This window comes from Solea solea, chromosome 20 (assembly GCF_958295425.1).
Source record: "Solea solea chromosome 20, fSolSol10.1, whole genome shotgun sequence".
In the NCBI taxonomy this organism is placed as follows: domain Eukaryota; kingdom Metazoa; phylum Chordata; class Actinopteri; order Pleuronectiformes; family Soleidae; genus Solea; species Solea solea.
In genome coordinates, this window is record NC_081153.1 from 10,462,356 (window position 1) to 10,750,713 (window position 288,358).

At 42.3% G+C, this 288,358-nt stretch overlaps 2 protein-coding genes across 2 annotated transcripts; one reads left to right on the forward strand and one right to left on the reverse strand.

Annotated features, from left to right (window-relative positions):
- Window positions 1–7,723: 7,723 nt before the first annotated feature.
- Window positions 7,724–11,976, reverse strand: LOC131447105 (uncharacterized). Its single transcript, XM_058618569.1, has 5 exons — window positions 10,943–11,976; window positions 9,591–10,030; window positions 8,329–8,463; window positions 8,063–8,197; window positions 7,724–7,949 (listed from the first exon to the last, which is right to left on the reverse strand). The coding sequence occupies exons 1-5, from the start codon at window positions 11,149–11,151 to the stop codon at window positions 7,855–7,857; spliced, it is 1,014 nt and encodes a 337-aa protein (XP_058474552.1). The 5' UTR covers window positions 11,152–11,976; the 3' UTR covers window positions 7,724–7,854.
- A 2,065-nt stretch (window positions 11,977–14,041) lies between these two features.
- On the forward strand, window positions 14,042–221,972 carry csmd2 (CUB and Sushi multiple domains 2). The gene is made up of 72 exons (XM_058618872.1): window positions 14,042–14,869; window positions 33,707–33,923; window positions 54,187–54,299; window positions 75,791–75,985; window positions 80,640–80,847; window positions 114,455–114,567; window positions 115,923–116,000; window positions 118,122–118,209; window positions 118,978–119,102; window positions 123,192–123,313; window positions 125,395–125,498; window positions 128,346–128,458; window positions 132,500–132,682; window positions 134,533–134,723; window positions 134,951–135,086; window positions 137,234–137,428; window positions 138,641–138,779; window positions 140,017–140,204; window positions 140,886–141,074; window positions 141,530–141,646; window positions 142,045–142,260; window positions 143,051–143,239; window positions 144,552–144,721; window positions 144,835–144,991; window positions 145,182–145,373; window positions 149,177–149,303; window positions 157,464–157,666; window positions 157,849–158,040; window positions 158,785–158,923; window positions 159,065–159,252; window positions 162,004–162,198; window positions 162,831–162,947; window positions 164,538–164,651; window positions 169,858–169,953; window positions 170,404–170,607; window positions 171,276–171,400; window positions 173,406–173,502; window positions 174,591–174,695; window positions 174,873–174,991; window positions 176,632–176,701; window positions 177,859–177,975; window positions 178,114–178,323; window positions 180,338–180,526; window positions 182,931–183,108; window positions 184,271–184,416; window positions 184,500–184,580; window positions 185,334–185,447; window positions 192,191–192,379; window positions 193,246–193,392; window positions 195,504–195,692; window positions 196,256–196,441; window positions 196,873–197,067; window positions 197,387–197,560; window positions 197,665–197,838; window positions 198,148–198,321; window positions 201,921–202,109; window positions 202,335–202,508; window positions 203,609–203,791; window positions 205,780–205,956; window positions 207,481–207,660; window positions 207,772–207,945; window positions 208,046–208,219; window positions 210,422–210,495; window positions 210,899–211,010; window positions 211,290–211,469; window positions 213,158–213,223; window positions 213,899–214,060; window positions 215,861–215,973; window positions 216,626–216,713; window positions 219,894–220,026; window positions 220,381–220,558; window positions 221,105–221,972. Exons 1-71 carry the CDS (start codon window positions 14,695–14,697, stop codon window positions 220,538–220,540), a joined length of 10,806 nt encoding a protein of 3,601 aa, XP_058474855.1. The 5' UTR covers window positions 14,042–14,694; the 3' UTR covers window positions 220,541–220,558; window positions 221,105–221,972.
- Window positions 221,973–288,358: the final 66,386 nt, after the last annotated feature.

The following is a 288,358-nucleotide window of genomic DNA, read 5'->3' on the forward strand; positions in this document are numbered from 1 at the left end:
ACAAATGGGTGCTACACAAAAAAAAACACACAACCTTCTGTAATCATAGTCTGCTTTGTCCATTTTAACGCCCGTTCTACATGTATGGCTTGAAAACAGTCTCAGTTAAGCTTCCTTCAAAACTAGATTAGTGACTGTGCAAAGTCTGTTTTTGTGTGTTTGTGTCTCATTGTTACTATTACACAGCAAAAGTTCAGTGACATTTTTGTTTGTGTATGTTAGAAAGCAAATACTGATACTGACATGATGGCAATCAATAAATATGGAAAATTGAACTACACTGTTGCACAATAGTTGGTTGCAGAGTCGGGTGCAGAGAGACCTGTAAAGCCTCCCCCGAGGGGGAGTGGGGTGACCAGTCTGTGTTTGGGGGGGGCACTGCGTTTGTTGTCTTACCTCACTCAAAGTGCTGTGTGAGTGAGAGGTGGACTGACTACAGTAGAACGGCAAAAGCCAACGTGTGCTTCTTTTAACGATATGTTAGGGTGAAATTCCTGGAATTTATACACAGATGTATTTGCTTTTGCAAAGCAGTCGTCACGTTTCATATGGCCCGATAAGGGACACCAGTCTGTTACTGTTGCTCATTCACGCTACCTGAGCGCACCCGGACAGCATGACTTCCATTCACAGCATGACATGCAAAATACAGAGGGTAAAAAACTGCACCCACTCCATTTAAACCAAGTTTTTTAAAAAAAGATTAAGTAGTTATGTGGCCTTAAAAAAAACATCTCCTCTCATCCTTTCCATGCAGAACGTATTCAAAATATGTATAGTATAATGGCAGAGTGCTGGGAGAAGCTGTCTGTTCTTAAGCCCTGCCATTTTGCATCGCTGTATGACGGCCATAAGGGTTATTATTAAAGACAGCCGACCTCCCTCTCAATTAGGACACAACAGACACAACATGTGGCAGCATGAAATTCACTGTGACACCACTCACTACCACTGCCAACAGTGGGGGTGTGGGTGTGGGTGTGAGTCTGGAGGGGAAGGGTATAAGCAGTAGGAGCAAAGATAAGGAATGATGCCTCATTGTGCTTGTCTTATGAGGAGCATCCATCAAGGATGACACCGGGCAAATAAACAGATTTTCCCTGTAGTCGGTTACATATCATGAGACGAGTTTTGACAAACAAACGCACCCACTTGTGCATACATGCAAAAAAAAAAAAAATAAATAAATAAATAAATAAATCAAACCCCTCCACTGATGAAGACACATGCACATTCTCACTTCTGATTCACACATACACAGCATATGAGTTATTGTTAGTATCATTCTCACAGGAGAATCTCCACCGTGGAAGATTTATTGCGGAATGGCAGCACTATTATTTGTAATACAAGGTGACAGTTTTGTGAAATAAAGTGAGAATCAATGGAGGGCTGAGTCACAGCTGCACCGCGCCGAGCCAGACTCCCATGTAAACCACCGTTGGATATAAATTCAGGATATAAATACGCAGCTCCCCCTGTTGGACAACGGAACGGGGGACATCAGAATCCCGAAGGACAGTTGGCTCGATGTGTCTGTGCTCCAAAATTCTGGAGGGAAGGAAAGATCAAACGATTGAAGGTAGAGTGGAGGGAGAGAGAGAGAAAAGGTGTGGTGGGGGGGGAAAGGACACATTCTGAATATGCCTGACTGTAAAAGAATCAATGTTTAACGAGTCTGAAAGTCAACAAAATGTCAACGAGAAGTAGGTGTGAGGTTTCCGTCGGTGGATAAACATTCTCACCAGGTTGGGCAGCCTTGACTTTGTAAACCCCATGAATAAGTAAAGCGATGAGTTCAGTGAACTGTCCGCGTTGAATATTTCAGGCGTACAGTGGAAGTGAAGTGAAAAAGTGCAGCATTTTTTTATTTTTTTTTCCAGGAGAACAATCTGGACAAATTGCTTTGGAGAGTTTCCATAAAGAGAAGTAACAAAACACCTCCACTGCAGTGGACCACAGAAATGCCAATAGTGCTGAAAAGGTCCCATAAAGTTGTCGGGAGAGTATGGGCGGCTGCTTTTATAGCTGAGAGGTCTGTTGCTGGTTCTTCAAAGGTGTTATAGGTCTTCTTTTGAAGTTCAACTGAATTTAAAACGGTTCTCTGCTTTTAATAAGATGGTCATATTCTAATATTGGTAACATTGGCCATATTCATTATTTTGTCTGTGTAACTGTAACTGACGAAATTTCACGGAAATCAAAGCGGTTTACAAACTTGGGTTTTAAAGTTATTTTAACTCTTATTTGATATTTGAAAAGCCTCTCACTGTTTCCAACTATTAAAAAATAAATAAATAAATAAATAAATTTGTGTGCTACAAAGCTGGCACTGGTGATGCATTCTAGAATAGATAACGCACCGACGCTGGCTGGGTGCCTGTGGAAAAAAGGGCTACAGGTGGTGCAAATGTTTGGTTTTGAAACACAATTGGCGCGTCCACCTGCTTCTGTGTGCAATTAAATTGGAGTTTCAATTGTCATTTGTCAATATGTAGAAATACAATACTAATACTAATACAATACTAATTGCACGATCCTCATTTTTCTCAAATGAATACATGAAACAAACATATTTTTACCATGTTGCCTATAGTGTTTTTTTTCTTTTCTTAATTTCATTTTCCTAAAGTGTCCTCTTCTCCTGCAAAGGGTTTGATGGCATCTGGCTGGAGAATTGGCACAATAACATTTGCATAACAACAGTGGAAACATTAATTCACAATTCCTCAGGGTCATTTTCTAAACATCCCAATCACAACATGCAGACTGGGCTCAGCAGTCTGATCACTTTTGTTTACCACCTACAAAACAAAGGCTATTTACTGTAGGTTAGTTAAACCCCTTGCTTTTTTTTTATGTATAATTTGTAATAATAAAGCTATTTTCCTTATAGCTTACATTTCCTTTATCCCCAATAGTGTAGAAATAAACATTTCAGTTACAGGAAGAACTCGAGTGGCGCACAGAGTAATGTTTTGATATTAGTGTCATTTGTTATGATGATATAATATATGATTGCAGGGCATAGGACATGTTATGTGTTTGAAATAAACACATGAACTCGCTGTTTCAATGGCTGGAGACATAGTTTTCCTTTAGACCTTCCTGAAGTTGTTTAATGCAGTTTTCCTTCGCTTTTCGCCCAAAACAGCACAACTCGAAAAAGGATATCAACTAAGCAATAAATGACATACTGCCAATGTTTATTTATTTATTCTTATTTAATAGTAACTCATAAAGGCTTATTATATATTTGTTTTGGCTCTATATTATCGTTATTAATCATGCAATCTAATATCTAGATAAGAAAGGGGGGAGGGGTCCATTTGACAATTGCCAGAATGAGGAAATAACAGTGCAATAATAACAACAATAATAATAATAGTGTTGCTTTTGCATTTTGGTTGCAGAGTAGCATGTCTGGCGTTGCCAAAAACTCACTCGGCACCATTCGCCGTGTTTGAGCGTTTGGAATTGCCAGGACGTGGGCGAGGGGCGTGGATCCAGAACAGAGTGTGTGGACTGAGCTCTTAAAGCCAAAATCTCCATCACTTGGCAAGTAATCTTTGCGTCGTTAGTGCTGCTCAGCAACTCCCATTAAATCCCCACAAGCATTATGGTCACCTCGAGCTCAAGTCATGTCCCTAAATGTTGCACATGCATCCAGCTTTTTCTCCCAATAGTTGTTCTATATTTATATAAATAGTAGATCAAGGGGCTATAAGAAATATATATATATTATTCTGTTATTATGTTAAGACATGAAATGACTATGATGTGTCATAAACTTAGTTTGTGTTTGTGTGTTGGTCTGCTGTGTCACCCTCTGCCAACATTCTAAAATTAACCAAATAGGTTCATTGTTAATGAAACTAAAACAGATGGTGGGCCAGGCAGAGGACACATGGTGTCCCAGATATAAAAGGGTTAACATGGGTACTGCGAAAGAGCGAGAAAGGGGAAATGATCCTATGATTAAGAACACACAAATTGACTGGACCAATTCTGTAGCACACATGCCCCTCCACGGAAAACCAGCATCAAAGGTACAGTGATCCTTCAGAACATTCCGTCCTCTGTCGCTCTAAAGATTGCATCAGCCCAACGACTTACAGTCCATACAGTTGTGTGCTGCTATGAGACTATATACTATATGCTGGTACTATATACTATAAGACTGCAGTCCCCTGCATAAACAAATAATCACGTCTTTAAGACCCATATTTACAGACCTGTGTTTTATGTATGTGATATCATTCTCTTTTTATCTCAGATTTTTTTATTGTGTCTTGATTGGCCCTCCAATCGATTTCATGTGGCCCTCCAAACAATATCAAGTTGTAACGAGTCATTTCTATATGTTTTTATTTTTAAATTAATAGATTAATTTTGCATCATAAATATGTTGTTTTTTTTGCATATTAAAACAAGCACTTATATTTTTGAAATTATCTAATCCAACTTTATTTGTAAAGCACAAAAAAAACACAGTGGACCAAAGTGCTGTACAGAATAATGGATAAAAGACAGAAAAGCTCACATGAGGCAAGATTACATATAAAAAAAGGAATTAATACGGCATATTGATATGTAATTTTGAGCTCATAACGTCCACCGCAACTGTTGCTTTTCCCAAAAAGGTTGGGCTTTTTTTTTTTTACTTGACTGGCCCCTGACTGACCAGACGAGACCAATGGCCCACAGGTCATTTGAGTTTGAGACCCCTGCCCTAAGCCAAAACTAAGTTGCACCGAATTTTGTAAAACTTGGTGGAAACATGTTACGGCCCAAGACGAACAAAAAAGTCAATTGGGACCATAGCCTCAACTCAAAAGGAAGTCGGCCATTTTGAATTTGGCGTCCATCTGGGCGATTTGCACGCTTCACTACGAGTTACTACGCTTTTGCGACTAGTCTGAGTGCGTTTACCGTAAAAAAAAAAAACACCAAAAAAGTGTCAATTTGTACAAGACGCATCAATGGCAAAGAGTTTTCCAAAGGTTTTGTGGATTCAAGAGGGCGTGGCCACGGCAACCATCGGAAATGTTGCTGAATTTTGACCATTCGCTACGAAACAGGAAGTGCCCTATGACTTCGCCTCTGAACTTCATACGTGACACAAGAGACCAACCCTGAACACGTCTGCGTTATTATTGTTATTATTTTTATTATTATTCCTTGGCTTTGCAGCATTTTCGAGGGCGTTAACGAATAAAAGTGAAGACAGAGGGAGACAGTGAGGTCAGAGAACTGCTGCACTCCCCGACTTGCGTGGGGAGGGGGCCTGAGGGCCCTTTCATTGTAGTTATTATTATTATTAGTATTATTATTATTAAGGAAAGACTAAAGAAGTAAAAGGTCATTAATATATCTCTGTTGTGATGCTCTGATCATATTTCTTGTTTTTCTTGCTGTTCTCTCATCTTCATCTCTTTCTGCATTTCTCAGTCTTGATATCAAAGTCGCACGCGCCACAGAAAAGGCCACCTGCCAAAGAATAACAACAAACCAGTGTAGCCTAGCAACAGCGTGGAGACAGGCTTATTAGTTGGGAGAAGCAAGGAACACAAATGGGGAAAAGTTTCGCCCTGTGTGTCTGCCGCTCACACACTTGTACATGCTGAAAGGCACGTGGGCTCAAATGCACAGCTCTCATTCCAGCTAATGGCACCTTCTCTCACATCCCTCGTGCTCGACAGCCTCACAGTTGCAACAGCCCATCGATCAGGCTGCTAAACCCTCACACTTTTTTCTCCATCTGCCAAAAGTTGTTTCTCACTTATTTGTTCATTTTTTGTTTTGTCTTGTGAAAGCAGCAGGACAACGATTGACTGCCAAGATATGCGAACTGTGTGGTACATGTAAGTATCTAATATCAAGGATATCCGGGACACAGGAGATTTAAATCAATGCACAACAATGGCTATATGGCAGAGACACTCAAGAGTTCAAAATGTAGTTATGTACGTACGTTGGTAACGACCTTTTCTTTTAAGAAATAAATATAAATTACATATAAAATACATTAGGATTCACTGCAATTCTGCAACAATACTTGTTCATGTGCATGAAATGGTTCCCATAACTTTCATAAACATAACCGTAAACATTTACATGCATCTCTACATCAGCTGCTTTGCTGCCAAAAATAAATTGTTCATTATGTTGGTCCCCATCACATCACATATCTCTCTTTCTGTCCCCTCTCTGTCCCTCTCTGTCCCTCTCGCCTCCTTGCATCTCATTTCTCAGCTGACACTGAGACCCCCCCCCCCCCCCGTTGCCACTTCCACTCCGGGGGGAATGTGCATTACAGCTTCTGTAATTATCCTGTTGGAGTGAAAGTGCTGAGGCCAAAGAGGCAAACCTCATAGTGCACCAAGCCTCCCTGCAAAGGGAAAGACAAAGTGCAACTAAAAATAAAATGAGTGTAGTTCCCAGGCAGAAAGAGAAAAAGAGATATGGGGGATTCCCCATATACCTACTTTTTGTTGGACTTCTCATTTGTCTACCATGCCAAGCTAAGTAACTGGGTCCATATACCATCAGGAAACACAGTACTGAGCATTAATATTTGATTGCAATCATCAGCTGCTAACAATTCACAAGCATTTTTCCACTTCCCTTACCATCCTGAGTTGTTTATTTTCCTGCAACATGGCAGACCAGTTTAATTTTCTCCTAAAAAGCGAAGCCATCCCGTCTATAAATGTAGCTGCGAGTGAGCTGGGTAACACATTCGTTAATTAATTCAGTGAGACTGGTCATCTCAGCAGCTCCCAGGTTTTTGGTTGCTTAGTAACTGCTGATGCAAACAGGGACTGTGACCCTGAAACGCCTCAGTTAAAGAAAACACCTCCTCCGGCTCCTTCCACATCATTTTCATGCATTGTTTGGCGCTTTTAACCAAGCTCACTTTGTGCAACGCTACGGAGCCCCAGACACAACATTAGCACACCCTCGCTTGAATCTGGGACACTAAAGTAAAGTTAGAAAGATTCGAACTTCCGTGATCAATAACATTTAAACGAAACATTGTTGAAACACATGCAAGACGTATTTTGAATCACAGTGATGTAGACGACATGCTACAACCTTGTTTTTTAGAGCTGGAGAAATTACATTGATCTCTACATGCAGTCTGCCATTAAACTTACATCACATATGTTTGCTTTGGATTATACTACACTACCCAGTGTTAAAAAACAAAAAAAGTTTGAAAAAAAGTATGCTTTTATGTAACTTTATATTAATATGTCCTGCATGTGTTTGGTTTAAAGATCCAATTTTTCTAAGTTTGAACCCTTTTTTGGCCTCCTTAGCTCAGTAATTCATGGAAATTATATTAAAATTATTAATTCATAATTCCTGCACACATATCTATTTTGTGGCCACAAATTAGAGGGTTGTCTGGGGCTCCGTACACAGCTAATGTTTCTGCTGCTGCTGCTAACAGAAAGCAGAGCATTCTCTGTGCAGCCTTCACTTCTGATGCCGGTAGAAGGCTGAAGGTAACATTTGTTAAGGTTAATTGCATCGATGCTGCAAGCATCACACATCTAAGAACTTGTATGCACTAAATCATTTCAGAAATGTCACTCCCAGCAGCAGCCAGCCAGTCTAAACAAGGAAAAGAAAGCATTCATTGAAAAAGCCCCTCACTACAATGGACCCTGATGAGTGCACTTGTTTGCAGAAGCAGGCAAAGATGTTAGAGGTGGACATTGCACAAGTACTCGTTTTATTGTCTTACCGACATGATTTGGCAACAAAATTAAAGCAGCAGAAAAAAAGAAATTTGATATATCATTGTCACTCTGAAAAACAAACACAATCATGCAATTTGTTTCTCTATCTCCTCTTTGCCCAGCGAGGGGCAGCTGCCTTCTTTTTGCCCTCTTTGACAGCATTAATCTGGGTCCTGGGATTTACATCCACACCTTCGACTGCAACGTGAACAGCAAGAGGAGTAGATTAGACTCGCTTCGTATTTGTACTACCTTGTCCGGCCTGACAAGACACACTTGCGTTTGATAAGGATATCACGGTATTGCATTACCTTTTGCTCTAATGGCACCTGTCTGTTGAAAGGTCCTGAGTCTGGGTCCCTGCTGGGGGACAGCTGCTCTCTTTGTGCCTTCTTTGGTACTAGCCCAGGTCCGGCCACTTATATCCACACCATGTGTACCCGCAACTGAAACATGCACGGCGGCAAGGAGGAGGGAATTAACACTTAAATTATATTTCACGTGCACTGCATTCTCTGTCCTGACGAGACACAATTTCACTGGGTAAAAAAAAAAAGATGTCAAGGTATATGCTTACCATTAGCTCTGAGAATGGCATGTCTCTGTTGAAAGGTCCTATGTCTGGCTTCATGCTGAGGGGTGGGTGCTCGCTTTATGCCTTCTTTGACAACACTCGCCCAGGTCCTGGCATTTAGATCCACATTATGTGTAACTGCAAATGTTAAGGAAGGTTAAATTAACGCCGAACTGTAACCATTGAACGGCTTGTGTCACTGGCATGTGTGATGCAGAGGCCGAGCGTAATGGAACTGGGTTCTCTTCACCCCCCGTGTTTCTCAAACTGCGGTACGTGTACCACCAGGGGTACGCAAGCTTCCTCCGGTGGCACTCGTGGGGAAAATCATAAATTACTGTTCTACTGTATGTGACCGGAGTGGAGTTGAGGAATTTTTGGGCCCAGAAAGTGATACAAATGGCAAAGAAATGTATATTAAAAAAAAAAATTATCTCTCACTCTATATATACTCTTAATCTAATTTCTCTATCCAAGTATATGTGAGGAAGAGGACGATGACAGCAGATTATAATATAGGGAATAAACCTTAACTAGTGCTACTTTGAGAGATCAATATTTTCTCAGGTGGTACTTGCTATAAACAGTTTGAGAACCACTGCCGTACACTGACTGCAAAGTGCTGCCGGCAGTGTCTATGTACACACACGTACAGATAGTCAAATTAGCAATGACAAAATACTACTGCAGTGTGTGTGTGTGTGTGTCGCAGAAGCACTGTACAAGTGATGCTCCCTACCAAAAGTACCGCTGTGCACTTGAGGTGTTGTTGACTTAATTCCTATCTGTGTCCACTGCTCTGTTCTGCATCAGCGGCCAGTATGGAAGCCTCCCCGTGTAATTCACTTTGCCACAGCACAATAATCCCTTAATTATAAACCCCTCCCTCCCCGTCATCCACACAAGACGGTGCTTTTCTGCACCACCAATGCAGAATCGCATCGTTTTTTTGGTGGACTTGTCAGAGGACGGTGAATGACACAGAGCACTGTCCCCAGATGGATGACGCTGTTCTGATTTTGCTGACCACACACATTCAGATCGGGGAAATGGGTCTTAAGTTCAGGAGAAAGTAAGCAAAGTAGTAATGCTGCACGTTTTGTGGCTAAAGCACAGGATGTAAGAGGCAGAGTGTATACCAGGGACAAGTGCTACTGCGTCTTCTGTCTTTAATTAATCAAGGATGCTGTGTGTATGCAACTCCAGAAAGTAAGACATTGTATTAATGATTATTCAGGCAGATTTTTCTTTTTCTTTCTTTTTACCTTCCGGATGGGGCTGGTTGTATGTCTCTAGTTCCTCATGTTTGGTAATAGAAATTTCATTTTGGTTGGACGAGCATAAAGTTTGATGATCCAACGCAGCTATTTGATCTTTTGTCCAAATGGAAGTGACCTCGTGTGGAACATTTTCCACACACCTCTGATTGTAATCCAATGTCACATTGCAGTGGTGTGTTGGGTAAATGTGCCTCTGCCCATTTTCGACATTTGTCCTGGGAATATCACACTTTTCTCTCAGTCCTGGAGCTTTTAACGGGTGCAGGTGAGCTGCAAGGTTGGCCAGCGGGTGATAAATGTTCACCAAGTGTCTTCCCGTCTCTTCCTTTACTATATGCGGTGTTATATTCACTTCCATCATCCCAGTACCGACAAACTCTGGGTTCTGACGCAAATCTTCGGCCTCCATGTGCTGTTCCATTTCCCTAGACAAGAGGAGACAGCGAGTCTGTAACACCAGTCAATGCTTTTGCTACAGTTTAATTGTCACTGGCAGATTTGTATATAGTGATTGTAGCCTATAGCACAATGCTAAACTAAACTGGTTAACCAATAGCTTAGCTGCTGAATACGACCGAGCTTTTAATGACATGTTGGTGAAAGAGCAGATCTTTAGATGAACCGCTCACCTCCCTGTATGTGTGACGCAGCGTCCCTTTTCAAAACCATGACTTTTTAATGAGGCTATTTTTTTTTTTAAGGCCACAGCCTATCAGCTGTCGAGCAGCGATGCGGAGCACGTGGTCCGGTGAGACCCGGGACACTTGTGTTAACGGAGGTGTCATGGAAGCTCCGGGTGGCAAAGGAGCAGATGGTGCATGTACATTATTATTATCATCAGTAGGTCTGTGCCTGCACAGCAGCCCACCTGATCTGCACTGCAGTGCTGGTGATGTAGGTCAGACAACGGAGGCCCCTTTACTTTCAACCGTCGCTTGAATCGCGTGCAAAATATTTGTTGAAAGTTAATGAATCTATTATGAATTTCATTACACTCTTAACTCCGACAGCGTTAAAACCATGAGCAATCATTGAGTATTAGCTCTCTAATATGCACATACAGTTTTGAAATGAAATCATATTAGATTATTAACTTATTTAATTAAATCTCTCTCTCTTGTATTGCCTACCATTGGAGAGAAAAATGAGATTATAATAGGCTTGTTTTTACAGTGTATTGTACTGTATGAGCCATACAAAGGTAAATTATACTCCGCCGTAAAAGTTTACCATGCATTTACTTTCATAGACCCATTATAGAACCCATTACAGTGAATTAACCATGTGATTGGCGGCGACTGACGAATGTCAGGCCCCTGCTGGAGTTTGGTCCTTACCAGTGACTCAGCGTGCTGAGTGAGGAGGCACCATCTTCATTCTGCGGGGACTCTGGTGCACAACCAAACTTCTCCTCGACGTGCTGTGCTCTGCTCCAGATGATTTTGCAGACGCGGTCAAAATCATCGCGGGGATAACCCCAGGCAGAGGATTCGTCCATGAACTGCTTTGTTTCGTTCATTTTCAATTTGACTTCCGTGATGTCCATTGTTCTTCTTCGCCCTTTCCTCCTCTTCTCACAGCAATGAGTTATGTCGTAGTTCTGTCTCTTTTACACTATACTAAACCACACTCAGGCCTGATTTCCTCTCCTGCTCAAGGGACGGTGTCAACTTATAAAAGACATAAAAGGACAGTGGTTTTCAAAGTTGAAGAGAAAGAAAAACATTAAAGGAAACTTTGCTTGACACTGCCGGCCGGAAATTAGAAGAAGATTCAACTTCTAAAAGACGAAAGGTAAAAGTTGGTTGATGGTGGAGTTTAAGTTTAACTGTACTGTAGTACTGCCTTGTTCTGGATTTCTTCAACTAACTTCCGGGCTTGTTGCACACTGAGAAGTGCAAAGCTGCCTTCCGCAGTTCAAAGTTCTCTGTCTGTTACAGTTCTTCTCATCCTTCATCACGGTTCTTTATGGCAACTCCACCCAACTGCTTTTGCATCTTGACAGTCTGTATCACAGTTCTCCTTCATTCTCATCCTCATTTTTATCCTCATAACTGTTCCTTAATCCTGGATTCTTCCTGTCTGTCTCTCTCTCAAATCTCCTCTCATCTCAGCCCCATCCCCCATTTCATAGTTGGGTAATTAGTTAGATCTTTAGCGCGTGGCATCTGAAGTGATGCAGTACTGCCTTCTTGGATTCAGTCATGCATTACTTCTCGTTTCCTTTTATCTTTAATACATCCTCATCTCCTATTAATGCAAGGATTGTCTGTCTGTCCATCGCTCTCTGCCCTCTCAATTGCCCCAGGGGGGTAAATAAACTTTTCTTAATCTGTGGTCCGTGGATGACTTTGACAAGTACCCCCCGTCTATCCAAACTCTAGGAACACGTGCAGTGTTGCTTGCCCCTGAACATGTCAGAAATAGGGAGCAAAGATTAATGGCCATTGGAATGACGGGCAGTGAGGATCAAAGGCCAGTAAAATCCCTAAACACAAGACAAGGGAGGATCTCATTTGAGACTGAGCATGAGTCAAGAAATCCCTGTGTAGTCTCACCCCCCACTTTCAACTTTCCCACTGGGTTCACCCAGGAGCTTTGAGAGTGAGGAAGAATCCAGAGGGTTTAAGGAATGAGGATGTTCAAGAACTGAAGAGTAAGATTTCACTTAGAACTGTGGAGGGCAACATTGCACCTCTTACCTCTTAGTACATCCTGTCAGAACTCATTGGAAGAAAAAGGAATATGAAGCAACAGAAACTTTTCCAGAAGGATTTAAATTTGCAATGGGAGGCTTTGAACGTCTGTGCTGAAGAATTTGTTAGAAGAAGAAGAAGACTGATGAAATCCAAGAACTGTGAGTTAACTGTGATTAAGAACTTCGGACTTCGGAGGGCAGCGTTGTGTCTCTCACTGTACAGCCTGTCGGAAATCATTAGAGGAAGAAGAAGAAAGATAAACAGATGAATGCAGGCCTTTGAGGAACGTTGCTTTGTTTGAAGTAGGCACAATCAGAAAGAATGGACAACAGTGCAGATTCACACTACCTGAGAGCTCGCTGTAGGATCATAGGAAAACGTCTTTGTCAAGCAAAAGTTATTAAGAATGCCAAATGAAAAGGTAATAATCAGGCCTTGGGTGGCCAGTTCTGTTGTCAGCGCATTTACATGCATGTTAAAAGTCCGATTTTAGTTTTAAGACAATAAAATTTGGTTTTCTTAGTGTCACGTAAACATGTTAGTCCGACTAACAACTGGATAATGTGATCCATAGTCTGATTACTCAGACTGATGTATACGCTTAGTCGTACCAGAGTCAGACTCGGTGTCTCTGCGCATGCACCAAAATGTCCTCCCTGGTCTTTGACCCGGAAGTAGAAGAAGAAAACGACGTATGAACTGCCCCATCTCTGTATCACGATTAACATGTAGAGCAGGTACAAAACATACAGAACCACATCACGGTGAGATAGCACCAGAAAGATACAGCACCACCTACGGAGGCGGAGTCAGGCTTACATGGCCAATTTACTCTCCGACTTGGCAAGTTGTCCGATTGCCTGTTTTAGTTGGGCTAGCCTTAGCTCGCATGTAAACGCAGTGAGTGTCATTATTCTTAGTAGTAGTATTATTATAATAACAATCAGGGCCCACACGGTTGGTGTAGTGGTTAGCACTCTTGCCTTTGCAGCAAGAAGACCCAGGTCCGCGACCCAGTCGGAACAAGGGCCTTCAGGCATGGAGTTTGCTTGTTACCCCGTGTGTGCGTGATTTTTCTCCGGGTTCTCCGGCTTCCTCCCACAGTCCAAAAACATTCAATATGGGGATTAGGCAAACTGGACAGTGGATGGTTGTTAGTCTCTATGTGGCCCTGTGATGGACTGGCGATCTGTCCAGGATGTACCCCGCCATTCGCCCTATGGTGCTGAGATTATCCTCCACAGCATGTGGAGGATGGATGGATGGATGGATGATGAGAACAACCAGATACAATTCCACAGTTATAAAGCTGAATAAATGCAAAAACAAACAAGCAGGGTGCATTGCGAGAAAGCTAATTACTTTGGTCATATGCATACGTGGAAATGAGATTCAACTTTCCTGGAGGATCATAAGGATCAGTTTCAATATTAGTGAACAGGAAGTGGGCGTCCATATTAAGCTGCTGGGCATTCCGAACATTGGTCATAGTGGATGGAGACAATGGCCCGTTTCTCCTGGACCACTAAATGTTATCACAACATAGTAGTATTATTATTATTGCTATTTTTTGTGGTGGTCCCATCAAGTATGACTTGTGAATGTGTTAAAGAAGATATTTACTGGTGTTTTCTAAATATGTGGGCATGTGATGGGGGGGGGGGGGGGGGGGGGGAGAGAGTGTGTGAGAGAGAGAGAGAGAGAGAGAGAGAGAGGGAGAGAGAGAGAGACGCGCAGGAGCAGGGCTGCAGTCTGGATCTTGGCGTCGCACAGACACCAAGACGACGCGGTGGTGAGGCGCTGCGATAACGGGAAGTGCATCGCCTATTCCTCTCTCTTCCAAGAAGATCACTCTCTACAGAGAACTTAAGAAGCGTGGGGGTTTTCTCTTGGACCTGGATAACCGTCGCTCATCGGTCTATAATGAGTTAAAACGTGGATTATCGGTGCCACAGATGTCACTAACTGGAGATATATCTCAGAGAAGGACATAAGTGCTGCGGAATAAACTGAAGGAGGGATCTCCTGTTTGTTTTCTGGTGTTTTTTTTTTGTTTTTTTTTAAATATATATCAGTTATATATTTGGGGTGGACGAGGGATTGACATGTTTTTTTGTTCCTCTTTACGCGTGCGAGGCAGCTCAGTGTCCACTTGAATCACGTCTAGGTTTGCCTTCCCTCCTTTCCTCTCTGTAGGTGTGAAATCTATCTTTCTCAGACACAGACTCTGAACCCCTCGGTCCCCGCATGACATGGTTCAGTCCAGCTGCGAGATCCGAGCCTCCTCCATGCATTGGGATTTTTCTCAGCAACGACACCGAGTGAATCTCCCTTTTCTGACCATCTGAGAAACTATCGCGCCCGCCACATCAGAGATACACAGCCCTGCCATGACCGCCGCTTCAGATCGGGACGCAGCGCCGGGACTTGGAAGGAGACCGGAATGCGCTCACAGAAAAGGGAACGGAATACCGATTTTTGCTCTAATGAAGGCGGGAGTGCAGGCGCACCGTTGGAGTCAGGTGCTGTTCATATACATGGGACTGCTGGCCGCCTCAGTAAAGGGTAAGTCCCGGTCTGTGTCGCTGGCGAGATGCAAAATGCAGCAGGTCTACCACCACTTTCACCGCCTCCCTCCTCCCCGATGCCCCCTGACTGAATGCAAATCAGCAACGCACACATATACCCCCCCCCCCCTCCCCCCGCATCCCGAAAGCCACATCTGCGTTATCCCTGCATCCAAAGTTATTAATAGAGGAGAGGTGCCAGGTTGGGTGACTATTTTGGTGATAGCGCATCCTCCTCCTGGAACCGCAACTGAGCTTAGTTTATCCTTGGACTGTGGTGATGATGCGCGTGTCATTAAACGCGCGTGTGTTTGTGATAGAGGAGCACAGGTGTGTTAAATGATCATGTGCATGTGTTTAATGAGCTGTGTGTGTGTGTGAGAGAGAGAGAATGTTGCTGCTTCTCACAAAATGAGGTTTTCTCAGGTGAAGAGACGACGTTGGTTCAGCTGCAGCAGCAGCAGCAGCGTGCTCTGCTCTCATGATGAGGTGGTCAAACAGGCGGTGGATTATTGTGCAGTTCAGAGTCCATGATGGTGTGTGTGGGTGCGCGCGCGCGCGCGCGTCTGCTTAGACTTTCCTAAATGATATTGAAGATCCACCTTCTACAGTAAACATCGATGTATAACAATTTGTTTCCACTTGTATTTTCTCTCCTTACTTGAGCTCTGTCTCTGTATGTCTCTGACTCACTGTGTGTGTGTGTGTGTGTGTGTGTAGCCTAGTTAAGTGACTCTGGCATTTCTGTCCTTGATTCATTGCAAATGGAACTAGAGCTGGACATTCAACAGATTATCATTACTATTAATTAGCCTTTCACGTCTCTGTAACATGGTGTAAAATAAAACTGATCCATTTCTCCCCTGTAGTCATAGACACGCATTTCTAAAAACACGACCATGCATGGCTTTTCGTGGAAAAAAAGCTGCAGTGTCGTGTTTTTTTTTTTTTTTTGTTTTTTTTGTTCTTTTCCTGAATCCTGAACAGGTCCTTTTGGCAGAGAAAGCAAACCGTTTTATCACTGTCTTGGCTCCCACGGCGTGGAACGGTGACTATTTTTAGTAAAAGCCAAGAATACTGCTCTGGACCACAATGTGGATTTGACAGCGAGTCGTGGCTCATGTGCTCGCCCACTCATACCTTGGGTCGAACAGCACATTATCCACGAGTTGAGTGGGCTCATTTTATCCGCATCCACAACGAAAGAAAAAAGGAAAAAAAAGAAAAGCCCACGGTGCAATGGGCTGCGTCATCTGTGCACGAGCGTAGTTTCAAACTCCACTCTTCATCAACGGAAACACAGCTCTCACTTCATCTCCCACCATGTTACTCCCACTCTTCTTTTGATCAAACTTGTGTCGTCAACCACCCACGTGGGTTCGGTGAGATGGAGGTTTAACACACACACACACAGCGCGCGCGCACACACACATACACACAATGGCAAACCTCTCTTGACTTAATAACACTGACACATAAGGCCGGACCGTATCTCCCTGTAACAACGTTTGCGTTTGGTGTGTGCGCGTCCCTCGGTGCTGCTGTCACCAGCAGTTGCCCCACTCTCCCATTGAGCGGCACCAGAGCCTCACACTACACGCCGAGTGGAAAGGAGAGAAGACCTGGTGGGCTTCGTGACATTTCTCTACATATTTAAAACCCAGTCCGGCCAATTATAGACCATCCGCAGCTGATTCGTGTCGGGGGGGGCTGTCTTCGATAAGCACCACATATGTATGCTGTTTATACCCTCGTCTCTCACTTTAAACGATTCCCAGCCTCCCTTGTAACCTTATTATGGTTCCCAAGGGCCACACAGACAGAGATAGAGATGTGTGTGTGTGAAAGAGAGAGAGAGAGAGATCTGAAAAGAGCAGTGTTGTCTCCATGGGATCAAAGCCAGCTGTCCCGGTGGACTCGTAGCTCAATAAGCGGTAATCAACCTCAATTCTATTAAACGCACTGAGGGGGAGAGGAATGCAAAAAGGCCAGGAGAGGAGGGTGGGAAAAGGACAAGAGGTACGGGGGAGGCGGCAGCGTGTCTTTCCTCGCTGGGTTCTTGTGTCTCGACTCTCCTCCGCGCTTAATCTCCATCGCTATTAGATCATTCGTCAGCGCGGCGCATGAGACAGTCGCTCAGCACGTTTCCATTTACAAGTGAGACCGCACTCCCCCCCCCCCCCCCCCCCCATTATATCGGGAGGACACAGTGTTGTGGTCATGATGAAACTTACAGCAATGCTATGAGGACTGGAGGGCTTGATGCCGCTTTTATTTTTTATTTTTTTGTACTTCCAAGACGTTGGCACAGTCGTGAGGCTGCGAGAGAGCGAGACAGCGCGCGCGAGAGAGAGAGAGCAGTCAATGACGCAGCGTGAAAAACTTCAAACACCTCACCCCCCAAAAAAATGCATGGGTTTAGTTTTAATATCTCACCTCTCTCTGCCTTAGATGTGGTCAGCTCTCTGTCTGGGTGTTGGTTAACGTAGTTGGTTAGCCATCCATTTTTCTTTTAAGGTATAAATATCTATATCTCAACCTCCATACATTTCATGAAATCTATTTCAAAAAACTATTATTAACTAGGTGCTTAGTAACATGTATATACGTAGCATACTAGCCATTAACAGCTTAAAGTAAATCTTAATTCATGTAGTAATAGAGGTAGAATAAGGTTATGTAGAAAAAGGTGTTAATATGTGCTTAATCATTACTAATAAAGGGCTAGTATGCTACTTATGCATGTTAGTAAGCACCTAGTTGAATATGTGTTCCTCAATATAAAATGTGACCCATTTCTTTCTTGTTTTACCTGGCATGATTGCCTGATTGAAGTGTTTTTGCTTTTTTTGTATTATTTGTCATGTTACTTTCACGCCTCTCATCATACCTTCATTCATTAAACAAGCACCACCGTCTTAACAAGCTTCGCCATCCTCTTCTACTTTTTATGTGGGGAAAGAGCCTCCGTTTATTGTCGTAACTTCCTGTACCGGCATGATGTGTACTGATTGGCTCAATGATGCTGATGATAATATTAAGTCATCCTGAATTGAAACTTGATAAAGAATGACAACACATGCTTTGATTTTCGATAGCACACAATTATTGAAAGTTATGATACACAAGCATTTATCTATATATATATATATATATATATATATATATATATATTGTTTGCCAAATGTACTAACTGTACGTACTGGAGGTAGATTAGAGTGATGGCTGACCATTTGAGCGGGGTACAGTGACCCTCTGTGACACCTTCAGCACCACAGACAGCGACAGGGCGCATCTGAAACCATGTTCAGCACCAAGGACAGCTCCCCCAGTCTGCAGCCTCACGTACAGCTGCTCCTCAGTGTTACACAGTCCAATACACAGCTTTGAGTATCCACCGTGGTATCACATGTCAGATACATTTGATTCATGCTTTTGCTTCGAGAACATTGTGGCCCATGTAACGAAAAATTCTGCTCTCATAGAGGAGAAATAAAAAGCCCATAGCATGACTTAGTTAAAGACAGTTGCTGCTATGATGTACATTTTTTTTACAATCTGTGCTCAGTGAAGCATGGGAAGTTGTGTTTTTCTTGTTGTTGCTAGTTGGTTTTAATTGGATTTTCCCAATATCCGATCCAGGAATTTCTTCGCCAGCATAGACTAATATCGATGCTGTGTATTGCAGAGGCTCATTCCTGTGTCAACCTGTGCTATCAAATAGTGCAGTATAGTAGTAGTTATTGTAAACCTCCAAACTCCGCTCCCTGAATAACTATCATGTAGACGCATGGGGAAGCTAAACCATTTAGTGAACACAGCTGTTCTCCAAACCTTCATGGAAACAAGTCCATATGTTTATTTTTGCTCATGTGTGTTGATTATGCGTATATGTCTCTCGCGCTTTCCTCCCCCTCCCACCTTGCCTGCTACTCTCAATCTCAAATCCTCTACTACCTGAACGCTCTGTTGCTTCCTGTCTCCCATCTGCTCTCTATATTCACAGTTGAGCAATAAAGTAGGAAATGAGAGCTGAGAAAAAAAAAAAAAAAAAAATGACATTATCTATTTACTCAAACCTGGGAAATGTGTGGAAAGCAAAGTGTGCATTGGCCACGATGTATCGCGTCCAACATGTGCATAGGAGAAGGAGCTGTGGCATAGGAGGGAGTGGTGGTGGAGATGAAGATGGGAATCATGAATAGGTGCCACAGGGAGATAAAAAAACCCAAAAAACAGCAGGATGGAACTTACTAGGAGAGATAATAAGAGGCACAGTAGGAAGACAACTGTTGAAGTAAAGTGGCGATAAGCCGACGCTAGCTGAGAGATAATCTCGACCCTGTGTTTTTGTGCCATTTTGATTTTCTTCTGCTTAGTAAATGACCCATTTTCAAGGCTCATTTTCTTATCAGGCATCAACCAGACTCCTATTTCAACATGTAACAGCATGTAAGTGATCTGCTCGTGGGCCCATGTATTGGAGTGTTTGGAAGAGTGTGTGAGTTGAAACCCCTCCACCCTACCCCCCTTCACTCGGGGATGATTAGCCGGAAGTGTTGACAAACAGGTCATTAGGTTGCTCAAAAGGGACCACTGTGAGGCTCTGTGTGTGTGTGTGCGTGCGCGCACATGCCACCACGTATGCATCTTTCGAGTTATGCAAGTGCTTTGTCCTTACGAGCACCCTTTATTTTCCCCTCCTACCTGCTAATGTGTCAACCTCCTCTTCTCCCTGTCTTCCCGTTGTACCCTCCAGGCCTCTATCCTTCCTCCCTCCCTCCCTCCATCACTCCTATCACCACCTCCCTCTTTATCCATCCTTCTCCCTGGTGATTCACACAGTCATCTGTCTCCAGATGGCCAGAGCACCATCACTGTGATGCCATCACCAATGACACACACACACACACACACTGATGCACACATTATGGTGTCACATTCTTAGTGAGGACAGTCATACACATAAATCAGTCCCTAGTCCATTACCCCAACCTTAACCATCACAGCTAAACTTAACCCGTAACCTTTACCTTATTATAACCCTTACACTAAAACCAAGTCTTAACCTCCGAAAAGCCCTTTAAATATGAATTTCAATCAGCATTTGTTCACAGCCTAATGCAGACATGCACATACACACAACACAAACTAAATCATTAAATGGTCTGTATTTATATAGTGCTTTTCTAGTCTTGATGACCACTCAAAGCTGCTTCACACTACCGTTTTGTCATTCAGCCATTCACTCACACATCTTTTGTATGTTGCTGGCACAGCCTTCAGGAGCAATGTGGGGTTAAAGGAATACTTTGATTTAGCTTTGTGTTACTAGAATAGGGGAAGTATTTTTGGAAAATTGTGCTTCCCAACCTCAGTTTCCCCTGAGTCGAAAAATATCTTTTTTTTGGTTACATGCCCATCAGTGACACTTGGTCCGAGGCTTGAAACTGCTACGCTAATTTCGCACTTTTTAGACCCACTCGTAGGGGGCGGGACCTCATTCCCAGAATGTAAACAGTGTCCACCATCTTTGCTAACAGTTACGCTAACAGGACCAAGTGTCACTGGTGGGCACGTAACAAAGAAAAGAACGAAGATATTTCTCGACTCCCCCAAAAATACTACCCCCAATTCTAGTAATACAAAGCTAAATGATAATCGGTGAAGTATTGCCCGAGGACACATCGGCATGCTAGCAGAGCGGGGAATTGAACCCTCAAGCTGCAAGGCGAACGACAACTGGCTCTGCCACTGAGCTACTGTCGCCCCCCCTTGAACAAAGTTCCTTGATTAAAGAGGGAATCAATGAGATGAACATCCAATTCATTCCCAATACATTTCAATAGGCTCCTCTGCTGGATCAGATATTGGACAGATTAAAATGTATAATCCAAATATCCTCCGTAATGCGTGTTTCACTCAGAAAACGTGTTGCGCAGTTGAGAGAATCAGCACAAATGTTTTGTTGTCGAGTTTGTGATGTCGGTATCGGACACGAAAAGTGGTTTTGTGCTGTCCCTAACAGAAAGGGACACAGTGTCACTCTCACGTCAACACAAGTGAGCCTTTGGTCAGGACATCTTGTCGTCGTCCTCTTTATCACACTGGGTATCAACATTTGCGTCATCTTCCCCCGTGCAAGGGCAGCGGCCTGATGGACATCCACTATTCTCTGCTGAAAGTAAAAAAAAAAAAAAGTGACGCACAAGTCCACCACAGTGCAGAATATTGTGGGTTTTAAAGTCACATTATTCTTTATTTAACTGCACTGTAACCAATTGAGGGCAACACTTTCATTACATTTCAGGCTAACACTTTCAAACAGAGGCATTTATATATCCAGGGGCTCAGCTTGTAAAGTCAGTAGTTCAAATAAAACACAAGTAGGGAAACATCTTGGAGGAAAACAAATGAATAATGCTCTCTTTTTTTCCCCCTTCAACTGTGACTTTCAGTGTGTCCCTGAGCCCCACATTAACTTAATAAATGTATATATTGGTCTGCGTGACTTATTCTTGGAGTATAAATCTCATATGAATTTTAGCACCGCTCCTCTGTTGTGGTTGTGCTCGTGTTTCATCTTCATAATGTACTTCTGTGAGCTCTTTTGTTCAAATGCAGCCGTTATGTACCGTTAGCATTTTTCAGCTTCTTTAAATACACACAGGCTGGTGGATTGAAGCTTGTGATGAGGCACATTATCAAGGACACGTGGTTTTTATGTATTTTGTGCCCTGCTCCCATGTCTCACTCTCAGCTTGGTTGTGCCTGCGTTCCCCTACTGTCGCCGCTGTGAAGTCTTTCTTGGATAACTAAATTCTGAAACGAATGATGCAATAATAAGAAAAAATCCAGAGCTTACATCTCTCCCAAGTCAGGTATATGATTCATATTCCTTTCTCTCTGGTGTTATAAGCCCTGAGTATTTGCTTTTACTGTTACTGTAATCCCCACACACTGGAAGACGGATGTAAATGCCATGTTTGTCTTGTATGGACACAAAAGCTCTGGCAGGGGTATCTTCAGCTTTCTGATTTACACCGTTCTTATCAGATATCAGTGATCCTCGAGATTGAAGATTAGATCCAGGGGGGTATCTTTCCCGTGTCCTTGACTTTTTTTCTCCCCACCCCCTTTAATGTACTGCATCTCTCTTTAGTCAACATATAGATAATCTGTCAGTAGTCTTTCTCTGAAACAGGCAGAGTCATCATGTGGGGGAGGAGGGACGCCGCTGTGCTGTCTTTTTCCCACGCCTTGCAAGGTCCATTTTGAGTCTTGCATTAACTTCACTTTCGTGGCCCGAATCTAAATGTGTGTGGGCACTGGTATGGGATAATCCTATAATTGTTGTCTGCTAGCTCGTGTTGCAATGGAGGATAGAAGAGGGAGATAGGAGAGTAGAAGGCATCGCAGCAGACTCGGGGGGAAATTATTCGAAAAACAGTCAGGCAATACATGGAAGCCGTGTTTCGTACAACAGCACACTAATCTTGTAATGATGCTCAGCAACAGTTGGACACTGTTTACTGTGCCTGAAATGTTTCAGGAGTTTCAGTTTGCCTTTGTGGCACATTATCAAATGCAAAACTTAACAGGTGCATGTGCCTCTCTGGTCGAACTGCATTCATTGGCTATTTTAGTCCGCGCTTGCATCACTGGCACACGCTTTCATCACTCTCTTGTCTATTCAGTGCGAGGCTCATTGTCCCAGCCTATTTTTATTTTTATTTTTTTTTTCAAATAGGAGCCGTTGCTCTCTCACCTTTTCTCGCCGCACACTGTGAAGCACAGTGTGAGCAACACCTCGTTAGACAGCTGCAACTCGCTGTCAGATTTAACGGCCAGACCGTTGGGCAGAGTTGGCTGCAGAAGACGGGGATTAGTTTATATATGGTTAACATTTGCTTTAGGTAAAAAAAAAAAAAAAATAGGATTATTGTTATTTGCTGTGGTGACCCTTACAGGGACTAGCCAAAATAAGATTATTAGGTTATTTACATGAATTAAAAATGGTATTAGGGTTAGGGTGTAAAGGAGTAATGCATGTTGCCTGTTAATTGTGATGTATCTTACGTCTGGCGCTTCTGAGTCTTCCTGGGGGAGCAGTTAGGATCTGGGTTGAAAGGTTTAAGTATACCACAGTAAGTTGAAGTGGGGCTGATTGATAGTCTGCGTGAATAGCCCTCCTGGGATGGTCTTGACCTGACCTTTGGATCAGTGCTTCCTCTCAGGCTTAGTATGCACTGCTAAGGCTATAGGGCCACACTTGATGCATGCGCACTGTGTGTATATATACATATATATATATATATATATATATATATATATATATTTTTTTTTTTTTTTTTTTTTAAAGTTTGGCACAAGTTAGAGCAGCCTAATTGTTGGCCCTGCGATGGACTGGCGACCTGTCCAGGGTGTACCCTGCCTTTCGCCCCCTATGTCAGCTGGGATTGGCACCAGCAGCCCCTGTGACTCTCATGTGGAGGATAAAGCAGTAGATGAGGAATACATGAACACAAGCACACATTCTGCTAAAGCCAGGATTCCTAGCATGTTCAGTTAAAAAGTGTCATGAGAATTGCTCACCTTGCAGTTAATCCTCATAAAATAGAAAAAGAAGAAGATAAATTATACTGTATATGCAGTTCTGCACAGAATGAAGAAGTCCGCTTGCATACCAAAAGGCCTGTGTTTTTAAACCCCTCCTCCCATTAAACAAATGAATTAAACCTCAAAGGATTCCTATTGGTTTAAATAATGATGGCATATTTTTTTTTTAATATATTTTTTCATCCAAACTTTGCAAAATAAAAAAAGGGTTTAAACCATATGCAAAAACATAGCTATGGGTCGGATGTCCAGGATAATCACCTCATTTATTAAACCAATCCACCACTGTGAGAACTCACGCCACGTTGGTGAGTCAGAGTCCGTCAAGTTTATTTGAAAGCGCACACACACACACACACACACGGCGGGGCGTGATTAAGAACGGTTTGTCAGCATAGGCTAGGTTGAATGTAATTCAACACGCTCAGTTGTGAGCGGAATGAAAATGAGGCGGTAATTGACTTTCACTGTAGAACATTATTGGCATCACACATGATTGTGTTTGGGGAGGTGGCTGTAACATTCGCATGTGTAAGATTAATAATAAAGGCAGATCTGTGCAATAATAAGTAACTTAAGAAAGCAATTTGTCTCTATATGTGTTCTCCTCTATCCCTGTTGTCATGGCAACACCATTCAAACTTGTGTGACAGGAACAGTGAATGAGTCTCTTTGAACTGCACTCGTTTCCTCCTCCCTCTTTCCTTAAAAAAAAAAGCTTCTCCTCATCTTTTCAAACATTTGCACACATACAAACATGAAAAAGGAAACACACACACACACAGCCGTAACAATGCATTACCCCAAATATTAACCATAACAATAAATGCCTTAAGCACAATTCAAAATGTAGCTCTAAATTTAACCAGTTCCTCAACTGGTTCTGACGAGTACATACACACACACACACACACACACACACGAAGACACACAGCACTCTTCAGGCTCCCTGCTTCCCTGTGTTGTGTGTGGGAGGCAGGCTCACCTTTATTAGTGCTGAATAACCTCTCCTGCAAAAACAAGGGAAGAACATGACACGTCAAGATTCCTTTGAGGGGCGGCTTTCTATTGATCAGCGTGTCGGTGCGTGGGCTGCCAGGGATCGGTTGTGCACAGCAACGCCGACTTACAACGGGATTATTTGAATTTATTGATGAGAAGGGCAGAGGGAGAAAAGCAAACAGAGAGTCGGTATCACGGTTGAATCAGAGTTGGAGGCTGTGGCTCCAAGGCTGTGCAGAAATTGTGTCGAAGCAAGTGGGTGTCTTTTGTGGGTGGGTGGCTACGATGCAGGTCCTGTTGGCTGGCAGATAATACCACTGGTTAAATATGACCCAGCTGGAAGGAACTGCCTGGCTCCCCTTCTCTTCCTCTCTCTCTCTCCGAGAGAACAAATACTCCGTTGTGCTTCTTTCTCCGGCGCCGATAGCAGAGCGAGGAGTGTGTGTGCAAGTGTGCATTCCTGCATGTTCTCCTTTTTTAGCACACAAGCCCATTCTTTGACGCTTCTTCAAACTTTGCACGTGGGCGTTGTTTATGTTTGTACCCCGCAAATTTCGCCCTCCAGCGAAAGTGTGAGGTGTTGTTGTCGCAGCGGGCGGTCTCCAACAACGTGGTAGAGACGCAGGTTTCATGGCAGATACTTTTTTTTACGAGCATTCACAGATAATTACTCATTCATACAGGGGGAAGCGTCCGACGTGCTTTGTTATGCAAACGCGAACATGTCTGCCTCTTTATGAAAACAACATTTCCCACTTAGCCCAGTGGAAAATGACCCGAGACACTGGTGGTGGTGTTGGAGAGAGAGAGAGAGAGAGCGCATGAGTAAGTGGCTGCGAGCCTGTCACCAGTGCCTTCCGCCGCATTTTACTTGTCTGCAATGGCAGACATTGTAGTCCAGTCCCGGGCCTAATGTGTTGAGGCGAGCAGGATCGCTGAGCTCGCCCATTTCCATTTTAATGGTGGCCATCTCGAGGTTAATTTGTATATGATGCGGTCACGGCGCACTTATGAGCTGACACATCAAGAGACAAATGGTGGTATTGAGAGGATCTATGGGGCGGAAGGGTTTATCTTGCCAGCAAGGAGGCAGTTACTGACACCCACACATGCGTACACAAAACAAAGCGTCCCCTTTGTTTGAAGTTTATTTGTGGGGGGGGGGACGACTTGTATGTCTTATTGGATAACTCCGTTATTCAACCTTTTGGGGAGTCACTTACAGTATTCGATTGTTCCCATAGGACGCTCTTTTGCTGTTGATATAGTCGCCAAAGGGTCACACGGATGAAAATGAGGGCTAAGCTGAGCCCTGTGTTTTATCTGTTGTGATTTCATTTATACAGCGCTGCATTATCTTGAGACACTTAACAGGCCGAGACCTTCCAGCGCGATACAGAAAAAGCAATCGGTGTCAGTGAAGACAAAAACAATCTCTGTTCTCAACCCGACCTTGACCTGGAGAAAATGTTTATCTGCAAGAGAGGAAAGGAGAGAGAGAGAGAGAGAGAGAGAAAATGGGGACTAATGTAGTTGTAGTTGTAGTTTTAACAACTGCAATAATCCCCCGTTGCATTCGGTTGCTTATTTTTAATATTTCCGCGAGTGTTGCCAAGTTGACACTTTCCATTCCAGAAGCAACATCACAGACGCCACGTTGTGCCTAGAAATACCGAGACTCGGTGGGACCTCGCTTTAACTTCAAACAATGAGTTTCCTTCTCCTCTGTTGTATTCATTGTGCACAGCATGAGGTGGGAAGCATTTCTATGATTGAGTGCAGGAACAGGACGCTCTCTGTCCATCGTCCAAAAGCAAACAAGACGAAGAGAAGGAAAAAAAGGTCCAGAAAGGAGACTTTTCAGTTCTGTTTCTCCTTCTATTGTCTGTGTCCTTATTATGTGGATGTGACGTTGGGATTATGTTCTGAAATGGCCTCTCTTTGAGAGCCTCTGTAGTCAGTGTTATGGTATCCCAGCAGAGCATTTACATGGGGATAAAAGACGCCATACTCCCTTGGGGTATGAGGATTACACTCATACATACGTGGCCAAGTCCTCCGTGCACAGATGTGCACACACTCACCTCTCTCCTCACTGAAAGGAACAAAACACACACTCCTACAAGAGGCGGAAGCATCCCTTAAACAGCCCTTTAGTCTAAACGAGAGTTTAGATAAAGCTCAGTCTCACTATGAAAGTCTCACTGGCTGTTTGTGACCTCCACACAGAAGGGCAGCGAGATCCTGATAATAGGTAAAAAAAATCTCCGTTAGCAGAGCCTTCATACTTTTTCCAACTCGTTTACTCCCAGTGGCTATTGTTCTTTCTCTCGTTGACCTTCTGACTCTTAGTCAACTTTTATACGACCTTGCTTTCTTCTCTGCTGCTATTTTTTTTATTGTATTTCCCCCAGTTTGTCCCTCGTCTCACCTTTGCCTCTATTCTTCACATCACATTCTTCAAATCTATTTTCTCATACATCTATTTATCTGGTCAGTCAGTTGCTCGCTCAGCCCTCTGTCTCACCACCTCTGCCTCTTTCTCCTCCCGTCTCCCCCCCCCCCCCCGTCTCCTTCCTCCACTGCTGAAGGGTTGCCATCCCACCGGTGCACACGGCACAGTGACCGTCGATTCATCAAAGTGTCACAGCGCACTGCAGCAGCTCTTGTACGGCCGCTACTAAACAAGTGCCCTGGCGTGGCAAACAGTAGCACCCACACACACACACGCACCTGAAGCTCCGTTCCAGCAAGGTCATATTTCTTCCTCGTACATCCATTTGGCAGCAGGCACACCAGAGGTGGTGGTTCTTGCCAAGCGGACTCTGCAAGCGGCACAGCGGGCTGAGCAGTGGACAAACATACAGTATCTGTTGAACAGCCACAGTTAACAGTCCGGCGCGAGACCGTGCACATGACACATTTGTTTTTTCTGAGGTCGCACTGGTTCGCCCAACATTTTATATGTCTAGGCCTCGGACTCTCATCCGCCAAAATGTCTGTCCGCGAAAGAAGATACTAGATCATACCAACTGAGCTATCTGGTGCCCAGTATTAAAAGTACATTTATTAAGTTTGTCAACCTTCTGAATATTGGACTGAACCTTATCTCAGAGACGTTATCAAATATCAAATTGCACTTGCAATATCTGCCAGAAAAATAAATAAAATTGCAGTTAGATATTCCCATATTGTAGTTTTGGGTTTTTGCTGAAACACAGTGAGCCTGTTCTGTTCAATATTCATAATGGATTCACCTGGATGTTCACAGCGATGACCTTCTACTTTGCTGTGATGGCCCAGCCCGGGCTAAAACAGCGCAGCCAGCAGTCTGTTTATAGGGTCTTCACAGTGTGTCACGGGGTCAACTGCGGGTTGGGCTCTTCCCCCCCGGGGCAGCTCATTTCATAATGTACCCTGGGCAAGGTGATTTAGCCCGAGCTCCAAGTGCCGACAAGTTCCCTTGTTTTCAAAGCACTGCGAGAGCAGACCGTATGTCAAAGTGGACACAGCCTTCCGGTCTTGAGGAAGAAGACGCAGGATTAGAAGTGGCAGTTAGTGACTCCAGTGGTTTGCAAAAACAACACTTTCCTGAGGATAGTGGTCTTAATCGCTAGTTTCAGGTCTTCTGCAGTAGCACGAGATGTCATTTTTGAGTGGAAAACATCTGGCCAAAATTCAAACTTGGTGAGGCTGTAAATCAAGTCCATCATGTCCACAAATGTGCATCTTCGAGTGAACTGCGCTGTGCCTGTTTTTGTTCACCTCCATTGTGAGGGGCTGTTTTCTTTTTTTTTTTCTTTTTCTTTCCGGCAAGGATAAAATATTTCATGCGGCAGCCAAAAAAAAAGTGGCCTCTCTGATCGCGCCATCTGAGTGTTTTATCCCAGATTGCGTGTGTCATTATCAATTTAGGAGTTGGTCACTTGGCACAGGTGCTCCCGCTTCATTTGGCCTATAGCTCTGGCACACACGGTAGATTCTTTGTCATGGTTTTTTTTCCCCTCTGCTTAATTGTACTCGTGCAGCTTGGCGTCTGCTCTCCTGCTTGGTTGATCACCTGTCATATATCAACATGTGCGGCTTGTTCTGTCGCCTGATTACACGTGCACTCGGACGATCGGAGGCACCTTTTTAGCATTGAGGTGTTTTCACTTCAGCTGCGAACACTTCGGGGGGCTTTGATAACGAAACGGCGTTGGGGGTTTTTAACACCTCGCGGGGTCATTTCTTAAACCTTTCATTTCCACTCAGTCTCAAAAACTGATGAAAAATGACAATGCTGATATAAAAAAAATAATCAAAAGTCCGTCTCCTTAACCAGGATTTGTTTTGTAATACAACTCAAGTCATTGCCTATGTACAAGTGGCACAAAGTCCACTGTGACCCCCATCAAGCGCTGCTATCATAAGCCATTGATTGGCATTTGTCAGATAGAGGCCTTGTTATGAAAGATCTGATGGAGATAGCTTTGTGTTCTCTTTGTTTGTCTCGGGTAATTAGTTGAAGATAAGAGGGCCGAATAAGACTGAAGTGGCGATATGTGAGCGTACACTGGTTGGTATATCCAGCACTTATATTAACACGGCCCGCTGCATAACAGGAATGTTGTATTGGAGTGTTTTGGTCCCGTTACAGATCACAAAGTGTTAATTAATTGACCAGCAGTGTCGGTTTTCTTTTGGTTCTGTGTCATTTCTCCTTGCTACGCATGTGGTGTATTGACGTTTTATACCAGTAGAGGGTGCAGAGTCTGTACAACAGCAACTTTTAGCATTGGAGGTAGTTGTACAGCGGGGGTGTCGAACTCGAATGACCCGGGGGCCACTGACCATCTAGTCTGGTCCAGAGAAATTAAAAAAAAGTGGGAGAAAAAATAGCGGGTGGGCAATATGACCTTAAAATTATAACACAATATTCCATCATGATATCGCAATAAAGATAGTCACGATGATATTCCACAAGAGTTTCAAAGTAAAAGTACTTTTGTACTTTTTTTCGATATGGAACGATGTGTACTTCACAATAATAACTCATTTATGATGCAAAAAAGTGTGTCTTGATTTACATATATATTAACATATATATATATATATATATATATACATATACACTATATATGATCAATATCCACCAGCAATGTGTATGTGAGAGGGAGGGAGAAGTTGGTTTTTCTTCTGCCCTGGTCGATGATGATTTTTAGGTTTCATAACATTTAGCACTAAACCATAGCTGTAGCTCTCTGTTTGACTAACTCTGCTTGTTACCGCGGTGATGAAATGCTACGAGCTGTGTTCTAGTGGGGTCTAAGGTGCCTGACGCAACAAACGGAACATAAAGAGTGTCTGCGTCCTACAAATGTAAATTGTGAAATCAGTGAAAGCTGCGTTCAACAACACATTTCCTAAATATCTGATGACGTGGTTTGTTATTAGTTATATGAACGTCACATTGATGCTTCAAGCTACAACATTTCATTGGAGAAATGTCTCTCCTTTTTTGGCAAAGTATTATAAAACCTTTTCAGTTATAATGCACATTTTCTATTCAGCAAAAATACTCAAGGTTATAGTTACTTATTCTGAGTCTCACTTTACACCATCCTCTTCTGCCCATTGTGAAAAGAAAATCACTTTAACACTCGATGGCAAAGAAAAAGCCGAATTCTCAATACCATTATACACGGAGCGTATTCAAGTGGCCGGGGTTCAAGTGCACACACATTGGCATCTTTTGGAAGAAGTCAAGCACATATGAAGGAGTGACGACTGAGAGGCCCCTGTTGTTTCTTTTGACATGGCAGACCCCGGGGAGTCAACAGTGTCATGATGGATATATACTGTGACTGTAGACGCTGTTATCCTCCTGCTGCAGCCTCTGCCATCCCAGACAGTGTTTACCTCCCTGACACTAAACCCCCTCTACACACACACACACAAAAGTAGAGTGATACTGATTTGCTGCCCCACTGGGAACAAAGTGTTGATATTGGATTTGTTTGTATGTGTGTCAGCTGCTATTGTTTCTGTGTTGTTTTTTTTGCCACATCCTGGTGTGGCTCAAAGCCGCTGAACTCTTAAACAACAGGTTTGATTATTGCTGTGAAAACAAATCCAGTGTTTGCTCGTCTGGCTAACCAGGGATTATCCAGGTTCACGCTCAAAGATTTTTTTGTTTGTTTTTCTTTCAATTTCATTTCATTTATTTGTCATTTGTTTTTCCTCTCTGTACTGTCTTGAACAATAATAAAAGTTCATTTCATTTATGACTAAGACTGAGAGGAATAAAAATGACTTCTTCTCAAGCTCAGTGCCTTTATTTTTTATTTGTTTTACCTGCCCTATCTATCTACCCTGCTGCTTATTTAGATGGTTGGCATGTTTCAGAGGGATTTTGATCCCAAAGGATCTGCATGATGTTTCACACACAATCGATATTTCAACGTCACTCTTTCACCTGCAGGGATTTAACAAAGAAACCGTCACTCTTATTCTTCGGTTCCAAAGCTGTAGCGTTCATGTGCCCTCGGGCAGTTTATCTCATTTTCATACGTTGATACACCGCCGACATTTTAAGGCGGCGAGTTTAGACGGAAAATGAGCAGAACGTAAAATCACAACAGCAGTTGTTTGTGTTCTTGAATAATGTGGGCCATGCAGATATAACAGATGTCCTCTGATTGTACTCTTCTAATTACATTTTAATCAGGTAGTCATTGTGATTCAGGTTCCTTGCTGGAGCAAACCAAAGGGGAAAATACAGATGATTTGTCGAAATCTGTGCATAGCATTCTAATTTAGTCTCCGTTACAATGTCCGTGTATGTATGTTTGCTTCGTGTGAATGTAACACAACTTATGTTGTGGTTTCTTTTTCGAATAAAGACACTTAACTGCTGACGTACACATGGGCCCGAATGGATGCTTCTCAACTGCATCCCTGCTGTATGTTACAAAGGATTTGCCTCTGTAAAGTCCATAAACAAGATAATTATATTGTAACAATGTACTCTAACTAAATGGCATCAACAAGGTCACTTTTACATTGAAACAGGCACAGAAAGGGATGCTTTGTGACATATTTCACAGATATATACATTAAAACTGTGATCATGAAGATAAAATGTGTAGAACATGCACAGAAACATGTTAGTCTGATACCTGGCAATAATAGAAGTACACATGCTAGAATAAGACACCAGTGATAAAAGCCGGGCAAAAACTCAGGCACAAGACCAATTTTATGCTCTGTCAGCTTTAGGTATTGGATTTTTTTAAGTTAATGGACGGTAGGGAGACTCAAAATGACGCTTGACGTTCTAACAACTTGCAGCATGCTAAACCAGAAACGCCCTCTAGTGGAACAGAGGCGGATGACACCACTAGGGTTGCCAATTTCCCGATAAGAAAGTAAGGAACGGAAGTAAATAAAATCCCATTCTCAACTCAGTTGTTTACATATTGCACTCTACACAAATTGCATGGGTGTAACTTTCTATCAACCAAGTATGAGTTTAAAAAGGCGATATAATCATGTTATTATATTTTTTGCAATCACCTGAGCTGTCTCCATTTCACATCGCAGTGAATCAGACGACCAGTTAAAAGTGTACATTTTCTGTTGTATACAAATGAATGAATGAATCAGAGAGATTGAGAGGATGTGACAGCAGGAGGAGGGATTTTATTTTCCCGCATACAAATTGGGCAATCTTCATTAGTGGACTAATCTGTAATTTTCCCCCGTCATGCCTTTGACTTAATAATCAATAAATAAGCAACAAAGTGAGTTCCTTATCTGTTCAATACAGAGCATGTCTTTTATTTCGTCAAATGCGGAACACATCCTTATTTTCACGGAATGGTTGGCAACCCGATTCCCCCCACTACTGCAATTATACCGGGACAGGGGCAGTAGTTTGAATTGAATGGCGACTTAATCTGATTACTTTAATCACATCGGATAAAGATTAGACGTTCCCACCTGTGTGGCAGACAGAAAACAGACGACAGCGATGGAAATGAACCCCCGTGTTACCTACACTCACCTGTTTTGATGAGATGATATTATGCCAACGAGTGGTGTTACAAGTTCGCCGTACTATTGCCATTCACGCAGATTTTTAATTCCTGTGCGTCAACACTGGAAATCCACACCGACACCGCACTGGATATGTAAGTGCAACTACACATCAGTCCACATTAGTGATTAATTATACCTAAATGCCTAACATTGATTAAAACTCTCGGCTGTGCTCAGATTAGTGGGAGACAGGTCGCTGCTCGCGGAAGTGAAACACACACACACACACACGCACACACACACACTCGCCACACACTCAGAACTGATAAATGGCAACACATGCAATTAAAATGAAAGACTGAAGGCAGTATGCCTGGCTGTGAAGAAACATGCAAGATGAGTACAATTAATAAGGCATTCAAGTGTGTGAGTGTGCATCTCACTGTCTCTTTCTCTCGCTCTGTGTCTGCATGTGTGTGTGTGTGTGTGTGTGTGTGTGTGTGTCTTCTCCTCCCCCGCTGCCCCCTCATCTTCTCACCTCCAGCTATGTCGTGTATAAATGTGGGAATCTATTACTAATGTGGGGAAGGAGCTGGTGGGTGAATGTGTGTGTGTGTGTGTGTGATGATGGAGGGGGAGAAAGATGGGAGAGGGTGAGCCATTTAGCTCCGCTGTATTAATGGCTTGTGCTGCACACTGTAGGTGATAATGGATGTTGGAGCACATGGTGCAGACCGACTGCAAGTGTGTATTGGTTTGACTTTTATACAGAGAAGCAGAGGTTTTTATTTTATTTTATTTTATTTTATTTTGTTTGGTTTTATATAAAGCACTCTAATATCCATCCGTCTTCTACTGCTTTATCCTCCACATGGGGGTTGTGGGGGGGTGCTGTGCCAATCTCAGCTGACATAGGGCGATAGGCGGGGTACAACAGTCCATTACAGGGCCACATATAGAGACAAACAACCATCCACTCTAGATTTTAGAGTGTCCAATTTACCTAATCCCCATAGTGCATGTTTCTGGACTGTGGGGGGGGGAGCCGGAGAACCCACGCCCACACATGGAGAACATGACCCGTGTTTTCCGACCGGGTCAAGAGCACTAACCACTACACCAACCGCGTGTCCCTCTATATCGAATATATATCTAATTCATCTATGTCCTTCTTTTTTTTCTCTCTTTACAGCTCAGAACTGCAGTTACACACTTCACAGTCCCAATGGGACAATAGAGAGCCCGGGCTACCCTTACGGTTACCCTAACTATGCCAACTGCACGTGGGTGATCGTGGCAGCGGAGCACAACCGGATACAGCTGGTGTTTCAAGGGTTCGCCCTGGAGGAGGACTTCGACCTCCTGTCTGTGTATGATGGGCCGTCCAGCCCAGGGAACCTGCGGACAAGGTAAAGCTGTTTGCATAATGTGTTATTTTGATGTCCAGAGTTTTCCTTCACCTGAATGCTGACAAAACTGAATTTAAAGACGTGTAGGGTTCAAGTGTCGCCTGGGCAATTGTTATTATGGAAATGATTTCCGTTGGTAATAACCTCATTATGGCATTACATAGTGGACACTAGGGATAAGGCAAGATTGAGGCAGTTGAGCTGCTGTGGCGAGCCCCAAAGGGAGAGAAGCCAGAAGAAGAAGAATTACATCAGCCATCAGACTGGTAATACAGTATTAGATATAGAGTGAGATGTGGAAACACTGTGATATTGCTCAAACTGATCGGTCATTTGGAAGAAGGAATCAATACGGACAGTGCAGTCATTACCTTAAATGTAAATGGCAAACATTAGTGGCATTTAAATGTTTCAGATATGTACTCACTCTGTCCGAGTTGTATTGGACTGAAATTGTTGTGAGTGATTTGGACTCGGAGGTATTGATGAAGGTACTGGGCTGAGAATGGGAAAAGAGGGGGAAGCTATAATAGAGATAATAATCACTGATGCATTCGGAGCCGTTTAGGCCAGATCCTCGGGTGACAACACGGCGCCAGGATACAGAGCTGTTGAATTCAATTCTGGGCACATTTCGTCTCAAAGCAGCAGATGTAATTGAAGCTCGCACGGGTGTAAAAAACCAGCAAAAAAAAACAAATTCAAAAGAAGCAATGTGTCATCCTCTTACACAAAGCGCTGCCTTGTTCTTTCCAGGAAATTGAGGCCTTGTCCACTAATTCATGACACTGGGGTTTTTGTTCTTGAAAACACTTCCACGTCCACTTGAAAAGCAACATCTACTGATAGAACCCGTACAGACATGTTGGGCAGTCAGAAGTAGTGGTGTCATCAATAGGGTACATTGAAATCGTGTTTTTGCCTAATAAACTTATTTTCATTTCATTTCATACTTCAGTTGCTTGACATAACATAGTCAGATAGGGGTGAGCATTCGAAAGGTACCAATGTTTGTGACCCACTGTTTTCAGTGACCCCAAAACCCAGTTTGTGTGAATGAAACCCAAGCTGCATTAAATCATTTATGAACCAATAAATAAATGAATGGCGCCGTTCATGTGAACTACGGCATGAACTGCACTACACTACACCGCGCAGGATTGTTTGAATACTATCAACTCGAGTGATTACACACAGGCAGAGTGCTGATACATTTATGTATTTTGGGATATTGTCGCTCGCAGTCTAACATCTATCCGAGCCCTTGGCAGTCCCTCACACACACTCACACACACATTTAGTATCAATCTCTTGCATCCGATTAATTGCAACCGCGTTCAGATTCCTGTCACCTTCTACGATGAGCTTAGCCTTGCAAATGCAAGTGCTTTAAAGCGTATGTTGTGCGATCCCTGTGGAGGCAGATGACGGAAACATGCTTAAAGGCCTTTGTTGCTGACGCCGTTGTGAGACTGTGCCAGGCTCTCCGTATCCTCCAGTCAATAACCCCGCTTCCTCACCTCTTCTCTGCTCCCCTTCCCACTCTGTGCCAGTGTTGCCTTCACTGCATCTCGCTACTCAAAGTGAATGAAAGAGAGAGACGTGGATCCATTATGGATCGGTGTTGTGCTGTTCTACTCAGCCTTTGGACCCGTGGGCTTTGTTGTGCACTTTAGAGTGGGACAGAGGGGAAAGCACATATATATGTATATATATATAAAAAAATGACACACACTTCTCGTCTAGATTTGACTTGTGTTGTCCATGTCTACATTTTTGTTTCTCCTCTTGTAACGCATTTTGGCATTTCGTAAAGGTGCGACTTCAAGCTTTTATCTGTGAGCAAACACGGGAAGGCTAGGAAGAGGCAAGCAGCAGCAGCAGCAGCAGCAGCAGCTCTCACCGCACCACACATGTGTATTTGCGCTCACAAACACCGCCACCTACTGCACACCCATTTCGGAACACGCACAAAGATGCGCGTCTGATCATTCATTCCTTTTGCTCTCATTTCCCACTTGTGTCAAATGTAATTTTCTTCCCATCTCTCTCGCTCCTCTCCCTTCAGTCTCTCTCTCGCTCCCCTCAGTTCCTCCTCACCTATTTTTTAAATATCTTATCTTTTCCGTCCCCTTTTCCCCTTTTGTATCCCCCAAAGTCAGGATTTGATGAGTTGCATCAGCCTTTCATGTACAGAATCATTTGTGTAGAAATCAAATAATATTAGAAAAAAATACTAAATTAAAATAACCTCCAAATGTCCGTCTGGACTTTTTTTTTAACTTATTTTAACCATAAAAGGGCCAGAAAATGTCCTGTGAGTAAATGCTTTTGCCCATTTTTCCAGAATAACTTTCAATATCTGGCAGTTATTTACAATTTACTGCATGTTACAGTAGTGTATTAAAGATAGTGCATTTAAAATGAAGTAAAACCACATGTTGACTTGCAACTTCTCAGCTTCTCAGAAAGTTGGTGTTAAATGGGTTAAACGACATTAGATATATATTAGATATATATTTTTAAGAGTAGTTTTTTTGTTTTTTTTTGTAACTTATTTTTGTATTATTTTCAACAGTTACAGTGTCAGGGCAACAGTCATCAATCCTTCTTTTATCAATGTCCTTAATGTCCAGTGATGGTGGTGGTGTCCTCTTCTTTCTGCAAACTTCTTGTAGCCTTAATCTGTACATGAGTTTCTCCATTAGACTCTGCCATATTCGATCCCAATACCCTTTTCATTTTAAATTCAGATTTGTTGTACTTATCTATGAGTTCATCCATTGCTGTGTCGCTACTTTGAAACCGCCTGTATCCAAACACACCGAGCAGTCCAGTTCAGTACAGATTGGTGCGCAATTATCTGTGTTTCCATTGTCAAATTTTGAAAAGGGAACCCAAAATACCGCAGCCCCTGCTGTTCCAGTGTTTGGCACCTATCTGTTGGGGGCACCAAGCACGTTGGCCCCGGCTCCTACAGGGAGGAGCTAAACACACAACCACATGACGAGAAGAACCAACATGGAATACTGAATGTCTGTCCACTGTTGCTCTGTGTCGCCTTCTTCTTTCGTTGAATTTATTAGTGAGCTCCACTGGGATAACTTTACGCCATTTATGCAGCTGACGCATATTTCGTAATGAGCTTCATAATTTACGTATTTGCCTCACACACAAACACACACACAGAAGTAGAAACACAAGCCAAATGAGGGTGAACTATTCCAGACTGCACCATGGTGACCTGAGCTGCACTGCAACAGTTAGTGGAAACAAGACTTGTGCTTCTAAGTGAAAAAATCACTGAGTGTGTGTGTGTGTGTGTGTTTGTACTCCTGCAGTAGTTTATGAGTCACAGTTGCTCATAGGAATTGCATGTATGAGTCAGTCTGTTGTTGCAGCACTTGATCCCAAATGACACCTTTCGAAAGCGGAGAAAGAAACGTTTGCTTGCTTAAGAAAGATAAAAGAGGAGAAAAAACATCATATACTGGATATTGGTATATCCCAATACTTTACTTTATTTAATGTTTTCCTATTTGTGTTGATGATTTCCACTTCAGGGCCACCGTGCGTTCTTGTTGCATACAGGACGGCAGTTCAGAGCCTTTATTTTACGATTACCTGGTTGACGCTTGTATAGGACTGAGACTCTTTGAAAGCACATCGCTCTATTTGTAGTTCTGTGTTTAAAAAGAAAAAAAATATAATTAAACCATCGTGTCTGAAATGCACACTGTGTGATTACTCAGTAATTCAGTCATTAGAAGAAAAGTAAACTTTTTAATCGCGACTCATCTCGATCAGGCACGTCCAAAGTCCGGCCCGCAATGAGAGGTTGTGGTTTTATAATGTATTATTTATGGCCAGGGTTTGACTTGGACAAAAAAATCGCTCCCTTGGTCTTGTGTCACTCCCGTTTAAAACCTACCTGTGACAGACAGCTATATGCACTCATCTCACATGGTGTTATTTGACTCCAGATGTGGAAAGAAAAGCCACTTTCCACTCCTGCGTGGCTTAGATTTGGTTACATTTCCATTTAAAAATGATAATATTTGCATATGTAGGTAAATGTTACTAGAAATCCTCACATTATCAAATCTGGCCCTCGTTAAAAAAGTTTGGACACCCCTGATCTAGATTAATGAATTTCAAAACGTGAGATTAGTTAGTTATCTATTCTTATTTCATTATCTAATTATTATGCAATATCATATCAACTTCAACATAATTCACGACTGTTTATGCATGTTGTAGAGTTTTTCGCACCTTTTTCACCTTCACTTTCATTTTAGTGTTGCACGAGAGGTGATGATGCAGCAAAGAGAACCTGGTTTATAACTATTAACTACCCTCAAACTTTTTTAACATTAGAGACATTCACAGCTGCAGTCCCCGTGTTTTTTTTTTACTTATTCCCTGTCGAGAGGAAATGATTTTACATCAACACAGTTTATCGGTGTGAGGCTTCACACCATCTGGCCCTCGACTCTTTGATGAAGGGGCTACTTAATATACATCAGCTGGACGGACAGTTTCGCACAAGAGTCCAGCTGCATTTCCACATGGCCAAAAATGTTCCTTAATTTCCATTTTATATCGTCTTTCGGTAACGTCCTCGTGTCTGCTGCCGTCGCTGTGTTCCCCAGTGTTAATTGCGTTTATCCCGATGAATAATAAGCGGTTGCCTGACTGTTTATCTGCAGATGAAGTATTGCTATGATGTTGTTTGTATGAAGACACCGTAACACAGTAACCTTTCTGTCTGGGGTTAAAAACAGCTTGTGTTGTGAGAGACCTACTTACGACTATAGCACTTGACCTTAAGCGAAACACTGAACCCTCACCAGCTCACTCACTGTCACTCCGAGTGCACATTTCTTACTTGTAAATAGCTGTCTTTTTTCACTTTTCTGTCACATTTCACCTTGTAACTGCCAACCGGGGAACACTGAGTGCATTTCAGCGGAGGGAAAAGCTACTGGGGTGTGCGAAGGCATTGCTCTCCACATGCCTTCCTCTCCGTGATGGAGTGATGGAGGGACTTGAGGCACGGGGAGTCTGGCAGGGGCGGGAAAAGTGTGAAAGAGAAGGAAGCGTGGAAGGGACAGATTTTCAGCCTGCAGGCTTGGTAGGACCTAAATAAGGAGCACTAGTGCATGATGCTGGGAGTGGCACCACTACGGTCAGCCCTCATGGTTCTGAGGTGTGTGTGTGTGTGTGTGTGTCACAGCCATGATATATATATAAATATATATATATATATATATATATATATATATATATATATAGTTCTTTTTAATTTTCCATTGTCCTCCAAATGGAAACAACATTGACATCATATGCTAATTGAGGAAGACCCGAAACTAAGGATTATATAACATTATAAATCAAGTGAGGCTCATGTTCCTTTAGACTTCCAAACTGACTTCTTTTTGCAACCAGCAGAGTCGCCCCCTGGTGGCTATGCAGTATTTTCTGATTGGCTTCATTGGTGAAATGTTGGTGAAGGGATGTTAAAAAGACACACATCTGTGTGTGACCGTGCGCCATCGACGGCACTTACAGAGGGAGATCTGTGTGTATCGCACATCCCAGCAAACTGATTGAGCGTCACAAAATGGAAGTACAAATCTATACAGTTAAAAAGCACACCAGACTCACAGTCTCGCAGTCTCACAAACACACACTCTCAAGCACTGAGTAAATGGCAGTGTGCTCTGGAAAAGCATTTTTCACCATTACAGCAGCTTCCGAGAGACGCCCGCTTTTAAGCAAAGCTCTTGAAAGTGCATGGCATGTGTGTTGCGCACATGTCAACCTCTGCCTTTGAAACGTGAAACGATTAAACTCAACCGAATTGAATCCCGACCCCGAAGGAACGTTAACCTGTAGTAAATAATACCAAAGCAAGGTTAGTGTTGAATGTAATCTGGACTACAACACTCACTAACACAGTCACAGATTATGATATATGATGGGTTAGGGTCGGCAAAAATGTCTCATTCTTTTCCAAGATTTGTCTCCTTTAAACTTGGCTGTTGCTCTCTTCCCCCTTAAAAAAAAATAATGTGTCTCTTTAGCTTCTTAATGCTCCACTCTATCAACTAGTTAACTCATTTGTCTATTGTTTATGTGCAGAGCTAGTGAAGAATAGCTTTTTTAGAGCCTTTTTTTTTCTCCCCTCTCTCGAAATAGCCGTGTTTGCGTCTCAATAAGGCAACACTAATGAGAGTGATTAGACTGATTGAATTAAAAAAGTTAAGTTGCAGACCTCAAGTGCAAGTCGGTGAAGTAAAAGATGTGTTGACGTGTATGTAATGGAGGTTCTGGAGATGCGTCTGTGGGTTCGTCGTTAAAGGAATACTAGACCAATTTGCATTTAGCTGTGTATTACTAGGGTAGGGGGAGTCTTTTTGAAAAATTGTGCTTCCCAACCTCAGTTTCCCCTGAGTAGAGAAATATCTTCCTTCTTTTCTATGTTACGTGCTCACCAGTGACACTTGGTCCTGTTAGCAAAGATGGCGGACACTGTTTACATTCCGGGAATTACCGTTGCAGTTTCAAGCCTCGGACCAAGTGTCACTGGTGGGCACGTAGAGCTGAAACTATTTATCGATTAATAATCGATTACTAAATTAATCGGGTTAGATTAATTAACTATTTTGATAATCGATTAATCGGTTTGAAGCTTTTTTTCATGATTAAAACAAGATTTCCGATTGTTTAAACTTCTTAAATGTGAATATTTTCTTAATTTCTTTGCTCTGGGTAACAAAGAAATCATTGAGAGTGAGTCATTTTGGTTTGTGGACAAAACACGACATTTCCAGGTTTGATGAACACCGATCAACGTTTCCATATTTTATGGACCAAAAGATTATGAAAATAACCCATAGAGTTGCAGCTCTATGGGCATGTAACAAAAAAAGGAATGAGGATATTTCTCGACTCAGGGGAAAGTCAAAAATACTACCCCTATTCTAGTAATACAAATCTAAATGCAAATCGGTGAAGTATTCCTTTAAGTGGGACCCCTTTATAATTTGATTTTATGGTGAATATAAACAGTAACGGTTATAGCTGCATATAAAGAACACCTGATCAATAATATACTGGCTGAATAATTTTAATTACTTAAGACAAGGTTGTTTTACCCTCCTGTTAATCCACTCATTTCCCCTTTTTCTCTCATCGCCGACACCAGCTGTTTACATAAAAAAAAGAGATGTATGTGTATCACGTTATATAATGTTGCTTGTATTTAGCTTCAGAGCAGCTATAATGACATATTTTTATCGCTTCCGAGTTAACGCTATCGCCATACACGGCCGTAACTGTGATTGTGCGTATGCTTCACAGCTTGGGTTTATCATTGTGCATCCGCGTCGCTTCACTTTTACGCGCGGAAACACGGCACGGCGTTAGTCGCCGAGTCAAGAGTGTAAAGAAGCCGGCGGTCTGTGGGTCGGGATGAGAGTGGGTAACAAATAATGGCACCTTCTGTATATGAGCTCTTGCCAAAGCAATAACTCTTCGTCACTGAAGGCTTGGGCCGTCAATCACTCGTGCGACGCGTACTTTGCAAAATGACTCCGGTACGAGAACATGTGTCTGCAACACACGTTTCCTCCGATTCGAAGTGCCGGGAATGCACGTTGCTGTACATGCGGAGGAGGCGGAGCGTTTTAATCTGAGTTTACTTGTTTGTAGCGGCCATGATTATACGTTTTACCTAACAGCTTCCACTTACACATCCTGGTAATCTCTATATGTAGATTTGTTATTTTGTTGTTTTTGTTTATTTCCATACACACCCCAGACTGACGCAACCACACACACACACACATTCTGCTGGATTTATGGTTCCTCTGAATCGGGGCTGCTAATGGAGAGACTGCCACTTATCAACGCCAGCTTTAACGACATACTGCTAAAAACAGGGGGGAAGAGTGATAGTTTGTTTTTCATCATCGTGCACTGGGAAAAAGTGAAATGACGCCGGGATTTATGGCGTCTGCTCACCTGTGAGGCAGAATTATTAGACCCCCGTAACCCCAGATTAGAGAAATAATCAACGAGATGGCTGTGGATTTATACCCTACGTCCTGTGCATCGCCGTCGATATCCTTCCGCCGTCCCATGTTCTTTACAGGATGCACAAATGGAATGTTCCCCCCGCAGAGATAAACGATTCAATCATGCACTGCACCGTTGAAAGAGATGTCATTTTCAGCCCTTTGCTACTCACTCTACATTATTTCGAGTCGAGGAAATGCACCAGACTTTTGTGAAGCCGGTCTGTTGAGCAGTTTGAACCTTCAGTGGTGGAAATATAATTGCTAAAAATGGGAGGTATAATTATGCCCATGCTGTACTACCTGCTCACATTTTAGCCAGTTTGTGTCCTAAAATAAAACCCCAAAACAACAAAGAACATAATTGTACCTTTTGCCTCAGCCAAAGTCAATGATCTTTGAATGTGAAGCTTTTATATATGTATATATCAAAATGAAGTTGGATCTTTATTTTTGGCAGCTGTTTTGAAAAATTCATAGATGGAACGAAAAGTGATTGTGACAGATTATCTGAGCACTTATTTCCTAAAATGTGATTATGCAGCACAGCGGCAGGAGGATTTATAAATGCTTCTGTGCAGTAGCTCCAGAATTAGACTTAACCATAAGAATATTGAATTAATTATGTCGTATTTTGAAAATGTTGTGATCTATGGCCAAATAATACAATTTCTACACAGCTAAGGGCATGTCCTCTCCTTTGGATAATGCATGCATGAGTCAAAATGTGACGTCTTACATGAACCTAATAAACACAGATTGTTTTCTTTTCATTTTTATATAAGACATGTTTTTGGCTGCTTGAAAAGCACACAGTATAATATACATACGTCTAGGGCTATATGTCCCATGATATAAATTGATTAAAAAAAAAACTATCTTATAAAAGGGATTGTGGGAGGCGGATTTTATTGCTGCAGGGGATTCATTTTGTTTGTTTCGTGTGACAATTTATACAGATCGCGTCAATCCCAATTGTCCATGTTATTCCCAGTGCACAGCGAGACTCGTGAGCGCACATGTGCAGCAGTGTCTCGATTCGACAGTGTTTCTTCCTCATTTGAGACCAGTGGAGTGGCAGGCAAGGTTTTCTTATTTATTTATTTTTTTTAATTTCATGTCATGATAATCAACAGTGACGTGACGATCCATTATATCGGTGAAAAGTGCTAATTTGTCCGCTGTGCCCTCGGAAAACCACGGCACACTAGTAACAGCTTTTTCCTGTTGATTTGGGCGGAACACTCATTTTTCACATTTTTACGATTCCCTTTCATCTCTTTTAATTTCCCTGCTACACTGGCTGTAGCTCGGGCCTACAGTTGGGGATTCAAGTCGTGAAAGTGTAATCATTTACCTTGTAACCCTTTTTTTTTTTATCAAACAAGCACACAAAATATTTAGTCGAGACAGAAAAGTCTTTGAACCATCGCTCTAGGCCACATCATTTGTTCATCAGCGCGATTATTTTAAATACGTTATTGCCTTTTTTTCTTATTTTCCCACATTTGTGTTCTTTAAACTAATAGTCGGCGGCAGTGCGTCTGCGACGGTTTGTACACAATGTCTGTCTCTGATGCACACAGACGTTGTGAACACACACCATGCCCTCGAGCACTTTGCAAACATTCACAAACAAACAAACAAACAAAAAAATGACAGCCGTAAGAGCTCGTAGTCAAAGTTTCTTTATTTTCGTCTGCCATAGGAGAAATGTGTCTTGGACAAGAGGACCGTGCTGCAGTGACAACAACAACCATAAACACTTGCAAACAGACACACAGTAACCTTATACTCTACTGTGTGCGCTGCCGTTTGTCGCCATGTGTGTCGTAAATGTGTTTCTTTGACGATAAGTGACACGTTGACGTGGCCGAGTTCAAACGGTGTAACAGGAAAACAGGGAAAATTCGACATAATGGTGATTGCAAAATGGCACAAAAAAAAGAAAAGAAGAAAGATTGGGAGAAAACAGTCGGCGAGCAATGCAGACTCTTGTGCCTGCTGAGCAATTTTCATTCAGATCGGAGGAAGAGCTTTTGGACCTGCAGCCCACCTCCTGTGTTATTCTCCACCGTCTTGATATGTCACAGCCAAACAAGGAGACCCAAATGGCATAAGAGCATCGACGACACCCCAGGATGTATTCAGCAGCCGTTAGGAAAGTGCTAAATTACCCAGATGTGTGTGTAATAAGTGAACAATGCAGTCACTTGGGATAATATTTGAGATTTCAGTTGAAATGAGGACAAATGGAATGGGCATAAATCAACACGATATAAATGATGCCAGCAGATTTTTGGACAGATTTGAGATTAGGAGTTAACATCTTACATTTGAAACGACCAGAGGTTAAGATGACCTTCCTGTTTTTTAAGGCAGTGCTGGCAGATTATGATAAAAAAAAAAACTTATCACAATAATGGATTTTAGAAGATATGAGTAGATATTTGGACTCTTGATGGTTGAACTTTCAACATCTGGGTGTTTTTTGACTGCCTTAAAAACAATTATGATATGGCGGTATGATACTTGGTATTTGCTCTTCTCATACCGAGTGGCGAAAAACCGAAGAAATACAGTCTGAAACGGACACAATCATGTACAACCCCCCCACCAGCTTATAGGTAAATCCCTGGCATCATTTTTTTATCCTGCCTTTGTTGATTTAGCTTTTTTTTTTTTCCTCCTCAGTGTTACTGTTGTTACAATATCATCCATTTTTCCCTTTGTTTCCTCTTGTTCATCCCTGGGAGACACAGAGCATAACGGTCTAATTAGTTACCCAAACACCTTGTGAAATGGATAAAGCACACACACACACACACACACACACACAACACAAACTGTTGTTTATATCTGAGTGAGGACACCTCATAGGCATAATGCATTTCCATATTTACCTTAGTAAGTGCCTGACCTAAACCGAACCCTACAACCAGGTCTTAAACCTGAAAACAAATGTCCTCACAAAGATAGAAATACAAGTACACACAAAATATCGTTGTGTCAAAGACGTTTATCTGGGAGATTTGATGCACGTTATATACGACCAGTTGCACTGCTTGAAACTTTTGGAACTATTCTATTCCATCGACTGTGAATGTCTCCATAGAAATGACATGAAAACCATAGTAGAGATGTTGACAAGTGAAATAGAAAATATTAATTGTGTCTATGTTAGGGTAGGGGGATCATTATTGTTGAGATTTATGGACTAAAGGGGCCACAGTCAACAGCATACAGACACAACACAGATTTCATCAGAGCACATGCAAGAGCCTGCAGCTAAATCCAGCATTACAAACACCCTCTACCACCACTCTCTCCTCCTTCTCTTCTCTCTCTTCCCCTGCTGTCTCGTTCCCTCCGTTGCTCTTTGATCACCCTTGCCACAGGAACGAAAGAGGAGGGACGGGGGGTAAAAAAGTAGATAGCATTGGTCGGTCGCTCCATTGGTCACCGTGTCAGTATTGGCCCTGCTGGCTCGTCAGATCTTCTGCCCGACCTTGATTTGCTCGCCTCGCCTCAGCACGGTGTGTCGCGGCACGGTTTAGGTTGCATCTCCACTACAAAAAAAAGGACGTGCTGAACTCGTCATCACTGCGTGGCTGCGTGGAACTGCGGTGACTTCGTTTGGACACGTGGGAGGAAATCCACGCACACACGCACAGGGAGAACAATCAGACATGTTATATTTATGGCCATGTGTGGGGAAATAGTGACAATCAGTGGGGACTAGACCGGCGGGTTGTTGCAGTCTCACACCAGGTGTTTATCTAACCCACACCTTTATATTTCATGTTGAGAAGAAAGAAACAAAAACAAAATGAAGCAATGACACTATTAGTATTGTTTTTCCATTTCATACCACTTGTTAATTAGTTAGTTGGACCATAATGAGTCAAGACAGTTTTTCAACCTGACATGATCACAACTTTAGCCTCAAATTTGTTCAGTAGGGATTGTATTTGAGCTGTAGCTTGTGGTTGCCTTTGATTTTATACCTTTTGTATACAAAAAATATAGGTATATATATACACCTATAGTCATTTAGGCACATAACGCAATATGACTTTAACATAGAGTGCATTTACACACTGTGCATTTAATCTAAAATTCAGAATGGTCATCAAGTTTGTGGTCATTCTGTCGGGGTTTCTTTCACCTCGTTTCATGTTTGCTTCCAGTTGAGTCTTTCATGCTTGTCCTTATTCTCTCCTTCATCATTCATTACACTCTTGTATGACATAATTGCTACACACACACACACACACTGGCATCTCTTAGCTTCGTCACGTTCCTGGGGTTGAGAGTGACACGGCATTAAATTATTATTATTATTATTTTCTTAATTCCTAATTGTTTCCTGCCCAGCGATTACTGCCGAGCGGTTTGTGTAGAGCCGGGGTAAAACACAACGGACATGGCGACGTCACCTCGTTTCATTTGTCACCCTTGATTTGTTTGCTGTAAATGTAATTGATTTATTCCCCTACAAGGCAGGAACAAAGAACTCAGTCGTTTGTTTGTTTGTTTTTCTTCCTCTCTCCAGTGTCAGTGCATTTGTGGTGTTTGTTTAAGCGTCTTGTACCAGTAATTATAATCGTCCATTATTACGCCACATATCGCATCTATTAATGCATATTCAAAGGGTTTTAGTAGAGTCTGTGTCGAGTCCTGAGTCCTCAATGTTTGAGTCCAATTAACCAAAGAGGAGATTGAGTCAAGTTCGAGTCTGGCTATGGCCTTTATTTACATATGTTTATTTAAAAAAAGTCAGGGATTTGATTGGAAAGTGAGTGCTCCGTGGAGAGGCTTGTCCTTGGAGCCTCCATTTCAAAAGAAAATAACGCTCAGTATGTAAATTCTGTGTGCGGGATCATGGGATTTGTTGTCTTATTTGTTTCCTCTGTGCATTTGTGTTTCATGGGGCTGGATCTATTAATGGAAAATGCACACAATAAAAAAAAACAACTGTTTTTTTAACCAGTTGTGCCGAAAATGACCTTCCTCCCTCTGACATTTTCATATATATATATATATATATATATATATATATGTATATATGTATATGTATATATGTATATATATATATATACATATATATATAGACATATATATATACATACATATACTTTACATAAGTGCAATATACATAATATGTTCAATCCTATTTATACTGTAAATATGAAGCCCATACTGTAGATATTCTGGAAACTGCCTATAATATACATTCTAGCTTCACTTTTTATAGTCTTATTATTAACATCTTCCTATATTGTACTTTCAGATATGTGGAAATGCATGTTTATTATTATTATTATTATTATCTTTATCTTTACTGTTTTTTGCTGCTGTGACAAAGTAAATCTCCCCACTGCGGCACAAGTGAAGTACTATCTTATCTTATAGCAAAAATGGGTAAAGTGAGCCTCTTAACCTTGTAAAGAAATGTGCTTTTCCATGGATTTAAAGTGTTGGAATTGTTTTGGCTAATATAAGCACACTTGCTCAACAACACACTGTATAAAACATATATCTACCAGCAGTATTACTTTGTTTTATGTATTATACATTTGTATATACCTGCGCCTAGAAACAACAACAGAGATGCATAAGGAATTGAATCCTTCACTAGCGTGGCATGTTTCATTTTACATTATCTGCTGAATGTCCAGACACACAGAGAAGACAGTGTGTCTCACTGTTTTTGCCCAACGCGTATCTATGTTGTCGGGCAGACGCAGATACCATCAAGACTATGTAATTCACTGTTAATGGAGTGCAGATAGGCCTGGAGATAAAGCAGTCACATCATTCACTCACAGGCTGATTGGTAGACACTTTAGAGAAAGTAAGTGTGTGTGTGTGTGTGTGTGTGTGTGTGTGAGAGAGAGAGTGTGTAAACCAACCATCAGGTAGAAATAGATGGAAGAAATACATATAATTTAAGGGCAAGTGATCCCGTATCTCTAGTAAAGCTGCTGGTACACTGATCCATAACTCCTCGTCTCTGTCATACAAACACATCCTTTAGTTTAACTGCTGATGACTTCGGTAATTGTGTGCAGCCAGTGACAACTCATCAGTCCTCGTGTTGCCACCTGTACATTTTCACGGCCCAAACGTGAACACGTCTGATGTGTGAGGAACTCAATCACTGTTGTGTTTTAGGAAATCGTTCACTCCCTCCCCCCCGGCTGTCTCTGTGATTTCACTCTCCGCTCAGAAGTTCACGTTTTGGGGATGTCATTTTTTGACATTTGGCTTCATCTGTTCCCTATGTTCCTTCTTCCTCTCTTATAACGCCCCCCCCATATCAAACCCTCCCTCTGTCACTCTCTCTCTCTCTCTCCCTCCTCCCGAGACACTAGGTTGTTAATGACTTCACTGCGGTTTGTCTCTCAGTCGGCGCTGACTGCGGTTGATGATCTCAACATCAGCATTCAGCGTGAGAGACATCTGAGAGGCTCTTCACCATCGCTGTTCAACCTCAATGCGCAAATACCTTGTGGTGTCACACACACGCATGCATATTAACAAGCAGTTTGTGATATCTATTCTCAGGAGAAAGACACAGCAGTTCGCCTGTTTGATTCAGAAGGATGCCAGTCTTGTTTAAAATGTTGATGCACGTGGGATCTGTGGAGGGAGGGGCCTGCATGTAACGGATGCAACCTTCCGGGTTTGAAAAATGAAGCCGAGGCAGTGGGACGGAAGGAGCAGTTAGTCACCCGGTGCAAAAAGAACTCCATTTGACTGGAGGAGACTATGAGAAAATGGGCCTCCTTCTCATTTGATTTATAATGTCAGGAAACATTTAGTTGATGGTCTCAAATGCTATTTTCAGGTCTTGCCGACAACTGGAGGACAGCTTGTTTGCGGAACATTCTGGACACTTATAATGTTACAGTAGGACAGACGGAGAAAAATGAGCAGTAATCTGTGACTCAAACTGAGAAATGGCCCCGCCCTCCCTCCCCCCCTTTACAATGATGAACATTTTAGAGGTTGAGGTCTTCTGCTGCACGCACTACTAACAAACCACTAATGAATACATTTGCAAGCTTTCACATTTAATACCATGAGTTTTAACTGAAAGAGAGAGAGAGAGAAGGAGAGCGCACGCTGAATGCCGGCCATAAAAAAAGATCACACCCTCGAGGAAAATGATTTGGTGCATTTCAGCTCGCCCGGAGAGAAAGGATGGGGAGGCTGATGGAGATGCAACCTAATTGCTCGCAAAAGTCTTCCTCTTAACTGGGGAATCAAATCATCTGTGTGGGAATGGAATGACATTTTAACCTCTGCCAGGCTTCACAGTCGGCTTCTTTTTCTCCACTGTAAGGAGAGTAAGTGATAAGTCATGCATGCACATGCATATGTGCAACCTGTTGCATTATTCTCAGTCATTTATTAAACAAATGGAATGGAATGTATCAGTCCAATTTAGCGTTGGGAGCGTTTTGGCAGCCCGTGGCCAAGTGGAAAGGCCGGTTCAAGTCCCCACCAGGTTGAAAGGGCTGCGGTACCCCTGAGCAAGGTACCCAACCCCCATTGCTACTCAGTGTGGCAGCCCACTGCTCCTAATTCTGGGATGGGTCAAATGTAGAGAAATAATTTCCCTAAAGGGATTATTAAAGTATATATTCTATTTTCTTTCACCAGAACTTAATAAATGAAGTGGGACTGTGTGTAATCATCACTCAGTAGCAAGTTGGATCTTACAAAACAAAACCAAGGCCTTGTCCTTGACCCTTGTTTTGTGTGAAAGGAGCGCACACACACACAGTTCTGTGCAGCTATTCTTCCATCAATCATGACAGCCTAAACACGGTGTTCTCCCTGATTTTAAACGTAACCAGTTAATGTGGAACCCGAACCTCAGTTCAAATGAAAACGGAACCAGTTCCTCAGAAATGAGGTTCTGCCTAATTAGGACCGGGTTTTGTTCTCCATGAGTGCTGGTCCTGACAAGTTCAGCGATTATGCCAGAGAAAAGGTCCTGAAGAGTTAAGGAATAGAAATGCACACACACACTGACTCTCTCTCTCTCTCTCTCCCTCTCCCCCTCTCTCTCTCGGCACCGTACATTTATCGGCTAATGTCTTCCCTTCTACTCACCCATCAAAATGTAGCCACTGTATCAGTTTCTCCTTTTTCTCATCTTCCTTCCTTCCTCATCCCTCCTTCTGGTGGAAAATCAGCTGCATCAGCACAATCCTTATCCTCCACCTCAAGTGCGCACACACACACACACACACACACACACAGAGAGAGAGATACTTATTTTTAAGGATGAATGCCCTCATTTAGTCTAAACTCCTGCTAAACTCCTATATTTTGGGGGTTGTCAAGGTCACAAACGCGAGCGTGCGCGGGAACGCTTGCAGGAATAAGAGTGCGCCTGCGCGTGTTTGTGTGAATACGTAAGCACGAATCCCAGGGTGGCCGTGAAAGCCTCATGATGGAGGTTCTCTCTCCATGACTCATCCTCCTCGCCCCGCTCAAAGTAGCCTCATGGTTTTTATTTTATCACACACCGATGTGTCTTTCTCACCTTCCAGCTTTCCATTCGGTGCCCTCCCTCACCCTGCGTCTCGGCGCCACCATCTCCTCATTATTATACCTCTACAGAGTTCCTGCATGGCCATAGTTCTGCAAATATACTGTCTGCCCCCCCCCCCCTTGTTCCCATGGGCAGTGGTTGGATAATTGGAAGCAGAGGTTCTTCATTGAGATGATGCTGAGGCCACTCAGGTGGAAAGCCCTCTTAATAGACCTCTGCTCTTTTCACACATGCACACACACGCCATATAATCTCAACGTGGATGCAGCCATGTACACCATCACACCTGTTCTCCTTAGAGGTCCCTATTGCTGGGATTACTCAGCTTCCCGATCAATCAATCAATCCATCCGATAAATCCAATCGTTACTTTTTAAACAACAAATTAGACACAGGACACACATGAAAAAGGCTTCTTTTTCTTTTACACCCTCAAAAACTGTATGTTGTCCCTTGACTTCTCGCTCTCATCTCTCCGCCTCTCATCTCTCCCCTCCTGTCCGTCACTGCCTTTGATTCAACCTCAATTTACCGCTCACTTGAGACACCTGCGCTGCATATCCGTCCTTTTGTGTCGCTCAGTTGCAATCATATCTCGCATCTTTTTTTCCTCGATGGCAGGCAATTCCCCCCCCCCCCCCACACACACACACACACACACAATACAGGCTGCACAGCGTGCCGCAGTCCGCGTCAAATGAAACTATTTAATCTCTCCTCACATGTGAGGCCTGTTTTGTAGGAAGAATCCATCTTGTTTGGTCCCTATAGCTCAGAAAAAAAGGATTCGGGTCATGTCTGGGTTTTACTAGATACATCAGTCCCTCCATTCAGCCGCCTTTCCCCCCCACCTGTCTCGCAGTGCATTGCTGAAACAAGATGGCTGCTTTCCAACTCAATTTGCGGTCAGCGAAGGGGCCATTTGCATGAACATGTGTCCCTCCGTTGAGCTGATTATCCCACCGTGACGATCTGACAGAGGGGAGTGAAATCATGCATACATTTAAGTCGTCTTCCCTTTTTGGTCTAATTCATCTCTCCCACACTGGTGTTTTGCAGCTTTTTTTCCTCCACCTCCATTGCGATGATTAATGTGTATAAGTGAAACATTTAGGGCCCTCTCAACACAATTGGATTAAAGGGAGGCATGTAACCGGCTGTAAAGAGTCGGCTACATATGCCTCGAGGTGGCACATGTGGGATCAGGAAATGAAAATTAAAGTGACACTTGGGAAAGGAAATATCAGAGAGGAGCCAAAAGTAATGTGAACAACACTGTCCTTGATTAAAATCTGCAAATTCTTCTTGATCTAGATGAATCTGGCAATGGGCGGTGTGCGTGTGTCTTTCAGCATGTGGCAAACATGTTAAATGGATTTAATATCGGAAAGTGGTAGACGCCGCGGCGGAAAGCTAATAAGACAAGACTCATTACTCACAACTATGTAGCTTGTTCCCAACATAATTTTAGTACACTGTTTATTGGTCCCTCAGAGGTTTCATTTGCCACACACTAGTTGTTACGGTGTTTTATTAAGCATCTTCTTCTCAGAGCGAGTCTGCAATTATCTCAGGAGAACCTCATGTGACTGACGAAGTGATGCACAAAAGTGAAGCAAGACGATGGCGGTTCACTGAGACCACATGCTCTGTTCCTGAACATATAGGAGGACCTAAAGGGCTAACATTCAGAAAAACATTTAACGTATTATCCAAAAATAGAACTTGGTTTTCATAACTTACCCTTTGTTGCAATCTGCACTCTCGCCTATAGACTTACACACTGAACCTTTAATTAAGGATGGAAATAAAACATCTGTGCGTTCGTTCGTATGTAGTATGTAATGCATCAATTCAACGTGGCTTTGTGCACATGACGTTTGTGCCACCAGGGGACACCGATGTAGTATCCGTGACTCACTCACTCATCATATACCGCTTTGTCCTTCACATGAGGGTCAGGGGTGGGGGGGGGCGGACGGTAGCTGGTGCCCTGCCAATCCCGGCTGACATAGGGCAAAAGGCAGGATACACCCTGGGCAGGTCGCCAGTCCATCACAGGGCCACATTTATGGTCCCGGTTCGGCACAGCACGGCACGGTTTAGGTTGGTTTTCCACTACAAAAAAAGTACCTAATCAGCGTGGGCGGAGTCATCACTGCACGGCCGCATGAAACTGCGGTGACTTTGTTTTACACACACACACTAACGAGGGACTAGTGACATGTAAAGCTGTTGTTTTCAGTCTAACTGAATCAGTACTTGCTCCGTGACCAGAGCGAATGTTGAGATTTTAGACATTTCCCTGGTAATTGTTGGGAGATTAACCCACATTTTTAGGATTGTTGAGTCTTTTCAACTGATCTACAGTTCGGCACTGTTCGGCTTGACGGCACTCTGACCAATCAGTGGCCGACAGTCTGGCGACGTCACGCATAGAACCTGCTCAGCATGCTTGGAACCTTAACTGTGCAGAGGCGAGGCGAGGCGGTGGAAACACGCCAATAGAGACAAACAACCATTTACTCTCACACTCACTTTAGAGTGTCCAATCACCAAATCTACATGTTTTTGGACTGTGGGAGGAAACTGGAGAACCCTGAGAAAACCCAAGCACACACGGGGAGAACATCCAAACTCCAACCAGGTCACGACCCCGAGTCTTGTTGCTGCAAAGGCAAGCGTAGTATCCATGACTTCACTCCAGTTAATAAGAAATGTACATTTTCTCACATATGGGAGCACAACTGTATTGTTAACAGCTCATTCGTTTAAAATATGTGAAATGACTATATCAGACTATCCAGCCAGCCCTTATGTGACAGTGTCCAAGCCCAGAAGTGAAGAGAGACACCTTGTAAATGACCAACATTAGACTTCCAGAACTGCTTCAGAATGAAGTTTCAGCAAACGGAGGCACCAGCTGCAGCACAAACGGGGAAACTGCGGGAGACCTGATTCAGAGGAGATAACATCACATTACTGAGATGACATTCATAGCTGAATGTTCCGCAGGAGACACCGGCCACTACCAGCCACCCTGCTATTTTATGAGCTATGTTAGCTTCTGGCCAAATATGTAGCACCAGTGAAATTATTCAGACAAGTGGAAGATTGAGGGATTAAGTTTGAATGAAGTAAATTGTTTTTATTGATAGACCAGCAGTGAAGTACTTTGGTTTTCAGAAGTACAGCTACAAATAGCAAGTATTTACTGTTTCAAGTTGATTCCTCGTCTGTTGACTCAGAATTTGCCGGTTTTATGTGTGTTGTCTGTTCATCTGTCGGCTCTCTTCCCACAGAGGCTGCTGTGTTTGTAATCCGCTGTGGATTTTATGATTGCGCTTCTGCTTTCTTCACTAAAGGAAGGGGAATATTTTGAGGTGTTTTCTCTCCTCTTGAGGTCTTGGCATTTTAATAATTTGTGGATGATTCAGAGTCTCATTACACAAAAAAAAAACTGCCCTGAATGCCCAAGGGAACAGCTGGCCTGATGGAACGAGCAGGGTTTCGTACCTGACCTTGCAACCAACTGTGCACTTGATTGCCCCCCCCCCCCCCTTTTTTTTTCTGACTGACCATTATTGTCCTTCTGTCCATTTGTTTTCAGGTTAACGGGGTTCCAGCTGCCTTCACCCATTGTGAGCACCGGCTCCAAGCTCACACTGTGGCTTCTATCCGACTACGCAGTCAGCGGGCAGGGATTTAAAGCCGTCTACGAAGGTAACGCGACTTCACTGTTTTGTTTTGGTTGGCAACAGAAGCAATTATAAGTGTTGCATATTGTTTCCCTGCTGCATGACGATGTGATGGATTCAAACCACTTTGCCAGATAGGGATCTGTGACTGTTTGACGGGACGTTAAGGCATCCTTAAAGTATCTCCACTTTGTTTTCTTATCAACTTATGTTGATAATTGACCGTCATTTTGAGCTTCTCCTGCTGATGTTTGACGTACAAATGAAGAAAAGGCAACAAAAAAAAAAACAAAGCACGAAGGATTCATGTCGTAGCGCAAAGGTAACTGTGCAGTCCCCAACTATAATTGCATCATCGGATGATTTAATTGAAAGCCATTCAATCCCGCTTTCTTATCATCGCTCCCTCCCCCAGGCCAGGACAGGGACCTTTATCACAGTGACGTGGAATGCTTTATGACCCATGGTGGGATGATATTAATGATGGCACTCTTCAAGCCCACGCAGGAGGGAAAGGCGAGCCGAGGGAGGAGAAAGGCAATACAAGCCAGTGACTAATTAGGCTAATTACCTGACAGGGGTTTGTCAGTCTTTCTGAGATATCGTGAACGTGGGGATGTGGCTCGATGGAGCAACGTCAAGCGACTCGGGAGGCCCGGGACCACGTTGCGTGACTAAATAAAACCACAGATTAAAAGCACAAAGAGACCTTTTTTGTCAGGAGTTTCCTAACTCTGCTGAGAGGCAATTGTTGCATTGTACCTTTATTTCACACCAGGTTAGACTTGAATATGTTCTGACCTTGACAAGTGGTGTTTTTTTGCAGTTTAATTCTGTCATTTATTCATTTTGGTAGTGTTTGAAATCTTTGGCAGCGTTTTTACTCAATTTGTAAAATGATGTAAATCCTGGGTGCCAAACCAGTCGAGATTATTCTCATGGAATATATATATATGTAGTTCTGTGAGACTTTTTCCACAAGGACTCCCGTGCTTGAGGTAGACCTGTTAAAGAACCATGAAGCTTTGGTCAAAGTGGGTACTAGATATCGCCAAAGGTCGTTGAATCAGCAGCAACTGGACTTCAATTTCGTGAAGATGTTTCGTCTCTTAGCCAAGAGGCTTCTTCAGCCCTGAGTGCTGCCAAGTTATATTATGTCACCAGCCGTCAGTGACATTTGGAAGTACCGCCGATTAATGTCAAGATTTTGCAGCGTTTCACAACTCGTTGGTGCAATCCACTTTTTTTTTGTTTTGAACAAAAGTCGCTGACACGGAGCCGCTGTCATGCGTTGATTTGATTAGCGCACAGCTAGAAATGATGCACATTGCTCGTCTGAAAACAGGCGAGAGTGTGCACAATTAGAAACCTCGCAGCTAATCTTCTCAGGAAGTTTCTGGCACCTGGTGTCTGTCAGCTGGTGATCTTAAATAATAATGTATTCTCCTGTATTCAACCACTCACAGAAAGCAGCAGGACTTGCGTGTGCTCTGTTTCTGCAACTGTTGTTTATAGAAGTAGTTTGTTACACTCCGTTTGAGCCAGAGAATCTTCTAAATAAATATGTTATTGCGCAATCATCCCCCCCCCCCCCCTCGTAACTACACAATGTTGCACAGTTTCACAGCAATAAAATTCAACAGGGGAAAGCAGAAGACAATATGCACACTGCAATTTTACGGTAAATGATATTGTTTATTGTCTGGCAGAAAATAATCGTCAATAAGTCCTCATCGGTTGTACTCCTTCATGAACCAAGTTAAGCCTGTCACCGGAAGTTTATTTCCGTGCAAAAGCAACAACAAATACATATAAATAGTGATACATTCATATGTATTCATATTCATATGTATATGTTTAGTCATGACAAAATGATTGTTTTCCTGCCGTCCTTCATCCTGCTGAAGCCCGAGGCCCCCGTGATTGCACAAGAAACCACTGCCCTGTCCTTAGCTGTTTTGCTCACCCATTAAGTGTGAGCCCCCGCATGGTCACAGACAATAACTGCTATTCTTGGCGTAAATAGAGTGGCTGTACTTGTGTGCAGTGGGAGGAGGTGGGGGGGGGGGGATAAATGTAACACTGATTATGTCTCTGTGCACAAACTGTATGTGCATGCATGTGTGTGTGTGTGTATGCCACCGAGGATCCCTCTGATAAACTGACTCACTCTATTAAATAATCTTTTTTTTTTTGCACTCTTCGACTGGCCAGCCCCTCCCGGTTCGTCTTTTGGCAGGAAGAACCTCGGCATTTTTCTGTACCCTCGTTTTTATTAGGCCTGCACGAACCATCCACCATTTCGGCGTGAGCCCATCTCGTCTATATTAGATATCTGCTCTGTTCCAGCCCACACTGCAATAAGTCTAAGTGCTGCATAGTCCATCTCCTCAACACACCGTGTAATGGCCGAGACCACTCTGGAATTTTTCCCCCCTCTTGTCACCATGGCAACCACCAGACTCCTTTTTTGGTCTTATTCTTCTCCTCCTCTTCCCCATCTCTTCACAAAAGTCTTTATTCATGTTCAATCTGTAGCTACAGAGGAGGAGTCTAACAGAAGCAAAGGGAATTAGAAACATGTGCTGAGCTTCTGAAAATATCTACTGGGAATAGAAGCTTTATCCCGTCTTACTGCATTCCGTGTGCTCCACCATTGCGCCGTTGTCTCTCGCAATCTTTTCTCTCTCCTCGCTTATTCCTGCTCTCTCTCCCCCCCCCCTTTTTGTCTTCTTCAACTCAAATCTCAACCTCGGCGCCATCAGTATTTCTTCACCCCTCTCCAACTGTTATCCCGCACTCTGCCTCCCTCTCTTGAATATTAAAGCACCACAATGATTATCCAGTCATGTGTTGCCAAGTTTCTCCTCCGTCAGTGTCTTAGTTGCATAGTCAATGTGCCTCCCAACTGGGTCAGCTGAAAAAAAAAGAAAAGAAAAGAAAAGAAAAACAGCCAGCCTTGCAGCACGACTCAAGCAGCCTGCCTCCCTAGCATTACATCTCTGCAGGTGTCTGACATGGAAATCATTCTAAACATTATACTTCTGCATCGTAAGTCTATGTTTCTCGGGGAAAACATGAGAATCATTCTATGAATAAATATACAGAGTATGTTCTGTGGCAATTCACCATAGGCATAGTCACATTACAGTGTTTGTCACACAGCAATGACCCCTCATCGACAATAGAATAGTGCCTCTATCTGTTCCCCTTCAACCACCGTCCCTGTCTTTCATGATCCTATCGGCATGGGCGAGGAGGAAGGCGGGGGGCCGAGTCGATGAGCGTGACGAGCGGGGGCATCGAAGCTTGAATGAGTCTTGTGCTTAATTGAAAGGAGGAAAAACGAGGCCCCTCCTCTTAAGTGGAGGAGAGGGCCAAACCAAAGTGTGATGACCGAGTAAATCAAATTTTCTCTCCCCATGATCTAACAACACACATTTTATCAAGGCCGCTTTATGCCTTAAAATGAACAGGGTCTTATTACCTGCTAATTGTTTGTCCAAAGGAGGATTGTTGTGAATGATTTTAAATCGCCTTTTTTGCAATAGAGTGTGTTCATGTTACAAGTAGCACTGGAGCATTTCCTTTGTCAAAGCCCATTTATACTCTGGCTCATTTGAAATGTCCATGTATTCACCACTTTAGAACATAATACATAAACATCCATCCATTCATCTTCTTCCGCTTTATCCTCCACATAAGGATTGCAGGGGGGGTGCTGTGCCTTGACCATAACACCTATGGTCAATCTTGTGTCCAATTTACCTAATCCCCATATTGCATGTCTTTGGGACTGTGGGAGGAAACTGGAGAACCCGGAGAATACGGCCCCACATATAATATAGTCGTTTAGAAAATATAGAAATTGGTTTTCAAATATCTGATGTGTCTGATCCTCAACTTAAAGACGATGTAGGAAAGGCACCGTAGTGACACTTAAAGGAATACTACTCCTTTCTTTGTTATGCAACAAAGAAGAATGGCTATTTTTCTCAGCTCAGGGGAAACTGAGGTTGGGAAGCAGAATTTTTCAAAAATACTGACCCTATTCTAGTAATACTAAATACAATTTGGTGAAATATTCCTTTAAGACGTGTTAAGTGGCGTTTTTTAACTTCACGGACAGTAGAAAGTACCTGGAGTGTGTGTGTGTGTGTGGGGGGGGGGGGTTAATGCTCGCTGATCCGCATCATTGATTTAATCAAATTGAAACTGTTGTGCTTTGAATTTGTGTAAACGGAGCAATGACGCTACAAATATATGAACACATGTAAAGGAGCGGCACACTACTGCTGTGCGTGTGTGTGTGTGTGTGTGTGAAATCCACGTGCAGCTCCTTTTCTCAGCTGCGATAACCAGACATCCAATGCTACCTTCCCCTTCCCCACAGCTGCAGGGTTTTAAATAGAGCTCGGCTTTCAAGATCTGCCGGGACGTCTCCGATGAGTGAGACGACGCTGACAATTACTAATAATCATAATCATTTACAATTTGGAGATAGGCATGGTATACTGGCATGTTGTGCTGCCGTGACAAGTCAACCTCTAATTATGATGTGAGATTAAAAGGGATGAGGAGGCAATTTTCTTTTTAGCATAGTCATAAAAAGAAATCAATATTTTAGTCCTATTACCTCTGCTTACGGGTTATTTAATAACTCTGCAGGAAGCACGGCTCTCCAGTGCACCCTAATGTTCCTGCCCGTGCCCAAAAGGAAAGTGTGCAAGGACACACCGAGGCATTGTTGGAAATGTCGTGTTTCTTTGAAACCTCTTTTGCAGATGTGAGATGTTACATCACACGCATGCACAGACGTTTAAAGAGTCTCAGCAAATCTAAAGCTGTGTATAATGCACTCAAAGATGCATCTGCTAATCTGGATTGTTGAGTTGCTGTACTGCCTCAACTGGCACCTTTTTTTTTCAGAAATTAGGATTACGCAATGGGAACCGTGAGTGCGATCAAGCTTTTAACAGAAACCTTTAAAAGTTGATGTTTTTGTTTCCATTTTCCAAAAACCATATCCTGCTGAGAACGTCATTTTGACTCAGTCTTATTTTTTCTTAGCTTCAAAGAAGGAAAAACCTTGGCCTTGTGAAAGATAATCTTTAACATTTTTCATTAGTTATTATTTGACAGTTAGCCTTGCAAGCCTCCGATGAAGTCATAATAAAAACAAACACGCACACGCACTAACCATTTCTGCATCTGTTTCCAATTAGCTTTTTTGAACTGGATGAAATTGTAATTCTCGATATTTCGTTCACCTGCGCGACAAAAACTTCACTTAACATGAAATTTCTAAATAAAAAAAACAAAAAAAAAACACACACACAAAATGGGCGATTCTCATAGGAGTGTGATTGCACACCTGCTCCGAGAGCACAGTGGCATTCTAATGTCGCCATAGACTCGCTGTTCAAATTAAAAACGGCTCCCAAACAATAATGGGGTCCTTTATGTGTATACTGGATACATTTCTTCACACGGTGCGGCGTTTACTCCCAACGGAAGGCCAGCTGTTACGGCCGTGAGGTTTTTTTGAACCACATGTATTTTCTCAGAAATTATGGATCACCTGGCACGTGTGTGTGTGCGTGTAAGCAGAGCGTCCTCCGTGGCAGATTGTAGATGTTGTTAGTGTCTGGCGTGAGAATTGGCTGACCGTTAAATGCTTCTGACGCGCAATTAATCAGTGATTGTTGAGCGGCAGTTCTGCGTCAGCCTAATGAAGACTGTTATGACTGTCTCTCTCTCTCTCTTTCTGTCTCTCTGTCTCTCTCTCTCTCTTTCTGTCTCTCTGTCTCTCTCTCTCCCACGTGCACGAACACACGTCAATCTCCAACATCAGCATGTCATTACCTCAGACAACATGACGCAACTCTCAAAAAAAAAATTGTGTTATTCTCCACAGACACAGTAAAGTGTATTTTGTGTGCATGCTCATCGGAGGAAGGTGAAGTCGAAATCCCAGCTCCTTGCACTTAGTTGAAACGTAATTGTGCATCGCGTTGTTTTCCGAAAAACCTGAAATCACTGCTGTGGTCGAGTCGAGATGATAGTGAAGCCGCTGAAACACGAGCGGCTGCTTCTCTCCCCGCTTCATATAATGTTAATATTTGATGCTGGATCCCACATCCGAGCCATTTTTTGGGGATTCTTTTTTTTTATATTTTCTGTATTCCATTTTAGCTTTTTATAGAGCTGACATGAGCTGAGAGAGCCCTTGACAGTTCCCATTTCCCCGCAAGTCATCGGCAGACAAGTCTGCTCTGTACAGCACTGCGAGATGCACTTTGTTTTTTGTTTTTTGTGTGTGTTTGGTCTCGACCCTTATTCCATCTTGGCCTCTATCTGTTTTTTGGGTGAACGGGCAGCAAGACAGGGTCCTGTCTGTGGTCAGTCTGTGCTCCCCGAGATAAGGCGAAAGGGAACACTCTCCCAGCATAGCTCCACTCGTGACACACCGGCGAATTTGCACACCCGCTGAGGTGTGCCGACTCAAACATGGCCTCCTAAAAGTCCTCCTCCACCTCCCATATGACAACCGTTCTCCACTCAGCTGCCCACAATCGCAATAAAACATCCCGTTTCTCGCCGGGCGGGACGGTAATCAATAGAATTGTCCATTCATGGCAGGCATTTACATCGCAAGTAACCACTTGCGCTCCGATGTGTAAACACATAGATCAAAACAACGCGGGCATGAATGAGAAACTACATAAACACCGATACAGGCGAAAGCAAATCGCTTTGGACGCGCTCGTCGTATAAATATATGTATAGGGGGTTTTCAAATTATTCATACGGCATGGACAAAGCAAGCCTACAGTACGTGATTTGAGAATCAAATAAACATGTGTGTGTGTGCTTCTGCAGTGGATGCTACTCAAGTAGGTCATGTACGAAGTGATGTGCGGTCCAGACATCGGTCAGTCTTCCTGAGCTGATTCGCATCACGTCAGTGAGTCTCGGTTTTCTTTCAGGCACGCATCCATAGTCGTCTTCTTGTGACTGGATTAGCCAATTTGTTTTTTAAACTTGTTTACGCGCTTGCGCAGCAGGAGACGCGAGTATGTGATTTCTGCAGTCTTAAGTCGACTGAATTGCAGTATGGGAGCTGTGAGACCAAGTAAACATGAGCAAACTGGCACATGCAGGGGCATATGCACTGCGGTTTCATAACACAATGAACGTGTGGCAGATGTGGAGAAGGAACTGAGTTGTGTGTGCGGTTCTGCAGTGGACTTCGACACTACGCTAAAACGGGAACGCTAAAGTGTTTCTTGCATGTCTGTCTTTGTTTGGCTTGTGTGAAAGGCCCAGTGCGCTCTCTGCTGCCTTCACACTGACAGACAGGGCCTGCCCTCACTGCATCCAAACAAAGGCAGAGGGAGATGTTGAAGGAGACGTGGGGTGGGGTGGTGTAGAAACGTTGGCTGGTGGAGAGGGAGGTTAGCTCAAAGGAAGAGATGCAGATCAGAAGATACGAGAGTATGGCACTGTTAATCTTTGAGACTAATTCAAACAAGAAAGTCTTTTGATCAATTGATGTGTTTGGCTCTTGTTACCTTTAAACTCATTCCTGTTGTACATCTTTATTTTATTTTTTTTTTCCCTCGGTCACCGAGTTTGTGCACATTTAACGCACTCAAGGTAGTTCTTATCACTGAGATCTGCATTGATACGAATGATTCATTCACCCCAAATCCAGTTAGTAATCTGATCAAAGTCAGTTTGGACTTTTTTGACATCAACCAACTGATAACCACCATTACTGCAGCCACTGCACACCTGTGCTGCACACTGCGGAGCAGTGAGTCATTCAGGGACTGAATTCGCTCCCTTGCTGATTCACACACTGTTCATTTCTCGGTTTAAGTTTGAAAGACTGGGATTCTTGTAACTCTCGCATAAAAACAAATGTCTGCTACCTTAAAGCCACTATCAAACCAGTTAACACAAGACTGATTAACACAACTCTCTTTGTGATACGGAAAATTGTGGTGTTTAGATTATGAGGCAATAGCAGGACTGTGAAAAGTACAGGAAAAATGCTTCTTGGGTATGCACAGAAACACTCCCTCAGTCACGTCTGGTAGTATTGCTTGACAGAGGCCTGCAGCAATTTCTCCTTTCTGGTGAAAACAAGGTCAAGAACAAACGAGGTTCCCCCCGGCACATGTCTTTCTCTCATGACCCATGCACAGCCTTTACCCTTTTGCACAGCGAGTGCATTTTTTTTAGTAAGTGAGCTCATCTGCCAAAGAAGCACCAATAACCCAAATTGCTGTTGTTTTGACTGCATAAAATGTCACCCAGCACACATCCTCCCCTCTCCTTGTTTTATTTGACTTCTCCGAAAGGTTGCTCGCGTTGTTTCTTTCCCTCCACTGTTTATTGTCACGTCGCGGCCTGGCACACTTATTCCACCACTTCATGGAAGTGTGTAATTAAGCACCTTTGCAAATGTCATCTCAGCCCACTGGGTGATGGACTTTGATGTAATTATTTCCAGCCCGAGGTAACCCCCATCAGGCCACTTGTGTAAGGGTGATAGTTCCCCTCTTTCTTTTTTTTTTTTGGGGGGGGGGGTGAATCCAGTCCTGTGTATGACGTGTTCAATATCCTCAATAAAAGTGAGTTCATTATCCAAATGACACACTTTATTTTTCAGTCACAGAGTAAATGAATTACTTCGCCGAGCTTTTGAAGTTGGGCCAGCGCGAATCGCAAAAGCCAATTATATCAAAGGAATAAACTTTCGGATAAGTCACCTTGTATGTATGGAGTGCACACGCGCATGCATGTGCGCATGCTCGTGATGTGGAGGATTGCTAATGTGCATTTTTTTTCTATTGCTCGTTAACATTTTTGCGTGAACCAAACATCCAGTCTCCTCCTTCCTCTCCTGCTCCTCCTGTCCTGCCCTTCCTCTCCAGGCCTCTATCTCTCATCAGGATTAGCCTCCATCGCTTGTTAGCGTACTTAACTCTTCTCTTCTTACCCATCACTCCCACATTTGTCACACTGAACAATCCCCTTTTTGTGTGGATTAGTGCCTATATTGTCTTCAAAATTAGGGTGTCATTGTTTTTCTGAGCCGGGATCTGGTCGAGACGTGCTGCTGCATACGCATGAGTGTGCGCTCGTGTGTGCACAATATGTTGGACGTGTGTGATTGCATTTGGAACCAGGGTGATGAATCTCGTTTATTGTACATGGTTTTGTTTGCTTTTTTTGAAGACACACAAACGGCACACGAGTCAACTGTGTGCGGTGTCTGACAGGAAGCTGTGTGACTCATTGTGTTTTTCCATTTTGTTTGAATAGTTTTTTTTTAATACTACAAAACAATAAATGAAGCAGCAACAGGACCAACTTGGACTTTGGCACCAACCACCGCGTATCTTGGTGAACAAACGTCTAATATTTTTTTGCTTTACGGCAGTTGATGGAAACACATAAATGTGCGTTTTCCCTTTTATCCAAAAAATCCACTTGAAATTTGCAATACAGTTAAATGAAAACACAGCTGTAGAGAGAGAAAGGAGGTGGGTGAGAATGAAGCACCTAAAGGAGGCGGGTGCAGCGGGTGGGTGGCCGACATGTTGCTATTATGGAGATGCACAGGAACGTACAGGAGCAGCATCGTTTAGAATGGTACATTCACTCTCTCTCTCTTCTCTGGTGTGGCAGCTTGCTGATCCACAACGTATTCATCTGTTGAAGGGAAAACAGCGTAAAATCCCGATCTATAAACTCAGTTTATCATGAAGCGGTAAGTAATCTAGAACATCATTAAGATTCCCTTGCAGTGCATGTTACCATCTAAGATGAAATAGCATTATGAAGAGTAACCAGTGCTTTCTCTCTCTCCCATCACTTTAATTGATATCAATCAACTGGCTCCTTCTTGGCTGCTGTGTTTAATCATTTCTCCATTTACTAGGCCGGTGTAAATGTGCAGCCATACATCAGACCAGACTTATCGATCAGCCATTACCAATTCCCCCCCACTCCTCCCTCTCAGTCCTTATCGACTGTTGCGTAGTCACTTGTTAGCCACCTAAAAGTCAAAGTTCAAAAGGTTCTGGGAAGTTGTGAGTATAGTCAAACCTCTGTTTGGACGACTGCGTGTCATCATAAGTCGCTACTATATATCCGTCACTATTGTTCTGTATTGCATTGAGTCGGATTGTGTCGCTGCAATAATACATCTTTACAGATAGCTCATAAACCTGCAAAATATCATTCCCTGAACGCAATCATATGGGTCAGCTTTGTTTGTTCTTTTTCTCCTTCACTTATAGAGAATCAATGTTTGCCGTACTCGGTTGCATTTCCGCTGTTTTGACTCGCGGCACAGAGACAGCTCAGGTCATTTCATGTTGATTTACTGCAGGGAAGCGAGACAATGGGGAGGTGTCTTCGAAAAAAAACAAACAAAAAAACCAACAAACAACAACAACAAAAAAACAATCACAAGCCTTGCTCCACAGAATGTCGCAGACGAATATCCTTCTCAAGACACTCAAAGGTGCCGTGTTTTCCGTGTGTGCCTGACAAGCACGCTGCGGGGAAGGGAAAAAAAAAAAACGCGCCGTCATCCAAGCGTGGGGTGAAGGCACACCTGTTTGTTTTGTCTCCTACCCAGCGTTTGACATCACGATGTGATGTTTTTGAGGCCTTAATTCATGGTTGCTGCGCGGTGTAATGATGCAAAGACTGGGAAGCAAGCTGAGATGTGTGTCAACAGGAGGAGACGTGGAGATGTTCTAAGCGAGCCGTCGCTGTAATCGTAGGTGGGAGGTCAAATTGGCTCCTTTTTTTTTTCGGTGAAAATTTTAAGAGAAAGATTTACACGAGATGACATGACAGTCGGATGAGCATGTGGCGTGTGGATTTTTAAAGCCATTTCATTTGAACGGGACACATTGTAAGGCACCTGGATTCTCTTGGGTTTGTCTTGTCGGGACAGAAAGGGGCAACGTTTTTTATAAAGCTCATAGAAAAATGGACATAAAGCCAAAAATAACTGTGTGTTTGGGGAAACCCAATATAAGAAGAGCGTTGACTCGGGGAGAGGAAGGCACGCTTTGATGGATTATTGTACTGCCGTTATCAAAGTGAGTCAAAATTGTACAAATCTGTCTTGCTACAGTGCATTAGCCCTGTGTGGAAAAACAGCAATTTTAATGGATTTTGTAATTAAATGACTCATCCCATATAACTGCAATTCAATAATTAGCCTATTATAGTCTTACAAGAGGTCTTGGTTATGGTTGTTGACGATTGAAGGGTGGATCGGGCGACTCTGGGAAATTCAAACAAACAATCCAAATGAATCCAGTGGCACCGTTTTAAATCACAGGTCGCACAGCCCATTCAAATTGGGAATCATCACTCGGTTATTTGCTCATACAGTAGCGCAGGCAACCTGAGCTCCTATAAAAAAATAAAATAAATAAATAAAATAAACTGTAATGTATTGCCGGCTGCCATACACACAGATCAGGCACTCGGTTTAAAAAAATGTGACCATGGGAAATGAGGATGACAGGATGATTTAAGGAGGGAAGCGGAGCGTACAGACTAAAGGCAACGCTGTGAGACGGGCGGTTGAGCCGAATACAGAGCTGCGTGAAGCTAAGAGGCTTCATCTGATACAGAATATTTATTCCCGAGAGAATGTGTTCTTTACATGACCAGGACGATTTAACACAGTTGTATTGATTGTATATCAACGGGTGCAGCCAATAATGAGAATTTGCGCATAATATTATCACTACAGCACATTGTCCGATGAGAATCAATAGCAACGTCACAGAACGGAATCATTGATGGATTAGCTTTTGGTTTTAGAGTCAGTGGATTTGGAAGAAAGGGGTCATTTTTGCTGAGTTGGGAATCAGGAATCAGGAATTCCCTCGCCTCACAACATAGAGAGAGAGAGAGAGGTTAGACAGGGATGAACTTGCTCTAGTAATTCAATGAAATCTCTCTTAAATTTGAAAAAGTTGTACTTTGGGAAAATGTGTTTTGATGTTTTGTTTTCTTTCCTGCAAATATAACACATTTGGAGGGGGGGAGTCGAGGTTTAATGAAAGTATTGATTCATCTTTCCTCATCAAGCCATCACTTTGTTCTTCCTCTACACAAGTCAGATAACGAAACTCACAGAAAAACTTAAGTCACTCGAAGGACGCGTGGTCTGAACTGGCGTTTGACCATTGACCTGACGAGCAGTGTTTACTTTATAAAGTACAGAGAAAGAAAAAATCATAGCAGCCAGCAAAAACAAGAAAAAAAAACAGGAGTCATCATAAAACTGACAGGAAGATGCATTTTCTCCTCGTATGAACGTCGCAAGGCTTTACCTCCACATCCTTGTCATGTGACGCATGAAATGACATCATAAACCTGTCATTGCCGGGAGATGACCCGGAGAGGGGAAAGTGCACGTGTTCAAGAGGACTGATGAAGATTTATAGATTTTTCTTTTCCCTGCTGCTCTCTATGTAAAGAGATGTGTTAGTTTTCCTGTGTTGCCCACAAACCTGCACATTTTCACATCAACAGTCTCCCTTTCCACTGTGTCCTCTCTGGTGGGCACAGTTTCCAAGGCAACCTGCAGAGCGAGGGAGAGACGATCGGCTGAGGGGAGACAAAATGTGGAGAGATGATCGTGAGCGTAGAAGGCCTTTCGTGTTTTTTAGACCTTCTGTAAGTACATTGACGTCTGTACATCGCGTTGACACCTGCTGGTGTTGAAACGATTATTATTCATGTCGGGGTTTTTTTTTTACCCTTTTTTCCCTCCCGTGGATGGCGGTTGATATTTTTTTTGACGAAAGCATGAGGCTGGAAGAGGAATAGAGAATAAACTGATCCCCCTTTTACATTTACAGAGAGCTATTTTCTCTTGTTTCTTTAGAAAATGTGCATTATCTCGGACAAGACACTGTGTTAATGCGCTGGCGCCGTGCAGCCAACGACCGTCTCCATTGTACAATTTCACAATAAACAAGTGCCGTTACTGGTCGTTTCGGCTGTACTGTATGTGACCCGCCTCCGACCGTGTCCGTGTTCAAGGCACCTTGGGATTCCGGTGATTTTTGTTTGCAAGACTCATGTCGTTGGAGGGGTAAGCCCATAAAAGCCAGGGAGATTTAGATGCTTGGAGTCAGACAGAGTGAAGGCTGTGCACAGATGTGTTGATCTCTCCTCCGAGCACCTTCCACCTCATCTCTCATCTGTCTCCCGGCTTTCATGGTCTCCCATGCTCCCTGATCCCTCTTAGTTTAGTCTCATATATAGTGAATGGCTACTGAATGGCACATTATTCTGTTGTGCAGACATTGTCGGCAGCCATCAATTCTGTATGAGCTCCCCTTCACAGCTCAAAGCCTCCCACACAGCAACTGGCTTTTTCCCCTATTTTTTTTTTTTTGTTACTGCACCTGCTGTTGTGTGTATTGGGGGGAAAAAAAAGGAGGATATCTGGGGTTCATTCACACAAGCCTGTGTTTTGTATGCATGTTTGATCATGTGTGTACAGAGGTTCAAGTCCTCAACTCCCACTCTAGAACTGGAGATGCTGCTGAGCTCTCGCTCAGATAATTCCGATAAGTCGAAACATTTCAAATTTCAAAGTTGGATCTCTCGCCCCGAACCATTCAGACTGCGACTGGGAGAAGTGTCTGCTTCATATTTGAGTTTAGATCGCAGTACGGACACGATGAAGCAGTACTTTTCTTTCCTCCTCTGTTTAAAATAAGTTGTTTCCAAATTTTTTTTTACCACTAGTCACCTAGAGGCAGGGTCAGAGTCAGTGACACTCCACCACACTGCAATTCCCCCTTTTATAAACTCAAATAAACACATTTGTGGTGTAAACACCAGACTTTTATTCATCTTAGTTTCACTGTGAAACATATGCACCTGTTGTGGTTAACTGTGATCAGAGTCACAGGTTTGGCGTCCGGGTTTGAACCATAAAGTCTGGCCATTTTCCTCCGACCTCTGACATCAACAAAGCATTTTCTCCCACAGAACTCGATATACTTTTTATATCTTTTTTTTTTACTGACCATTCTCTGTAATTTGTGATGTGTGTGTGTGTTATAATCCCAGCAGGTCAGCAGTTTCTGAAATACTCACACCAGCCCATCTGGAACCAACAATGATGTTTGACGTGCAAAGTCACTTAAATCACCTTTCCTCCCCATTCCAGTGCTCATTTTGAACGTCAGAGGAGGAGGAGGGGTCTTTTTTTTTTTTTCTTTTTTTTTGCATTCCTCAACCTCTCTAACCAAAAGTGATGAGAGTCTCCAGCAGCCGTTGTCTGACCCATGTGTCGGAAACAGGAGGCATCGATTGAGCCGGTGCTTGACAAAGCAGAAACGGCTTATTGAGCTAATGCACCTGCATGTGTGTTGGGATCGATTGCACAATGTCACTTCCACGTACATATCGGGAAGATGGAGAGCGGGAAAAGGAAGGGGAAAGAAATAGAAAAGCAGGGGGAGGATTGAGAAAGGTGGGGAGACGATGGGAAACGAGTGAAGTAAGATGTACCGAGGCCAACATTTAATCTTTAAAACCCAAAGATTGGGCTTATTCAACGTCTGCTTTTCCCACCCAGTATCTGTATGTTCATCTTGGCTTTTCCTGTCCTGCTTTCTTCTGCTGTAATCTAATTTAATGCCAGGTGCTGCAGCAGGAAGCTGCTTCCTGTTGATGGTATTACTGTTTTTCTCCTGCAACTATTTGTTTCTTACTATCAGCATATTTTTTTCCCCCTACTTTCCCTAAAATATCCCCAGGCGCCGGCATCCTCCCCACGTATTGCTTTGTTTTGTTTTAAACAAAGGTGGAAGTTTGACTGAGTGGAAAATACGTGCCTGGTATTATGACGGAGCGCAATTAAACGAGACAGAAGGATGTCGATGAAAAACAGCGAAGGCATTACTTGGTCTCTGCATTTCATTCTCAACCTCCACGGCACCTCCTCACAGGGCATATTTTTGTGTAAACAGTCTGCATGCTGCGTTACACTGTCAATCACGCATCGTCCTCATACATGGCAGATGTCGGGAGTGCAGCTGCATCGGCTGCGCTGCGATTAGCTCGTCTCCGCAGCTGCTGCGTCCACATGTTTGCCTCTCCGACACGTTCTCCTTTAATCATTTCTTTCCTTTCTTTGCTCTTTACCTCGACATATTTCTTCATCACTTCAGGGACTGTGTTCTCTGTTCGAACACATATACCCTCCATAGACTGCATTTAAAAAAAAAGAGGATATACTGTAGTGTACTGGTAGTTGCTAAGCAAACTGCCTTTTTTGAAACCTTGAGATTTGCAGCACCATCACGCGCTATTGAAAAAGACTTGACACTATAGCTACTGAGAACTTTGATTCCTCAGGAAAGTCCCTCTCATATCATGTCTACCACCTCAAGCGACGTTATTCCATCTATATTTAAAAAAACAAAAATGCCTCACACACTCTTTTTATGTTGCAGCATATTTGGTGACAAATGGTTTCCGCGGTACGTGCAAAGGCGAAATATTTCCCTTCCCTTAGAAAGAGGGGATGACAACAATAAAAATAAAGCCCCAGTCAAAGATCATCACAGACGAGATGAGCTTCATACATTGTCCTTATCCACTGTCCTTTTCCCCATACGAGAGGCGGGATATGAGGCGGAAAGGGGGGGGATAAAGGAATGCAAGTAGATGATGTAAAGGATGGATCGTGTGATGGATGGCAAGGCTCCTTGTTCCAAGCGTGTGCGTGTGTGTGTGTGTGTGTGAATGGCTTTACTCTTAGCTCGTGTGTGTGTCTGGTTCATTGATGGACGAGGAGCATCCTTTGCCATTTCAGCAGTGGAAGAGCTTAAAGCATCCAGGCCCCAGGGACGGGCCATGTCACGGTGTCCCATCCCAGTGACATATGGACCTGCCATGACACCAAACACCTAAGTTCTGCTGTTGTGGAGTTGGGCTTGGAGGAGGAGGAGGAGGGAGGAGGAAGAGGTGGGGAACAATGGGATCTAATGTTATGTGTGATGACAGAAGCCAGGCTCGGTGGAGGAATTTGCACCCCTCTTCTTTTAAAACCTAAACTAAATGTTCCCCTGTAAATCTGGCAGAATGATTCTGTGGTGTTATTCCGATGTAAGAAAGTCTGTGCAGGAGACTAATGTGATGTCTTCTCACCAATTTTTTTTTTTAGAAATTGTTTCTCATTATTTCTCTCAAGCTTTGTGTGTTTGTGTGTGCATGCGTGGGTGGGTGTGTCTTGTGTTTCTCTCTCTGTATCTCCCTTTGTCGTACTGTTTCACTGTTTAGAATTTAGCCTGTGGTGGTAAATGGAATAGGTTGTGATAAATGTGTTTTAAAGCACACAGTGTGAAGAAAAAAGGAAAAAAAACAAAACAAAAACACAGCTTGTTTTTTTATGCACTGTGCAAAGCTTAAAAAACTATTTTTTTTATTCATATGCTTTATTGTTTTTAAGAGACATTCCTTTGCATGTATTTAGTTGTTTTCTCTGCTAGAACGTTCCAGTTGTATCAAAACTGTTTGAGAGGAAAAGCAGGTCTGACTAAAAACCAGAGGGAGGGAGAGAAAAAAAAAAAAATCCAATTTGATTTTCGAGTGCATTATTCTCAATGAATGTCGCCGCCTCGATACTTAGTATAAAATACTATAGATGTGTTTTACTCCTGATGTTCAGTGGCGACAGATAAACTCACTGTGTGGAAATGAAAAAGGGTATTGATGAGTCTTAGTCATGTTAAAAAAAAAAAGAAAAAGGGAAAGAAAAAGGTATTTGCCACATCAGTGCTCCCGGCATAGCCCTGTTCTGGGCTTTGCACCAGTAATGGCACTATTAGACTTAATTTACTGCCAAAACTAATAACCTGGAATGGAATGGGGGGTTAAAATATCACATACATGCACAACCGTGCATGCACATAGACACACACATTCAAATATAAAGTATATACATGGATATAATTGCTCACCGTCTCGGTGCTAATGCAATGAAATCATTCATTTAATTATATCCCTTCATATGTTTCTCTCGGTTCCTCTCTAACACGTTCTAACCCTCCCATCTTCTTTTATTCTTTCTCCACAGCAGATATGTTGACTCCTCATAGTGGAAAAAGCACAGGTGTATTTGGCCCCATTCCATTTAGTCATTGCCATTAAACGCATGCCAATATGCCAGCGTGGACAATTTCAGGGCCCTGGCAGCAGCAGCAACAAATCTCACCGGAATGCAACCAGTGTCAACACTGTGTGGTTACACGTGTGGTCGAAAAATGAAGCGATCGGGCCAAACCATAATCCACCTTTACTCAAAAGTTGTCACTAAGACACTCAGGCCTTATCCACACAGAAAACAGTTTTCCACACACATTGCGCTGTCGTACATATGCACCAGACCTGTACGTGATGCCGAATGTGGTGTTGTGTACCGCTGCCACAGAAATACAATGATGACAGCAAATAGGGCAACAGGCGAGGTGGGGCCATGATACCATCAGGGCTCTCATAACGCTGGTTCCATGTGTAAAAATATGGTACGATACAAAACCTCTGGGGCCACACGGCGGTGTAGTGGTTAGCACTCTCGCCTTGCAGCGAGAAGACCCGGGTTTGCATGTTCTCCCCGTGTGTACGTGGGTTTTCTCCGGGTTCTCCGGGTTCTCCGGCTTCCTCCCACAGTCCAAAAACATGCAATGTGGGGATTAGGTAAATTGGACACTCTAAATTGGAGTGAGTGTGAGAGTGAATGGTTGTTTGTCTCTATCTGTGTGTGGCCCTGCGATGGACTGGCGATTAGAGCTGGTATTAACTTATGTCTTGAGTAGTGGTGCAACGGATCATCAAAAAGTTGTGCGCATGTTCAGTCCACACACAGCGTGGTCCCTCCGCGGAGGAACGGAGGAGCTTGAACGCCCCGCGTCATTTAAATCCCCTGTATGGGAGCATTTTGCACAAGGGGCTGAACGGACTACAGCCATCACAAACGCTATGGGTGTATTTATAGGTGCAGACATGAGGCCATATTCGGTTGTGCAAAACAACGGCTTTAAACATATGCTGAAAGTGCTTGAGCCACTTCAGCAAAAAGATTGTGCCAGACTTTTTTTCCTGATCCGAAAATTGATCCGATCCGTGAGTTTTTTGATCCGTTGCACCCCTAGTCTTGAGTGAGCCTATCACGCTACATATACAGGTCCAAACATAGTTAAGACCAACTCCTCAGTTGACGTCCTCTCACTGGCAGTATTTTCTACACTAATCACAGTCATACATTACATTTATTTGTTACTGATTGTCGCAAGATCTACAAGAAGAATATTTAACTCCTATTTCATGTTGCGGCGGTGTTAGTAGAGCTTTGATTGACTCTCTCTCACACACACACACAGACACACACCACACTGTTCAGGTGTCACAAACACAACACATCCTGTTTCAAAGTAAAAGCACTGCAGCATTTCAGTTCCTTTTTTTAAATATGTGGAGCACTGACGGATGTGTGGCTTCATTCTGAAGAGTCCTCGCATTTAGTCGAGCGCAGAGGAGTATTTGGAGTATTCTAAGGGATATTTTATGATTTTATGTTAAATCATAGCCGTGGCTCCACAGTAGGCGAACAGGATCTTCACACCCGCTATGAACGATGCGGCAGATCAGTGCAGCCGCTGCCGTGCACTGCATGTGAAGACTGGCCCTCACCCCCGGTGGCGAGTATGTTAATCAGTACTCATGTTTATGTTAATCTGGCGGTGAAAGGGAAAGGGAGGGTGGTAAGATGGTGGCCTTGCCCGGTCAAAATAAAGCCTATGGAAAAGTGGAACCTGTATAAGTGACAGGTCAGTCTGTCATTGGAGTTCTGCATGAGTACCTGAGCAGTAACTGGATATGTTAACCACTCACTCACCACCGTGTCATTTAGGCCAGAGTTGGAAGTGACTGCGCGGCACCTGCTGCCAAATCAATGGATGACGTGCAACTGCAGTCTTATGTCGACGTGATAACAGTTTTTGCTCATGTTTTGCACTTGGCTCGATAATGCTGACGCCCTGATTCTAAGGTTGAAAGCGCTGTTTTCTTCTCCCGTGTATTTTTAGCCTGGCAGCTGATGTCCAAATGCAAAGTGGTCCCAATGTACTACGAAACGTTTCGGTTGATTGTGTCCGCTGCTGAAAACAGAAAGATGGGCATTCATTAAAAGGCCATTTCCTATACATATATTTTGTCAAATGGCATAATGCAGTGGGAAGGGTGCAGCATTTCCTTTGTTTTCATCTCTATGCCTCCTCCCTCCCTCATCAATGGACATAATCTTTAATATCATCCCAGGCAGACCCACTTATGTCTCACAGCTTCACAGCTAAGGTTACCTTTGTGAAATCTGAAATCCAGGACTTACGGTTCATGTTATGGGGCAGGTGGACTGCACACACAACTGTTGTGCAGTTTATTTACCAGTCAGTGACTCCCACCAGCTCAAACCCCCGGAATGTACTGCTGCGTAAAATGACTGATCTGTCCTTGCTTGACTTTGCTGTGAGGAGGCTTTAACTTACTGAGGCAGATAGAGAGAGAGAGAGAGAAAAAAAGAAGAAGATGAAAGCAAACAAAATGTTTTGGTCAGTTCAATATAAATGTAATATCGTCAGTACATGCTCGCCTGTGACACAGGGAGATAAAAAAGTTGAGGACAACTGGATTATTTTCCTTTCTAGAATATGACACTTCAAAGCATCTTAACAATGTATACTGGGAGTAGATGTGAATGTACATCGAGCGTTATGGCAAGGTGCCACTGAGCCGTGTCACTGTGCAGGAGCCAGTTCGCTCCTCTCTGGACTTGAGCCCGGTCCCTGTGGAGAGACTGAGTTTCATCCAAAGTCCAGCACTCACGCAGAGCAGCCACGCGCTGGCCAGCTCTCTCACCGCGCGGGGCGGCGACGATAAACTAGATAAAAGGGTGCACATGTGTTTGAGACGCAACGAGAACGAAACGTCCCGTTGTGCACATACATGGTACGCGGCCATTGTTCTTTCTGGGTCGCCCACTGTGCGCCATTAAGGAGAAAGAAGCTACGATTATGTGGCATTCATTTAAAAGGGGAAAAAGCAGCCGAAGCAAAAAAGAGTTCAGGAAAGAGAGATTGGCTGAACCTCGCATATTAACACACGATTAGACAACGCGCTGTTCACACTGACCTCACTGATTGGCGTACATGGCAACAGCATGGAATCTATGAGAGCGTAGTTTTCCGACGAGTTTGAGGGAGTACGAGAACAGGATTTACAGCACTGGCCATAAGTATTTGGACAAATGGAGTATCAGAGCATGTTTCACGTCATCATGTGGCGTATCCTTTGCAGTTAATGACTGTCTGAAGTCTTTCACCCACAGACGTCAGCATCTGTATGATGCACTCCCTCGTCCTTTACTGCAGAGTGTTGTGAGGTCTTGCTCTGCTCAGTTTTAGGCCTTCACCTCAAGAAACACTGCACAGTTAGAGAGATTTATGTGACTGACGCGTTCAGCGGAAAATGATCCACCTCTTCACTCTGAAGAGCTCTTTGGTTGCTTGGGGTTTAGATTCTTCTCTTACTCGATGAAGGAAAAAGGTCGTCCATCGAGTTTTGGCAGATTGGATCGGACGGGAGCTCTGAAAACTCACGTTGACCTCTGCGTTCATTCTGTCAGCAGTAGGAACCGTCTGTAATGGTTTTCCATCGGCGACCTCACGGCAAACCAAAGGCACAATAGAATCATCGCCCACGTTTGACAGATGGTAAAATGATATAAAGTATTAAAAGAAGTGAGCTAATAAAAGATAATGCAACATGATTAAAGGTGGTGGCTTTGGGTAATGATTCCCTTTTCACCTCTTTCCATTTTAATAGTTTAATCATTTTTTTTACTCTGTGGTTTTAAAACTGCAACCTTGCGTGTCTATTTTTAGGGGCACATAACCCTAAGTCGTCTTTTGACTAATGACAAAGAAACATGAGTGGAGAGCTTTGTTGATTCAAATGCATTTTTCTTCCCCTTAACTTTCTGCTCATTCTCCTCTACAATGTACTTAATTGTTGACTTGGATTTGAGCTTCACCACTTTGAGCTGTTGTGATTTGCATTGTCATTCCTAACTGGGAGCTACAGGTATATATATATATATATATATATATATGTATATGTATATGTATAGATATGCATATATACATGTATATATATATATATGTATATGTATATGTATAGATATGCATATATACGTATATATATATACATATATAGACATATATGTATATATATACATATATATGTATAGATATGAATGTATATATATATATATATATACATACATACTTTTCTTTTGTTCTTTTACCTCCTGTAGGCACATACAGTACGTGACAATCGCCTCATGAGCTGTTTGTTTCCCCTTCCCCTTCTCTGCCTCTCCAGCTCTGCCCAGCTACACTTGTGGTAATCCCGGACAGCTGCTCAATGGCCACCAGCAGGGCTCCACGTTCAACATCGGGGACAAAATCCGCTACAGCTGCAGCCCAGGTTACGTGTTGGAGGGTCACACCACTCTCTCCTGCCTCGCCACTTCGGCCGGCACTGCTGCCTGGGATTTCCCTCTTCCCTACTGCAGAGGTATGTATGCGGGGCAAGTGGACATCAGCGTATGATCGCAGGTCTGTCGGATTGAATTTGGTAATGGTTTGGGCCCTTGAAGTAAAGAGTTATCAGAATAAGTGGCATCCCATAGTGAGACTGAAGATTGTGAGAAAGGGAGGACTCCTGCACCCACCCCTCCCTTTACAAAGCACGTCAGGGAAGCACACTGTCCTTCAGGCTGCTGTAGAAACATGGTGGCACAAGATGGTGGCCTCTGAAAAGCAATGCAATGCAATGCCTTAAACACACATAATAAAGAAACACCCTTTATTTTCATGTGATTGTACACTTATGCAAACATTCTTATTACACAATAATTGTATTTATACATCGCATTCCAACAATGGAAACAACAGGGTAGAATGTTCAATATTCTAGGATGATTATCCCCCAGAACTGACAGCTGACTCTAAACCATAAAGCAGGATATTGCACGTGAAGACATTGATGCTGATTTTGAAATGAATACCTGTCAGCCCTGCTTATGTGCAATAGTTTTTTGTTTTTTTTTCATACACACATCCATAAATAATTGCATTTGCCATCACATGACCTGACAAGGGTTTCCGTGGTTAAACTGATATCTTATTTACCATGACAGGACCTCATGCGTTCGCTCCCAGTCGGGTGCTTGTGCCAGTTTTTTCTCCGCTCACTGTTTGCAAGCTCCCCTGCTGCAACGACACCTGCCAGTGTGTGTTGTCTGACTCAACAGGACATAGTTTCTTTTTTTTCTTTTTTTTAATAGTTCACCACTGTTTAATTTCATTTGACACGATTTTAATTTGTGTGCAAGTGTTTTTTTTTTGTTGTTTTTTTAACTTAATTGAAACACATTCACGTCATTCATGTCCATGTGGCCAAAGCTTTGTGTCAGTGTGCCCCGCTGAGCGGAGTGCTGAGACCCTGTACCATCTGCAACAAGGCTGGGAGTCAGGAAGCCCACATAGGAGCACACATGGCAGGGCACCATGTGCCAGCACAGTCTCCGCCCACTCCAACACACGCTGACATGTGCACATGCCTGCACTCTAGATCGAGACGGCAAATGATCATGTGTGCGTTCCGTCATGCGTGCTATATACTGTACAATTACCCACATGCTACTGTATGGAGGAAAGTTTCCAGATACTCGGAACAGTGTGCTCTCATCCCCAACACTCAGCAGTTTCAGCCTCCCCATCTTTGCCTACGAGGCTCGTTCCTGAAATAGAAAAAGTGCCACCTTTTCAGCACAGATTACATGCTGAAAAGGTCTCCAAAAAAATTTTTTTTTGGAGACTGACAGTTTCCGCTGAGAATAAGTGAGATCTCCGAGTGCGATCACAATCAATGTGGACACTCGAGTGTATTGTTATTGCTCGACCAATTATAGAGTCTACCTATACGCAAAAGAGCCAAACTTGTGCTGCACTTTGGGAGCCAGGGAGCAAATTTTTGGCACATTTGCATTTCTGGACATAGGGGAGGGCAAGTGTGCCAGTACTCTGCTGATACTGATGATGCAGGTGGTTTTTACATCTTGTGTATAATGTCCACACATTATCTCAAATACTGCATCACTTTCCACGAGTTCAATGTCTATTTTACTCTATGCCACTCCAACACTCCTTTGTTTGCACTTTCAAAGAAAGAAAATGATGAAATGTCTTTTTAATTTTCTTTTTTTTTAACACCACATCTTTTCAGAAAAACACCTTCTAAATGTCACCATGTATTTCCTAAAAAATTTTTGTCCCACTTAAAAAAGTTTTTCAGCGTCACTGGCCAATACAGGGTGTCGAAAAACATGCAATTTGTGATGCACGGCAAATGTAAATGTTTTCATAGCTGAAGAATCCAAGTGGCTTCTTACGCTTAATGGAAAACCATGACATTCTAAGTGACTGCCTGTGAATGGATTTTGAATTATAGAGCAGTGGGAAGCATCTTTCTGTCATCAAAACATGTGAAAATGTTTCCTGCGCGCATTGAATCCAGCATATATTTGGTTTAATGTGGTCCATGTTACCATTTTCAGCTTTCCATTGCAGCAGAATGCTTTTATTGGCCGGCAGCAGGCACAATATGTAGAGAACGAAGGTGAAGGGTAGAGTTAGGAGAGAGTCAGATATTTCCCTTCAACTGTGAAGGAACAGCCTTGTGTGGAATACCAATTCACTTTCTCATCCTTTCTTCTGTCTGCCTCACACTTCCTGTCACTCCCACTGCAACAATCACCTGTCACCCCTCTCGCCATCTCTCTCCTCTCTTCATTGTCTCACCTCCCTCTGCACTTCTCTCTCTCGCCCATGCCCGCTTGTCACCTGTCATCCTCTTCATCTCCTTCTTCTCACCCTTCTGTTGTGGTTTCACTTCTATTCAAGTTCACACCTCACGGGTTCCCGCTCGCCCGTGCATTCCCTTGCCCTCCCTCAGGGGGGGTTGCCGACGTGACAGGTAGGATGGATGATAGACGGAGCCTGGCACCTTTTGAGCCCCCCCCCCCCCCCCCACTTCTTCATGAAGCACCTCACTAGCTCACCATTAATGGGTCTTGCACACACAAACTTCTTTAGAGTGATCAAGTATTTAGCGTACAAATAGAGTAACAATATATATGAATAGCCATCAGGGGGGCGTCTCCAAATAAGTCTGTTTGAATGGAAGTCTTATTGACTTGTTTCCACTGAGTGGAATGGTTTGTTTTGGTACATATTGTTTTGCGTTTTCATTACGAATAGTGACAAAATAACTGGCCCCAACTGTTAAATTTTTCAGTATCCTTTCCTTGGGGTACCAGAGTAATGGTATAAGGTACGTGTGGAGCTAGACCCATGACTGTCAAACCGAATGATGGACCAGCTTATGGGAAAATGATCCTACTGTTCACTTGAGTTACACCACGAAACATGTTTTTCTGAGTTAGTGGTCTCCATTAAGAATGGATTACTAAACTAACCAAAACACGGGGGCCCCAAAGGTCCAAGGGCTCATGGGACCCTGAAGCCCAGACCTTTGCAGTAGTATCCCTGAAGCCAAACAACACTGGCTATTATGCAATGTCTTCATAGGGCCCCCTCAAGCTATGTTGTCCACCCCTGATGTCAATTTAAAAAGGTTATGTTATGTGACGCGTCCAATAGGGCCCGCTCAATAATATTGTTATGAACTGTTTCAGGTCTCAGTCCCTAGTTTAAGGTCCTCTGAGAACGCATGGCACATGTGGGTAAATGCCAGTGTGACTGACGACTGGGATCGTTCCGTCAATAGTTTTCAGATTGACTCAAATGCCACACCACAATCACAGAAACACTATTGACGCAGTATCACAGAGAGCTGTGATGAGCATGTCAGACGATAGTAAGAAGAATTATTTGGGCAAGACATTAAATGCGCGCTTCATTATTTAATGGTCTCCTTAAAGTTGTCTCGAGAAGGGGGAGGGTTGCTTTGATTAACAAAATTATGCATTAATCAGAGTTTAATCACCCCCCCATGTTGCATTATGCTTGCGTCATGCTCCCTCAACTGCACCCTGCTGATGGTGAAAGCAGAGCAGAGCCTTTTGAATTGGTTTGACTGGCCTGTGGCAAAAAAAAAAAATTCAGATGGAGGAACAATAAAGCTGTAAGTCACTGCACATTTTCAAGCTCCTGAATTGGACAGTCTGTCTCTCAGGCTGATGGCAAAGCAGAAACTGTGTCCAGGAAAAACAGTTCCTGGACAGACTCACCTTACGAAGTTCCCAGTAACTGAAGCCCATGTGAAATAGTTTGCAGTGACTCTTCTTTCTGGATAATAATCTCTGCGTCGTTTTGTTTTTTTTTTTATTTTATTTTCATTTGAAACATATAATTAAGGTCATTTCTATGTAAGACTATATGAATAAATGTGTTCTGCAGTGTGTTCTGCAGCTCGCTATTCTCTACAGCGGTGATTTCCCAACATATTTGTTCACGGTCCCCTGGTGAGCTGTGAGGGTACTGCAGGTGGGCCGTGAGGGGTCCTAAAAGGAATTTACAGTTTCAAAATTAAGGTTCACATAACGATAAAATGATAATGAATGATTCATTGAGCGATTGTTTTTGAAAAGTTGCTTTGCAAGTTGTTAGGTTCATGCGAATGATTTATTATGGACAATTCATGAATCTTTTATAGACCGCTAGAACTCTAGATATACACAAGCCTGATTCAAAGTTGGGAAGTTATTTTTGGTCTGTTTATGTAATGTAAGGACATATTTGTCAGTCAGAGTTGGGATTTGAAGTTTTGGTGGAGATGTTCAGATTTAAAATGGTCCACAATTGCTCTACAATTATTAACTCCTTGCTCTCTCTTTGAATTCATTTTTCTGCTTTTGCAAATATGTTTTGTGGTTCGAAATCTGTCCCTAACATGCAAAACACTTTGCTAGTTTATTAGAACCAGACAAAGACAGATTTTGCTTTGACGACTCCATTGTTCAAGCCTTGACCTGTAACTGCACTGATGCTGCAGTTTGTGTAATTAGCCTTTTTACGACAGTCTTGCTCTCCGAGTGTTTCTATTTGTCTGTGTGCGTCTTCAAGTACTGCTGCACCACCGGGCTGCGATTGTGACAATTAGTGACAAAGCCCTTATCTGTTCTGTGTCTCCCCCCCCCCCGCAGCCGATGACGGGTGTGGAGGCACACTGCGAGGCCAGAGTGGGGCAATCACCACTCCCAATTACCCCGCTGAGTACAGCAACAATGCAGACTGTACCTGGACAGTGCTGGCGGAGCCCGGAGACACCATTGCCCTGGTGTTTTCTGACTTTCAGCTGGAGGACGATTATGACCTGCTGGAGGTTAGCGGCACCGATGGATCCTCGCAGTGGTGAGTACCTACCCCACCACATTGTGTTTGGGGGGAGGGGGGTTTGAGATGAGAAATGGAAGGTGAGTCCACTGGTACAACCAGCAGGTTAATTGCCTGAAGATGTTGTAGAAGCTAATGAGGGTTTGTTGTATTAAGGGTTCACGTTTCCTGGTGCTGGCTGAGGCTGCCAACATTGCAGTTGCACCGTTCAGCCTTCATATGTATTTGGTGCTCCGTGGGGTGGATCCTTGGGTCGGCTGCACTGCCTTGTTCAGCTTTGCACTATATGCAGCACCAGCCCACGTACCAAGATCGGTGCCCATCCCGAGTTGTTGAAATATGACTGGAGGTGGGTGGGTGTGAGGCTTAGGGTGTCTGAGATATCTCTCGGAGGAACCAGTATGGACTCAAACATCACAGAACTGGTTTGCACGTGATCTGATATGAAGTCCAAAGCCTTTTCCTATTAGGCTGTCTATCGTTTTTAAGGTTTAATTTGAACACTCCATCTTGGTCATTTGCTCGTTCTGTCAATTACTCGGGCTCACACAAACACACATGCTCAGCTCTAATGATGAAGAGCTTGGATGTCCTGGCGACAATGTGGGTCTCTCACCATCTGTAGCAGCTCCTCCTCTCTCTGACAACTCTCTCGGCTTAGGAAGTAATTAGTGAGCTCAATTACCACCGCCAGCCGCATAGTGTCATTTTACCCACACTCACTCTCACTCACACACACACACACACACACTGTGGAGCCCATATGGACACAAATGGACATGTGCACATTAAGTTTTCACACTTTCAGCAACACTTCTATGCATTTGTGCTGGCACTTATAGAACTTGCACAAACAGATGCTTCCAGACACTCTCCTCCCACTATATTCAATCACTCTCTGACCACAGAATGCTAATGTTAGCGGAAAACTGCAAATGTTAATGGTACTTCTATAGCACTTTTCGAGTCTTGCTGACAACTCAAAGCACTTAACGCTAGTGCAGTGTGCAAAAAGTGCACATCATACCTATGCTCATGCTGCTGGTGGAATTGGGGACTGAGGTCTGCCATACAGGGACGTTTGTTGACGTGTTTGACTTAAATGTGAAAATGAATGTTTGGTTGGAAGTCTGGATTAATGAAAGACACAAAAGAAGTCTGTGTAGCCCTAGGCTGTTGGGTGGCACAGGCGGAGCAATTAAACCCGTCAATGTCAAATGTTGACAGAAAACATGGATGAGAAAGTGAGATGGCCCCTTTCACATTAACTAATTCACTCAGTAGATACTTCCCAAGATGAACTGGATTGACGAGTGTTCTTAAAATTGGAGAGTTATGCCTTGATATTAAAGTCTCTTTGAATGTCTGCTTGGCTGAGAGTGAGGGTTGGACTCCGACTGCAACGGCAGTGTGACTGTGCTGCTTGTTACACATTTTACAATGTCATCAGCTCCGTGTTGCAGACTTTGATTTGCTCTCCATTGGTGTGTTTGGCGTCCAAAGCTTTGCTGGCTCTGTCTGTCTTTGCGGCGAGTTTTGCCACCGGGCACTTATGGCGGGACACCTGTGGCATAGCTGCAGTGTCTTAAAGCAGCAAGGGAAATCAGTTAAGTGAAAAGTGACTTCAAAGATGGAAGAAGGGCTATTGGCAAGCTTTGCCGCACACCAGTCACAGTTGATCATGCACATTGCTGGGAAAAAGGCAGCACAGGGCACAGGGGACACAGTGCAGACATGCTGGCTTGCCTCTGTTTTTTTTTCTTGTAGCCATGGCGGCTTGAGTTTTATTTTTGACTTGAAAAGTCCCATTTTCAACGCAGTCACTTTATTTCTAAGTTGTCCAAGTAGCCGGGTAGCTATAATTGTAGAGTGAGTAGGGAGCAGCGGGGTGGACAAAAAGGGATGACGCCGTCAATCAGTGAGGAAGAGAAGACTCCTAGGAAAGAGGTGGAGAGGAGGGCAGGACCTTTGGAAGTGGTGGAATAGATAGACGGTTGCTCCGGTTATAGCTTTCCAATTGGTGGATAATTAGAGCGGTTAGGTGGAGTGCCAGGATGGTGGTGACCTAAAACTCCTAGTCTTTCTTCTTCTTCTTCTTCTTCTCCTCGCAACATGAAACCAGGCTCTTTTGTGATTTGGTCACTCTGGTCTGTGCAGGGACAAATCACTATTATACTTGAAGGGCTTATAACCAACTGTGAAAATGGTTCTTCATTTTCCGTGAAGGATCACTTCTCTCCTTGGAATTTGCAAGTAATGAAGATCCATCCTCTCACTAGTACCCTGATTTAAAACTTAGTTGAGCAAACAATAAATGGGGAGTTCTAGGGACCGGACATGTTGGTCCATCGTGGTCCAAGTCAGTGCCAGCGTCACCCGTTTGCATGAGCCAACCAGATTTTGCTCACCTGGGTTTTTGTTCACCATGCCCGCCGAGCGATTTGATTGGCGTCCTTGCAGACTTTGCGTTCTGTAAAAGCAGCGGGGAATGTCGGTGTTGACGGCTGAGATGATGCGCGGTAATTGAATACGGCAGCGAGACTGGCCGGTTGAATACACCAGCAGTGTTCCACCTCCACTCTGCATTACCCTGAGAGGACGTCTTTGGTGTTGCTTGCCCAGGGGAACACATTACTCTGCAATTATGCTGTTTGTATCCACATTGATTTTCTTCCCCCATCACGATCCACTGTGAGGCAATGTAAATAATGCCCGACGCCCACCAATTGCCAGCTGCTCGTTCTCCTGCTCGCTCCTAAGTGGAACTCGCAGCTATTTGACTTGTACTTCTCTCTGCCGGTGAATTGTTTTGCAGAGGACCATAAAACAATTCTCATCTACCAGCAGTTGTTCCCAAGAGATGATGAAAGCAACTCCTGCAGCACCTGGGTTACTGTAAATAGTATGAAGTGTCTGAATCTAGCGTTGAAGGCACTCATTTGAACATTTACGTTGCTCCCTTGGTTTAAAAATTAAAGTTATGGGTAAAAAAATGATTGTGATCACAGTTCAGTAATCACACCATTTTAAAGAAAGTGTCCCAAAACAAAAGCTTTTTTCATTCCAGTAACTTTTGCAAACTCTATTTTCTGCGTGGGTTTTCTCTTCCTCCATCTTCTCTTATTTATTTATTCATTTATTTCTTTTTTTCTACTATGCATACATCACTGACTTTGCTGAATGTTGGATGAATGCCACTTATGTGTTCATGTTCTGAGGGAAAAAAAAATAAAAATAGAGCAGTGCTGATGTGTGCCCCAAAAGAGTGGAATGAGCACAAGTATGTGTGTGTGTGTGAGTGGCACAGAGAGAGATAAAGAGTTGTTGTAGTATAATGGAAAACACTGGATATTACATTGATTGACTCACCTGAGAGTGAGTGAAAAGTCTGCAGCTTTTTAAGTCCAGCGGCTATTTTCTCTCGCTTCTGATGGGATTCACAGCAATAAAATATAGTTTTTGTGCTTGAGCTTTTGTTTTTGTGTTTTCAAATATTTGTTCTTTTTTTCTTTTCTTTTTTATCATTTTGGCCTCGTGAGGTTTAAGCCTCGGTTTACTGCAGCTGAAAATCCAGTTCGAGTTTTCATCCGATGGCCCAATTACACAACGGTGTACATTTAAAGACATACATAGGTTGACCCACTGGAGTTCAAACTGAGCATCAGCATGGGGAAAATGGATGTGATTTTCATGACTTTGAACATAGGGATGGATGTTGGTGACAGTTATTTCAGAAACTGCTGATTTACGAGATCAACTGCTCTTCGCCCAAGGGATAACACATTCACTCCACTTTCCCTCCTGGTGGGAGGTGTTGGCAACCAGTCAGGCCGTAGTGAGTCATAGACTGACCACTGTGTACCTGGCGGCACAACAACGGATGGTTACCCACGTGTAATCCACAAATTCCTCTGCTTGAAAACACAATTTGTTGCATGTTTGCCCGCGGCAAATCATTTATACTGGGGGGGGGAACTCGTGTTGCCTTGTGATAGTTGAGCGAGCGCATATTCTCTGTCAGAATGTCGTATTCATTTTCTACCCACTTCGTATGCCATGGCCTGTTTCTAACAACTCAGAGTGCAGTGGGGGTAAAGGAGGCGTTTCGCTTTAGAGCTTCACTTGTAATTCACCGTCTCATCACTATTCAGGTCACGTCTAGGAGGGTCCGTCTCTGGCGGATCTCTCCCTCTCACTGTCTTTCTCGATCTCTCTTAGTCTCCCTCCCTCCCTCTCTTGCTCCCTCTTTTTCCCGCACTATATGAGTATCATAAAGCATCTGAGTAGGTAGTTTGTTCTGATTGTCTAATGAAAGTCTGTAGTCCATCGTTAGACGTTCTGAAGTCATTTACAATAAGTGGCGCTCTCCTCATAAAACCCACATGCAAATCATCCAACGCAAGAAAACTACATGCGTAATGAATTCTGAGATCATGTGATCCGTGCACGCTAAACCCCTCCCCCCAGTTACTGCTGACTCATGTACTCCCTTACCGTTGGACGTCTGTTGTGGAGGATGGTGTGCGTGTCTGAAAGCTCCCAACTACACCTCCATAAACTTTTAAGAATGGAATAATCTCATGGCAGATATTAACTTTCGGCTGAGATGGAAATGTTTCCCGGGCTGAGGTGAGGGACTGCTGATGACGCTCTGACGCACTTCAGGGATAATAACGTCAGAGACGGCAATAAAAGATTGTGCTTTACTTTCTTTACCAGCTACATTTACCCGACCCATCGTCCGCCTCTCTGTACTCATCCATCGCTTCAACTTCCACTGTTTTCTACACCGCGCATGCTGCCGATGATCAGCGTCATGACAAGTGCATTGCACATACACAAAGCTTTTAACTTGGGTCAATAGAAAACTGTGATTGATTGCATTTTTATTAGGTTTAAAAAAACTGTTATTTTCTCTTGACTCGGTGTATGTTTATTGGAATTCAGATAAATTCAAAGAAGGTTTCTTTATGAACTTGGCTTTTACACGTGTAAGATTATTTCAAATTAAATGACGCGCGATAAGCCCGAGGAATGTTAATGCAACAGCATGAGCACTTTGCAAGAGTCCCGGTTTAGTTCCCTTCTGTGTTTCATGCCCAGCGCTGCAGTGTTAACGTATGCAAACAGTCTAAAATTATATAGGCTGTAGTGATTGATTAACGCAGAGCTGCAGCTTTATTTATTTACTTCCTTTTTTTCTCGATTAAGTGATTGATCTGCCTTTTACCCAAAGTTACGTTGTATCCCACATCCACTTGCTCCCTCCATCCCTCCCTCCCACCTCCTCCTCTCTCTCTCTCATTTCAGATACATTTCATAGTGCACAAGATGCTCCGCGCGATTAATGGGATTCTAAAAATACAAGACCTGCTAAATTTGACCCTTAATTCATCGCGATTAACACGTTAATGCTGACAGGCCTGCATTTAGTGGTATAGATTTGGGCCCGTGTCCATCACTTAAAAAAAAAAACAGTGATTCATTATTTGATATTCCATTAAATTTGGTCCTTAAGTAAGATGACGGTCAGATTTACGGCTTTTGTGCTATTTTTATGTTAGAATAAGTAATGGATTAACCCGAGTAACGGATATGTATGACGCACCGTATTATATTAGGTCATCTGAAAAACAGGTCGACCAATTTGAATTTTGTCTGATTGTTAAAAATACCATTTTCCTATTTTTAAATTGTATCCGCAGTGTCAGGTAAATCCCTCCAATAGCGTTGCTTACTGGCATGTGCTCGACCGCTGGATCGATAACTGTCGCTCCGCCGCTGCTCCCTCAAAGTATGTTTGTCTGAGTCAGGATTTATTAACAACAGCGCTTGGTTGAGGACTCATTCTGCAATGTGCCATCAATAAAAAAACGGCAGTCACGATGAACTTTGCGCCACCCGCCAAGAAATGCTCCGGCGGAACATTATCTCCAACACCTGGTGCTGTGCTGCAGATTGGCTCACCCCGGCACGCCGCACTTTGTTACTCACTCTGTCACATTGCTCAGGCTGAGAGCAGAAAAGGAAGGGGGATTTCAGATGCAGGGCAAGGTTAGCAAAAAAAAAAAAAAACAGGCCCAATGTCAACCTTCAAGGCTTGTTTTTGGTTGTCCTTGTCTGATTTTTCAAGGTTTTTCAAGGTATTCTTGATCTTTATTTGCTTTTAATTGTCACTGATCGTCGATGTCGTGGTAAGAAGCAGCGGGCTGCTGCGATTGACTAGGCAATATTTAGTCTAACCCATAAACCAGCTGCCCCTGGTGACAGCAGGCTGGATGGCAATGCGACTGTGTGTGTGTGTGTGTGTGTGTGTGTGTAAGCATGTCTAGCCCATGTGTTGCCTCACCCCGATCCCACTGAGACCAGAGAACATGCAGAGGTTAGAGGTAATGGGCCAGATCACTGTGCGCCGAATGGGTGTCTCTATAGTTGTGTTTACTAAGCACTGCACCGCTGGGATCCGATCTGTCGCTTTTAACAGTCCCACAGATGCACAAATGACTTCTGATTTGTACACAGAGATGCATTTGGAGACGTGCACATTGGCGCCCTGGGCAGTTTCTGAACTTGTATCTTGCATATCTAGACTTCAGTGTAATATGTCTCTGGCAATTATATAAAGAAATGTTTGCAATATAATCCTCTTATCTAAATGTTTTCACTGTGTTTTTTTTATTTCATTTGATTTTTTTTCCATCCGTAATCCCCCAACCTCCTAATTCTGCCCTTGAGGACATGTTTATCTTCTTTACTTAACTGTGTCATCTGTCTTTCAAGTTGTACCATGCGATTTATCATATTAGGAAATGATCTGTGGAACAGTTTACACTGTAAGTCTGAGTCCGAAACCACATGTAATCTCTCTATCGTTCATCATCTGTCACTTGTGTGAACACCGTTTGTTGTGCATGCACGTTTGGTTTAAAGAGTCCACTGATGCTGCGTCCCACAGTTCACTTTGATCCCTTCATTTACTTCTTGGTTCACATGCAGCTCACTAAAAGGACGTCTCGCTTCAGACGCTTCTGTTCTTGTTTACCGTGTGATCAAAAGCGATTAATGGCCACATGGAAATTGTTTTCAAGTGCCTTGGTCAACGTCGCTGGCTCCTGTTGGATCGTTGTGCCTTTGAGCTTTTTAGTGACTGTGAGGGACGTCACGCCGCTCGACGAATCAATCACGGTAATTAGCTGAGATAGATTAATAGGAAGAGGGAGGGCTGAGAGGAGAGGCTTAGGAGGGAAGGAGCAGGTGGAATCAATGGGTACCAAAAGTACAGTGGACTGTCATAGAGGACACTAGCGATTCATTTGTTAACCTGTTTTTTTTTAAACTTATTTTAACCATAAAAGGGCCGGGAAATGTCCTGTAACTTTTTTCCAGAATCACTTTCAATGTCTGGCAGTTATTTACAACTGACTTCATGTTAAAATACTGTTTTGACACTTTTACAGTGAAGAAAAACAGAAACACACCAGCTTTGGCTTGTTTAAATTTGAAATTTTAATTTCAGTTTTAGTTAACAGTTTAAAACATATTTAAAATAACATTTTAACTTGAACCCATAAAGCTAAGAAGATCGCCAATTTTTACCACTATATACACCGAGGACCCCCACTGATACCAACCCATACCTACAAGCGAGAGTAAAGAACCTACCACTATTCAAAGTTTTTCCAACATATTTCCTCTCTTTATTATTAGTTACTTTTAATTTCACTGTCATACGAACATCTTAAAGCAGCCTGACTTTTGATGACAGCTCTGAGGCAAGATTTCCCATGCTATTATTTCATTCCTTATTTATTTCTGCGCCCTCCTCTTCCTCGTGCGTCGCGATCAGCTTTGTTTAGGTTCTTGTTTTGCTACTCTTTCACTGTGTGCCTCCGAGATGCAAGACCAGCTCACTCGCTTGTCCTGCTCGGCTCGCTTTACTCTGTGAACACTGTAGGCGTTCATCTCTTCAAGTTTATTATCTCGTAATGTTTTACTCACAAAAAAAAGAAGAAAAACAATTACATGGGGAATCATTTTAAATCCGTTTAACGTGTTAAAATCAAAGCCCTCTGTGGAGCTTTGGCGTCCCCCAGGGATGCGGATTACCCCTTTGCACTTACTTTAACAGAGATTGTAAGTCGTCGTGTCTTATGTTGTGACAAACACAAGATTTACTGTCGAGACAAAATACAAGACAAACAGACTTTTATGGTGGATCTTTGCAGTGTGGTCCTGCTGCAGTAACAGCAGAATATCTTGTCCCTGAGCTTCCCCTGAGTGGATGGACATGACACCGTCTGATCTGGGTCACCGCTCAACCACAACACACCCCTGTTGTCCGTCCGCGAACTCTGTTTTGTTTTGTTTTTTGTTTTTTTTCCTCCACGGAACAGCTTGACAATATAACAACCAAAGAAAGCACAAACTAACCACATGTGCAGCTATACCTCTGCTTTGAAAAACAAGCCCCTCTTGATTGGTAATTTCATTTTGACAACATCAGCCAAGGGTCGTCCGATAACTCCCCTTCTTTCCAGTGCAAATAAGCGCGCTTTTGGGAAAATCAAATGCCATTGTGCCGATACTAGTGGAATGACACGGTTGCTTGTTTCTAACGGAATTGGGGGAAAGTCAGATTTCATTACTCAAAAATAAATGTCTCTCAAATCTTAAAGCCTGAGTCATTGAGAGCATACACAGTTGATGTACTCAATTGTATAAATTGCAATTGACTTTTTCTTCCCTTTGAGGCCACACAAGTCGTGACATTACCCATAAGAGTCTGAACTCCTGTCTCAAATCCTGGAGATTCACAATTTTCTCAGACGTTACCAGCAACAAGGCTTTTATTGACTGATGCCAGCTTATGTCTGCTTTATTGTTTATTTTTCTCTTTAAATGGGATCATCCATCCATTGTCTACCACTTTATCCTCCACATGAGGATTGCGGGGCCGCTGGTGCCAATCCCAGCTGACATTGGAGTGAAAGGTGGTGGTCACACCCTGGAGAGGTCCAGAGACCGACAACCATTCACACTTACGACAACTTAGTTGTGTGTTCAGTTACCCTCTGCTGTAAACTCCAAACAAAAAGGCCAGGACCGTGACACGAACCAGCAGCACTCTTGCTGTGGGGCAACATCGCTAGACCTTTGCGCCACTGTGTGGCCTTAAATGGGAACATCATTTCAAGGGCTACACGGTTGGTGTAGTGGTTAGCACTCGCGACCCAGTCAGAACGAGGGCCTTTCTGCATGGAGTCTGCATGTTCTCCCCGTGTGTGCATGGGTTATCTACAGGTTCTGCGGCTTCCTCCCACGATCCAAAAACATGCAAAATCGGGATTAGGTCAATTGGACACACTGAATTGACCATAGGTGTGAGTGTGATTCTGCATGTGGCTCTGTGATGGACAGGGAAACTGTCCAGGGTGTCTCCTATCGCCCTATGTCGGCTGAGATTGGCACAACTCACCCCCCGCGACCCTCATGTGGAGGATAAGGCGGTAGGAGATGGATGGATGAATATATTGAAGAGCAATCGAGATCATTAACTTCTGACTGACATAATTCAAGTGAATAGTTGGCTCATTTCCCCATAGATTTCCATTCAAGCAGAGTTGTTTTTATAACCAGCTGAGTTGCCCCCTAGTGGCTATTCAATAAATTCTTAATTCCCAGTTGGCTTCAGGAAGAAAACCGAAAGACTGTTTGGTCACATGAGGCCACATCCCTCGCTGCGGTGTTACAGTCAGGAGATATATTTGACTGGTGCCGCTCTGAATGGGTTTGTGTGGAGCGGTGGTGCGATGGCCCTCCTCCACCCATTCATCAAACAGAGGTGAATTTTTTGTTTGTATGAGGTCGCCCTATAGGCCAACCTGAATATATTTATAGAGGAACCTTTATGAACTAGTGAACGTGTCCTGACCGGCAATTACAGGCTGCACAGCGGCGTGCCTCCATAAAAATAAAAAAACTCTTCCCATACACATCAATAAACGAGGAGAGGTGATGGGAAGCGATGTCGTCTCTTACCATAAAAAAGAAGTCAGTGCCTTAGTTCAAAACTTGTGTCAGCCACTTTGTACAGTTGCTGGCTTTTGTGACTTAAAGCATCATTTTTTGTTGCTTTTAACAAACTTTTGAGAGTAATTATGTGAGAAAATATCTTATATTTCTGCAAATAAATTGCGAAAAAAAATGTTTTCCAAATGCCACAGCAAATAATGTAAAAAAAATAGAATATATATATATATTTATAGATATATATACATATATTAAAAGGCAACACATTATGCTGTCTGCATTTTATTGCATCATGTCACACAGTAAATTATGATTTTATTGCATTTTTTATCGCAGTATTAGCAGTTCCTCCATTACGAGTTTCTACAAAGGTGTTTTGGTGGCTTTTTGCGAGAGGCTCAATCTATTTTATCTACATTTTTGAATATCCAATTATTCGCACTGCACACTGTTGCCTCTTCACGGGTGACGTCAAAGCTGAAGTGATGTGGTGGTTATGTAATTTTTAAGACCCCCCCACACACACACCCACCTACCCCCACCCCACCCTCTGTAAGAAGTTTTTTTTTCTCGGCAGAGATTTTTGGAGAGTGCCAGAGAGGTGTCAGCGCCATATTGATCCTGCAGCACTGCAATCTTTCTTAATCCCACTTTCTCCACTGACAGGATGAGACAGAAGCAAAGACAGAGAGAAAGAAACAAAACTTAAATCTTGACAAAGCTTTAACGGTTGTGTCTGCGATGACAGGGGCTTTGTAAGTATCTTGTAACCACAGTAATCCAAATTGCAGGTTGAAGGTGATCCTATTGTTGAACGACGCTCAAAGTTGCTCGTGCTCAAACGCTGACGTGCATGATCGCACGCGAATCACGTGTCAGACTTGCACACTGTACTTGTACAAGTATGATATCCCATTTAGAGCGGCAACTAACGATTGTTTTCATAAGTCGATTATTTTCTCAATGAATCGATTAATCGTTTGGTCCATAAAATATCAGAAAACCTTAAAAAATGTTGATCGGTGTTCGTCAAACCTGGAAATGATGAAGTTCTCAAATGTCTTGTAATCGGAAATCTTGTTTTAATCATGAAAAAAGCTTCAAACCGATGAATCGATTACCAAAATAGTTGTTTTAGTAGTAATTTAGTAGTCGATTAATAATCGATTCATCGATTAATTGTTTCTGCTCTAATCCTGTAACACCAAAAACATTCTTCTCATACTATTTACAATTAGTTTTTGGACAAAATTTTATACATAAAAAAAAGGGTGGTGTGTGGAAGAATTTGTTGTGTCTTGATCGAGTGTGATGTTCAGGGTACCGGGAAATGAGCTATTAAAGGTGACATCGAATGCTTGTATCACACATAAATGTTAGTTATGGAGGTCTACTTACATATATTAACTTGTTTTCATGGTTAAAATCCTCCTAATTGCTGCAAACGAGCCGATCAAAATATCTCCTCACTGACGCTCTCGTCAGCCGCGCTGTTTCAGACCAAAACCACACCCCCAGAATGTGGACTGTGTTGTGATTGGCCAGCCAACGAGAGCTTTCCTACTGTCCTGTGATTGGCCAGGTACCTGGAAGTGACGTAATAGATAGGCCAGCTCTCAGATACACAGCTCCCCCTCTGGCACGGTGGATGCTCTGCAAAAAAAAAAAAATTATATATATCGCACTTATGACTAGCACTTCATAGTTTGATTTACTTGAAGCTCTTACTTACTTCTAGCTCTTATTTGTACCCAAATGTTTAAATGCACTTATTGTAAGTCGCTTTGGATAAAAGCGTCTGCTAAATGACATGTAATGTAATCTCAGCAGCTACAACGAGAGTAGTTCTTCTTCTTCTGCGGTTGAATGTACGCAACCAGATGTGCCCGGACTAGTGCCCGCACCGGGAGGCGCTACGGTGGTGAGAGGAGTGGAGAGGATTTCTGATGACGACATCAAACTAAGGAAGTGCCGATCCGCTTCGCAGAGCCCAGGAAAACAATAAAACACTATTTTCTCAGCAGTGGCTGAACTGTTTGTTCTGAAGCTTTAGGGTTTCATAAACGAGGTAAAGACGCAGATACACACACACAAACGCAGCGTTAATTGGAGCTTCCGGTCTATGTGGGCTTTAATAGAACAGATTGAGGAAGCATCTATGAACAATCTATTTAAAAATAACAACAGTCAATTTGTCCATTACGTTGAATTGATCTGCTCCGCACGACTCTCTCTCTCTCTCGTACGTGCTTCTCAATAGAGGAGTGTTTTGTGTGTCTGTGAAGACACGGAGTGATGCATTTCACATCATGACTGATGGAGGGGAAGGCACAAGCACAGCAGCGATGCCGGTAAAGCGAGAAAGCAGGTTAGAATGGAACGATCTCCCCGGTTCCCTGAAACATGAGCAATGTAGAAACAACGCCACGATCCACATGGCTCTGCTATAACACGTCATAGTGGCACGGCCCAGTCAGAGGCATCGATGCAGCCCACTCGCCACGCCAATCCCGTTTTTTAATTAGATGCTCTGATTAGAGAACATTGACAAGAAGGGTATAGGCAGGGGAGCGAGGAGAGAAACGAGGATTAGTCCGGTCTGGGGGCGCATGCAAACAGAATAAACGGCGAGGGCGGCCTGCCTCTATCGCTGTCACAGATCAGTGTTGCTAATATCACAGTGTTATTAGCTTCACTATCCTCCCCAACTGTGTGATAACAGAGGATTACAGAAGGTGCTGTGGCCAGTGAACCAGGAAAAAACAGTGTGATTTGTCTTAGCATGGCTAATTAGTGCGCTGTTTGCACGGATGAAACGGATCAGGGCGGATGAAGCTGTTTCTTTGACGGAGGGCCAGCAACGGCGGCTTCAGTGTAGCTCCATGCGAAAATAATTACACATATCAACATGCGGAGCTGCTGCAGTCTCGCGTTAAACCTGTGAATAAAAAAAAAAGAAGAAGAAGAAGTGCGCATTAAATCAGGTTTTGCTCGGTCAGTGTGGTGGAGGAAGCAGAGCAGTCGTGGCCGCCGGCTGTGGCTCCACAACAGTGACGTGTTAGTCTGTTTGCTTACACTGCTCCGTCATGTTAATTACTGCTGCTGATGTGCCCGAGGTGAATAAGAATACTGCATGATATATTTATAGTGCTTTGTTTCATCTACTGGGTCTTTTTTCCCACCTCCTTACATCTCTTGTTTTATATATACATATACATATTTATATATATATATAAAAAAGGGTGAATATCATGGGATTTGTAATGCATGTAGGACAAGGATGTTACTTTGAAATACTCGCGGCTGATTTTTTTGAATCTTTAAGACGCCATTGTGAAACGACTCGGCCCGCATAATGGAGAATCAGTGTTCTTGGATTACGTCTATTGTATCCATAATTAGCCCCCGTAATGTGGGAACGTTTTGATCCCTTCGTGTTATGAATTCCTTTTGCGGTGCAAATTAAAATGAGACCTGAACTTGAGCTTATATCTATTGCGATAAAGCGGAGTCAGTGTTTTATTTAAAGAATATCTTTCCGGATAGCCTTTGACTCCCATAGCTCACTGTTCCTCCCTTACTTACCTATACTTGATTCTATTAGAGGGGCTTTTACTTTGAAGGTTTTTTGTTTTTTTTTGTTATGTATTGCATTTGAGGTGAAGAAAGGTGTACTGTGTTCCCCCTTTTTGTGTGCGCTATAAATAGTGCTGTCAGAGCGGGCAGATAAATGGTGCTGCTGAAGGAGTATTCTGCCTTTTCTTCTGTTGGTGTGGAAGCCATGGGGATGGAATGGGAGAGTTATCTGTAGGTTGCACTAAAACTAATGAATTTAGTGCCTTATTAGGATCCTTCTTGCAACTCAGGGACACAAAGCCTTCCCCTCCTGTAGTAGCTTTCTTTCCCAATTATCATAAGCTTATATAAGTCCCATCTTTTTTTTTTCTTTTTTTTAAATAATGTATCCACTAGAGCTGAAATGATTAAAACAAGATTTCTTAAATGTGAATAAGAAATCTTATTATAAGAATATAAAATAAGAATATTTTCTTCATTTCTTTGCTCCGGGTAACAAAGAAATCATCAAACGTCAATCATTTTGGTTTGTGGACAAAACAAGACATTTGAGAACATCATCGTTTTCAGGTTTGACAAACACCGATCAACATTGTTTAAGGTTTTCTGATATTTTATGGACCAAACGATTAATCGAGAAAATAATGGACAGATTAATCGATTATAAGATCTTTTTGTTGTTGTTGTTGTTGTTGTTGTTCTGCCTCTGTTTGGTCTTCATTATCAGAAACAGTATAACGTTATTAACGTTATCTGAACGCAGTACTGAAGGAGCATCTGTATGTATACAACGGCATCACAGGGGAAGAAAACCTGCTGAACAACAACTTTCTTTTTGAGCCGTAGAACTCAGTTTCTTGAACGCTGTCTCGAGTCGCACTCCAACCTGTTTCGCTTTGCGAGCTCAGCGTCGCTGTTGCCGTGGCAGGTCTTGACGTAGAAAATAAATCACAAGTATCACAACGCAAGATCTCATCATCATCACGCAATCTTATTTTGCTTTGGTTAGAATCGAAGAGACGTTTTGTTTGAGATTAATGTTACACACTTGTGACTCTTACGCTGCCATTGTGCTCGGCTTGTTTTTGTTTCCATTCCTCAGGCTCTGTCCTCTCGGTGAAATATGCTCAGATCTATACTTTATTTTGAACTATCATTTATCTTGAAATGAGAAGTTCTACCATTGATGTGAAATAAGCAGTGCTTTGCCAGTGCAGCAATCTGTCTTTCTCAAGGTAATTTCAAGATGTCGACACTTCCACTCAATTATGGATTACTTCTTTAGAAAACAAGAAGAAGAAGATCGAAAATGGAGCAGGAGCAACACAAACCGAAACCAGCACTGAGTCGAAATGTAACACATCTTAGGATATTTATGAATAATATTTTGCAGTATCCTTCTGTCCCTCCATTGTTCCCGTGCCATATGTTCCCGATTCCAACCCCTTGCCTGGCTGTGGCTCGGGAAGCCCCACAGCAGATTAGCTCAGGCTTTAGCTGTCCTCCTGACATCAAACGTGCGAGAAAGGAGGAGGGGAAATGGCAGAGGAGCAGAGACAACACATGTTGGCACCCAATGAGAAAGGGAAAAAAACGGCTGAGCAAGAGATGTGAAGGATGAGGGAGCACAGAAGCTGCAGATCTGTTAAACTGAGACTGTTGAGCTTCACTTAAAAATATAAAAAAGAGTAAACAAACTGGATAGAAAGGAGAAAGGTGAGATATTTGATGCTGTTTTTTTTTTGTTTTTTTAAATCATGCCAAGGTCAGGGAGTGCTTGTGGCAGCGGCATTTCATTTCATTCTACTTTTATTTTATTGTGTCTTCTGTTGCTGCCAAATGAGATTGATTTTCCTCCTCTAATAACTCCAAAAAAAAAAAATTGGGCAACTGCAAGAATCTAGTTTTGCCTTGGAAACTATTCTTGCCCTGGTCTAGATCCAGACTCAACTCAACCCAGTGTGTATTACAAGCTGATGTGAAGCTGAGTTTATTAATGATTAAGATGTGTGCACATAGTGAAATATAAATACTAAATGTGCATTAGTCCCATGAGTTAAACCACTGGTGTTCCTTGTCGGGATCAAACTGGATTAGAGATTATGAAACATTAATGGTCATGTGGGAGGATCTGATCTTCGCAGTTGGAAAGATGTACTATGTATGATAAATCCTCACTTTGAATGTATAGAAGTAGATGGAGTGTGTGTGTGTGTGTGGTCATCGAGAGTGAATTACAGGAAAGATGATATGCAATATAGGCTGCACCGAGATTACAGACGCGGTAATTGCACTTCTATTATGAATGAGCACGGGCTCTAAATTGTCTACCTGCAGTATATAAGCAATCCTTTTATGACCTTATGTAAACCCTATACATTCAATCTGTTGCACAAATCCATGCCGTTTGTTTCTCTGTACTCTCAGAGATTATAATGGAAAAGGTAACACTACACAGGTAGATTTTAATGTCATTTATAACGTTTATATAACGCTAATATTGTGAACAGAGTTGATAGAAACCTCGGATTATCTCTATTTGCAAAATGGTAGGAAAAAGCAATACCTTTTGAGTCTCAACTGACAGATATCACACACTGTGATGCCAGAATGCCAGTGTATTTTACCCGATGAAATCCAGTGCGAGTCCTTCTTCTCATCTCATTCTCATCTTTGGCTCATCGCCTCCAATAATCCCGCGTAAACACTCCCCACCTGAGCAGCTGCACCATGGTCCATAGTCAAACGGCTCTGTTTAATTCATCGTTTGTGCTCAGCCAAGAGACAGAGAAGTATTATTTTTTTTAAGGCACACAAATATTAAAGAATGCATGGATAATTCCAGTTATTATCTTTCATTTCGCTGCTTATTCCGTGACCCTTGTCCTCAATCGTTTTGTTTTTTATTTAAATCTTTATTCCCTCTGTCTCATTCATGTTGCTACATGTGGGCAGTGTTCCTGCAAGCAACACAGTCTTTGGCTAAATACAGTGTGGTTGGAAATTACCAGGAGCCTGCTGCTCACTTACTTAATCATCTGCCTTTTCATTTTCGTTTGTGCTTCGTATTCATTATAGAAAACCAAAGTCTGCTGCTATGGACACGAGCTGGAACTGTAGCCTTGTTTTATATATATATATATATATATATATGTATATATGTGTATATATACACACATATATATATATATATATATATATATATATATATATATATATATATATGTTGTTTTTTTTTTTTTCTTCCCACTAACAGAAGGGTTCATTGTTAGTTGTGTCTGGATACGGAGTGTGGATGATAGTCACTCATAGCATTCACTCTTCCCCGAGGCGACCCTCCCTCTGCCAACGCAGGCGTGTGTTCACAGAAGTGGTGAATTCGAGGCTAATTATCAAGCACACGCTGCTGCTCGGGGAGCTCAGTGGCAGATCCCAGGACAGAGGAAGTGTGAACATTAAGTCACACACACAGACGCACACACACACACACACACACACACACACATGCACTCCCACCGACACCTACACACACTGGAGATATATTTTTGGCAGAAATATCATTTGGGTGCTCATGGGCATGGCTTTAAAGTCACACCATTTATTTAACTCTCGCTAATTGAGTCCGGTGGGATTGTTTGTTGTGATTGAGTTTTACTTATGAGACAAAGAAAAGGAAGAGAAGGAACTTCGTATGCATAGCTGCTGCGCGGTATCTCATGTGTCGTCTCATCCAGTATCACGACCTGTTTCCACTTTCCCTCTCCGTTTCAATCCGTGGGAAATAAACAGGATTTATGCTTACACATCTCATCGCATACACAGTAAATGATCAGTCTGGCATTGGCAAATGAATATCATTGATTTTAACTCAAACTATAAGCCTTGCTGTTAAAAATACAGTATCCGTCAGCAGTGGTTAATGATCTGCTTTGGGTATTACTTCTGGGATGTCATATCACTTAGAGATGTAACGTTTGTCTTTCTGAGACAGTGCTGAGACTTGTTTTACCCACGGTGATAAAATACCTTTTGATTACCTTTGTTCAAACAAACAGCCTGGTGGTGGCGGCATTTATTTATTTATTTATGTGTTTGTTTGTTTGTCTCACTTACAGACAAACCAGTGTCCTTGTTTGACATCCTCACAATACATGTTAACAATGAATTCTGAGAGTAAATGTGTAACACAAAAATGTTATATTGTGAGTTTATGTAGCAATGAGAAAGTATTAACTCTTAACACTCTTCTTTCTGAGTGTTTTTTTTTTTCGGGCAACACCTCGGGTCCGTACAACTCCTGTAGGATTAGAGCCTCCAGGAAACAGAAAGTCGGTTTAAGCAGAAATGATTCACCGGACTTCGCACGGTAGGTGAGAGGTGGGTGAAATGCAATAGTGAGGCAAATCGCTGCCGCCTCGCTCTCGTTAATTACTCTCCGGTGACTTTGACTCGTTGTACTGAGCCCGGGAAAGGGCTCTCACTCAGGGCCTTGGAAAAGCAAGATTCAGTACTGCACCATGTGTGACTGTGTTACCGCAGGCTTTCCGCCTGTCAGGGAAAGACCGATGCAGATTGACAGCTAACACAAGGTTTGTGTCCCGGCGACTGTAATCACTTTCACCGTGGCAGAGCTGAGGCGTGCTCAGGCTTTGATTCCTTGTTGGCCTAAAGGTAGTAAATGCATGGAACTTTTTTTTTTTATATATATATAGTCCTGATATAAAGCAACTCATGTAGCATATGTATGTCTTTTTTTACACAATGGATGAGCTCAAATACTGTTACTCCTACTCTACATACCGTCTGTCCTGGTTTTCAAAGAAAAATAATCTCTATATTATAAAGAGACATAGTACAACCAGCAGTCATACAGTATAAGCTGAGTGATAAAGAGTTTGTTAAATGGTAATATATCTTACTGTTTTGTCTCTAATCCCCCCAAAAAAATGTCCAAAAAATGACACATCCACCTCATAACCTATTTTCATTATTCTTAAGTGTTTCCTGCTTATCGCTCCAATATTAATGAGAGGGAAATTAAGGACAGTGCCAGCGGTGTTGCCTCTGTCACGCCATTAGGCTTCTCCTATCCCAATTAACTGATGTTACTGCTGTCATTCTTATTACTGGTGCTTTACCATTTTGAAATGTGAAGTTTTGAAATGACTACCAATTAGCGGGGGCTATTTGGCGAGAGAGAGGCTAATGAGATGCTGTTTGTTCCGCAGACGGCCGCTGTGACGTCTCCTTGACAAAAAGAAACGGTTCGGGAGTGATGAGAATAGATGTTGAGGGACGACGAGCAGACGGCTGTCAGTAAAAAAAAAAAAAAAAAAACGTCTGTGTACACAAACACTTGCTGGTCTACCCGTGTCTCTATGCGTGACTGCAATTTTAGACGTGTGTGCATACAGGGTGATGTGTTTCATTTGGTGTTTGGGGTTCTAGTCGGGGAATGTTGCTCTGCACGTTTTGCATATGCACAAAAACTGATGGACTACAATCTGGAATTGCGCATAGACACATGTGGTACTGAGGGCCACAGGAAATAATTAAAAAAAAATATTTCAAAATAAAGGCGTACATGCGTATCAAAGCCAAACCATCCGGATGTTTCTTTTCAATATAAGGATTTACTCTTAGAAATGATTCGATTTGGTGTTCCGTCGTCCATCCGGCTTGCATTACGATAGCTTGCAATGCTACTACTGTACCAAGAGGTCAAAGGTCATGGCGTCAGTGAGCTGAAGGACCAATACAACAAGTGTTTACCGGCGTACATCTATCACCTCACCCTATTCCCCAACATTCCTTGTTCTGCTTGGCATGCCCACACATGACTGGCAGACATGCCACTGATTAATGTGTTCATAATCACCAAAGAGACAGGGCAGCGTGATTTATACTCCTCATTTTAACATTGTTAGAGCCCCTGTGAGTGTTTGTGAGTGAGTCCCCCAGGTTTTTGTCTGTGCGTGTGTTTGTAATGTTTACGTCAAAGGGATGATTTATGTGTCCCCCACCCTAACAACTAGAGGGTAATTGTTGTGAAATGAAGGCATGTTTACACTTTTTTTTTTTTTTAGAGGCCGATTGCAGTCTTTTAGATCAAGATGGAATTCAAGGGTGAACAGGCAAAGATTGATATAATTGTCTTTCATGGTTTCCATGGAGAGTGGCACACGTGCCTCAATTGACAGATCCTCTGGGCCAGAAAAGAACAGAAAATGACATGTCGGCAGTGGCCTGAACCGACACTTTTAATGTCTATATACTGGCCATATGTATTATGGCCTTGTATTATTATGAAACAAATCCCCAGGGTTTTGCAGTATAGTCACTGTCCACCCATCCTAATGACATGGGCTATTGAGGCTTCATTAATCCAAACGAGCGAGCGGACGAGGATAATGCATCTTCCTGCAGACCGCATCCACTGCAGTGTCCTCCACACACCCATATCATTTATACATGTATCGTACAGCAGGATGCATCTTCATCTTTGTACATTGCCTCACAATAGGGACCAGACGCATGTTAGTGCAGACGCATGTACACAGACACGTCGCAATAATCGTCGCTCATCGCGATTATCGGCAGTAGTGTCATGTTAAACCAATGAAAGACACTGTGCATTAAAAGTTGGAAACAAGCCCAGAGAGAGAGAGAGAGAAAATGGCTGAAGTGGTGCAGTCATTCACAGTGTGTGCAATTTTCTTTCCCCTCATCTTCTTGACAGTTATTCTTTTTTTAGGAGCTCTAGAAATGATTACAGTTGAGAAACATCAAGAATTGTTTTTTTTCCAATGACCCACTGTTAAGAACATGAGCAGCCAAGCACTCTACATTAATCTAGAAATATCAGTCGGATATTTATTTTGTCTCGACGACGACGATGAAAGGCTGTTTTTTTTTCCCTTCTGCTTTCAGTTCTTTGGTCATGCGACAGGCGAGGCTGGACACTGTAATGTCCCATATGATTACAGTTCCTTATATAGCGTGCTGTCACATGAGTAAGTCACTTGGTGCGTTCCACTCTCTATAATGTAACACACACCTGCAATGAGCAGAGGCGGCACATATATCATGGCTGAGGTGAGGCGGGGGAGGGAGGGAGGGTGAAAGGTCAGTGCTGACTCAAGAGTAAGCAGATGGAGAGTTCTCTTTTAATTGGAGGGTAGTTTTACAACAAATCGGTCATGGTCACGGGTAATGTGTAAAAGACAGCCTCTTCTCTCCTCTTTCCTCATACCTCGAGGTGTCCCTCCCCCCATTTTCTTCCCACTTCACTCGATTGATGACTTTAATACTTACCTGCAATCATCCTCTCTCTACTTTGGGCAAGGGAAATGAGGGAAAAACAAAGCACACGGTGGAGATAAATATATTTAAAAGCTGAATAAATAACTGGACTATAAAAGACTACAACAGTATGCTTTATCTTCCTTGAATAGTTTCAGACTTAAGGACCAATAAAGGATAATGGATGAAGAGATGAGGCTCTATCAGTGAGGGTGGATATAATGGAAGAGAACTTGTCCCACTTCTACTATACACCTTAATATCCCCTACACCTTAATCAGTTTCCTTAGCTTTATTTAAGCAAATAGCCCCATTAGCTGCTCTCAGGGGTTGCCAACAAACCTCACACCTCGGTTCCCTGCCAAAACACAACAGTTGTTTGAGTGCTTTTATTTCACCATTACTTTATCAGCAGTGCCATCTGCTTTTACTTTGAGATTTAGTTTTTTTGTCACTTCACCTCTCTGTTCTCACATTGACTCTCTGTCACATTCCTGTCCACCTACAATCAGGACTCCTTTGCTTAAATTATTTACAGCGCATAAATGAACAATTTAACAGCGACACTGCTCTTGGCCGTTTCATCCCCTGTCCTCCCGCTCACTCATGTTTTTGGAAAGAGAAAGACGGAGCTCACTGTAGTGGCTGTGGCATCCATATTGTCCCCAAAGTAGGATGGAGTAGTGGAGGAAAAAAAAGTAGGAGGGATTATTGGCAGAAAAGGACAAGAGTAAATGTTCATCTCGAAAAAAGGAAAACAAGCAATGGCAACAACAGTGGAATTAAGTATGAATTCATTCATTTCAGTTCATGTATTTGGATTTATCTTTGAAGGTTTATCCAGTAATAATGGCTTTGCTTGCAACCGTTAAAATAATTAAAAGAAAACAAATTCAACAGCAACAACAAACACAAAAACCTGGGTCCACAGCAAGGAGGACAGTCGGGCCCAATCTACACGGACATGGCACAAAACGTAAACAATCTTTTTCCAGATTGTCCCATAAACACAGCATTGTGTCAGGAAATTACTCAAAATGCTGTAGTACATATGCCAGGCCTGTAAGTGGTGCTGTATTGATAACTGGCTGTAGTTACAGCTAGTTTTTTGGCAACACTGCCAAACAATCTCCAAACACAAGCGAAGGATGACGACAGCAGCGACGTAGATGGGACTATAACATCATCGTTTAATGAAAGTAGCGTATTTGTTGTATGCACGAAAACGCAAGGGCGGCGTTTTGACATTTTCCCGCCTCTGGCATCCGTTTTTCCCAAAAAATACTATTTCAGGTCTCCCAAAATGCAGTTTCTGTGTGGACAAAACGTCAATATGATGAGAAAAAAACAGGCACTGAACACACTCACATACACCCACTTGTTACCTGGCTGACTCATTCCCTGTGTCCCCTGAAAGCTGCTTATCTTTTTTTCTGTCCTTCCTCCCACCTTCCTCCCCTATCTGCCATTGTGCTGGCCGGGAATTCTCATGAACTCATGTCACTTCTCACAACCTTCTCACAAGATGCTGCAGTATCTGACGGAGCTCGGGAAAAGTCAAGGTGTTTAATTTACAGCGACGTAGGAGTGTAATCTGACTTTAAATGAGTCGTGGCAGAGATTGTGACACCGGTTGGTCATCTGAGGTGCATCGAACCATGCTTTTTCAGCTTGTCTCACTGGCTTATTAACACCACATGTGTGGCCTTATTGGGACAGGACAATCATTTTTGAAAGGGTGACCTCAGATATAACAAACCAAAATTGGATAATGTCCTCTTTTTAAGTTTGATTCATGTTTCTGGAGATAATTTTTTTTCCCCCGAAAGGTAATCATGCCCATAATAGGGAAACCTTACAGGAAAGACTGCATATTGCAATTGATAGAAGTACAATTTCCTTTTAACATCATTACTCATATCTCACATTGGTTAAAGAGAGTAGAGCACTCATTTTGGAGAAGCCTAAAAAAGGCACACACATACGGTATTACCTGTAAATTGACTTCTTGTGAGTGTGACATGTTTGTCTCGGTGTGAAGGCCCTGTGATAGACTACCAATACTAACTTCTCACCTAATGTCAGCTAGGACTGGCCCTAGCTCCCCTTAGAGCTGCACAACAATGGGCAAACGATATTGTGTCGATTTCGACAGATACTGTGGTTGCAATATGATTCACAATTGGTATGACGCACATGCTAATTTATTATTTGGAGTCTGTCGAAAAACAAAGCTTATTTTCTCATCAGTATTTTTGGGCCGGTGTATTTTGAATTACACCACAAAGCTGTTTTGTCACAATATTTGTCTTCTGATTTGAATATTGCACTTAGTCATATTGCACTTTCAATCATTCTGCTATCATTGCTGCAGCCCTGGCTCCACTCGTGGCCTTCAAAGGATAAGTGACATGGATTGGATGAACGGATCATCATTAGAATCTTCTGGATTGCATTTTCTGTCAAAATATACTGTTTGCAATTCAGTTTTGTTTGTCTATTTTCTTCATAGACTACTGAAATCCAATATATTCCATGGTGTTTCTTTAAAAAAAAAAAAACCTGCAGGGCTTCACCTGATCTGCATCATCACAAATCTATTTACTTCACTTTACCCATGGGAGATGGGCATTTGGCGCATTTGGAGCTTCATTTAGGTCTTGGAACAGGTGCAAGCATAAAAAATTGACTTGACAAAAATGGCCATTTATCTGTGTTGGTGTTATCAGCAACTTTGTGCTGGCACAAAATAGAGTTTTAGTCTTATTTGTGTAGTCATATACAACACTTAATAGATGGTCTGAAAGATGCCAGAACAGGTAGTGGTAATTAAGGAGAGAATCCCTGATAACTAACAACTAGTATGTTTTTACAGTATTTGTTGATTAGTGCATGGTGTTGAGTAAAATGGGGGGAAAAACAACATCAAATGGCGAAAAACAAATGAACTGTTTAACCTTTGAATAATTCACCAGTAGTTTCTGAAAAAGTACATGCATGGATTTTAATGGTTGCTATTACAGTGTATATATTCCCCACTTGCAGTTAATTAGCTGGCTTCATACTTTATTTCAACCTTTATTTACTGCCTTAAATACGTGGGAGCCTCAGGCCTTATTGTTTTAAAGGGAAAAATTCTGACGCTGCACTTTCCAATGGCTTCATTATAAAAACTGCACATGAGCAGATTGTATAGCAACATAGGTTTAGATGCCATTAAGTTTTATGATTGCCAGTTAGTTGCTGTTACTAATGGTTTGCTGTTAAATCATGCATGCATTTAATATCCACACAAACCTCAAGAAATAATAAAAAAAATACATTTCCATAAACTAACAGCACTCATCTTTGCCGCACATGTTAAAATGATGCATCATCTCGTCGACGTAATATGATGCGAGCGCAGCAATACGAGTGAAAACTGGGCGCTCACAAATCCTGTCTTCACTGAAAGGTTGTAGACAGTAAAGAATGTAAAGTGTTGGATGGTGTTTCTTAAGACAGCATAAAATAATCCTGGGAGAGGTTGTTCATCATAGATGAAAATTTGGCTATCATCCTCCTCTGTCCCAACACCTTTACTGGGTCAAGGGGGCATCCCACGGCTGAGCTGGTCTGCCCAGCCTCTTCCTGTCCACTGTTGAGATGAGATGCCATCATCTTAATGTCCATTCCCTGGATGTTCACTAGTGTTGGGGGGGGGGGGGGGTTGTCTTCTTCAATGGAAATCCACCTCCCAGTTCTTTAGTTTCCCTACATTGATCTGGAGGAAGTTCTGCAGGCACCAGTCCACAAGATGAGAAGTCTGCAGTGTACAGGGTGAAGAGGAATGGAGCCAGATCCATTCCCTGTACTGCAGACAGCCATGTCGGACACACAATCCCCAGTTCCTCACATGATTGGTCTGGTAATTGGTTGATTGGTCTGGTAATCCACAATCCAGGATGTGAGGTGGAGATCCACTCCGGCATGCTCCAGTTTGTCCCTTAGAAGTGCTGGCTGAATGGAGTTGAAAGCACTGGAGAAATCAAAAAAACATGACTTCTACAGTTGAGTAAGAGCTCTATCGTGCAGGTGGAGGACAGCGTCATCCGCCCCCAATGTCAGGCTGGTATGCGAACTGCAGTAGGTCCATCGCTGTTCTCGTCATGGGGCATAGATGAAATAAGACCAGTCGCTCCAGGGTCTTCATTAGGTGGGATGTTAGTGCCAACAGCCTGTAGCTGCTGAGAAACTTTGGGGTGGGGTGTACCACACGGAAAGTCTTCCACAGCTGTGGTACTCTCCCCAGCTTCAGACTCATGTTAAAGATGATCCCCCATTATCATGCACAGCTGGTCAGTGCAGGATTTGAGGAGCCTGGTGCTGATGCCATCAGGACCTGCAGGCTTTGGCTTGATCTTCCTAAGCTTGTTTTTCATCTGGGTGTAGGTGTGAATGACGGATTGGAGTGCCCGGCGGGTTGTGCTGGTGGGGGGTGAGCTGGGGACTGCAGGAAGAGGGTGCAGATGAGGGAAGTTGCAGCAAGTTGTTGCAGGAGGACTTTAAGGGCCCTCTTCTTCGCCTTAAGGAGAGTCATGACAGGATGAATCCAGGGTTTGTTGTTGGAAAAACATTATCTGCCCTGATGGGTACAGCGTTCTCTACTCAGTATGTCTCTTTGGTGTTTTAACATTGGCGTTCACAAACACTGCCAACCCTCTTCTTTTCTTCTTGCCGCCCTTCTTGCCGCCCTGTCTGCCTGTATCAGCTGGAATCCACGTGGCCGCGTCAGGGATAGCCCTGGCGAGCCATGTCTCCATAAACAACATGACGTAGAGTGTTAAGGGGATAATCTTACATTTCCCATAATGATGGACAGGCGGGAGAACCGGTCTGACACGTCTCCTCCTCACACAGTGGGGGGCTCCATCTCGGCTTCCCCGTCGCCTACTCCTCAGCTCACGGGGAACACCAGGTAGCTCATCAGGCAGCAAAGCTGTGTACCGGAGCTCTTAAAGCTGATCCCTCCTGTAAACAATAGGGTCATGGATCCGTGTGGGCTCTTCGGACATTAAAAAAACACAAGTAAAAGGGCCAAAACAAGCACAGTGTCCTTATACTGAAAAAAGGAAGTAGGAAAGGTAACAGAAATTAAGGTATGGAAGAAATAAGCTCTAATAGTAGTGAGTGCTGCCACACAGACACCATCTTAGTGCTTAGAGATGGACGTACGATCACACATAAGGATTTATGTGAAAGTTTAAGTGGGGTTATTTCAGGATGTTCTGGTATCAGGGGATTACAGTGTGCTGGCTCTGTTTTTTTTTGTGGGGGGGATTTGTGATGCCGGTTCAACATCATTAGCAAGGTTTCACCTGACCTCCTGCATCCGGAGTCATCCTAGACACACTTTGAAAAGTAACAGCTCATACATTACACACAGACCACATAATAAGGGAGAAAAAGACTGGGAGACAGACAGGGGTGGGAAAGGGAAGTGTAGCATAATCTTAGACTGACAGGTTGTCTGATTTGTTTTTATTTATTTCGACACGTTGTATTGCGGTGATTAAACAAACCAGATGTAATGTGTTCACTGCTGAGCTGGTGAGATGATTTCTCTTCTTTTTATTTTTAACTTTTTAACTGCAACCTTCCCAGTCTATCGTTCCCTGTTGCCAGCCTTCCTGTTCAGCTTATCTGAGCTATAAGGCTGCTGTACTTTCACATTTATTGTAGCAATAAAATGTGGTATTGATTATCTCATCCGACTCTAAGCAAGAATACAAATGAGCTTATTTTTGCAAACTGTGAACAAGAACAACAAAAAAATAAATGTTTAATGTAAACGTTTCGCTCATGTGCATCAAGCACTACACAGTGTTACGGAGGGGGGGGAAGTGAAACAACTGAATTGTAATTGTTAATCATTCAGAATCATGATTTGGGGACTCTCCTCCGTAACTACCTCACGCTCTTTATCTCCTCCAGCCTCCTCGGGAAGCGAAGGATGATGTTCTTGTAATCGGCCCTCGGATATTATTGGCATTTTTTTATTACTGTTGTGTTTGACTGATCTGAAGGGATGGTTCTATTATCACTGCCACTAAGACTGACCTTGAAAACTCATTTGGGTTTTTGTGTGTGTGTGTGTGTGTGTGTGTGTGTGTTTTCCTCTTTTTAACCACCAATCCAATACCCTCAGCAGACAATTACAACCATTGAGAAGTGCACAGATTTTGTTTGGAGTAGTGTGATGTGATTAATGGTGTTTATACATGTGTGTGTGTGTGTGTGTTTGTGTCTCAGCCAACCTTCTTTGGCAACGAAGGTGAAGCATCATGTCAGCTGTGCTTGAGAAGATATTAAACAAAGGGGAATAAATGGAGAGAATAGCCTCGACTTTGTCAACACCTGTATTTGCCTTTGGCATCAGCTTAGTCAAACAAGTAAATTGAGCCCGCGTGGGTGATTTGTTGAAAGCAAACACCCAATAATCTCAGGCAGTTTGGTTTCCTCATTTGCGTTGTCCTGCAGTCCATTCAGCAGCTATTCAGTCCTGCGTCTCTGCTCGCCGTGACTTTGTTTGCATCTATCTTGACTTTTAGAGCTGTGGTAATAAATCACATTGCTATTGGGTTCAACTGCAGAACACGTGGCACTGTGTGTTTTTTTTTTTTGTTTTTTTTTTTCATTATTCGAGCCATTTGAGTTGATGTTTCTGCCCCATTTTGTCTCGTCTGTATCCTTTTTGTCCGTTTCCAAAATATCTCCCGAAGTCACCATTGTATTTCATGGGTCATGGTGCAGGAAACAGATTAACTCTCCAGACAGACACGCTCAAAATGGGTGGATGAAGTAATGGGGTCACCGTCCTCTCTTGTGGGTCACTTGTTTTTTTGGGAGAATGTTGCATTTCAACACATTAGCATGGAAAGTATCGTCACACCAAAGAGAAACGTGGCGTCATCCCTTTGAACTATGGTGTATATACATGTTTGCTTGTTTTTGGCATGAAATACAACGGTTGCAATGTTCGTAAACACGGCAAACACGACATCTTACGTTGATTATTTATTGGCAAGTCTTTGAACTTTTGATAACACATGAAATGTTCCAAATTTCATGTGAGAGATTATTGCCATGGCTTAAACTATGCCATTGTTCTTCTTCTGTGCTCACTATACATTTATTTTAGGTGAAAATGAAACAGTATGGTAGCGATGTGAATTAGGTTAATGTCATTTTCCTCAAGTCTTGTCCTTGAACAAGAGATCTGAGCCAATTTGCTTTATCAATGACAAGTTATTAAGTACGATAGATGTACCTCAAAAAAGCATGTGCATTGACTCTATATCAATTGTTTATGAAATGACTTTGTAGGAAAGCTTGAAATCTTAGGGAGGGAACATAGTACGGGAAAGAGTCAAGAAGGAGGTTGGTACGTTGTTCTTCCCCCTCAAATATCTTTCAATCAGTTCATATTATATGTTCTGTGGGGGCAGAAAATTAGTTGTGGGAAAAAAGAAGAAAGGAATCCCTCAGAAGATTTAACAAGGCTTTCTGATGGGGCCAGAGGTCTGTGTATGAATAAAACATGAGGGCTTAGAAGGAGAAGAAGAAGAAGAAGAAGAAGAACAGACGTTTTAGCTCTGTTGGACCAGGGAGTTTAAAGGAAGAATGAGCATGTTGGTCCTGGTGGGGCTGCAGTTTTACTGGAGAGGCCAGTGCTGCTCTCATTCTCTTCTGCACCACCGTGTTCCCTCAACTCGGTGCAGCACAGACCTAGGAGACAACACTGCCCAGAAGCCCCTTATAATGCTGCACCATAACGTAAACTGTAAGGTTGATGTTTTTACTGCCTGAGCAGTTGTTGTTTTAAGAAATTAATTGGCTCCATGGCAGTGTTGTCTCAAAGCAGGGGGCTTTGGTTGTTCATTTAAACCCGGAGTGCAAGTCACATCTGAAGGTCACAGCACCGCTGCCATCACAATAACACTGCCATTCTGGACTTAAGGGTCTTCTACACTGATTAGTTCCTACCTCAGAAAGATGTCTCACGTGCATGTGTGTTTGTGAAAATGCATAAAAGGGAGGGAGGACTGATAATTTATGGATATTTGCATATACGATGTGTTTATATGGTGAACATATCTGCAATAGGTTGTGCATGCGTGCTTGTATATATATGGCTCGTGCAATAATTCACATGGCCTCATTAAAATGCTCAAACTTTTGGCTTTAAAGTCACTGTGACCCGCAGCGTTTCTGATATGAGCCAGGACTCGCATACTGAGCAGAGCCGTGATTGATGAGCTGTAGCAGCGATGCTCTTCGCGCCGAAAACAGCCCTGCGCCCCCCCAAATGCAACGCATGCAAACGCCCCACACGTGAGCACGTCACATGCCGTACTGGGATCATATTCATGATTAAACACACTTCATCCCGAGCCACCTACGACACCCAAACTCCACCCATCGCCCCCCGCGACCAGAAAAGCGCTGACATGGAACAGTGTAATGTGTATGAAGTGCGGGAAATAAAGCCCGTTTCACTGAAGTAAGGTGACTGACTTGCCTGGTGATGACGACCTTCGTTCAAAATCCTGAAGAGCATTAACAATTTAATGAGTCACATCGCATCAGTATGGGAACGATCTCTGGGCTACTGATGCGTAGAATGGAATTTGACTAGTCGTGTGTATTCCTAATATCAATTTCAAGTCAGATTTTAGAGAAAAGTAACATTTCTACATTAAAATATCTTGAATTAAAAACATGTTTTGAGAAGATGTGTTCAAATCTTATATATTTATATTCAAGGTAGCAGACTGATTTTGATCACCTTTTAATGACGTCCTCCGCTTTACCCATCCGTGTCAGAAAAGGCAACAATAGAAAATGTGCATACTACTGTATATGACAGCTATAACTTGTGCACCAAAACGCAAAGGAAGCATACAATTGAGGACATAATCATTGGTACTACCAGTTATCAAGTTTGTTGTCATTTGTTTTTGCTTTTCATTGCGTGTATTTGTCACAAATACAACATGACATCCGTCTAGACGTCAACCCCCATGATTCCAAGCTGCTTTGTCGTGTCATCAAACTGGGTCTTCTGTTTGACTGAGAGACAATAATGTCGATGAACATGCAGCATGCAAAGACATAAAATAGCTGCATTAATTCTTAGAGCTCAGCTCCCTCAGTCAGGAGCCCCACCGCCTGCCCCCCCGATCACCTTGCCTTGTCCAAAATACACATTTCTTGGACAATCATCAAAAGTTTGACTCGGTTTTAGGAGCCCTGGGACCAGAAAAAGGAAAAGTGATTTAGCACCGCTCTCTCAAGACACTTCCGCGTAATATCTAATATGGTCGGCAAGAGTGAGGGAAAAGAAAGAAAGAGGGAGAGAGAGAGAGAGAGAGAGAGAGAGAGAGAGAGAAGGTGAAAAGGAAGTATAGAAGTAGCCACATCACCCTTCAGGAGACCTCCATCAGCGTGCTCAAGAGTTTTCTTGTTGCTCCCCGTGGTCACTTTCACGCTATAACATCAATATCTCAAGCAGTAAAAAATACATAAGAAAATAAAGTCGGGGGTTAATGAGGAAATGAGGACAAGCAGAGGTGACTTTGGGTCAAAATGATATTTACGGTGGCCTTTTCATCCATCATCCCATATGTATTAATCTCCTAATCCTTAGTGGCATATCCATCAGTCCTTGATCCTCTGCCACTGCCGCGTTTTATCAGAGTCTGAAGTCTTTATTGTTGCATGTTAATGAAAGTTGATTCTGGCGCAAATTGCCCTTTAATTCAAAGGGACATTTTCATTTGTCCCAATGGTATATGGAGGAGAAGCTCAATACAAGTGAACAGCTTTGCCTGCAGCTCTGGGCTTTTGCAGCTATGTGTGTGTGTGTGTGTGTGTGTACACTGTAATTCATAGGTAGAATCTGCTACCAAGGATATTGAGCCGCTGCAGGTCCCAGAGGTGATTGTAGTTTTCTCCGTCCTGTTAGTATCACTCTGAACAGATATGTTCCAAACCCTCATGAGCTCCTTTTCCTCCGTTAAGTGATAAAACTTAACCTGAGGCATGCCAGCTCACTTCATCCGCCGTGTACATGCTGTTGTAAATCAAGGTCAGTGTCATTCAACACGGCCTTACAGTATAGGTTATTATTCATGTTCCCTTTGCAGCCTCGGGGCCACGTTGAAAGGAAACAAAAACAATCATCCGATCCGATAAATGCCTTAATTATGTCCATGTTTAAAGGCCTTATTGGCAATGAAGGGAACAATCCAATGATGTGTAACGCGTGTTTATGTGTGTGATATACTGTATACTGTGTTTTGTTTGCTCATCAATGACGTGTCAGGGAAAAAGGCCGAGCTAGAATGTCGAGGTCAGACTAAATCCATTGTTGTCTGTTAAGGGGGAGATTGTTTCAGATTAGGTAATTGTCGTCATAAATTCTTCCCCTTGGTCATGACGTGACACTTAATGTTGTTCCTTGAAACGTCAGTTGTAAGAAGCGCTCGCAACTGACTTCGGGGCACAACAGTGTAAAGAAATGTGTCACCTGAAGCACCGTGTGTGTCCAGCAGTGCACACACAATCGGTAGTAATCCATGAGTCGGCATCATTGAGGTTACAACATATAAACATTCTAATCTTTCTCATTGTTTTCCATGAAAGACACAGTAAGCCGCCCTATTGGCAGTCAAGCCTAAGCTGCTTTAGTATGTTTTCTTTTCTTTTCGTTTCGCCTGTGTAATAATATACATTTCAAACAGTCAATTAACACTAAAAAGCTCAACGTGGAGTTCAAGCAATGGATCAAATATTGCTTCAGACATTTGCAAAGGGCTCCGCGTTCATATGTGCAAGGAGCAGCTGAATTTATGAGGGGCCGTATAGGCCATTATTCCTTTTTTACCTCACACATACACAATTTTACCTCTTACATTCACTTTTTTAGTTCTCACATTCACTAGTTTTGGCTCTCACATCCACAATTATACCTCTCACATACACAATTTTACCTCTCACATACACAAAACACCTCTCACATACACTCTATTAGCTCTTACATTCACTTTTTTTTAGCTCTCACACATACTTTTTTTGTACCTTGCATTCACACAAAAACGCTTCACACACACACACACACGCACAAAAAAAGTGAATGTGATAGCTAAAAAAAGTGAATGTGAGAGCCAAAAAAAAGTGAATGTGATAGCTAAAAAAAGTGAATGTGAGAGCTAAAAAAAAGTGAATGTGAGAGCTAAAAAAAGTGAATGTGAGAGCCAAAAAAAGTGAATGTGATAGCTAAAAAAAGTGAATGTGAGAGCTAAAAAAAAGTGAATGTGAGAGCTAAAAAAAAGTGAATGTGATAGCTAAAAAAAGTGAATGTGAGAGCCAAAAAAAAGTGAATGTGATAGCTAAAAAAAGTGAATGTGAGAGCTAAAAAAAAGTGAATGTGAGAGCTAAAAAAAGTGAATGTGAGAGCTAAAAAAAAGTGAATGTGAGAGCTAAAAAAGTGAATGTGAGAGCTAAAAAAGTGAATGTAAAAGCTAAAAAAAAGTGTATGTGAGAGCCAAAAGTAGTGAATATGAGAGCTAAAAAAATGTGAATGTAAGAGCTAAAAATAGTGTATGTGAGAGCCAAAAATAGTGTATGTGAGAGCTAAAAAAGTGAATGTAAGAGGTCAAATTATGTATGTGTGAGGTAAAAAAGGAATTATGGCCTATACGGCCCCTCATATTATGAATTCATCCACGTTTGCGCTTAGTATGTGAGATGTTTGATGCATGTCACACCCACGCACACATGTGTTTGTCCTTGCTGTGCGTTGTCCTTTTTGTTGAAAAGAAAGAAAGAAAGAAAGAAAGAATACGGCTCAGTCATCTGCGGTTAGGAATATATTCAACCTCGACTGTGCGCTTGGCCCTGACCTTAACCATTTGAGGTCAGCGACGTACGCTTGCAGTGGAAATCTTTTAACCGGTTCGATGGGAGTAGTGAAGGGATGAACTTTTGCACATTGCATGAGGAGAAAATGGATGCCAAGGTCAAAAAATGCTCAAGTTTCATAATCGACATCATCGTGTTTTTTTACACTCGACACCATTTTCTTGTTGCCGCGTGGCTGAGGAAGCCAAATGACTCGCATTTTGATAAATGCCAACTTCCTTTTCTCTTTTCCACGCCTTGTAGCTCTCTCTGTGACCATGTTTAGCTGGAATAATATTGTTGGCACTTTACAGTGTTACCTTATACAGTACATAGGGAAACAGGGGAAACAACCTCTCTATCTTCTCCAGTTTTCCTTCTGTATTTAATTATTTTATTTCTCTTGTACTGAAGGCTCAGAGGATGAGTACCCATAGTATGTATTGAACAACTGAAATAATCATTTAGCACCTGCCCTCCATATTGCAGGCAGTTCAGTCGCACATATGCTGCAATAAAATGAACTTTCTCTGCAAATGCCATAACTGGTCGTCCCCAGTCTTGTTTTTCTGGAGTGTCAGAATCTCTCTTTAATAGCTCTTAGCAGCCTTTTAACACATCTATGTGCGATGGCGATGTTAACTGTGAAACATTAGCGCAGTTATCAAAAACACACCAGGCAATCGACGGGAAAACTGGCAGGTTTCTTAGTTTCTTGTGTGCGTTCTCGTGTGATGCTAACCAAAAAAAAAAATGTGTCTTCCCGTCTCCACAGGTTCACTGGCCCCAACCTTCCCTCGCCCATCATCAGCAGCAAGAACTGGCTTCGTCTGCACTTTACCTCTGATGGCAACCACAAGCTGAGAGGTTTCAGTGCTCAGTACCAAGGTAAGACAAAGAGAGGTAATAGTTGTGAAGACGTGAAATGTAATTTCCACTTGTGTGTACACTCAGTCTTGGGTCTCTTGTGACCTAAGAGTCAGGTGATCTTGAAGCCTGTTGACTAAAGTGTGGGAATCTTACTGAGACATGGTTTTTTCTTATTACATCTATTATTCTACTTTTTATTCTAGAATAAAGAATAAAAAACTATTCAGTAGTTGTCATGTTGTGTTTTGCTTTTTTTCAAGCTGTAATAGCTGCAATTGGAATTGCACAAACACATACAAGGGCTAGTCATAACATCACAGCCAGTTATTGGTTTTGCTGTGGCACACACAAACGCACACATATGCACAAAAGCCTGTCTCCCCCCCCCCACGCACCCATTACTCTTAGTGGGTTAAAGGGTCGATATTTAGACGGGATGAGCGCGGGAAAAAGGATTACTTCATCCAGAAAAAAAGGTGATCTCTATGGATCTCACCTCCAACCAGCCACTGGAAACCTTAAGAGGTGATGGGGAAGCCGGGAGAGAGAGGCAGGGAAAGTATGGAAAAGAAAATAGAGTAAGCCTGTGGGATTACAGGTTCAATGTCAGATAAATATGTTTAGAAGATCAGAGAGAAATGGGAGACTAATACTTTAATGAGATTAAACAGAGTCCATGTCTACCATCCCCCACCAGGCATTTCCATGACAGTTCCCATGATTCCACAGTAGCAGCCTGCTCTAGTGATGATTAAACATCTCCACTGGCGTTGTTGCTTTTCTTCTCCGGTGTCCTTCATACATGGCACAGGAAACGGCGCCAAATGCTGCCACCTGAGTGCTTAGTTTCCTCGCTCGAAGCGTGATTATTTCTTCTTCTGCAGACACAGTGACACATCTTAAAAAGATTAAAAAAAAAAAAGAGCCTTTCTTTTAAAAGTCAAATTGGCTTTGAATTCAAATACAGCAGAAACTGAGCGACGCATCAAAACACATTTGTGCAAAAACAAGAAAAAGTTCCATTGTCAGGAACTATCAGAGTAATTAAGCAGGGGCGAATGTGACGGGGTACGCAGAAATGCTGATGGTATTGCTTCAACAGATGAATAAATATGCATTTAGATGAGCCCGGTTATTTTGCAGTGATTACTTCTTCTTTTTTTTATCCCCGACAATTATTGTGAAACTCAGCGATTTAAAAAGCTCACGCTGTATGAAAAATATGTGCTTTTGCCACCCACTACACTTATCTACACTGCACCGCAAAATCACCAATAATGCAATGTGTTTTTTTGAACATGAGCTCAGTTATATGTATAGTCCGGTATGTTATGTGTTTTGCACACGTCTCACTGTCCTCTGTGCCTCCACAGTGAAGAAGATGACCGAACTGAAGTCTCGAGGTGTGAAGATGTTGCCGAGCAAAGACAACCATCACAAGATATCAGTGTGTAAGTGAGAATCTTTAATCGCAGACGGGAATCAAGCACTTTTTTCTCTTTTATTTTTACCCCCCATCGCACCGCTGAATGACACTAGTGTTGTATTTGACTATAAGCAGCAGCTTCCACTGCGATAGGAAATGAAGAGTTGATTCTACTATAAAAACAAAAATATAAAATACACTATTTCGGGACTCAAGTGATTTAAAGGCTCTGTAGAAAGAAAGGAAAAACGGCAACCTTGACACATGAGATACGCCACAATATCTGTGTCTACCGATGAGACACATAGCACTTTTCTTTTCTCTCAACTCTGATGCCTTTTTTGTTTTCTCTCACTCTCCGTTCGAACTCCTTCACCAGGAGTAAATGTTGACTGTAAGAGGCGCAAACAAAAAGGACACACTGTCGTCTGTGCGGCAAACACACAGCAGTAATTGCAATCGGTTCCTGTTTTCACCGCCAGCATTTCCCTCGCTCCTTGTTTTCTCTGTCGCCACCTCTGACCCGGCGTCATTTCAACGACCGGCACGTTAACGACCGCTTGAAGGTTGAAGTAGAGAGAGTGGCACAAAGAATGCCTGAGGGTTCAGGAACGACCTGTAGATAAACCTAGAGGTGTACTTATGGTAATCCTGCCTCAAGGCCATTTTTGATTTGCACTTCTGCTTTTAACCGTCACGTCTTAGAACAAAATCGGCTTCTTTTCTTCTTCTTTGGCTTCAATTGTGTTGCTTTAATGCATTTTTATTTTCCACTATACCTCCTTCCACTTCCATCTCTATTTTATTTGCCCCGTTATTTGACTGCGTGTGACCTTTAATGGAAAGACGGGCAGATTGTTACAGAAGTATACACGGTTTTCAAACAAAAGTCTTATTTTTATTCGTTGTATATCTAAAGCAATGAACTTTACCCAATATTCAGTAAGTAGTACTTTCATAAAAATGTGTCAATAAATCCCTCCTCCTCACTCTCGCAATTCCTAAATCTTGCACCCCCTGAATCACCTGTAACACTGCATTTTTTTATGCATTCCACAGTAATCGTATACACATTTAATCCTTCCTGTCTTGTATTTTTTTTTTACATTTTCTAACAGCAGTGATCCTTGTTTTTAATTTATTATATCATTACTAAATCAAACTTGGACAGCGTCCAATGAGCAGGTGTCACGTCGGTTCGGTCGTGCAGACCTTTGACTCATTTCAGTCGGGTTAGATTGGCTCTCCTGGTCGCCCCAAACCCCTTCTGGCACTTTGCCCTCCATTATTCCTCTGCCCTGTGACATGATTTAACGGAGCACCACCAGGACCGTGCTCGGGGATAAAACGCTGTCTGTGAAAAATGTTACGCGGGGTCACAGTGTGTTTGCTGAATTAGTTGATGGATCCAAGTGCGGTGCAAATATCAAGCTCTCCTTTGACAATAAGAAAAGATTTTAGTGCTTTTTCTGCTAATCAGCCTTTTAACCTTACGTTTGTTTTGTAGCGATAAATCAACTTTAAGTGACTATTGGTCACGAGTGGGCAGGAGGTAGAGCGCAGACAAGCTAATCGTGCTGGGAACGCTGTCGTGCACTCAGCGCTAAACACAGTTTGCTGGTTTTATCACTGGGGAGCTTTTGTCATCTTTAAACAATCTGCACGTTATAGGTGGGCACAATAAGTGCGATATGTACGTGTTGTTTCTCCCTACAGATCTGCTCGTTCGAAAAAGTAAAATGCAATGAACCCCCTGCAGAGAAACCTTTCCTCTTACCTTTTAAAATCTACCCTATAATATGAATCCATTAATGTGAAAGCTTGCCATTGCATGCTATAATCAAAACGCCGCCACAATTAATTATATGGAGACAAACATGCTCTTTGTAACTGTATAAGTGGAGTTGAGTAAACATTTACTTTCAACTTTGTGCTTCAATTACCCATGTTTGAGACGTGTATATATATGTATAGATCTAATGATCTATTTATCTATCTATGTATACATATATATATATATATATAGATAGATAGATAGATAGATAGATAGATAAATAGATAGATATCTAGATATAGATATATATGAGCAAAATGAAAGTCAGTGTCTCCTTAATCGATGTTTTTCTCCTCTGTCTTTACCAATTAGTGTCTCAGATGGGTGTAGCCCAAGGACACAACATGTGTCCAGACCCCGGGATCCCAGACCGAGGAAAAAGAAAAGGCTCGGACTTCAGGTAAAATCAAGTGAAGAATGATTTCAGGAGTAACGGAGTGTTTTGCACATTTTGAATGACAGAAAATACCAGAAAATATGCCATTGTTTTTATTTTATGACTGTTGTTACGTGATCGTGTACAAAATGTGTAGTTCCTTTCCGGAGTCTGCTGGATTAATTGGTGCATGGATAACGGATCAGTCCCAATTCACATCTGGTTTTCGACAATGACAAAATGGAAAATTGCGTCAAATGACCCCACGAAGCTTCTCCCGCTTCTTTGTTAGTGACGTGGCTGTAATGACATACTGTGGGACACTGTTGGCTCCTGTATTCCAAAACCAGATACTCGCATTATCTAACGTCATGCTCCATAAAGCCACAGCAGCCAAACCAGGTCGGGAAATGCGAGCGCTAAAACAAATATGCTACCATTTGAGCCACTGCACACCAATAGGCTGCCTCTGTGGGATGGTGATATGACGGGTTGGGATTATGGCGTTTCATTCCTGTCAGAGCCATTGTTTCCATCAGCTGTAACACAGACAAATGGGAGCCATCCATCTCCCACAATGCAGCACTGCTAGAAATCCTAGCCAGGAAGTCAAACAATATATACATTTCCTCCAGTAAACTGTTAGTTTTTTCTCCTCCCCCGTTGTTTCTCTTACATCACCTGCACTCTAGCCACATGTGTTTTTTTTTCTTTTCACGGAAACACTGTGCGATGCTGATGTTATTTATCCCCCCCCTCCCCCCTCTCTCCATGTGTGGAATCTAACTGCAGGCGAGGAGCCACAGTACATTTCTCCTGCGATGAGGGTTATGAACTCCAAGGCTCAAAGAGCATAAGTTGCCTCAGAGTGACGGACAGCTATGTAGGCTGGAGTGACGAGCGGCCTATATGCAGAGGTAACAATTCACATTTGCTTTTCTCCATCAATGCGCATGTGTAACGGAGGTGTAGTGTCATCATGAGCCCCGTTTAAATGTCTATACTCCGGACTATGATGATGTTGTGTTTGCTTGCAGTCTTGTATAAAAGTACAAGTGTCTTACCAGAAAGTCTTAATGTAAAAAAGTACTTTAGTTTTAGGAGTAAAAAGTATTAAAAAAGTGAGGAGTTAGGATTGAGCCATGGTAGCTCAGTGGTAGGGAGAGTTGTCTTTCAACTGAAAGGTTGAGGGATCACTTGCAAGACACTTAACCCCATGTTGAAGTGTGTGAATGGATGAAAACTGCAAACTGTGAATCTATATGAATACAGACCATTACCAACTGTTCTTCTTCTTCTTCTGGTTTTATTTGGTAGGAACAAGTGACAAAGGTAATGAGGGGAAATGTTGTGGAGTAAAAGTAAAAGTTGCTAGAAAAATAAATAACAAAGTAAAGTACAGATACGTGAATTTTGTACTTAAGCACAGTAACAAAGTATTTGTATTACTTAAAGGCCCAAATGCATCATTCTACATTATTTTCATTCCTCATGAACTGTAGTGCAAGTAACAGTTTGTACCATCTAGTGTTGAAAATATACAGCTGCACACTTTAGCTTTTCCAGCTCATATTTTTTTTTATTCTGCCTCCCCCCCACACTACCACCACCACCCTGTCTCTACTGTTTTTCACTCTCAACTACCCTCATAGCTCGTTGCACAAACAGCCCGACCCACTGGGAAGTGCTTTGCACCCGAGGGTGCGCGAGCAGATCCGTCTGCTCAGCAGAGAATCGTTTAAGTAGCGAAATTGGAGTCGGACACGCCCTAACGCGCATGCACCGCGCACTTCAGACCATGCAGTTTAGATGGTCTAAGCAGGAGTCTTCTGTCATTCAGTGCAGATGCCCGGTCTACGTTCCGACTGGCCTGACTTTGACCTTCAGCCGGCATATATTTTCTCCCTGCTGTTAAGCCACGCTGGCATCTTGCAGCTCATCAGTCATACCTTACTCACTTCTGACGACTTTATGACATGCAGGAGAATTGGTCAGACTCCCTCTACGACATTCCCCACGTTCATGCCTTCTTCAGCTTTAGTTTTCAGCCCCGGTGACCTGATTTAAATTCACCTGATGGATTATTCTCCTTTTCGGAGATGAGAGAACCAAAAATCTCAGGGGAAATGATTATTCTTCTTATTAGAAAACTTTGTACTGTGTTTTATTTTAATGGTGATATAAATACTATGTGATAATGGTCCAAAAATACACATTTTCACAATGTGCAATAGCCATTAGAGGTGTGCCACACACGACTGAGTAATTGGGGGATGATATATTAATATAAATCCAAATTCATTTTAAATACTATGGGATTTTTACGATACTGGGGCTTTGTTTCATGTAGCAGTAAATCATGTAACAACTAAATAGGATCAAAAAAGGCTTTCTGGTGCTTTTTCCCCCCCATTATTGTCAGTGTCATCTTTAAACACTCAGTACAGAGAAATAAACTGTCAAATTGTGTTTCTTTGAACAAAAAAAGGATAAAAAAAAACAATAGAAAGAAAAATCAAAAGTATTTTTCAGTGCACTCTGTTTGATGTACTGGGAGTGAGATTCAAGTACAAGGAGATATAATGTCCTATGTTTAGTTATTCCACCATAAAGTGACCATTATGAATGCATTAAAAATAGTTATTATTATTATTGTTTTTATTATTATTATTATTATTATTATTATTATTATTATTATTATTAGTATTAGTATTAATAATAATAATAATAATAATAATAATAATAATAATAATTATAATAATGCTGCTACTACTTCTAATAATAATAATAATAGTAGTAGATAGTGAATAATAATAACTCAATGAAAATGACACTGTAGAAAGCAACATGATCATGATGTTGCCAACTAGCTGCTCGAGAAGCCAGTAGAGATGAACATGAGTGCCGAAAACAAAGATGTAACACTGAACTTGGATTTGCAAGGTTGCCAGAAAACACAGGCAAAGGACTGACTTTGCTTCGTTAATGCTGGACGTATCACTGCGCAACAGATTGCTTACGAGTTTGTCAAATTCACTCAAATTTTGTTTTTTTTCCAAATATAAAAAAAACCCAAAAATAGTCAGTGCAGTGTGGAGTCAGTTGATTATGTGTTTTATTGATCCAACAGCGCTAAATGCTTTGTCGTTTCTCCAAAAGGCCCCTGTTATTGCAAATTAACGCGTGATAACGAGATTAAGCCAAACAGTTCTGCATTCCAGTGTGATTAACATATTAATTCATCATTACTGTCACAATCCCAAAAGCTCGCATGACATTTTTTTTTGTTGGTCATTGACTTAAATGTTGGACCGGTTGACTTTTATTAACCTTAAAACTATTCATTGAGTTACCGCCTATTCGTCAATACACTCATCCCCCAGTAGTGTTATCTGTGTTATCCCTTTTCTACCACCAGAGCTTTTAAAATGCCATAATGTCTGTAAGACCATCGTCATGCAGCTCTTTGGTGTTTTAACATTTTTCTTTATTTTTTTTTTTACCAGTGTTGCCGCTGCTGTTTCACTTCAATTAAAATAAAAAGAATACTTCACTGATTTGCATTTAGCTTTGTATTACTAGAATAGGGGTAGTATTTTTAAAAAAATTGTGCTTCCCAACCTCATATCTTCTTTTCATTGTTATGTGCTTTAAATGTCCTCTCAGAAATTCAACAATGTCTCACTGATTCAGTAAAATAACAGTAAAAGAAAAGGGATCCCTCGAGGACAATGACGACCAAGGATTAGTGTCATATCACACATAGTTATATTGTTTTAGTTCCGATAATCCCCTCTTCAAATTTCCCTTTTATGGCACAAACATTGATAAAGGCTGCGTGAATGTGTGCAGACCACACTATCACCCGCCGGCTGATTCCCCACTTTATGTAAAGAAACAATCAAAGACTGACATGACATCCGCAAATGTTGCCCTTTAAAAAAAAAAGACCTCATTTAACCTTTGCTATAATACCTCTCTTCTGCCCCACTTTGCTTCAATGAAAACCAAACGTACAGGAGTAATTGAAGATCTGTATCCGAAATTAGCGCTGGGCATTGTTTAAGCGAACCGCGCCAGCAATAAAAACATTTTTAAAAAAAGGAACAATTAATTCAAAGTTCTGTGTCTGTTCATACTTTCTTGCCGGGCACACTGATCTTAAACGCTGGTTAACTTGATGTACTTTTAATGTCTGTCACCAAACGCGCAGGGTTGTTGGACCCTGTGATTTAAGGAAACAGAAGTGGACATAATATCTTCACTAGGCTTTTCATCTCCGCTGTATTATTCCCATTAAGGTCACCCTCAATGTCGGAACAACTCAAATTAATTACTTTATTCACCCCTTAACTTCAGCAAAGTTCCCTTTATTTTTCACATTTCAATAGGGGTGACTTGGTGAATGAGGGGGCCGGTGCATGGAGCCACCGTGCGGGGCTCGGAACACCCGAAGGTCCTCTTTTACAGACATAACTAATTAAAATCAGTGTAGCTGGTTCGGACCCTTTCAAATACGCTCGGCTGTCGCGCACAAATGTACGCACGTACACTCTCGCTGCCCCTTATAGTGCTCATTATGGATTCTGTTTTAATTGTTGAACAGTTCTGCTATGCAGACACCCTTGGGGGGGGGGGGTGGGGGGTACCTTGATAAGAAAAGTCACATTGTCCTTACAAGTTTGGTACGCAAACATCTCGCCCCCTCCCTTTTTTCAGTGAGGGTATTTAAGTGCGATCGATATACTGTATATGTTAACGGCTACATCTTGTGTAGTTTTTCGAGTGGGTGAGACATTATCTAGCATTTTAACATCATCATTTAGACTTGTGTGATTGATGGATGGATTGTGTGATTGATGGATTTTGATTGAATTGTCCTCATAGGAAACGTTTTATTTTTAAGTGGCAGCCACACAAGGAAATCGAAAAATAGGAGATGAGCCTTGACGAACCGCGCTGTCCTTAACCGAGCACGTGTCTTATCTCTGTGTCCTCCCCTGCAGCACCGATGTGTGGGGGTCAGTTGAGAGGACCCGGCGGTGTCATCACATCGCCGAACTACCCGGTCCAGTACGACAACAACGCCAACTGCACATGGGTCATCACAGCCACGGACGCATCTAAGGTAAAAAAAAAACCCAAAAAAACGTCATTCAACAGGTGTGGAGTGCTAATTTAGCTTTAGTCATCACCGGTGCTGTCTTGAAGAGGTTGTGTTGAGCTGCCAGCAAAAAACACAACACAAAACAAAAAAAAAACAAAAACCCACAATTGATTATTGTGTTTACACCTGTTTTGGTGGCACTCCGGGGGAGGCTCATCTGTGACGCACATGACTCATTTACTACGTCTGCAATCTGCCGTCTTTTGAACGCACTAATGCAACCGAAGCTCTCTCGTGGACGACAAACGTGGGAGATGAGGAAAATAAAATAAAAAATGGGGGACGGGGGTGAAAAGAACACTGGACCTGAGCCAGCAGAAGACAAAGAGAGCTGTTAGATTCACCTGTGGTGCGCGGGAGAGGAGTATAAATGGACAGAAGACTAATGGAGAGGTTCTGAGAGTGTGCTCAGAGGGTATCATGAAAGTGTCATCGCCATTCTGTTCAGACCATTGACTTTGGAGTTGTGTTCAAGGCCACCCAGCTGCTTTACTGCCAAATATCCTTCTCTGGACTCAAAACTAAATGGTTGGACAAATCTGGTGCGGGGCGAGAGGCAGTCTGATAACGGCACATCCCCACTCGACCCCCAAATTTAGCTTGAATTCATACATTCACACACGCGTAGACTCAGACACCCTGGTGTATATCTGGCATTCAGCCTGCTCAAACCCACAGTGCTACTTAGGGCTGTCTCTCGCTCTGTGTCTGGTCCAGATGAAGATGGAGTGAGGCTGTTCTTTTCCATTCAGAGACGTAATGGCCTTCTATTCCTGCTCGTACCTCGCAGGCAGAGGAGATGTTTTCGGTCAGACGGGAGAGTGAGGCAGAGGTGCTTTTGGGAGTGGGCAGGGCATGACACAGCTTTTTTTTTTTTTTTTTTTCTCCAGACTCCAGAACCTGTGACATCATGACTAATGTTGCTCCTTCATCATGTACCTGAAGGTCATTACTTCAGGAACCGCTGTGGGTCACCCGTTCCAAAAAAACAACAACAACAAAACACTGTAGATGCTGTGTAGAGATTACAAACAAACTCCAGTGCACAAATTCAGTGCCTCCCCCGTTTGTGGCTCACCTGTTGATTTGCGGATGCGAGATGAGTTTGTGGTATGAGGCATCTGTTTATCGAGTGATCGGACCTATTTCTCCTGCATGCCATCCGTCTCTCCTCTCCACCATGGCAATTTTCATTAGGCACCGGGTTTAACATGGGACAGAATGCAATTTGCATTTATATAAGCTTTTTCATTAGGCCTTGCTCTCTCGGCCCTCTCAAAACATTAGGAATTTGGCGAGAAATCAGTGGCAGCTAATTTAAAATTGGAGACAAAGCAAGTCCTCCCCTGATTTGCTTTGTATTTATTTATATTTCAGGTTACCTGCTTACGCTGCATTCTTGTCTTTATTTATCAACATTTCGCGCTATCGTAATTAAATCTCATTTGTTTGCCCGCCTTTATGAGACTTTCCCCTCGCGCTCCCTTCAGGTGAGGCACGCTCGTTTGTTTCCCCTCTCTTTGAAATGAAGAGTCTTTTTATAGTTGTCATTTATTAACAGTCAACACCCTAACCTTTAAGTCCTTTTGTATTCACCTTGTGGACAAAACACGACGTCTCTGGCCGCATCTTCCTGGTGTGCTTAAAGCTACAAATGTGTCTGCAACCTGCTGATTGGAGGAGGAAAAGAAGTCCGGGGCACGGAGAACCGTCTGGCTGGCAATCAGGTGTCTGATAAGAGGGAGAGAGAGTTTATAATCAACAGATTACACACACATGCGCTGCTTAGAAGCTCGCTGAGTACTTATAAAGAAAATAAACCACATATACAGTATATTTCATAGAATACGTACAGCTGGTGTATACAGTACCAAATATGCAAATGTGCCAACACAAAAAAAGAAACATTTTCATTGACAGATGATAGATAGGTGGTTGGCAGAGGATGAAAAATCGTATTCTGCCCGCATACGAACGCTGCAGGGAGCAACTAAATGTCTGTCGCTTATGGTTGTCTCGGCGATGTCCCTGCTGCTGTCTAGGTAATCAAGCTGACATTTGAGGATTTTGACCTGGAGCGAGGCTACGACACTCTGACTGTGGGGGACGGCGATATGGTGGGCGACCAGAAGACCGTCTTCCACGTGTGAGTGACTCTGTTGACCTCCATCCTTTTTGCCCTTAATGGACTGCCTGTTCCCCCTGCCTCCCCTTGCTTTTCATCCCTCCCACTTAGTTTCTTTTTTTTTTCCCCTCTGCTCCCTGTGTTCCCTGTGATCACATCATGACTTTTTCCCTTTCCCCTTTCTTCTCCACCTTTCTTCATTTTGACATTCATGCCTCTCCGCCTTCATCGCTTCTGTGTACCCGGCAGCGCCCTTTCCCTTTCCCCTTAGCCTCGAGCCCCTCTCTCTCTCTCTCTCTGTTGTGCTCTTTCTCTTTCATTTCATCATCACCTGATTCAGTAGCACATGAGAAATAGATGCCGCGCCACGTTGTCAGTCATCGCTCTTTTCATTGTTAAAAACAAGATCACAAGCAAACGCGGCGCAACATGGAGAGCTGCATAGTGATGCTCCCTAATGGGGTTTGCACTAGCAGATGCTCCTTAACAATTCACAGGATGCTGTTATTAATTGTGCTGAAATTTACCACGTTAATAAAGTTTTTTTTATAGATCAGTTTTAATGTGAGGGCCGCCTCGCCCTGGTGGAAACTCGGAGAAGGGGGCGGGTGATAAATTAGAAGGAAGGTGTGCGGAGGCGGGGTTTGTTGACGTCTTTCTCACTTTAATATTTTTTGGGCACTTTCATAACGCACAAACCGAGGGGCCTAATCTATTCAATTAAGAACCACCGCCCCCTTTATGGACCTTTTTATGATGTGAAAGGAGAGTGAGTGCTTCCATCATTGAGATTGGATATGCTCTCGCACACAAACAAACTACAACAATTTAGAGCCGGAGAATATACTGCGGCCATCAGTGCAGTTTAACTCGGGACTATATTTTTGTGAATCGGCGGTGCAGGAAAGTGGGTGTAGGGAATTATTTATTTTGTAACTTTAAGGTCATGGGCTCGTAGCCCCCCCCACCCTCCCCCCACAGCAGCACAGTCATAAATGTGTTGGCTAATAGAGAGTGAGTCACAACCAATCAAATCCCCACTTTCCCTACACTTGAAAGACACTGCTCGGTGACAGTCTGATAATGGAAAAGGACAATTTAATGCGAAATCTTCCACAAATGTTTTTTTCCACCCCCCTATCTGGAAAAATAATGTCCTCGTGTGGGATGAAGATAATTGTAATGAGCTGATAGACTACCTTTAAACGTGCCATCATGAAAGATAATGTTTTGGATTGCAATTAGCTGGGAGGTCAATTATATCGCATTATCCAAAGTGGTTAGATTGGATGTGGGATGACAATCAGTCACACAAACCTATGATTATAATGCAGATACGGAAGTGGTGAGAAAACACTTTTTGAAAAGAAGTCATAAGTATTTGGTAGATGGAATCCGGTCCTCGTCCATCCCTGTTTCCCCAGAAATCACATTCCCAACCAGCTGCTCTGCATTTTCAAGCACATTTTTGTAAGAAACATATTTGAGGTCGAATTTTTCACCCAGAGAGAAAAAAAAAGACTCTGTGGTTGCAATATGTCGATTAAATGCCTGCCAAGCAGGAGACCACAGTACGAGACCATTTCGACAGCAAATGTTGGAAGAGATTTGTCGAGGATAATTTAGTTGCCAATAAGACATTCTGTCTTCATTTAATTTTTTTTTTTTTTTTTTTCGTTTTTTTTAAGATATTTTTGCAATGCTACGAGGGAAACCATGATTTTTTTTTCTCCACGGTGCTTTTCGTGCCTGAACCATACCACATTTTAAAAAGATGCCTTTGTTTCTTATGAAACTTAATTAAGAGTTCAGTTATAATGGTAACGCAAAGTGCACATTTGCATAATCGTCAACAAAAAAAAAAATAACCCCCCCACTCCTACAGTCGTGTTTGAATGAGCGCATTACATGTGCAGTGATGGGTTCGCAGGAACTCACCACATTAACAAAAGGCTTCAGGGCCACAGAGCCACCTAATCCAGACACGACTTCCTTGCGACTTCCTTGCGACTCCCTCCCTCTTCCTTGTGCCATCACTAAAAGTAGAACCCTTAATTACCAGCTATACACTTACTAATTAGAGCTGGGTGGAATTACTATTCAGATAGGACTAAATTACATCTGTGGTATTGACTGATTCTGCCTCCCTTTCCCACTTCCCTGGCACCAACTATTTAGAATTGAAGTGTCATAGAGTATAATTGCCTACAACAGTTTTTGAGCGTTTGATAAGAAAAAGCCTACGAATCTTTTTATGAGGTGAAGGGAGTATTCGCTTTTTTTGTGTTATAGATTAAATTGTTATTAGGTACGATTACACTTTTCCCCTTTTTTCTGTGTGCTATTAATTTTTCACTAATGGCTTCAAATGAAAGAAAACTTTCTTTTGTTAAAGTATCCAGACCTTTAAATCAGGACACTGTAGGAACGCCTGAAATTGTCTCCGAAATTACAGTCTTTATGAGCTTTTGTGCACCTGGAGTTGGGCAGTTTATCACGTTCTCCCTGGCAAATCGCAGGCTTTGTTAGGATGGATGCGAAGCGTCCGTGAACTTAAGGTCCCTGCACAGATGTTCTATAGGTTTATAGGCGCACACCGGGCCGCAGGTGGACTCCAGTAAATTTGTTTGGGAGACATCTCAAGCATAACTAAAGCAAATGTCTCCTCTGCCATGGCAAAGTGAATGGCACGGACTGACAATTGATTTTTTTTTTTTAACAAACAAGTAAAATTGCAACAAAATCCACTCTAACTCTAAAAAAACTAGGTTTTTTTTAATGATTGAGTCAAAACAGTAATGACATCACTATAGAATGTAACTGGTTTCTTTCCTAGAGACTCACCCTCCTCTTCTCTTTTCCCTGTAGCCTGTCGGGTACCACCACCCCAGATCTTGTGGTCAGCACCAGTCACCAAATGTGGCTCAATTTCAAAACAGATGACACCAGTGGCTCCCTCGGCTTCAAAGTTTCCTACGAAGGTGAGGACCCTTCAAACTGTCCGGTTGACGCCGCTCCGCTCGCTGAATTCTAAATAGGATTGTTGGAGTTGTTTGAAGTATTCAGCTTTGGTATTCTGACTCTTGGGTTAGCATTAGAGTATAAAGTTGCATGGAGTTCATGGCCGTGTGACTACAATTGTTTGACAATCTTTTGTCAAATCATCTTAAGGTTTTTCATGATTCCAATATTTGACTTGGAGTCGAACAAAGCAGAACTCCCTCATGGACAACCTTAAGTTGAAAAGAAATGTTATTTTGGGTATCGTGCCCTTCAGCATTGAGAGGCAATGCTGAAAGCTGACATCGTTGGCTCTGACAGTTCACTGTCACACTGTTGACATTCCTGTGCGTTGATCATCCGCAGCTTGGATTCAAGAACATAAGGACTTGACGAGACGTGGTGCGTCTGTCTCATGGAGGGCTTTTAAAAGAAGAATAAATAAAAGTCACAAGTGTCAGGATAAAAAAAAGGCAAGGAGCTACGTGCCATAAAAAAAAAAAAAATCAAAAATAACAAAGACGCTGAGTTCTATATTGTTTTTACATTGAGCGGTTGGGCATTATCGGTGTATCCGTTTGTGAGTTTACCCCTCTGGAGCACCGGGAGTCTTCCCTTTGCCCACGAATGCGTGTTTTTCATAAAAACACCGAGAAAATGGAGCACCTCCGCCTAAACAAGTGTAATTAAAACAATGAGTTCTACATAATGAATTAGTAGAAATGCTTTGAACCACTTTACCCCCCCAAGATGGGAGCGCCAAAGAATCCAATCAGCATTTTCAGTTCCTTCGTATCGTAAGCTTGATCATGAGGTGCGATCGCAAACATAGTCACGCCAGTGTGCCTGTTCTCTCTTTGCCGAGGAACCTTTCAGCTCGAGTTCTGCGGCTTTCCAAACAAAGTCAATGTTTTGTCTCCTCCCTGTCTATGGGTCGCCAAAGCGGATGACCCGCATGCATGATTTGGCAGAGATTTGTATGCTGGATGCCCTTCCTGGCGCATTTATCCGGGCTAGGGACCAGCACTGGGAGGGCACTGGAGGTGGCTGGGGTCACTTTTAGAGCGTCCAATTAACAATGAGCAGCGGGTGACTGGGGGGGCGGGGACTCGAGCCGGTAACCTTCCGGTCACTAGCCAAATTCCCTTTCCGCTTGGCCATGGGCTTACTCTGTCAGATTAACAGCTGTGATGTGATTCATAATTTGTGTCATCTAATCTTTCTTTTTTTTCATCTTAAAAAAAAAGATGACTTTTTTTTAGGAAGAACAAAAATCCTAATTTTTGATCTTAAAGGTAGAGATTCATCATAATGCTGTCTAAGCGTTTTTATATGTATGAAATGATTGCTGTGGGTTTGGATTTGAAAACAAATAACGGCGCAGCACTATAGTCTCTATATTTTCTATATAGTGTGATGTGGGGTTATGAGCCTGTGTAGGACCAGTTCCCACAAATAAGACAAGGCATTTCCACAAAGAATAAGGTCTTTGTGGAAATGTGGTGCCGTAGAGCCCATTGACTTATCATATGTAATATTGTGTAATACAGACTCCACGAGGTTGCGGTGCAGCTGCTGACAGTAATGCGAGTCTCAGGACCGTAACGGTGGCCGAGATTACTCTGGGATGTCAAGGAGGCAACAAATGTGCATTTTTTTCCCCCCCACATCTCTTCCATTATTCATGAGCATCGAATGTTGCTTTATACACTCCCACCGCTGTGTATGTTGTGCATGTAATTGTATACACAACATGCACAGTGAATCACGGATGCATTCCGCGAAACATGCGTACAACGGGTTCACTCAGTCCACAAAAGACACACGTATACATTTAAAAGGCCCCCGCATATAAGCCGCATTCCCCCTTAAGGACGACTTCAGGTTTTTCAGTGACGCCGTTACAATCAAGTGTCCGTGTAATTTAACGCAATTTGCATTTTCCCTCCACAAAGGAATGGCTTCTCCTTCTGGATTTTTCTTTTTTTCGTGGATCCTATATATTGCCTTCATTCATTTTCATTTCTTATGCTCTCAGGTGCCGCCACTAAAACCTTGCTTTCAGCATTCCCCCTCTTTTAAAGGTGACTTCTACATAAGATCAATGAGTTGTCTTGTGAATGAGGTTGCCTCGGGATAGCCATACATCCAAACAGCAGTGAGCTCTAAATATGTGTCCTAAATGATGATCATCATTAGGGCTGGGTATGGATTTATACCCTGCATCACTCCGGGTGCGATTTAAAATCGTATTAGGCCCCTGCCATCATTTCCTGGATGGATGAGCTTATTCGCTCGCTGTGTTTCCCCATCTGGATGCCTCGATAGGATGCCTCAGCATTCCCGTATGCAAACTGCACCCTCTTTAAAAGTAGAAGGAAGAGTGAGTGGAAGAAAGAGACGCGCATAAATCTCTCTGTAATGAAATTGGCATGTGTGTGGTTTTTTTTAAGGGCAAAAGGTGGTCATGGACGCGTGCGTGTGTGAAAATGCTGACATCAGCTTCCATCTGAAGTGAGAATGTTTGTCACACAGTCAAGGGAGGGAATTAAGATTAAAGATTAGTGAGTGATATTTTAGGCAGGGGAGGATAAAGGCTACATCAGATGGGGAAAAAAAAAAAAGTCAATGTTATTTTGATTGTAACGCCATGGAGTGCAGAAGCTCATACTGTATGTCCTGCCAGACATTAATGAACTCCGAGTGCGAGTCATTCATTGTTAATTCCTCATGTATTGTGCGTTCAGTTGTGTGTACTCAGGCTTAGCTACACTACCAAACAGGAAGAGTGCGTCATGTCAAACCAGGGGCTCTCCACGGCGTAGGAAGCGCTACTTAACCTTAAGGTAATGTCAAGGACGTGTGTGCGTCACAGCGTCTCAGACTGAAACTCTCAGATTGCTCTTTATCTCGGAAGTGTTCCCATCCTCCCCGAGTGCTGCACGTAAACCTGAACAAAAGCTGGTCCAATGATTCTGAGGTGACGGTGGCTCAGTGGTAGATGGGCGTCGTCTTTCAACTCGAAGGTTGTGGGTTTGATTTCTGGCTGATTTCTGGCTAGACAGAGTGAAGGTGTGTGAAAACTGTAGAGTAAAGTAGCTTTGAGTGCTCATCAAGACGAGAAACGTGCTATATAAATACAGACCATTTACCATTTTTTGGTACCATGGTTTTATTTTCATATTAAAACAAGCATTATTGTGTAACTTCTTTTCTCTCTATGTTAAACATGGTATACCTGTATAAATTGTATAAATTATCTGTGGAAACAAAAATGTAGTTTTTATTTATAGACCATGCATTTTCAGTATGTATGTACTGATTCCATCTACTTTCTTGTTAGGATTTTAAGGTTAAATACATCCCGAACTTGTCACTTTACTAGACCTACAGATATTAAATGAATATTCATTTTTATTACCAATCCAAGTATTGGGTGCACAAGAAATAAGCATCACTCTGTAAAACCTCAGTGTGCCTTTGAAGGGCATAATTATAATAATAATAATAACTGCAAATGAATGCACTGTCAGCAAATTATTCCAAAAAAAATATAATTGTAAAAAGTGAATAAACATATAAAATATTTTTTTTGTGAGGGGTAAGGGTAACCGAGGATTATTGTCCTGTTATGTTATTGTCGTTGAACACATATCAGTAATACAGAGACTGAATGTCAATCAGCTGGAGTCAACTTATGCTAACCAGCCGAACTGACATTTGCCAGAAAACAAATCAATGGCACATTGCGTGGGATTTGATTTGCTTGGGTGATCCAGCGTCTCTATAGCATGTAATATCTCTGTAGTTGCATCTTGTCAATATCTGCTGGAGGCGACAGTTTGTCATAACCTTGAGTTGAGATTAAATTTGCAGCCGAGGTTTAAGGGAGGGCACCGAGGTGGATTGTGCTAATTAAAATATGACCTTTAAAATGCATATCTGTATGTGAATTCATTTAATATTCATCAACGCGTAGCAATGATGCTGTTTTTGTGTGTTTTTTTTTTTTACCCAAACAGAAATTGAACAAGGCAGTTGTGGAGATCCTGGAATCCCAGCTTATGGCAAGCGGGAAGGGACGGGATTTCGTCACGGCGACAAACTCTACTTTGAGTGTCTCCCTGCCTTCGAGCTGGTCGGGAAGAGGAACATCACCTGTCAGAAGAACAACCAGTGGTCAGCGAAGAAACCCAGCTGTGTTTGTAAGCCGCTTAATGCCTTATTCCTCTGATACTTTTACACACACACACACACGCACGCACAACACCACTCAAGTGGGTGCATAAATGTAAGCGTTTGTGCAGATGAGGGCAGGGATGGCTGCATAATGTACAGTCATATTATCCCCACCGTTTGCCGAGCAGAGGCTGTGGATTTTGAAACAATAGGGGGCCTTATTAGCTAATTAACACCATGAAAGACAAACACAGAGAATGAGAGTATTATAGAAGATGAGGAGGGGGGGGGGGGCGGGAGATAGAGCTGACCAGGCAGATGATACCCACTGTTGTATTATTGATGAGATAATAGGCTGGACAAAAGGCTGCAGTATCTGGATAAACATCATTGAGCTGACTGACGGAGGTTGCTGGCACAAGAGTCAATTTGGCTGCATAATAAAAGAGGGAACAATGTTTTACTTTGTTACCATTTAACAAAAAAAAAAATGTTTTAGTCATGTCGACACAATGCGGCAAGTCTTTGTCGTCGCACACTGCCAAGTTGCTTGTATGTATTATCACTGGACAATGAGTCGTTTTCAGTAGAAAGTGGAGTAGTTTGTGTTTTTAACTGAAGTTGAACTGGACCTTGACTCCCAAAATTAAAGTTAAATCGCCGCTCAAATCAGGAAAATCATATTTGCATATTTTCCACAAACTATTCAGCCTCAGTGTGCATAAGGTAAGAGAGACATTTATTAATATTTATAACCTTTCATATTTCAATAATAAAAATGCATGTAAGCACTATTTGCTAATGTTAGACCACATAAATGAATATACAGTAAGCACTTTACATTTGTTGTAAGAAAATGCAATAAAAAGGAAAATAAATCACATTCAACGTGTGACACATATGAAACAAGGTTTTTCGATCACTATTGATGTTTATTTCTTTGAACTTAGGCTATATAGAAACTAAACACAGTCTATATGGTCTATGTGTTGCAAATGTATTTATTGCACTTGATGCATACTGTGTCTTCGTCTTAATCAAAGTGTGCGGCTCTTTATATGCCCTTCACAGGAAATGATCCAAGGCCAATGAGTCTGGTGGTGAAGAAATCTTAAATTGCATTTTTTATTTTCCTTTTCAAACATTAAAAATGGGTCCAACAAACCCAAACACCACACATTTTTTTTTACTACCCAAAGCACTGGCCCTATTTTAAAGTTCAACTTCACTTTTTCACAGTTGCATTTGGATATACTTGAGCTGCAGTGACAGAGAGAGAGAGAGGTCTTTTTTGCTCCCGAGGAGATAGATAGATATCTGAGTGAAGGAAAGCACTGTCATACTAGGCTGGCTTTGCAAAGAAGACTACATCTGCTCTGCTCGGTAACATTGCCCTCTATCCATTTGAATAACTGGGGTGTGAATGTCAGCTCGCTTAAATGAGATTTGTTGTGCAAGGCTTATGCCTCTGCTCATAAATCTCACTCCCCAAACTCCAGACTTGTCAATACTGGTTGGACTGGCCATTCGAGAGTGGGATGTATCGTAAAAACCTCAATTTTTTGTTTTGATGGCTCGTGTTTTTGACAACTTTTATTCCATTCAGCCTTTTTTTTTTTTTTTGTTAGTCGCTGCACACCTCGTTTTTATTTATTTAATTATAACAGTAGCATGGCTCCCTTGCTGGTCGGTAGATGCACAGTATATCTGGGTTACGAGATTCTGACGGAATCATTAAAGTGAATTGTAACATTGTATACTAATCAACGAGATGAAATGTAATGTATAATGTATAATAATAATAATTTCCTCAGCTTCTTGAGCGTTCCTTTTTATGTCACTTTGTTTTATTGGGACCTCTTTATTGCCCTTGTAGTTTCCTGTTTCTTCAACTTCACCACTCCGTCCGGGGTGCTGCTGTCACCCAACTACCCCCAAGAGTATGGGAACAATATGCACTGCGTGTGGCTGATTATCAGCAACCCTGAGAGCCGGATCAATCTGGCCTTCAATGACCTCAGCATGGAGAAGCAGTTTGATTTCCTCTCGATCAAAGATGGCGGAAAGGTATTGTTGACTTTGCTTTTTTTGCTTCTCTTTGTGTAACTTCATTGTTTTGGCCTGATTTTGAGTTACTGTGCTTAGAATATGTGTACAATCCTGTCTGAGATTCCCTGAACTCGCTAGTTATCTTTTTCTGCCGTCTTCCTCATTATAGGATTTATTTAACTTTTTTTTATACAGTGGTTCATGACATATCAGTTCTAATTCGAGAATCTTAATCTTTCTCTCAGGCCGAGTCTCCGATCCTAGGCACCTTCTCTGGTGACGCCCTGCCTCCTCCCATAACAACGAGTGCCCACGTAGCGCGCCTGGAATTTCTGACAGACCACACCTACACTGACCGAGGATTTAACATCACATTTACCAGTAAGTAGTGAGCGCTACTGTAAAGGAGATAAAGTGAAGCCATTAAAGTCTGCCACAAAAGCCCACTCAGACTGCATTTTATGTTTTTCTCAATTGTCTGCGTGCATGTGCGGTATGAATCACGGCGCGCCCTGCTTATCGCTGTGCCTGTCTCCCACAGATTACATAAACTCGTACATCCATCAGCAACCCATTCCTTATACAATCACATGCAAAGAGAAGTGATTAAGATAAAAAAAAAAAAAACATCTTTATCGTCTGAGTTGACATTTAAATAAAACTCGCACAGAGATGCGACTGCCTCACCTGATGCATACATCGCAGCTCTGCTCATTACATTCGATTCCGGTGTTGTTGCTGACTTCTGAGGAAATTCTAGATGGATTTTGTACTTTTACCCAATACATGTTGGCTCTATGGTAAGCCAGTTTAATTGGTATACTGTTCTGTGATTGGTAGGCGAAGGTGTTAGTGTATAACCTTTAAAACCTATAAAATATTTATACATTGTGAAGGTGCTGTTGTAGTTTCAGTGAGTCACTTTGAAGCGAGGCTAAAATGTCATAGTCTAGTCTTCAAAATTGAGGACGACTTGGACATTTAGCTGTTTGGCAATCTTAGTTGCAGTTATTTTCTTAGTTGTGCAATTTATTGTCATGTACGCAGATGTGTCCAATGCATTATTATCTTAGAAGACACCGTATAGTCATCTACAGTCATGAAACACATCTTCCTGCGTGTTTATCGGCACATTCGAAAGAAATGCCAGCGAACCCCAAGAACTTTACAGTACGTTGGGTAATTAAATGAAATAATAATGCCTTTATTTGTCACCAAAACCTTGTGACTTCCTTAACCAGATGAGTCTCTTTTTTTAAAGAAATTACAACATCCCATGTGTCCTGTGTACAAACCTTTATAGTAATACAGTGTTCAGGTGTAGGCTGCATGCATATCACATCTATGTAGTGTATATCCTGCAGCAACACTTTAACTGGTGGTTAAATAAATTTTAAGAATATTATTATTATTGTAGCACTGGGGACAATTTTTATACGAGAATATCCAAACAAAATCTACTAGTAATGTTATTTGCATGCTCATTTGAGCAACTACACCATGGTGGCATAGTTCTAATTGTAACATTTTGACTCCGTCTGCATTCTGCTCTTCGTTCTTAAAACTTGCTCTAATGTACTTTACCCAGAATGCTCTTGGGCCCTGGCTCCAGCTCGTTTGCAGACACATAATTGCCTCTATGAAGCCAGGATGTGGACCACACACGGTGGCTAATACAATAATTAGCCAAATTAGATGAATAAATAAATAACCAATGCAGCATGGTAAGTGAGTGTCGGGAGCAGTTAACTGAAGATGACTGCAACGCCGTCGTCTCACTGCAGGTTTTTTTCGCGGGGTTTTTGCGAGCGCTGAGCGGACAACTTCTATCATTCATGTTAATTAAAAACGTGCCAAACTGTATTGAGGGGAGTCTTGGCCCGTTAATAAATAGGATGACCGTGATGGATGAAGTGTGGCTGGCACTCTGTTTGGGTCCAATGGATACAGAAGAGGGATTTGTCAACACCTACGCGTCGCCTCGCACAGCCATGTGTGTGTGTACAAGGGGCGAAGAGAGATAGTGGCACAGGTGATGTATTTGTTTACATGCCTTGTTCAAGGGTCATGCCTCTTCTTGTGGGACTTCTCGCTTGCACTTCGGCATTAGGAAGTCTGACACAGACGTTTTAGAGGATGCATGAAAACAAATTCCCTTGTTTATTTGCTCCACGTATCATTCGGCTGTGTCATCTGGCACTGACGATTTGCATATGGTGTAGTTTCCCACCTGCCAGACTTCACTGCAGCGGGGTGAATCAATGTGACTCACTAAGTGAAACTAATTTCTCCTTGTTAAATGCTGGCATTACTGAATGCTGACAGTGGAGAGAAAAAGTTTTGTTAAGAAACTTGGGTAATTATTTCAGAAATCTCCATGGAAATGAGCATCTCTGCACAGAAAATACAAGGAGTAATACCAGCAGAATTCTATGTTATCCACTGTTTTTCAGAATCAACATGTTTAACCAGACAATTCATTCACACTGACCGCATATTCTCTCTGAATGTTCTCCTTTTTTTTTTAGCCTTTCGCCACAATGAGTGTCCAGACCCAGGTGTCCCTGTCAATGGGAAGCGCTTCGGTGAGAGCCTTCAGCTGGGCAGCTCCATCTCGTTCCTGTGTGAGGAGGGATTTGTGAAGACCCACGGCTCGCAGACGATATCCTGCATCCTCAAGGACGGCAACGTGGTGTGGGACAACGCGGTTCCTCGCTGTGAAGGTAGGCAAGGCAGTGGTCACAAAAGGTTTTGAAAGAAATATAGCATTTGAAAATTCGACTTTTGCCAGCCTGTGTTACCTCCTGGCACTCCTAGCTACATCCCACAGTCTGAAGACACACAGCTAGCTTAAATTAGCTTCATTTGGCAACTATAAATCGGTGTGAATAGTTGTGTGACGCTATTTCAGACAGGCATACTACTTCTTCCTCTTCTCTCCGCTCGTCTTCACAACCCAGAATATGACACGCCCACTCAATATGTCATGGTTAGTGAGAAAGAATCACTATTTTTTTGGTTCCAGCTGAAAACCAATTTTTTTTCCCTGGTGTGAACTAGCCGCCCGGGGCTAAGGGCTAAGTTTATGTGCTAGCCCTCTGACCAGTTGGTATATCAGTGAACCCTCAAGGTGGTGATATTGGTATCGTATGAGACGCAGAGAGAAGTGGTATGGAGCTATTTCTAAAATAAACTGCACAGCAAAACAGAAAAAGGCTAATTTATTGTACCTGGTTAAACGTGATGCTAACCAGCTAAGGTTCTTGGACACCGGCAGTATAGCACCTTCATTCACAATGCTGTTAGGAGTCTGAGGGGCCTATTCACTATTCATGATACGCAAAAGAGGGATCCATTATTAAAAAAATGTCACTTCCCCCTCTGTGCCGGAGCAGCTTTGTATTCCTCTGAGACCATCTATCACGCCGCTGCGTTTGTAGCGTAATGCGTTTTATAGATGTCCTTCACAATGCTGAGTTAGCTGATTAAATCACTCCACTTCAAAGAGTGTAGGGAGCTGGCACTGTAACTCAACCCCTCCACTGTGCATGTGTGTCCGGGGTAAGGACCGGCAGACGTGCTGCAAAGCGAGTGGTAACAGAGATGAGGGTAGGTGGAGATGCTCAAGTGTCTTTTGTGCTCATGCTCTGCGGTGGGGTTGACAGTGGTACCTTCTGTGTGAGTTGAATGATGGATTTAAAGACAAAAGGATAAAGGGGGAACCTGGCACATTCACATGGTTAGATAATGTATGCAGCGGTGTTCATGCACGCTCACATGCACAATAATAGGCATGTTCTTAGGAGCAATGTTTAACCTTGAAGTGCTGTCACCAATTTAATTTACATGGGATGAGCCCGAGATGATGCATGGTATCATATATGGACTTTGTCATACATCAACAGTTTTTTTTCCGTCTTCTCTTTCTCCTTCAGCACCATGTGGAGGCGATCTTAAGGCTCCCAGTGGGATCATCCTCTCCCCTGGCTGGCCAGAACTGTACAAGGAGGCTCTCAACTGTGAATGGATTATTGAGGCTCCTCCAGGCTACCCCATTAAGATCATATTCGACAAGTGAGTCCCCTAACGCCTCTTTTTCCCTTGCAGAAGAAGTTAGAATGTGTGTGGGTGGGTTTTAAATTTCAACCTGTGTGGATGTGATTATTTATTTTTAATATTATTAATTTTGCAGCACTTGCTTTAAACTGTTTTCATCTGTCCTCACAGTGGCTAATGCAGTAGATCTAATGCACTTTAAAGCATGTGCCCAATTAGGAAAATACTATGTTTTATTGATTAAGAGGCCATAAGTATTTCATCCTTTCATTTGATACCCCGCTCCCTGCAGACCTGGGGATGTTCTCTCCATGCAGACACTTACACATCAACACACTGAAACATTATACATGTGTAGAAATCTAACGTTAACGTGCTCGTATGTAACTGGAGATGGTCTGTCCTGGGAAAAGGAGAGATGGATGAGGGGGTAATTTATCTGATGTTAGAGAGAGAGAGAGAAGCATACATAGGATCAAACGCTACATTAGCGTTTCACTAAGGCCCGTCCTCAGACGCTGTCACATCACCGTCCCTGCCGCGATGGCATTGCCATGCAAAATGAAAACAACATAAATGTTGTTGCGCTTTAATTTTCATGTAGCATCAATAAAATATCACACATTGCTTCATTTAGATGACATGGTTCTGAAACTGAGTAATTTATTCATGGCTTTGAAGATGAAGTGGCTCTGGCAACAAAGACAGAAACACAAGGCATGCACACACACACACACAAACACAAGCACACGGATGCACCAAAGCATGCCAAATGTCTGAGGATTTCCCAAAGCTGAAACATGAATTGAAAACAATCCACTGAAACCATCATGGTTTTACTATGTTTGTTAAAGGCTGACACGTTTGTTAAAAATCTAACATTTGTACATTACAGTTAAGAGAAACAATGTACAATACAAAAGGACAATACAACAACACAAAGAGATTTCACAGTGATTAAATGAGTGTCATTTAAACTGAATAAGCTGCATTCAAGCTTCCGTCACTAATGTAGGATTTTAATTGTGGCCAGTTCTTTGAGTTCATCAACTTGGTTTATTTTATTTTTTTTGTTTAATACACTTTGCCGTTTCAAACTGAAAGTCAAAGTTCAATTAACCTGCTTGTGGTTAATTTATTTTAACAAAATGAGTCCACAGACACAGATACTCTCTTGTGGTATGTGCTTATTTTCAAAGGAATCTGCAAAATGAACAGCCGCACTGAGTAAGACTGCTTTGTCTCCTGTCCACAGGTTCCGCACAGAGGTCAACTACGATGTACTCGAGGTGCGCGATGGCCGATTCCCATCTTCGCCTCTGATCGGAAGTTACCAGGGCACCCAGGTTCCCCAGTTCCTCATCAGCACCTCCAGCTTCCTGTATCTCCTCTTCTCCACTGACAAGAGCCACTCTGACATCGGCTTCCGTATTCGCTATGAAAGTGAGGCTCGATTTGCAAGCATGCCGGATAGATGCAATTAAGAACAAGAGCCCATTCACCCAGGATTCACTGAAATGAATCCATTACATACAGGGAAATCAGAGACAACACTAAGCCTTGTTCAGCATATTAGTAAAAGCTATTGAGCTATGTCTGTCAATACAATCTCCACCGACTCTCAATGTCTCCACAAAGCCATTGTTTCTGAAAATCCCTATTATTACAAAGTTTGAGATTATTGAGTCATATATCCATTCCTTGAAACACATTGCAATTTTCCTCACACCAGTCTTCAGCCATGCTGTAGTTAAACTCGTAAGACTGTTCAACCTTGATTTCCTCCCGGGTAACACCGTAGACACTTTAGGCAATTTCTCTGTTTGTAAAGCCGCTGAAAAGGTTGAGTAATTCACTGTGCGCACTACCTACTGCAATGCAATGTACACAAGGCACATGTTAATTCGTGTTGATGTACTGTAGGATGATTGCTTGAATTATTAATGAGAAATGTGTAAGGATTGCAAACAGCGTTTACTTTTCTTTCTTCTTTTTACACTTTACAAATGTACATTTACCTTTGCTGTATGCCTGAAAGTATGGTGATGCTGTAAGCGGGGGGGGGGGGGACTTTCTGTTCATGAGTGTCTTTGAACATCTCTCTCTCTCGCTCCCTCTCTGTAGCCCTGCAGTTGCAGTCCGATCACTGTGTGGATCCTGGGATACCGGTCAATGGTCAGCGACATGGCAACGACTTCTACGTAGGCGCCTTGGTGACATTTAGCTGTGAGGCGGGGTACACACTTAGTGACACCGAGCCGTTAGAATGTGAACCCAATTTTCAGTGGAGCCGCCCCCTGCCCAGCTGTGATGGTACGTCCCATAATTGTTGACATAAAAATGAATAGTCGCCTGCGAGATCTCCATCTACTCATGAATGGGACTTAAGCTACATTCATTGTTGTATGTTGTTACATTTGCAACGCGAGAAATAGACTTCACATTAAAATTGCTATACAGTATGTCTGATTTATTATAAAATCTATAGAAGGTTTCCTTCCTGCGCCTCTTGTTTTAAACTTTAAAATATTCTCTTTTCATCATAAATGTTTTGAATGTATGGCAGTGAATTTGGTCTTTGATGTTTCCCTTCTCCTCATCTGTAAATTCCGCTTTATATAAGGACAGTATTGATTTCTGGCCACTCGCTAATGATAATAATCTTTTCATCCTGCTTTTTATTTCCGTCAACTATGCCCTCTCTGAGGTTGTCCCTCTTCCTCATTTCTCTGCTTCATCTCTCTCTTTTGCACGTTTCCATTCATCAGCCCTGTGTGGAGGTTACATCCAGGGCAACGTTGGCACCATCCTGTCACCTGGCTTTCCAGACTTCTACCCGCACAACTTGAACTGCACGTGGATAATCGAGACCTCCCATGGCAAAGGTCAGCGCAGACATTCCGTGTCAACACAGGCAGCGAGTCAAATGCAATTTCCCTTACAATGTCATTTACCCTCAGTGAGCAGCCTGTTTATTTTGCCGAACAAGCTGTCCCCGAATGACTGGAGCGCTGAGAGGTTTGCCGAGAGCTAAAGCGCCACAAGACAACACTCGAGTCGTGTCATGTTTTATAGAGCGCTCACACCAAATTGACACAAACTTATTTGCAGATGCTCACTCTGTGTGGCTGTTAGGTGTTTGAAAAGTCGCATGGAAGGAAGATCAATGCGGTATATGTTATTAAACTGTGTCTGAAACTGTGATAACTACAACCTCTAGTGGATTATAAAACTCAATATATAAGTGTTTTATCACTGGGTCTTTCTCTCCCTCTTTTCTTAGGTGTCCAGTTCACCTTCCACACTTTCCACCTTGAGAGCCCCCACGACCATTTGCTGGTGACGGAGAACGGCAGCTTCTCTCAGCCTCTGTGGAGGCTGACGGGCTCCACATTGCCTTCTCCTCTCAGTGCAGGCCTTTTTGGAAACTACACAGCTCAGATACGCTTCCTCTCGGACTTCTCTGTGTCCTACGAGGGATTCAACATCACTTTTTCTGGTGAGAATGGATGAAGGGCTCCCGAAACGAGGTGGCGGCTGCCGAAAATGCTGGTTACAGTCATGACTTATCATTTAGAAGAGAGTGAGCAAGTGGGTCAGGAAGGATTGAACATTACGCATGTTAAGCAACACGGAGAAAGAAAAGTCATAGTATATGTATATGACTTGTGGAAATACAGCATATACAGTACTCTATATGACATGAATTATCTTGCGTCAAGAGAAATTCATGCATTTTAAATTAGGATACATCACAGACTGTCCTTTTACAGAGCGCCCCTGATATGTGGTTAAAAAAAAAATAAAAAAAAAAATTAAAGCATCTAATAAAATGCTGCTGACAGTTTAAAATGTCACCCATCTAAAAAAAAAAAAATAAAAACATTTTGATTTACAGTGGGAATGAAAAAGCAGTTGCTAAACAGACGAAAGGTTGAATGTTAAGATTCCATTACGTGCAAAAGACCCCAGTGGCACACAACGCTATAATAAATGAACTAACTGGCATTTGGTCTTCTAAGTTTAAAATGTGAAATTGGTTTTAGAGGTGATTAAACCTACTCAAACATGGTTTACCCTCCGTATCCTTTTGTGGAAGCGTATTCTTGACCTTTTGAGCAGCACAGCAGAAGCCGTAATTGGCTTAATTTACACATTGGCACATCATGGGAAGTTGCACCAATGGTGCAATACTGTGTGGATAAAAATTAAGTTCAAACCATTATGGAAAAATATATAAAATCACCACTTCATTATTAATAGTATTGTTTTTTTTACTTGTTTTACAGAGTATGACTTGGAGCCATGCGAGGATCCTGGAATCCCACCTTACAGTACCAGAAAGGGCCTTCAGTACGGCGTGGGCGATGCCCTCATCTTCTCCTGTTTCCCAGGTTACCGACTGGAGGGTCCAGCAAGGGTGGTATGCTTAGGGGGCAGGAGGCGGGTGTGGAGTTCCCCTCTGCCAAGGTGTGTTGGTAGGTGGTCATATGCTTTATTTTTAACTTTTTATCTCCCCCCCCCCCCGTGATCTCTTCATAGTAATACCATTCCAGCCCTTCCACACATGGCCACTTGTTAAGAAAACCACAAAAACTGTCAGTCACGTTGGGAGACGAGGCATTTTCCTCCTCATTATCGGCCCCTTCATCCGCCCACCTTTTGTCTACTCATTGGACAGCTTCCCAGAAACAGACATTTTGACTTTGTCCAAATTATATAAAGCAGCAGCTCTAATGAGGACAACATTAAGGGGCTGAAATATGTTAATTATTGATGCTGCTCTTTGCTGGTGCCAGGGAAAAACATGACAGATCAAACCGCAAAGATTTAGGTCAGTGTTTTAATTATCAGACGCTGTGTGTTTGTTGAAAGGTATACACAATTTATCCTCATGAGCCAAATGATAGATAAAGCACAGGCTAATAGTGATTGACCTACTTGTGTTTGTCTTTACTGTTCAGCTCGAATTGCATTTGGGAAATGGCTGTGAGCTACTAACTTTTTGGGAATATTTTTTTTATAAACTCTTTCAGTTTTTTTTTTTTCCTCCCCAGTTTTTAAACTTACTTTTTAAACTAATTTGCAAGCAGTGAGGTTTTCTACTGTCTATACTTATACAGTCTATGATTTAAAACAAGCGGTCTTTGCAGTGTAACATGGGAAGTCGTGTTTATTTTCTGTACCAACATAAACATTAATTTTTCTTTGTTTATATATATGTGAAGTAGGTCAAGTGATTTCCTTTTGACTAATCAGACCTTTACAGTCCGACAGTGATGGAAAAAATCCGTTTCGATGCATTGACTACATCCATATTTCAGACACTTCATATAGCCCCATCACCCCACCTCATCTTACCTCACTATCTTCACGACGTTCAAAATTTCTGCGTGCAATCGCAGTCATTTTAAATCCTGGCCGCAAGGTCTTCTATAGAACCCACTCCCCTTATCACTCGCAGTGATTTAATACAGAAAAGGCAGCGTTCAAAATAGAGCTGGCATTTCTGTTAATCACAGTTGGACTGCAGTGTGATTATGATGATATGCCCTCTCAACATGCAGGTATTGTCACTCGAGACGTTCCTATTTCCATCACCTCCCCAGTCTCCCCTCTATGCATGACGGCATGCGCAAATACATGCTGACTTTCAAACATATATCAACTGACATGTCTTCTGCTCTCTCTCTCTCTCTCTCCAACACCACCACCACCATCTCCCCTTTTTGTTTCTTTCCTCCTCTCTCTTTGTCTGTTGCTCTCTCTGCTCCTCCCCTTTTTCTCCAGCTGAATGCGGGTCATCCGTGACTGGCATGCAAGGGGTGCTGCTTTCGCCCAACTACCCCGGCTACTACGGTAACAATCACGAGTGCATCTACTCCATCCAAACGCAGCCCGGCAAAGGCATCCAGCTGCGGGCAAGAGACTTCCGGCTGGAGGAGGATGACATGCTTAAAGTGAGGGGTGGAGGCAGATGTAGCTTCTCTGAGTTTGCAGATAAGTGTGTGTGTGTGTGTGTGTGTGCACATATGACCATCTTTATTCCTCCTGCTCCCTCTCTTTTATTCAGGTTTTTGACGGCGGCAGTAACAACGCTCGTCTGCTGGGCGTATTTACGGGCAGCGAGCTGCTCGATGCAACCCTGAACTCCACCTCCAGCTCTATGTGGCTAGAGTTCATCAGCAATGCAGATAACACCAGTAAAGGCTTTGAGCTGCACTTCACCAGTGAGTAATACGGTTCTTCCCACAAACAAACCCACCCACCTTACTGTGCATTTCATATTTCACATCTCGGCCTATTCTGTAAGTTGTTTTCATCACATACGTGCGCCCTTCCTGACGCCCTGCTAATCCTTGTTCTTGTATCTCTCTCTCTCTCTCTCTCTCTCTCTCTCTCTCTCTCTCTCTCTCGAAGGTTTTGAGCTGGTGAAATGTGAGGACCCAGGTGTTCCCCAGTTTGGCTACAAGAGGGAGGACAAAGGTCACTTTGCAGGGAGCACTGTGTCATACAGCTGTGACCCGGGCTACACTTTGAAAGGACCTGAAGTGCTCACCTGTCTGAGGGGGGAAAGGAGGGCATGGGACAGCCCCCTCCCACTCTGTGTTGGTGAGTAACTCTCCTCTGATCCAGTATGAATGCGTGATCAAGTGCTAAATTACTGGTTTATTATCCTGTGTACTTGAAATCTTATTCGTGGCTCACATTGCCATAGGAATGTTTTGAAGGGGGATTGTTTATTAGCATAAAATGGAAATGCTAAGCCATAGTGCTTCAAAATGAAATGCAACATTTGACTAAACATTCTCATGTCAGATACCGCATGGGATGTTGTGTCAGTGTCATTCTGCCCTGTTACCTATTTGCTACACTGCATAGCTGCGTTGTGTGACATTGTAATACAATATTTCTCAGTAGTCGCTTTTCAGTCTGGCACAATGCTAATCCGAACCTGTCTCATTTTTTTTGTTTGTCTCACTGAAAGAATAAAAAATGTCTGACCTCATTTCTCATCATAACAACCAACTGAGTGCAGTGCAGTTTATTTTAGCGCCGCTATTTTTAGCATTTGGGTGATTTCCCAGCACCCTATCCTGTGCATTTTCCTCCTTGGAAATGACTGTGCTGTTTTTGCATGACGGTGGCAAATCTCTCTTTTTGCTTCATTTTATTTTTTTTACTGAACTAACGTTTACTGCATTAACAAGCACACCCACGCCTATAGACAGATGTTTAACCCTGAGCTGTCTGGTGGGAAGACTTTGAAAATATTAACCAAATATTTTCCCCGTAAAGGTTAATGAGAGGATACATGTGATCTTTTTTTTGTGCAGTTTGGCACTGGTTGCTAGTTGACACATTATATGCAATGTTTTCAAAACTATTGAAATGGCATACACACACACACACATCATCTATGAAACCAAAGTGACAAACCCAAAGCAGTTTTTTTGGATCTCCTTGGTGACAGATTTGACAGAGTCTCTTAAGAACCAGCTCGCAGCTCAGAAAATAGAAAACGGGCGGAATTGTGTCCTGTGACATCAGCCAAGGTGATTAGAATAATATCGCTCGGCTCCCCTTTCAACCCAAGCTGACAGGTAATTTCATGTCGAGGCATAAACAGCATTTGGCGTTCTGTATATCTCTCAACACGTTTGTCCTCCCTGTGCCCCTTTCACTGCGGATGACACCCTAACAGCGAGAGTAAATTTGGGAATGCTTCTGTTCGTGGCGGTGAGAATATTTTGCAGCAGTGGGGACACACTCAACGCAGAAGAAAGGGGTGTAGTTTGCAGGGATGAAGGAGGATGAAAGTCGGCTGAAACCAGCGTGAATAGTTCATGTCCTGAAAGTCACAGAAGAGGAAAGTTGCAACCTGCTGTCCTGCTCTAGGCTGGACGCTGGAGGTCTTAATACGGACCATATCTTTTTAACACCTACGGTACTTATACACTGTTAAGAACTGCATTTAAATGGGTTATTTTTTGATGTGCAATTTTCTTTCCATACATTATAAATCATGACCCATGAGGTTGTGTTGAATCATAATAATAATAATAATGCATTTCATTTATATAGTACTTTTCAGAAACTTAAAATTGCTATATAATAAAAAAGCATAAGAATGATTAAGGTAGTCATTAATGAGAAAAGAAAGAAGATCATTAAAGATTAAGAGCCCTGTTGAAAAGGTGAGTTTCGAGGAGCGATTTGAATAAGGAGAGGTCAGAACAGTCATGGATGAGTTAGGGTAGTGAGTTCCAGAGGGAGGTGGCTGGAGCGGAGAAGGCTCCGTCTCCCCAGATTCTGTGCTTAGTCCTGGGTGTCTAAAGGACTGGAGGAGGAGGACTTTGAACTGGATGTGTTGTGAGATGGGAAGCCAGTGCAGGATATGTGGCCCAGATTTGGTGATAAATGTGGGTCCAATGATTAACATGTGAGATGTATTGTGGTTGAGTTGGAGAACATTGGAGGATGCCTTGGTACAGGGGAGCTGGGGTGTCCAGAGACAGCGTTTACACCTAATAGTGTGTTTTGTTGGTGCCCACCTGGTGAAAGTTTGATAAAGCTCAAATGCACCGTGAGCAGAAATACCAATAAGTCCCTGTTCTCCCTTCTCCTCACTGGGGGATGTGGATGAGAACACCAAGGCTGTAGTCATAAATGCTACTCTCCCTGTGATGGGTGCAGATAGTGTTCACACCAGTAATGAACTGCTTTAGAGTTCATTTGGAAGAGGTCTGGGACCACCTCTTTTAAGAAGTTCGCAGTCCAGTTCCTTGGTTTCGCTTCAGAGGTTTTTTAACTTTGTTCATTAATGCTCCACAGGGTTTGGATAAACCTGAGTAAACAAGGCTGGTGTGAACAACTACCTTGAGTCGAGATTTGAGGCAAGGACCTTGGTTGACTTTTAGAGAGATGTAAGCAGAGACAGATTGAAGGGAAAGAGTAGCTGAGGGAGTTGCACTGCCACGCCATTGAGCAGTTTTCTTAGGTCATAAGGCCAGACGAAAAGAGATTTGCTTTGTCCTGCTATGATAAATCACCGCCTTCTTTTTTCTCTTCCTGAAACAGCAAGTTTTCTTCAAAAAGGATGGCACACTGAGGGAAAAGCACACAGAGAGAGTAAAACCTGATGGAGACTTTTTTTTTTATATTGCATTTTCTCTCCGTCCAGTGTTCCCGTGCCTCTTTTTTTTCCACATACAGTGTCAGTGACATTAAAAAAAAATAACATACCTTTGAAAAGTTGATGTAAGTAAGCATAGACTTTCCAAAGTATGTGTGTGTTTTTATGCTGTGACAGCAAAGATGATCTGAACAATAAGGAATAAGGAACTCTATTCTATTCTGTGCCTTCTATTACCCCGGGTTCCCTCATGTCTGTTAAATGTAAATGCACATTTTAACTTTGTGGAGTGAGTTCCTCGTGTCCTCCCTACTCGTCCGTGCGCCGCTTGTGTCTGGCAGCGTGGTTGTGTTCGTGCACAGAGCTTATTGTCACTGATGGATTTCACAACCATTGCCATCATCATCAGTATGACTCCAAGACATCCATTTTTCTCCCGTTTTAAGGAGCTATTTTCCTCTCACGGGGGAAGACAAGCAACACTTTATCCTCCTCTTGTCACTTAAGATGGCCTCAATATGTGAACAAAACACTTCAAACCTGATGTTGGGAAATATTTCTCTCTTTGTTTCCGTTCACGTTTTTGATAAGGGTACATGGTGATAATTGAAGGGGCTGCTTTTCAGCCATCCATCTTTTCTGATGGCTATTTATTATGTGTGACTGGAAAAAAAACCCTCCTCCCCTTCTTTGCTGTGTTCTTGACAAAAGTGGCCTCTGATTTTGACATGTAGTGTCACAGATATGTGATATTTGTTTATTTTTAAGAGACGGAGGTAACGCTGTGTACCTCCAGTGGGGCTTAGCTCCCATGATTCATAACAAGCCTACGAAACACTGATATCTACATACGTTTACCATGTTTCTCTTCTTTACCCACGTAGTACATATGCTGGTTCATTTGGACATAAAGTAAAATACTGATAAATCATGGTTGAGATGAGGGATTGTCTTTGCTGGGCCAAGAACATGTACTATATACATATAAAGTACATTGAGTTGGCTACTTTCCCTCCTACTTTTAAATGGCAAACACAATGATAAAGCACATCGCTGAGGAGTATATGGCTGCTATGTCAGTTAATTATTGATTAATGGAAAGTGATGTGATGCACTTTACTGGCAGCGGCGCGGTGCAGTTTCTGTTATTCTGTTTAACATGCTCAGCCTTGCAGTATTCATTTATTAAATTCACTCTGCAAACATTGACGAGCTTGCAATTTTCGTTCCATTGTTCACCTTTGTAAATGTGTATCTTTGTTGTCTTAACTCTTTCTAGCGGAGTGCGGAGGCACCAGCAAGGACGAGCCCGCCGGTCGTATCCTGTCTCCGGGCTATCCAGCTCCTTATGAACACAACCTGCACTGTATGTGGACCATCGAGGCCCCACCAGGAAGCACTATTAGGTTTGAGAAACACTCTTTGTTTCCTTTCTCAGGGCTTCTAGTTTACTGATTACATTGGTGTGTTTTTTTTTTCCCCCCATGCCTTTTTTTTTTTTCATTTCAATCTACCACCTTTCAGTATACTTCCAATTTAGCCCCGCTTTTTTGCAGTGGTATTCATCACTTTCACAGGGTGCTGTGTAATCAATCTTCAGTCAGTTGCGGTTGGCCTGTAGTTGAGTTACTACTGAGTGAGAGGAAATGCCACATTACGGCCTCCAGGTTTTAGACTTACACCAAAGCAAGTCAAGTGCTCCGAGTTAACTCCGGCTCATAGATGTTAAAGCCTTTACTTTGAAGAGTTTGCTAAAAACATCCTGCAAACATTTTTTTTTTCTTTCTAGCCAATTTAATCTATTTGGAGTTTGTGCCCTAGCACAGTGGGTCCCAAACTTTTCCCAGTCCCCATCAGACATGTTGACCTCCAGCCATGTACCCCCTAAAAAGTCTGTCTGTGTGGCACAACTGACCAAGGAGAGGCTGGGATCATTTCAGTGTCACAAAATAAATCACTGTCAGGCATAATGTGTTTTTCCAACTCTGAATAATTACCCCTAAACCCCCGCATTCAAGAAAATGTCACTTCTATCCTTCTCTTTTTATGTGTTCCCTCACTCTCCATGCATGTGTGTATGGTTTTATAAAATACCAGATTACGAATGGGAGGGCAATAATCTCTGCTCTTATAAACTGCATCGACTTTTTCCTATGTATTTATTAGACAAGAGTCATATTAGGGGATAGAAAACGTTTTTTGACTTTAATTGTATTTAATATTTAGTTTATGTCTGCTGCATCAGCTGACGTCTGATATTTGTTCTGGTAACTGCGGCCAACTTGTAAAAATTGTGATTGACTATGCCAAACATTGATATTCTTGCTGATATACTGAAACTGCAGTTATCACCAGCGCCTTAAAAATGTGCCCACAGTGTAGAGTTGTGTATAATTATTTGCATCGATCTATTTGTGGGCAGATGCTGCTTCATACTGTAACTTCCGAGTTCCATCATAAGTCTTCATTCAGGTTTGTTAGCGCCCTCACCACCTTTGGTTCCCTGGTATTTCTCTGCAGCATCCATGCCTTTGAGCCTACACATGCAATTCATTATTGAAGAGGGGAAAAAAACACTGTGATTCCTTAGCTCTGGGATTCCTTGTATACCACATGGTGTAGATGAAGGTAGCCTCAAATGGAATAGTACTGGATTGTGCCAGTTTTTTTTTGTTTGTTTGTTTTTTTACAGATGACAACTAAAATGCATGTGGCAGTGATATATGTACAGCTGCTGGGAATTATTAGAAGAGGAAGAGGCAATAACAAGATAAAAGGAATAGTGACGATAATGGAGGCAATGAGCCATTCTAGCACGGGCACATTCACTAGTGTCCTCTACGGAGCTGAAATGAGGGATCCAGGTCACATGGTACGCTGCGCAATGAAGCCATATTTATACGTCTAAAAGTGAGAAGCACATCCTCTTAAGTTGAGCTCAAGTGTTCCCCGAAACGTGGTGTACTATGTTTTTTAAAGTACCGCACTGTGTTGTTTTGACTGGCTCTTGTTCACAAGGCATCAATAGGACTAACAGTGTGTGAAGACCAGCGTAATTAGGCCCGTGTGGAACTTTCACAACATGGCTTGCAGCGGGGGAAAGTCAAACACTTGACTGCATAATTCCTTAATTATTGATTTCTTTCTTGGATTGATTCCTTTTTCCATACTCGTCCGTTGAACATTAAAACATTTGCATGTATTTATCCTTCAGCCAATTGATGACGCTGAAGGATATGTGTGTGTACAGTAAACTAGGACTGGTATTGTATTAATTAGGACCCACTACACACCAGGAATATACCATCAGCCAATAATGTGGCAGCGGAAAGTAATTGTCGTTGCCATATGAAAAGGTTAGAGAACTTTGAAAAGTGCTGATCTCCTAAACCTGGGCTTTTTTACATACGGTGCGTTTTCAGGCTATGGTAACTTAGATAACCTCTATATCTATAAGTAGGAATAACATGTTGAAGCTTGACACAAATGGGCTGCTACAGTAGCAGCCCATTTGTGTCAGGTTTAATTCCATAAGCCCAGAACATGAAATTGCACTGCATCCAGATTCAATACGCTGGACACTTTTACAAAAAAAAAAAAAAAAAACATTGTATGAAACCAGGCCACAAAGAACTGCGGCTATTTTGAGATCAACTCTGCAGCATTGGTATGAATGTTCACCGTGCTACTCTTTTCGGTGCCTGCAATTGCCTTTCAGAAATGTCGACCTCTATGATCATATACTTAAGTGTACTTGAGACCTTATTTGCATAAAGTCCTCCAGTCTCGTTGAGTCCCCTTACTGTGGATTTGTGGTCTGGATTTGTTCCCTGACAGAAAAGGAGGTAGTTTGTGCAAGGTCAAGCCAAAAGAAGAGAATTTTAAAATATCACATAATTACAGCCCTCAAACATTTATTTGAAATTATCGTCATCTCAACACTGAAATACCCTCAGTCTCAAAATAATGTGCACTTTTCAAACACTGTCCACTTTGTACCAGAAGTTTGTGTATATAGTTTAGTTGTGCAGTGAGCTAAACACTCACACTTTCACAAAGGTGTGTGTGTGTTTGTATCTTCCTGGGAACCTTTGAGTTTTCCAAAATGTGAATTATTTTATCTTTTTACATATTTATACCAGCTTGTCCAGCACTCTCAGTGTCTAATTTTGAAAGCCAGGCACTTTGGTCGTTCTAAATTGGATGTCAGGCAAATATTTGAGATTGGACTGGGATAAGCAAAGGATCAAGGGAAGCAAAGGTGTGTGTGTGTATGCGTGGGTTCTATTAACCTCGGCTTTTATCTCTGATTCCATTTCCCAGTTCCAAACCTTCCCGTCTGAAAATAATTGTGAAGCGCCACGTATCTGTAGGACAACTCTGCTTACACATTCTTACATCATGTTCCTCACAGTACTCGGATTGACCGAGCCCCGCTGCAAGCACAAATTCAGGTTCTGGTGTGTCGGTCGTACGACTCGTGCCCTCTGTTTTGCTTCGAGTCTTTTGAGGTCCGTGGTGTGACTATGCCTCAGCCGTGATGTATGATCCCACAGGGACAGTCCCACAGAGGCCACATGTATTGATGAGGTTAGCTGTTCGTGTGACATTGCTTTAAAATGCACAATCTCCATTAGTTAGTGAGCATACCGGCAGCTGCAAGACTTACTCGACTGTACCTCTCTGTTCTTCCTTATTCCCTCACATCGCGCACATAATCTGCGCGCGCCCTAACATACGTGCTTGTTTATCATCTTCATGCACACATTCACCTACTCGGGAGACTCCCCACAGGACTCGTGATTGCAGCTAGACTGTTTTGTATGCTTAGGAGAGAGTCTCAGCCCTTCCAATGTCTCTTATATGAATACAAAATAGTTGAGACAAAGTCAAAAGAGACCCGAGTAATCTCTTCCATCTAAGTCTTCCCTACATCTCCTCGCAGCATTTCCTCTGACACTTGATTGAACCGTTTCATCTCATTAAGAGACGGGCAAGTGAAAAGGAGAGCCCTCAGCTGTACATGTCAAAACATGGAAGATCTCAGAAAATACACATTGAGACCTGAATTCCCTTCTCCTCAATGAGGAATACTGGATTTCATCCAATCACAACCTGTTGTTTTATTCATTCCTCATGCCATCCGTCCTCCCTCCACCCCCCCATCCAACCTGACTCCCAGGCATTTTGTTTTAAGTGCACAAGTAAATTGAGGCAACCGCGTCTCCCCCTCTTTCCTCTGAAATGCTTCACAATTTGAAGACAATTTGTGAAGCATTTTGCTCACATTCTTAGGTAGCTGCAGCAGCAGTGTCTCTCCATCACATAGCACAGTAACAGTATAATTCCAGGTTTAAACAGGTTTTTCACTGCCGGGCCAAATAACGAAGAGAACGTGCAAATTTCTTTTCCGGGTCATGCCACAACGTGCATCAACCTTCCAGCCGATAGTTAACATAGCCATTATATGCACCCATTTATTTTTGTAGTGAGCCTTACTTTTTAAAACTTCTCACTGTGGTCAGTATAATTTATTTCATCATTTGGATCATCTAAATTATTGATTTATAGCGGAAATAGAGGAAAGGGTGGAAAATTGGAGCTGCTGTAACATTATCAGGGCTATTTTGTTACATGCGTGACAAAGGGGTGGAAAACAGAGCAGAATAACAATTGGCAATGGAAATTATGTTTATTGCCTTTTTTAGCAGCTTGAACCTGGTTTAAAAATCTCGTGTGTACCTGCTAAATTTTAGCGTGAGAGAGGTTTTACAAAGCAAGATAGCGAAGGAATGTAGGACTACAAAGAATGCTAAGCTTTTTTTTTATACCTTCTTTAAGACTAAATGATTTGGAGAAAATATCTTATTGTGATTTTTCAGACACATTTTTGCGATTTGACTTTTGTTATTAGAGTTCAACATTTTGTGCCATTGATTCAAAGGAGGATGGAGCGTTCCCACGTGAGATGCTGTAAAAAAATATGAACTGCTGTGCAAGGGTTAGAAGCCAAACATATTGTTTCTAACGTGGATGTATGTCACTTTTTAAATTGGCATCGAACGAGGATAACTGGATGATTAAACCTTTGCGATTTGGTAAATATGTCATTTCAGATTGTGAGATTGTCAGATTTGACAACAACTTATACTTCGTCCCCATTACCTTCCTACATCACCTCTTCTCATCTTACCACTTCTGCCTCCCAAGTCTTTGCTCTCACAAAGTGACAAGGAGAGATGGGCTAATTAGATCTTGTATAAAAGGAACCAATTATCCCCACAGTCGGCCGATTTTCTTCCTATCCTTCTGACCACCCAGCACAAATCCCTTCATGCTTCAGATGTTCCTTCTGCTCTCCAGCAACCTCTTATCCTCCTGCCATCATCCTCCTCTAGTGGCCATGGCCGTGGTTGATATTGGTCTTCCAACCTACCTCTCCATCTTTTTATATATCTGTACATAGAGCATGAGTCCACTCTTGTCTGGCAGTCATGAATGTTGCATTAAAAACATCGGACCTTTCAGCGTGTCAACAGCATTTATATTCCCAATACTATACACGCGCCTACATGCCGTCCATATGCGCATTCATATTCCACGCAGTCACGCACATAGCTGCGCATGTATTAGAAAACAAGCCATGAATTTTATTCATGTTGGCAAATCCTGTGAAACACCACCTCACTGTCTGGAGTATGGGGAGGTGGAGTATTGATAGAAGGGTTGTAGTACCTGAGGGCTTTTGCATGACAACCATCTGACTGCCTGGGGCGCTTACTCGACACAGATGAAGGCTTTGAACGTCACCTTTGGTTGGTGGAAGAGCAGGAGAAAGAAAGGGTAGGAAATGATGAATCCACCAATGTAACCATGTGTGGAATTTAGTTCAATTAAATTAAATTAAAACGCATCACTTTACTAGGGCTCCTATTATACTTATATAGAAATTGTTGTCTTACATATTGACTATTGTGATTATGAGTGAGCCAAACATAGTGTATTTAATTAGATAGTGTTTTGTCATCTCTTCCATTCTTTCTAGCAAATCCACCGTGACATATTTTCTGGCACACAAAACAGACTGAGATCTGGCCAGCCTCTAAATATGTAGTTTAAATTATTACTAACAACATGTTAGTGATGTTTTTCATTTGAATGTAGATGTGATATAACAGCTTAGGGCACACCTGTGTGCCTACATTTTTTTTTTATTCAAGAGTGTTTCGACGGGCATTGTTCCAAACTCAACCACACAAAACAAAAGAAGAAAAGTGTCTACTTTAACTTTTAATACCTTTAAAATAGCGGTTCCTTTTAGTTCAATTTTGACGGCAAAGCATAGCAGGTTGTCTGGGGACCCCCCGAGCTTCTTCAGGATGAGTAAAGCTACTGTCTGTCTTCGTTCACCTCTCATTTGTATTACTATTTCGATTTATGCGTTATCACTGAACATTCGTGAGAGTATTGCAATTATAGTCATCGTTATGTTTGCTAGCTTTTTAGATAAGGATATGAATATGAGCCCTGTATGCGAGGATGGTGTTGTTCCATCATCGGTTTCACAGATGTGAATGTTTACGTGCAACCTTGTAATGCAGCATATGCTTTACATACACACTATACAACGCCCCCTGTTCCTCTGTGTGAATATGTGCTGAAGACGCCCCGTGTGCATCTGTTTGTTTTGTGCACACACTTTGTTCACAGGCATCACACCAGGACTTGTCGAGTAGGTTATGTACAGTAGCCACACACACACACACACACGCACACACACACACACAGCACATTGTTGAGTAGCCTCTGGCTGTTGCTCACACATCAGACAGTATGGAAATCGCAGTCTGACACCAATTATGCAGAAATAGTGGGAACTTGTTGCTAAAGCCGACATATCAGTGGGTTGCCGTTTCTCCTCTGCATCATCCTTAGCTCTGTGTATGTGTGCAAAGGAGTGAGGATCCTTAAACCACATAATATGCCGTGCACTCCTCTGAAATGGATTGGCCTTGGAAAGCGGTTACATTTCAACTAGAGCGCATGACTAGTGGACAGATTCTATCAATCAATCAAACTTTATTTACAGAGAGTTTTTATTTTTTTTTTACAAATAATTTAGCACAAAATGCTTTGCATAATAAAAAAAAGCTGCCAGCTCCCAGGAGCTCAGCCGCCTGGCAAGGAGCCACCATTTTAGATTTTTTGGAAATATTAACCAAGATAAAAAAAAGGGGACATTAGCTAAAAGCCAGATTAAAAAGATAGGTCTTTTAATGGACTTTTAACCTCAGGGTCCACGAGGGTTCATAGGGTAAAAGCAAGTCTGTGAGGTAGGAAGGAACGTGGGCATGAAATAACAGAACATGTTCAGATCTGTTTCGATCTGTTTGCTCGCAATAATGCAATTACATCGTCGGGAAATGTATTTTACCCATCAATAAATAAATGTCAGGTGTTTTTGAACTGCGTTTTATATTATCTCACTGAGACGAGTAGATGCAAATAGATCTCAGCCCCGGTAACTTATGTTTGCCGTAACATTTGTACATTTGCAGAAAACAACTTTACTCTCCTAACATCCTACATGCGTTAGAATGTCTTAATGCCAAATGCAAAAAAAAAAAAAATGTGTGAGAATGTGTCAGAAGATAAACAAACACATTAATGAAACAAGCTGAATAAATATCAGTCTACCACCGGTAATAAAAGAACGGAAGAAAGTCGTACTGACACTCTCTGACACTGACACTGACATGTATACGACTCCAATCAGTATATAAAGAGTCTAATGCATAGGCTAACACACACACACACACACAAACACAAACTCACAGCGCATTACACATAGAATGGACGGCCCGCTCGCTGACAGCTGTCTCGGCACAAGTCGTGGGCTAGATACTTTGACAGCATCAACTTTCTGATGTCTAGACTCGCACTATTAAATGCCATGGCAGACATGTCTGCTTGACTGACACCGTGAAAGATCCATTCAGTCAGTGCTCTGGCTTTGGATTCTGTGTTTTCACCTGAAAAGTCATTTGTTTTGTTTTCTTGTCTCCTTTAATAACAGTCATTTGTATTCTCTTTAATCTTTTAAATCCCACAGTAGTTTTGTGTAATGTATTACATCAACCTCCCTGGTCCGGACTTTTTTTATATTGTAGAAATCATGAATTGTCGGGCCTAATTTGGTAGATCATTATTTATTTATTTATTAAAAAAATAAAAAAGCAAATGCAATCCAAATGCCCTGACCTATGTATTTTGTACCACCGACATTATGTTGAAGGAGCAAATGGAGCCTAGACTTTTCCCTTGACTGCATATTTTAATGAGAACACTGCAATGCAATCAGCTTCTATTAAAAGACCTAAGATCTGTTTGAACAAACTGAAATACAAAGCAAAGATAAGACAAACTTTTTTTTCCCCCTGCCTCTCTTCGCTTTTTTTTTTTTTTTACAAAGGCTGATTCAAAGGGCTTTAAGTCTAAATCCACAGTCGGTGTTATCTTCCAGCTGTCATGGCTTCTAAAGTACCGTCTCTCTATTTCTTTAACAGTCTACATTTCCTGGTTTTCCACACGGAGGAGGTCCACGACGTGCTCCGAATCTGGGATGGGCCTCAAGATGGAGGGGTTTTGCTGAGGGAGCTGAGTGGTTCGGTGGTGCCCCCGGATGCCCACAGCACCTTCAACACTGTCAGCCTGCAGTTCACCACGGATTTCTTCACCAGCAAGCAGGGCTTTGCTCTGCAGTTCTCTGGTAGGGAGAGGGGGTGAAGGCAAAGTCAGATGAACGGGGGATAAATAATTAGGTGGAGACTGGGTGTAGAAGGATAAAAACCAATTCACTCCTCACTGGTTTAAGTGACAAACCATGATGATAAAATCCCTTCATCATCCTCTCTCTCGTCGCTATAACCGTGTCTTGCCTTTCTTCTCCAGTTTCCACTGCTACCTCCTGCAATGACCCAGGCATGCCTACTAATGGTACCCGTGGCGGAGACAGCAAGGAGCCTGGGGACCATGTGGCGTTCCATTGTGATCCTGGCTACATCCTGCAGGGGGCCAACAGGATCACCTGTACCGAGATTAACGGCCGCTTCTTCTGGCAGCCAGACCCTCCCACATGCACGGGTGCTCTATGAACACGGCACATACAGTAGTCCTCACTTGTGATGATGAAACTACTCTTAATGTTGTCACATACATACATCTTGTGTGGTCTTTTTGTGAACAATAAGACCAACCCTGGCTAAAGAAACTCAATAAGATTCCATATCATGTAACGGTGACATGAGAGGACAATGTAAAAGTAGGTTACTTCAAGTATATTATGCCCCACAGCCGTTCTAAAACAGTAGGCAGTGTAACATCTCTCCTGCCGGCAGCACTTTTTGTCAAAAAGGTAGACTGTGCCGATTCCTAAGGTGATTACTTAAAAGACTCCTCAAGTGAATCTAAATTGGCAAACCGGATTGTTGTGAACCCCAGACGTTTTTTTTCTGCAGTCACTGCAGCAGAGACAGAGAGATCCGATTATCCTCTTCCTCAATAACAGCACAGACCTCTAGGGCAGACTTCCACTCTTTTTTACAGTCTCCTTTCATGTCATCCCACGCTCTATAAAACAATGTACAATGTATGAAGCAATAGCAGGCAATACCTTGTTTATTAACTGCTCTAATTAATCACTTTAATACACTGGTATATGTATATATATATATATAAATATATATATACATATATACATATATATGTGAGAATGTGGTAAGCTAGTGTTTATGGGCAATAGCTACTTCAGTGGGGAAATGTAAGTAACACAATTTTTGAGGGTAGATTTCTTACTGTGACATTAAATCAGTTGTTCCCTTTTCACAGCTCCATGTGGCGGGAACCTGACGGGCTCTAGTGGGCTGATTCTGTCTCCGGACTATCCTGAACCTTACCCTCACGGGAGGGAATGCGACTGGAGGGTTACTGTCACACCAGACTACGTCATCTCTCTGAGCTTCAACCAGTAAGTTCTACGAGTCTAAAAAAAACACGTTATGTCTATCAAACTGGAGTTGGTCACAATAGCTAGGTTTTAAATTGGCACGAAAACACAGAGACCACTGCAAGTGTTCTAATGTTATGTCGTGTAAACGTCTGTTCCCAGGTTCAGTTTGGAGCCCAGTTATGACTTCTTACATATCTACGACGGGCCGGACTCCCTCAGCCCTTTGCTGGGAAGTTTCTACGGCACAGATGTTCCAGATCGCATCGAGAGCAGCTCCAATACGCTCTTCTTGGCTTTCCGCAGTGACGCTTCCCTGAGCAGTAATGGATTTGTGCTGCAGTACACAGGTGCGTTACTTTTGCTTGTCGGAATTCCCCGTTTTTGACTAATTGGATGAAGCATGGCATTGTCCGTGTTTGCAACGTCCAGTGTCTTTAAAGTTCTGGAGAAAACGGTGCGTTTTAAATAGTCTACGCGCGTTCGTTTCCCCGAGCAACTCGTGTGTTGAAATTCTTCCCCTGGCAGAGTGAGAATAGATTAACCCTCTGCTGCTTATCGACCACGCAGATTGTTTCTTTTTTTTTTTTTTTTACTTTTGCCTATTGTCTAGTCCGGAGCGAGTGAGATTAGCGGTGTGAAAATTGCTTCTGACAAAGAACGGGGGCGTCTGGGCTGCGGCGGCGTGATCACCGCCCCCGCCATTTGTGCCGCGGTCTGCTTTGGCGTCATTATTGATCTGTGCCTCCTCTAGTAGCTGACTAACACAGAGAATCATGAAAATGAGACGCTGACAGCATTTGTGCCTCAGCTCTTTGATTAGTGCTTAGCAGACACACAAGAGGCTTCTTGTGAATTAGAGCAAACTGTTTTTTTTTTCCTCCTCTCCTCTCATGTCTGAGCTTAGCTGACCACGGCATGTTGTTTGCGCAACCCTAATTCACTTGCTTACTAATGTACGTGTGGAATTTTACAGAGTAGAGTTTAATGAGCAGCACAAGACATATGTGTTTCCGCAGCTGTGTTTCAGACTGTCGTGGCGTCAGTACTTGAATGTTAAATCCTTCACCTAACGAATATACAGATGCTCAACAACCTCTAAATTAGACGGAGCATCTTTGTTAAGGGCTTTGCTTGAGAGAACACTGTTAAATCTCCTTAAATCTCCTCTCCTCAATTAGAGCTGTTAAGGTATCCGGCACTTAACCAATTTCACATCGACCCTGGACTTTCTTTCTCCGCTGATATCCAGAACGGTTTTAATCTTTACAAAGCGACTCAGCGGATTTTCTGTATATAACTGATGGCGAGACCCAGGGTTTTGGTGTGGCGGCGTTACAGAGTCTACCTCTTAACTGACTCCCAGCAATATTTACTCCAGTGTGTAATATGGTGTGTGATACTGTACAGCCAATCTGGTGGAGCAGATGGACTCAGTGTGTGGCCCAGAAAAACTCCCTCTCCTGACTTTCAATTCTCCACACTAATGAACCATAACCAAATAATACATAAATTACCTCCTCAGTTTCAGACAAAAAACATGGCACAAAAGCGCGTTTGGCTGCAGGTTTGCGTCTGTTTGGTTGGGGGAAATAGCAAGTTGACGAGTTGGCGCGGGAAGAATTTGGTCGGCACGCCGCTGAATATTGCATTACAGATTCTGCCTGAGGTGCTGTCAGCCTCTTTACCAAGCAGTCGTTATGTCCTTCTGTTTCTGTGTCTCTGACCGTGTGTGTGAGTGAGCAATATGTGGGGAGGAAGTTTTGGGTGCCTGAGCCACATTTGAACACGTAGACGAAGTCATGGATAGAAAAAAATAAAAAATCAAAGGTCTCAGTTGACAGTTGATGTCTCTTGTCATTTTCTCTCGGGCCAGTGTGGGAAAATTAGTGACATCTGACACTGAGACGACAGATTGGAGCAAACAGAGCTCACTCAAGCATCTCAGGAAAATACAGCCTTTGCATTCCAGAAACGATCTCGTTCTTGTGAGTTTGTGTGGTGCCCTTCTGCTGGTTAGCGACTAAAGTCCAAACTATTTCTATCTCAAAGTAATTAACCATACAAAAGTAATTATGCGGTGTAAATTTAACTCATGCCAATAAAGCCTTCTAAATGTTACTCACTGGACCTGTAAGGACCATTTCAGGCCTTTCAGTTTGCTCCATTTATCACACCACTACCGTCTCTCTTGGTCTCTAGGTGTGCAGAAGTAGCGCGGGTTTTCTTGGGCATCCTTATTGACCTTTACGAATGGATGCTTCGGGAATGTGAACACATCTCTAAGTGTTACCTTTTCAAAGTTTGCCTTTTTCGCTAGTTGGTACTGAAATACTTCAGGCACTAAATTGCGAAATTGGACGTTTTCCCGTCAAAAGAAAACAGTCGACTCCCCCCTCCATGTGTGTCAGTGTGTTTAGACAAATGTTTAAAATTGGCTGCTAAGAGTACAGCAGACTGCGTCTAAGACTGAATCAAATTGCTTTGGGCATTTTTCCCGTGTTTATTTTAGCTGTTAAGGTGTAAAGTGTAGAGCGTGCCACATTGACAGGCTTCCTCTTACATGCACGCAAGAACAATGCGATGGAAGATTGAGCAAGACGTATTTCTCATGACCTCAGGAGTGGTGATTGATATGTGGTTAGATACAGCGTGCGTGCGTGTGATTGTGAGACAGAAGGAAAGCATGTGTATGTGCGTCGTCTTCTCTGGTTGAGTGCGCAGCGAAGTGTTGTGTGAAAACCAGTTGTGTGCAGTCAGCAGACCTTGCACTGCCACTCTCAATCAGCTGCGTGTCTGTCTCCACACAGCCATACATACCTCCAACAGCCTCAGATGTGAGCGAGCCGTGTCAAAGATTAGGATGAAAAGTGGCAGTCAGCGAGATACTGTATATTTACTGAAGGAGGGAAGCAAGGAGTTAAAAAGAGGAGGGACGGGTTGGGGAGCAGAGTCAGCAGCAAAGGCTAGAGGAGACCTTACACAGATAATGACTGTATTTCTATTCTGTTTTAGTATTCTAGTAATAGTTTTTTTTATTGAATACCAACAGGCGCTCCCTCCGTTTGTTGATTTTTCCACCGTGTTACCTCTCTCCACAGAGAACCCCAGGGAGTCTTGCTTTGAGCCGGGTCTGGTGCGCAACGGGACGCGGATGGGCACCGAGCTCAAGCTGGGCTCCTCTGTCACCTACAACTGCGGCAGTGGCTACACGCTAGAGGGAGACTCAACCCTCACTTGCATCATGGGGGGAGACAGCAAGCCGAGCTGGAACAAGCCCAAACCCATTTGCATAGGTAAATGCTGACACGAGCCGCGTCACTGCTTAAAGCTTGATCCCGTGTAAACATGCATTTGTGATTATACGGGTGTAGCTTTGATATGCTCAAGTTTACTCTATCTCCTCACCGCGCATTCACAGTAAATCCTGCAGCATCCTGCCTGTTGCGTCATTCCCACGACGCCACTAACACTCACATGTTGAAAGCTGGTAAAACATCCCCCGTACCCAATTTGGCTCTGACGGCGCGATGCTGCGTGTACGGCTGAATACATATATACTCAGACGCAGATTTTTCACAACACACATACAGTACGTGGATTCAGCTCTTGTGCAAATAAACGAGCCCACGCAGAGCATTTTTATGGGCTTTACGCAGGTGAGGAGATTCGGGGGCCTCATTGCATCCAGGCTTAACCCTGAGGGACACTTGGAAAACATTGCAATTTCACTGTGGCAAACACCAGGGACATGTTCCACCCAAAGCCCAATCAGACAAGAAAAGTAATTTAGGAGTGATGGAACAGAGGGGCTGGGAAACAGGAGGTGGGGGGAGTGGCGGGGGGGGGATGGAATCTTACAATATTGGCTTCAGACCTTCCTTTTGTGTTTGACTTATCTCGTCATGTCTCATCTCTGTCTCTCCAGCTCTATGCGGAGGACAGTACTCAGGTTTGGAAGGAGTGGTTTTGTCTCCCGGTTACCCCGGCAACTACAGCAGCGCACGGACATGCTTGTACTCTGTGGCTGTGCCCAAGGATTATGGTAAGCCAAAAAGAAGAGTTGTTGTTTTGTTTTGTTTTTTTTAGTGAGGTTTTGAATAAGCTTTTCGTGTGCATGTTTGTTTCTGCCTTTTAATTAAGATGTAATTATAATATAGCATCTCCACAAAATGCCCTATTTAGGTTTAAACTGTACTTAAGTGGCCCCACAATCCCGAAAATAAGGAAGCAAAATAAAACATGACTAAAGACAGTGGGAGAAGAAGGCAAGTTTAAATTTCCCACACGTGGTCAATAGAATTAGCCTTTGTCAACTTTTCCTTAACAAATGCACTTTTGTCTCATATTTGCACTATTAAGTCACACAGTGATTGATACTTCCCATATCCAATTATCTCATTGCCATGTGAGGAGTTTTACATTACTTTGGGGGAGCTAGAGCTATTAAATCACTGTCTTGCGGACCGGGCATACAATATGTCTGTCTGACACACACACACACACACACACCAAAAATAATTGGTTTGTGGAAGACAGTTTCTGGAGTTTTGCTTCTTTGTGGCATTTCCGTCTTAAAGGTCACAGATTGCATACAATATGGCATTTGATACTGTGGGAGCAGCAAATTATTCAGAAAAGCAAAACAATGCAGGAGTGTGACACGGCTCAGTTACAATATGTCTCCGCTTTACTACGCCGTACATTTTTCTCTTCCCTCCGCATCTTTAATGGCTCACGTTCCCCATTATTACCACGTTACACCAAACAGCAGCAGACAGCATTGTGGGGGGGGGGGGGGGGACATCAATCTCTCAAATGATGAGGTCATGGAGCCCATGTTCCTTGGATCCTGTCAGCAGCATATTTCACTTCATAAAATCAAAGTAATGGAGGGAGTTGAATTCATTCCACTACTGCATTTTCCTAGAAAATGACACCAAGGCCCAAAGCAGCACAGAAGCAACAAAAATGCTGATTTTTTTTTTTTTTCCCCTTTGGTGCATAGAAGGTGTCATTAAAGCTCCTTTTCTTTGCGAGGACAAAGACACTTGCTTCGTCATGTTGAAAAAAAGTAGCAGTCAGAAGACAAAGTCCTGCCACCGAACCTAATGGAGAGCCCTAGTCCTTTGTCGCCTCTGCCCTTTTATTCTCCCTCACATCCTCTCCATCCCTCTCTTTAATCTGAAATATTCATCTCCAGTAAAGTAGACATAGATTAGATGTGAAAGGGCTGAATATATTCACGCAACAGCAATAGAAGGAGAGTAGTTTAAAAGGATGAAAGCACGATGGAGCTTAGGCTGCACATTGTACAACAGATTGGCTGTCGGTGCCAGAACCTTTCATTTACTGACAAGCCATCAAGTCCGGACAAGATCGCTGATCTCCGAGTGTAATGTCACTTTTTGCCCGTGTTGTCATAACTGTGGACATTATCCACCTGCCTTTAAGTTGACAGTTTATCTGAAATTGCTCCTGATAGCATTCCTTTGAATGCGGGTACTATAAAGTATCGATTTGCTGTGTAACATTAAATGGATGCGATAGTTTTCAGTGCGACTGTGATGTGTATTCACTAATATGATCTAATTCCAGTTTCCGAGTATTGAAGTCAATTTTCTGTCTTCTCCAGTGGTCTTCAGTCAGTTCGCCTTCTTCCAAACAGCGCTGAATGACATTGTGGAGGTCTACGACGGAGCGACGCAGCATTCCCGTGTACTCAGCTCCCTGTCTGGAGCGCACACAGGTAGTCCTCACTTTTATTTTATTTTATTTTATTTTATTTTATTTTATTTTATTTTATTTTATTTTATTTTATTTTATTTTATTTTATCTTATTTTATTTTATTTTATTTTATTTTATTTTATTTTATTTTATTTTATTTTATTTTATTTTATTTTATTTTATTTTATTTTATTTTATTTTATTTTATTTTATTTTATTTTCAGTTCCCCGGGGGTGTGTAGCCAGCGAGCAAACAAAATGTCATTTGCCTATTTGATCTCGCAGCCATTGTTCTGTGACATGACAGGCGACTAAACGAGATGCCGCACTAGCCCGACGCTTCTTTAAAGATCCAGTTTACCTCGTAGACAAATTGCTGACACAGGCTGAGCTGCCGCGGCTGCAGGTGCGTTCCAGTGAGCTCTAAAAACAATTCAGCAGTGACAACGACGACGGCACGCAGGATAACGCGCCAGCAGACAGGCATAACGCACATCTTCTTTCTAAGCAGTTGCAATTGCAATAATCTCCTCAAATCAGCACATAGCAGTAATTGTAAATGTGTTAATTGAAGTGTTTTGAAAATGACATGTAATAATCAGGCAAAAAAAATCCACTCACTCATTCATTCGTTCGTTTTCTAGCCAATTATTCTCAGTTGAAACATCAATTATGATGATATTTTGACAAGAAATCCCACTTTGCCATTAAAGTAATGATATATTCATGGAAGCAGTAGCGTGTGGCAGTGTTGTGCAGTGACTTTTACAAAATAGGAAATCAGAGCCAAGGAATCATCTACACCTTTCTGCACCCCTTTCCTGCCTGGAGAATTATCAGGATTATTCATTTGAACTGTCTGGCGGAAAACATTACAAATGTGCAGCGCAGTAACCATCACTATCTTCAAAATACTACACTCAGTAATAATATCGTATTACCTGCCATAGCGTACTATTTTCTTTTTATTTACTCCTCAAATCCACTGCAGAGACAGCCCAGCACCTTCATTGAATGAACTGACTTTAATTATGAAGACAGAATGCTTGATTATGGTGAAGGTTAATTGTATTGTACATTTTCTTTTTTTTTTTGTTGAATTATTATCTTCAATACACTCTCCATTGTCATACATCTGAGACAAAATGACAATTACACCTATTAGCAATAATAAATCAGAGTGCAATTTGCTCAGGGACTTTGTTGGTGTAAAAAAATACGCTGAGTCAATGGCAGTGACATTTAGCTATAACCTGTCATGCATCAAAGATCCCAGTTCTAACCATAATGAGCAAAATTCCAGCTGATCTAATCAAAGATCCTTTCCCTTTTTCTGCTGTGACGTAAACCCTGGCCTTAACTGAACCAGTGGATGGAGAATAGCAGAAATTAGAACAGTTGTACGTTTACCGGTGAGCCGTTGAAGGAGAACCAATAATATCTGATCCAACAGCTTTGTAAAATCACAATATCATGGATGAGACAAAATGCCATAACTGTGTTGATTGGCTACAAAAGAAATCGCTCGAGTTGGGGGAGGGTCCGTGTTTAAAGTCTGTGTGATGCGTGCGAGTTTGGGGCCGCTCTTCATCTCAGCCCGCCACAATCGGTGGCATGACAAAAGAAGAAATTATTGGTTTGTATCCAGGGCAGCCTCCGAAAATCCAGTTTACAGCTCAATAAACAGGATGCTATATTAACTGAGGAATCCTGGCGGCAGGTTCAGAGAGCTCTCTAACCAGGCATGGCAGAGCAGAGCAGCCTCACTTTGGCAGGGGAAGACAGACTTTAAGCCCACATAGGAACTGTTGCTGCAGAACTAGTGCACATAGGCAGAACAAGCATGAATAAGGCATAGTCCCAAGATACACACTCCCAAAACATACACATGTGTGAGTTTATAAAGCGATATACTGAGCAAGCCGTCTTTAGTTGTCGTTTGTCAGGCAGGGTCAACTCCTTTAGTCAAAATTCAAGTGAGTTTGTTGGGTTTCAACTGACCTTGAACAGCACATTACCTTATTCTGGTCTGTGTTGTCAGCACTGACTTGGCATGTGGGGCAAACCACACAGACAAAAAGACAATTATCAGTGAAAAGAAAGCTAAAACGAGGGAAAAGTGAAATTATGTATATGCATGATAAAAGGTGGGAATTGGAAAAGGGAGGGAGGTGGGGTGCAGGCAAAAGGGACGATGGGACTGAATCGAGGAAATCAAGGGGACTTATCTAAATGCTAATTTTTGAATACATTAAAACAAAAACTAGGAAATGTCACTCTCTTGGCCATCAACTGTGACTGGCCAGTCCATACTTATTCAACTGTTTGTAGGCTTGACCACTTGCTAATTCTGATTCGGTTCAAGCACGCTGCTAAATCAATGGTTTTTTTTTATAGTAAAATTAATAATCCTGCTGTAAAGACTAATTTAAAAAAAACATAGATACATAGATTATATAGAAAAATGGAAGTTTGTTCTTTGGTCGCAAAAATTAATTCCATCACCTGCAACCAGACACCATTGGACAATACCAGCTGTCAGTCACACTGATGTCATCATCCATTATCCTCTGAATGGGAGCATCATTTACTCAATTGACCTGAAACTGGTAATTAAGACTGTCAACCCCTCTCAGTTAACCGATGTTATAAATCAAGTGAGAAGTGTGTGCATTTTTCCCATTGGCTTCAATTCAATCTTGACTTTATATATCGATGTATTTATTTTGCCTTTATTTAACCAGGTCAGTCAGCCGAGAACCAATTCTCATTTACAATGATGACCTGAGCAGCGAGGGCACACAAACAACAAGATGAGAAACATCAACAATAAACAATATTAAACACTTCATAACAGTCACGCGTCAAATAATAATGGTTAAAAAGCAGGTGCAACAGTCACAAATTGTTGGTCTTTTTGTAACCAGGGGCGTTGCCCCCCCTGCTACGTCCATTCTACTTCCTGCGCGTCATGTTTCATTTTTCAAAATACGTCCATCTTTATATCGAGTCGAGTTTTGACTGTTGACTACAAACGCGTCCCTGTAAGTCTCACACATGCCATGCGTAGAGGATTTTTAAGGGCAAAGTGGCGTCGAGCTGGAGGAGTGCCAGCATGCTGACACATGTTCGAGCCGTCTCGGTGAATACCTTCTCCGCAGAGCAAATTATGAGACACTGTCACCATGACATCATGCAGCAAGGTCTTTCCTTTTTAATAAACTACCCAGCATGCCTTGGGGAACCTACAGTGGAACGTGAACAATCTGGTGACGATGTATTTTGAGCTGTCGCAGGACACTGCACTTAGATGTGCACAAACATTCACACTCACACACACACACACACACACACACACACACACACAAATGTGAGCAAAAACAGTGCAGAATAACCGACCCACACAAACACGCAAACACAGATGTTGCCTCTGGGGTAAGGCCACGTCTGCCTCCCACTACAGTATGACAGCAAACAGACACAGAGTAATGACATCCACTGCAGAGAGGCAGACCGCAGCACACTGAGAGGAGGACAGAGAGACGGAGACAGAGTTGCTCACTTCACATCAAGCGCTGTGTCAGCTGACAGTTTCCCCCGTCACAGTGTATACATGGCATGTGTTTTTCCCTTTTGTCTGATGATACTGTTACACTGAAAAAGCGAGTGGGAGATGATATCAGTAACACACTATTGTCTTTCTGAGAACTCCGTAATGTTTTATTGATAGGGAGATGTTCTCCGGGGAACAAAGCTATATGAAACATAAAGCAGTCAAGAATCACTGAGAGTTCATTTGCATTGTTGGTAATGTAATGTATAGTTTTTGAGCAGATAGAGCAAACCTGTAGATTGTTATTTGAAAATAGACATGGCCTCCTGGTGAGTCACTTGACTTACAGCATCAGTCAACATTTTTCCTGAGGAGTTAAATGTTTCAGTTGTGAGCTTCGGGTCTTCTTCAACAGAGCATGAAGTCAGTAAATGATGTTCCCATTTAGAGGAAACTAGATGACAAATCATGGCACGTGAGTCATCAACCCCAGTGTGGACGACGGATACTATTGTCCAGGTGACATTTTGTGAACTTCTAGTTTCATAAACTGTGACATGGCGCCTCGCAAATGTCAAGCCTTCAAAAAAGGGGGTTCCTTTTGCGAGCGGGAGACGACTGCGTGCAACTTTTTGTACACAGTCTATGAGCGAGCCTCACAAAATGCTTGTAATTAAGAAAAAAAAACAACCCAAAAACATTTCAAACACATTTCACACACTGGCCAAACAAATCGCTAATGCAATGCCTCTCTGTGCAAGCATGATCTCATATCCCATTTAAAAAACGAAACCCACGCCTGACAGTTGGAGTGAATAATGGCTGTTCCAAAACCTGGCCCGCCACAATAACAAAAGCTTCGTCACCCTTGGTTTTTAAATTTGACAGATGGACAGCCACTAAGCCCTCGTCAGGCGACCTCAGACTCCTGCCTGTACGGCGTGCCTTTACAGCTTCCTGCGTGTAAGCAGGAGCTTGATTGCAGCAAGCCTTAAACAGCAGGTGACGATTTCCAACCTTGGATTTGATTCTGTACATGACCCAAACAGTCAATGAAGTGAAATGAGGGAGGTGTGAACCCCGCTGGTTGTTCTGCTGCATTAAAGAGTATCGCTGCACCATTTTTCGGCAGCTGCCCATCCTGTGGATTTGTTAATTGGGGAATGTGAACTACAATCAGGTACAACGCTCCAGCAAGGAAACGTACAATAATGAATTCCTTAGGAGAAAAGAAAGACTTTTTATTCAGGCGTTCAGCTCAAACAACCAGACCTCCCATTTAGTCACAGTTGCAGCTGAGGAAAATAGTTGGCAATCAAACAAGCAGTGCAAAATATTAGGATAATCTTACTCGGCACCTTGCGTTTATGTAATAGCCTCATGATGCATACCACATAAGCAATGCTACAGTCACACAACAGCAAAAATATCTAGACATGATTCACACAATCATTAGCCGCATTGGTTGCATGTTTAACTATTCTTACTGGACCATAATCAAGTCCTTTAAAACAGTATGACATCCACATTTACTATTGAAATATACATCAGAATGCTTTGGTGATTAGATGGTATGGTATATACGCATGGGTTTGTGAACACACACACACAACGGCAAACCAAAGGCAGCTCTTTGTCAAAATCATGACAAAGTGTAACTTTTCTCCCTCTCAGGCGAGTCATTGCCACTCGCAACCTCCAATCAGATCCTGATCCGCTTCACCGCCAAAGGCCAGTCCAGCTCCAGAGGATTCCACTTGGCCTACCAGGGTGAGTGTGACACAAACAAACAAATCCTACTGATGCTCGATTCTTTTGGGTATTGTCTGTTCTAAAAGACTTGTGTGTCTTTGTGAGGACAAAAAAAAGAACACATGAACCACAGGAAGTGAGGACATTTTGGCTGGTCCTCGACCTTAAACTTGCCACTTGGCCCTTGGACTTTTATCTCAGTGTCATTTGTTATTAAACAATGCACTGTACCCAGAATTAGTATTTGATTTTGCATTTTATTAAACGTATAAGCTGAAGGAATCACAGGGCAAAGAGAAGTTAAATAGCACATTTTAACAAGTTCATGTTTGAGATTTGATTAAAACCTGATATAATAAGTTCTTTCTTTTTTTTTTTTTTTAATAGTTTTCTCAATGAACACAGACTCATATTTTCATGACATCGCAAATCACCCTGGTTTCCTCTTTGTTTTTTTTCCCCCCAAAGCTGTGCCTCGGACCAGCGCCACACAGTGCAGCTCAGTCCCTGAGCCCCGGAATGGCCGCCGCATGGGCAACAACTTCGCTGCCGGCGCTGTGATCCGCTTTGAGTGCAGCCCAGGTTACGTGCTGGAGGGATCGAATGCCATTGAATGCTTAACGGTTCCAAATGCCTTGGCGCAGTGGAACAGCTCCATACCCAGCTGTATAGGTAGGACACACATATAAAACAAACACAGATTACACCCTGAATACATTATAAAGGTTAAGCTTTCCCAAGACAATGTGGTTTAGTTTTTGTGAGATTTGTGGCATTTCTTTGTTTTGGTGGCTTCTTACTTTCATATTTATTTTATTCATTCTTTCAAAGTCTCATCTCCTTTTCTCCTAATGGATTTTTGGAGTGTAAAAAAATCTTGTTAGCCTGACACAAATGACGACTGTCAGCCATAGCCTGTATCCACATGGCAATGTACAATACCTGCAGTGCTCAGGTGGCAGGAGCTGCTGAGGGTCACAAATACACACAGATGTACACATGTAAATATGCTTGTACACAGAGACATACACACACACACACACACACACACAGCATGCAGCTGCAACAGATGCTCCTACCAGATGTGTAAGTGTGCGGGGCAAGCTGGGGAAACGGGGTTTGAAGGAAGTGTTTGCGTTTGCCAGGTGGATGAGTTCTGGTGTGTAATTATGGAGCGCACCTCTATTTTGATTAAATGTATTAAAGTTAAACTATTTTAAATGTGACAGCGCATTTTTCAATCACACGTGCAAAGTCACAAGGAAACAGGAACCGATTAAGTTGAAGATTAAATGGTTCAGTTGAGCATTTTGATATTATATCCCTTTTTCCCCCCGCAGTTCCATGTGGCGGTAACCTAACCCATCGAACGGGCACCATCTTGTCTCCTGGCTTCCCTGAGCCTTACCTCAACAGCCTCAACTGTGTGTGGAAGATCACCGTTCCTGAAGGATCGGGAATCCAGGTTTGCACAACCTCGTTTCTGCCGTCGCGATATGACAAAGATTGAACATAAATGTCGAAGAATAAAATGTAATGACAGCTAAAGGTCACTGTCGCACCGTGAAAAACACTCACTCGACATAGCAACTCGGGAACAAAAGGGTAGATTGTGATTGTGTGTAACTGTGAAGGTTAACAATCTAATGATGGTAATTCTGGTTCAAACTGTCTCTGGCGAATTTATAGATTTTATTTATATTTAGCCACTAACCATAATGGCTCCACATGGTTTTGAGAACAAGCTCCTGTGCTGCTGTGTTTTAAGTTTTTGCCAAGGGCCAAATAACAGAGTGACTCAAAGTATAGCATTTACAGTTCTCATGGTACAGGAGAGCAACTAAATGATAGACTATAGACTTTACAGGGGCTCAGAATTTAATTTGGCTGATCACTATACCAGAACGCTAAGATTGCAGAACCTGAAATAAATTTGTACATAATTGCCTCTTGAATTACTTTACTTTTCTTTCCTGGGACTTAATTCAGTTTGCATTTTCTTATTCTTTGATGCGTGTGTGATGGAACTAGCCCAGAAACCTGTGGGGAAGGTCCCTGTGGATCGGGCTGACGGAGAGGTTTTAAACTTATGCTTCAGCCTCTGTGGCTAATGACCTGAGTGCCATCCCTCAGTTATTAGCTCATCCACATCAAGTGGACTGTCCTTGCAGGTCAAATATATGAGATGACCCAAAGGCACGCTTAGCATGCTGCACACATTGCGACGGACTGGAGGTGAAATGGAGGAGGAATAAGAACCGGAATCCGAATTTAGTCACAGCCTCTGAGACGCTCCGAGCATGGGAGCCAAATATATAAACACCAGACTGACGGTGGTAAAGAAAGCTAACGATATGTGACAGTTTGTGTTCTTAGGGCAAGTAGGCACACACATTTTGCATGTGATACTACAATGTGAGGTGTCAACTCCAGAGGGTTTACATTTTTTTTGGCTGCACTCGCTGCAGTTAAATCCTCATACCTCCTGTTCTTACTCTTCTTTATCTGTTTCACACCTTCACCCTGGCTTTATCTGTCTGCCTGTCGTTCTCGCCCGCCGCTCCCCCTCCACCAGCTAGACACATTAGATCAAAGTGTCACGATCCAGAGGAGAACTTAGAGGAGCGAGGTGCCTTGCCGGCACATTTGCCATGGCCCTCTAATGAAAGATCAATCTGCGATCTGCCTCATCTCCCTGGGATGTGCCAGAGCCCCGACTGCCCATTTAATTGGCTCGTATCCGATCTGTTACTATCAGAGGGAGAGGAGAGGGCCAAGGAATGGATGTGAGAGCGGACAGAAAAGGGAGGCTTGGGGAAAGTAAAAGAATGAAGGAGGACACATACAGTGGCAGCAGTAGATGAACGTGGAGGACAAAACGATAAAAGAAGACATGCGATCAAACGCACACTGTCATTTGTTAAGTGCTCTGGCAGTTTTACATATTACATCTTTGGATTACATGATATTTTATGTTGTTTTAAGATCAATAAGTCTCATATGAGAAACAAGTCAAATGTTGTTCAAAGAAAAGTTTATAAACATGTCGTTAGCATTAATAAGATGTTAATTAACAGCACTTGAACTAATATGCTTTAGCATTTATTATTTGCAACCGTATAAGCGCTCGCTAGAAACCTCAAAGGAACAATGAATGTGTTAAATATTGACTTATTTATTACTTATTTATGTTAATAACCATCTTATAATGTATAACAAGGGACACTTTTTCTTTGGTCTGAATTTACCAGCAATCCAAGGCCTGACATCCATCATATCGGCAACCTTTTAAGAGAATCCAGAACCCAGTTATCTTGAACTCGTCATGCTGATGTTTGTTTTCCCCTCCACATTCGCACTCCTCTTTATACCCTGATGTTTTTCCTTTTTTTCCCCCCCCCCACCTCACTCATTGTGGCCCTCTTCCATTCTTTTATTCACTCTGTTTCTTCCTCTTTTTTGTCTCCCAGATCCAGGTAATCAGCTTTGTCACAGAGCAGAACTGGGATTCACTCGAGGTGTTTGACGGCGGAGACAACACCGACACCATGCTTGGCAGCTTCTCAGGTACTGCTGTGTTTGTTTGTTTGTTTGTTTGTCTGTTTGTGTGCATTCTTTTGTTTCTGCTTGTGCTTTAATGCAAGACCGAACATGTTTTGTAAATCACCCCACCTGCAGAATGCAAAGCTGAGGTAACCTCGTAGCTCATTCATCCCAGAGCGTCATCCAGCAGCTGGAGTGAGACTAATTTGTTGATCGGTACATATTGTACAGAAAATGAAAACCGACAAAGATAAAAAATCCGAGACGCATTAAAATCAACTTAAGTTGAGCTTGGGCCTTTTTTGCTCAGAGGTTGTTGTTTGTTTGCGGTATCTGTGTTACCCACTTCATGTGTGAGGAGGCGACAACGGGGAAATCTCCGTTTGTTTAGGTTTTGGAAACAGACATACAAAAGTAAATGTGAGTTGTGAAGTGAAAGAGAAAGAGAAATGGCAGCCTCACGAAAGTTACATCTGTCAAATGTGATTTTATTAAGAAAGTTCTGATCTTTTCTATGATTAGCTGAATATATACCCACTAGGTATATACATTTTCCAGTCTCTTGAGAAGAGTGGAAGGAGTGGAAGAGACAGTTAAATGTCTGAAAGCCTGCTGCCAACTCATGGTTGGAGACTTAAATGCAGAAAATGTTAGAAAACCACAGTCAAGTATATTTTCATATTGATACAGCGCCTCAAATAATCTATGTATTATCAGTTTGCCTCCCTAATACCCTTTCTTTCTTTTTATTTTGTTCCTTTTGTTCCTTTAATTAAAGTTGTAGAATACAAATCCATAATTAATTTTGAGCCAACACTTTTCACGATTGGAAAGGAGCAGTGAGAAGAATATAATTCTTATTTGTATCTACCCCGAACTTAAACAGTTTTCGTCTCCTATCCACCCCAGTCTATCCTACTACATCTATACACAGTCATTTGTGTATATGCCTTTTCTGCATACTTACACAAACACACACATGCAGACACACTCTCAACTGGTCCAATGCAAAAAAAAATAAAAGAACACTTATTTCAGCTTATACACTTGGTTATGGTTGGTCTATGCCGGAGCTGCTGTTGCTAAACTCCACGATTAATCTTGTCCCAAAGGCACCACAGTTCCGGCGCTCCTCAACAGCACCTCCAATCAACTCTACCTCCACTTCTTCTCTGATATTAGTGTGTCTGCGGCGGGGTTCAGGCTGGAATACAAAAGTAAGTTTTTACTATCTGTGCCAACACCCCGAGGACAAGTATTACATCAAATAGAAGTGCATTTCTTATGAATAGTTACAGGGTTTTATTACTCTCCACCTTTTTGGCATTGTCGTTTGAAGTATTTAAACGTGTCCTTTCCACACTCCTCTTTTCATATATTCTTTGTCTCCTCAGCTGTGTCTCTGACCAACTGTCCAGAGCCCGTGGTTCCTATGAATGGCATTAAAGTTGGGGAGCGTCTTCAGATGAATAATGTGGTGTCTTTCCAGTGTGAACCTGGATATACTCTACAGGTAACATCGCATCTTCCACCTGCAAATAGGATGGCAATAAAGCCACATTGATGTTTATCCTTGTCTGGCCTTTTGCCATTTTAACTGCTTTTTATTCTCTCCTGGTTGTAAGTTATCTCCTTAAGCCATGATCACATTTCACGGAAGTGGATAGGGCAAAATGTCAGAGCAGGACAACGTGGACCGGCTTCTTTTTTTAGTTTATTGAGGAAGTTACCCTCTCACTTTTCAGCCTCTGTGAACTTTATGCTCGTATTATGTAAATGCGATGAAATCAGTTTAAACATATTTGCAGTGATGTTTCGAGTCCTGTGACCTCAACGTTTATTTACACCAGACAGGGAATGGATATGTGCTGAGCTCTGTGTGTTTTTTTTTGTGGAAATCCTCTCTGTGGTTTCATAGATTAGGGGATGATTTGTTATGATTCATCTTTGTCATACACCCTGGATGTAATGATGCATAAAGCCCTCCAATTTTTCTTTTTATTAATTTTTTTTTAAAGCCACCCAAAGGATAGGCTGTGTGACTCGACAGGTATCCACAATATGTCGGTTCTATTTTAGAGGATGTGGTTCCCGGTTTGCTGTAATCTGTAATTCGGCTCAGCCTCCGAAAATTGACTGTGCTCTGCACATCCTCCGGCACTTCCACTGTCATCATTTGGGCTGCAGGGGACAGATGGTGACATCTGGGGAACACATTGGATGCAGCACTTCACACAAATTTTCCTTTAACATCGTCTCTCCACTCCACATTACAAGGTCTATCAGAACTGTGTGTTCCCATCAGCGCTCACAGCCTGTCCTCGTGATGAAACGCCAGATTTCGTTTACGTCATCATTTTTCCCAACACCTGTTTTACTTTGCATTTCGTAGAGTGCAGAGCGTAATAAATATTTGTCCATGGGCATAACCATTTTCCCAAAATGTACAATAGTCTGAGAGGACAATCTCAGTTATGTGTGGCGTTGAATTATAATCATATCAATCATTATTCACATTCAACACTTACATACTAGATAACCCCCATAGTTACACATCAGTATCCCTGTCAGTTGCACAGGTAAGATAAGATATGGAAATTAAACGACCATCCGTGATTCTGAAGCCATTATCAGCCATTGCAGTAGCGGCTTTTCCTCAGGGGAAAAAAGACGAAGAGGTGTATTTCAATTGCCCAGAAGACACAGAAAAATGACAAAATGCTGCTCGTTACAGTGGATTGCCCACTTTTAGAGAAGCCAGGTGAAGAAGTCTGTTCTTTTTTTTTTTTTTTTTAAACATCTGTTTTTAATCTTCACTGCAAGTTAGTGTAGAATCCAGAGACCTTCAGAGAACTGCCTGTTGTGTTTCTCATTGTTTGGCAGAGCCGCAATGAACGTGAGGTGCTTCTTAATCTCTCCCTCTCTCCCTCCTTTCTGTCTAATCATCTTAATATGCCTGTGATGCAGCCTCTCTATTGTTCTGTCACTTCAGATGGATTTAGTCATTTAGTTGCCACGTCGTCGTGTGGAGACAGCCATCAGGTTCAAGCCACTGAAGCAACAGATGACTGACAGTGGGGAGAGCAAATTAATTCACTGCCTGTTCTTTGTTGCACTTTCTTGTCTTTGTGTCTGCGCCGATGCTGCTTGAAGGGGAACTCACACATCACTTGTATGCCTGGAACTGTCAGACGATGGAACTACCCACCACCTCTCTGCATCGGTAAAAATACCTTTGACTATGTTTTCTTCATTTTTCTGCGTTTTCACTATTTTTTCTCTTTTTCGGATTGTTATCATACAGCACATCATAGGGAAAGGTTGCACCACACGCACTGAGTGTTTTATATCACCATCCGCCTTTGAATTAAAGCAGAACGCGATCGTTCTGTTGGTACATACTCCAGTTGACTAATGGCTACATCCATACTCGTGTTTTCAAACAGCATTTCACAGACAAAACGAGCCTCATTCAGACAAGAGTTTTAGCTTCATTTCTCATTTCATTTGACAGACGAGGTGAATGTGAAAGTTACTGTTTGAAAACGCTGTTTGTTAACAGCTGGAAGCACAGCCCCAGCGTTTTCATGTGAAAACTGAGGCACTAGCCTTTTCGAACTGTAGCAGGAGAAACACTTAATTCCAAGGTTAACTCTTTGTTGTAAATGAAAAGAAATATTAGTTATATGAACAAAAAAAACCCCATTGTTGCATTTGATTTATTTTGGTATTTCTGCCTTGAAAACTAAAAGGAAACTGCAGTGTTTCCCTCTCCACTCTCCTGCTTGTGTGTGTGCCTTGACAAACGGGCTCCACTTATTGGAGATACCTACTATTGCCTAATTAGTTCCATCTCAGACCGTGATTGGTTAAAGTTGAGGGAAGATTCATGGTGTTCACAGGCATCAGCAGTTTCCTGATTACCTCAGGCTTTTTTCTGCTGCTACAGGGTAACATTTAACCCCTCGTTTATTCCTTATAGGAAACACAATGGTACATCACCCTGATTTTTCCCCCCAGTGGTTTCATTCAGACGTATTCTTTTTCATTGTCTCCTCAAGTCAGCTTGTGCTCTTTTTTTTCCCCCTTTATTATTGTTTTCTTGGCATTTTGCTCCTTTTAGTTTTCTCGATCCAATACACTCTTTCACTTAATTGCACTTCCACTATTACAGGCAAATGATTAAGTTGAAATTATACTATGATATAATAGTAAACAATATAAACAAGTATTTTCAACAAGCGTTGCATTTTTCGCAAGCCACCCACGAAATAAACAAGTGCAATGAGGCACATAATGTCAAGTATTTTAATCTGTGGGAACAAAATCTTTGTAGATGATTATGAAAATATTGAAAATATGTGTTTGCCCTTTCACCAGCTCAATGTGGCGGAATCCGGGAGGAGATGGAGGGCATGATTCTCAGTCCCGGTTTCCCTGGGAACTACCCTAGCAACAGTGACTGCACCTGGAGAGTCTACCTGCCAGTTGGTTTTGGTGAGCATCTAAGCTCTAATAAGCTCTAATATCTTGACAAGAACTTAAAATCTGTGTAGATCTGAGAAGGAGTACCTTATCAGTATTTCCAAAAAAAAAAAAAAACACATTATTTTGCTTCATTTTTTTTTCTCCCAGGAGCCCATGTTCGGTTCCTCAACTTCTCCACCGAGGCCAACCATGATTTCCTTGAGATTCGCAACGGGCCCCTCGATACAAGCACAGTGATCGGGCGATTCAGTGGTCAGGATGTTCCCTCTTCACTTCTCACCACCTCCCACGAGACCACCGTGTATTTCCACAGTGACCATTCACAGAACAAACCTGGTTTCAGATTTGAGTACCACGGTAAGAATCCACACATGACGTGTGACTCAGAGTGTCCTCAGAGGCCCCTTTGAGAGATTTGAAGATGGAGACATTAGATTATATTCCCCCCCTTGATTGTCTCGGGCAAAAATAAACGTTGCTAAAGTATATTTTTTTTATAATGAGCATAATTGTTCAGGCAAACATTTCCTAATTGCAGAGCTGAGCCAGTATCAGTATTAGAAGTTATTTTCAAACTAGTAATTACTTCCTGAAGCTTTTCGGCTGCTTTGAACCACCTTTGATGCCACTGAAATGTGGTTCTGTAAAGGTTCACTCAATTTACCCATAATGGCCAGAGCTATTTGCCTGAAATGACCCCAGTCACTTTAAGGACTAGCGTCACAGAGATGATTTATGTCTTTTAAAATCATAATGAACTCTAATTTTGAGCAGTGTTAACTCTTTCCCTTCATGTTCACTTATGTATTATTAAAGCCACTTCGCTGTGAGGTGTGTGCCGTGAAGCCATAACATTACTGAATAAGCCCCGGCATTGACTGTGTCAAACTAATCAGCCCACACAGCCTGTAAATTCCCAAGATCTATAAATCTCTGTATATAAAACTGTTGATCCCCCTAAAAGATTTCTTCACTATGTACCAATAAAAAGCGTCGGTGCATATCCGTATAAATTGCCCTTGTCCATGAATGCAACAGGCATACAAAGTTTATATTTTGTGATTCAACAAACGAGCTGACAAATCAAGAGGTGGCATTGTGCAATTACATAATTATGTGTACATTAGCATATAAATCAAGCATTATATTTGCAAATACAAGCCCCCCCCCCCTTCCCAGCTGTCTCCTATGAAGGGAAGATATGATCCATAGAAATTAATATCTTTAGCCATATTTATATCCTGGCTCTTCGAGGTTCACTGCCTGCTCTGCTTTTGTATCCAACAGGGGAAATAAGGTGAGAATCATTTACCCACACTGCATTTCATACTCCTCCAGAACAAGTCAAAACTGCCCTTGGCTTCTTTCCCCCCCCCCCTCTCTGAAAACTTCTATCCGAGGAGAAGGAGGCAGAAAGAGCGAGTGGGAGGACTCAGCAAGATAGAGGAAGAACAACACAGAAATGAGGAAGGGGAATTAAAAGATGGAAAGTAAAAATAGAGGATGCCGCACTACTGTTGTCTCCAGTGAAGCATTCATATTTTGAGGAAAATCAGTGCTGGTTGTGTGATTTGCTTGCAGCAATGGATCTGCAGCAGTCATTTCCCTGGTCGATGTTTTGGACATCTCTAAATCAGGGCACATGTGTGATGTGCTTTTAAATATAATATGTATTGAAATATCTAAAAAAACTAATGGGAAACTTAACATCACACATTTTATTGAGGTGTGTAATTACAAAAGTTAGAATGTTTACAACAACCCTTTAAATACATAATCCTTAAAGATAGCGGATAAAGTCATCCCCTCTCCACGTCTCTGCTATAACTGCCGGGGCAAATCCCCTTCAACACATCAGAACGCGGAAGGAAATAAACCCGTGCTCGTCATTAGCCAGTGTGACGATGGAGCTGCCGGGGCAGGAGGGAAAGAGGAAGACCGCAGAGAAGGTTCATGGATGTTGTGAAGGAGGACATGAGGACGGCTGGTGTAACAGAAGAGATGAGGCAGATGATCCTTAAAGGAGAAGCTGATAGAGGAAGAAGAGATTTGTCACTGAGGGATTAAGACTACTCATTGCCGTTTGCTGTGTCTTCTAACTCTAAGCTAAGCTCTCCCTGTGAAGTGCAAACACACAGGAGAACCAAGAATTCTTTCTTTTTTTATTGTTTTGATGAAGAGACTCCTTGCGGCAGAAATGACATACTGTGCCTTTAAAAAGTACAAAGTAATCCACGTTTTCTTCTTAGTCGTGTGGCTTACTTATAAGACTTGCTATAATTGCATCATTGTAAAAACATCGTTCAATAGTATATGATTGATTATTTCAATAGATTTTAAATAACTGCTCCTCCCTTCCTCCTTCTCTCAGCGTATGAGCTGCAGGAATGCCCTGATCCGGAGCCTTTCCACTATGGAGTGGTGGTGGGTGCTGGCTTCAATGTAGGCCAATCCATCTCCTTTGAGTGTCTGCCTGGTTATCAACTCATGGGACATTCCATCCTCACCTGTGAGCACGGCACCACCCGCAACTGGGATCACCCTTTCCCTCGCTGCGAAGGTACGGTACAGTATATATATGACACAAGAGCTTGTCTAAATCCAAATAACATTAAATAACACAAACAAGTGACTCGACTTGCAAAATGAATGTACAACTAAACTAATACTCAAGATAACTTCCTGTTTAAGAATGTATTGAGCTATTGCATCATTAGTGCAAAGTGCAAGCCATGGAGATAATGATTATCTATTATGAATCATGCAATTAAAGTGAATAATCGTCCCCCATTAATGAAGCAAACGAATGCCACGATGAAAATCAATACTGTGCTAAAGAGGAATGGAGACAAAATAAAAGTTCAGTGAAATAGGGCAGGAAAATTGGAGAGAAAGGTAATGGGTGCTCTTTGTTTCTGCCACGTCCTTGACCCACATTCTCACGCTCCAGTTGTCGATGATTCAATAAGGCGGGCAAAATTACTGAGAGAGGTGAGGGCCGTGACACTCAAACTTTAAACGGGCAAGTGGGGAGATAAGTGGGAGTGAGAGGAGCAGAGAACAGGAAGATTTTATTTTCTCACAGCTATTTTTTTGTTTGTTTGTCGTATTACCAGACACCTGCTAGAGTCTTCTAATTTCGTCAATCTTTGTATAGGACGTCGTCCAGGAGCGTTCATGCGTGCAAATTGCATAAAACTGAATGTCATTCGTATCGCAGCGTCCGCCATCGCAGTACTCCGCTCACATGCATCTGTAGTCTTAGTGTTTATTTCAATGATCATATAAGGCAATTCCGTCGCAGCCCAGTAATGTGCTGATGTAATATGCGGCAATAATACCGTATTGAATATTTTACACACCATTAACATTTCTTTATTCTCACATGAGTGCACGTCTGTTGCTTTCCAAAAATGAACTGGAGAATTAGGCTGACGCTTCTGACTGTGAATGTAATTGAATTGGCTTAAATGCTGTGACCCGGCGTGAGGAGGTGAATTAGCAGGAGATGAAGTGGTACCTCAATCTTGATGGAAAAACCCCTTCATCATCGCACTGCCCATTTCTTGCCAATTTATATAATTGTGTCACTATATGCCTAGAAGCAGAATTATGTGATGAGTGTTATTTGCATGTGCATTACTTGGGAATGAATACCCATTTCATTTCCTTGTTTCCCATGAAAACGCGACAAGACAGAATGTCATTCTGTTTGTTTCAGGGTTTGTATGGTTTCTAGATGATTCTAGAAACCACGGGCCATATTTCCTGTTGTTGCTTAACCCTCTTCTCTATGACTGTAAATACATTGCACTCAGGTATACACAAAATATTCGATATGAAGTGTAAATAAACATGGTGCTAACAGTAGGTTATAACATTATATATATTCGCCACTCATCTGTTTCGCGTTTTCTATTCTAAAACAGTTCCCGTGGTCTCAGTGGCTGCCTGTTCCCACTTAACACTCCAAGCAAGCGTACAGGTTTTTTGTTTTTTTTTTACACATAAGGCTGAAGTACCTTGCTTATCGATGGTGTCACCCAGAGGTTCAGCTCCACAGTGTGTTCAAGGTTTAATCAGTCAGTCTGATCAATAGCTCATTTAACAGGTGGGGCAGCAGCAGCAGCAGCAGCAGCAGCAGCAGTGGGATGCTACTTTCCACAGGGCTACAACAGGCAACTGTATTACATGAACATACATAACCTGTGAAGGCAAAAAATAGATGCAGTCTCTGCTTTGGGAATCATCTTAAACCCAGAGGCGTCCGAGGGTGTGCCGTTAAGCTGAATACCCTGTTTGGTTTGCTTGAAATGCCTGCACTGGTGCGATTACCGCTCCTTCCTGATTTTCCCCTGCCTCACTACTGTGAATATTGGGTTTCTCTTTGGGCACCAGTGGGAGTGTGAGACTACATAATCACCGTGTCAGTGAGAATCTCATGGGTTATTTCAGGAATGTTAAACTTTCTATTAGTGTAGATTTGAGGCTGGTTATCGATTGTGCTCACCTTTTTTGGTAACCTTAGGGATAAAAGGCATGTCTGCCGTTCCGTTGTTGTTAGATTGGGCAAAGACATTTCCACACACAAGGACCACATAGTATAGGTGCAGCCGAAACTGTAGATGTATACCAACACACACACACACACACACACACACACACCTCAAAAGCCCAGAACATACTAACCCCTTGACTCATCCCTGCTCATTCTCTCTTCTGGGAAAAAGGGTAGAGGTCTTATCAGAGCAAAACATTCTATCCAAGTCCCCACTTGCTAACAAGCTTTACTGGCTAATCTTTTGCCAAGGCACTAAACGTAGAGTGAAGAACGCAGGGACGAGATGAATTTAATGAAAGCTAAAATATGTCTGTTTTCCATCAATTGCAGCAGAATGATACAGTTGAACACACTATTGTGCACACTGACTTTCTCTCCCTCCCTCCCTCCCTCCCTCACTCAGTGCCCTGTGGTGGGAACATCACTTCTGACAACGGGACCATCTTCTCACCGGGATATCCGGAGGAGTATCCAAATTCAGCCGACTGCTCCTGGCTGATCACCGTGTCGCCTGGTTTAGGCATCAAACTCAACTTCACCTTGCTTCAGGTTCACGGGCCTCATGACTTTCTCTCCGTCTGGTAAGTGATCACTGTTTCCAGGAAGGGTTGGCATTGGCTGGTGGAAATGTTTATATTAGGACATTATTTTATGTGGTAGGAGTGTTTATTTTTTCCCGACTGAGTATTAGTGGATGAGGCTTGCTTTCATCGCCTCCATAATGTGCAGCCGGGCCTGCCATATGTGTGACCAAACATGAGATTTTGCACGCATGATGGCTGCCAATCCCAGTTGATCCTGCTCTCTCAGAGACAATCTCCAAAGGTCCCAGCACTCAGTGAGACCGGATATTTGACTGCCAGCTGAACTGGCAACTAGATGACCTCATGAACAGTGTATATATATATATATATATATATGGCATGAGGTGGTGATATGTTTTGAAGATAAGGCTGCTCATGAAATTTGTGCAAACATTTTTGAGTTCAAGATACTCGGGCAACATGGCGAGTAAACTAAAAATATGCTCTTCCTATCTATTGTTGCTCTTCACAAACAAACAGCCCCCACTGCGTCGATCATTCCCAACAAGCTCCCGCAGAGCCAAAATTGGGCCCATAATGTTCCCCAGTTTCCAGTTACTACTGCTTTGTATCAATCCACTGAACTACTGATCCAAGAAAATGGGCCCCATAATGGTGGCTTGGCCACAGTGCTGTCAGGCAGCAGTCCCTAGCCAGCCGTTTCCAGAGCTGCTTGTAATCGCCCATGCCCAGTCTGACAGCCAAAGACAGATGGTTTTTAAGCTGAATGGTTGTGGCAGGAATCTGGGAGCTGGTTTAATCGGCCATGCCCACGCCAGGGGACTGCCACGACTGGGCCACAGCTTTCAGGGACACTCCTATTGGATGACAGTTAGCAGAGACTGTACGATCCAGACCTGTCATTTCATACTTATCTGTAATTTCTACCTTATTTCAACATAATCATCCAGAGTAGTCCAAAGTAATTGGTTTGGGTTTGATGAAGTGGGAGCAGCTTGGTCATACTCTGCTGCTGGAAGCTGCTTGACAATGATCTGGCATGGGGCTTTGTTTGGTCTTGGTGTACTTCATGGTTAAAGACCAAAGTGACCACTTTAGTAGAGGCTACTGACAGAAAACCCTGCAGTTAATGATCACTGCGTCTCTGGGGTGCAGTTATTTTTGAAGTTTTAGTAAAGTAGTGACATTCTTCCTACAGGGATGGTCCACAGGAGACCACCAGGAAGCTGGGAGTGTTTACTGATGGAGAGCCCTATGAACCACCAAGTAGCACATCCAATCAAGTGCTAATACGTTTCCGGAGTAACACAGAGAAAGGGGGACTTTTCCGCATCAGCTATCAAGGTATCTAAATTGTCTTACCTGTTATTTCAATTCAGTGATTTTTACCTATTCTGTTTATGACTGACTCTGTCCTCTCAATAAAGCATATAGGCTCCAGTACTGTCTGCCTCCCCCAATCATCCCAAATGCAGAGATCCTGATGGCAAGCAAGGAGTTTAAAATTGGTAGGTGTCACAAAAGGCATATTTGCACACATATTTGGACAATCGAACACATGCACAGTCCCCGCTGTAAGGGCTATGTTCACATTCTTGCAGTACTTTCATGCGCTTGCTGTGGAAGTGCAACATTATGAAGAGTTAGACCTAATCCCATGACTAATTTTTACCCCTCCTTTGGCCTACTCACCACCCCTTGGAACTGAGACTTCAAAAGGTTCAAAAGTGATTTGTCATCATTTAAGCAAGTATTGCGTCAAGAATTAGGGCATACTACACCTATGTGATAGTACTGGGATTGAGCCTTAATCCCTCATTCCCCCTCTTTATCGTTGACAGTTACATGTCCCATAAGTCATGAGTGCCGCATGCAAACCAAAGTTCTACATCAACCATGGAGATGAGGCAAAGGTATAAATTAACGTTTCAGGCAAAATAATCAAAAAGCCAAAGGGATAATGAGGCAGGTGTTGTTTCTGTCACTCGCAGAAGACAATGGAGATGTATACTCTTTATCTGTTTATTTGCATATCTCCGCGACTCATTATCATTCAGAGACAGAAAGGCAATGACACTGACGTAGTGTTTCATCTATAGGATACCCAGTGGGTGTTTATTATGTACCTTACTCCACCGTTAACTTTTTCTTTCACTGAAACACACAATGGATCATGATTAGTTCTCGACATGTTGGCTTCTTGCCACATCTCTGATTTGTCACTGCCTGTATCTCTTCCTCCTTTATCTCTCTCTTGCCAGGTGATATAGTGTGCTATAGATGTCTTCCAGGCTACCAGTTACGTGGAAACAGCATCCTCACCTGCCGGTTGGGGACACACTTGGAGTTTGAGGGGCCTCCACCCTCATGTGATGGTGAGTGAATGATTGAGGTTTGAGAACTATCACGGAAGACGCTGCTCACGCTGACACGGGGGGCACTTTCACACCAGGAGACTGAATACAGTCAGTGCAACCCTAGTCTGAGTTGCTGACCACTGAGACGTTGCACCTGAGCAGTAGGGAGATAAGAGGCTTATTCACAGCTCCTAATGAGGGAGAGGTCAAGCACTGCTTTTTCAGTTTTCGTACCTCTAATTGTACAGCAATGACACTTGCAAACTTCCCGGCATAAGCGCTCCCTTTAAACTCCCTCCAGGCTACATTAAAAATGTTTTATCTAAAATTAGTACAAATAGGGGGTCAAAGTAAATAAAATCTCCCAATTTCTGCAGTTAATTCTAGTGTATGAAAGTGATTGAATGTATTCATATGTGACAAAAATCGAACCCAAAAGAAATAAGTTTCTTTGTTTTATTCTGTTCCAGACAGTCAGAGAAATGTAACGATGAAGAATCATTGATCTATATTGATCACGTAAATCTGTATACAACTATAATTTATTGCAATAACAATGGGTGTATTTGTAAATATAATGGTCTTTGTAGGCTTCAGTAGCTGCACAAAATGGCTGCTATTGTTGCCTCTCGAGTTCTGGGAACGTTCCCTGAAGGTTCCTCCTTAGGTTGTCCTGTGGTTGATAAGGAAAGTCTTCCCAACGTTCTCTAAATGTTAGTTTGTGGTTTGGTTGTAACTAACGTTATTGGAACGTTGCTTGTTAGTAGGGTTATGTTATGTTGCTATGATTGACAGTTACACCACAACACAGGCGATGCATCTGTTTATTTTCAACAGGGTTATAAGTAGCCACCATCATTTTTGCTCTAATCATAGACTCATGTTGTCGGTGTAGTTTGGCATTTTTATGTCTGTCTCCCATGGGCCTCTTTGCCTTCAGTCATGGAACAGCAAGCACACATCAGTTTGGAAGCACTTCTTTCTCTTTGGATGATACTTGGCTCCCATGAGGCTGAGGGTGGCCACTGTTGTGCTCTCTTCACGCTGAGATATCCTCCTCCCAGAGGACTCAATGACTGTAGTGTTCCCAACACATCATCATCATCATAATACTGTATGTGGTGTGCAGTATTCCCCCCCGCCGCCCCCCGGGAAAGAAACTGGGTGCGTGAAGGGGTCTCAGTGTTTTGTTCCGCTTTAAAGTTTCTGAAATGCCTTCCGTCTCCCCCCCCCCCTCATCTTGCTTTGTCACTGTCACTTTGTGCATCCCACACTGTTAGTGGCAGAAGAGGAGAAGTAGGCAAAGCTGGATAATTTTGTGTGCTAAATAGGAAAAATATGCAAATGCTCTCAGCGTGAGATGAAAAGCTATAGAGATAAGAAAAATACGAGTTAGGCAAAAGGAGGGCAATGATAGGGGAAATTGATCTATGAATAGGCTAATGATGAAGATGTTGAACAATGTGCCAAGGACACCCAGGGAGGCAGAGTAGGGCCTGATTCAAGTAAAAAAAAAGTTTCCCTGCATGTAATTGTGTCTGCTTACACTGTCTTATGATTGCATTTTTAAAATGCTTGGTTTGCCTTGCTTAACAAATCAAATCTGTGCGCAATTTTTAAAACATCCAAATGGAAATTAGTTACCGTTTAGTTGTCAATCTGCTCTTATGCACATGGCTTACCTTCTCTGTGAATTGTTCCCATTTAGCTGGAAGACTGAGGAGATACAGTTCCACCTTACTCCTACCTGTCCCTTTTCTTGCACAGAAAAAAAATACCTGCAACAAGAATCCCTTTCAATGAAAGCTGGAGGATTTAGGAGCTGAGTGAGAGGAATTCGAGAGAAAGGGAACGGATGCTAGTGTAAAGGAGGAGGTGGAGACGATTCCATGTGAAGAGAGGAAGGTCAAAGAAAAATGCTTGCAGGATTCTCAATTAAGGAGAAAACAAACGCTGGAGGAATAATTGAGCAGAAGAATGGGGTTTAAAAGTGAGAGGTAAGGAAGAGAGACAGGGAGAGACTTAGTTGTGTGGGGGAGTGAAGAGAAGAAGTGTACAACTCATTGAAATGCAGGGGACATGCCGGCTGCAGCTGCACCTATCAAATCACCACTTCTTGCTTTGACAAGCGCAACCCTCCCTTCACATCAAGCTGCCGTCGCCACAAATACACTGTCGCGCGCTTGTACACAGACAGTCTAGACAAAAAACAGTGGTCAGGTATGTGTTTGGGTTACACAACAGTGGAGGGTTGTCATTGAGAGTGTAAAGAGCAACACTGGAGCTGATACAGCCGGTTCTGCAGTGTTGCCTTCCCTCTGTGCCAGTATCTCCTCTCTTCCTCCGCCTTCCCTCTGTCTGCACTCCCTCCCCCTCCTCCTCCTCTCTCTCTCTCCTCTCCTACCTCGCTCCCCACCGCTGGCCCTCGAGCGTCACGCTTCTGTTCTCACGTAACACCATACCTTTTTTTATTCCCTGCACTCTTTTACTTTGTCCTTCACTGAGACTTCTTCAAAAACATAGTGCAGTGTACGCTCACACACTGGAATGCACAGGTGACCGTCAGTCCACAGATCTGAGTCTGTCACCGAATACTGGAGCGCAGGCAGAGGAGAAGAAAAGCAACCGCCTAACACGCCGTACAAACACAGACACACACTTCCACTTGTTTTAAATTTAGTCACAGCGGCAAGTGGATTTAGCCTCCCCCGGTGTTTTGCGACCACTGAGCAGCCAGGTAATATATATAGTATTTGATGTTGTATATGACTCCTCACCTTTAACTACATCTGCTGTCTCCCGAGACTACATGAAGTCCCAGCATCGCATACGCAAGGCAAACAGCATCAGTAAAAACTGGTGCATGAATTCATTAATAACGCACAATGAGTCCTGATAATCCAAAGTCCCCGAGTTTATTCTCCACACTGATTGCTGGTTTAAACCTGCATAATCGGCCAGCACATTCATTTCCCAACTCTGTCTCTTTGCCTCACCAGCTGTCTGTTGTTTTTTTGTTCCCTGGAGTTTTTTTTTTTTTTTCCCACCCAACACCGCCACCTCCTCTATTCTCGTAGAAGGGATTACAGCTGCCCGTATGTTTTTGCACAGTCATTGTCGTCCATGATTTTATAGAGCTGTTAGGTCCTGATCCAATTTAAAGCGCACGTTGAAGCACGCCCCCTTTAATCAGCTTGTTATCGCTCCTTGGCTTATGCTAATTAAACAAAAAGTAAATTGAGTAGAGGCTGCTCATCGGTACTGCAGTGGTACATGCATGATATAGCGCGGATTTATGCACATGCGCTGCCATCCTCGTACACTGGAGTGCACACATGTTTACGGATGCAGATGTGCGCGCATCTGTGCTTGTTCGCATGGAAACCCTCCAGCGTATCATATTTTTTCTTTTTTTGCCGGGGAACTGTTTATACAGTTTACACTGAAGCAGGAAAGGATGTCTCGCAGATTGTCATTCCACCAACCTGTTCATTTCAACCCTTGTCTCATTAAAGTGAAATTTCATTTCGAGCCCCCTATCAGTGTTCATCTCACCCTGCGTGCTGAAGCTGCCTCTCCCAAGGTGTCAGATTTGTCCCCTAATACCCCCCTTTGTTTACAGCCAAAGAGTGATGCTTCATTTCAGAGTGGAATCGTTTAATAAGTAGCAGCCCACAGATAAGAGCCAATGCCTGTCTCTTTTCATCAGCTCCAAGACAAGCTGAAGGCAGTTTTGAAGACACGTTGGCGCTCCCTGAAAGGTCACTGACAACACACATCTCATCCTCAGAGAATTGATTGTTTAATGAACTTCACTCTTTGATTTTATGTGCTACTTCCAGGTACAGTCAGTTTCAATACGAGTGAAGGATTTAAGCCTTTTGGTTCTCATCCACCGAAGCCCTCCAGGTCGTAAATAATTTTACAAACTGAGCGGAGTAACTGAAACATGGCGACACTGCTGCGTGCTCCTGTGTTGCAGCTGATGTCCATAATGATTCTGTAATTGATATTCCACTTTGAAAACATGGTTTGTGTTAGTTCATTTACTTTTGTATGCCTCAAATCCTTCTTATGAAAATATAAAAGGAGTATATTTGCAAAAGTTGTTTTGTCCTTTTGGTAAAATTTGGTTTGGTTTTGGCACAAATAATGTTAACATGACTTTTAGTTAGTGGCATTCAGTCTTGTATAAAGTACTTGAAAGCGATACTTGAGCAAAAGTACAAGTATCTTACCTGAAAATGACTTTGTTAGAAGTTAAAGTCACCTTTTAGAAAATGACTTGAGTAAAAGTACCTGACATTTACTGTACTTAAGTATCAAAGGGGGCTACATGGTGGTGTAGTGGTTAGCGCTCTTGCCTTGCAGTGAGAAGACGCGGGCTGGTGTGTTTTAAGTCCACTTGGAGCCGAAATCTGCGGCTAACAGCTGAGCGGCTAACAGCAGGTGCCTTTAAAAACAACTAGCGACAACAAACAGGCATTACGTCACCAACTTAACTTTTATTTTGTAGTAACGAGTAACAAAGATGGTTAAGGGAAATGTATCGGAGTAAAAGTACACATTTTTATTTAGGGAAATGTAGTGGAGAAAAAGTAAAAGTTGTCAGACATCTAAATAAAGTTAAGTACAGATATGTGTGAATTTGACGTAGTTACAGTAAAAAAGTATTTGTACTTTGTTACATTACAACACTGGTGGCATTATTTTACATTTCTTGAGGTGATTAAGTAAGGAAACACATGCAGTGAGCTGGTTATTATTGTGGAAAAACTCCAGTCAGGGCTTCTCATACCCAATATCCTGAACTTTATTACAGCTACTTACTAAAAACCAAATAATTTGACTCAAAATAAAAAAAAGAGAGTTAGTTAATGATTTAGAAATGATTGTATTGCTTCCATAGAATGAAATAGTCCATCAGGTTTAATGGGGGGGAAACTGCTTATTTCACTTCTCCTCTCTCTCTCTCTGCATTTAAACTTTCTTGCATCTTCTGCACTTCCTCTTTCTCCTGTGCCTCGTTTTTTCTTTTCCCTAAGTGTGGCTGCCATTAATTAAGAATTCAAGTTCCACTCTGTCCATATTAATGATAACGTTAGGCAAGTATTCTATGGCTATGGTTTTAGGTTTCTGATCCAGATGGCTTTGGCAAACGGTGTCTGCCAGTGAGTTGACAGTGATGGATTCACCAGACATCTTTTGGCTGAGTTGTCCCTCAGTACTGTACGTTATACACTGCAGTAGTCTGGTATACAGAAATATTACAAGGTGTATGTGTAACTGACCCATCGGATTTTACTACTCAAACAAGCTGTGCAATAACTGCACCTATAGTTGACACCAAGCAAGGTAAAGCAAACACTAAAGAGTTATTTGCGAATGCTGTTTAACCCAGCCTGTTTTACCATAATCTTCATATTAATTCCCTCCTGTGTGAACTCCATCATGAAAGAAGGGTGAACAAGCCAAGGCAAGGCAAACACACAGTTGTGTTGACAGTAACAGATAAGCACATTCAGAGACACAAATATATGCACACGACACTGTCCCACAAAGGAGCCGCTGCGATAATGCAACTCAGAGCGTTCAATATTTCACCAATGTAATGAAGGAGCCGCGAGTGCCCGGAGCTACCTTACCCCGAGGCAGAGCAGGCACCGGTATTCAAATTGCAGCACACAGCAAGCACATTTCCATAAACTTTACATTTTCTGCCACACTTGGCTGACTCACACACACACACACACACACACATGAAATGTATGATTATGCAAAAGGAATCTGGTAAAAAAAAAAAAAAAAAGAGAAGAAAAACAGGCTTTAAAGTCTACTTTTAAGTCTTTTAAAGTCACATGCACATGATCTTGATTTTTTTTAATTTTTAAGACTAACAATTGAGTTGACTAAAACAGCTACAGTATGAACTGTCAAATGTAGATCAGTCATTATTATTTAAGACGCTGTGTGTATACTCAGTGTAATAGCAACACCCAGCTTAAAGTAATCAAGTCTAATGCAATGATCCTGCAGTAAATTCTGCCTTCTTCTAAGTCCCATTTAATGGTCACTATTTTTGTTGAAATTGAGTTAAAGAGGTGTTGATTTAACTGCGCAATCAAACAAGAATAACAAATGTACATCTTGTCTGCTGTGGAGAGGGTAATTTCACGGTTTACCTCCTCAGTGTGCAGTCCCATTAGATCAGCAGCTAAAACAACAGGAAATGTTGGGAAATCTGTTGTCATTGTTGCAGCACTGGCTTCCTTAGATGTTGCAGCTTATAGTTTCACTGTGTTTGCAAACACCTCTGGCAGATCAAGAGGTCGGCATCACGGCACTGCAGCAAATGTGCATCAGACCTAGACAGAGGAGCTGAGACTGAAACAACTTTGAAAATGTCCAAGTGCACGCTGTGTTTTTTTTGAGGGGTGTGGTGGGACGTGGGGCACGTGACGACTTCTGGAAAAGAGGAAACTGTATTCACCCTTTCCTGGACTGACATAGACAGCTGTCTTTCCTGTGAGTGTATCAGAATGACAATTAGCTCAGTTATGTCATTTAGTCACATTGAGTTGCCCTCCAACAACAATACGGACAAAACCAATCCAATTTGTGTTTCAGGCTGAATTGTATTCCCAAAAAAAAAAAGAATCAACAACCATTAAAGTTGTCACCAAAGACTACAACACCAATGTTATTCCCATCATTACAATGAGTTAGAACAAGTGTCTCTCTTTTGTTATGTCTCTCAACAGTGACTTGTCCCATGAATGAGGTGCTCACAGCGTCCACAGGTGTCATCATGAGTCAGTCACCGGGCAATGGTTTCCCCCATTTTGAGTCCTGCTCCTGGGTGGTCAAAGTGGAACCAGGCTTCAACATAACCTTCACGATTGAACACTTCCAGACCAGCCGGCAGTTTGACGAGCTCGAGATCTTTGACGGTGAGTCATTGCGTCTGCACGTAAAGGCGATATTATGTGAAAACAGACCAAAGACCCCAAACCAAAACATATGATTTTTAGTATATTAGTACTTTATATTTTAGTATATTTAGTTGTCCGGCAGTTTAACTGTGCGTCCTGTTTTTGACATTGCTGACATGCACACTTGTAGCAACTTTTCAAACATATATATTTGTGCATATTTGTGGAATATCCACAATTATCAGGCGAAATGAGCCCGTCTGAAATTACTATAACAAGGCGTCCACTAACAGAAAATGGCACACAGGCTCCCTTTCATGTTGACAGAACAGCTACATCTATCTTGTACATTTGCATGTGATTAGAGGCTCAGTCAGCAACTCTGCCAGGCTGCTCTGAGAAAATGGCTGTCGTATACACTGGTGTTGCTGATTAGTGCTTTTTATCCCCTGCCGAGTGGAGGGGAACATGCATTTGCTAACCTTAGGGCTTCCGAGCCAACTACGGATTGAAATCGTTTTGTCAATAATAGGAAGCTGAGCAAAGTGCATAATCCCTTAAATGCCATAACTCAGGATGATTTGATTTGCTTCGTAATGTTCATGTTTTTAAATTACATTTGTTTGAAGTACAGACATTTTAGAAATGTGTTATCTGTTCTGTTGTTTATTTAGCTGGAATAGTATATTATTACTATTTCACAGTTTTTTTTACATCATCAATATTCATTCATTCGTCTTCTACCGCTTTATCCTTCACATGAGGGTCGCGGGGGAGCGCTGGTGCCAATCCCAGCTGACATAGGGCAAAAGTCAGGGGGGCGCATAGAGACAAACAACCATCCACTATCAGTCATTCATATTTCTCTCCAAATGTTTACGCAGGTCCATCCAGACAGAGCACACTCCTAATCACCCTCAGTGGTAACTATTCCAGTCCGCTGAGTATCACCAGCTCCAGCAACAAAGTCTTTCTGCACTGGTCCTTTGATCACACCACCAGCCACAAAGGCTTCAGAATACGATACTCAGGTGAGTCCTAAACAAGCATATATACCAGCATGACGTTACATTCTTTTTTTAATCCGAAAACGATTTTTCATTGCAGTGGGTTATTTACGCCTGACTCACTTATATGACTCATAATTTGCTTTTTTGTTGTTGTTACTTTTCATTTGTGTACGTTTGCTCTCACTGGATTGTGTGTCAATGTTTGGACTGCAAAATGCAGCTGAAAACAGCTAGACATATGACCCGTCTCCATGGCAACCTGGTCGCGGTAGCAAGCATCTTGCGGTACGCTATGCTATACTGCACAGTCCTGGGGATTTGGAGAATGTCGTTTATTGTGTTTCCTAATTTTCTTTCTTTTTTGTCCTGCTCCCTTGAAAGATGTGTGTGTGTGTGTGTGTATATGACACCTGCGTAACTCGCTGTGAATCATGACTGTGTAAATATTTAAAAGGCTCCCTCCGTGCTGTATCAACACCACTCAGCCAGACTGACTAATCGCCTCTTCCGTCCTTGCAGTGGAACGCTACGTCCACTGCCCCAGATGTTTTGTCATTCCCGCTGCCTTCTTTTCTTTCTTTTTTTTTTGTCTTTTACTGTTTTCTTTTCATAAACATGATGGATTTTGCCATCGTAGGTGAAGTGACAGACGGACAAAGTGATGGCTGAGAACCTACAAGTTGCCTTGGTCAGTGCGCAGTTGCCTTCTGAAAGGGAGGGGAAGGAGAAACAGATGGCGTGGGAAGATTCATTGCATTCGTCTGTGATCTTCATCAATCCGTCTTTTTTTTTCCCCACGGGCCACTCTTCCGTCTCCAAACTTGCAGACTTCTCCTCCTCAGTTCTCTAGACTTATCTCCATCCACGGCTACAATCTGCCACTATTTCCCCCACTATTTATGCTTATGCTTCTCATCCTTTGTCTCTTTTAACCAGCCTCTCCCTCCTTCCTTTTTCTTCTTCTTCTTCTACTACTCTATAATCTAATCCAACGCAGTCACCTGCCTGTGTCGAATCTGATAACTCAGAGCTGTAGGGCTGATTTCAGTGAGACAAGCTGGATACAGTTTCAGGCAGATGAAGAGAGACAGAGAAAGGAACACAGGAAAGGGGCAAACGATTGTAGAACTGCTCTTGAGGCTGAGTCAAGAGCCGCCACTCACAGTGACTGACAGGTGGCCTTGTCGAGGAACATCGCTCTGTCACTGTACTATCATTTGATTCCTATATTGGGTTTGTTCCATTCCTTCTCCATGTAGCGGTTGAGGAGGACACTCATCCTTTGAAGACATGACTTAGATGACAACCTTTTCACACTTGAATGCTACATTTCACAAAAGCCTGAACAAACCCAACATATTCCTTTGTGGATCTCAATGTCAAATTTCACACGAAGCCTGTTTTAGCGAATACCCCTTCAGTGCCACAATATTATGGTCTGTCAGCTCACTTGAAAATCTTTAAATTCTCTTTCTAACGACAGCAATTTATGAGGCAGCAACGTCTCACACGGGCCCACTAACCTAAATGTGTGTGCTTTCTCACTGCCTCATATGATTCAGAATTCACATATTTATGGAAATGTAATGTCAGTGTAAAGGATACTTTGCATTTTTTTTTTTTTTCAATGTAACCACAGTCTTTTGTGCTTTTTCATCAAAGTGATCCTTCTCCGGCAGGTGCGTGGCAATGCCATGTTATTGTAAGATCTGCAAAAAAGGCAATTTAGGCCTGAGAGTCTTCAATTTTTCAGGAACCCCGGACCTGTTGCCGACACTGTTTCAAATGATGAACAGTTATTGCAGCCACCAATTTAGCCAACAAACAAAAACAGATACTTCGCTCCTGTTATTATGTATCCATCACTTTTATGATCCTCCTCTGCCGCTGCTGACAAACTCCTGTTTCGCTTTGCAGAACATAACTTTGCTTTTATCAATTTTCCGTGTCTCTCGTCTGCAGTTTTTCCCCTATAAGAGATTGCATTGTACCGCTGACAGTGGAGACACATTAATCCTTCACCTCCTCTACAACAACTTGCATCATCTTGCATCATTTCTATTTTTTTCCAGCTTGTTGCTCTCACTTTTGCTATGCATATTTGTATCTTTATTTATTTATTTTTTACACAGCGGCTTACTGCAGCCCTCCGAGCAACCCGGTAAATGGCACAATGCACAGTCTGACCGGCACTAAGCTGGGCAGCACCCTGCGTTTCGGCTGTGACCAGGGCTTTCGCCTCATTGGCAAGAGCAGTGCCTCATGCACCCGGTCTGCACAGGGCATCTACCAGTGGAGCGCTCCCGTGCCACTTTGCCAAGGTGAGGACACATCGTGGCAGCAGGTTGTGGGAGATGATGGGATGGCGGGGGGTTGACGAGAAAAGTGTGAATACAGAAATCTAAAAGGCTGCATTGTCTTGTGTCTCTTATCATATGATCTTCATGATCATTTCTTCCCTTCTCCAAAATGGTATAGAAACAACCCTGGAACTACAAAAAATGTGTCATTTTAAAACTGCACATGTTTCCAATATTTACCACCATTAGTGTTTTTGAAGCCTGTGGTGATGCCCCATGTTTAGTGATTTCCATTTTGTTCTTTAAAAGAATAATAATTTGAAGTCTAAATAAGTAAATCCACTTTCAAAATCTAGGTTCCAGCCTAAATATTTGTATCAGATGAAAATGAAAACTGAGCCAGCCCTGTTCAATGTTTGGTCAAGTCTGCACAAGGTGTAATCTCCACTTGAAATGCATGTGGTCTCTGGAGACTTGATTGTTTACTACTGGGCAGATGGCTGCCTAAGCTAATATTTGCTCCACATCAGTGCTGGCTCCACACTGCCTTCCTTTTCCTGATGCACGTCTTTTGCTCCGTGCAGTGATGTCCTGTGGAATGCCAGTGCCTCCGGTCAACGGGAGCATTGCTGGCCAAGACTTTTCTCTAGGAGCAAGGGTCAACTATCAGTGTAATCCCGGCTTTCGACTTGCTGGGCCAATCACAACCTCAATGGTCTGTCAAGAATCGGGGAGGTGGAGCCCCATCGAGGCCCCACCCAGATGTATTTGTGAGTATTGCTCTTTATTTATTTATTTTTGCACTGCATTTACGTTTTTGTTAATATCCAAAAATGTAATTGTTAAGTAGTGGAACCATCATTTTTCTCCTTAAAGTAGCAAACGGTTTTGTTTTTTTGTCACCTTTTAATTTTCCACTTTACTGTCTCTGCTATAAAATGTAGGGGCAAAATAAAAAATCAGAGTGAGGAATGAAACTTTCAGTCCTACTAATTAACCAGTGAATTGTGTTTTTTTTTTCTCATTTAATTGTGTGTATTTGCTACTAAGGAGTAATAACTGCTTGTTGGTGTTTGCTGTGCACAATTCCCATGATCTGCGCCGCTTCCCGACGTCATCAAACTAGGTCTTTTGTTAGTGTATGAACTGAGAGAAATTACAAACGATGCATTGGAATGAATTATGTTGTTTTGACCTCCAGCTGTGACTTGTCCTGACATCGGCCACTCTGCTGTGGAGCACGGGAGATGGCGACTGATCTACGGAACTCAAAACCAATTCGATGCTATTATGATGCTCATATGTGACCCAGGATATTACTACAGGGGTCAAAGGATCATTCGCTGCCAAGCTAACAGCACTTGGAACTACCCAGATCCACGCCTGGTCTGTGGAAGTAAGTGAAAACTGCACATCTTACAGTCTTACATTCCCTGATGTTATTTAACTCGACTGCTTCATCTGCAGAAAAAGAACAGAAAAATCCGAGGCCAGGAAAATAAATTTGCAAGACTTGGAATATAATTGCATCCAAATCAATGTTATTTCCACTGTGATATTAAGAAAACATCATTACAAAACAGGCGCAAACCTTCCAACCAAAACAAAGTGAATGTAGACTAAAGAAAAACATATCCCAAACAAGACAAATGAATATTGATTTTATTTTTGACCATATGGCATTGCAATATTATGTTGTTTTTTTTCCATTTCAGTCATCTCCTGTGGGGACCTTGGGACCCCACCAAATGGCAACAAGATTGGAACATTGACTGTGTATGGAGCCACTGCCATTTTCTCCTGCAACACAGGTTATACCTTGGTGGGCTCTCGGGTACGAGAGTGTATGTCAAATGGGCTTTGGAGTGGAACACAGGTCCAGTGTCTCGGTGAGATCTGCAGCTGGAAAAAACGAAAGTTAAAAGTTGTGCACTTTAAAAGTTGAAAAGACTGATATGTGACCTTGACTGTTTCTTTACCCATTCATCCGTAGCTGGCCACTGTGGCACCCCAGAGCCTATCGTGAATGGACAGATAATTGGGGAGAACTACAACTATCGAGGCAGCGTTGTGTACCAGTGTAACCCGGGTTTTCGTCTCATCGGTGTGTCAGTGCGGATCTGTGAACAGGATCACCGCTGGTCAGGAAACACTCCTGTCTGTGTCCGTGAGTATCCGGAGATAATTTAATTATTTAAGCTCTGGGTGAAGTATGTTGGCTAGAATTTCAGAACCTCTGAATAAAAAAGGCACATCAGGGATTTGTAGTAAGTAAAACAAAAATATTACCTTCTCCCAATCAAACTAAGATCACCATGGATCACTACTTTAGCGACATTAAACTGTAAACTGTTTACAAGTAGATTATTTTAAGAGTGGTCAAGGCTGAAAATATTAAAATGTAGCTGCTGTGGGACAAATTCAGACAATTTCACTACAATTTCATTGTAATTTTTTTCTCCTTTGCCCTTTCCAGCCATTACGTGTGGACACCCTGGCAACCCCACCTTCGGTCTGACTCAAGGAAACCAGTTCAACTTAAATGACGCCGTGCGGTTCGTCTGCAATACGGGATACGTTCTGCAGGGCGCTGTGAAATCTGCCTGTCAGTCAAACGGGCAGTGGAGCAACTCCCTTCCCAGGTGTAAAAGTAAGTGTCGAGTACATCGCTGAATGCATGTGTCATGCGTTTCTGCATGCAGATAAATGGACTTTGATAAAGGCCAGATATCACATACCATAACATTACCAGCCACACTGTTACAAAACGGTGCATCGGCATTGAAAGTTGGAACTAGCGATCAGATTTCTGTGTTCACACTGACAGAAAAATCTTTTTTGGATATGAGTCACTTTAGCCTGGTAATCTGAACGTAGTCTATGTGCCTGGAGAGAGAGAGAGCGAAAACAGTTTGTTCAAAATCGTTTATGTTAGCAATTGCTAGCCAACTGGGATGCAGGCAAACTTGATGTACCATAACAGGAGGAAATGAGTATTGCGGTTGCAGAGGCCACAAAATCAGCGATGGCAAGACTCTTCATCATCTCGGGCTTAGACGACACAAGAGTCTCTGCCAATGCCAGAGCTGCATATTTCTGCTTTATGCTAGAGGCGTACTGGCAGACGATTTGAAGACCATGCATATGGCGAGTCACCTCATTAAGTTCCTCCGCACACAAGAAAAAAAAAAAAAAATAAAAAAAATTAAGGTCTGCTGAGTCTTTAGTGGGACAGCTCGCTCTGTCACAGCTGATGGAGCCAGCAAAGACAGGGAGGACCCAAAAACAGACATAGGTACACAAGTTCAGTGAATGAACTTTAATTGAAGTAAGCCAGGCATACAGACAAATGAATGAACAAGCAGGCAGGTACAAAAAAACACGTTACTACTTGCAGGTAAGAAGAACCGGGAGCAACACACTGGAGAATTAGCTGACAGTCTCAAAAGGAGCTGGTGGATACAGCTGGTTTAAATACTGGTTGGGAAAATCAGGAAGTGGTGTAGAGAGAGTGGGCATGAAAACTCATGAGAGAGAATAGGAAACACAAGCCATAATAAACGGGACTGAAACAGAAACCCAAATAGAACATTGTTATATGTACTGTATATTTACACCTCAAAAGGTTGGTCGATCTCAAAAAAATTCTTCCTCATTTCCTCATCTAGTTCTCTTTTTGTATAGTCCTCCTTTTATTTATTATCAGGTATTAAATTACCTATTGTATTCCACGAGGTCATACTTTCTTTGACCACAAATGACCCCAATCACAGAGAGCGGAGATGGAGCGCAGGGATACGCAGCGGGAGCAAGAGTTTAAAGGAGTCACTTTCTGGGAAATTAAAATGGAAAACCAAAGAAAAACCTGGATTATTTCATTAACACTGTCTCAACCGCATGGCCCGTTGAGGATTTGAAATAATATTTGCACGTGGTGTCATTTCCTCTCAGTCTTTAAGGCTCAGCCGTCAGAGATGGCTAACGATTATCACAGGATTCTTGAGAGTCCTCTGTGCTGTCTTTCTGGGGAACAGTACTGCTTTACTTTGAATTTGCAAGTGCTTTGCAAGTGCAGTGCTTTTTGTGACAAGTGATGTATCTCAAAATCTCCACGTGAGGGCTTCGTGACAGGCACAGGAAGGGGCCGCTCACAGGGATGGACCCAGAATCTGACAAGTTAGTGACGGAGCCAATGACAGATTGACTTATGAGATTGTTTTAAATGAGGAGAGAAGAGATGTTACCCTTTTTTTTCAGACACGAGGATGAGGAGGTTAAGCGTCCCACAGGAATACTCCCTCAGCGTTTATAAAAAAAAGTAAGAGTAGGGACATTTTCTCTCAAACATATGCCTTGGATCTCTATGCTTTAGTAGTTGCATCACATTAGCATTGGCCCTGTTTCCATGCAGAGGCTGACTCTGAGACGCGTTGTGTGGCAGACTCTATGTGTGGATGTGGGTGCCTTTTGCGGCAGTGCTTTATCCTCACCGTAAAGACATAAGTTGCTTAGAAGTCTGGTCGTCAGTCGGATTTATCACCTTAATTACAGCACGCAAGACATATTTGGTGAATCGTGCTTTCCTCTCTGTCATGTTCTTCTTCCCCCAAGTAGAAAACTTGAAGTTCTTTGACATCTGCTATATCCGTCTCACCTTTGCCGAAGCAAAGCTCAGCCATTGGCTTTTATTTTAAAGGCAGAGTGGGAAATTGATGGATACAGAAGGCAGGAAAAGAGGTGAGGGCAAGGCAGGAGTCAGTCAGACAGAGTTAATGATTTCTGTGGACTAGATTTTAACTACAAGAGTCTGTAGGGTCCATCAATAATGCAGGAAGCAGGAAAGTACCACCAGCCCAGCCAGTTTTCTATCCCGCTCTAATCACTACCAATTTGAGTTACAGCAACAGAGCCACAATAACACCTTCTTTGGAGGACTTGAGTGTTTATTTCTCTTCCAGCAATAAAAAGTAAAAGACACAGGACAGAAAAAAACATTCACTGACACACCACTTTACAGCACCAGTACTTGGCAGGAGACCAAGAGGAGGAGAGGGTGACCGGGGTCCCCACTTCTGAGTCGAACAGAGATGGATTACCTCAGCCATTCTTCCGCTTTCACTTTATTCTTTTGTCTTCCTCTCATCATTTCACTTTCTCTCCCACTGCCACACACAAAAATGTACCAGGAGGTCAGTCGTTTTAGGCGACTGCTGGATCACTTTTGAGCCTATGCTGCCCAAGCCCATTTGTACAAAGCTGAATTCCAAACTTGGAAAGTCTCACACTGAAGCAGGTCCAATGCTTTTACATGCACTATAGTGTTATTATGCAGCGAGTTGTAAATGATGGCACCACAGGTCAGCGCTCTACTGAAAGGAATACATTAAATTGGTATTTGGGGGTTATTTAGCTGTGCTAGCCTGTCTGGGAGGGTGCAATAAGTGAGCTTTTAGACACATTAGCATACAATGGGTTCATTCTGGCCGTGGCAAAAGCAAACTCGAGGAGGGGGGTAAGACTGGCATGGCAGACTGGGGGCATAATGGCTGTGTGGGCATAGTCAGAGAGTGTTTTAGAGACCATTAGAGTTTTGGCATCATAGTACACATTAAGTTGCAGAAATTGTTGATCATTGTACTCCGACTTTATTGAGGTGATGTAAGGTTTTGGTTTTGTGTCTCTGTTTCTGAAACATTGGTGCTGGTAGCAGTCACAGCCTGACACTCTGTCATACATTTTAATACATTCTGCACCATCATGGTCTCTTCCTCCGTAACCCTGTATCACACCTCCCCTCGCTCGCTGTCCCTGGCTCCTCACTCATCCCTCATTCTCGTCTTGCCTAACTCCCTCCATCTGGTGCTAAACTGACATGGTGCCTCTTCTCCCGTGAGCTCTCCATCCATCACCATCTCTGCAACACTGCGGCCAGCAGGAGACTGGCTCTAATGAAGCAAATGTTTATTTCCGGAGTCTGCCTCCTACTTCATTTAGAGTGGATGGATGGATGCCGGATGTTTGGAAGTAGTAAATGAGAAAAGTAGTGGACACAGAGTAAATGCAAAGGGAAAATTACTTCCAAAATGAGCATTTACTTTAAATCTATATCATGGCTGGGGAAAGGGTCCTTAAAAAAAGTCATTACATCAAATCATTATATCAAAATGCATACAATTTCTACACAAAATGCCTTTCTTCTTCTTTGTCTCCCTCATTTCCCCTCACCAACACGTCCCTCCCTGTCTTCAGTTGTGAACTGCACAGACCCAGGACACTTAGAGAACAGTGTTCGGCAGGTACTGTCCAGCGGGCCACACCGCTACAGCTTCCAGACCACTGTGTCGTATCGCTGTAACCCAGGCTACTATCTGCTGGGTACCAGCTCCGTCTCTTGTCAGGGGGACGGCACCTGGGATCGCTCCCTGCCAAAGTGCCTGTGTGAGTACCTCAACTCATGAGCCACTAAGTGATAGATTAAATAACTGGTCTAGCCCAACTGGCTTAACTCCCACTTCTAAAAGGGAGTCTTGCTCTCCATTTTTAACTCTAAAACTTCTTAATAAGCTGGATTTTAATTCACATGTGCAGGCAAATCGACATCACTCTATGGCATAACTTATTCACCTGTTCTCTTTTTCCCATCTCTCCACTTTGATTGGACAGTGGTGCTGTGCGACCGTCCCACCATGCCGCCGTACACCCAGATCTCCGGCGACCGTCGGACAGTGGGCTCAGTCATTAGGTATAGCTGCATGGGTCCGCGTGCCATCATCGGCAACACAACGCGAATGTGCCAGCTGGACGGCCAGTGGAGCGGCTCACCCCCGCACTGCTCTGGTATGGAACGCTACACCCAGACAGACTGCCTGACTCGTGATTTGTAGCAATAATAATGAAGACAACCCCATTTTGAGATGTGAAGCACTTGACGATTTTAAAAGAAAGTTTAGGCTAAAGTGGTAGAAGATGGGATGGGTGGATGTTTTAACAAACAGCATGGGGCTGCTGATATAATATTTCTTTAGCCCATCTTCTCAACTTGTTCTTCCCTTTCTGCCTCTGAAACATGAATAATTTAGATGTAGTACCGCTTTTCAGTACATGGTTTATATCTTAATGCTAGGCCAACAAAGAAAGAGTTTGGGTGGCAGCTGTAGGTTGATGCTTTTCTGCTCCACAGGCCTCAAGGGCAAAAGGAGTGTCCCCAATAAAAAAAAAAGTGCTTTAATCTGCTTATATTACACTGGAAGAACTGGATTTTCACACGTCAGCAGTGTTATGGAGCACGATAAACACATCGGCCCACGTACAAGGGTACATCTTCTCTCACAGCAACTCACTTCAGGACTCCGAGTACCCCTGAATGTTCACAAATACGAAAACGCACACACACAGTACCATAGGCTGCCTGACGATAAACTACTACCACAGCGACAGTTTAATATCACAATTCATGACACAACCTCTTTATAAAGATTTCCCTGGCTTAGTAATATTGACCAACTCTTTGTGAAATAAGGAGCAACAGCAGTGCCCATCAGTACTAAACGGTGTGGGATTGTTTTAAATTGAGGGCATTTGACAACAGGATTATGGTGTGAGGTGCAGAATACTTGTGTTTGTCAGGTCGATCAGTTGTATTGATCATTTTCTACGGCTTAAACAATTACATATGTATATATATACAGTATATATATATTTATATATATAGATATATATATTCACATATATATATCTACATATATGTATTCACATATATATGTAGATATATATATATATACTTAATATACACTTAATGTTTGGTAAGCTAGTCAATATTATATTCCTCTTGGGTGGCAGTCACATCTCTAATTACATACTTAATTTGAAAAGTCACTCTTACATCAGTACCTGATCTCCACAGGAATGAAATCTATTATTTTCTTTTTGCTTTCCAGGAGAGTCTGCCGGACTGTGTGGCGATCCAGGGGTTCCCGTGCATGGTATCCGTCTGGGCGAAGAGTTCACAGTGACCAGTGTTGTCCGCTTCAGCTGTGAGCCGGGCTATATATTGAAGGGTTCCCCTGAGAGAACCTGTCTAGCCAATGGTACCTGGCTGGGAACACAACCTGAGTGTCATGGTAAGGGATACAAAAACAAAGTGTTTTTTTTTTTTTCACCTGTCTGTTCTGATAAAACTAGACTGGACGACGGTGGTGATGCTATTCCATAAACCCAAAATGGTCTATTTATAAAGTAAGATGATATTGTCCATGATTCACAAGACAGTTTTTACACAAGGAGACTCTGGCCACAAGTCTTGTCTGCTCTCCCTTACATAGAGGCTTGAATGGTCATATAACAGATCTTTCATTTACTGTATACTGTATTTGGAGGAAAAAAGGATAGAATAACATGCCATGTGGTTGTAGCTATGGGAATATGAGGCAATGAGAATTATTTTCTACCTAATTGAGGGCAAGTTGAGAGTGTAAGGTGAGAGTGGAAAGTGGAAATACTGATAGACAAGATCAGTATGGATAGATGCTCTTTTGTGGAGAAAAAAAAAAACAGTCAGAATCTGGCCCAGAGGATTTCCCTTGTGTGTAGTGGGAGAAATTCTATTCACATCCTTATTACATATCGCCTCTGACCTGGATGGTCCAGAGATTCATAATGATAATGAGGACTGAAGCTACACCTACACGTCCAAGTTATGATATGTGTGTTACTACACTGAAGCACCTACCTTTACTCAACATTGTGAAGGTAAGATAGAACAAAGAGGCGAGGCTTCTTTTTGTAGCGACAAGGTAACTGCATTCAGCAGAAAAAATCAAATACAAAGAGGCTTTTTATAGATGATCTCTCATGTGGCAATCTTGTACAACGCTTAAGTCTTGTGTGTTTGAATCAGCCTTATTTGGATTATTATTAAGTCATTTACTGTCAATACTAGTAGGCCCCGCTTTATTTTTATTATCCTTCCAGCTGTCAGGACACTCACAGGACACACTTGCTTTTTCCTCTCATTGGTTATGGATTCGCAGCATGAGCAGCGGTATTTACTCATCACCTACCGACAAACACAGAAAAAAAAGTTTTCACTCTCTTCCATCCACAAATCTATTACTCACATTGTATTATTTCTTCTTTGCCCCTCTCTTGCTCGTAATGACGACGTAGCTCTTCCGAAACGTACAGAGCGGATAAACTCGGACAATGTGTTTACCTATATACATTAACAGATCAACACATATACAAATTCAGCAGAGTTGAGAAATCCTTCACAAAATTGTAAATCACCCGTAATTCACGAGTCGATTAAAAAGAAAACAAGTTTTTATTGTGCAAGTTAAAATGTCCATATATTTGCAGTACTGATAGCAAGAAATGTCTCATAGATTATAAAGCGTTCTTTCTAGAAGCTTCTCTCTCTCTCCCATGCTTCACTTGTGGTCCTAACACCCCCTGCACACAGACACACACACACATGGAAAACCCTTTCTTCTCACACCACCACCTCTCTTCTTGGCCTCACTCAGTCTCACTCCCTCTGTGGCGTGCGGTATGCCTTCTAGCCAAGGTTGCCCACCTGTTCTCAGTTGGCACAGACTTCAAGGGCCAGGTCGCATCTGGTCATTACGGTAAGGCGATGCCCGGAGGTCTCTGGGGGCCCCGGGGCAAGCTGGAGACTGTAATGAACAGAGTCATTGCTGGCGGATAGGACAGACATGACGGGATTCTGTGAGCAAAGTATTGGTCCATCAAAGCAGAGTTACGTAATGAAGCTCCTGTGGATGCATGAAAAACAGAGAAATGGAAAACAAACCAGGCTACATGCATTGAGAGGTATAGTAGAATATTAACTATATATAATAGCTTGAGAGAATGAGTTTAACCAGCTTTATTCAAGACAACAGGTAGAAGACATGTGTGGAGGATAAAGATCTGATCTTTCCACTGTAGGCACTGTAGAATCTGTAACAGTATAGTGCCAGCACTCCTTACCCCATCCACTGTTGTCCCCACCTCACTTCACTACACATGACATTTTACCTTTGGTCATTTGGAAAACAATCTGTCAATGAATACTGACTTCTTTTTTTTTTCCCCCCTTGTTTTTTAGTTATATCCTGTGGAAACCCAGGAACTCCCCGGAATGCCCAGATCCTGATCCATGATGGCCTCACGTTTTCCAGATCCATCACTTACACTTGCAGGGAGGGCTATTACTCTACTGGCCTGCTCACTCGACACTGCACTGTGAACGGTACTTGGACCGGGAACATGCCTGAGTGCTCAGGTAATTAACAGCTCCAACAGGAACGACCTGAAAAGTGGTTCTATTCGTACTTGTCTTTTTGGTCCCTATCTTAATGGAAATGTATGATTCAGGATTATTTTCCCCGATTGCTTGGATAAGTCTGAGCACTACACCAATGGTTACAAATCAATAAAGTCAAATAAAAAGGAAATCCAACTTATGTAAGACAGGTAATGTCGGGCTAGAAATGCATGGGAGCACGGACGCTATTTTGAAGTCAGATATTTTTAGCAATTCATGTGGTGTTTTTTTTTTTTTTTTCCTGCATCAGTAGGAGGATATTGGTTTGTGGCATGATCCACTCAAATGGCACAGGCCTGACTGACAGGCCTTTATCATCATGTTTCACAAAAGACACACAGCTGCTGCACACAGCCGTGAGACCCTGGCAAATAGAGGTCACCAAAAGAACCTCTTTTTTTGTCCCTGAATGGAGAGGATGAAAACCTTCTCCAGCACCATTATGGTGTTCAGAACTCAGTAATGCATAAAGGTAAAGGTGTACATGTTGACACACAGCATCACAGTCATATGAATAGGAGCAAAAGAAAATGTTTACTCAACAAAGCCTCTTATGCATTGCACCTCTAACTTATTACTGTGAGGCGAAAGTTATAGCCCCCTTTTTATAGTGTCCTCAGTATTATGCACAGGGTGAGGTCTAGGGTTTGTGGTTGTTCACCTTCGATTATCTATAACCATATAAGTGTTGGTACAGGGTCAGTAGATGTTGTGGCGGCAGGCAGTTCACTCTAACCAGGGCAATAGGGAAGACACTACAATTCCACAGCCGACTGGGACTGTTGCTGAAACACCAGTCATGTCAAATCTTGAGAAATCATTCACATTTTTTTTCATCAAGGAAAGCGGATTTTACTTGTCAGAAAGCAACAGCTCAATGTTGGCGCTGCAGAGTCGCACAGTGGAGCTCTGACTTGTGTTACTCAATCACACTGTTTTTTTACCCCCCCACAGGACATAAAAGAATAATTAAGGACAAAGATGGTACATTTTGGAGCTACTCTAGCGGGATTACCTGCCTAAGATTTAGTCTCTCTGCATCCTGAAAGCTCTCAGCTGTAGACAATCAAAGTGCAAGGGCATGTCTTTCAGATGTGAAGCATTAAATCACACCGTGGGTGATTGTGATTGAAAAGTCTTTTTTAGCATATACTGCATGTGGTACACACATACCATCAAAAAGTGGTTGTCTATAAATTAAGTGCTAATTGCCCGTGGCGACGTGTCAGCTGTGTTGCTTTTTACATTAAATTTTGATGGTGAGGTGAAATGCTTGGGTCAAGTGCATATAACAGTCCATTAATTTTGAGGCTCCATCCAGTGTGTATTCCAAAATAGTGTGTTTACTTGTTTCCTTTAACCCCAAGTGTGTGTGCCATTGGTTTTCTGATTTACCAAGAACTGTAACATGAGACATGATGGCTTACACGTTAACTCATCAATGTCCTTGTGTCTAATTGATATGTTCTTACTTTTTGACAGTAATCAACTGTGGCGACCCTGGAGTGCCAGCTAATGGGGTGAGGTTAGGGAATGATTTCACTTACAACCACACCATCAGTTTCCATTGTTCTCCTGGTTTCAACATGGACGCTGACCGGGCCTCCACACTTGTCTGCACCAAGGATCGTACCTGGAATGGCACCAAACCACAGTGTAAAGGTAAAGTTGTGTGAATAGTAACACGATGACCGTTCTGAGAGTTATTATGGAAGAAAAGAGCAAACGGGTGCCGTTGACCCGGTCTCAAAATGCATCTCTGTCTCCTTGTAGCAATCATTTGCGGTCAACCGCCCACAATCCCAAACGGACAGGTCGTCGGAACGGACTTCACCTGGGGCTCCAGCATCAGCTACTCCTGTAACCAAGGTTACCAGCTGTCCCTGCCCACCGTGTTAACATGCCAGGGCAATGGGAACTGGAGTGGAGAGAAACCTCAGTGCTTCCGTGAGTGTCCCTGTGCTTGAATGCCCAATAGCATTACATGCCGTTGATTTGTCTGTGACAAGACTCACATTCCTCTTCCCTCCCGCCGTAATCATTGCAGCTGTGTTCTGTGGAGACCCAGGCACCCCAGCCCAAGGGAGGAGGGAGGACAGAGGATTCACCTACCTGTCGTCAGTCTCCTTCTCTTGCTACCCTCCTCTTGTCCTGGTGGGCTCTGTAAGGAGATATTGTCAGTATGACGGCACTTGGAGTGGCACGCAGCCCTCGTGCATAGGTGAGCTGTTACTGTCGTTGTATATTTATGGTAAGAATCACAGGTTGTTGGCATCGGTGTGTATGATTTGTCGTCTGCATACCCAGTGCACACAGCAGGGTTATATTTAATAACCTTGCATTGAGTTTGCTTACATGTTAACACTTTATTTCTTTTGCCTCTTTACAATCAAGAAATAATGACAGCAGAATCATTTAACATCGCTAACAAGGTCTAACAATTATGTCTTTTGATTGATCCGTCTAATTATTTCAAAACAACTTGGAGCAATTTTTCAGAGCTGTGACTTGAGTACAACCAAACTCTTTCTTCCCTATGTAGACAGAATATACTAAATAAAGTAAGACACACTTTTTTGAAGATAACACTGGGAGCCAAGTGTCGTCATAATATTGTTTCTGCAAAAACAAAACAGACAAAAACAAAGTTATTTAATGAGTAAGCTTTTCTGAAACACTCTGCCGAACCATTAAAGGAAATGGAAAATGTGGTGCTCCAGCCTCAGGTCCATGGTGGTATTTGGAGTTTAAGTAAAAAGGTGTAAAATATGCACACAAATACAAACCTCTGACCCAATAATTGTAGTCGACTTTATAGTCATGGGTCACCAGTAATTGCCCTGCGTACGAGTCATTTATCGTTTGTTTAGGCCCTGATGGGAAACTGTAGTGCCTGACATGAGGGAAAGGTTTAACTTAGTATGTGTTAATCAATTAGAAATGTGGACCATCGACCAGCCAAAGGTAAAGCAGCTACCGAGCATCTCTTGCAGCGACTCTCTGTTACTCTAAACACCTTAGAAAGACTGGCCTCTTGTGGCCTCTTGTTCAGCCTCTCAAATTAAAGATGACTCCACGAAGACTAATTGAATCCTTCTTGAGAAATGAGAGGTTCTACTTTTCAATTAGGGGATTTTGAAGCTTTCTTATGAGGACAAAAAAAATTACAAAAGAAATAAATGAATGAACAAAAGAATAAATCAATATAGGAATAAATTAATATATACAGTAGGTAGATAAACAAAGAGATAGAATAGATAAGTGCAGAAATAACTACAACAATAAATAAAATAATAGTTTTATTTATCCATTCCTTTATGACTTTGTGGATTTCTGTATTTATTTATGAATTCATTCGTCCACAAAGGAGGTTCTGGGGTTCTAGTGTAGAGCAGGACTGGTTACAGGTTCTGCTTCTGAGTGAATGACTAAATAAATAAATAGAGAAGTAAACAAATTCATTATTTATATAAATGAATAAATAAAATGATTATTTTATTGAAAGAAAGATAAAATGGGTGAAAAAGAGATGTGAATGAATAAATAAATGCAATGATGTATGTATTTTTTTTTATTTCTCCATTTATTTATTCAGTTTGTTTTCATTTATTTATTTTACTGAAGGCTGTGTGTGAGACGCATGATTAACGGCGTGTGGCCTGATCAGGGAGGATAAGTGTGTTGTGTTATAAGCTGCTTCCAGCAGGGATTGAGCCTATACATTACATTCAAATCACTAATAATACCTGATTTCCCACTGGTCAAAAAACCCATTAAGAGTTTAAACAGGTTTCAGTGGGAATGTGATAACTTAACGTTCACTCCTGGGTCAAAATGGCTGCAATGCACACATGATGCTAAGACCCAGGTGAACATGCTAAATTCGTCTTTAATCTTCTCCAGCACAAAGCTACAATGCAACGCTACTTTTTTTTTAGAAGGATTAGAGCTACGTGCTGATGGGGCAGCACTCTGTATAATAGTGTTTATTCATTAGAGTCATCTAATTGAAGAGAGACCAAAGTAAACGATGCAAAATAGTGACATGACATTAACACTGAGAGCTCTGCAGTTGTTTCTTTCTTCATTTCCGGGGCACCCACGACGCAGGGCGGACCAAACCACTGACAGTGGGAAAGGGAATCACCTTTTTTATAGTGGCTGCACCTGGGTTTAAAAATCCCGGGTGCACCTGCTAATTTTAATGTGAAAGAGCCTCAAGAGACTGCAGCAGAGCGCGTGTAATGAATATGTCATGTCAATTTATGGCCTTGACTGTCACAGTCAATATTTCATACTTTAATTTTGAACATTTCCCCACACAATGTCTCTTAAGTGATGCATTGTGCATATAATAAATGTGTGCTTTAACATAGTAGTTATTAAAGTGTGTGCGTGTGTGTGTGTGTGTGTGTGTTTACAGATCCCACCCACACTACATGTGGTGACCCTGGCTCTCCTCTCTTTGGAAATCAGAACAACAGTCAAGGCTACCAGGTATGAATATGTGTTTGTGAAGGACATTTTATGAATATGTTGAATAAAAATCTAATTAAAACCTGAAAGAAAAAGCATTTTCTTTCCGTACTGTATCTATACTTTAAGTCAAATTCATGAGATCAATTCTGAGCACAGATTACAGCAATTGTAATCTTCTGACACCTGCCAGTAATATTTAAGTTGACACGATGTCGGGAAAAAAACACAAAATATCGACCACCAGCCTCATTCAATATCCCAGAAACGTCAAGACAAGGCTGTGTTGCTCCACAAATTCAAGACAATATACTTCTATTTGATCAAACCCAAAACATCTGATCGTTAAATATTGCCACGCGTACGTGTGCAAAATCAGGTTGCATTTTGTCCAATCTGCATTCTGTTGTTTGTCCCCACACAGATCAGCAGCACTGTGTTCTTCAGCTGCAGAAAAGGCTACTTACTGCAGGGCTCTATTTCTCGCACCTGTCTGCCCAACCTCACTTGGAGTGGTTTTCAACCTGACTGCATTGGTAAGCACACTGTCGGCCAATAACTCCAAAAATATACAGCACATGCTGTATACTTGAGAGGGAATCAAAACCTGGAGCCAAAGTTTTTGCATTGCTCAAAATCTGACATATGCTGTATATTCTTTCCTGACCCGCACACCTCCGCCCTCCGTGGTATTTTTCCACATTTGCTGTCTTCTGATCCCCCTCTTTGCATAATCTCCTCATCCCAATTTTAACCCGTCTCTCTAAAACCCACTCTCCTCTTTTCAATCTCCTCTCTTTCGGCCTCCTCTCTAGCTCACCACTGCAGCCAACCCGAGCTGCCGGCCCAGTCTGATGTGAGAGCCATTGAACTACCATCCCTCGGCTACACGCTCATCTATACATGTCAGCCGGGTTTCTACTTGGCTGGAGGATCAGAGCACAGGACCTGCAGGTCCGATGGGAGCTGGACAGGGAAGCCACCTCTCTGTGCAGGTAGGAACACGGTTCTCTTAAATCAACAAGGGAACACAAGAAAAAAAACATGTACATACATCCTTTTAGGTTTTTTCTGCGCCCTCAATTTCTACAATATTATTTACATAGCTTGAATGCGTGCACATTAGTTGTACTTGTTGTACTTTGCAGTCGGCTTGTGCAAAATCAGTAAAATCAGTAATTAATTTAATGATTTACTGATTTTAGTGAGAATCTGTTAGGATAAGCTGGATGAGCCTTATTCAGCAAACAACTAGAAGTGATAAAAATTTGGATTTATTGGGGAGATATGGGTTCTGGCTAAGGGTAAAGATTAAATGACAGGTTGCAGAATGGACCCAAAGACGCCTAAGAGGTGAGTGTGGCTGGATGAGTGGCCAGTTGGCAGAGGAATGAGCTGGGCATCAGCCTGGTGAGGCAGGGGGTTTTAAAATATCTGAAAATTATGAAACTAATGATAGATATTTTTTACTTTAAACTGAGGAAGGTAAATATTCCTACCCGTTAGTTATTTGCCTCTGAAGCTCTGGAAGTTTGATCCTTTGTTATTGGATTTTGTTATTAGGGTTTTGATGTGGAGAACCCTAGTGGGGGAAATTGCACACTATGTATTGAAGTGTGCACATGACCCAGTTTCCCAGGGAAGCACACAGGTTTTTATAATGGGCATTTTCTCTCCCTGCCACATTTATTAAAAAAAGCAGTGGGGGTCTACTCTGTACTAGTGCTGGATTTAGTGGTGACTCACGTTGGTAAAGTGGGCATTTGGCTAATGTTGATGAATCGCTTTGCCAACTGTTGCATATTCTTCGACACATGCCAGAAAAGAATGGCCCATCCATGATAAAATGACACTGCCTGGACATACACTCACACAGACTATGCAAACCTGATTAGCACATCGCATCCCATTGATTAGGTTAGCAGAAGTACCTCTTATAAATGATGCAGCCGTGTTAACAAGGTCTAGCAGAAAAATAGACTGCCATTAAGTCACCCCCAAAGCATTGGCCTAAACACATATAGGGGGGGGGAAGAAATAGAGTAATCGACACACAATTATCTCGGGCAGACAAATGCAAATGGTTTAAAGAGAAATGTACAGGGTGATGCCCGTGCCATTAAAGTGAAAGGCAAGAAAGAGAAGTGGCCTTAGACCATATGGGATATTAACAGCGCCTGCGAGGGCAGCCAACGGAAGCACGGCTCAAAAGACTGACGGCTAATAAAGTTGAAGGCTGGAGCGGTGTGTGCATATGTGTGCTTGTTCGTGTCTATACATTCATCCAAGGTGATGTTTGCGCTCGTAAACCACAAGTCGGTGCGCCTGTCTTTGTCTGTCTCTGTCTGTGTGTGGGTGGGTGGGTGTATGTTTACTATAATGGAGGAGAGCAAAGGCCCTCTGTGAGTTGTAAGGCATTATTAAACTGCTTCCCTTGAAGCTGCAAAAACTGTGTCTGTAACTTACCTGAAGCCCTGCAGGGACACCTGGGCTGCTCTTTGACAAATGAGTCAAGTCCTGTTGCAGGGCGCCTTCAGTCTGGTTGTGTGGAAGTTGACAGGAGGTGCTTTTATTGTTCTATTTAAAGTTTTTTTTTTTTGTTTTGTTTTTTTTAAAGTTTGATCTTTTCTTTTCTCTTCCTGAGACGTTTACTTGTGTTCATGTTTTGTTTTGTGTTCTTTAGCTGATAATCGCCCAAGTGGCAAGAGCCCAGTGGGAACTGTGCAGGAGCCGCCCTCCAAATTACCAGGTAAGACATGATCCTATTTGCATTTTAATACACAAAAGAATAAATCTTTATTGTGATTGTTCTCGGAAAACTGTGAAAAAACAGTCTGGCAGCAACTCTGGTGGCAGCAGCCATAAAAAATACAAGCATAACGAACAGAACACTAAAATCACTACAAAACACTTTTGTATTTAAAGCACACTATAAATAATAAATAATTAATAAAGTGCTGGTATTTTAGGGTTATGGTCAGGGGGGCGATGGAGAGGGCTGCATTCAACATCTCGTGTCCTCAGTCCTCAGCGGTACAACACATTTCATAGCTTGTGGAAAGAAACTGTTAATGTATTTCAAAATGTTTGTACTTTTTCCCACCCCGGACTTATCACTAAATTTTGATATTAATCTACAATACACTATGTCTAATAAGAAATAATAAATTCTCTTCGCTTCTCTCCTCTTATCTGTAGTACTTGTATCACTGATTCATTCCTCCTCTCAGTGTAAATCTACTCTAATCAGCAAAGTGACTTAGCAAATGATTTGGCAGCCTCCGCTCACTTGGACAATTTAGTGGGACACTTTTGGTCTCTGTCCATGGGTCCTTCAGAAATAAAAAATAGTATTCTAATATTTCTTCAAGTTAAAAAAAGAAAAATCCTCACACTTTGCCGTATCTCCTCTTCCCTCGAACAGTTCCTGGTGGCGTATTTGCAAAGAACTCTCTGTGGAGGGGATCCTACGAGTACCTGGGGAAGAAGCAGCCTGCCATGCTCAGCATCACTGCCTTCGAACCCTTTAGCAACCGCGTTAACGGGACGCTCATCGACCACAGTGGAGTAGAGCTCAAACTAGCTGGTAGGTATTTTCGTCAGTGGAACGATGTCACAAATCTCAACGCTCTACGTTTTTTTTTTTTGTCGTATAAAAGTCCTCCTCGTGTGTTTCCTTTCAGTTCAAGTGGCATATCTGTGAGACTAACTCAAGTGAGGACAAGAAGCAGTGAATGAATGTGTTCCCTGCGTGAAGTAGATTATCGCTGCGCTCACAGAACAGCAGACATTTTATTTTTATTTTTTTCCCCTGTGGCATAATCACTGTGCAGCTGTGATCATTAAGGAAGAATTTGCATCTGTAACGGTTTGGACACTTCACTCTGCTGTACCTGGGCGCCATCAATCTACAATACGCTCTATTAAAAATTAGTTTCTACAGCGACACCACACTCTTGACTGAAAGTTAGCCAGTGTAGGTTGTTGCCATATCGCTTTATTGTGAAATTCAACATCAAAGGTCCAGTGTGTGAAAATGTAGGAGGGTTTATTGGCAGTAAATGTAATATTAAGTGTGTAACCCTTAAGTAAACGCTGTTTGGTTTTTGTAGCCTTAGAAAAAGCCTTTTATTTATGTATGTTTCAACAGCAGGCTGAACAGATCAGATTATCATATTTTGAAGGGGAAAACTGCACAAATGAAGAGGAACGGCTTCGGCCAAATTAATTAGCCGATGCTTGAGTCAGTGAAGGAGAACGAGAAAACGGCAGAGATAAAAATAAATGAAAATGTTTAAAAGCACTTCTGTGAGTCGTGCCATTGCACTAAGTGACACACTCTCAATTCACCATGAATATAGGCAAAGTAGTTTGATCTGAGTCAATCCCATATATGCTGTCGTCTTGCTGTCAACCCTCTGTAATGCACCAAATCCACAGCCGAAGATGCTTTAAGTGTCTCTATTTGTCTACTGTCACTTGCAATGTGTGACTCAAATGTGCAAACGGCATGAAGCCCCGTTGTGAAACACACACAGTTATGTGCCAAAGTTGCTACTCACATCTTTTTTGAGACACACTTTATTTGTTAATTGTATTTATTTATTTGAGCGTCAGTCAAGAATACAGTTCAGGACTAAGAGCAATCAAACACAGCTTTTAGATACAGAGGATGGCGTCGACACAGAATGCTCAGACAGTGAGTCAGGTTAAGTTGTTGTACGCCTAATAGCGAAGGACTCTTCCTCATTACTCTTTGTCGATTTGTGATAAATAACTAGAATCCCGATGACATCGGTCAAAAAGCTTCATTTTAACTTGTCGACAACACTTCCTTTCTAAAATGTTCTCTGTAAACCCTGATTGTGTATCGACACTTCAGTTTCACCTAATCCTGCCTGCAGCTGTCCTTCTACTTTCTCTCTTTTCAGCAGACAACGTTGCACATCTCGTTTCGACCTCCACAGTTCATCGTAACTTCCGTTTTCTGTATTGAATGACAGTTCAGTGAATCAAACTCTAATCCTAGTTACAGTAATAGCTAAACAACGGCTACGAGACCGAGTTTCTGAGTACAATGAAGACATGCGATGCCACTCTTTTTATTGACTCTTTCTTGGTATTAGATTACCTCTTGTTCAGTGCTTATTTTGTAACGTATAATCATGTCAGACACAGTCTATTTTGTATTAAGGAGGACACACTGTCAAAACACCAGTGGTGATGGACATAATTCATAGGATTTATGGTTCTTTATTGTTTTTGTTTTGTTTTTTTTCAATTTCTGAAGTCCGTAATAATCATCTAATTACATCTGTATCACACCACCCATGAGGTTTCAATGCAGCTGTTGCTCCCAAATAACTGTACTCCTTTATTCCTGTAGGTACATATAAGAGGGAAGACGCTCAGCTCCTGCTGCAGGTCCACCAGATCAGAGGTCCTGTGGAGATCTTCGTCAACAAGTTCAAAATAGACAACTGGGCCCTGGACGGACATGTAAGTGCAAGTGCCGGGTCAGGTTCAATACAACACCTCTCTTTGTTACTGCAATGCTATTACATCACACTCTCACTCGCACACACACACACACACACAAACACAAAGCTGTTTTGTGAGAAATGCACAAGTACACATACACACTAACCTTGTCACTCTGTGGAGATGGAGAGCCCACCAAGAGTTTTCTCTTTAATTAAAATGTCAGTTAAATCATTGCCTGGTAATCAGTACTCGACAGACCCTCGCTCCACTCCTCGCTTCCATATCAACCCCCCCCAAACCTCAGGCACCACCGTTGCACAAACACTATGGATATTATTAACAAAGCAGGTCACAGTATATACAGTTTTTCATGCACATTTTCTGAAGATGTAAACCCACAAGAGTTTTTGTACAAGAGCAAAAGTGGAGCATCCCTCTTGTGTCACATCCCTACGTGTTTATGCTTCGTCTGAGTGTGTTTGTGCTCTTGGGCAGAAAACCGTCATATTAAATGTCAGCCACAAGAGCACCTCTTAGTTCCTTTGATATGATATTTCGCTTTCTGCATGCTCCACCTCCCGACACTTTGATGATACACTCTTTTGTGAAGCCTGGGACGTGACCGTTAAAGTGTCTGTCTTCCATTCCTCTCTCTCTATCTCTCTAGGTGTCCTATATCTCCTCATCCAACTCCTTTGTTTACCAGGGATTTGTAAGAGGAAAAGGCTTCGGACAATTTGGTCTCCAGAGACTGGGTGAGTGAAAATCCATTTCGGCCAAGTGGTCTCCTGACTGTATACCTGAACACAGTGAAAACCTAGCCAGGCAGGTGACAATGGTATCTTCAGCTGGAATCACAGGAGTGGAGATTAAACTAGGGCGGGACCAGAAACCAGAATGGCTAAATAAATGGCCCTTACCCCAGAGAAACAGGGATCAGTCTTCCACAAAACATGACAAAGACTACAGTTTGCAAGCTGTCTGTGAAGGTCCTCAGTCATCCAGTTAATAGTCATCTTCAGTAGTTAGCTACTGGACAACTGAAAGTCCAGTTGCCTACAGCTAACTACTGAAAACACGGTTTGCAAAGTTAGCCATAGCTCAAATTCTATTGTTGCTTTTTGGACAATTTGACAAAGATGGTGTGAAGACCAAGGGTTTTATCCTTTGGAGACCACATAAAGATGATGAGATGATCTCAAGCACATACATTGAGCAGGAGCTGTGAAGACACCACTATATGGTTCATGTGGTTCATGTAGCTGCTGCTGTTGTTCTATGTGCACCGATTTCAAGACTGACTCCAAGACTGACTCCACTTACTCAAAATAATAAACAGGAAATAAAGGAGCTCCGACTAAAACATTTTTTGTAACGACATTAGTGCCAACAAAGTATTTATAGAATGGCAAAATAAGTGTAAGGGAGGAAAATGAGTCAGACATCACCGCATGTATCAGAAACGACTTGGGACAGACTGTTTATTGGAAACAAACACCCAGCAACGATTCTGACCACAGTAAAAACTCCTTAAGTAACTATTTAGATTGAACAGGCTTGTGTGAAAAGAGCTGAGCCACAGAGGAGCCTCACTATGCACAGAGCTGGCCACCAGACGATTCATTTTCATATTCTGAATATGAGTCCAAACAGATGAATGGAATTGTCTCCAATTAGCCCCGAAATATGAAATGATTACAGCAAAATAAATAATTTAAAAAGAAACAAGAACTGGGAACTCAGACAAAAATAGCTATCCTTGGTTAAATACATTTTTTCTTTTGTATTTCTTTTGGCTTCTCCCTCTCTGGGGGTCGCCACAGGGGATGAGCTGCATATTTGATTTCATAGAGATTTTTTAAACTGGATTCCCTTCCTGCCCCCTCCGTGGCTGGGGTTAGGGTTAGCAATGAGCAGTAGAGATTAGGTTACCTTGCTCAGGGGTACCCCAACCCAGAACCGGCAACAAGCCCAATTCCCTTCTGCTCAGCCATGCATATTTAAAGATCAATAAATTTGATTAGGTATATTATTGTCTCTGTAAACGAGTGTGTTAAAAACAGGATGAGCATATTATCACATTATGCTTTGCTTGTTATGGAGATGATGCTCTCTGTAATCAGGGTCCGGCTATTACTGTAAACAGTACGATGACAACATGAAACATCGCGGCTGACTCAGATTATCTAGTGAAATTACTGGAAGTGTCTGGAAACACTTGGATTACGACAGAGAAACATGAAGTTGGTCCACAGCTACATGCCAAAAGAGAAACACAGGTACAGGAACTGGTGTCCACAGTTTAGAGGTTCAAAAGTCTTTGGACTGACACAAAGTGAAATAAAATCATTGTGTTTAGGTCTACATGTTTCTATTTTATATATTTTAAGACACCATATGTTGCAGAACATTCAGAGACATCTGCTCACCTCAGTCGAAATGTTGACCCTCAGTTCTTTTCTATATTGATGTACAACCGCTCAACTCGGTGCCTCAAGAGAATGAATGTGGCATGTTATATTGCTGTGCCACTGTGTTTCGGACTAAATGTTCGTGACCTTGAGTAGAGCTGCAGGTGCTTTCACTGTATGCAATTTGTTGTGCTGGTTTTTCCCATTTATTGATTTACTTGTACAAATGTGACAGCGCATCGAGTGGATTTGTTCTGTGAATCCAGAACAAAGAGCTGAATACAATTCACAAACATGATGAATAATCATAAATTTACAGTACATCCACACTCACACGAACATGGGAGACTATATCTTTATATAACTTTACTTCTGCCTCCCACTGTTACAGACCAATTTGAGTTATTTAAGTTTGGATTTCACCTCGCTTTTTAATGAACACTTAAGTCTGCGAAAGACATTAATATACACTAAATTAAATTGCGACACAAAGACATGTAATATAGTGAGATATGTGACTGAAGTTGAATATAAAATGCAGTTGAAAGCTTCTGTGTTCAGATTTGCTCCCTCATATGGGACATTGACCTCATGTTAACTGATCAATACAATCACTTAAGTGGACAATGCTACTGTTTTTGGTGGGTTTTTGATGATGATGATGTGAGTGATGAAGACAGATTTCTCAGGAATTCATCATCTTTCAAAAAAAAACAAAGACCCAGTTCGTTTGGCCATATTCCAAATTGGCTGCAAAACAGATTGAAGAGCAGACGCGTAGGTGCAATAACAGATCTAACATAAGCAGGGATTTGGAATTGAGTATGGTTGACATAGATTTAATGTGTGTTTACAATGGGGAAAGTTGCCTGAAAGTGGATGTGAGAGTGGTAGCTGAATGAACAGCAGGTGCAGGACCCTCTCCTCCTCCTCTTCCTCCACTTCCACCCTGCCACAGCACACCGACTGAGCAAACAGCTCTTTATTAAAACACAGGACTGAGGATGGTGCCAGGTTTTCATGTGTATTTGTGATTAAGTGCGTGTGAGAAAGTGGAATATGAATCTGGGACTTGGGTTAGATGTCATGGAAACAATCCTACTCAATCTGTCAACATTTCTGTGTCGTATTAAAACTCAGCGGTGGTGTAACCGTGAGTGTGGTGTTAGTGTGTTTGTGCATCTGTTTTGTGCGCCCGAGCTTGTACAGCAGGGGGTTGATTGGCAAACACAGCAAAACCCACTAACTGAATTCCTTCTTGTTTGCAACTGGTCCTTTATTGGAGCCTTTCTTGGCACTCTGTGGCAAACAGGTGGACCGCCACTCCACCACTGCTGCTGCAGAAACATGCCATACCTCTGTCAATTAGAGAATGAACCTGGAACGAGTGAATAGCTGTTGGCTTTTGATTTTGTTTATAAAGTATCACTGGAAAGATAAGGGAACATGACTTAACCAGGAGGTAAAATAAGTTAAATCATTTCACTTTTGTTTTAATTGTACTATTCTCTCTTTTCCCTGCAGAGAGTTTAGATTCCGGCAGAGACAACCCAGGATACAACTTTGCCTCCAACAGCAGTTCAGTGGCGGCAGCCATTTTAGTGCCTTTTATAGCCATGATCATTGCAGGCTTTGCTCTGTACCTCTACAAACACAGGTAATTTCTCACCACTGCTGCCATTAGAAACAGCTACTTCTAGTTTTAGTGTTCTCTCAACTGGAATACTTTTTAATTGTATCTACCTATCTATCTATCTATCTATCTATCTATCTATCTATCTATCTATCTATCTATCCATCCTTTCTAGCTATTTAGTTAGCTCCTCTATTATCCTCTTTATTATTATATAATGAAGGATAAAGCCTTCTCGCATCTTCTTGGATAATAATGTGCGTGTGAATAAGTGCTAAGAAAAACTACCCTCACACATACAGCAGTTGTACGTTCGAGGCTTTGATGCGCTGTCCACACGTCGCTCACTGTCAATTGTCTTAATTAATGTCTCTTCAGGAGAAGACCCAAAGTCCCCTTCAATGGTTATGTGGGCCACGAGAACACTAATGGACGAGCTACGTTCGAGAACCCGATGTATGACCGCAACATCCAACCCACGGACATCATGGCCAGTGAGACAGAGTTCACCGTCAGCACAGTGTGCACAGCTGTATAGCAACTGCTTCCTCCAGAGGTAAAAGTTAAGACTTTACCAGGCCATCTGGCTTTATGAGCCAGTGAGAGCCTTAGGCATAATTAGGTCTACATTTCTCTAAAATGAGCTAAAGTTATCACCTTGTGGCTTCCCTGAGTTAGCGGCACATCCCCGACATTAGAACTGCTGAAGCAACAACTCGGATTCAACTTTCTAAGTAAACATTTTATGCAGTCCTTCAGTCGTCCTCTGCAGATTATGATGCGATTTCTTCTGCTGCGTTTCCTTTGATCTGTATCTCCCATATTAATGATTCCCATGTGGTTTGTTTACACAAAAGATAGAATATATATTTTTAATTTTAACACTGTTGAAAATATTAATGCTTAATGCTACGCTAATGCTTTTATCTTCCCTCTTTTTGCTTCCTTCATCTTAATCATCTCCATGTGTTTGGTCTTTGCTTATCTTTTTTGTTACCCTGCTTCTCTATGTGCATTTGCTTTCATTTACTGTTTTCCTCCTTGCCCCTCACTCCCCATGACCCCCATGTCTTCTTCCCTTACACCCACGTTGCTCTGTTAGATCTTTTCATTCATCGTTGATTCATTTAGGGGAGGAGAAATGCATCTCATCTTTGTCTGCCTGCCTGCCAACACTGGACAACCATAGTCCCACAAGCAGCGGGCAAGATGAAGATTATTTTATTTGCTCAAATACGTTCAAGAAACGCCGCCAGTGGTGGAGGCTCTTACTCGTGGGGGATGAGACGGAAAAAAAGAAACCATTTGAAGAAAACAGCAACTGTAACAAATGCCAAAAGCAAAATTGCTTTTTTGTAACCTCACGTGGTTTCTGGATCATTTTCCATATTTTGAAGACACGCTTGAGCCTGAAACTGCAGCGGACTGGAACACTGCTGGGAAGGAAAGCTGTGATGACTTTTCTCACCTCCCTCCGCCTAAACCCAAAGGGAATTTAATGGTCAACTTTAAGTCAAGAAATTGACCTGTAGCTAACAGAGATCTCTGTGCAAGCGAACTGTCAGGCAGGTGTTGGCCCGTCGTTGGCCTGTCGTTGGCCTCTGTGAGTCAGAAAGAGACAGTCTGGACTGTTTCGATTCACACTTCTCTCCGTTCTCTCTCCATTTACTTTCCTCTTTTTATTTTTTTCCTCTTTCTTTTTTTTATATGCTGCTTGCTTTCCGTGATGAGTACTTGAGAACCTTGCTTTTTCCTCTAACTGTGTGCTCCTGAGGTTGTTGAAAGGTTTCATCAGAGGCCCCCGGGTCTCTTGCTGAGAGTGAATTAAAAATTCAGTGAGTTTTGAAGGCCACGTTGAAGACACACACACACATATCCTGTCGTTACTTTTTCCCCAGCTTCGGTCCTTTCTTTTTGTCTTGAAAGCAGGGATACACATTCTGCTGGCCGACGCAGCTGCGTACAGAGCGGGGTGGGGGGGGGGGGGGTTAAATTTAGCGAAAGCTGCTGGAGAGAAAAAGAAGCACTTAGTGACATGTATATGCGGGTAAGAGGAAGAGAGAGAGTGTGTGTGTGTGAGTGCAATCTGTCCTAAAATATCTCCTGTCTGTTACCCAAAGAGTTAACCAGGTAATTTGATGACATTTCTTTATTGTTCTCTTCACTTACACTTCTCACCGCTACATGAATCCAAGTACTGATACCAGTGTACAAACTCTGCACACAGTCAAAATAGGTTACATCCGTGCTTCCTCTTTCCATGGTTTGTAGGGATACACACTGTGTCATTGTTCTGTGTCCGGGGAGGCCGAGGAGAGAAAGCGTGGCTGGACAAATCCACCTTCAAATGTAACGCCGAGTTGTTTAATATTGTCAGTTTTGCTCCACCACAGGCATTGATTCCAGCTTATCAGGTCGTTCAGTGGTGCTCGAGGAGAAAAAGAAAACAGAAAACGATAGACAAATCCACATCTTGGGACTGAATTATAATGTTTTGTAATATAAACCATCATTTTTTTTTCATTTCTCGAAAGACGCCACAGTCTTGGCGTGTTTCTCCGATTGGGAGGTTACATGCTACAGTATATACCGGTATATGTCTTGTGTATGAGATTCAGATGCAGCACAAGCTCTTGAAACGTGGCCCTCAGGAACACAAAGATCAGAAATGTTCAACTGAAGGCGAGTGTGAAGAAGGAACCAATCTGCGATTTCCCTGTGAATTACATTCAGGTCTTTTCCTTCCCACGTTTATATCTGGGGGAAAAAGGAGGCGTGTTTGCTTTGTTTTTGTCTTTGCTGATTAAAACCCTTCAGAGGGCATGTTCGGAGGAGGCTGCTGCCACACCGATCGCTGCCCGTGCATTTAACTGGAAGTGATTGATATGAAATGCTCATTCGGGGGAGTGATGTAAAGAAAATAACGCCAGGAAAGTTTGACACAGGAGGAGGAGGAAGTGTCACTGACGACAGCCGCACTCCACCTGAGCTGCTGAACGACATGCCGGATGAGAGGAGTCGATTCAAAAATATTAATGCTTGTGTGACCCTCACAGTGTGTGTGTGTGTGTGTGTGAGACCCACTGCATTTCAAACACGCTGCTCCCAGCTATTCGCCACTTACCGTACCTGTGTGTCCTGTGGCGGCTGAGTGGGGTGAATAGTGCTCATATTTCACTGCAGCAAATTGAGACATTACATGTCATTTGCTTTAATTTTAGCGCCGCCTCATTGTCACGTCCACACCGGATCCCAAACGCACACCATTACCACTGATGAGACAAAACCAACCTCCTCCCCCAATGATGTCACGTCTGAGAAGCGGCGTCAACATCTCCACACTTTGCTTTGAGGCCACATCCACGTTAAAATAATATACGGTGCCGAGACGGAAGAAGCAGCTTTCATCGTCAAAGTCCACCTCCATGTCGCCCCCTTTTTTTTTTAATGTCACTTACAGCAGTTACCTACAGCCTAATTCAGAGATTCAACAAATGAAACAAATCACTCTATTGTTCCTGCAATCAGTTCCGCCGTGGGTCAGTAATTGCTTTTTACAATTTTATTACTTTTAAAGCTCTTGCTTATCTCAACTCCACAGATAGAATATTTTTGGCCCTTGCCAGCACTGGCCATGAATTGATGAAAAAGGAAACGATTGAATTACCCTGGAGATTTTCCACAGAGCAGTTGAACCCGCCCCCCCCCCCGCCGCGCTTTTCTTTTACCTACACGGCACTGGCACTGCCGTCACATAGTTTCAATGCGCCTGTTGCATTGTGTGTTTATTTATTTTTTTATTTTTTTATAATTCTGAAATTGCTCCAAATGTTTAGGACGCGTGAATAGCTTAATTACATTCCAGCTACTTTAAAGCCACTTCAAAGTGGCTCCTCCCATGGCGGCGTTCAACACACGTTGCTCGACACTTTATTAAAGTGCAGCGAGTATTAAACAAACAAATGTGACTAGCTGGTGCAATTTTGGACATGATGGCCCCCGTTCCCTGGACAGAAGTGATTCAATTAAATTTGAGTATACCGTGGATTTTGGGCACAACAAACAAAAAGTACGGAGCGTACTTTGCTCACACAAACTATGATTGTTTATACCAACAAGGGCTCAGGCTTAGGAATTACAGAAATAATTGTAAATGTGCCAGAATCATACCTTCTTTTCTCTTTTTTTTGTTTTCATGTTGTTGTACCTCCTCTGCTCCTCAGCACTTTAGAATTATTATAGTGCCTTGGTACAACCCATGACGTGACAAATCAGCTGCTAAGTCGCTGTTTTCAATAAATCCAGACGTAATTTCTTTATTGAGCTTGGGAAGTTATGCTGTGGTGTTAGGATCGGTTATTGTTATCAGTTCTGCCACGAGTCTAACGCTGTGATGAAGAAACGGGGGCTCTTTGCATTTCTTTGTTAGATCTTGGGAAATATAAATGAGCTTGTCAGAGTAGCCGTATCATTTAATCCCCATTTATTGCCCTTAATAAACTTAGTTTTCTGTTGTGTGTGTGTGTGTGTGTGTGATAAAAATATCACCCTTTCAACCAAAGAAAATAATCTAAATCCAACCAAATTCAAATGAGGCTACATTTTAAAGATTAAGATCAACTGTGAGCTCATGGTATTGATGGTTTCATGAGTAAGGAAAGGAAATCGAGAAGAACTTGCAGGTAGTTTTCTCACCTGATGGGATTATTTTTAAACCAGTCTGGCTCAATCCAGAACATTCTCTAAAGGAAGTTTATGAAAATGAAGATCAGTGAGTCCAAGACGCAGCTGTAGTCTGAACACGGTCCTACTCTCGTGTTCTCTGTGCATTATTCTAAGATATGACTTTGTTTTCATCGTCACATCACAGAGTTCTCTCTCCCGCTCACGTTCTCTCATTTAATGAAACAACACACAGCTACGATATTTGAGTCCCCCGTTGAGTTTTCTGAATTTTCCCTCACAGTTGGACATTCTCACTTTTTTTTTTTTTTTGAGCAAAAGCTGCGCTACATGGACTTCAAACCCGAGAAATCCGTCAGTCATGCTGTTTGACATATTCTGCATCAACTATCATTATATAATCTCTTCCATTTGTCCCCACACGTTGACGGCTATGTCAAAGCCAGATTTACCCGTGTGTTCCAGGTCCATTCCCTGTAATTTGCCAGATACTATTCAACCCTGTGTGTGTGGAGTAGTCTTACCAATGGGGAGGTGGGTGGGTGGGTGTTTTTGAAAAGCTTTCGGAGCTTAGATGAATTTTATTCTATAAACGGAGTGGATTCGTATGATTTGTAGATGCAGGTTGTTGCTGAAAAAAAACAAAAAACGACTGAATGTATTTCATTTCACTGAGTGCATCAGAATTATACCGTGCTACATATCTGTCATAACTGCTCCTTTTGTTTGTGTGCAGTAAAGGGAAGGAAAAAAATGGAATTTCAACAGAATGTCCAATTTATCTATACTATAGCAAAGATATTTACAGAGATCTGCCTTTTATTACCAGTTTCCTCCATGTTTGTTCATGGCAATTTCTTTTTTAAACGATCCCTTGTTTTTTTTTCCTTTCCTTCATCGATCTTCACTTTGCATCCATGTGAGATTAAAAGGCAAAGCAACCCGTTGCACCTAAAAATCAACATGGCCCTTAAATGCCTCAATAAACCAACATGACGGTAAAAAATAGCAACGATCGCGTGTCATTCTCTTGGTGTGCGCCAAAAGAAAAAAACCTGTAAGGGAAACTAACGGTCTGTGTGCGACGACAAGAAAGCAACCGCAAAGGGAACGTGTCTCTGAGAAAAAGAGAATATGTTAATGAATTAAAAAAAACAAAACCTTTTTTTGTACAGAGATATATTTTTATGGAAATACATTTGTAATATAAAAAGGGAAAAAAATGGATTGACATATATTATGTAAATGTTTTTTTTTTTTCTTTTCTTTTTTTCATTATTGTAGTACAAATGCTAGTGGGGGAGTATATGAAGAATCTATATATATAAATATATATATAAATAAATATATATACAAAGACAAAACAGAAACAAGGCTTTTTGTATAATGTAAAAAAGTTTGTAAATAAAAGTTTACATACATCCTGTACATATGTAAGACCCACCATGGCTTGTCTGCAATATATAAAATGTATTTTATCCGTCTGTATATGATGCTTTGCATTGTGTCTAAGCTTATTCTACTTTCTTGAACTTGAAACTTATTTTGAAGGTTTTGGAATAAAATATAAAACCTACGTTCCGTTGTGTGGGGCTTGATGAATGCGAGATTTCATAAAGGCAGCGCTGTTGTAAATAAACATTCTTTGATATTTGTTCCATACAGTAGGGTGACCCTAACCCTAAACAACATGTTTGTGAACGCACCTGCAGATCTGACTATTTTAACCCTTTCTCGCACATTGCATGGCAGTAATTACACGAAGCTGGAGAATTGGCATCTTTGGGAAAAATGCCTGTGCATAGTTTGCATTTTTTGCCTTTTTTTACACATCAAGACTCAAAAAATGTCATTGTAAATATGTTTTATACCATTCAAAATTCTAATTTAACAAGCACAATCTTCTTGTTTGTGTACTACTTTTGTTTTCCTTCATTTTAAATTGCTAATACACTCGTTTAACGTGCAGTAAATTGTAAATAAGTGGCAGATATTGGAAGTTATTCTGGAAAAATGGGCCAAAACATTTTGACCAGAAACAATTTTCTGGCCCTTTTATGGTTAAAAGTCCAGACAGACATTTTGAGGGTAAGGTGTTAAAGGGTTAAAGGTAGGATTAACAGTTTATTCATGATTGAATGACTATAAATCATTACTAAGCTGTTTAATGTAAAATAACAACTTTGCTTGATCCATTTTACTACATTTCTGTATGGCATTTGCAGAGCAAAATCTAAAACAGTCGTAAGTACTCTGCGTCAGTACTAACACGTCAGAAAATATGCGACCAATTACGTGCATTTCTTCACTGCAATGACTTGCTTTGTTTCAGAAAGTACTTCCTGCCAAAGAGAAGCAACAGTGGTGAAAAGTCAGAGCAAGGATTTCTTTTATCAGGTGATGGTGCAGTTGCAACTGATGAGAAGCAATCAGGAAGAAACTGCGTCATCATTTTCAAACATCACCACCATTCAAGGGCTCCAGTGTGGACAACAGGCAGATCCAGAGCAGAGGTGATGCATTTTAAAAAATGAAGTAGTGTGGTGGGTGTAGCTCTTCACTGTATTCTAAAGGCCTTTTTTTTATTTTTTTTATTCTCTCTTAACCAAAAAAACTGATGCAAATGTGGCTGAATTCCAGTGATCCGCTTTGGTTACACGGTGCACTTGTGTTGTTTATTCTACCTCTCAGTTGCACGTGGTCACGATTTACTGAGACGCTTTGGTGGAACGGTCGGTAGAAATCAAATACTGGACTGTTTTTCTTTTTCTTTCAACTCTGCAGAAGTTCGCACCCCTGCGTTGCTTTGATTTCTTTGAAGTCTGGATACTTCTCTTCCGTCATGTAAAGCCTCAGTTCTGGTTCTTTGCTTTTGTAGTGTTCGCCCCCCCCCCCCCCCCCAACTCCTGACTTTCTTTTGTTCTCTTGTGCTTTTTCTTGACACTTTGATAACACATATACTGTACCACATCCTGCTGTGCAGTGTTGTCCAAAGACTACTTCAAAGAGTGTTACATAACCTTTTTTAAACACAGCCAAATAACCTGTTGGAACTTTTTACATCCACTTAAAATACACAACCCCGTCACTTAGCCCTGTTTAATCTGAGATGTGCATCACATTTCCATTTCTGTTGACCTGCCCATCTTTTATTAGTACTGTGAGTAGCAGTGGTATTTAATACCCAGCAGATGAGAGGGAAATAGAGCTTTAAACATGAGCAATTAACTGACTAAATAATACAGTCTCAACATTATAGTCATACAAATGTGTTTGGGTGGGTGTATAATCAGTGTTTTTGTATATTGTGGCAGTACAGACATGAAGGCACCCCTTAGGTCATTATTTTGGAAGTTCTATGATATCCTCTGATAATATGACAGCTGTAATTGGAGAAACAAATCATATGTTGTTTTGAATCTTAGTACAATATGACTGTTGCGTCATTCTTGCATGAAATCTTCTTTTGATCCCCTTTATTATTATTAATGATAATAAACTTTATTTTTATAGCACCGTTCATACAAGGATTGCAGGTCAAAGTGCTTCACAATAAAAGGAAAATACAATTTAGAACGCAAGGGTGGAATGAAAAGGAAAAGTCAAAAAGTAAAAGCCCTGTTTTAACTTTGAAATAAAAAAGTAAAATACAACAATGGGTGGAATAAAAAAGGAGCTACTTGAAGGCTAGAGTAAAAATGCAAGTCTTCTTTTAAAAAATATCTTGTGAGCTGGCTTCCCTGATATGTGTTCCAACGTTTATGGGCGCAAGTAACATCCCCAATTTTCTCTTTCGACTGTTGTGGGGAACCTCCAATTAACCAGTGGCGGATGACCGCTGTGTTCTTTGTGCTACATACAGTAGCTAACAAGGGAGTTGGCAATGTAGCTTGGTCCTAGCCTATGAAGTGCTTTGTATGCAAGGAGAAGGAGCTTAAAAGAATACTTCACTGATTTGCATTTAGCTTTGTATTACTAGTATAGGGGTAGTATTTTTGAAGTATTTTTAGTTTCCCCTGACTTGAGAAATATCTTCATTATTTTCTTTGTTACGTGCCCACCAGTGACACTTGGCCCTGTTAGCGTAACTGTTAGCAAAGATGGCAGACACTGTTTACATTCTGGGAATGAGGTCCCGCCCCCCTACGAGTGGGTCTAAAAAAGTGTCACTGGTGGGCACGTAACTAAAAAAAAGAATGAAGATATTTCTCGGCTCAGGGGAAACTAAAAATACTACCCCTATTCTAGTAATACAACGCTAAATGCAAATCGGTGATATATTCCTTTAAAGTCAACTCTAAATGTTACAGGGAGCCAGTGTCGGTGCAGCTAAGACTCGACTAATGTGCCCTCTCTTCTTGGTTCTGGTTAATAACTGATGACTTGAAGTCTGTCACAGGTTTTCTTTGGGAGGCCAGGAAGAAGCCAAGGCTGCTTGAGATAAAGGCGCGTTTTAATTTCTCAGCATCTTTTATGATGTCAGGAGTACAGGTGGTCCGTGTCCTTTCTGTGGAGATGCTGCAAAAAAACCAAAAAAAAAACAGTATCAGCTCTCTGTAGAGCCTTGATTAAATGAAGTGCCAACAGGTCATTAGTCACTCCTGTTTTCAACCAGGTTTCCCACAGTGATTAATCAAACTTTGTCCGGTTGCCTTGACCTGCGACTGTTTCTTCACAAGCTGCCAGAAAATTTTGCCCCGCTGCCCGACGACGCAAAATCAAATACAAATCAAAAGGAAGTTTCGCCTAAAAGGAAGAGAGTAATTGCTCGCCACGCTTCCCGAGACTCATCCAAATGATCTGAAGAGTAATTTAACGAAATAGACGAGGAAACAAGGTTGTGTCGTGTTTGCTATTCCAGCGACTGAAGCTATTCTAACTATAGTGTATAACTAGATAATATGACGTCACGTTTAATACACTAATACTGTCCCTGCTGTGTACGTCAAGTTTTAGCATGTTTGGGGGAATCGGACTTGCTGTTTTCTTTATGTCCTGATGATGCCATTTGCATGTTGTGTTGTCTCCACATGAGGGTTCGCACTCTTGTCTTTGCAGCAAGAAGACCCGGGATCGCGACCCGGTCAGAACAAGGGCCTTTCTGCATGGAGTTGGCATGTTCTCCCCATGTGTGCGTGGGTTTCCTCCGGGTTCTCAGTCCAAAAAACATGCAATATGGGGATAAGGTAGATTGGACACTCTAAACTGACCGTAGGTGTGAGAGTGGGTGGTTGTGGTGTCTGTGTGTGTGTCCCTGTGATAGACTGGCGAACTGTGTGACCCCCACCTATCGCCCTATGTTAGCTGAGATTGGCACAGCACCCGCCGCGACCCTCATGTGGAGGATAAAGCTGTAGAAGGATGGATGGATGTTTTCTTTATGTTCTGATAATGCCATTTGCATGTTTTATTGTGCTCCACTTGAGGGTTAGCGCTCTTGCCTTTGCAGCAAGAAGACCTGGGTTCACGCCCCGGCCTGAACAAGGGCTCTCTGGGCCACTGTATTTATTTATCATAACATATACCATAATGTACCACCAAAAAACTGAACTGTGACTAATACATTACACCAACCGGTATTCATAAGCTCCTGTAATGTTAACTCTCTCCCCCCCCCCCCACTGTGTCACACAAATGTCTCCCTCAGGCCTTTTAGCAGCACTGAGGGGAGTTCTAAGGAAAAAAAAAAAGAAAAGAAAAAGAATGGGAGATAGAAAACAGGCTCCGAGGGCTCCGTGAGTTTCTTGGAGTTTGCATTTGCATGGCGACAATTAGCTTTGTCACTTTTATCACCACACCGAGTCCTGACACATCACACTGACACGTATACGCTCTTCTTCAGTGTCGCCGAAGATGACGGCTCCCTGCAATTACCCAGGTGTCCGGCAGCAATGTTTCCTTTGTTGCCTTTTTTTTTTTTTAATAAGGGGAGCTTATGTGCCGGGAAAAAAAAAAAAAAAAAAGGAAAGAGCAGGACTACACTATTCATTGCGACGATCGTTTGGGACTAAGCAAGTCCCCATTTCAATTTAAAATATATCAAGTGTTTACTCGAATCCCTCTCTGAGGTGGTGTGTGGTTTTAAGTCATTACCTCTCGGTTCAGCAGGCTGACAGCGTTGAAACAGACGGACGTGAACGCTCCCTCATTTAAACTTTCTTTTTCACTTTTAATGATACACATACATGTTTCCTAGACTTTTTTTGTATCGTTCTGTTGTTTTCCCCCCGTTACTTTGTGTAGCAAGGTCAGATGGGGCATCTCTTTTGGATCAGTCCGCTCCATTTCTTGCCAGCCCCTTGTTTTACCGTGGCAAGCTGGGACGTTTGTGGAGACATCAAAGCAACAGGGTTTACCCTCACAAATCCACCCCCCAGCTTGTCGGCCTGGGACTTGGCTAATATCAAGCAATTCACCCTTCGCTGTCCTTGAAGACATTGGACCAAGGATGAATAGATTGACCGATGAAAGGGAAATATAGTGTATTTCTTGCCCTGTCAGTTGAATTTGTCAGCAGGGGGCTGGCTTACCTTCTGTAGCCAATGCACCGTGAGCTCAGTCCTTGCTGGTGTTTCTTTAGGGGAAAAAAGCGCTATAATCCAGGATTTATGAGCCTATAAAGGCATCGGAGCGCACTATATTCGATTTAACATGCATTCACATCCAAACCCTGGGTGAAATTTCAAAGTTTTGCAAGAAGGAAAAAATAATGCTGCAACCGTCTCTTCACTGTTCTTAATACTGCGCCGGTTTAATTAATTAATTAAGAAAGGGGAAAAAGGAAATAGATTGATAAATAATGTTCCCATAAGTCTTCCAAACCTCCTCATTATCTTAAACAGTGAGGGAAAATCCAAGCGCCGTGATAACAGTCAACAGTGCATCTCCAATTACCGCCATACTTGGCTCATAACAGTGGGAGAATAATGAAGTGGGAATTGTCATCACTCTGTGGCATAATGAGGTAGTGATGCTCAGGAATCCTCTGTGAGGAAGAGACACACAAACATGAAGGCAAAAGTTTCTCTCTTTATTCCCCCCCCCCCTCCCCTAAATTGTGAAATTCCTTTATTAACACATTGGTATAATTATCAGCATACTTGCGTTTAATCAGCAGGAAAGTCGGCGACTGATGGACGAGGGGATTTTATGCTCGTCGTTTCGCGGTGAAAGGACACGGGGAGTACAAGTAAGCGAGGTGCGCACACTGAGAAGGACTAGAAAATATAAGGAAAAGAGAAAAGAAATCAAGTGACCACAGGTGAAGAGAAGGTTAGATCATTGTCAGACCCTTGACTTTATTTTAAAGGGTCTGACAATGTCTGACAGTGGGATTAATACACAACTCCTTATATGGACATCCTGGGGGGGGGGGGGGGGGGCTGATTTGGGCTTCTTATGCGTTGTTGAGTCAAAGTTAATGATTCATTTTTAATATTGCATATTGCACATTCTTATACCCTCTGTATATACTGTACGTTTACCCACAATGCTCTGTGTTCTAAGGGCTAACTAAAAACTACCAGCTCACAATGAGAAGAGAGCAAGTGAATGCTCTGCAGGTTCATCCAGCTTGGGCTTCCAGAGTTTTTTCTCCTCAGGGGTTACGGCGTGGACCGTTATTAAATCCCTGAGTCCACCTCACGCTCTGCAGGTTCACCCACCTCACACTATAAGGCCTGAGTCTGGCTGTGCTGGTGTTTCGTAGCCTGCAGCACCAACCGGAGGGGAGAAGTTGGAACGACACGTACCCCACTGCAGTTTCATAATGAGCTCAAAGTATTTTTTTTTTTACACTTGTCAGTGCCCATATGTTAATTTGTTTGTAGCAGCTGAATTAAGACACACACATATTATATAATATCTGTGTTTCTATGACTCTGCACTTGTGGAGGAGAACCGGCAGCATTCTATGTCTGGTCTGGACAAAAAAAAAGATGGCTACACTATTATCTTCCCCCTGCTCCTCATGACAATGTCTTTTGGTAACGACCGTAAGAGATTTCTCTTGCTTCCCTGGGTTTTTTTTTTTCTTTTTCTTTCTGTTTTAACTGCTTGGTGCGTTTAAAACCGACAAGAGTGTTTACAGATCACTGGCTATACAGTGAGTGAAAGAGTAAAAAAAAATAAAAAATGAGAAGGAAGCTGCTGCAGCATGCAGAGACCAAGAAGAGATGACTCACATAAAAAAAAGAATAAAGATTTTGTTGTGTATTTAAAAATCTCTGTTATATTCATCCATCCATTTTCTACCACTTTATCCTCCACATTACCTAATCCCCATATTGCAAAGAAGAAAACTCAAAAAAACCCACGCACACACGGGGAGAACATGCAAACTCCATGCAGAAAAGCCCTTGTTCTCGAACCCGGGTCTTCTTGCTGCAAAGGCAAGAGTGCTAACCGCTACACCAACCGTGTGGCCCTTCCTCTGTTATATGCTTTCCACAAGTCTTCGAGGTCTGGCTCAGCCTGACCCATGGTCCACAAACGAGTCCACAGACCTGGGTATGGGAACCCTGTTCTCCATGACTTCACGTTTTGGGTTATTTCCCACACTTGAAAGTATCGACGGAACCATTTGCAGACTTAACGTCAACACTAACATGGATCTATCCACCATCACAGGAAAATTAGTTGGGCTCATTGGTGTCATGCGCCGCCCCGACCCAGAATGCTTTGCTCTTTTTTTTTTTTGGTTGATATTTCTGACATGCCAAAGGTCTCTTCATTCAGTCAGGTAATAAGCACTTGACATGAAGGCACCACTTCAAACTGCCGTTCCACCACATCACTGCTGGGTTGGAAAAATAGCTCCACTAACAAGATATTTTCCAAAGCTATGTTGCCATAGTGACAGAGGCACTCTGCCTCCTCATTTTTAATAGCAGTGATCTGAATCAGTTTTTTTGTCAGTTTGGAACATTTTTAATTGCTAATTTATGTTTAGGTGAAATTGCGTGGGTTGTTACGGTGATAAAAAAACAATCTTACTACTCTGTGACTTTGCCGTGCCATGCTGGAGATGTTAACAAACCACTGAAGTGTCAATTTAAAGTTTGACATTTCCTCGTCAAGTAAAAACGCTTCCTCACATCCGCCTCTTTTTCTACCCGCGAAATACCAAAAACGTTTTTTTTTTGCTTAGTTTAACCATAAAAGGACCAGAGAATGTCCTGTAACTAAGTGCTTTTGGCCATTTTTCTTCCAATATCTGTCAGTTATTTACAATTGACTGCATGTTAAAATACTGTTTAAACAATAACAAATAGCTTTATTTCCAAAAAACACTGCAGTTGTACACGAGCAACAGATTCTGTGTGTTAAATTTGAAATTTAAACAGCATAAAACATTTAAAATAACCTCCTGACATGCAACTTCTCTGCAGCTTTTCAGAAACTGTATGGAGTTAGCACAGATAGCACAGACCATTGTAAAACTACAGTAAGTGCACTTGTGCAAACATGTCGTCAGCGAAGCACTCGGTTTTAAAGGGTTAAAAAAGTTGGAATATTGTGAGAAAAAAGTCCTAATATTATGAGATTTATGTGTACTATTATTGTTATCAAATAGTATTATCCTCCACAAAAGAGACAATTTCCTCCAAGTCTGTGTGATTCTGTCTTTGAAACAGACTCAGTTTCTGGCACAGTCTTTGATAATGTGGCTGTTAAGATGAAGTATTTCCTTATTTGTGAAGCCCAAACCTAAATATAACTTCACAAAATGCTCCGTGTTCCTCATCTGGACGCAGGTTGCAGCTGATCATCTGAGATTTTGCTTGAATAATTATTATTTTCCTCATAATATTACAACTCTATGTTTGGCTTCGTCGAATATAGATGCAGAAGCTGTGGCGAAAAAGATCCTTTTCTCTTTTTGCCGTGAGACGCTGGCTGGAAACAGCAAAAACTCGATCACTATGGGTTTACTGTTTGCTTCCACACTTCAAAATTCCAAGTATGTATTCAGGTTGATCTGACTTTAATGTTCTATAATGTGTTTGACACTTATTTTAATTTCTTGATCCCTGTTCGTTAGCCTAAATCATTAGTTCACCCAGTTAGTTTCGCTCATTGTTTCTCACACAGTGTATGACTTGGCGGAAGCGAAACAGTGTCCGGGGGGAGGTAACCAGCTTTGTGTCGGGTCAATAACGAGATCAGATGAGCCCATTGTTAATTCCCGATGACGATTGCTCAGCACTTGTACTCCCACCACCCATAAATTATGAATGAGGCATCCATAAAACATGTACTTATTTATGGAGATTAGGGTTTATTTAAAACTCGTCTAATTAAATTCAGCTGATTCAGGGTATTTTGCCAGAAATCCCTGTAGCTAAGGCTTATTTCGGTTATTATAATAAAAGATGAGCAGCGGGGAGTGATTAAGGCGTTAGCAACGAAAAAAAACACTTTCCATGTTAAAAAGCGTGTTCACCTCAGTTATTGTACAAGCTTTTTTTTTTCTTTACATAGTTGTTCCAACCTCAACAAGTCATGGAACATATCATGATGTCATTATGCGCACCCTGTTGCTAAATTACTCATAGAATTAATATAAAAAAAAATTAAATTCAGCCTAGTTTCTCAGAAAGAAAGAAAAAAAAAGAGCTATTATACTTTTTCCTGCAAACCACAGTTAATGTTATATTCGTATCACTCCACCCCCAACCCAAACGAGTAAATTATTACATGTATGTACCCAGCCTTCATGATATTTAGAGCATTTAAAAAAAAAAAAAAAAAAAAGTACTCGCACATTAAAACCAAACAAACCGTTTCATTCCAGAGGAATTTCTGGAATTGAACGTCCATTTCCGAAGTCACAGGCGGTTCCTTTGCGATGGCTGCGAGGCGATGAGTACATAGTGGCTTCATTTAGACACTTCAGAGAGTGCTGGAGAAAATGCAATCAACTCCACTCTCCATAATGAAAAACCTCCCCGCCAGCTGCACTTGTGGGGAAGCTTGATCACATAAACCAACCGCACCAATCCGGGAGGGGGAGGAAGGGGGACGGAGGGGGGGTGCACACCCACTGGATGTGCTGCTCTTGTTCAGCTCCTCAGGTGTTTGTGAAATCAAACCATCAGTCATTCCACTTCAATCATACTCTGCCCGCGATCAGCCCTCGAGTAGATGAAGCAGCAGCAGCAGGACGCGCCCCCTCAAATCCTGCGCGAGTGTAAGGAAACTCCCCGTCACTCTTCCCGAGTCACGCTTAGAAAGAAAAGTACATTTCATCATTTTGGAATTCGTTCGTCTAGATTAGTCGGGATTAAGAGTTTTGCTTGTCTTCTAACGACGTCATCAGACGGTGTGCATTTCAGAGGCCAGCGATGAGTTGAGTTGTATCTTTTTAGACCCAGAACTACACGTTGATCTCAGTCTCCGCTCTCTGACTGACTGCAGGCAAGTGTCATTTTCCGACTTTCATGTCAGAGGTCGGCGTACTCCAGAAGTAAACAAAAATATTTTTATCTCGTTAACAACGTTGACAGCCCTGGAAAGTATCAGCTGGTACCAGGGCACACAGGCACATCCTCATGGTCACCTGTCCATTATTTGCTTTGTGAGTGTTTGCACCGGTGTACTCGCAGCAGGGCTGAGCCAAGGCCTCAAGACCTGGGGGATTTCTCTCACACAAGCAGGGATTGACCAAGAGTGAAAGCCAGCGCCCTGTGATCCCACTCAGCAGGTCTGTAAAGTAAAACCCCCGTCGTCTTTCTCCCCCGTTAGTGGCTCACTGTGCACTCAAAAAAAGTCTTTATTTTTTCAATTAAAAAAATATATAATTTGTCTCGTAGTAATGGAATAATCCAAATGACAGTTGTAAATGTCACAGTTTAATTAAACAATATTTTTTAATTATTGTCCTTGTTAAATTATTTGGAGGCGTCAGTCCCCTCACAGCAGCTACAGGGACATTAACGCCATCAGCTGTGCTTTCTAAAGCTTTTATAGCGTTGCAGTCGGGCACTGGCATCACGGCGCCGTTGTGTGATATTGTAATTAAAACTAGTGGCCACTGACTGCATCCTCATGGGCTGAGAATGAGGCAGGAGAAACACTCACGTGAGAAAAACAAAGGAAAGAAGGAGAAGAGGCAAACCTCGCTCTGCATTCACGGTGCATTTCCAACTCTGTGTCTTTAGATAACGTTTACAGGTGGCAATCGTCATCGGAAATATCCCTGATTTCATCATTATGCACATTTGCTTTCAAAGAATGTACAAAGACCTGAGCCCTGCTTTACATCAGGGGCTTGTACAAAGCAAGTCTGAGTTAGAAACGGCTTCTCATTCAACAAAGTCACAGCTTATTAACATCTTCCACACACAACACGGGAAGTTCATTCACACCTCGTGCGACAACAATACCAATCATCACACAATTCACAGAGCAATAGACCCGAGCGTTGTAAAATAAAAGCCCGTGCCACGTGTGAGAATGTTCTCCTTTCATCTTTGCCCGTAGGCTGTTTGTGACGGTTGTTGTGCCCATAACCCCATGAACGAGGCACAGACAGAGGCCAGCAGTCATAACACTTTTTTCTTTTTTTTTTGGGAAATTGCTTTTCCTCCACCCCTCTTCACTCCTCTGCTCCTGCAGTGCAGAGCGTTTCCCTGTCCCACTCTCTGCAATAGCCTTTCTGAGTGGAAAGTACAGACATGCCCGGGGCCTGTGTCGTCTTCCGTCTCCAGCTGCTCTGAGTAGCACTTCCTCCATCGATGACAAATGCAACCAACGGAAAGATGCAGAGAGAATACCAGAATAGTGTGTGTGTCTCCAAAAAAAAAAGGAAAACTCTTTGTGGGGACATTGCACCCTTGGTAAATTGCCGTGGGAAATATACACAACTCCTTATATGGGCGTCACATCTTCAGGCTTTTTGAAATGTGTTTCCCATCTTCTTGTGTGTCAAAGTTAGGATTCATTTTATATTGCATATTCTCACTTAAAAAAAAAAAAACGGGAATAGTGATAACTGTACAGAAGTCACAAAATGTGACGAACTTTGAACTCTGATGTTTTTCCAAATTTCACAAATTCAAACCGATTTTGACATTTTTTTTTGGAACTTTTTGCCCAGTTGTGTTTGTATAGTTGGAGGAAATTATAAAAAATAATCATAATCATTTCATCAGATTGCCTAGGTTGTACTGAAAAAACGATATAAGACTTCATATTGCACATTTAAAGGAGACATATTATACCCTATTTTCCCCAAGTTAAAATAGTTCCCTGGTGTCCTAATGAACATGTCTGTGACATGTTTAGGTCAAGGATGAAGCACCATAGCAGTTCAATAACCCTGCTAAACCCGCCCCTTTCAGAATGCTCGGTTTTGTGCGTGGTCCCTTTATATGCAAATGAGACACAGGCAAACACACACCCACTTCTTCCAGGGGGTTTGTGATTTGTCCTTTTTATAGCGCTCGCTCGCTCAGCTCCTGTTCCCTCCGCTCCATTCCTCTCCCCCTCGCAGGGACAAGGTGGAGCTAAGGTGGAGCTAAGGTGGAGCTAAGGTGGAGCTCTTGAAGTAAACTTACTGGTGGGCGGTAACATTCGCGGTGAAATGCGCATGCTGCCGTCATAAGCACAGGGAATTCAACATTGCGTGTTTTATCGCCTATACTTACACTAAGGGGGGACCACGAAAACATGACTGACTTTTTCCACACTTTGGCGACTGGTAGGGCCTCCAGAGTCCCAAACATAAGTATTGAAATGGTTAAAAAGTTGACATGCATAATATGTCCCCTTTAATATATATACAGCCTAAATGCTCTGTGTGAGGCACTTAGTTATGATGGTCACTAAGATATAAAAAGAAATTTGTGTGCGTGAAAATGGTTTTATACATAATGTATGCTCAAATTGCAGTGCGACAATAATTGCAACATAACTCTGAGTTAGAAGATGATTAACTGGACAGGAAAACAATTTTCCAGACCAAAATATCAATGATGTTTGTATTTTTCCTTCTTCTTTCTTACAGCAGCAGCAGCAGCAGCAGCACAGTTTAGAGGCTTTTATCCTGTCAAACTGCTGAATGACCAGGTTTTTGAGCTGTAGAATTCACTTTGAGAAAATGTGATCAGTAAATACAGGGGAGAGTTGTATAGACGCCGTGTGGTTCAAAGCTCCAGTGCAAGAACCTCTATCACCCCCTGTGGATTCCTGAGTAATTACCAAAACAGTGCAGTCTTTATGACCCTACAGTCTATGCTATGATCTCATTTTCTCCTCCCTCGTCCTTTACCCACTCACTCACTCACACACACACACACAGAGCGAGAGAGAAAAAAAAAAAACAAGCTTCTGTCCTCTGACGTCGTTCAATGGTACTTTTGTAAGAAAACAGTAGCAGCTGTGATTGGCAAAGTCAGGCAGCTGTTCAGGGAGCGCTTGATTGCCGCTGGTGGAGCGCACGTGTTTGATATCGGAGGATCACACACACACGCGAGGGGGAGAAAAATCGTGATGGTGATCAATATGCGGTCCCTACTGAGTGTCCAGTAAGGGGTGGGAATGTTTAGGTGCCTCACGGTTCGATTATAAAACGATTATCGGCGCGCGTTGACGCATCAGAAATGTGAAAGTCACAACTGCATTGTAAACATTTTTGTCTCACATATTTAAGACAAAATGTGAATCGAACAGCTCAGCATCATTAGCACCCGTGTGGCTCTCATTCATTGCTCTTGTTTGGAGCACATGTGACGTTAGCCGACGTTAGTTTTCCGATGTCCAGATGTTCAAGCACCACATGTCATTACTATCCTATATCCGCTTTCACCCCGTGAGGACATGACTCCTTTCGTCATTTTCGTTGTCAAGTGTCGCGAACGCCGTGTCTACGCGCTTCTTTGTTATATGCTCCCAATAAAGTCCGCCTTTTTACGTTATTTAACATTTAAATGATTGTATTAAATAATTTGGACATTCCTGAATCGATTCAGAATCGCGATGCATCTAAGAATCTGTATTTTTTTCCCCCCGAGGGGTGAATTCTCTTAATTATCTGATCTACGTATATTTAATAAATATTACTAAGCACTTTGTGGTGATAATATTAAAATACCTGGGCTGTTTGCTGAAATATACATTATATTTAACCTTGGGCTGAAGACCTGGAATGCATAAAATGCTGTGGTTCACCTGTCACACTGACAGATGCTTATTTTTGTCAACACTCATCCCACATCCCTCTCTCTTTCCACTTTCCTACTCGCATCCTCTCTTTCAGTGCGGTGGCCATTGTCGAGCCTCCTTTTTCGGCCTCTATATTCCCCCCCCCCCCCCCCCCCCCCCCCCGGAGCCAAAAGAAAGCATCTCTCACATTTCTCCTTTCCACTTTTCCACTTTATTTTCTCATTTCGCGTCCTCTTAGCTTTACATCGCGTCCGAGTTTCCATCCCTGCTGCACTATTGGGATGCCATGGAGGCCACGGGGGAGCCTTTAGATGAATCTCACATTGCTAGCACACACACACACACATATATATATACTGTATAGCATGACATCATTCATGCTACACACAAACACCTATCTATATATATAATATATATAGTGAAGACTACATAGACATGTTCATTTCCCATGCTGAACATGAAAGTATCTCAGACTGGTTATAATGACAATGATGAAATCTAGTTGTAACACCTTATCAGTGAAGTGCTTTTTTTAAAACATTTGTGTTGCGCCCTAAACATCTGACTTTTATTTGGCATTGAGTCAATAAAGGCTATATCGACTACACTAAAAATATAAATAAAAAATAAACAAATCACAACCTCTGGTTTTAAACTGCCATGTGCTGCAGTAGGATTTCATTTCCTTGGAAAAAAAATCCAAAATGAAAGCAGTTAGTTGGCCACAAGTCTGGTCCATAATCCAAAGTGGCATTCTGAGAGCGTAGCTCCATGTCAGGTTGGTTAAAGATGAAGAAGTCCGCTTCCATGTGAACCAAATGTTTCATTTCACAGTGAAGATTAATTTGGCTTGTGTGAAGCTGCTGTGCACCAGTCCATCCCAGCTGCTCTGCGGAGCATCACAGGAAAGGAGCCACATCAGTCTCTTAGGTGATAGATTGGAAATCAAAGTTTTAATCATACACTCTGAGCTGTTGCCTGGCAACTGGCCTCCCCTTAAGGAGAGGCATGGAGAACATGGAGCTGAGCTGCACGACATGTCTCACCGAATGTGTTGCGATGAAATATTAACACGTACAGAAACAATGATAATATATTTCACTCGGTAAGCAAGAGAATGCAGTTTGATTGAAGCACGGTGCACAGTTTCTCCTGTGCAGTTTGAGGACCTTCGACGTTTCCGAGCAAACTTTCCACACCAGTGCTGCGTTTCATTGCGATACAATACAATGGAAGTCATCAACTTTTACAGCAGAGCAGCTTAAAAGTATTTAGTGTTAACAATTGATCCCGCTGCTTTAAGGTGCTGCTCAAAATCTGCAGCAGCAGCAGCACAGGCCACAAGCAAACTCCCCGCATTAAAATGCAAAGCACTTCAAACATGTTTTTGTGCATATTCATTCCGTCTATTCAAATATTAATGCGCTAAGCAAACTGTGCCTACTGTGCACGGCCCATTTTTCAGAGTGAAATCAGACCGGATACATGTCTCAACCTTTGAAACCGTCAAAACCATCACGTCAAGATTTCTCAAAACTTCATCGTGAGATCTGTTAAAGCGTAAATGTAGGATTACGACCTTCAAATAATGTCTCAAATAAAGATTATTTTGATCAATTCACAACATCTTAAGCTTAGCTTAGCTTAGCTTAGTTTAGCTTACAACATTGGTAACAACAAGCAAAATGGTTTACCAACTGTGGGAGGAGCCCACAAATCCTACATCCTGTTACTTTAATCATTATGTGTTTCTTACTTTTATTCTACTATATTACTTTACTATACTATACTATACTATACTATACTGTATATATATATATATACATATATGTAAATATATATGTATATATATATGTAAATATATATATATATATACATATATATGTACTATACTATAATTTATTCTTATTTTATTCTACTTTTCCTTTCCAAAGTGACCCAGATATCTTGTAATCATCATAATTTCCAGCATTGCCATAATCACTCAAGCCTCAAAGTGATTGCATGTACAATATTTCTCAGATTTCACGCTACTTTTTGAAAACGTATTTTAGTGACCGCACGTTTAGGATTGTGCTTGCAGGAAATCCATTGCCCAACTGACTATTCATCATGGTTTGGGTGTCTGTTTGTGAATTATTGTATTTGTCTTGGTCTGGTGAGAGATAAATGGCACCTCCTTCACCCCGAACCTCCAAAATGAAAGTGATGAAACGCCTTCATTTCCAAACATCCCACTACACTTCACCGTGGTCTTACACACTTACACACAAACACTCATTATTTTCTGTCAAAGAAAAGGCTCTAATCGTGATAAATAACTTCATATCGCTTCATGCAATGTCTTCGTCTGCATTTCGTGCAGCAAATGCCAGCGCATATACTGTCTATAAATGTTGATTGTGTGCAGCCAGGAAGATGAACACTAAATCTTCTCCTGATAGACTTTTAAAAAAATGGATTTACTCTGGATGTTGCTCTTGAAAAGAAGAAAACGTGCATTGAAAACATTCAGGAGTCTGGAGATGAGAACGCGACATGTCCACAAAAGACTCTCCGGGTAAAGTCCAAGTGAAGCTCTGGATAATTTCCCCCACAGATGCCACCGGGATGTTTTGAACTCCTGTTGTTGTGACCTATACAATACTTTTTGGCATTTGTCATAATATGTTAACGGCAGACTGCTGGAAATAAATATCCACTTCTGGAGTTAAAAAAAACAAGACATGCTGGATGACGCGGGGATAAAAAGTTAGGCCTCTCACCCACCACATTTTGTACAGACATCCATCACATCAGAAAACTGACGGGACGGAAAAGGGGGCAATAGATGAAAGTGCAGATGCAGCAGCCAAAGTTTGACGTCCTCATTCCTTCTCTGCTGTCTGTTTTATTACAGCAGTGTCAGGCCTGAGTCTTCCTAATTGTCGTCAGGATCACCGTGTCTCCCTTTGATGATGCGTACAATGGGAAACAGAGGAAGAATCAATCACGGGGGCAAACCAAGCGCTCACTCTGCCATAATACAAATGGAAAAGCACATAGAAATGGGCAAAAATCTTCATTATTCTCTGTCTCCTCCCTTTTCTTATTCTGCCTCACCTCATCTCAAGGTTTCTCTGTCGACATCTGACAAAATGATTGTAAGTATCTCACGTTGATAATCTGACAAACGTGAGACACTTACAATAACGCTGTAAGTAGTCTGGTCCATTTAGCTGTCGCTCCAAAAACTCAGTAGCCAATCAGCAGGCAGCCCTCTAAGGCCCGCCCATATATTCCAATTAAGTAGTATTAGTAGTTTTTTTTTCTCTTTGCTGTGGCGATATATTTAAATCTAGTTGACAAACACGTCCTTTGTTAACATGTTTTCATGTGGCCCCGTGGTAAATTAAGCTTGCAAATGCGTCATTGTGTTGTTGAGTGAGTCATGTCTCAAATACAAATGTTGTGTTACCCCAACCCCTCCAAAAAAATAAATGTAATGAAAGCAGTCCCACCAGCTGTATAAAGAGGGCTCAGTGCAGGGCTGAGGAGCAGATTCAATTAGCTATGTGGGCGCCATGAAAATGGTGATAATACAGGCTGGTAATGTCAACAAGCATCAATTCTTTCCCCCCCACCTTTTTTTTTTCCCACAGAGACAGAGACAGAGAGAGAGATTCTCCTCCTCCTCTGTCCTTCCCTCTGCATCCTGCATTTTTTTTTGTCCTTCACGTATGGTGTTATTTAGGGTCACCAAGGCCATAAATCGCTGGTAGTGGGACAGGCAGCCAATGCCATTCATCAATGTAATTAGCATTCGGCATACGACCCTGCTGCTACAGACGTGGCTGGCTGTTTGGTGACAGGCTATCTAAAAGTCCCATCATCCTCGCTCTCCCCTTCCTTTGCCTCGACAAAAAAGGGGCGTGGACACCTGTCAAAGCGCTCACCTGGGCCGTCTGTTTGTCCTCCCGCCGTCAAGTATTCAGCGCGGATGAGAAAGTGACAATTTCTGGCTCCTAATGAATGTGCGCGTGTACGGGGGGGGCAGGGAGGGAGCGAGCGAGCAGCTATTGTGACATTTGTTCATTTGTCATTTCGGGTTGAGTGGTGCAGTAATTACTGCCACTGGGGGCTCGCTCTTGTGTTTGGGGCTCGGCCAGAGAGCAAAGTGCATTGTCGATGGGAAAGCACGGGGGGGGGGGAGCTCGGGAAAATGCAAGGTCCCTGGAGGTCCTCTCTTTCCTCGCACTCCCATTGTGCAGAGTTGTAGAAGAAAATACAGCCGCCTAATTTCCCAGCGTACAGGTGAAATATGGCTGTGGATTTTGCAATATGAAAATCTTTTGAAATGATAGAACAGTGAACAGAGGAGCTGCACTGAGATGGAACTCAAGACAAAAATGCAGTTTTCTTATTCGAGCTAAGGCTGTAGTCAGACTAAGACAAGCAACCCCGGACAGCTTGCCTAGTCCGAGTACACATGCAGAGGAGACAATCTATTCATTGGCAGTGTATGTCTGACTCCACCTCTGTAGGTGGCGCTGTACCTATACGTATTAAATTACTTTCCTGTTGATCTCACTCACAGAAAAAAACGGAAAACCGGGGAGTCCGACTCCAGTCTGACTAAGCGTATACATGCAGGAGTAATTGGACTATGAATCACATCAGCGACTAGCTCGATTTTAGTCGGACTGACGTGTTCACATGACATTAAGACAACCAAATTATTGTCTTAGCCTAACTAAAACCGGGCTTTGAGTGTGGAACCTTTGTCTCTGCTTCCACAAACCTCATCATTTCCAAATTCCTCATCCGTACCGGTTCTCGCGTGTCGGCGCTTGTTGACCTTCCGGGTTCAAGGCTGAAGTGGTGTTTGAGAGTCTCCATATTATAAGTGAACGGACGTGGTTTGTTGATTCCCGTGGTGCACTCGAGTGTGTGCATTCAGAATACCAGAATGCCAAGTCCATTAAAGTGAGTGGGGTTCATTTGTCACCGCTTCCACCGGTGCTACTGTAATGGCCACGTATGTGGGTGACAAATGGCCTGACCTTTACCTCCCCCTTGTAATCAAGAGTTCTAGGTAGATCCTCATCATCAAGTCCAATACATGTTCATGTCCGGTGCTCAGTATGATTCTGTATGTGTTTGTAGTTAGACAGATAGATAGAATGCTCTCATTATCGAGAGGGAAATTAATTAAAAATGGTATATAAACATAGCATTCAATAGTCAAAGATAGCACGTGGAAGCCTGGACCAAATAGTTTGGTAGGTTTTAATGCTACCGTTCCTACCTGCAGGCACTTGGCTGCGGCTCCTCTTTACTTCCAGCATCTTCCAGATGATTGAGCCAAGAGCAAAACATGCTGAGGATTATGTCCTCCGTTCAATCGCGAATGGGCTGAAAATCAAGGAATCAGCATGTGCGTTTGGCTGACTGGGAAATTCACCATCATGCTGGGTTAGAAAAGTACCTGGCAACAGCACAAAAGTGAAGGATATCAAAAAAAAGAAAATGAAAGAAAGAAAAGGAAACGAGTGCCTGTCCATGTGATCAGACTCGGCTTGAGAGAGTGGAAATCAAGAGGACATGAAGTCACTCCTCTTTGCATTGCTGTACATGCAATCTGTCTTGTGCTGACACTGTGTCGAGGTTCATGTGCATCCAGCCTTCTCTGTTTGTGGAATGTGTGTTTGTTTGTTTTTCTTATTGTTGTTGAATATGTGGACTCTGCATGTGCAGACAGACACATAGGGAAGTGGGAAAATGTGCTGACAGGCTCGGGTATGGTCGGGAGAGAAGAGGGGACGAGAAGCAAGTATTGAAAAGACAAAAATAGGACAATTGAATATGTACATAATGCTTGAGATTCTCTTTTCCATAAAAGCAGCTGACTGAAACCCTATTCTGCAGGCGTGCCATGAAACACAGAGGGGAAGAAGAAGGAAAAAAACAAACCCATTTGCATTTCATTTCGATAATATCTTAAAAGCTTTTCCCATGCTAAGTTATGCCTAGGCATTCATAAATAATTAAATCATTACAATAATGACTTCAAATAATTCAAATAGCATTCCTTTTTTAAAAAAAACAACAAAATAAAACCTCAATTTACGCATAATTGGAATGGAGCACAAATGTTATATATTTATATATACATACATATGTTTAGTTTATGTCTGTTGATTGTTTATTTATGTTTACTTATGTAACTGCCTGTTTGCACCGTGGGTCTGAGAGGACTGCAATTTCATCTGTGCTGTATGTCGTACATATAGTACATTTGACAAATAAACTACTTGAAACTTGAAACTTGAAATATACATAACTAACACAGTTTTCAGCCTATTCGATTTGGCATAGGAGCGTTGTTGTGGCAACAAGCATGGATCCAATTTCAGACACGGCGCTGCATGTTGCCACATTAGCCCGCAACCTCAGCGAGAAACCTACATACTCACATTCAGGTAACTTAACTGTTCCTATCAAGCGACGCACAGCACTTAAGCCTTAAGGGCCATTCACATTACTTATGCAACAGCAATTACTCATTTGAGGACTTACTTGATCATTAGGTGTTTATGTAATATAATATAATAAATGTAATATTTCTCTGTTGTCTGCAGCCGATTGCCCCCCCCACACACACACACACACACACACACACACACCCACACACCCACCCCACTTCAACATTTTCTTTTTCTTCTGCCAATGCAGGCAGAGGTTTGGATCCAGTGATGATTTGCCACAGGGTGCTAACAGCACACGCTGACCTCTGCTACCAATGCTACCAATGACTGCCGTGCCAAGTCCCAGCCATCCCACACAGGGAAAAAAGCAAAAAAGAGCTGCAACGGGGAGAGAAAGAGAGAGAGAGAGAGAGAGAGAGAGAGAGAGAGAGAGAGAGAGAGAGAGAGAGAGGGGGCTAGATCTCTCTCTGGCATTCTTAACCTGGCAAGGCAACTGGCACAGAAGGTAAGGGGTGGGTCAGAGGCCTGGACCGACCTGGGTCCGCGATGGTTCCCATCTGCCGTTTCAAAGCCCACATTTGCCGACTTGCATATAAATGTGTGCTCCCTGCAGTATGCACTCCCCTGTTCACGGTAAAAAATAAAAAAAATAAAATACTAGACACTAAAATGTTAGATGGGCTGTAGAACTTTAAGAAGAAAGTGTGATTTCATACTCGGTTAGGAAAGGAAAACACCAGGCTTATTGACTTTCTCGATTCTTTCTGTTGCGGTGTTGCTGTTGGTCAAAAAGTTCCAAGCATTGATATTGCTTTTGTTTTCTTTCTGTTTGGTGAAGGTCTTTTTTTTTCTTTTCTTTACTGGCTTTTCGTTTTGTCTGTTTCTTTGCATTCGAGATTCGGCGTTTCTTCTCAAGTACACCGATGTGTCCAACTTCTGCCACAACCATCATGCAGCTATTAAGACCCCGATGCTGTTCATTGAAGCCGCGCTTCCATCCCAGATGCACTGTAGCTTGGTCACTGCTCATCTTACGTGCCGTACATTAATAATTATTATTAATGATAATAATAAACTTCGGTGATACAGAATGCATCATGTTTCTTAAGCCTTGTGTGCTTTTTAAAGCGAAAAAAGTTGAGCACAAATGAATCACAAAGGTCGTTTTGTGTAATGTTAAAAAAAAAAAAGTTTGATTAATGCAACAGTAATGACTGTGTGCCCTTAATTATTTTCCCTTTCAAAAATGAGTAATTGTGAAGCACAAAAGAGGCACGCTTAACTGTGGCCCTACACTTTCTGTATGACCTGAATGTATGAAATCCGTCACACGTCTCTGTATGTGAGCAGCTGTTGCTGCCGGGCATGATCGTAATCTTGATCTCATTTCCCGAATCACAAAAACCTGTAGATGATAATTAATAAATGGGATCTGCATTAGTGGTAATGGCGGCATGTAAAGCTACGCCTTTGAACAATGAGTCTTCGCTCTCACTGAGACCTTTTTCGGAGCACTTGGAAAAAAAAATAAAAAAATAAAAATAATGGACGGGGCAGAGAGGAAAATAAAACAAATTGAATTTGCATTACATGAGTTTTACATTAAATATTCATATAAAGACGTTTTTATGGACCCAGAGCATGGCTGGCTGCTGGAGAGGGAGTTGTTGAAGGGTGAAATGAGGGGACGGGGAGAGGGTTTACATGGACTAGCTTCTCTCCCACGTAATGCATTTTCATTAAAAAAGAAATACTATAATAGTGTCTTATTATCTGCCAAAGGTATATGTGTAATGCATAAATGAGTATTTAAAACATGAAGTGCCAGGATTCAATTACCCTTGTCCCATTGGTGATGGTGGAGAATTATGCAGCACGTGCTCGCAGTGTTAGCGCAGCCGCCCGTCGACACACACACACACACACACACACACACAGAGGCATTGAGGCATTTACTGTACATGCTGTACCGTTTAGTGAAGGCTGACGTGGGAATAAAATGCATCGTTTTTGAGCATGTTGAAATAGAACACTGACTCAGGGCTCTCTGCAGAGAACGTGTCTCTCGCGTGTGTCCTCTTACACGCAGGCAGCGGTGTGATCGCCATTAAAACTGACACTTGTTGAATAATTAGGCACCCTATTAGTTTAATTAATGAACTGTAATGCCACCATTGTGAGGATGGGTGCCTGCGACGCGTTAGACAGCGGAGATCTGCACCACTTTCACATGCACATTTCTGCACAAGTTATGGTGCAGGGCGGCAATAAAAGATGAGACTATTTGCGCTGGCAATGAAATAAAGTCCAAGGAGTAACTGCAGTAAGTTATAGTTCACGGCCCGAGCCCATGAAAAAGGATATTGAGCATAACAAAAATAAAGCCTTATTTTAGCCACACGTAATCCATAGTTAGTATTCATCATCGGTTGCCTGCGAGTCTCATTTGCAATATTGCGCTGATGATTGTTGTTGTGAAGAGAGAGCAGCCCCCCCCCCCCCCACCCCCAAATAAAAACCAAAACAAACTGTTTCCACAATAACTTTTAAATCTATTGTAAAGCTCAACATAAAGGGTGTCTGTTTCTGTTGCTTTTTTTTTAATAGCTTAATAACCTTCAGTGTAATTTGTTTTATATCCTCCCTAAAGCAAGATGACAGCTTGTATTTGCGAAGCAAATCCTTCTTGTAACAGGAAATAACAATAACACTCAGCCAGAATGGGTTATATGATCATCATATTTCATAAAAAAAAGAAAGAAGAAGAAGCCATTGCGGACGAAACGAGCACCAATAATTTCACCGTTTAGCGAAGAATGAATGAGTGTGAGCGGGTAAAGTCCACTGTACGCCGTCTATTTTTAGTATCCTCCTCGCCCGTAGACATCAGGGAGCTTAGTGTTGCAGATTTTAAAACCTGTAAAAAGCCTTTAATGCAACTAATATTTCCTCCTATAATAATTATGATAACTCCAGAGGCCCAGAGGTTCCTGTGTGTGTGTGTGTGTGTGTGCCTCGCCCCTTCAGTAGCAGGTGTGTTTTAACAAGCTCATCAAACTGTGTCCACCTGTTTTTAATGTGAGTAAGACATTCTTAAAAGACCTGTGGGCAGCTGGTAAAGGCCGAGGATTACACTCTCAGCGACTGCAGAACACATGGCTACACCACGGAGGACGCACAAAAGCACACAGCTTTTGTTTATTACTTTTCTGTCAATAACAGGGTCTCCATCTAGGTGTTTTCACCCAGCACGCGAGCTGAATCGCGTAGGTATAGGCCCAATAAGACGGATGTGATCGAATGTGTTCCGGGAAAAAGAGGAAAAGTTTGCTTTGCTTGAGTCGCAGTAAAATCCATTTGGCGAATTGTTATTCATAAGGAAATGTTCTGCGTGACCTTGTCGTTCAGCGTGTGCCGTCAAATATTATATATGTTAGTCTGTGTGGCTCTTTGAGAAATTTGCATTTATTTATTTATTTATTTTTAAATAATACGCAACCACTAACAGCTTATATTGAAGGCCTGAAAAATGTGTTTTACATTTTGAAAGCTCACTTTAAAAGTTCGCTCAGACGGTCACATCAGGTGGATATATTACACATGTAAACCTGTTCTTCTTCTGTGGCTCTGCTCCGCGATGATTTCCCCGTGTTGTCACATCGATCCGTTCATTTCTTTTGCATTCGTTCCCTCCTTCTTGTGCCCTCCTTCATGCCCAGCCCATTCTTATTATTTTAATGATGACAGACTTATGCATTGGTCAGGCGCATGTAGAGTAATTATGGGGAAATGAACCTGCAGGAATCCACGGGCCATTGACCGGCATATTGACTTTGACTGCCACCACAAGCAATTAAACTTAAGCTGCGCGGCACATATAGATGCTCCCACCTTTCTTTATTGCCACTCCCACACACACACACACACACATGCAAACACACTCAGACTGGATGCAAGGTCGCCAAAGATGGTTAGTCAGCGTTCTCCCTTTTGTTTCCCGGGGTCTTTCCACAAACAACAAACAAAGGCATTATGCGCCGAACACCGCGCTTGCATAGAAATGTGTGACTTTTCTTCCCCCCCGTGCTTGAAACAGCGTGGACTCGTGCAGTGTAAGAATTCTACACCTACCTTTGCTATGCCTATATCAAACCCTCACCGCCCCGTGGCCGTCAGCACGGCACCAGAGCACCGACAACGAGGATATAATCCATCTGTCTCTCCCGTCACTGAATGCCCGATCCGCTGGGACGCATATGCGGCGCTGCGAGTCGGTAGGCCCCGCGCCTGTTCACTTGCATCAGATTCAGGAGGAGTGTTACTGAGAAATTAGCCAGCCCAAAGTCGAAGGGATTGCAGATTTATGTCCAAAGTATGAGGGTTAAGCAAAGGACACGCTACCCTCGTAAAAAGTGGAGTGCGCGGCTCAACAGAATCGTGTAGGACGCTATAACTTATAGATTGAGCCATTTCGCAGCTGCCAGTGTCGAAACCTTTTGCGATGGTTGGTGACGTTGTTATTATTCTGCCTCTGTTTGACGCCTTCGACGATGTAACGCCATTTGTATGCTGTGTCCTTTTATCTGATTATGGGGGGGGGTAAAAAGGCATTTATCCTGTTAAACTGCTGAATGCTCAGGCTGCTTGGGCAGCAGAATTCACTTCTGCAACTCGGGAAATAAAATGTATTAATGCGCTTTTCTTTATACGTCTACATAGTTGTTTAATTCTTGTCACAGTTTCCCCAACGTGGTGCGTTTCAAGACCAAATAGCAGAAATCCTTGAGAATACTGGCGTGTCGTGTGACATTAGCTAATAAAAGGAAAACTGTACGGTTGCCAGCTGTGTATGGTAATCTTATTAGTGCATTTTTGTGGGGCTATTTGGAATCACTTGAATCATGTTTCGTTTCCTACTCTCTTTTTTTTATGGCTTTTCAGTTTCCTAATTGGCACTCAGGAAGATTCCTTTGTGCCACTCTTCTTCCTCTCAGTAGCATCACACGCGACTCAGTAGACGTATGCACTTGCATTTGTCCTCTATGACAGTTATAGAACATTGTGAAGGGCTGGACTTGCGTGAAAGATGTCAAAAGATAAACCCGTAGACCATCACAGAATTGCTAAACGCATATGTCAGATGATAGAGGACAGGGATGTTGTACTTTTTTTTTTAAGTGTGGTTTCTAATATGGACTTGTGTGTTCTTGTGCATGGTTCCTATGAAACACCCACGTGGAACACGTCACCGGAGCTGAACGTGAGCGCAGCGTTGCGTTATTTCCAGGATCACGCCCTCCGGTCGTTTCTATCCCTCGCCACTGTGAGAGTGAATCAGTGGATTAGTGTTGGGCCGACCGTCAAACAAACAAGGCCCACTGCTAGACTATAGCACACTGTGGCTCTAACAGACCTCCCCAGTGTCTTAGAGACTGTGAGCACATATTGACTGAACACCCGTAGGCCCCAGTTTTAACCGACTGCTGACACTGTGAGGACAGGATTTCAGAACATGTCATTGCCAACTCAACAGTTATTCATTTTTAGGTAATTTTAGTTACCAGAAACAGAAATAATGTGTAGTTCATTGATGATGACGATGATAATGATTCTTACGATGATGAAACAGAACAGCATGCCTTTATTAACTGGGGATGAAGACCAAGTATAGCTGGGGCGACAGGATATGGAACGTTTCATCGGTTTTGGAGACCAACCAGTTGTGGATGCCTCAGTTTCTTACATAACAACTGCCTGGAAGTAAGAAGAATAACAAACAGAGACATAAAAGTTTCAAAAACCTTTAGAAGTGCTTCAAAAGTATTTCAACCGTCTGTCTTGGAGTGCAAAGACGACTGCGTGCAGCTCGACGGTGTAGGCAAATATAGCTGCGCTAAAATCTTGCAGCGGCAGCTTTTGGTTAATTGTAGCTGAACAGTTTATCACCTGTAAATTTGTAACATACAAAAACATAATTTTCCATTTTCCCATTGACTTCTGTTCAAATTGAGTTCTTTTTTTTTGCAACTGGAGTCACCCCCCAGTGCTGCTCCCATCCTACTTCCTATAGGCGTCACTTTCCGACGTCCATTTCCATACGCAGTCAATGTGACAGATGCCCCAGATATTGTGACGCTGTAGCTGAGTGATTTGACATATGTCTTCAGATTTGCTGCGTCTCACTGGGCTTGAGTCAGTACTCATGAATAAAGAATAGCCTGACAGTAAAAACAAAAACACCACCAAAAAAAAAAAAAAAAACCCGACAGCTTAGTTATGTGACAAACAAGAATCCTACAGATGGCAGCTGAAATAATCCAAGTGCACTTTTGGGTGCGTTCAAACACACATTCGTAAACAGAAGAAACATGCCTGAGGATTAAAATATAATTCACAGAAATGCTGCTCGATAGTTTTTGTTGTAGTTCTTGTGGAAGAGGAGTAACAGTTTAATGTAGCTAATACAGTGTTGTGTCTATTTCTAGGACGATGGTAGCATGTCAGAAAATAATCACGTTTGAAGAGTAATTAAAGTTTAGGCCTTGGCTAAAAGTGCTTGTAATTGATTACCCTATATTCTCTCTGAAATAGGTTAAATGCTCTCCTAAAATGAGTTCCATTAGTCTCTTGCTCACTATTTATATTCTCCTGCTCCTCTCTTATTATCCAGTCGAGATGCTTGTGATTAATTTCCCCTATACTGTACCTCTCTTGCTTCTGCATCTCTCTTCTCCTATTATTTTTTTTTGATTCAATCCTCTCACTCTTGTTCTCTCTGCCACTTGATATACTCCACTGACCAGACACCCAGTGTGGTTTGCAGCATCACACCTCTCCCTCTCTCTCTCTCTAATGATAATACAGTTGTTGTAATGCATTCGTTGGCCACATCCTTGTCTGCAGCTGCCTGCACTGATGGCTACACAAGCATGGAGCCTCACTAATCTGCACTCACCTTGGTAATGGATGATGTGTTTATTGATTCTTCTTCTTCTTCCTCAACCGACTTCAGAGGTATTGGACTTCTTTTTCAAACTTTTTTTTTTTTGTTGGAAATTGATCATGTGTTTTCCAAAGCATCTCTCTATTGCACTGTTATAACTTCAAGCAAGCCCAACAATCCAATAAGAGCCGATACTGTGAATGTCAACTGACCCTATAGGCATCACTTTGCAATTTGCCATTGGCAGCACTTTTGGAGCATTTTGTTTTTTTTGCCTCCCTCCTTCTGTACCTGGCACGTGTACCAGTGTGAATTCCCATTCATCATAATAACCAGTGTTGAGTGTCCATTCATCAACTTCTGAATGCCAGTGCTTCACTATGGCAGGTTGGGCCAAGGAGATTTACCTTCCTCACGGCTGTTATAACATCTTGTACTTACGAGACAAATTAGACGACAAAGGATGGGGGAAAACAACGATGGCCGCGTCTTCTTCCGGCTATAGCCGTCTTTGGAACACTTAAACACTGCTCCAGCTACTTCAGCTAATTATAATTCACACAGGGGCAGACCAATTTCTTCATGTGAGAAAAGTTCACAAATCAGCAGGTCTCACGTCGAAAAAAAACTTCATTTATTCTCCCGCAAATTGGTTTCGCGTCACTCGCAGATTCCTCGCTTGATACTCCCAAGTTCATCATCTGTACACAGTCATGTCTCTCCCTCTCACTTTGTGACTGTGGTAATCCGTTACAGCGGGCGAGTCTGCAGGGACACCTTCACCAGGAGACTCATTTGTGATGCATTCCTCTTTGGGCTCGTGTAAACCCACTTGCATTCGCCCCAAAATGTGATTAATACAATCCTTTTATCCCACGAGGAACTATTTTGATGAATTAACAAATTTAGGTGTAAAAAAGTCTCCTATTTAATCACACTGAAAGATGAAAATGCTGTGAGGAGTGAGGCGGGCTGTGTGGGTGCTGCTGCAGTAATGAATTTCAATCCATTGCCCAGTTAGCATGAGGTGCAAGCAATGACTTAACCCCCACTTTGGCTTAATAGGAATCCAAACGAAGTTCTGGAGACAGGACGAGAAACGGAACTGTATCATTTGTAATATTTACCAAAAAAGAGTGGACGCGTTTCACCGAGCCTACTGTCACAATGTTCTGTGTGTGTGTGTGTGTGTAGGTGTGTGTGTGTGTAGGTGTGTGTGTGTGTAGGTGTGCGAAAAGTATTATTTTCATATCATGACTGAACTTTTAAATGAATATTATAATGGGATGACAAAAGAGTGGAGGTGGGAAAATTGCATTGAATATAATATTGTGGAAAGTCTAAGAAGAGGTAATAAATTAAGTGAAGTGGTGGGGGTGGCGTAGAGAGGAAAAGTAAAAGGTTGGAGAGGTAGACGTGGCAGTGGGGAAGGAAATAAAAAAGGAAATACAAATATAAAGACAGACAAAAGGTATAAGAGTGAGCGAACACAAACAAAAATAGGAGGGAAAAAGTAGAAGAGTCGATAAAAAAAGAAGAAGTTCCGACAGATAAAAGGTGGAAGTTGGGAGAACAAAGGAATACAAGTGGGAGATAAGGAGGAAGTGCAAAAGGGAAAACAGAGGGAGAGAGTTAAGAGAAATTTGAGGAAGTTAAAGAAAAACAACAGGAGTTTAATAACATTCACACTCACTGCGTCTTCAGGGAGAGCATGGATCAAGTAAGAATAGCTGCTATTATGAACTATGAAGAGAAACATGGAGAGACTGTATTTCTTCCATGATTTTATAGCCAAGGTGGAACAGATGAGAGACCTGTAAGCTGATTAGAGACCAACTCAGGAAGGAAAATATCAGCTTATATGTCATCACATCAGTGAATCCGAGGGTGTTTAACAAAGAGGGGACGAACTATGGCCCGGAGGAGACATGCAAACCATGCAGAAGGAACGGGTAATGATGAGAACAAGTGGCAAAACTAAGCCGCATACAGACACTAATAACCCTCCAGGAGAAGTGAGGGTGTATTTTTATGTTTGACAGGACGAGAGGACGGAGGGGAATGAACAAAAAGTAAATAATAAGACAAAGGGAGAGAATAGATGACGCACACGTTACTCTGTGTGGTTTCAGGAAAGTTTTTATTTATTTTATACTTAATTTATATAGCTCACGTTGAAAGAAAAACAACAGATCACAGCCCATGATACCTGTCTGTCCTGCTCAGTAGCGGAACCACAGCAGAATCGTAAGAACTGCGTTTGTGACCATGTCTCTGCCTTTAATCGATCTTTGGATCATTAATGCCGATCAGGATTCTCAGGACAAAAAAACAACTTTGAATATTAAATCTCCCTCTCTAAGCTTTTGAACCTTCATCAGTCCCGGAGACTTGTGTCCTGTCCTGGGAGTTTGGTTTCGAGCTTTAAATGTAAACTGCAGATTATCAAGAAGGAACCAAAACTTTTTAATCAGGCGAGGAAAGAAAGTGGAGCCGCGGCGTTTGCTTCAAGCACAACAACAGCTCCGGTTAAATGATGAAGTCATTTCGTCTTTATGGCTCTGAAGAAAATGGTGTGGCCACAATTATAAAATGCCATATTGATATTCCATTTACGGAATAAAGTAGAGCGCCAGAATTTATGACACAGGTAAAAGAAAACTAATTATAATCGGCGGAGAGTTTAACTCGGCCCTTAATACCAATGTCGATTCAGCTGCTGGGACTCATAATACAGGATTCAAGGGAATATGTTCAGAGACTGGACTAATATTAGAATGGAGAACACCACAGCCACTTATTTTTAGTTTATTTGTAAAGCCCAATTCTTAAACAGGGGACCCAGTATCTGGAGAATGAATCATTTCTGAGAAGAGAACAGAAACTATACTTGAAAAGAAATGATACACAGGAAAAGCCCTGGGATGAAGCAAAAGTTGTGCGCGTGACAGGATACAAATTCAACTTCTGAAGTGTGATCGCAAACCCAGGAAATCCCACCTTCAGTGAGCAGAGAGGAAACACAAAGGAACGTTACATAGAGAAAAGTGCAAGTTTGCCTTTACCAGGTACTCAGCTGAGAGCTGATGGTGCACTTTAAACCGAATTGACCGTTGTCAAATAACATTAAAGAAAAAAATTATTTTTCTTTTAGGAAACGACCAATGCAGTTTGGCGATATCATCTGGCCGTAAAAGCTTTTAGCTTTCCATCTGAATTTATACCGTCGCCTACTTACAAGCAATGAGCAGAAAACACCTTTAGCATACATGGTATTAAGATGCCTTTAAATGCAAAAGGTAACCAGACATGGGGGTTTAAACACATATTTGTTTAACTATCTCAGTGGGCAGGAATGTGGAATATAGATGAATAATAACTACTAATATGTATAATGTCCTTCCGTTTGTTTCACTGCGAATTAAATCCAAAGAGTGAATAGTCTGGTGTCGTGCTGACTCATGCATCTATTTCAATAAAAGTAAGAAAAAAAAAAGACAATATAGGACTAGCACAAGTAATACAAAGAGATATTTAGTATTCAAAACCAATGTTCCAAAGCACTGGTAGAAAATCTTTGTCTTCAGTAATGTTTGACATGGTGCAAACTGAAATTTAGACCTTTTTTCTAGTACTTTCTAGAACTTTATTATTAAGTTAAAAAAATAATCATTGACTTAATCAGCACTCAGTCTCCGCCACTAAATAATTGATTGCTGCTGATAATTCTGAGAGTCAAGGCACTTGTAAGAACTTAATGGGTTATTAATGTCAGCCTGAAATGACCCACAAAACAGGCTAAGGAGCGTAAGAGGGAAAAACATACGGTCTTGAGTCGCCATGTTGGCTTTCCTAAGTCATCTATCTTGCCCCCCTCTTTTCTCATTTAATCCGTCAGTCTAAATAAAATACATATTTCCTTTTGAGAATGAAATGAGCGCAGGGTGTTGGCGGGGAGAATTAAATGGGTACAGAGAGAGAGAGAGAGATAATTTGCTTAAAGCCAAAACATCCTGCTCTCCCTCACAGTTTTTCTCTCACATATTCTCTCTAACAAGCTTTATGTAACTTAAGGTGCTGCATATACAGTATAACCGCGAGCCAGAGAGCGATAGGACAACATCCCAATTAGGTGGTATACATGTGCAAGCCCACGGCTGCATTTCTGATGCTCTGCATGCACGGATGAGAACAGCAACCCGTCCTTAAAGTTCTGTGCTGAGGCCTTGTGCGTACACAGGGGGGCGGACTTCCCTCTGACGAACAACTTTTGACATTTTTCAGAAACAAGCGGGAAACTTGCCGGCACGGTTCTCCTTCTTTGGCTTTTCCAACGTGAGCCGAAGAGCGCAGACGAACAACGTGCACTATGTAAAAGCTGGATTAGGGTATTGTGTACCTCCTGGCTGGGATGAGTGACTTTACTTGTACCGAAAACGTCGACGGCCCTGTTTAAAATTTCAGATTAGACACAGGGAACGCTAAATAATCCAAGTTGACTCCTGACTCCCTAAAACGTATCTCCTCGTTCTTTTTTTTTTTTACAGACATGTTTGTTATCCACTTCCACGTGTGATTATGTCGGGTCAGTGGGATCCCGCTTCCCTTTTTTTCTTAGATGTCTGCCGGCGCGGGAATTAAAGGTGATTGTGGTTTACTGGCTGCTTGCTGCAGGTGCGACTCGTAATGCTCGACTATCTCTCCACACACGCTGGGTATTTTTAGTGGCCCCTTATCTCCTCAGAAAACAGGAGGTGCACTGCAGAGGCTTATGTTACACACCTCAGATGCTTTGGCTCGGGCTTATGCAGGCATGTTGATGTGTGCACGGGTGGTGGAGTCAGTGTGGGAGGTGTCTGAGCATGCAGCAACAGAGAATAGAATTATTGACCTCAGTCTGGGAGTTCTTTTTTTTTTTCCTGAGTTTCCTCCACTTGCTGTTTCCCCCAGCTTTAATGAGAACTGGAACTTCACAGCAAACTTAGATTTGCACCATAAACTGTCACAGTGTATAAAAAAAAAAAAAACGAATAAATAATCCATCCACGAATGAGATGCTTGTATGCGTTACACAGTTCAATGAAGGATTTAAGGCTGATATGTCAGAAAGCAACATATAAGGACACATGAGCAGATTTGTCTATCCCTGATCGCCATGAACCAATTATCCTTTGAGGGCTTAAAGAATAACAGATTCACTTGTTAAACATCGCCCCGAATCAGAGCACCAAAGGCTTAACCTCCCGTCTCCTGCGCAGCCTGGTTTCATTTTCTATCCAAACATTATTCTAGTTGCCGCAATATAAATTAATTAATTATTCATCATTTTCCTAAATAATTCGGAATAAATGCTTTCTCCTTCAATGCACCACGGACATTGAAAGAGCTGCATAACATAGTTTCACTGGAGACACTGCCTTCTTTAAACACCTTCAAAGGCGTTTTATGGGCCGTCATGAAAGAAACATGTTGTTTTTTCATAGCATATTTGAGCGGTTCGGATTAAGGATCTTGTTGGTATGGCCGCTATACTTCTTTTATTATGTCTCTCACGTTTTTTTGCTCTCCTTTAACTACTCCCTTTCCCTTTAGCCTTAATGTTCTGTTGAATGATGCCTATCTTGCAGGTCTCTGCTCGAAAATATCAGTACATGTGTAAATGAAAAAAAAAATCATCTAAACTTCTATCGAACCATAGTGCAACATGTTAACATCATCTCTGCAAAGGTTGACTTTGATCAGGTGAAGCAAAAACAAAATTAGAGAGGTTTTGGTACAGAAAGTACAGACTAGGTCTCATTTGGCACATTTCGGCACCATCTGTGCCATTTGTATTTTCTCATGTATAAAGCGACTTATTTCATTTTTTATCTATTAGTGTTGAATGAAACAGTTCATGGCTTTGTTTCAAAGTTCAAATAGACGTCTATTATTTCCCATTCCGAAAATAAAAACAAGGTGGCAGGACTGAGTTGTATCCCAGTACGCAGGCCTGCACCCGAGAGGGATTGAAGAGCGATTGTAATGCTTCCCCCCAGGGTCCTAATGTCTGGAGTGATTTGAGTGTAACACAGGAAGTCCGTCTCACCAGACACAACGTTTTTTTCGCTGTAATATCAACATTTGACGGAGAAATATCACAGGTAAGAGCAATTCTGTTTTATGCTTTATCCTTTGGCTTTTATCTCTGTGGCGCTTTGGTGTACCACATCCTCAGAATCCGTGGAGTCTCTGCTTTCATTCGAGCTGTATGGTGTTGTGTTCTGTATAAAGTGTCGTCCGATTAGATCCAGAAATGTGGCGAGGGGGTTGACACAGCGGCGGCGTACAGAGTTTGATATGTAGTTATTCATTTAGTTGTTATTTGATGTGCAACACCACTATATTCTTTCGTGTTTAGGGCAGTATTCCATAATATTTTCCCCTATTGCGTGCCCCAATTGGGGAACCTTCATGACCTTAAACGGATCTGTCGACCAGGACTCACTGCACTGGAAGAAGAGGTCTTGTATCTCAACGGGACCTTTCTGGCTAAATTACAGGTTAAATACATAATAATTAAATACAGCCCACCTCCATCCTCTGTGTGAGGGAATGCTTTAACTACTGTGTTTTCAATTTAATATGACAGTGATTCGATACTAGGTCATAGTTGTTAAGAAAATCAACGACTATAAAATTAACAATTCATTGCTGTGAAACTATATCATATTTGTTTTGTCCACATTCAAAGGATAATTCCATTTGTAATTCACTAAGACTCTAAATTGCAGACACTAAAATTAGCTTCACAATGCACACATACTGAGATGAAGTAATATAATATGTAGTGAAATGTTTGATTCACTTTTTCGTCGCAAAGAAATTCACAACAACCTCTAAGGAATAGTCTGCTATCCCCCACAGATAGAATGGAACCTGGTTACATTGTTTCCACTAATAGTGGCACTTACTTTACAGTCTCATCACAGACCGTGATCGGTTCGCCACAGACCAGATCGGATCGCCACTGAGCTGTTGCACCCAGAGTGAGAGAAGCCAAATGAGGTAGAACATATGGCTCCCTGTCGTCTCCCTTTGGCAGTGCTCTGGAAGCAATCAAATAGGAGGGGCATCCCAGGGCGGACCAGGAGATGCTGGAGAAAGGACAACCTGCTACTGACCTGGAAGTGTGTGGCTGACCCTCAAGAGGAGGTGGAGGATGTCACTTTGCTAAATGATGTCTGGGCCGCACTGATTTCCCTCTTGCTACTGCACCACTGAGTTGATATGAGAGGGTAGAGAGGTGGAGGACTATCCATGGTTACTGACTCCGACACAGATTATTCCCTGTATATTAAAGGGGAAATTTCACTAGTGTTGGCTTAAGCTTGTATTTATGCCAGGTGTCCAGGTGACAAAACAAGTATAATAAACTGAACTTGAAGCTATTTTTTCCACTTCGTTTAAAAACAGGAACATCTGGTGGCTAAGGGAAAAAAAAAAAGTCATATTTAGGGTTGGCAGGATGTATTGTACACTTCATATGTGTCGCATACGTGAATTCCAATACTGTTCTTCATTAATATTGGCCCATTCATTGCACCAAGTAACCTATCATTGCTTTCTTTACCCCATTGGCAGACCATGAAGTGTTGGGAATCGATATTATGCTTGCAACAAGAGGGCAGATAGTCCAGTAGAGGAGCAGTTTAACAGCTCCACAAAGACCTGGATGTTTAGGCTGGGAGGCAGGAGATCAATGGCATAAAATAGGGGAGAATTAACAATGGTAGTAGAGCAAGGGGAGGACAGTCTGCTTTGACCCGGTGTGTGGTTTCACCCTGTCACCCTGATAATCGCTACCAGCTCCTGTGTGTCTCAGGAACGGTTGCGAGAGGAAAGAAAAGTTTATTATTTGGACTGTGAAAGTTAAATCACCTCCGCATTAAACACTCTGGCACTGAATTGAAAATGCATGTGCTAATTAATGCCGGGTGTGGAAAGAGTCGTGGAAAATTGTGCTATTGTGCTAAGTACGCAGCAGAAGAAGAAAAAAAAAAAAATTACTCATTAAAGTACAAAGTAAGTTAAAATGTGCTCTGAGTAAACATTACATTACATTGGTGTGCATTTGCATTTCAAAGCTCCCAGGTGGGAATCACGCAGACAGCAACCAATGAATTCCAGTCAAGCACTTTGCATACAACTTATAATTACAAAAAAAATACACTCAGTCGAGTTCACCAAGTACAACGAGCTGAAACGTATGCAGTGTGATATAACAGTCCTGCAGTAAATCCACCTTTGTGAAGGGTTATATTGATCTGTTTTATATTAAACTTGAAGAACGTGATCGTTTTTTTGGGGGGCTTTTTTTTGTTGTTGTTATTTTTCTTTCCTTCATTGTTACAAATAGTAGAAACACCGGGACACCACAGCAGGTGTCCATAGACTTAATGTAACAATGCACAATCCCACTTTGTACAGATTAAGAAGCAGAATATAGCAGACGACTATTTCGAGCGGTATATCAACTCTGTACAGGTCCTTTGAACAGTGAGTCATCAAAGTGAGTCCATCCATCCATCCATCCAATCCGTCCATGTTTCGTAAATCTCGCCATTCTCTCTGCCAAACCATTTGACCTTCCTACTCTCACTGCACTCCTCCACGTTATTTTTATTTTTTTTTAAAAACACTGAGCTGAATGAGCTCTGCTGCAGTCACAGTGGGGGATCACCCACACACTGCAGAGAGGCGGTGAAGTCACAGTTTGAAGGATCCAGCATTTTTGCCGTTTTGCCATCATTGCTGAGAGCCTGCACCTGTTGGTCAAGTGTGTTGGATTTGGGACACTTCCTTTTGGTTTTCAGGCGTTCTGTTACATCTCTGATAAATAAGACAGATGCACATGGAGTCACATGAATCTTTATCATCTATGAAAGTATACATACCAACTCTTTGAGCAGATTGGTAGCCGGTCCAGGTAAATGCAGATGCCATTTTCTTGAGACTAAAACTCCCTCCCACCATATTCATTGGATTATTTTTGTTCGAGATGTCCTGTAAATTATGTTTATGACAGGATTACAAGTTGCAGCAATAGACCCAGCGAGTAGCAAGCCCGTCTGCAGTGGCAGAAACTTGGTCAAAGCATCCAATTGAAGGCGACTTTCCTTTTTCACTTCCAAAGAAAGCACATTATTTGGCCAAGGAGAGAGAGGACTGGGATTAATATTGGTGGGGCTTAGCTGCTAGAAAAAGGGCTCCAAAAAACGACTCGACACTAGCTCTTCTCCCTCCGTTTAAGTCACTTGACGTAGAATTTGTATCCGTCATTTTTAGCTGGATAGAATTGGCTTAATAGCTTATTAGCATGAGCTGTCTTGTTCGCTTTTGATTTCATTTGACACACATACTCAATATATTACACATTGGACCTTTCAGTGAGAGTGTTATGATATTAATACACAAAAACACGCTTTGTTAAATCAACAGCTGTAGATGTAAGTCAATAGTTTCACCTTTAAATTTATGTAAAAATAATGTTTTGGTCCAGTGAGTAACATTTCGGAAGGGTTTATTAGCAACATACTACCCATACGTTTGTTGGTATGAGTGTAAAAGGGCATTCAAATAGAAATTAGTTTTTAAGCCTTTAATATGTACTTTAGGAAGACGCCTTGTTTCAAGGAGGCTGCCGTCGTGTTAGCAATGGACAAACAAGCCAGAGCTTGCTTTTTGCATTTTGAAGTGGAACCTTTCTGGTTTGCAAAGGTCACCATAGTTTCCTGATGTGCTTGTGGAAAGGTTAGAGGTGAGCACCAATTCTTCAACACTGGACCTTTAACAAAAGACTGTTGTGAAACGAGTGTATCTCAATTAAGTGTATTTACTTTCCCAAAATAATTTAATCTCATCTCAAGTAACTCCATCGACGCAGTCTATATTCTGACTTTGCCTTTCTTCTCATCATTTTCTTCCCATTTTTTCTTGTTCCTTCATTAGATTAACATTGATATTCATTAACACCTGATCCAGCCTGAGTGCCTGTACACTGGGCCTGGCACTGTTCTCCTATAGGAAATCAATGGTATTTTCATTTATTCAGTTGCGGGGAGGGGGGGGGGGGCCCAATGTCACTTTGCTTCCACATGCAGTAGTTGCCGTAGTGATTAACAGGCGGGTAAAAGAACACACACAGTGAACCTTAAGTAAAAAGCGGTGAATGTTTGGCCTTGGTACACCGCTGTAGTGATGAGTAAACATAATTATGCAAAATGAAAGAGAGGATTTAAAAGGAAGGATGATGTATGGAGGAAGGGCCAATAAGAAAGGATGAAAAGTGGTGAAATTATGCGGCGGTAATGGTTAATCATGTCCATCGTCGCTGTCTTGTGAGTGAGGGATGAGGACAAGTTGGCCAATTTCTGCAAACTCTAAGTGGATGCCCTTGAAAGTGACAAATTGCTAGGTTAACTGTGCCGGGGTCAGGGCTATTCGGAGGGAATGAGACACTTTATTTGGATCGAAAATCCATAAAGCGAGTTCATTCCCAATCTACTGCTGGTGAAGGATGGCCTTGGTCCTCTGGGAAGAATCCTAAACCATCCCAAGTGAGACAGCCACATCTAGAAATCAAGTTAATTTTACTCAATTCAGGGCAGCGACAATAGCATTTCCAAGACAGTTACCTGACAGGAAAAGAGGATTGTTTTGTTTTTTCTTCCTAGCCACACACCCGTGGGATAATTGCACTTAATTTTCTGGCCAATAAACCGGGGGGGGGGGGCATCTCATGTTGAACAAAATACTGGATTCCTGGATCAGCACTTAATTCCTATCTTCCTTTCAGTTCCCAAATTTTAAATATCTATTTTAATTCATGTCTTAATAAATACATCCAAGGTCGAGTCGGGTCAGAGCTGAGCCATAAAGGAGACGAGCAGGATGTGGAGCCTGAGTTGGAACACTGTCAGCAGTAACTATGAGCAATGAGCAGAGTTTGTGAGTGGGGGGGGGGGGTCTGCGTACCTGACGTAAAAGCCAGTTTCATCCTCTCTGCCGCACTGAGATTAGGAAAGAAGCGGCTTTAATATAAGCGACTGCATATAGAGGCAGCGCTAAGGAGGCGGGCAACAAGGCAGTGGTTGGTTGGTTGGATGAGGGAAGCGAAGGAATTAGGAAAATAACATGTGAACCAGTGCAGAGGAAGAAAGGCGTGAGTGAACTCTCCTTTTGTTTCCGCCTGAACATGGAGAGGTAGGTATGAGGGGAGGAGAATCGTCTGCCAGGACTTGGATAATAGGTTGTGGAGAGCTGGTGGACCTCATTCTCTCCACCTGCCTCTTCCCTGAGCTGTGTTCGTCTTTCTCCCAGCCCGTCTTTATCTTGCTCGTTCACCCTCTCACTCCCCTTCGTGACGGGGCCCGAAGTTGGGCTGAGAGGTGAGGGACAGACAGACAGACAGACAGACAGACAGACAGACAGACAGACACTGGAGTGTGTGACAAAGGGATGAGCTTCACTGCTAATGACTCCCACCAGGGAGACCAGCTGCCTTAGAGACTTATGCATGCACTGCCACCGTGCAGCAATGACTCAACGGCGTGATGGAGCATGCGCATGCAAACACAAACTTTGCAACCCCCCCCCCCCCTAAAATTCCTCATTCAGTTTCCCCTCCCCACCCACATACCCACGTGCGTTCTCCTCTCTAAATTAATTAAAATTTTGAAGAATTCTTCAGTCGGAATTTATGCCTGTCCTTAAATTGCACTCTGGCCACGCGAGACACGACGCAGCGTTGCTCATGAATGCTCAGATGGAGTGTTACATTCCACCAACCTGGTATCTTTTTGTCTACGGCTATAAAAGGGATGTTCCAGTGTACAATGAAGCATAGTTAATAATACATTGGACAGTCATCTGTGGAATGGTGGGAGATTTTTAACAACCTCCCTAATGCCTAAACAAAGAAGAGCTCCACTGTACGGCAATGCGTGTGAGCCCTCTAGTGTTAAGCCAAGCACTAGTTTCATGGACTTGAGGGAGAGTGAAATAACAGCAACAAAAACTGGCTCATTGTTGTGGTTTTGTCATCACATTGTATGTCATAGATTTGATCTGAACGCTCTTCTTTCCCCTCTAAATATTCCCCTCGAGATGTTTTTTTTTTTACTGCTCAACGTAATCTCTCTAAATAAAAACATGTACAGATGAAAGCACACATTTGCCTTCATTAATATAGTTGAAATGGGCATTTAAAATAATAATACACTGTCATGTTCAATATACAAATTGCAATTCATGTGACATTTGCCTGCAGTTTTTCTTGTGTGTGTGTGTGTGTGTGTGTGAGAGAGAGAGAGAGAGAGAATAGCCCCTGCTTTAGAAAGCATGAGAAATCTGAAAGGCCTGAACTATCTGGTGAATAATGTGATATTAAGTAGATGTGACATTTTAAAAAGAGGCTTTAAAATGCAGGCATTGATCAAATGTGGGGTGACAAGCATCATAGCTTAGTTAATGGCTTTTTCTGAAGGTTCACTCGTGGGCAGTGGGTGTGCCATATAGCAGGCGGTAGTTGATTTCTCATGTTGTATTAATAAATGGTCTTAATATCACTATTCATCGCCACTTTTTTAACACATTGAGCACAAATTACACTTTGCCCATTTTTTAAAAGTCTTTACAGAAAAAAAAACAAAACAAAACAGTTTCCTCACTGTGATAATTGGACTGAATTATGTTATCCAGAGATGTAGTTATTCTGTAATTAATAATTTGTTAATTATTAGGTGTGAAATTCATCTGTTTTTTTGTCTAAGATGGAACATTTTTCTTTCTTGAGCCGTTTATTTCCACAAAGAAAGACAAATTTCCGTGGTGAACCTTTGCCAACCCATGCAGACGGTAAAAATGTTTTCTCGGTATTCCATTATCTTCGTAATTACATTCCATTTTTAAAGACTGTGCTACGCCGAAGTCTAAAATCTCTCAGATATTTGTATGTAGTGATGTCAAAACTCGTTCAAACCAAACATTAAATGACTACTTCCTTATGATCTATAATTTGGATGCTATCTGGTTTTAATCTGCAGTAGAATGGGAACAGAATATTCTTTCCTTTTCTTTTATATGGAAGTGCATGATAAAAAATGTACAATAATCTAGAGTAAGCATCACATTTTAAGGCATTTATTTGGCGTGCAGAGTGAGCGTCCTAATTATAGGTGAATAACGCGCATGCATACAGTGCACGTATGCAGCAGCAGTCTATGCAAATGAGTTAAATAAACAAAAGAAACGGGGAGGTAATCGATGGACTGCACTTAAAGGTCAGAAGACAAGGGCACGTGGGGACTGTGCTGAAAAGAAGAGACTGCCTCACCTCTGAGTGACTATACGTGACTGACGTACACATCGATCACTGTGACGGAAAACTAAAACCCCTCGTGATGAATTTGGGTCACTAACACGTCAATATTATGGACCGATTATTGTAGATTCAATTCAAACAAACCGATGTAAAGACAATATTTCCCATGAACAGAATCTGATGGTGTGGTGGCGGCTGCATTGTTATTCTATTTCCATGGTGTCTTGCGTATGGAGTTGTCGCTTGTCACTATTGGCCACCACCTGATGCATTGGCAAAATGACCACATTTGTTAGTGGCATGTTCAGACCTAACTGCTCCGATTGATTACCGGGCAAATGTAAACATGTAGTGTGCACTCTATGGAAGCTTAACGAGGAACACATGGATGGAAGAGGATGAAGCAGATTGCGTGAGGGAGGGAAGGATAATATGAGTGACCCCGAGCTGTGACGGCAACCACCTTTTGATGCGCTATTGATTTATTTATTTTTTTTTTAAATGAGATGCGTCCCCTGCCTACACATACAATCTCCACACCAAGTGTGAAGCATTGCTCAAAGGCTTCGAAAATCAGCCAACTCCACCAGTGCACTGTATGTCTGGCTAACTGCCATGCTGTGCGAGTGTTGTCCTAGAGCAGCTGTGGGCTAGCGCTGCCCACATCCCTCTCATCCCAAGTCAAGCCTCCTCCTCCTCCTCCTCCTCCTCCTCCTCGTCCTCCTCGTCCTCCTTCGCTTCTTCGGACCACTGCTGCCAGGGGTCTGAGTACTTGGTAGATGTAGAGAGAGACATAACAGGCTACAATTCCCCAACTCCCACTAGGATGTTCACTCCAAGATTAATGAGTGCTGTGATGTCTGCTGGCGACACAGCCATCAAAAACTTGGACAGCATGGAACTTCAGGGGTTGCAGGGGGAGCAGGACAATGAATGTCAACAAAGAAAGTCTCTGTATTAATTCTGCTTTTGTAAAGTCAAATGGTAACAGCTTGTGACGTCAACCACAAGAATGTGAACTTTTGGACATTATTGAATGGTGCAAGTGTTCAATCATGCCTTCCTTTTATTGTCTATTTTCCCTCTAAATGGGGAACCTAATTTGCAAAATGTATATCATATTCTTTGGAGGGAGACCCAAAAACAAGCCACTGCGGCCATATCTCCTCAGGAAGATGTTTACTGATCTTATAAATTAAGTGCAAAATAGACTCATTAGACCTAGAATTCCATTCAAACTGAGTTATTTTTGCAACCATAGCGGAGTTGCCCCATGGTGGATTTTCAATATATTTTTATTTTATAGTTGGGCTCGAGAGGAAAGTGGAAGACGATGTGCATTTCTTTTATATACAGTGTAAAAACAGGACAATCATAGATTGGGGTCACTTTTTTTTTAAACTATAAGACACACACGTTTTCTTATGTTTATTATGAATGTTCATGTAGACTCAAACCCAAATCATAGAGATGCCATCATAGACCTATAACACACACCTTTAAAATTGAGTGTACTTTGTATTTCACATAATTGTTAAAAACTTTTCTAAGAGCTCCTCGTGGCATGTATTCCCCAGAAAAATCCGTAGCACTTTGTTCTTCTCGTACAGACAAATACAAAAGGTGGGCACATTTCATTTTGTCAGGAAGTCACACAGACGGACAATTGTGTGGCAGGAAATGAAATAAATAAGCAAGGAATGGCAGGAGTGAGTGGCTGGGTTGACATTTACTGTGATTAGCGTGTGTTGTGGCGACTGCATTCCTGTCATTCCCTCACTCACCATCTTTGTTTCGCCGGCCTCCGTGATCCCTCACGCTCTACTTTCCCTGCCGCATGCAGATGTCCGTGACCTTTAGCCGTCCTGTATGAAATATATTAACAGAGAGAAAAAGGGGGGGGGGGGGGGGGGGGGAGATGAATTTACCCACAAAGGTGCAGTATAAGACACAATGTGACTGGGCATGAGACTGGACCCAGATGCCGCCACTTCGAAATAAATCAAAAGAAGTTATAAACAAAACACCGCGACGAGGATGTCTGCATAACTCGTGCAAATGCCCGTTTCCGCATCAGTATATGAATGCATCCTCTCTTCCTCTCACTTGCTCGTGGTCCCTCTGCAGATTTGTAGCATACTGCTGCCATTTTCAGTCTCATCCCGCCACATCCAGTGTTTCCCCTCCATCAAGGGCATAATGATGCGATCTGTCGGACGATAATGGCGGTGTGATCCACAGGTCTGCCGCCCCGGCACCGGAGCAGAACAGCCTCTATCATGGCCCATTACAGTCTGCTTAATGATCACGGTGATGACCCAAACTCTGTGGCAGCCTGTCTTCATGCTGTCTGTTTAAAACAACACTCCACTCCCTTCGTGTTTTTTTGAGTACAAAATGGTGGATTGTGTGTGTGTGTTTTCGATGGGCTGGCGTGGGTTTTCATTGTGTGGTTAGCAGACACTCGCCCATGTCACGCTTGAATCCAACACAAAAGCGCTTCTGTGAGTAACGCAGATAATGAGACAACCCTCACTCACGTCACAAAATGGAAATCCAAGGGGTAACCGATACCTTTTATGTCCCTGGTGGTTCTCATTTAGTGTCCGTCGTAAAGGCCGGAGTAGCAAGATGCCGGGTGGAGACTTTCCCTCAGAGCTGGTGCTCGGTTGTGTCATTATAAGAACTCCTGCATACAAAAAAACAAACAAAAAAGAAGATGCATATCAGGTGTGTTTTTCATACGGAATAACAGAGTTCTATAGTGCAGTAAATCGTCTCCCTCCCAGAGAGAAAACAGCGATAGCGAGGCTCGTCGGGGATCAATATAAACGCGGGCGTTGTTGTTTTTCTCTCACCGTTCCAGGGTCACGTCGAAAATCATCGTTCACAAGTGGGAGCCAAAAAGTAATCTATCCCATAATTTGAAAGAAAAAAAAACCCAAATCTATAATTAAAAGTAAGACTGTATAAAAGGACTGATACCTTTTGTAATGAGCTGCACTTGAGGAAAAAGTACCTTGTAAAAATAAAAATGTGGTAACTAAAACTAAACCTAGCCTGTCCATAATTAACTTAATGCATTAGGGCGTATATATAGTGTTTTACTCGGCTAATAACAATAACACTTAATGGTGACTAAGATGTAAGTTTGAGATTTTTTTGAAGTCAATGAAACAGTATATAATCCAGCGCATTAAGCATAGATTACCCTCACAGAAACAGAGAGTGAGTCAGTGTGTCCCTGAGTCACCGGATTCCAAACGAGTACACACTGACAACCAGGCTTAATTTTTTAAAGCCCCATAATTAGGCGTCTGGAAAAACAGCCCCATTATGTCATTACGTCTATGCGTGTGTGTAAAAAGGGGAAGCTGCAGTGACTGATCTGATGTTTGCATATGTGTGTCCAACATATGCTTACATTACAGACACACTGACAGAACCGTAACATATCCTTATATGTATTTATATGTACTTAATATAACATATAAGTGTACTTATAGCCAGTGTGTGGGGTTGAGTGTGTCAAAATCACTGTGTTCTGGCAATTAAAATTGCTCATTTCTTGGCCGCAGTACATTATGAATTGAACTACAACATTTGATTAGAATGAATCCCCACCAATGTCTTATGCATGATCTTGTTTGTAGTATATTTGAACGATGACTGATGTAACCAAGACTTTTTCTTTCTTTTTTTCCTGCACAAAGCAACAGTGGAGCAATCCTCAGATATGGATTTCATTTTCGCCCCTTTCTTGGCCGTTTCCAATTTTCCTCACTCTGTATCTCTCTGCCCCCCCCCCCCCTCCTCTCTATGATATGTGGCCATGTTGTACAGTGACTGGAAATGACTGATGATCTCTCTGAATGATTAATACAATCAGAGCCATGGGGCATTAGAGTGGGGAGAGGGAGTGGAGGAATAGATCAGCCACAGATATGAGGCTGAATCTGGGTATCTTAATTTAGTGGGCCATAATTAAAAATCTGTTTGCCAGTTTTTTTTTCCTCTCACTGCTCCGCAGTCCCACCTCCCCTTGACAATTAGAGATTTAATCACCATCTGCAAAGGGGGCTGAGAAAGTATGTCTGACCCAGAGCTCAAAATGGAAGATGATGCTATTGAGGAACAACATTCTGAGAACTCAAACAGCAAATACACTCTCTAATTCCACTTACAAAAATCACTAATATAAAAAAGCCCCTCAATGCAAATTGCTGCTTTTTGTGCTTTAATTTGTGACTTTCAAAAACATGAACCACTTATGAGCTTTTTGTGAACTTCACTTAAAAAAAAAAATACATGTATAAATATCTTGTAGGGTTAGAAATGAGGAAATAACTCAACTAAACCATGGCTTATCACATATTGTTCCATTCAAGATGAAGTGAATACTCGGTGTATGAGGTTATAAAAGCTCAAAATGATTTTAATTTTAAATTCTGCAGAGGACCATTTGGTCTATTTAGCAAACCAATATGTACAAGAGCTCCAACATGAATATCAAATACACTCCTGCAGTGTGTGCAGGGAACACGGTGTTCCACATGCAGCGCCAACCTGTTTTCTTTTCTCACTTTTTTCCTTTTGAGTGCATCTGGAGACTAACAGCAACACCTTAAAACAAACACGGCATTTCCTCTCTCAAGAGCTCAGCTCCCTGAGTATTCAAGCACACAATAATTAGTTCTTTGGACCATAGCTCTCCCATAACAAAACAGTTAGGTGTTTTTATTTATGGAATGGTTGGAAAGGAAGCATTTCTCTGTTCCTTGCTACTGTGTGACCAGCCTCATTGAGTAGTGTATTTGCTGGTATTACTGTGTAGTACTAGTGTAAGGATTCTGTTGTTTTGGATATTTGTATTGCTGTGTGGAGATCATTTTACAGCTTTCTTGATATTCCCTTCTGGTATGTTTCTTTCTCCTGTCTGTTTCTGCTAAGAGACATTTAGACCTTCAGTGGATGAAGTTACTGATCAAAGTGAAGTGATTTGCAGTCAAGTAATTTCAGTATATGTATAGCAGAACGTCAACCCCAATTCATGGGGAGGATAATTAAGGAATCAGGCTTCATTTCCGAAGACATTCCCTAAATTTGCAGTCGATCTGGGTTTTACAACAGCTTTGTTTGGCCTAACGTGATGGAGCTAAACCACATCGCCATGTAAAATGCACCCTTAAATTACCCTTATCTGTGTATTTGTGTTAACTGACAGGTTGAGCTCTGAGGGTTCTTGGCTGGGAGTTTTGGGACATGTTCTTGGCTGCATAGAACATTATCTTGACTGGTTAATTTCTACATGAAGTAGTTCCTAGGACATACATAAAGTTCTTATATTTTACACCATTCTTAAGTTAAAAAAAAAACACGGTTTCCTCCGTGTTAGTGTGTTTTGGCAGTGGAGGAATATTTTGTGAGATGTATCACCATACAAATTGGAACAGATGTGAATTGCTGGCAAAGGAAAGTGACATTGAAAAATCCTCTCAATTTACAGCTAGTCATTATGACGGAACAGTTCGGCCACTCTCCGAGCCACTGACCTTCTGGTTAGAAGACGACCCAATCGACACAGCTACATATGCCCCCACTGAGCCACAGCCACCTCTGAAACTCATCAGGTCATCAGGTGTTTCCCGTCCTAACATTAGAAACTATCACCCAGGTGACCTAACAAGGGTAAATCAAATCTTAGCATTCACCCATGTCATCCCTTCTGTCTTCGCTCTTCACAGGAACATTTAGCTCAGCAAAAACCTGCATCAATGCTGTAAGGAAACTTAACTTGTCTCTTTTGTATGACTTCTCTGTCTCCTGTGCTGTGATTTGTCTGGGCCTGAGGATTTTCCCCTGCTGAAACTAAGACGGACATTGTTCGGTGTTGCTGTTTGCTGTGATGCCAGCACAGGTGGTGTGTGGAACTACCCACAGACCCTTGATCATGGCACCATCCACCTATGGATGAGGATATGCTCCAAGGATCCCTTGTTGTGCCTGCATGGCAACAGGTGAGTATGCTAGGTCCCAGCTGTAAGGGCTTTGAAGGATATCATACACTGACCGAGTGTTTCACAGAATTGAAATGATCTCAGTATTGGGGCTTGCAGATACCCATCAGTCTGCTGTACCCGAGTCTCCTCCACCTCTGCCATGCCTCCATACGGATTAGCTTGCAACGCTCCTTTCCTCTGGCTTTACAGAAGCAAAGTCTTGATTTGCTCCCATACCAGGCATTGCCAGTTGCCACAGTGCTCATCAGGATGCTGTGCCTCTGCATCAGCCTTGTCTCGGCCTGGTCTGCTGCCTCCTGGGAGCCTCCCTTCATTCTTGTTCTGTCTTTGACACCAACAGAGGAGACCTTGGTATCACAGAATCTCAGCGGAGCAGGACTTCTCTGGCTCAGTGGATCTGGCCCTGTCAGACTAATGGAAAAAAGCTGCAACTTGGTGTTATGTGATATCATGTTTATTTGTTTGTTAAAGGAATACTTCACCAATTTGCATTTAGCTTTGTATTACTAGAATAGGGGTAGTATTTTTGAGAAGTGTTGCTTCCCAACCTCAGTTTCCCCTGAGTCGAGAAATATCTTTATTCCTTTTTTTGTTACGTGCCCACCAGTGACACTTGGTCCTGTTAGTGTAACTGTTAGCAAAGATGGCGGACACTGTTTACATAATACAACCCCTATACTAGTGATACAAAGATAAATGCAAATCGGCAAATTCTTATTCCTTTAAGCGCTATTTCGCAGGCGTCCTGATGTTAGTACTGCTTTGCTTGGATCCACTGGAAAGGTCAAAGACATTCTAATTAAGAGTCGAGAATTTATACACAATTTGTGTACTTTTTTTAGAGCTTCAAAACTCTAAAATGTTACCTGCAAGTTGGCAAAAATGCACTTTGGAATATATTTAGATATGCTGGTCTTTACAAAACCGTCACTATTTAAGACGGAGACTTAGCTCAGTGTTACGCTGTGATATAACAAGTCACATTCTTCATAAATTCAGTGGAGGGAAAACCAGGGAAATCATGTCTATTTTTATTACAACAATTTGAGGAAATCAATAGGGACATTCAGTATTTGCTTAGACCTCCCATTTGTGTGCTTTACGTCGAGGACAAACTAAATCCCCCCAGTAAAAGATGGCTTTATCTCAGACTTACCACATTCTGTAATTAAGTCACAAAGTAGAACTGTCTGGAGTTATCTATGGGGAAAAGGTGGGCAGGGGAACTTTGAGACGGTGACATATCATGAATTACAACTCAGTCCATTTCCTGGCCAACTCTTATCAGGTTCAGAGACCTGTTCTAAAGGGGAGCTTTAGTTTTGCGTATCAGGCCAGTATTTAATGGAATTGATGGCTCTGTATCAACTTTAGCCCAACGGAGGAGGGGAGGTGGAACCGGGGCTGGACGGATGAGAAGGATCTCTGCCAAAGAAAGAGAGTCTCTTGAGCCACTTTGACTGGGGGTCGCTGATATCAATTTTGGAGTTAAGTACCTAAATTATGTGGTTTATTACTACTGGACAGATCATTTCACTGAAACATTACTGTTTTGTTTCTAAGACATTTGGTGTTGTGGGATAAATTCCGTTTGAGTAATGGCCATGACATCTTTGGTTGCAAAGATAAATGGAGAGATGATGTGATGAAAAAAAGAAGATGAATGTGGCCGTAGATACCGGGGTTGGAAAATATAATGGAAACAGCACAGAGAGTTTCTTCTCTTAATTACAAATCTAACATACACTCAGCCCCACAGTAGAGCATATTGAGGGCTATAGTATGTTGTCCACTGTGCTGACCTGCTGACTTCACATGCAGGAAGCTAACAAGGCAGCATTGCTTTAAGGCCCAGTGTCCAGAGCAGGAAAAGGCTGCACAGAGAGTAAGGAGAAGTAGATTATACCAAGGTTCCAGCTACACACATGAGTCTTACTGATGCCTTGCATAAAACTCTCATAAATGTTTGATTTTGTTTACTGGGAAGCGTAGAATGAAAAACAAGTCTCATCGCACTGAGTGAGCCTTGCCTATGCTGAAAGCCTTCAGGTTAGTCGTCCAGTAGCAGGAAGGAGACAAGAAGAATGAATGGCCATCAGGAAACAATGAAGAATGATGGACATTTTCTTCTTCAATGTGTTCCAATATAAATCTGTAAGTAATTACTTTCATAAAAAAGAATCTGGTGAAGCTGTGGGGGCTTAGTGTCGGCACTGACAGACAACCTAACAGGTCGTGTGGAGTAAGGTGTCAACGTTTTTCTTTTTTTTTTTCTCCTGCAGGATTGAACTTTATTCTCCTCTCTCAGAAAGTGTGATCAACACATTTAAATTCTGCTTTGACTAGATAAAAGCTTTTGCTGTGGGGCATCAAATCCCTGCCAGCTGACTGCAAACTGATATATATATATGTGTCGCCAACTTTGTTTTCAAGGAAGCCAGACATTTAAACCAGACCGAATACACCAAAATAGGCTGCGCAAAACTCGAGAGGCTCATTTGACGCCTTGTGAGGTACAGTGTGTATATATTTTAAGGAGAGAGGGATCAATTATACATTACAGAGTTAATATTTCACTAAATCTGGAGGAGATGGTGGCTCATTTTGTCGCCCCCAACTAACCTGAGAAAATGTTTATCATGTATTTTTCTGCCAAAAATTACTTTAATAGATCACCCTGCCTGCCATCTAAACATCGGAGGAATCAAGTTCAATCAACTTTGTTTTTTTAAGACACTGGAATCAGCAGTTCAGGCCCAGGTGGTCCAAGGTTTCCATGGTGCAGGACATGGCTCAAAATAAACAAAAAACAGGTATGGGATCAGTAAATAAAATGAGAAGTATGCGTCACATGCATCCACGGTTGAAATAGAAGACATTCATAGTAACACATTAAACTAGGGGAGTTGATTCAATTAATTGTGACGTGAGTAATTCTTAGCGAGTCAAACTCTTCATTACCTTATAACTTTGGATAATTACCCTGCACTGACGAAGCAGCCGAATGAACCACTTGAAGTTATTATACTTGTCGCTAAGACAGCTGTTATTGTTGCTACACCGTTTATTCTGTTTCTAATTAGGTTATACGTTTATTAACACAACAGAATGGTGGTTAAGAGAAAACTCATTTGTGTAGCATCCGTTGAATAAGAGGCCCTGAAAAGTAACAAAGGACATTTAAAAAAAAATATTGCACGTACGTGTGTGACCTTCAACTCTCTCTGTTTCGTTTTCAGCGCCTGCATTCTCATGTCCATTTGTCCGAACCCTCAAAGGAGCGCCTCCTTTTGCACAGCAGGAAAGGTTGTATGGCTTTAAAGATTTTAAAGACGAAGAAAACGACAAATACGTCCGACACAATGTATTACTTTGAGGAATCTTAGGACATTTTAATATCTTAGAAGCTAGTTTATCTGTTGCCACACGTAGCCAACATTAGAAGTAATAGTTTACTTACCAATCGGAAATTAACTGACATCAGGAGACACAAAGAGGTGGAATCTAAAGAAACACAAGTAAAACACATAAGGGCAGGACACAAAGCTATAAAACAGGAAGTCATACTAGAAACAATACACAAGCAGAGAAAAAAACAAACAAATTGAATTCCATGTTCCAGGGGAATATTACACCAAAAGTCCAAAAGCCCAAATTAGAAAAAACTGACACGGTGATAATGCTCTTTGACACGAAACTCCTGGTGTGCTATTTTCTATTCTTGCCTTTCTTCTCTTGAAGTCAGCATGCTAAACAGCAAGCCACAGTCTGTCACTTTCACACAGCAAGTCTCTATGGTGCCCAGTCGGGCCCCCGGAGGAGCAGCTAAGCCCTGAGGACAGACTGTAAACAATGGCTGAGTCACTGTTACCAAACAATGTCATCTGCATATACACACTAATGTGTGTATATGTGCGCTTGACCTCTGTAGAAGCTCAGACTGCACTGACACATGGCTTGTGATGAAGTGGACAAGTGAACTGGATTAACCAGAGCTGACCAGCCAAGTATGAACACTTGGAAACTTTAAATGTTCCCAGTACCGTGCGATCATGTCCGATGCGAAGCACTGATGTTACACGCTTATGATTTCTAAGAAAGCAAAAGCTTGCATTCACAAAACAGGACCAGATTCACTGAGTGGTTGGCAAGGGTCCCCAAATAGTATATTCTATTCTTCATTGGGTGCAGCAGATGCTCTGTTCAGACACACACACACAGACAGACATGTGTATCTCTATTATTATCTGCTTGAGCCCTTCTCACCACTGTATTCCTACCTATTATCTTTTTTTTTTTAACACGTGGGTTTTCTCCCACACTCTCAAAACATGCAGATTTGGGGATTAGGCAATAGATGTGAATGTGACAGTGAATTATCTTTTTATTTGTCTCTATGTGGCCCCTGTGATGGACTGGCGACCTGTCCAGGGTGTACCCCGCCTTTAACTCTATATGTCAGCTGGAACTGGCACCAGTGCCCCACCAGAAGATGGATGGATGAGTCACACAGACCATATTGTGTAGACAATGCAGTGCTTAAACCGCATTATTCACATAGTATTAATTTAACGAGCAAAAAAAAAAAGCCCATCATAATGCATGTAGGAGTCTGTACAGATCCATTCAAGCCGAATACTCTTCCTCTTAAGTGCTAAGTTGCACTGTGAAATCTATTTTGTAGCCATTGGAGCATGAAGAGGTGGATATTGTCAAGTCTCCCCTCATAACGCTCATGGTAGGCCAAGTGAAAGGGAGGGCGAAGCAGTGCGGTGGCAGAGCGGTCGACAGGATACTGCATCAAATGGGGCTTCTTTTGTTTGGTAGCCTGAAGGCACGGCTGCTGCCCTGAGCTGTGACAGTGCCAGAGCCTGAGAGCTGAGAGTCGTACAAGCGTTCGGAAAAAATGAAAATAAAAACACACACTTGCAACAGTTAAATGCTGATGTCAGACCTGTGTCTTCGGGCCAAAGAGAAACCAGTGAACGGTGCCTGTGTTTTGAGTTTATTGTACCAACATTGTACACTGTTACATGATTGTTTTTGTTAAAAATATTTTATAAACTGTCTCCTAAATCTAATCTATCTGATACCTATTGGCCAGGTCACCCAGGTTTTTTTTTTTAAATAAATAAATAAATTGTCAGGTGCAGCTCATAACTATAGATTGTCATTTAAAGGCTCAGCATTCAGACTATTCAAAGCTGCTGTGAATGGCACTGTAGTCAGATTACGTCACGTGTTACGCCTGTCTGCTCCACATTACCCAGTGGGGCAGTTTTTTCGATCTCGTGTTGCCAGGCGACATTCCCACCTCACCAAACACATTCTGGAGAGTGACGTTTGGTGGAGGGATGGGAATTCTAATGGTTAGCGTAGCGCCACTGACAAATCCTATTAACTTGCTGCGATTCCAGTCTCTTAACCCTTTTGTGTGACCGTGAGACCGGCATTTGTGCTTTTATGTCTCAACAACATTTGGATTTCCTGCCAATACGTTTGGTAAATTCATCGCCGTTGGCCCCCTCAGGATGAACCGTAGCTTTAATTTAGTGCCGTCATCGGGTGTAAATTTCAATTTGTCCGTCCATCACTGTGGTCAGTGGTTTGTGGACTCTCATTTCTTGTTTCAGCAAACACTAGAAACTTGATGTGTGGGCGCGTGGCCCAGCAAATGACGTCCGCCGGGGGTTTGGGGCTGGAATATACTGTCAGTCAGCGAGTGTGCGAGGAGAAGCACGAGGGAGTCGCGCGTCCGCGTTTGTGTCGGACACGCCTCCGTGTCTCCGTGGCTCGTGCGTCGTGTACGCGGTTCACGTCTTCGCTTTATATCTATGCTGATATACACCATATAGACGGGTTATATGCCTGGGACATAAAAAAAACAAAACAATATTGGTACTGTCTCGTTGTGATGTTCCTCACTGCAGTATTTACTTGGGAGAGTAAAACATTTATATGAAGCCTGTCAGTGGTGAGCCACAGAGAAAACACCAGAGAGGAGGAGAGAGTGAGAAAATGTCAAAATAGCTCCTTGTGCATTGTACAGGTCTTTATATATTTGTAAAAATGTGCTTAGATTAATTCAAACGGGGACACAATCCCATATCTTGTTAGTTTAAACTGTGCAAGAATGTAAAGTACAAATGACAACTTTAATGCCATTTCACAGCTCAGTGGTTGTATGACTCCTGGGGTAAATGAACGACTTTTAGAAGGGCTGGTAGATTTATCTTTGGACGCAGCCAGGACAGCTGTTTAACCTTCTTTTCAGTGTTTGGACAAAGCAGATGATGGACTACAGTCTGGAGTATCTACTACTGCATATGTGGAAAGAAGAACAAAAGTTTCATCAAGTGTCTCACGGCTAAATGAACTGTGATTAGCACCATGCAGGTAAAGCTCAGACAGGTGGTGGCTGAGATGGAGTTTATTTTAGCAATAAAGTGACTAAAGAATGTGCGCAACAAAACTAACTGTCAAAAGAGAAAATATTACACAATTGCAGTCATAGATCTGCGGAGTACTCGATTTGGGCTGATTCATTCTACGGAATAAAAAGAAAAAAGAACCCAACACCTGATCCCATATATCTCATATTATCTCTAGCTCTATTATATATTCCAGATTTGCACAGAACAGAGTGTAGCAGTCCGTCGACACGAAACACAAGTTGCTGATGATGGCCGATAACCCATTTCTCGTTTCCATGTGTGGATTGTGGTGATAAAACAAATTGCAACCAACTACCTGCACATGGCACTATTACATCTCATAAAAAGAAACCATCTGCTCAACCTGTTCATCAATATCAACTCTTCTCAGACATAGCCGACTCAGAACTTCATCCACAAAATGTAACCATAAAAGAGCCAGAAAATGTCCTGTGGGTAAGTGCTTTTGTCCATTTTTCCAGATAAACTTTCAATATCTGTCAGTTATTCACAATTTACTGCATGTTAAAATAGTGTGTTAACAATTTAAAATGAGACAAAAACCAACAAAAACGTTCAATTTGGAATTTACACCGTATAAAAGACATTTAAAGTAACATTTGTTTGAGTCGTTTGTCTAACTCTCTCCTCTCTGGCTAAAAAGATGCAGATTTGCCGGCTTCCTGCAACAGCGTGAGTGAAATTACCGTAATAACCACATTATGGCTTTGACTTGCAACTTCTCCGCTTTCAGAAACCATTTCAATTTATCTGACAGCACAAACCGTCAGTAATGCAAAGTGCACTCTTGGTGTTAAAGGGTTCATTTTGTACATTGTTTTTTTTTACACTCCTGTTGATTTTGCACCTATAAAGTTGTATAACTCCTTTTTTCAGCTCTTTTATATTATTGTTGGTATCATGTATGTCCCTCTGATGTCTTGTCTTGTATTTACTATGCAAAACTGAGTTGACGCTAAAGATTATTGAAGTTTGTGTCATACAAGGGCAAAACAAGGAAAAAAAAAAAAATCCTTAGAGGTTTCCCTTTGGCAGATTCTTTACCTAATTTCACCCTTTACTGACGATTGCCTTGCCAGGCTAATGCAACTCTTTCCAGACATGTTCCTTGATTTACAGCTCTGGCTTCCAACATGTGGGAGCGTACATCAACTTAACAGGAGCCAAAGGCTACTGTGTATTCTACGAAATGGTCTGAATCCAATCTGGACATGTGGGAATCTATGTCCCATTATTTGCACACAGCAGTTATAGCAAGTGGGTCCACTTTTCATGATGCTGCTCGTCTTTAACGCTCACACTAATGGCAGAGGAAATATAGTGTGAATCCTCTAATTACTCACCACGTCACCCGAGAGCAGCGGTGTCTGCTTTTTAAAAAAGAAGACATATTGTAATCATTTTCATTGGTGAGAAGGGAATTGGTTTGCCATAAAAAATGAGCAGTGAGACTTTTGATAGAATACCGGGGTGTGTGTGTGTGTGTGTGTGTGTGGGGGGGGGGGGGGGGGGGGGGGGGGGGGTTACGAGCGGGAGTATCCATTATGGATACGTCTGATTTGGGGAAATTGAATTTTTGAGTACTGCATCTTGGAATTGCACAGTGCGCTCCAGACAATGGTAGCGAGGGGGGGAAAAGAACAATGTGTCAAGGGTATGGACAGAAACAGAGAAGGCCAGATACAAGATAATGGTTTATTTCACAAATAATTGGAGAGAGCTCCAGCCTCAGATGTATTAAGACACACCAGAATGCAGCAGCTCGACTGGTCTTCAACTTACCAAAATTCTCCCACACTACACCTCTCCTCCGCTCCCTTCACTGGCTTCCTGTAGCTGCTCGCATCCGCTTCAAGACTCTAGTGCTTGCGTTCCATGCTACAAACGGATCCGGTCCAGCCTACATCCAGGACATGATCAAAACCTACACCCCAGCCCGCCCACTTCGCTCTGCATTGGCAAACCGGCTCGCTGCCCCCTCACTGACAGGATCGCAGAGGCATTTACAGAACTCCAGACTGTTCACTGTCCTCGCTCCCAAATGGTGGAACGAGCTCCCCATCGACATCCGGACAGCGGAAAGCCTCCACATCTTCCGCCGCCGACTAAAAACACATTTCTTCCGACTCTACCTCGACTAAGACGATAACGACGACGACAAAAAAAAAAAAAAAAAAAAAAAAAAAAAAAATGTATCGCACTTATGACTAGCACTTCATAGTTTGATTTACTTGAAGCTCTTACTTACTTCTAGCACTTATTTGTACCCAAATGTTTAAATGCACTTATTGTAAGTCGCTTTGGATAAAAGCGTCTGCTAAATGACATGTAATGTAATGTAAAAGGTGTTATTAAAATGAAATCACTGGTGCTCTTGAAGTCAGTGGCTGTTTCTCGAAAGCACATGTCGGCAGTTGTTTGGCTGTATTCTAATTATTCTTTTTTTGGTTTTATATTGTATGGTTCGTGTGTTGTAGTATAAGTAACACAAAAAAAAAGGGACCGCACGTATGTACTGTATGTATAGAGGTCTCGACCGCTCATTTGAAGGTTTCTCAATACAATGAGTGCATTTCTGATTGCTTTTCATTTTATGGAGCTCCGTCTGCATAATCATGGGAGACGTGGGAAATGATAGAACCTGGAAGCGGTGCCCGCCAGTCGTCCACTGCCGAACCAGAGAAGACAGCCGGAATCTGGACTAAATCTTTTCAGCAGGGACGCCAGCATCTGCTGTACCTACAGTTCCATTTCTTTCCCATTACAACAAGAGCTCGGCGCTGGGTCCTGAATTAGATATGGAGAATTAATAATTGATAGGACCACACACACACACACACACACACACAGTGTCTGAGCAAGTATTAGGCATCTGCATTCAAAAGGTCAACAGGGAGTTAAGGTTTTCTCCTTGTCAGTTACTTATGGTCAAATTAAATACTGAGTTTCTTGGAGGGAGAGGGCTCGATATTCGCCTTACTGCGGCGCACGGGGAGTGTGGGGGGGGGGGGGTGAATTGGCCACTCCAAAAGAAATGATGTAAGCAATGAGAAATCGCCGCCTGTGCCTGCTGACTAAATGTAACATCAATTTGAAGATTTTAAAATTGCCAATAAGCTACGGGAAAAGATCAGAAAACCAAAATAACCACATGAAAAGGTCAAGCGTGTCTTTGATGAGGGGCTTCAGAGCGGACTCTTCCTGCACATGACATGTATCAGGTGTGCGTCCCTCATACAGTTAATAAATCCCAGCACCTGGTCAGCATATGCTCAGGGCGTGTGTGATTTAGGGTGGCCCGCGGCTTTCCCAGCTCTGATATAGTAACCGCAAAGAGCTTTACGCGCGGCGTGAGAGTCAGCGAGAGAAGCCCCCTGCCTCTCATCCTTGTCATTTTCCCCCCGGGGACGAGGTGTGACTGATTGCATGAACTTGATCGACTACTTTGCATGACGTACAATCAGATAAAACGGCCATCACTCGGGCCTATCCGGCTATTAATCGTCACTGAAATATGGAGGAATATGTATTCTCTTTGTCCATAAATCATGCTTATCCCTCATCTAAGAGTCAATTACCTAACGCGCAACAAATGGCTCGGCCGTAACCTTGACGATGCATGCGGGGGGGGGGGGGCGAGCTTGCCACTTGTCTGTTTTGGCCACAGCGCTGCATTATTTTGAAAGGGAGAGATGGATTTATGGTGATTTGAAAACATTTTTAAAAACTTTTATTTGATAGTTTCCATCGCAGGCAGATGATTTAATGACTGCGCAATTTGCCCCGGCTGAGACATTTATGCCAGTTTTGATGAGTAAATGGATACTATTTCATCCCTAAATCTTTTGGCATTATGTTACAGTGTTTTATTTTCCCAGTGGGCACTTCGCAAAGGAACGACTCGCATTTACATGAAAGCGTGCAGTGATCAGAAGCCGCGATTGGACGGTTGTACTCCCGGTCGGTTCTTCAAAGATGAGACGCATCTCTGTATTTTATAGTTCAGCTTCATGTCTTGTTAGTGCAGTACAGAAAAGAAAGCAGGCATATCACAGTACCTAAGCTGCACGCTGATGTCTTGGTGATCCTTACAATGCATATGGTCACAGATTAAAAAAAAGGAAAGAAAAAAAGATGTCTTTGTTCTACTATGCTGTATTTGTTTCATTTGAACTTCCCGTCACACTGCAGGTCCACTGACAGTCCCTGGCAATAATTGGATGCTTCAAGCCTTGTATATTTACTTTAAAAAAGCCACAAACACCCAGGAAGTCAACAGGGATAATGGAATGTATATATTTTAACAGTATAAGAACGTCTATTGACTGAATCAACAGGGCTTTTATTGTGAAGTATTTGCCAGGGCCAATGATGCGCAGCCTTGATCTAAAGAGTCTTGGCATTTCGTTGAGTCTGTACTTATAGTAAACGTTATATCATGTATGGCTATTTTCTGTGTGAATCGGCAGCGACTCTGCAGTTAGTTTTCAGAGGTGATGTAACCATGTATCACCAGCGGGAGGCGCCAAATCACCCTACAGGTGCATCACACCAGGGCATTTACCTAAATGAATGCACTCTGCTCGGTGCAGTGTTCGCTTGATATTGCTTTCCCGCAAAAAGGTATGACTTCCACGTTAAAATGAAGCTTATTTAAAACTGATTCTTCATGTACTATCATATATATAGAGAGAGAGGGAGCCACATGACAAATGATCTGACCATATGAAAAATATAAATCCAAATGTGTGCATGACAACTTTTATTGCCTTTTATGTAAGTTACAGAAATGTTATAGGCTGCTGTTTATCGACGCTAACACTTTATTGATATATTGATTATTTTGAAAGGATAAACCCGGCATTGTTTGGAGATACAGTACAGTATCGTTTTATGCATGTGCTTTTTTTTATAAATTCTCTTTCTAATTTTTTTTTCTGTCTCAAATAATATCTCCATCTTTGAGTCGCAGTCTGTGGGAATCACTGATATATGAGGGTGGGAACAGCAAATGTTTGATGATGTGAGCCTGGGTGGGCGCAAACTCATTTATTTCATGTGTGGCTTATCCCGCAGTGCCCGAATTGTTTTTAGCCAACAAACTGAATTTTCTTTTATCCATCTTCATTCTGTTCTTCATCTCTGTCTCTCCCTTTCTCTCAGCAAGGCTCCTCCAATGCTCAACTTCCGCGTCGGTACCAGAAAAAGTCACAGAAAATCACTACCCCCAGTGAGGGATGGAGACTAGTGTGGAACCAGGTTGCGGAGGTGCCCTCATCGACAAGCCTCCACTGGTGAGTCGACATAATCCGTCACTTGCTGTGGCAGTGTACAGACTCTGTGCCATCATGACTTCACTCATTATGGGTTCGATTGTAAAACAAACACATTCACAGTGTCGTCATGATCAGCGATTTCCAGCCAGCAACACTCACAAGATGGTGGTGGACAATTGTTTAAGGTCAGGACGAGATCTCAGCGTCGTCTTCTCTGCGGTGCCTCAGCTTTTAAGGTCCGCTGGTTTAGACAAATACCTGTACTCTTCCACGGTATGAGCTCCCCGTGCACTTCATTTGATCCCTACTCTCAGTACATTCTCCACATGGCTCTAACCATTCCACTGCTAAGTAAATGGACCTCTGAAATTCTCAGCCCTTGATAAAATCTCATTGCCCATCCCTGGGTGCTGATCTTGCCTTTGCTATGAGGGATGTTTATCAGTGATTGCAGGGCACCGACTCTGTGCCGAGGTCACTCGCTTACCGTTGCCACCAAGTGACCACTTTCTCTCCCTACCTACTGCAAATTGAAAAAAATGATTTCTGCAGCTCACTTATAGTAGTGAACTGTCATTTGATGTCAGTAGCTACGTCTACTTGTGTTCCTACTCATTCCTACTCATTCCTACTTCTTTTCTTGATTAATCGCTGAATCGTTTGGTCCTTAAAATATCACAAAACCATAAAAAATGTTGATCGCTGTTCGTCAAACCTGGAAATGATGATGTTCTCAAATGTCTTGTTTTGTCCACAAACCAAAATGATTGACTTTTAATGATTAACTTGTTATCCAGAGCAAAGGAATTAAGAAAATATTCACATTTAAGAAGCTTAAACAATCAGAAATCTTGTTTTAATCATGAAAAAAGCTTCAAACCGATGAATCGATTATCAAAATAGTTGTCGATTAATTTAGTAATCGATTAATAATCGATTCATCGATTCATCGTTTCAGCTCTAGGTAATACAACACAGTTCATGTCCACCTGGCACTGCTGAGGTGAGACCAAGTGAGGTGAGTTGTCCTGATTAGACACACACCGTGACACAATCGTACCACACCGATGCACATGGTTAAAGCTTTTTTATTCAACCTTTGTAGATCCTGGAGGAAACGCAACATGTTGGACGGCCACAGTTGGTCCAGTAAGTGAGCCTCCTCTTCATTCCTGTTTCATATTTCAGGGGACCCCTTGCTAACGATGCTTTATTTCGTTGTTGATACAGACATTTGTAACTGCATGTCCCAGCCTGCCTTTAAACTTACTTGTCAAACCACATTTAAGCCACAGTACCTGTGTGCTACAGGGTTGCTGGTTTGCATGCAGTGGTGTATATGTTGGGTTGCAATTGTGCTGTGGAATGAGAATATAAAGTGTTTCATTTAGCAATGCATGTGTGTCTCAGTTTGTTAGGTTTTGGCCACTTTACAAACGGCTCACACCTAATAAAATAAATGCCTGCTGAAGTTTCATAAATCAAAAAAAAAAAAAAAATCTATTTGGCACTCTGTCTTGCCGCTCAACAGCCATTTCCAACTGGAAGATAATGTTTGTAAACCACTCGCGCTCCTGCACCGAAGTCCATATAACTTGTGTTTTTAGCTTGAAAGGACACGGGAGCTGCTTATGTCGCTCAATAAGTCTGAACAAAGAATTGAACTCTGTGACCCTTGTGTGATGTTAAACTGGGGATTTTTCTCCATCGACTTTGGTGACACTGGTGCACAAATTCAACATCCGCTCCCTTCAGGATTCATCAGTGCATATTTATGGATAAATATACACTACACTCAAGGTTTGACCACGTTAAAATATGAATACATTGAATCCGTCACTCCCCCTTGTCCAATCAGACACACAATGGATCCCATCTACAATGTCCTACAATGTATCTACAGTGCAGAGGAAGCCATAAATTGGCCCATTTCTCTCCCCTCTGCTTCGATGCTGCCTTTCTCCTCAGGAGGAGAACAGATGCGTAGGCACTATTAAAGCAGCAGCTGACTGTGTTTTGTGATGTTTATCGCTCCCCTGGCTGCCAAAGATTCACAGTAAATATCTGTTTTATTGCGCATATAGGGCCCCCACTTTTACACCAGTGAACCGGTTCCCCCTACCTATAGCCACCCACGGTCAACTGGAAGCCTGTAACCACGGTGCGTCTCCTCCACCATATGCAGGGCCGAGTTTAAACGGGGCTCCCTGCCATGTGCATCATATCATTAAATGCGGTATCTCACACCGACTCGTAAAGCCGCATTCGTCATAAATGTCCCTGGTAATAAATAAAGCAGCCTTTTATTAGGTTTTGTCATCTGCGCAAACTTTGAGTTAAAAAAAAACAGGGTGAAATGACTATTTTCTTTCTAAGTATTGAGGATTATCTGTGGAAGTAGAGTGGGAGTAAACTTAAACCTCAATGTTCCTGTAAAAATTAGAGGTTCAGAGAACATTCATTGGCAAACACTAGTGAAATTAGAGGAGAATTTTAACTAAATTCACACACTTCATTTCATTTCTTCGTCATATTTCGGTTTAGTCAAGTCAATAATTCAATATGTTTTGTTGCAAACTGAAAAACAGTCTATGGAAATGTTTAAGTTGAGTAATTAAGCATTGTGGCCACACTTCCATTTCACTATTGCCATTATTTCCACCGGCTCTACTCACCCCTCACTTGCCTCGGCACGGCACGGTTTAGGTTGCATCTCCACTACAAAAAAGTACACACACACACACACACACACACACACACACACGAGTGACTAGTGACTTTACACCAGACTCCTGTAGTTGTTGGAGATGAATCCACATTTTTAGGATTGTAAAGTAGTGTAAACTGATCTACAGTCCGGCTTGATTTCTGTCCACACGTCTCCGGAGCACAGACTCCTACTCCACAGACTACAGCGGCAGGCTCTTGTTCACACAAAGGTGAATGATATGGAAACTATCCATCCCTAGTGGAAGAGAAATGGCCAGATTTGTTGATGGAGAAAAAGGATGTAAGGTGATGTAGGGGGGAGGGTGATGCAAGGGGTGATGGAGGGATGAAGTGATAAAAGAATGCAAGTTGAAAGAAGGGGGATGTGATGGAGTGGCAGCCTCCTGGAGTCCAGGTCAACCACTGAACTCTAAAAGCACCCGTTTGATCATGACATGTCAAGGATGTGAGTAGAGAGAGAGAGCAGGAGGGAAAAAAGGAGGAGAGGCGGGGAGAAAGATGGCACAACACCCAGGAAAAATGCTCATCGTTTGGCACCGGATTGAGTGATCCATTTCAGGAACTGGGGGAGCACATATAGGTGTGCGTATGTGTGTTTGTTACCTTGATTTCATGCACTGTCTCGCACACATCACTCCTTATGGGAAGGTGCTGGATTGCTTAGCCCATGGATTTGACGGACGGCACATCAGTGAGCCGCATCGATCTGAGGGGTTGGTGGAAAGGCGAGGTGTGTGTGTGTGTGGGGGGGGGCGCAAGCTGGAGTTTGGTTGTCACAGACAGAGAGATGGAGGATAGTATCAGGCATGCAATCTCACAGCCAGGGACCCTGGCGTGGAGGGATAGGTCGGAGCCATCCATCTCTCTGCATTACCCTTAGCCGCAAGGACATTAAGCCAGAGGGATAAGGGCCTGTCTGGGGGTGTTTAGAGCGACACGTGGTTATCTCTCTGTGGGGACCACAAGGTTAGAAGACAGTGATACACCCAGGCAGATGGGCACTTTCTCTGCTTTGAAGTGTGTTGAAGTATAGGAGGCGGAGAGAGCGAGTGCATGGTTATAAGGCTTTTATAGGTTTTTTTTTGTTTTTTTTCTCAGTTTCTGTGCGCTCTCCTACATGGAATAATTCAAGTGTACATAAGATCAAGTGTATTTCGTGATGTTTTAGAGAGTAGAGCACTGTCATAGTCGGTGAACTATGGAGTGATGTGGCTATATGAATTCCAACATGTATTGCACATTTAATTTCCTGTT

Bases quoted from the DNA above. Each gene is read 5' to 3' on its own strand.
- csmd2 (XM_058618872.1), top strand. From the start codon at position 14,695: ATGACCGCCGCTTCAGATCGGGACGCAGCGCCGGGACTTGGAAGGAGA. The intron at 193,393-195,503 runs GTGAGTCCTAAA...TTTTTTACACAG, and splicing joins CTTCAGAATACGATACTCAG to CGGCTTACTGCAGCCCTCCG. The intron at 211,470-213,157 runs GTAGGAACACGG...TGTGTTCTTTAG, and splicing joins GAAGCCACCTCTCTGTGCAG to CTGATAATCGCCCAAGTGGC.
- LOC131447105 (XM_058618569.1), bottom strand. From the start codon at position 11,151: ATGGACATCACGGAAGTCAAATTGAAAATGAACGAAACAAAGCAGTTC. The intron at 8,198-8,328 runs GTAAGCATATAC...TGCATGTTTCAG, and splicing joins TGCCATTCTCAGAGCTAATG to TTGCGGGTACACATGGTGTG. The intron at 7,950-8,062 runs GTAATGCAATAC...TTCACGTTGCAG, and splicing joins AGGTGCCATTAGAGCAAAAG to TCGAAGGTGTGGATGTAAAT.